Source organism: Odocoileus virginianus, chromosome 6 (genome assembly GCF_023699985.2).
Source record: "Odocoileus virginianus isolate 20LAN1187 ecotype Illinois chromosome 6, Ovbor_1.2, whole genome shotgun sequence".
NCBI classification, from domain to species: Eukaryota; Metazoa; Chordata; class Mammalia; order Artiodactyla; family Cervidae; genus Odocoileus; species Odocoileus virginianus.
In genome coordinates, this window is record NC_069679.1 from 32,001,621 (window position 1) to 32,271,683 (window position 270,063).

The window sequence follows — 270,063 nt, forward strand, 5'->3', positions numbered from 1 at the left end:
CGCAACAAGAGAAGCCAGCACAACTAGAGTGTAGCCCCTGCTCGCTGAAACTAAAGAAAGCCCACACACGGCCACAAAGACCCAGTGCAGCCAAAAATTAAATAAATAAGTAAAAACTATATTTTAAAAAAGGAGGGGGAGGTGTGAGGAGCAGATTTGGTGGAAGAAACGAAAAACACCCAGCAGAGTTAACAAAGTATATGAAGAGTTGTGGTAACACTCCAGCACGTGTCTTTAGCGAAGGCACTGGTTTAAAGAAGTAGGTGAGACTTAGCATGCAGACTGGGACTAAAATGTCACAAACCAAACCCACAGGAAACTCAGAGTGCAGACAGGTTTTGTTTGGCGCATAGAACATATGGGTATATATGTTTTCAAATAAAAAAACAGCAAATGTTTTCAAACCAGGAGATATCACAAAGAAATATAATTTCTGGCTTTTCTTTAAAAACTGGAAGATCCAGCAACAGTTGGCCCGTTTCCTATAGGGCAACACTCGGCTGGAGCTAACCACAGCCCCTTTAGACAGGGCATGACTTGTCCAAATTTCCTCAGACCCCACTACCTTCTCTTCCATGCCTAACACTAAAGTCCAGAGTGAGTTTTCAGCCTGGAGGTGTCAATCAGCCTGAGGAGAATTTTATTTCTTTTTTTTTTTCTTTCATTTTAAAAAAATAAAGTTTATTATATCATAATGTCATCTGAATTTACCACCTTTGTCAAAAGTGAACTCAAAGCTTCCAATGTAGTCTATAATTCCTCAAAGTCAGCAACTTATGGACAGCTTCAGCATCTACGGTCGACCTTTCACTAGCCAGACAAACCTCCCGAAATAATCGCAGTGACTGAGTCACCTTCTCAAATTCTCTTGCTTTTCTATGTCCCTTTTGAATAACCTCCTCTGGAAGATTCGCAAGCCTAGGTGCATTAAAGCCACAGCTTTTAGGCCAGGCTCCTTTAATGAATTTATAGAGGAAGGTAATGGTCTCCTAGCTGGGATCTTCACATTCATTCTCATGTGTCCTAGGTCCACTGCAACATTTTGAGAATAATCTTCAACTAGTGAACGGTAGTGGGTAGAAAACAATGTACGACACTTTACATTCTCAGCAAGTTCTTTAACAACTGCATTTGCTCTTGCTGTCCTATCAAATGCTGCAGCGCCTCTTCCTAATTCATCCACGAGCACCAGAGAATGTGCTGTTGCGTGTGTAAGTATACTGGCAGTTTCACTCAATTCAACAAAAAATGTACTTTCACCTGACAATATTCTGTCTGAGGCACCAAATCTAGTAAACACTCTATTAATTGGTGTGAGCCTACACACTTCAGATGGTACATAACAGCCCACCTGGGCCATTATAGCTAATAGGCCAGCCTGTCTCATGAGCATAGACTTGCCTCCCATATTTGGCCCAGTAACAAGCACACAATAAGTTTGCCATTTTCCTCCTCCTCTTCCTCACAGCCTATTAGAATGTCATTAGGAATAAAGTCATCACCAAAAAAAGTCTTCGTAATGCAGGGATGGCGTGATCCTTTAAGGTCTAGAAAGGGAGGAGTAGTTTCTCCTGGCAACAGAATTACTGGACATTACATAGGACCATCACCCCCTCAACTGTAGTTAGCCAGGCACGATAAGACATCCAACACTGCAGTGCACCCCACAGCAGCCTGCCAGTCCTTACAATTTTTATCAAAGGTATAGAACAGTCACTCCATGCAGTCTTTTAATCATGCGTCTCTCTGCTTGTCAGCATTTATCAGATTAACCAACTTCTCAATTGTTTTGGTCCAATATTGTTTACAGTCCTTTTGGGTGGATTTCAACTCATATTCTTCTGGCAAGTTATGGGTGATGAAATTCTCTGGAATTTCCAACAGGTCAATGATTCCTACCAATTCCCCAGTAAACTAGGGTCCTACAGCCAATTCAACTGTGCTGTTTCTCCAAGTATTCCAGGAGGGTCTGTTCATTTTCTCTTATCTCAGCAAGAGCTTGATCATAATCAGAGTCAAATCCTGCTTTGGGAGTAATCAATCCAGTCTTTCGAGCCTTTTCATGGTCAAAAGCTGTATGCCATCGGTTCAGTTCTGAAGTTAAATCAGGAAAGTGACCTTTAGGATTTTTTGTCTGCAGGGTAAGGACCTGCGTAAGGATTTTAGACTGCCAATGACTTCTTCCATAAGCCCTATAATTTTACATATTACTTTGAATCCTTCCAGAGCTGAAAGAAAATTAATTATCTTATTTTTTGCTATATGTGGTTTCTTCATACATATAGCTGGCTATCTGGGTGGTTCTGGCTCTTAAAGAGAGACCCAACATTATGAATTTTACTCAGTAGTCTCTCGAGATCTAGAAGCTTCTTAAGAAGGTCTACAGCCTCAGAGATTTTGTCAGGCACAACCATTAGGTCTTCTATGGCATGCAGAGTATGGCACAAAGCCACTGCTTTAGAAGCCAGTTACCCAAGGGAGTATGGCAAGTATCAACCTTCTCTAACAGGGTCCCTTTAGTAGAACCATTTGTTCCATTCAGAAAAATCTCAAAGTTGTTCAATGTCACAGCATCTAGCACCATTCGTTGATTGGCTTTAGCAAAGACAGCACCAGGTCTTGTAGCATAGACCCTGTCAGAATTCAAGAGAATATACTCTTCAAAATTAGCCATTGATAAAGGCTCCTGGTCAATAAGGCATTTTTTGAGGTAGAAGACACAACCACCAAGAGCAGAGAAGGCCAATTCACTCTTCTCTCCTGGTGTCAATCCAATAGAATCTGACTCCGAGGTCATACCTTTAAGCAACTGGGGTAGCATCACCCTATCATCCTCATTTAACTTGTCTGTAAAATATCCTTCTTGAAGGAGAGTTCTCAAAGTTTTGGCTGCATTCCAAAACTGGGAGCCTGGTATCAGACCTTCCTGCAGAGAAGAGGATAATAAACTCTTGAGAGTCATCTTAGTTCCCATTGAAAGATTTCCCCTTTCAAATAAGACTTGTACTGGAGGATAGCGTGCCACTAAAGTCCTAAACCTGGAACAATGGCAATCGTCTGAAAACTGACCTATGAAGAACCTCCCTAGCGAGGTATCAACAAATCATACTCCATACACACGAATGTGGCCAGCAGACTCCTCTTTCCTCTTTGAGGCTAAGAAGATACTTACTGCAGTTCTCTGAGGGGTCACCTTCCAGCACACTGTAGGTCTGTGTACCCCTGGTAATGACCCTACAGATCTCCCTCTGCACCACTCTGTCATACTAAGGTACGTGTGCCATTTCTCAGCATTGTGCCTCCATCATTTCTGGGGTCTCAGCTGTTCTACTTGTGCTACTTGATAGCCTTTCTGGACCAGGGAATCTGAGCATTAGCCTAACGCAATTTCAGGGAGACCAGAATGGGCCCAGTTGCCTTTCATGAATACCAGCCCTAGTTCACTGACTCCAATAAGCATATCCATGTGGTACAGCTCATAAAACTTCCCCACTTTTTAAAATATAACCAGATCAAAGTTCTGAGACTTAATTTGTAACCACTTCCTCATCCCAGGAGTACAGGAATTAAGGAAATCCTCAGACACATGGAATGTGGATGCATCAAATCAGGGTGATCGGGCCGCCTCCTGTGCACATCTCCTCTTCTCCTCCGTCAGCCCCTCTAAAGTTTCATGATACCAGACAGTGGGGCGATTACTGTCATCACATCCTCCACCACTGTGGGCTTGGGATTCAGAATTCTGAGGGGCAGAGAAAGCCCTCAAACTGTTCCTGGTTTCTGATGAAATGCCAGTTGCTCATTTGGTGGCTGAGGGCATTTCCTTCCTTGAACTCTTCCTCTTGAGGGAACCATTTGCAATTACCATTCTCTTCCGCTTTGGAGCAACTTTGACAGGGCTGTCCAGGCCTTCACTGTCACTGGCCCCATGCCACTGCTTATTTCGTCACTGCTTCCTTCCTCCTTAGCATCTGGCTTAAATTACACATCAGAGCCACCAATGACACTCTCAGAGTCTGAAATGACCCTTCGTTTTTTTTTATTTGGCGGCTTACTTTGCCTGGATCCTTGCCCCTTTGGCCTCACTTCCTCCTCACTCTCAGTGTCATTCTCCCCTTCACTCTTACCTGACGCATAAGTGGCACCTGCCTCCGTCTCTTCTTCCTCCTCTGGCTCTGAGAACTCATCACATACTGCCAACTCAAGCCTCTTAATCTTGTCTTTATTCAAGCCTTCATCTGCACATTGCATTGCTCTGAGTATTTCAGGCTTTGCACTGTAAAATGACCTCCTTTCTGGGCTTCCTTTGAATGTGAACCTGTATATGGCTTTAATAGCCTTCTGCTAACCCAGCCCCTTGTTGGGCTACCATCAAAAAACTGTACATGAACTTGGGCAGACTTTCCTTTCTCACAAATGAATGTTCCATCAAAAGGGTGGTTATAATCCAGGCAAGGCCACCAAGGGTAACCCTCCATCTTGGTCCAAACCAAATCACCTGGTGAGAAGTCACAAGAACTGCTGGTGGGGATCACAGGGGATGCTGACTTCCGCTGCCCTCCATTGAGGTTCCTGGCCTCAGCCCACAACACGGTAACCGCTAGGGGCTCTGGCCCAGCCTCGCTCCAGGCCTCATCCCTGCCTGGGGAAAGGAAGGCCCCAGTGTTAGAGGTGGTGGTGCTGCTTTCATTTGAGGCCCTGACAGGGGCTTTGTTGGCATTATTCATGGCTGGAAACTTAGGGAAGAAGCTATACAGTGTATTCTGTCACAACATGGCCACAGTTGCCAAGGCTCAACCACTCTGTCATACCGAGCCACTAGAGGCAAAGCATCTACCGCTCGGGGCCTACTGGCGGGAAATCTCTCTTTCTTTCTTTTTAAATTTGCAATATTTTTTCTCCCAGTTTTAATGAAATATATGTTATGACATATAACAAACACACAGAAATAAAACTTAAGAAAAGAGATATAACTTACAAAGAGCACTGTGTAAGTTCAAGGTAAACTGGGGTGTTTACTTATAGTAGAAAAGTACTTTTCTGGATTCACAGGTATTCCTGCTTTTCAAAAGTTTGCTTTTCATCACTTCACTTTTATAAAAGACATACACTAGCATCTGTTTTCACCAACCAAAATAAATCAGAGGAGGATTTTTGCTTTTACCAAAGAAAGATGAAAATCAAAAATAGTGTTCCACATTTGTTTTGCAGTGAGCCCTTAAACACTGAGAGAATCAGCTTGTACCCTGAGGAGCCAGAGTGGCCCCACTAAGCTCCCTCCCCAGGAATGACACGCAGCATCTCAGCATCAGGCCGCCGTAGTGTTGAGCTGTGTCTGTGAGCATCTGTGTTTTCTCTCAATTTATCTTGTGCTTCCATTAGCAAGATGTGTCTTAAGGTAATTGCTTCTTTGTCTTCTATCTTTCAGCTTAAAGAAGATTTCACAGGCATGCTCTACTTTTGAATAGCAGGGGAAACCTGTTAGTCTCTACCAAGGTGGAAAAACAAAACAGGGCTGAATTTTTCCTGAAAAATGGAAGAGAACATTTTCTTTATGAAAGGGAAGAGCATTCCCACAGTGTTATAATATGCACACAAAGTGTTTCTGTGTCAAAAGGATATAAATCAAGAGACCATTTTTCTTTCACCCAGCCCACTTTACTCAATTATGTTACCTGCCTGGAACCCTGTAAGCAATGCAGCTTGAGGTTCTGGACTAGAGTCATGCAGGTGGAAAGCAGAAAAATCATCTAAATTTCATGTCACTTACCCACAATATTCTTTATACTTATTGCTATTCCCTACCACTATTGCTCAATCTCCAAATACCTCTGAGCCATAGAGCACCCCTACCATCACCTCTGTCTTCTAACTAACTTGGGGGCATCTGGATCTCAAAGGTTCTGCAGCATTGTCAGGTGGGGACATCCTCTAGGCAGGCAGAAAAATGGTACTAGAGGCAAATACCAGTGAAGCAGAGATAATGGTAAGTTCACTGAGTTAAAGCAGTGTGGAAAGAAAACTGTAGAGGTCAAGAACAGAGCTGTAAGTGGCACAAATAATTAAAAACTGAGGAAAGGCAATTCAAGTAAAGGAAACTCAATAGAAGTAATTAGTTACCCAAGTGATGGAACAGCTGAGAAGCTAAAGGGACAATGAGGCAATCCAGAGATGAGCAATACCAGGAAGTTTTTGCCACCCCTGGGCATGACAAAACAAAAGAAGGAGACGATGATGTGAGAAACCAGAATCAGGACTTTTGGCGGAAAGGACAGGAGCCAAGGCTGCCTACCATGAGCTGGGGCTACAGGAAAAGGGTGCAGTCTACTGAGCTAGAAATGACAGAGATTGAACCACTGCCTAAGAAACCACCTTAGTCTCCTGCCAGCTCCTTTCATGGGCCATGGCTGATTCATGCTGATATTTGATAGAAAACAACAAAAGTATGTAAAGCAATTATTCTTAATCAAAAAAATAAATTTAAAAAAAAGAGTTTGCATGCCATAACTAAAAATCCAGCATGCCAAAACAAAGACCGAGATACATGTGCCACAAAAAGGTAGGCTTGATATAAACAGGGCAGGGAAGGAGTAGAGAATGAATCTGGGAGCTACTGCAAATAACTGGGCAGAACCCAGACTTTGGAGGAGTCACAAGGACTTTAGGAATAAGAAACAGAAGCAGCAAATGTAGACCACACATTTGTCCTTTGTGCTGTTTCAGAGTACCAGTGCAAACTTGGTCCTGTTTGCATTCTTACATTCCTGAGATTCAGTTCAGTTCAGTTGCTGTCCTGTCCAACTCTTTGCAACCCCATGAATCGCAGCAAGCCAAGGGGGAAGCTAATGCCTACACGCTGATTTTAGAAGCTCCATTTCAAGTTACTATTCCCTAGATGGAATAGCTTTCCCCAAAATTTCTCCTTCCTCATTTTCTGCTGAAATTTACAACCCTCTTTGTTACTTTATAATTCCTTTTCTTCAGTGAAGATAATAAATAATTGTATGATTCTCCCCAATAACATCCTGAACTGCTTCCATGAATAAGTTCTTTTTACACAATTTTTAACTCTTCTGCAATCAGGAATTCAGCAATGGGATGCTGTTCTTGTTATTACTTTGCAACTACAAAGCAGTAAATCCATTCATTTGAGAGCTAGTCAGCCTGTGATTTAAAATAACATCTAAGTAGAAGCTAGGACCCCTCTTCGTTTGGAGAGATGAAGTTTTCCATTTCAATAATAGGAACAGCAAACAACGCAGGATATAGATACTCTGTATCCACTAAGTGATGTGCTCCTAAATCAGGTGATTACTATTGTAATCATACAGTCCGTGCAACAAACGCTGGTTGATTTAAGAGAGCAAAGACATAACCTGGAGACAGAACAAGACCAAGACCTAGAGTATTTTAAAAACCTAGCACTAACTTTCAATTTTCTCATTTGAAATTTTGGAGTAATGATCGATGCCCCAACTACCTCACAGAGTTTTTGGAAGGTCAAATGAGACAAGTGCCTGAGTATGCCTTTTTAAAATGCAGCACAGATCCTTTCCAAGGAGCCGACGAGATGGCGGAAGTGGAACAGAATTAGAAGCGGACCATCCGCAAGTTCACCTACCGTGGCCTGGATCTCGACGGTGTCCTAAAGCAGCCGATGCAGCTGTAAGGTGAGCGGCGGCGGTGGCCGCTGAAGCGCTGCCTCCGGCGGAAGCGAGACTGGCTGCTGAAATGGCTGCGCAAGGGCAAGAAGGATGTGCTGCCCCAGGCCAAGAAGGATGTGCTGCCCCTGGAGAGGCCCGAGGTGGTGACGACGCACCCGCGCGAGCTGATCTTCCTGCCACAGACGCTGGACAGCACGACGGGCGTCTACAACCGCAAGACCTTCAACCTGGCGGAAATCAAGCCTGAGAGGACTGGCCACTACCTAGGCGAGTTCTCCGTCCCTCACAAGCCCGTGAAGCACGGCGGGCCAGGCATGGGGCCACACACGCCTCCCTATCCCTCCCCCTCAAGTAGCCTGCTGGCCAACGGAGGCAGAGACTTCTAAAAATAGATAACATTTTAAAATGCAGCATAAAATATATCCACAGAGCCGGGATGCCTAGGGTCCGAATACAATCCCACCAGTTTTGGGCCATGTGAACTTGAGTAAATTATTCAACTTCTCTGTGCCTGAAGTTTCTCATCTGTAAAGTGGAAAGAGTAGGGGGCCCTCATCATGGCTTGTAACTAATGACTAGCTGGGGTGAGGGTACAAACGCCCTCCTCCCTTCCTAACAATGAGGCAAGGTACCATTTACACTCCAGAGCCCCCAGACATCACGCTGAGACCATACTTCACCTGAAATCCCATCCTTGTGTAGCACCTTCTCTTTTCTTACTCTGCTTCTCCCTTACCAGTTTTCTTTAAGAACATTCTCGTCACCAACCTCATGCACACAAATTGCTTTTGCAGACTCTGTTTTTATAAAGCCCAAGCTAAGTTCAGTACTACTCACACGGAGTTGCTGATAGATAGATAGTTGCTGATAGATAGATAGATAGAGCACTTGAAACAGTGCCTGGCATGTAGTAATTTCTCAGTAACACCGAGTAGAAAATGGGCCAGAAAAGACAGTCACATGATAATCACAATAATGATGTTACAAAACCACTGGCCTAAGGAGGCACGGGATATGTGTGTACTGATAGCTGATTCACATTCTTACACAGTGGAGACTGGCACAGCATCGTGGAGCAATTATACTCCAATGAAAAAAATAAATTTTAAAAAAAAGTTTAAAGAAAAAACTTTGAGTTAACGTGTATGGAGATTAAAAGTCCTCCCTCTTGAAGTAATACCATTTGCGGCAACATGGATGAAACTAGAGTGTCAAACTAAGTGAAGTAAATCAGACAGAGAAAGACAAATCCCATACGATAGACAGAGCAAACAGGTTGTGGTTGCGGGCAGGGAATAGGGAGGATGGATTGGGAGTTTGGAAATTATGTGAAAAAGAATATATGTGTGTATGACTGAATTGCTCTGCTGTACAACAGAAGTTAAGACAGCACTGTAAATCAATTATACTTCAATAAATTTCTTTTGAAAAAGACATCCCTCTATCCTAACAAGAAAAAAGCTGAACAACTGAAAAATCAGCAGCTCGACTTAGATCTGGCACAATTGAGGTTACAAAGGAACACCCCTAAAACTGGAGAGACAGACAGGGGGATACTGAGAATTACAACTTACTAGAGCAGAAATCCACAGGCAGAAAGCTCCACGGGAACAGTTGCTGGAGTAAGAAAACCTGAACTGTAATTGACAAATTGCTGGAAGCTCAGTGTGGATAAATCTGAGAGATGAAAATTCCAGGTGGACCCAATCATTGGATGCAAGTAGGAGGGGGGAATAGTGGGGGGGGGGGGGGGGAAGGTGGATTCTGTGAGTTTTACCTCCAGGAGCTCTTCCAGGTTCTTACAGTGAAGAAATTTAAAAAAAAAAATAAAAAAAATCCCCTGTTGCTTCCTGCATGGGGAGGGAAAAGTAACCATTTTGAAATAATCAGAGTATCCTGTTCTAACAGAGCCTGTCCTCAAGAGAAATTATTTTACCAGATCCTAAATTATTGGGGTCTTATCAGAGCCTAACTAACCCAGCACAAAGGAAACGCCCAACTCTAGTCCCTCTAACCATCCTGCCCCACCTAAGGTGGTGGGGACACTTGTGAAGTTCACAGTCCTGGGGTACAGGCTCACTAAGAGGCTGATACTTATCATAGGACTGTAGAACACTTCCTCTGCCCACACAAAAACAACTTACCACCACATCCTTGAAGGACTATTTCCTGGCGTTCCTTTTAACCAATACATCACATCCCACTTTGAACAAAAAATTACAAGACATACTAAAACGCCAAAAAAAAAAAAAAAAAACAGTTTGAAGAGAGAAAGCAAGCATCGGAACCAAACTCAGATATGGCAAAGATGTTAAAATGATCAAATGGGAATTTAAAATAACTATGACTGGGAATTCCCTAGCTGTCCGGTGGTTAGGACTTAGCACCTTCACTGCCAGAGCCTGGGTTCCATCCCTGATGGGGCAACTAAGATGGTGCACCCCTCCCCACCCCCACCACACCCCCACAAAAAACAACTCAATATATTAAGGACTGTAATGGGGGTTGAGTTTAATTTCTCTCTGAGTATGGACTGGACTTATTGGATCACATCTATTGAATAGATTAAAGCAGAAGTGATAGGATGTCTCTTCCAACAGTAGGTTATATGAAGACGGGAGTTTCCATCTGGGGTGCTCTCACCCCCTCCTTCTTTGTCCTAGATCTTGTACTATTGAGGAAGCCCTACAAAAATGTTCACGTCACAAGGATCTGTAGCTGCTGCCAACAACCCTCATGAGACATCTTGAAAATGGACCCTCCAGCTCTTCACTGGCCAACCAGTTCACTGCAACCTCATAAGAGATCAGGAGCCAGTGTCTGGATTCTTGACCCACAGAAACTGTGACCCTAGAAATGTTTGTTGCTTTAAGCTACCAAATCTAGGGCAATTTGTTACACAGCAGTCGATAGCTGACCACATGGAAAGATAATAAAATTGCAGATAGCAGTGGTTTGACAGAAGAAGAAGGGAGAAACACCAAGACTATGGACAGAATGAGGTGGACTGGAAATGGAGTTACCCATGTGTATGAAGAGCATCAGAAAATGAAGCTGGAAAACACAAATCTCGCCATGTTGGTATGGGAAAAGCCATAATAAGTATCATAATCTACAGGAAACTCGATGGTGAAACCGGATCCCTAAGCTCAGTGAGGTAGCTCTGCTATTAGAAGGAGCACTGCCAGTAGAAACCCAGTGTCTTTAAAGCAAATGCAAAGTGTCATTATGAAGGAGAGAGTGAAAACAGAAAAGCCTTTCCTTGGAGAAAGAGAGCAAAGACAAATAATCAGCCTTAAAAAAAAAAAAATCATGAATGAATGCTTTACACTTCTCCTGCTAGCACAAGGGTATCAGATAATTCAAATTCTTTGTATTGAAGGTTGCTTTTTCTGGTCACCTGAATATAAATTAATAAGATGTTCCTGTATATTCAGTCTTAACTGGAAGGATTTCAAAGAAACTTTCCAAAGTCATTAGACACGAACAGAGTCCCCAGGGCTCTCAACTTTTCCAAGGTGGCTCGGCCAAGTTCAACTCTCAGCTCCATCTAAGCAGCCATAGGAACTCAGACCTTTCTCGTTCGCAGCTTCCTTCCTTATGTGTCACACGGTGTTGACAATGCCATGCTTCACAGCACTGATGTCAAACAGATTACAGAGAGAAAAAGCACTTGGCCAACTGTAAAGGGCTGCACAAAGAGAAAAGGGGAATTCCTTTCAGCTGCCACATCTCCCAGAGAACCCTGTCTCTCAGCCACTGCCAACTCCGCAGTCATAGCAGACCTTTTATTAGCAGGGGATGCTTCTCTCCGACATTTGCTGTCTCTTTGATTAGAACCATAACAATATCCCTGTGCTTTCAGCACGCCGGCCCACCTCCCTTCGTCGCCTGTGGCTGGTGTTATTATCTCTGCCTTCCCTCCGGCTGCCCTCAGAGTTTCCTTTCACTCCCTCTCTGCCTCCTTTCACCTGGGAGATAGTTCCCCCCAGAAAACGATTCAGCAGTGTTTTGAGGAAACCATTGTGGAGTCGCTCTGTTTCCATTTTCCCGAGAATAGCTGCCTGCTGAGTGAGAACGCGTTCTCCACTGTGCTGCCGCCCTAAAAATCGACTCTGAATTGTCTGGCCAGTGCAGTCCAGAACTACTGTGGACCAGGGATACTGAAATTCTGAACGACATCTTCTCCCTTTCCTAAGACACCGAATTCCCCAGTATTCTAAATCCAGGATGCTTCATCTCCCGCCAACCTGGCATGAAACCCCCAGTTCCATGGAGGGACTGTTGGTGGTTCAGAACATGGACTTCAGAACCTCTAGGAGCTTCATTTCCCAGGAGGATCTTGTTAACTTCCTGCCAAGGCCACAGGTCAGCACGAAGTAAGACAGTATATAGGGGCTTCCCCGGTGGCTCAGTGGTAAAGAATCCACCTGCCAGTGCAGGAGATGTGGGTTCAAGCCCGGATTCAGGAAGATCCCATGGGCTGACCAGCAGCTAAGCCCCTACGCCACAACTAGCGAGCCTGTGCCCTCGAGCCTGGGAGCTGCCGCGACCGAGCCCACACGCTCAGAGTCGGAGCCCTGAGACAAAGGAAGCCACTGCGCCGAGAAGCCCACACACCACAAAGAAAAGTAGCCTCCCCTCGCCACAACTGAAGAAAAGCCCGCAGAGCAACAAAGACCCAGCCCAGCCAAAATAAATAAATAAAATTTTATATACATATATACATTTTAAAAAGACAATATGCAGTATGTTTATAGGTGTGCCAGGCACAGATATAGCCTCCAGGAATGCACTGTTAGAATAGAATTACTGTTCACAAAATTTCAGTTCTTCCTCCAAGCTACCCTAGCTTCTTCCCTCCTCAGCCCTTTCTCCCCGCCACCCCCACCCCACCGCTTCCTTCCTTCCTGCAGATCCCAAAAGGCCCCAGCAGGGCCTCCATCCTCTGCAGAGCGCCACTGCGCCAGCCCACAGCACTCTCTCCCTCGCTGAATGCCCACAGCACTGTCTCTGCCACTCATGGGGAAGTGGTCCCCTTCTTCCTTCTGCTGTTCATTATCTTTCTTTGTGTGCTGTTATTTAACTCAAGCAGGCTTTATTTGCTGACACTGTGGATTGTTATCAATATTTTATCAGACTTCCACCCAGGCCCAGTAATGAAGATGCTGAATTTTAAAACAATGTAAATAAATGCCAATGAATAACACAACAAAGAGGAATGTTGGCTAAATTTAGGGTCCGAAAGTGAGTCTCGTTTTCCTCAGGGCTCCCTTTATACCTCCTAGAGCTATTCTTATTAATAAAGAAGATTCAGTTCCCACCCAGATTTATCAGCAAAATTATCAGAAATGGAAATAACATAAAATATGTAGACGTGTTCTAAAAAGGTGGCAAGAAGATTCTACAGTTTAAAAAAAAGTAATTAGATAAAAGTCATTAGATTCTAAGTAAGGTATGGTCAACTTCCTGGAAATTACAAAATAAACAGCTGGGAGGCTCAATCTTTAAAACCAGAAAAATATTGAGGTAAAGTTAGTAAAGTTGTTGAAAAAGAGAGCTGGCTATAAACATCAAGGAGGAGTAACCAGGAGAGGGAGAAGTCCCACCATGTAATCTGTGCCCAGGACCCAGAAGTGAATTTCTATCAGCCCCCACAAACTAGGGTGCCTTCTAGAGTGGAGACACATCCCTTTGCCTCTCTTCCTGGCCCTGACCAACAAGACAAATAAGGGGTATTTTCAAAGTCAGTATTAAAAAGAGACCAAGGGTGATTTCAAGGGTCACCCAGGGAAATCTCTCCCCACTTACTTGCTGATTCCTGAAAAGTTCTTTCTGCTCTAAGTAGAGACTGAGGCTGAATATGTGAACACAGTTTCACACATTGATGAACAATCTACAAATGCACACAGTGCTAAGCCATGTTTTCTGGGTTTTATTGGGAAAAGTGAAAGTATTAGCAGCTCAGTCATGTCTGAATCTTTGCAACCCCATGGACTGTAGCCCTCCAGGCTCCTTTGTCCATGGGATTCTCCAGGCAAGAATATAGGAGAGGACTGCCATTCCCTTCTCCAGGGGATCTTCCCAACCCAGGGCCTGAACCCTGGTCTCCCTTTATTGGGAAGAAAGGAATCAAAAAGACCAGTGTGGAATGAGACCCCAGAAGTGATCGACTAGCTTTGAACGTCAAACAAAATAAAGAGAATTTGTGTTCCAGGATCGCCTCCACCAGGTTTGCTGGTATGTTTGCAGGCAACTCTGCTAGTTAAGTTACTTTGTGACTCTAGTAAAGTTGTGGATTCACTTAGGCCAGCCTTGGGACTGTGCCATGATCAAACAAGTACAGTGTTTAGTAGTAAGAATAATTTTAAAGATATTTCCTCCAATTCCTCAAAGAGTGTTGAAGAGGGTTGTCATGGACTAAATTGTATGCCATCCACACAAAATTCCTAGGTTGAAGCTCTGGCCCCTAATGGGACTGTATTTAGAGATAGGACATTGAAGGAGGTATTTAAGATTAAAAGAGATCATAAGGGTGGGGCTCCAATCCAACAAGGAGAGAACGCCAGGAGTGCAGGCAATGCAAAGGAAAGAACATGTGAGGACACAACGAAGAGGCACTGTCTGCAAGCCAGGAGAGACCTCACTAGAAACCAACCCTGCTGGCTCCCTGATCTAGGGATTCCAGCTTCCAGAACTGTGAAAAAGCAAATTTTTCTTATTGAAGCCACCCAGTTTGAGGTATTCTGTTATGGCAATCCAAGCATATGAATACAAATGCCTAGTTGATAACCAACACACACACACAAACACACACATACACATCTCCCCATAGGGAGATAAAGAACCCAAGTTGACCATTGCAGAATCCTCTTGATGGACTCCAGGGCACAGGATAGAAAGTCCACAGATTCTCTCATATTAATACTTTTTATCCCATCTCAACACAGTCATTAAAATAGAGAATATCTCTTCCTGGGGCATTTATACATACAGGTCAACACACACTTATTATGCACCTGCAATGACACACACTAGGACCTGGGATACAAAGATGAAGATGTCTGCTTTCAAGGCTCTTATAGCAGACTCACCAGTCATTGGGTCTGAGGCCACTGGAACTGGCTGCTCCTTCCTGGTCACCCTCTGCCCACCTCGGCAGGAGGATGCCGAACGTGCCTCTGAGCCTTAAGTCCTATAGTCTCCAACTCTGTGGATGGATTGGGCTTGGGCAACTTTCCTATCCTGTCTGCTTCTAAGATGTTTTTACCTCTGTGATGTGGGTACCATAGTAAACTCCATTTTTACTAATAAGAAAAATGAGACAATGAAACTCTATAACTGGGCTGAGGTCATAAGCCTGAGGATTGGAAGCTTGGTGACTCCACAGTTCTGGACACCTATTACCCTATTATATTCCTTGGTTGCATAACCTTTAATCAGTTGTCTTAAGTATTTAAGTTATTTGCATTTGTTACTTAGCATCATAATTTAAGGGTTCCCCCTGGTGGTAAAGAATCTGCCTGCAGTATAGGAGACCCGGGTTCAATCTGGGTCAGGAAGATCCGTGAAGAAGCTAACCACTCTGGTATTCTTGCCTGGAGAATTCCATGGACAGAGGAACCTGGAAGGCTACATTCCATGGGGTCACAAAGAGTCAGACATGATTGAGCAACTAAACCTATTTAATCATAATTTAAAGGAGTTGATGTACACTTTACAGGTGAGACCACAAGGAGGAAAAGACTAAATAACAGGGTAATCATTAAAAGGGCTTGGAAGATACTCTTCATCCAGGCTCATGCCAACTCTATGCTTCTAACACACCCCCTACCCCACTGATAACTCCACAAAAGAGTTAAAGAACCCTTTAGCATGAAGTTGGTTATGACCATCAAATTCCTGTCATAGAGGACAATTTTCCTGATTTTTTTTAACCTTGAAAATTGTTCCTGTTACAAACTAGGGGTTAAAGCAGGTTTCCGTAGTGTAGTGGTTATCACATTCGCCTGACAAACTAGGGGCTATCAGTGGGGAGAGTGTGGGGCAGGGGCAAAATAGGGGTAGGGTATTAAGAAGTACAAACTATTAGCTATAAAATAAGCTACAAGGATATATTGTACAACACAGGGAATATAACTAATATTTTATAATAACTATAAATGAAGTATAAGCTTCAAAAAGTGAATCACTATATGTACACTTGTAACATATAATACTGTATAGCAACTCTACTTCAATAAAAGAAAAAAACTGTTCCTCTTAAAAATTAAGTAGACTGGTAGTTACCAGGGAGTGGGGGTGGGAGAAATGGGGAGATCATGGCCAGAGGGTACAAACTCTGTTATAATGTTAACAGGTTCTAGGAATCTAATGTACAGCACGGTGACTATAGCTAATAATACTGTATCATACACTATTATGTTGCTAAGAGACTAATCTTTTTTTTTTTTTAATGTGAATTATTTTATTTCTTCATAAATCAATTTGATGTTTTCTGATATATTGCATTTACTCTATTTTGCATAATATTCCCTTTAATTAGTATTTTAGCCTACAGGCATCCCAATACTTAGTAATATTTTTGTTTCCTTTATTTTATTTGTTATTGAAGTTAACTGACTTAAAATATTATATAACTTTCAGGTATACAAATTTGTAATTTGATATTTTTATAAATTATCTACATATAGTTATCATAAAATGCTGGCAGTATTTTTGTGCTGAACATTACATCCTTGTAATTTATTTTGTACTTAGTAGATTGTACTTTTTAATCTCCTTCATGTATTTTGCCCTTCTCTCCAGTTTTCTTGTCTTAGATATTGTGACATTTATAGGTCCCCAAATTTAATACTGCCATATTGGTGAGTGATTTGTTCAATGATCAGTTGAATATTTGCAGCTCTTTAAACACTGAAATTCCATATCTTAAAAAAAAATGTATCCACTGAAAATTTTTGAAAAAATGTTTTTAGTGTTATAAAGCTGCTGTTGCTTTTCTATTACATGAAGTCGAAATATATTTGGGATTAGTGAAGAATGCTTTCAGGAGTCAAATCATGGGTTTCAGGATATTTCAAATTGCACCAACATTAAAAAAAAACAGATATATGGTATCATTGTTTATCATTAAATAAGAGTATTTTTTTTATTGCATTAAAAGTTTATACATTAATTTTATCAACTCCATGTTAGCTTTCTCCAGTACTTTACACACTATTTAAGGGCAAAGTCTATCCAGTTTTCTCAATTATGGTTAGTTAGTTAGTCAGTCGCTCAGTTGTTCCGACTCTTTGCGACCCCCATGGACTGTAGCCCACCAGGCTCCTCTGTCCACGGGATTCTTCAGGCAGGAATACTGGAGTGGTTTGCCATTTCCTTCTCCAGGGTAAGAGACTAATCTTAAACAATTTTACCACCAAACAAGGGGGTGTTTCTGATAGGGTGTTTCTGTGACGGAGGTGTTAGCTAGTGCTATGGTGAGTGGCAATCATTTTGCAATATGTAAATATATTGTATCAACACACTGCAAACTTAAAAAATACACGTTATATGTCAATTACATCTCAGTAACCTGGAAAAAATTGTTCCTCCTAAACCTCCTAAACATCACATTCAACTGCCTCTTTTCTATCATTCAGACAGGTAAACAGGAGTTTCATTTTTTTTTTTAATGAAGACAGGGTTTATCTTCTCTCCAACACCACATTGAGCCTTTAACTGTGTGATTACTCTGCCATCTAGCTTCCTACGCCTATATAGCTGTTCATGAGACTATCCTGGGGCATATTAGGGCTAAGCGCTGCTTTGGTTTAAAATGCATTGTTTTAGATTACTTAACAACCGTTCAATGATCACACACACACACAGCAGGAACAAGAAGCATGCTGTCTCTTCAACAGGAAGACATCCTTGTCAGAAAGGTCAGTGTACAAGGTGGTGAGAGATAACTGAGCCAGTTGAGATTTCTGCTTGGAAAAAAACAAAAGAACAATGGAATAGCATTCCTTCTTTTCAAGAATCTGGAATGCAGATTTTAAGACTTAAAGTGAGTAAAGTTAACATGGAAAGCCAACATACAAAACACCAAGCATCCATCTGTTGACTAAATCTTCTAAATTTAGTTGAAAAGAGAAACTGCTTTGTGATAGTCTGTATATGTTCTATAAGAACATTTTCTTTAAACTTGCTACACCTAAGCTACTCTCAGCTCAGCTCAGTTCAGTCGTTCAGTCGTGTCTGACTCTTTGTGACCCCATGGACTACAGCACACCAGGCTTCCCTGTTAGTCAGAAACTCCCGGAGCTTGCTCAAACTCATGTCCATTAAGTCGGTGATGCCATCCAACCATCTCATCCTCTGTCGTCCCCTTCTCCTCCTGCCTTCAATGGGGAACAGAATTTGCCATCCTGGTTATTTAGTAAGAGACAGCAGACTCTTTGAAAACCAAGTAGGAGTTTACCTTTTGTAAGAAACATTTACATTTTCAAGGAAAATCCCCAATGGTAAGGACAGCTCCCTCTCCAGATACCTAGTAGAGCAGGAGTGTTGGGCTGCAACCCCCAGCCACAAGACCAAAGAAGGAGCCCAAAGGCAGCAACAGAGACATCAGTGGTGTAGTAGAGAGGGAATCTTACAAGTTTGAAGCTAAAGGTCCTGGAGGAACACTAATGCAGACAGAAGACAGGATACACAGCCCTCCTCCTCTGATCCCTTCTCAACACTACACTCCTTGGCAGAACTCTGCCTCTGTCATTCTCCACATAGGCTTACTAGCTCTATCTTATCCAATAGACTCTAAGCATCATGACAGCAAGAACTGTGAACATTTTTTTTTTTTCCATCACTTCTATGGTACTTAGCATAGTTGTTCACACTAATGAGACAGTTCATATATATTTGTGAAATGAATGAATGCATGCATGCATGAGCATATCTTTCTTCACTGGATTGACTTATAGAGTTATAGACTTGAAGCCAGGACTTTCTAATCCTAACACTCATCCTCACCTCTATCTCCACCCCATCATCACTGGGTTCCTTGAGGGGTAGCAGCAGTGGAATTTCTGGCATCCAGTTCTGAGCATCAGTGGTAACAGATATTTTCACTAAAGAAGTTCCCTACCCCACAGTAATGTAGGACATTTTCTTGTCTGTGGCTTCAGACCCTCTGACTTTATACATTAATTAACTTTTAAGTTAAAAGGGAGAGAAAGAAGTACAAAGGTCATTATATAATTTTTAATTTTTTTTATATTTTAGGCTGTGCCACACAGCATGCAAGATCTTAGTTCCCCAGCCAGGGACCCAGCCCATGTCCCATGCACTGGGAGCACAATGTCTTAACCACTGTACTGCCAGGGAAGTCCCAACAGGTCATTATATGATCAAGGAGTCACTTCATTAAGAAGATACAATAATGTTAAATATATTCTCACCTAACATTGAAGCATCTAAATATATTAAGCCAATACTAACGGATCCGAAGGAGAAATAGACAACAACATAATAATAGTAGGGGACTTCAATACCTCTCCTTCAATAATGGATAGATAGATAATCCAGACAGAAAATCAATAAGGAAACATTTGACCTGAACCATATTGCAGATCAAATGAACCTAACAGATATACATAGAACATGCTATTCAACAGCAGCAAAATACTCATTCTTCTCAAATACATAGAACAACGAAAAGAGGGTACTGATCTCCAGAAAGAGTGTGACCTGTTTGGATATACAAGGCACTCATTCCACAGTGCTTTGATATTCTGACCCCTGGAACAGCAGAGCTCGAGGAGTCAGTACACTCTTCAGACCCTTGGAGCCATGACCATTCCAACTCCTGGTGACCATTCAATGGGCCAATGAAAGTGAGATGTGTGCTCCTAGTGCGTTCAGCCGTCTCCTCGAGGGTCCTCAGATGCCTAGAGTAAGTCTTGCACCAAGTATCCAGTCTTTAAGGCCCTGTACCACCCAAAACCATCCACAGCGAACAATCTGTACACTTTTACACATCAACTCACTGGATACCTGGAACAGTTCCATAAGGTAAATCTGGTTATCATGCTTATTTTGTAGATGAGGTTGCTGTCCTCTAGAAGGACCCACATTTCATTCACATTTTATAATGAAAATAACTAACCAATTAGTGTGTTTAAATGTAAGAATGGAGGGCTTCCCTCATGGTAAAGAATCTACCTGACAATGCAGGAAACTCCGATTTGATCCCTGGTCTGGAAGATCCCACATGCTGCGGAGCAGCTAAGCCCATGTGCCACAGTTACTGAGCCTGTGCTCTAGACCACGGGAGCAACAACTACTGAGACCGCACGCTGCAATTACTGAAGCTCAAGCTTTCTAAATCCTATGCTCCGCACCGAGAGAAGCCACCACAGTGAGAAGCCAGTGCGCCACAACCAGAGAGTAGCCGGTGCTCAGTGAACTAGAGAAAAGTCCGTGCAGCAACAGAGGCCCAGCACAGTCAAAAAATAAAATAAAATAAAAAATATAAGAATGGGAATTTTCACTCAGACAGTAAGGGTTATTTTGGGTGATGAGGCAACACTGTAAACCAGCTATTTTCCACATAAATATAAAATCAAAGAAAGGGAAATTGAAGTTGCAAGAAGAGATTCTGAGGCATACACTTGCATGGAGGTTGCCACAGCTGTATTAGACGCTGATCTATCCTACTTCACAGGCTCTTGAGAAATGAGCCTCGCAAATTGTACCTCCCAACTCCTCCATCTCCACTTCGCTCCATCTCTGCCTCTCTCTCCCTCACTTCCTGGGAGGGCTTAGCTTCCGTCTTGCCCAACGGTGGAGGAATTGCATGACCTAGTAGTTCAAGGCAGACATAAGGCTACTTCTCTTGACTCAGGCATCCACATGGCACAATTAGGTCTCAGAATCTAGTACCCTGTGCAGAGGCTTTGCACTTACGCTCCAATTTCTATCAAGAAGTTTGACAGACTTTTGTCTCATTTTCCCACAAAGCATCGCACTTGAAAAGGCAGGAAGTAAATATCCTGCAGGTAGCCTGGGGACTTGCCCAGTGTGGCTAGCATCGGAAGTGGGGGCAGTCTGGCTGTGGACCTATGACCTTTAACTTGTGAGGTGTGTGCTAACTCTAGTTAGTTAGTTTAGTTCAGTTCAGTCGCTCAGTTGTGTCTGACACTTTGCGACCCCATGGACTGCAGCACGCCAGGCTTCCCTGTCCATCACCAGCTCCTGGAGCTTGCTCAAACTCAGGTCCATTGAGTTGGTGATGCCATCCAACCAACTCATCCTCTGTCATCCCCTTCTCCTCCTGCCTTCAATCTTTGTTAATACCAGAATTAAATTTTAGTATACTGGTTGGTAACAGAACACTTTCCAATTATTGTTTATTACTTTTATAAGCTTTTTTATTTCCCCACTACTTAATTGGTATATTTTGTACTTTGGTAAATTTTATATTTGTGAAAATTACTTAAGGACCTTGTGGGGCAGTGGAACACACCATATTTTTTTTTTCTAATAAAACTAATGAAAAAAATTTTTTCATTTAACAGCTTTTAACCTAGTGGCAGTGTTTTCAGGAACAAATTAAAGTCATTAACAAGAGATAAGATTATTTAGAAAACCTATAATGAAGGCTCCAAATGAGGAGCAGTCATCTCCATGAGGTGCTCCCTTGGTAATAAAGAAGCTAGGGTACTCAGGAATCAGATAATGAAGACTCCTGATCATGGAGAAAAGTTTAAAGGAAATTGTGTTTAAGATTACTTACCCCAAAAGTTCCAAATATGAAAACGTTTGTGAAAACATATTCTCTTCATGATGGACTGAGTGTATCATCTGTGCTAGCCATCCCCACTTAATCTGAGTGAATGGCAGTAGGAGTTAATTAGCATCAAAGGACAAACAGATGCACCACTGTCATCTTAAAATGGGATTTGTGGGTATGTGAAAAGAGACCACAAGATAAACCAGACTCAGTCTATGAAATGCAACTGACTGGAATGCCAAGAAACAGGTTCCATTTTTTCTTATTTGATGCTTTTATTGATTTGCCGTTGCTGCCATGAATGTTTATCACTTTGTCAACTAGTCCTTTATTATGTAATCTTTTTATTATTTAGGAAATAAAACAAAACCTCCTTTAGCATTAACATAATGGGATATTACTCTTTATGGGTAACTATTAACAGTTTTAGTAACCTACATATCTTTGGTTCCCTGGGTAAAGGCTTATTGATTTTTCTAGCTCCTGCTGTTAATTCTTGATGTTTGGCAGTGGAGGCTCAGCTAGTCTACACAGGGAAGCTGTTTACATGATCAGCATAATTATTATGGGGTTGTATAATGTGCATGAGGCTACTGGTACTTAACACTCTTTACAACTTTATTAAGTAGGGCTGTTTTTTCCTTTCATTGCTGCAACATCTAAAACCATAAACATACCTACAGTGATCCTATTCTGAAACCTGGATTATACACAGTAAGAAGTTACACAGTTACTCCTGAATACGTACCTGTCTTAAGATGTGTTTGAAGAGGCCAATGAGATCCTGCATTACTGGCCCCAGAATCACTGTTATATATAAGCAGGAAAAAAGGCTGATGTTTCTCTTAACACTAATCTCTCTCCTCATCTTTCCAGGTGCTTCTTCAGTCTCCCCCCTTTCAGGGACCTCAGCAACTCTAGTCACAGTCCCTGTTGACAGAAATTCATTCCTCCCTTTCCTTTTGTTAAAGCTGTTCAGTTCTAAGGCTATCTAAATTGTTGCAGGAAGGAGGACCCAAGAGTGGGCTCTTGTCTAACACTCAGAAATGAACTGTCCAAGGAGACACATATACTGACAAAGCAAGAGGCTTTATTGGGAAGGGGCACCTGGGTGGAGAGCAAGAGGCAGAACCCAGGACTGTGCAGTGTCATGTGGCTGGCAACCTCGGGTTTTACAGTGATGGGATTAGTTTCGGGGTTGTCTCTGGCCAGTCACTCTGACTCAGGGTCCTTCCCGGTGGTGCCCACATTGCTCATCCAAGGGCGCCAGTGAAAAGGATTCTGGGAGGCTGGTAAAATACATGGGCGGGTGTTTCGTCTCTCCTTTTGACCTTTCCCCAATGCTTCCAGCTGGTGGCAGCTCATTAGTTCCATGTTCCTTACCAGGACTCCTGCTCCTGAGCTTGCCTGACTAAGAAGATGGCAGACGAAGGTCTCAAAATAACCACCTTATTGGGGTCTTGGATGCCAGGTTCTTTTATAGATCAAGATGCAGGCAGGTGAGGAAACAAAGGAAAAAAGTCTTTAATCTTGCAAATATTTCCTAGAATGGCAAGCCTCAGGCAGAGGATGTGTTAATTTCTTCCTTTCTGCCATCTACAGGTGGATAGGGTTCTGAACAAAGGCACTTTAACAGTCAGGCAGAGGGGCAGGATTCTCTGAGGCCAGCCAGTATGTTATAATTTTAAAAAGCAATGTAAACCAAGTCAAAGAAACAGTTCCCAATGGGTGTCAGAATTGGCTTTTCCCTGCAACACTGTTGTAAGCTAACACATACAAGAAGTTACTAGCTTGCTGGGTCAGGGCAGGTGGTTTCAGTCAGTGGTTCCCCTAATAGAATTAAAAAAGGTTTTACAGTAACACAGGCTTCACTGGTGGCTCAGTGGTTAAAAAAAAAAAAAAAAAAATTCACCTGTCAGTGCAGAAGACACGTTTGATCCCTTCCCAGGGTCGGGAAGATCCCCTGGAGATAGAAATGGCAACCCACTCCAGTATTCTTGCCTGGGAAAGTCCCATGGACAGAGAAACCTTGAGGGCTACAGTCTACGGGGTTCCAAGAGTCACATATGACAGAGACTAAAGGACAATAACATTACAGTGAGACAGCTGAATGGCAGGCTGCTGAACAACCAAGTGAGTTGACCAAGGACATCAAAGTACTGGTCAGCAGCCACCCAAAAAAGGTCAGCAGCATCATCCCTTAGATTCCAACTGAATCTGGTAGCTGGCACCCAAGGAGGGGATTTAAATTCTGCAAAGTAGCTCCAGACAGGGCTTTAGTCTTTACCATTGAAATAAAACTGGGAGTCTTTACAACTGACTTGTTATCTTTGTTACTGTTATTTCTCTTGCCTGGAAGTTTGTCCTGTTGTTCTCCCAAGATCATTATTACTAAGACCTGTTCAAGGACAAGCATTGTGGCCAGGCTTATCACAAAATGGCTTAGCCAAAAATGGCTTCTCTTCTGTCAAGAAAGCCATGACTGGTTCTCTTTCTCTGATGATCTCCTACCGATCTGCTGACAAAACAAGTCCAGGAAAGTAACCAATAGCAGACATTCCAAGGTAAAGGGAATGTTGGCCATTTTGGCCAGAAGGACAGCTCCCTGAAATGTATCCTTTGAACTCTTAGGATGGGGTCCAGTTGAGGGCCCCAGCAGCCACTCTCAGAACCAGAGATATTTCAGTCCTTGCCCCATGATCAGTGGTTCTGAAACAATTCAAGTAGGTTAGGGATTTCTTCACAAGCAGAGATGTTTAGGGGATAAGGGGAGCAATAGGAACAATGTGAGGGGTTGGGAGAATAGAGGAGGGAGTGGGGCATTGTGGGTCTAAAGGCTTTCAATTCTTCTGTTGGGGAATCCAGCATGTGTTTATAGAACTCAGAAGGTAAAGTCTGGAATTAGCTCAAGGGAGTGGTCACTGATGAACTGATGAACATAGTAGTCTGAATTTAAAATGATTTTCAGTAAAAACAAAGCCAGCCCTGCTTTCTTTGAATTATTTTCTCATTAACCAAATGACTTTAAATTGAGACATTATATGATAATTAGCCCATCGAGATAAACTTGTCAATTCCAATCTCAATTCTTTTAAAGCTCTTATAGACAGAGGACACCTGGAGGAAGCACACCCAATAATCTACTCTTTAGCCACTATATAGCTGTGATTGCTACCCTTGTATATACCCAGTGATATCAACAAACTGAGCCTTTAATTTTCTAGATTAACCCTCGAGAAATATCTAGTAGCTCAGCCTTCTCTTTTTTCCTTTTTCAATTTTTGTGGATATTGAGGAAATTCAAACACCCTGTTTTACCCTTAGTCATTCCACTAGAAGAGCTTTGTTCTGCCTACCCAAAAGACCGATTCTCTATGGTACCAAGTTTTAAGGATAGTTTTCAACAAGAACTATGTCTCAGACAGAGGTTATGCAAAGCAAGCTAATTTAAAATTATCAGAGGCATTAGCCATATAGATAGCTGTTGAAGGCCAGGATCTCTGGTTTTTCTCAAACAGTAAAAAGGGTCCATAAAAAGTGAAAAAGTAATGATGGCCAACCAGATTAAAGTCATTACCAAATCTGCTCATTCATTCATTGTATTTTTTTCTGCATGCCTGTCCTATGAAACATGATATGCTGGTCACTGTTAGGATCTAGCTGGAGTGGAAATCAGAGAACACCAAAGATGACCCTTAAATCAGATTCTATAAGGAACAGTTCAAATAATCAGGAATGGTTTCACCTGAAATAAGGTTTCTGAAGATGAGAATCCTCATGCCTAAATAATTAACCAGTTTTCTTGCAGAAGAAAGATTAGACTTGTTTTATATAGGACCACATAGAATCAATATCAATGGGTGGAAATCAGTGGAAGGAAATAACAAGAACTTGCTCTCAGAGCAATCTAAAGATAGAATCAGACGTGTGGGGAGGAGCAGAAGCCTAATTAGCAAAGTTGTTACCTGGAGCACTCTAAACTGCACCACTGGATACCCCACCTCTAAAACAAATCTTAATCTGATGCTTTAGAGCAAATCACCTCTATGACCCAAAGGCAATCACTGATAATATACTATTATGCCTCAGAGTTGTTTTATTAAAGGAGTTAATTTAAGTAAAGCATTAAGAACAGTGCCTGGCACAGCATTCACTCAAAAAGTCTTATCAATTTTAGGTAAAAGCATTAAGTCTATGGAGAACTACTGTGAAAGACTTCACACACATTGTCTGGTGGATAAGACTTCCCTTCTCTGTTTAAAAAAAAAAAAATCCAGTTTTACATTTCTTTATAAATTCATTATAGAAATCCTTGATTCATCTATTGTGATGCTTTCAGAAAATTCTCCTTTGAACTGGTAGAAAAATCTTACTGGTTTCATTAATGAGTTAAGTAAAATCTTCAACAGGTCCTTTAACATGTCCATTTAGTCCAAACTCAGTAATTCAACCTAAGACCATATACTCTTTGTTTTAATGGCAGTTTAAACCTCTCCTGTTGAATCTATTGTGTTTTGCCACCAACATTATTGAGCTTGAACTTACCTGGTGGTCCAGTCGTTAGGACTCCAAACTCTCACTGCCAAGGGCCCAGGCTCAATCCCTAGTCAGGGAATTAACCCCACTTGCAAGGTGTGGTCAAGAAAAAAAAAATTATCAACCTTTTACTAGCAAATTTAATTCAACTCTTCCAACAATTCAGTATCTACTATTAATACACAATGTATAATGTTACATGCTATGGTAAATATGAAGATAACTTATTATCATGTAAATGCATCCTTTGGGGACGAGGTAGTCTTTCAACCTTAAAATTAAAATAGTACTTCCTGTCATGTAAATTCATCTTTGGGGACAAGAGGTACAGTCTTTCAACCTTAAAATAAGTGTGCTGTGGCTATTAAGAATATTAGCACTGATGTCAGTCTCAAGTTCCAGTCTTGACGCCATTCTAACTTAGAAAGACTTTGCAGAAAAACTGTTTAATCTCTAGCTTTGTAATGATATCCACAAATGTGGATATCCACAATGTGGGTATATCAATCCACAGTGGATTGAGACTCGAAAAAGATAATACACACAAAAGCACTTAGCATAATGTCTCACACAAACATTTTTATTTTTTTTGTTGTCATCATTGATATACAATGTTGGGGCACATACATTTTAAAATAATCTTTAACAGTAAGTTATTCAACTCTGAATAGAGATCATCTGCTCACACCAGCCTTCCTACCCACCACACCCACAGGGCCAGGACTGACTAGAGAATGTTCCCTTCCACGTAATTCTCAACTAACACACAATTCTTACAGGAACATTTACGTAGGACTATCCCACTAGAGCAGTGTTCATCTTTCCCCCAGTTCTCATACCCAAACATATCACTTCATTTACTTAAATCACTGTTTAGGCCTCTCCTCTTCACCTAAAGTTTTTTACTCTTGCTCAGCTGGTATTGCTTCTCACCCAGCCACTCTATCTGTAACATAGAAAACTTTCCTGTTTTATCTCCTCTCCTAAAATTCTATCCACTCCCTTACCCTGTTTGAAACCTGTTCCCTAAACACTTTCCCAGAAACACTTAAAATTTCATTAGAAGTCCACCACAGAATTACCATGTACTCCTGCAACTCAGGGCCAGTAAGAGCTGAATTTACCATGAAGCTCTTGAGACTAAGCTTCAGGATCCCTAACCTCCGTGAGCTCCTTTCAAGTCTTACACTGTGTTCAACTGTTTTTGAAGTTTTCTAACATACCACTTTTTTGCCTCTCCTACTGTTGAATCTTCATTTTACCTGCTCTTGGGAATAACCCAGAACAGCCTTCTCATGTTTATCATTTAATCTCTAGACTTTAGGGATAAGATCTCACCATCAGGAAAATGAGATCCCCAAACAGCAGACATTATTCATAACCTGAGAACAACCAGTCAAGTCTATCTTGTCATACTTCAGTTCAGGGTTAGTCACTCAGTCTTGTCTCTGTGACCCCACACCACGCTCTATGGAATTCTCCAGGCAAGAACACTGGAGTGGGTTGCCATTTCTTTCTCCAGGTTATTCAGACAATGCCACACCACGCACTGCAAGATCCTCACACCACAGTGGGCCCCAGAGGGAGCCCCAGATAGGCTCCTGTCAATCCCAGATGAATGCCTGCTTCAGAGCTTAACATAAATGGCTAATAAGCATTTAATTTCAATATGCTTGAAACTCAACTTTTTCTTCCCTAAACCAACCTACCTTCTCAGTCCTAGCTCAAGAGTAACCCTTCCAGTTGTTCGGGCCAAAACCCTTAGAATCACTCTTGGTTCTCTCCCACACCTAATCCTTCAACAAATCCTGTCTTCCTCTTCAGAAGTCATTTTGACTTGTGTGCTAGTTGACTAGCTCAATTTTCATGCTGCCTATTCTGATAGACTTGTTTTTCTGTTAAACCCTGCCCCACTAAAAGCTACTTTTGTTCATAAGACCCATTTCACTTTTAATCACCTCACCCAAACACGTTGAGAAATCTACAAGCTTTCTTGTAAATTGGTGAATTATCCCAAAAGCCAGGACTACTAAACACTAGGTAAATGCTCAGAGCAGGTCTTTTTTTTTTCTCCCCAGAGCAGATCTAAATGACAGCAACTACTCAAGAGTCCAATTATCTCAGGTTATATGCTGGATGCTGCTATATGTAGTGGGCACCCTAACAAAAAACGGCTTTTTTGAAGTATAAAGCTAAAACTGACATTACAAGAGTTCAGCATGAATACTTTTGCATAAGCCAGGGAAAATAAAGTATTTTTAAGTTGAATCCAGAGAAGTAAATTTTTAAAAGATTTCACTCATAATTGAAGTTTTGAAAACTTTTATTTTATATACAAAGAGCTAGTATTATTTCCGCCTAAGGTTGATGTGCTGGATGAGCCATCTAAGGAAGTTGAGTTAGTCCAACTGAAAAAAAAAAAAAGAAAATGAATTAATTGAAAATGAATTAATTCAAAATGCCTTAAATATCCATTTTATTCTCAGAAAGAAATGGCTCATTGGAGAATGAGGTTTAAACTGGAAATCTGACCCACCCAAACTAGTAATCCAGACCTAAATAGCTTAAATATTTACTGAACACCTATTACAAGCTGCTCCATGAATCTCAGCTTGATCTGTAACTTAATTTTAGTATTGGGACTCCCACTTCTACCATCAAAGAAATTTCCCAGTAGAAAAACATTGCTTCAGAAAGTTATCCTTACCAAAAGCTCAGGACTGTCATTAAGTAGTAACTAATTACACAGCTAATATTTTGTTACTCATTGTGTGCCAGACACTATTCTAAAGACATTAATAAATCAATTCATTTCTTCTTAATCTCTTAATCACAAAACTGGCAGACTTGAGTCCATTCTCCCATCTGTGATAGAGTTATTTCAACTTCCATAATTAACACTAAGTTATTTTTTAAGTATCTGGTCAAAATCAAAAGTTTAAGCTTAAGATACTTTGTCACAGAAATCGCACATTAACAATTCATCTCCGCTATTAACAAATTATACCCACGGTAATACTTCAACATAAGAGCTTCTAATTTAAACAAATATGTTGTACTCAACATTGTTGCATTCTAATTACTAATAAAAAGGTAGCGACAGAATTTTATATCTCAAAGAGCCACTTAGAAATTAATCTTCAACTTAAAAAAAAAAAAACTCGAACATTTAAGTGACTTTTAGGAGCCAAGAAACCGTCACATATAATCTTTGCAACAACCCTACTATTTATTTTTCACAGGAAAACACTTAAACTTTGAGTGACCTGACCAAAGTCATGACTATTAAATGACAGACCTCAGAATCCTAAAAAGATCTATCTAGCCCCAAACCTCAAGCTCATTCCACTACATGACCCTATTCAGTTATTTCAGGGCAGCGGTCAAGGCATGTGTTTTGCCGAAAATTAACAAGATATGATTAGCGATCTAATGTTTCATTTTAGCGACTTCTGAAAAGTAATGTTTACCCAACATTACATATAGCACCTAAAACTAACAGAAGTGGGTAAAAAGGTATTAGAGAAACTACTTTTCCACGCCTTCACATCCCCCCCAATAATATTAAGATGACTGCCGAGCCTCTCAACTGTGTTGTCCGCTACAAAGGAAGAGCCCTGCTACCTAAAAAGAAAAACGGCGTAGATCAAACGCCAACACCCAACTGCCGGCTTGTCGGCCCCTCCCGAAACAGGAGACCATGGCGTCCGCCAACGTACCTTAATGAAGCCGATGTCCTTCGCATACTGGCGGAAACACTGGCGGCACATATTGAGGCCGTATTTCCGGATCAGACCGTGCCGGTTTGAGCAGACCCGGCTGCAAAAAGAAACGGCATTATCATTAGTCACAGAAAGTAAAGTATTGGCACTCGGAGTTGGGGGGGGCCACCACTCGCACTGCAGGTCACCACGGACTCATCCGAGGCCTGTAAATGGCGGTAGCCACCTCTCCGATTCCGTCTCCCCCCACGCGCCGCCCGTGGGGTCCTCTACATTCTGGTTCAAACAGCGTCGCGCCCCAAATCAACCCTTCCATACAGCCACATTCTGTTTCTCACCAAGAGCGAGAACCCTGGCCGAATTTTCTCGGATGGCTCCAGTAGAGCTGCTGGTGACCCATGTTGCTTTCTCGGCTGCAACGAGGTAAAAGGAACGAGAAAGCGTACGCATGCGCTCTTCAAAATTTTAGGACAGTTTACCCAGAAGGCAGTGCTGATAAATGGTGCGTGCGCAATGTGTCTACGGAGTCGCAGGGGCGGGGAGAGACTTGGAAATATTCTAGGCGGGCACAACTGATGACGTCACCACACCTCAGCCTCAAGTGTTGTCTTGCGCTGCTCTGCGATCGCCGGGCGCGGTGGCGCGTGCCTGTAATCCCAGCTACTCGGGAGGCTGAGGCTGGAGGATCGCTTGAGCTCAGGAGTTCTGGGCTGCAGTGCGCTATGCCGATCGGGTGTCCGCACTAAGTTCGGCATCAATATGGTGACCTCCCGGGAGCGGGGGACCACCAGGTTGCCTAAGGAGGGGTGAACCGGCCCAGGTCGGAAACGGAGCAGGTCAAAACTCCCGTGCTGATCAGTAGTGGGATCGCGCCTGTGAATAGCCACTGTACTCCAGCCTGGGCAACATAGCGAGACCCTGTCTCTTTTGAGCCTCCAGGAAAGAGTTTTGAACTTTTAAGAAATAAACGATGTAACTATTCTGTTTCTTCCTCGTCGTCTGAACCTTTTATTCTTCTAATTAAAATTTTGCACTCGAAAAAAAAATTTTTTCCCCCCTCTGAACTCAGCACTGACACCTACTGGAATAAAATTGCAAAATAACTTAAAATCAACTGTAATAATTAGGAGTGGACGGTAGGAGTTGCTGTTTTGTTAGGCAACTTCTTTTTAATTGGCACACAGCTTCTAGAGACACCTACACTATTCCAGAAAAATGGCATGAGATAATGTCTTTAATATTTAAGTGTAGCTATTTGAGTTTAAAGTAAGAAAAAGTAAATAGCCAATGTGTGCTGCTTTGACTAGATGATTCGGTAATAAAACAATTTGTGAAAACCAAATGCCATCCAATAAACTAGTGAAAACTGTCCCTAAAATCCACGTAGTCATTTACAATGTCTCTAAATAAACCTAAAATTACACATGGCTCTGATATCAAAGCTTTAACCAGATCTATAAAATGTACCACAGGGTGCAATAATGCAGAAAACTTTTACACATGAACTCTTATACTAGAATTGAAATACCATACCTCCTGAAGATATATTGTTTCAGGTCTAGTGCCCCTCCCAATCTAAATTAGGCGCTTTGTTACCTGATAAAGGAAGGAGTCAAGCCAGAGATTTAAAAACTGATATGACCTGATCCTGTTCTCAAAACGAATGTCTTGAGAAAAATAGAACTATCTCAGAACCCTTCCTTCCAGTTTCAGCTTTTTTGTTTTCTTTTCAGATTCAACTTTCATGACTCTAAGTAGGTAGGACAACTGTATTCAATGATAGATGTACTTATAGAGCACAAGAAGAGCAAAGAGCAAAGATTAATTCCAGGGTGAGTTTCATTTGAGGGGCCTTTGAAGTAGACCTTAAGTGAAGACTGAGGTTTACACAGGCAGCACTTGATGGAAGGGAATGGAGTGAGAGGACGGCTTTGAGCCCAGAACGGGAGTTGGGAGAAGCTTAAGGAGGATAACAACCTTGGGTAACTAGAGAGGAGGATGCACAAAAGACCTAGTGACAGATGATTAATTAAAATTTAAAGCCTGACTGTAGACGGTCCAATGTCGAGCTTCTACAGTTTGCCTGGAATTTGTGTCAGTCATAAATGTATAGTTTCCAAAATCCATATGCTTCTCAAAAGCTAATCAAACATTTGCCTGCCTATCTCAGGCCTTTCCTAGTTGTTCTCCATAATTGTTAAAAGATGACAATGGTACTGAGATCAATTCCATAAATATTTTCAATACTCTGCTATAAAATCCTCAAGGGAGAAGGGGGAGGATAAACAAGAAACAATTAATTACACTTGAACAATAACAATCTCTTATAGCTTAAACTATCTTGAACTATGGTGATATTCAAGTAGTTCTTAATGTTTATTCTGGTCTTGAAAATTAGTCTCCTTGATGGAGATATTACAAAACTGCAGTTGAAAAGCTGTACTTCCCACTCAGTCTTAAGATGATATAGCACCGTCTATCTCCACCAGTGGAATTATCAATTTCTTTTTCAATAAGAAAGCTGAGAATACTAGAATACAGTGTTATCTGTCTACCTATGTATTCATCCACTCAGAAGTGTATGTGTGTTAGACCTATGTATAAGTATAAATGTGTCCATACACACATTTGTACTTATCTTTATATACGATTATTACTCCTCTTTGCATTTACACAAACAATACCATACCCAGTATTTTCACAAATAGATCATAAAGCATCTTAGAAGAGTATAAAACCTGTAAAGAAATAAGTAGCAAAAGTAGAAGATGAAGTTAAATGGAAACATCTTTGAACATTCTTTTGCATACTTAAAGTGTAGTCATATCTATATAGTGTATCTATATTATAAAGTAGGTCTATAAAATAAAATTCTGGAAATGGGACTCAGAGACCAAAGAATATGAACTTTTAAATATTTTTGATAGAGATTACCAGTTTGCCTTCTATGGATATTATAACAATTCAGCCTCATACCCATAGAATGTATCTGTTTTTCCACACTCCCCCAACAGTGTGAAGTAACAATTTTTTTTTAACAAACTTTTTTTATAATTGGCTTTCTAATGGCCTAAAAATGACAACTGTTCTTTCTATTTGAATTTTGATGATGCAGAGCATGTTGTCCTATGTTTATAAGCCAGCCATGTATCTTTATCTGATAATTTCTCCTTGCAGTCTACAGTCCACTTTCTTAATGTTTTACTGGGCTGTAGCTTGTGTATTTGTAAATGATTACATGAAAGAAAATTATCCCTTTGATCATCATATTGGTTGCAAATAGTTTTAAAATTTTTGTATCAAAATTTATAAAATTGATAGGTTTACAATTTTTCCACTGTGTTTTCTTGTAGTACTGTTATAATTTTGGTTTTCATTTTAAATCCTGAATCCACCCAAAAGTTATGTCTCCATCCCCCATGAGTATGGGAGAAATCCAGTTTCTTTCTCTACCAAATGGCTAGCTACTTATTCTAATACAAGAAGGATTAACCAAATGCATACTAATCTGTAAGCTTACTCTATTCTAGCACAATATAGGCCCTCATACATATTTGTTAAATGATATCCATTTACTCATTCATTCATTCTGCAAATATGCATTGATTACTACAATATGTGAACATTATGCTTGATCTTAAATATAACAGTAGTGACTCAAGAAGCTGTCCAGGAAGCTTGTAGTCTATTGGTGAAGACAGGCACTAAATAAGTAATCATATAGCAATTTTGGACAAGATAACCTAAGATTCCTCTTGCTGTGAACATCCAAATTTGCTAGACAAAACATGGTACATTTTAAAAGGCAGAGTTGAGCTCCACGGACTCTCTAAGATCGCATACTAAGAAGTAACTGAAAACCACAAAGGCTGCTCTGGAGAGATTTGTCTAGCTAGTTTATAGGACCTGGATTCCAAAGAGAAAAAGAGGCAAGGCTTTGGGTAACTGTATTCAATTAAACTGCAGAGTGGAAATTCATGAAGGTTTCTTGGAAGAATTAAATACAGCATTTGAGACTTAAGTTCTAGTACTATTTGTTCTACCAGTGACTATCTGTGAGGTCACAGGCAAACTCCTTTACCCTTTTTGGCCTCCACTACTCTTGCATAAAATGAGAGAATTGAATTAGAATACTATAAACTGTGTTTCAAGGTAAGAGAAATCCAAGTAAGACTGTAGGCACTAAGAGAGGGCATCAGAGGGCAGACAGATTGAAACCACAATCACAGAAACCTAGCCAATCTGATCACAGGACCACAGCCTTGTCTAACTCAATGAAACTAAGCCATGCCGTGTGGGGCCACCCAAGACAGATAGGTCATGGTGGAGAGGTCTGACAGAATGTGGTCCACTGGAGAAGGGAATGGCAAACCACTTCAGTATTCTTGCCTTGAGAAACCCATGAACAGTATGAGAAGGCAAAATGATAGGATACTGAAAGAGGAACTCCCCAGGTCAGTAGGTGCCCAATATGCTACTGGAGATCAGTGGAGAAATAACTCCAGAAAGAATGAAGGGATGGAGCCAAAGCAAAAACAACACCCAGTTGTGGATGGGACTGGTGATAGAAGTCAAGGTCTGATGCTGTAAACAGCAATATGGCATAGGAACCTGGAATGTTAGGTCCATGAATCAAGGCAAATTGGAAGTGGTCAAACAGGAGATGGCAAGAGTGAACATCGACATTCTAGGAATCAGCGAACTAAAAATCACTGGACTGGGTAAATTTAACTCAGATGACCATTATATCTACTACTGTGGGCAGGAATCCCTTAGAAGAAATGGAGTAGCCATCATAGTTAACAAAAGAGTCCGAAATGCAGTACTTGGTTGCAATCTCCAAAACGATAGAATGATCTCTGTTCCTTTCCAAGGTAAACCACTCAAATATCACGGTAATCCAAGTCTATGCCCTGACCAGTAATGCTAAAGAAGCTGAAGTTGAACGGTTCTCTGAAGATCTACAAGACCTTATAGAATTAACACCCAAAAAAGATGTCCTTTTCATTATAGAGGACTGGAATGCAAAGTAGGAAGTCAAGAAACACCTGGAGTAACAACCAAATTTGGCCTTGGAGTACAGAATGAAGCAGGGCAAAAGCTAATAGAGTTTTGCCAAGAGAACACACTGGTCATAGTAAACACTCTCTTCCAACAACACAAGAGAAGACTCTACACATGGACATCACCAGATGGCCAACACCGAAATCAGATTGATTATACTCTTTGCAGCCAAAGATGGAGAAGCTCTATACAGTCAGCAAAAACAAGACTGGGAGCTGACTGTGGCTCAGATCATGAACACCTTATTGCCAAATTCAGACATAAATTGAAGAAAGTGCAGAAAACCACAAGACCATTCATGTATGACCTAAATCAAATCCCTTAGGATTATACAGCAGAAGTGAGAAGTAGATTTAAGGGACTAGATCTGATAGACAGAGTGCCTGATGAACTATGGATGGAAGTTCGTGACATTGTACAGGAGACAGGGATCAAGACCATCACCAAGAAAAAGAAATGCAAAAAGGCAAGATGGTTGTCTGAGGAGGCCTTACAAATAGCTGTGAAAAGAAGAGAAGCGAAAAGCAAAGGAGAAAAGGAAAGATATACCCATTTGAAGGCAGAGTTTCAAAGAAAAGCAAGGAGAGATAAGAAAGCCTTCCTCACCAATCAATGCAAAGAAATAGAGGGAAACAGTAGAATGGGAAAGACTAGAGATCTCTTCAAGAAAATTTAAGATACCAAGGGAACATTTCATGCAAAGATGGGCTCAATAAAGGACAGAAATGGTATGGACCTAACAGAAGCAGAAGATATTTATTAAGAAGAGGTGGCAAGAATACACAGAAGGACTGTACAAAAAAGATTTTCATGACCCAGATAATCACGATGGTATGATCACTCACCTAGAGCCAGACATCCTGGAATGTGAAGTCAAGAACAACAACAAAAAAAAAGTTCTCTAGAACAAAGCTAGTGGAGGTGATGGAATTCCAGTTGAGCTGTTTCAAATCCTAAAAGACGATGCTATGAAAGTGCTGCACTCAATATGTCAGCAAATTTGGAAAACTCAGCAGTGGCCACAGAATTGGAAAAGGTCAGTTTTCATTCCAATCCCAAAGAAAGGTTATGCCAAAGAATGCTCAAACTACTGCACAATTGCACTGTTCTCACACTAGTAAAGCAGTGCTCAAAATTCTCCAAGCTAGGCTTCAGCAATACATGAACCGTGAACTTCCAGATGTTCAAGCTGGTTTTAGAAAAACCAAAGATCAAATTGCCAACATCCGCTGGATCATCGAAAAAGGGAGTTCCAGAAAAACATCTATTTCTGCTTTATTGACTATGCCAAAGCCTTCTACCGTGTGGATCACAATAAACTGTGGAAAATTCTGAAAGAGATGGAAATACCAGACCACCTGGCCTGCCTTTTGAGAAATCTGTATGCAGGTCAGGAAGCAACAGTTAGAACTGGACATGGAACAACAGACTGGTTCCAAATAGGAAAAGGAGGATGTCAAGGCTGTATATCGTCACCCTGCTTATTTAACTTATATGCAGAGTACTTCATGAGAAACGCTGGGCTGGAAGAAGCACAAGCTGGTATCAAGATGGCTGGGAGAAATATCAATAACCTCAGATGTGCAGATGACACCACCGTTATGGTAGAAAGGGAAAAAGAACTAAAGAGCCTCTTGATGAAAGTGAAAGAGGAGAGTGAAAAAGTTGGCTTAAAGCTCAACATACAGAAAACTAAAATCATGGCATTCGGTCCCATCACTGCATGGCAAATAGATGGGGAAACAGAAATTGGGGCTGACTATTTTGGGGGCTCCAAAATCACTGCAGATGGTGATTGCAGCCATGACATTAAAAGATGCTTACTCCTTGGAGGTAAAGTTATAACCAACCTAGACAGCATATTAAAAAGCAGAGACATTACTTTGTCAACAAAGATCCATCTGGTCAAGGCTATGGTTTTTCCAGTAGTCATGTATGGATGTGAAAGTTGGACTATAAAGAAAGCTGAGCGCCGAAGAACTGATGCTTTTGAACTGTGGTGTTGGAGAAGACTCTTGAGAGTCCCTTGGACTGCAAGGAGATCCAACCAGTCCATCCTAAAGGAGATCAGTCCTGGGTGTTCATTGGAAGGACTGATGTTGAAGCTGAAACTCCAATACTTTGGCCACCTGATACAAAGAGCTGATCCATTTGACAAGACCCTGATGCTGAGAAAGATTGAGGGCAGGAGGAGAAGGGGACGGCAGAGGATGAGATGGTTGGTTGGCATCATTTACTCAATGGACATGAGTTTGGGTAAACTCCGGGAGTTGGTGATGGACAGAGAGGCCTAGCGTGCTGCGGTTCACGGGGTCCTAAAGAGTCAGACAAGGAGTCCGAACGGTCCAGAAGGTCTTTCCAAGTCTCAGATGCAGTTAAGTCAGTCACTCCATCCAATCCACTAGCGGTTGTAAACAGGGAATCTGTATAATAGGGATTGTTGTTTAGTCTCTAAGTCTTGTCGGACTCTTTTGCGATCCCATGGACTGTAGCCCGCCAGGCTTCTCTGTCCATGGGATTTTTCGGGCAAAAAATACTAAAGTGGGTTGCCTGTTCCCTCTCCATCATTTACCAAGACAAATATTGTCATATCAAGTTCCCTTCTGATGTGGCTATTGTCTCCTCCAGAGCACCCAAAACAAAACACCAGCCTATCAGCGCCCCAGCTGGCAGTGGGCAACTCGCAAAGCTAGGTAGACAGAAAGACTTCCCCCCAAACACAGGAACTATGGCCTTTCTTGGGAAACTCAAAGACCCCACGTGTGCGGGCAGCGTGTAAACTGTCAGCAGCGGAAACTCGGACTCGGCCCCAAAGTATTACAGCTGGAGCGGTCAGCGCGCGCTCCCGGGAAAGGACGTGGCGCCCCCGCCGATCGCCGGGCTCGGGAGGCGCGAGCAGGATCCTCCGGCGGTCGGTGCCCGCGGTTCGCAGCCACAGTGCAGTGTTGGTCCTTCAAGGGAGAGGGGACCGCGTCCGCCCCGCAGGACTCGTGGGGCCGCTGCCGGAAGAAACGAGGGCGTCGGCACCGCGAGCCGGCAGGCAGATCCCCGGACAGCCCGTGCTCGAGGGCCCCGGCGGCGGCGCGGCGGCGCGGGAAGGGGGAAGTTTTAAAGCCGAGTGGTGGGAGCCGGTGGCTGGTGTCCCGGGGGGATGAGGCTGCACTGCGAGGTGGAGGTGGTCAGCCGGCACTTGCCGGCCTTGGGGCTGAGGAACCGGGGCAAGGGCGTCCGGGCGGTGTTGAGCCTCTGTCAGCAGGCGCCCAGGACTCCGCCGGGTCCCCGAGCTGGAGGCGAGCGGGGCGGCCGGCACCCTGCCTGCCTGTTCATTTCCACCCTGAAGGACAAGCGCGGGACCCGCTATGAGGTGCGTGGAGCCGGCGGCTCTGGCGTTCTTCCCCTAAGCGCCCGACTGTTTTCCCCAGCTGAACTCCGTCCTGGGGGTTCCGGGCGCCCGACCCCTGAACCCCACCATCACCCGGACCCTGGCGTCTCCCTACGGACCCGAAGGCGGAAAGATTTTGAGAGTCACTTCTTATTTTTCTTGCCCATTTCTGCGACTTTTTTGACCGCCTTGCTACTTAGTAGTAGATAGCAACCCCGCCCCTTTAAAGCCTTTGAAATTTCGCGCTGCGTGTAGCATCAGTCCAGTTAGGGAGAACCGTAGAATGACTACACTTTGGTTCAGTAGATTCTGTTTCTCCTAGTTCCTCCGCTAAGTTTGTTTGTTTTTAAGGTTTTGTGGGATGCGTCTAAGGTCGTTAGGCCAGATTGTGCCGTGCTAAGTCGCTTCAGTCGTGTCCGACTCATTGCGACCCCAGGGACTGCAGCCCGCCAGGATCTTCTGTCCGTGGGATTTTCCAGGCAAGAATACTGGAGTGGGTTGCCATTTCCTCCTCCAGAGGATCTTCCCGATTAGTACAGCAGTAAAGCAATGATGCTTGGGTTGCATCTTGATAATTTTATTAAAATTCTTGGCTACTGCATCTCTCTCTCTTAACTGTTTAATTTCCTAAGTTTTGATTTGTTAGGTCCAGGGCTTTTTTGTATCTACATAACAGGAGTAAACCCTCTAGAAGTTGGAAATTGAAATAGAATTTTTAAAGCACAAGTTTTATAAAATCCTTTTACCTTGATTCCCAGGCACGTTCTTTTGTGAAAATGATTGCAATACCCCTCTGCCTACTATAATAAAATTGAGGGGCGATTCATCACCCTCTGTTGCATCTAACTCTTGACTGGGTTTTATACAGTTTCTAGGATTGTTTCCCTTACAGTGTTGGATCCTCAGTAAATACTCTTAGTTGAGGAAGAGTTACTGCCGTTTCATTCAGAGCTATGTAAATGTTTGTGTAATTGAAAGTCTAAATAATCCCCCTCTTCCAGTGGAATCACCTCACGTAATTTTTCAAATGGAAAGGACTTCTGTCACCAGATTTTAAAGATTAGAAAACTGTTAGGTGAGCGAAGCAAACTCATAACCAGAATTGGGTCTCCCTTTCTTCCCTGTTAACCTCCCTAAAACCTATCTTTTCATGCCTACCTTAGGTACTGTCGTTTTAAGAGTCTGTTATGATCTCTCCTTTAAAACTTATGCTGTACTAATGTCAGTAGCTGAAAATCACAACAAAAATTTTATTGTAAACCACTAATTGAAGACTTAGTGTGTGCAGGGTGCAATGCTGGATAGATACTATGGGAAATAAACCTGATTTAGTCACTGTTTTTCCAAGACTAGAAAGGGAAAAACAGAAGCCACCACTTACAAAGGTGGGCTATAATTGCTATAATAAAGGCAGAAGCAGAGTAGTATTATATAGTATAATATTAAAAATGAAATGAATTCTGATTCAAGTCTTTGAGAAAGTTTTGTGGAAGAGGTGGTGCCACAGGGCTTGGGACATAGTAGGTGACAAGTAAACATTTATTTGATAAGTTAAGGTGGTTTGGTCTTGGCCTTGAGGAGTAGGAATTAGTGCTGAGTGTGGAAGCACCTTGGGGTTCTTTCCTACAGCCTTCTACTTTTCTCTCCCGTGACTTCAGCTGTCATCCATCTGACTGATTTCCAAATCTGTATCTTTTGCTAGTCCTCTCCCTTAACTTCCAACTTGAGCCAGCTACCTACTGGAAATCTTCATTTGGTTGTGTCACAGTATTTCAAACTCAGAATACCTCCAGATTAATTTTCCTTGCCACCCTAACCCAGCTTTTCTGATGGTTTTCTGCAACTTCTTTAAGCAGTATTCTGTCCCTCTCCAGGAACCTTAAAAACTTTCCTTCCCCATATCCAATTTATTGAATTCTTTCAATTCTGCTTCCTGGGCAACTTTTGTATTTTCATACCCCCTTCCATCCCAGGTGTCACCTAAACCACCATTGTCCCTTGCCTGGCTAGTTTCTTAAAGGATCTCCCTACCTCTAGCATTGTCTTTCCTCCATCCTGTTCTCCCCTCTCCCAAAGTTCATTATTAAACTTTGTAGTTAAAGGGGACTTTTCAAAATGCAGATCTAACAGTAATATCCACTGAATATTCATCTAATCTCCATCGTCTAATGTTTACCTCTCTACACTCACCTTTTTTCACTTGATCTTCCAGGCATACTGAACGTCTTTCAACCTCCTCACAGTTGCCAAACTCTCTTACCTTCAAGGCTTTGCACACTATTCCATCTTATTTATATACCACCTCCCTCTCCTCTCCTCAGTATCTTCACTTGCCTAACATCTCTTAATCCTTCATTTCTTACTCATTTCGGTTCTCTTTCATACCCCCAGACCAGGTAAGAGTCCTTTCCTATATAAGGTCTTATAGCGGCCTGTACTCTCTTGTCTTAATATTTGTTATGCTTGTAATTACTTGTTTAATAAACTTTCTCTCATGAAATTGGCAACTTGATAAGTGTAATTACCATGCTGGTCTTATTTACCACTGTTGTCCCAAGCCTCCTGTCATAGTGCCTGGTACATAGTGGCTTCTCAGTAAATAGTTGTTAGAGTCTGCAGCAGAAGCAAGATCAGTTATTAAAGATTACTGAGCAACTATTTTATGTTAGTCACTCTTCTGGCTCTGGGAAAATAATACTGAACAAAGGAGACAAGATTTCTGCTTTCATCAAGTTTATATATTGTGGGAGGCATGCCTACCCCAGGCTAATAGACTGAAGTTAAGAAAGCAGGTAATTACTATTGGCAACTCATTACAGCTGGAGTTAGAATGGGAGAGGAGAGGCATTCTTCTCAAACAGAGGGGATTCTGAGGAACGAAGAGTTACTGGACAGGTAGAACAATTGTATCTTACCCAAAGCTGGATGAGGAGTATAAATACCCCCAAAACCAAACAAAAACCTTTAAATCTTAAAACCACACAGCACCCAGACGTAAGGACTAAAAGCCAAACTGAATCCTGACAAAGTGGCATATTGCAGCTGTAATAAATACTGAATAACAGTACCTGGTTTTGTCATTTTCTTCCCCCATTGGTTTTAAGCAGCTAAAGGAGAACATTGAGCAGTTCTTCACCAAATTTGTGGATGAGGGGAAAGCCACTGTTCGGTTAAAGGAGCCTCCCGTGGACATCTGTCTCAGTAAGGTATGGTATTAATGCGTAGGTTGGTTTACTGTAAAGAGAATGGAGGCTGTGTTAGGAGCCTGATCTCCTACAGAGCTGAACAGCGCAGGCGCTTGCAGGCATGTTTGAGGAAGTGATGGCAGCTTCCCGGCTTGCTTGTGTGGCCTTGGAAAGAGCAGAATCAGTCTTAGAAAAGCTGCCTGGGATGAGACGGAAAGCTGGTTTTGCTTCTATGCCCAAGATGGAGCCTCAGGGTGTTCTTAGAACTCTATAAGCAGGTGGCACAGGTCTGCCTCTTGCCAGCTGAATCACAGGTGACAAATGTAAATTTGGTGTTAAAAAAAATGGATAAAATACAATTACAAACACTTTAGGGGACATTTTACTTACTATAATCATTTTTTAAAATATATAAACCGTTAAGATAAAAAACTGTTTTCTTCTTTGCCTTATCTCGCTTTTTTCTTTTTTCCCTTCCCAGAGGGTAGGAGCTGTGATTTGTTCAACCTTGCATTTTCCTTTATCCTTGACCCCAAGTCAAGTGCTTTGTAAACATTTGAAGTTTAATAACTGTTTAAGCTGTTTTATTGAATGGAGGCACTTTGTCCTACCTCCTCCTGTTCTGGTTTTTCATTTTCTCTTGCCTGTCCGGCCACTGACTCCTACCTACAAACAAGCTGAGAGTCCTACCAATTAGAATAGAAGAGACAAATTTCTGGAACATTGAGGCTAAAACTGTTGGTTGCACTTTCTCAGTATCTCTTTTGACCTCTACTTTCACTGGTTTATTCATAAAACACTGTCAAATGTCAGTGATCTCTTCTTATATGCTAATCCCATTGCCGTGATTACTCATCCTTTTTGAGCTCTCTAGAATTTGACACTGATGACCATCCCTTTATAGTAACTTTTCTTTCTTGCCACCTGTGATAGGGCACTGTGCTGGTTTATCTTCAGTTTTCTTAGCTGCTCCTTTGTTTCCTGTTTCTTGGCAACCTTTTTTCTATCTTGGGAGTGAAGACTTTATTCCCCTTCTCTGCCTGCTCTCTGCCATACATGCTTTCTGTTACCACAGCTCAGCCTTTAATGTGTGTAGCTCCCAAGTCGGTCCCAAGCTGGACCTACTTAACACAGCTCACCAGACTTTCCTCACTCCACTTCGCTGTGTATATTGCTGCGAGAATAATATGCAGCTCTTGTTACGTCATTCTCAACTCAAAATTCTTCAGTGATTTCCCACAGCTTGATCATTCTGTCCTCCTTACCCTGGCATCAAGGGGTACTCATCTATACTCTATAGCCATACAATATTTCTACTCTTTTACTCCTGCAAAACTTCCACATTCCAACCAAATAGTTTCCCAAACTTGCTGAAAGTTCACTAGTCCTTCATATATAAAGTTTCTGAAATTTCTAAAGTATCCAGCAAGTATTTTTATTGCTGACTTAATTCCCATATCACTTTAATAGTGATTTCTCTGTCCAGCTGAAAGCAGTCTCTTACTTTTGATGTGTTGTACAACTTTTGGCAGTAAGTGCTAAGTTATACCTACTTTTATTTTTAAAAGTTTCTTGATATATGTATGTACATATATAATTTTTACTTATTTTATGTTTGGCTGCGTTGAGAGTTGCAGTGCATGGGCATCTCATTGCACTGACTCTTGTGGAGCACAGCCTCTAGGCGAGTGGGTTTCAGTAGTTGTGACATGTGGGCTCAGTAGTACCTCTTGGACTTAGTTGCCCTGCAGCATGAGGGATCTTCCCAGACCAGGGATCGAACCCATGTCCCGTGCATTGGCAGGCAGATTCTTATCCACTGCACCACTAGGGAAGTCCTTGGCCTTGCTTTTGACTGGGCTATTGCTTTTCACAGTTCCTAGTCTTTGTGAATAACCCCCCTAGGTACTTTGCACTGCACAGCACTACCTCAGTCTGTCTCAAAGGCACCAGAGATTTGAGTCAGTTCATCTTTTCATTTTCTTTTGGTTACCAAGGTTAAGTGGCTTTAAAAAAATTTTTTTACTGGATTATAGTTGGTGGGTCAGTTCATCTTAAATCCAAGTCTTCAGTGGAATCTTCATGTTTTCCTGTTTTATTTTATATTCATATGATTCCCCCTGTGAACAGTTTTGTTTAGAACGTGTCAACATAATTTTTTCAAAAACTTTAAAAATTTTTGTATATGTAATGAAATTTAGTGAAAATAGAATACTGTTCCTTTAAAAAAAAAAAATTTAGTAATTTTCAATAAATAATTGCATGATTTACATATACAACTTCACCACGTTTTAGGATGAATTAGCATGTATGTATTACCTAAAATGGAATTTGTAATTGTACAACCTACTTTTACATCTTCAGGCCAATTCCAGCAGTCTAAAGGGTTTCCTTTCAGCTGTGCGACTGGCTCATAGAGGCTGTGATGTTGAGGCACCACTTTCAACCCTCACACCAGTGAAGACTTCAGAATTTGAAAAATTTAAAACTAAAATGGTTATCACATCCAAAAAGGACTATCCTCTAAGCAAGAACTTCCCCTATTCTCTGGAACATCTTCAGACTTCTTATTGTGGGCTCGTCCGGGTTGATATGCGTATGCTTTGCTTAAAAAACCTTAGAAAATTAGACTTGAGTCATAATCATATTAAAAAGCTTCCAGCTACAATTGGAGACCTCATCCACCTTCAAGAACTTAACCTGAATGATAACCACTTGGAATCATTTAGTGTAGCCTTGTGTCAGTCTACACTCCAGAAGTCACTTCGGAGTTTGGATATCAGCAGGAACAAAATTAAGGCACTCCCCGTGCAGTTTTGCCAGCTCCGAGAACTTACAGATTTAAAACTTGATGATAATGAATTGATTCGACTTCCTTTCAAGATGGGACAACTGAGGAACCTGCGTTTTTTGTCAGCAGCTCGAAATAAGCTTCCATTTTTGCCTAGTGAATTTAAAAATTTATCCCTTGAGTACTTGGATCTTTTTGGAAATACTTTTGAACAACCAAAAGTCCTTCCAGTTATACACCTGCAAATGCCATTAACTTTACTGGAATCTTCTGCACGAACCATATTATATAATAGGTAAGCCTTTGATAGCATCATGGTATTTTCACCATTCTCAGAGTTAAATCTTTAACATAGTTGTTTATACTGTGCACAATCTGACCCTTTGCTCCAGCGGATTCTTTTAAAAAGAAATGAGAAAAATTATTGGCCTAGAAGAATGGGCATATGAATAAACACAGATAAACTTTATAATGCTCATAGACACCCACTGAAACCCAAGCCAGTCTTCCCTCTTCACCATCCCAGCTTAAGTACTCTTATCCTAAAGCAGTGGTTCTCAGATTTTACTTCACATTAGAATTACCTAAGGAGCTTTAAAAAATTCTGATGGTTAGTCCCCACCCCAGACTTACTAAATCAGAATGTTTGGGAGTAGGACTGAGTTTTTTTTTTCTTTTTTTTTTTTAATATCCAGGTGCTTCTAATGTACAGCTAGCTAGGATTAAGAGTCTTGACTTACTTCTAAATTTTAATATTCATCACATCCCTGGGAGTCTTGTTTAGCAGATTTTGTTTTAGAGGTCTGAGGTAGAGATCTGCTTTTTAAGCTGCATTCAAGGTGAGGCTGCTAGTTCATGTGTTACACTTTGAATACTAAGGCTCTAAAAGTAACTTGGGCTTCCCTTGTAGCTTAGTCGGTAAAACATCTGCCTGCAGTGCAGGAGACTTGGGTTTGACTCCTGTGTTGGGAAGATTCCCTGGAGAAGAAAATGACAACCCACGCCAGTATTCTTACCTGGAGAATCCCATGGATGGAGGAGCCTGGCAGGCTACCATCCATGGGGTCGCAAGAGTCAGACACAACTTAGCGACTCCACCACCACCACCACCAAAAGTAACTCAAAGGGCTCATTATTGTTTTAAGGCAGTGATCCTTGAAAGTTGAGGAGTGCATCACCAATCATGCTTATTGTAATACGGTACTTAACTAAAGCAGATTGCTGGTCCCAACCCTCAGAGATTCTTGTTCAGTAAATTTGGAGTGGGGATGAAGAAACTGCATCTCTCACAAGTTCCAAGGAGATGCTGACAATGCTGGTTAGGGGACCACACTTGGGAGGACTTCTGGTTTAAGGTATTGACTTTTAATTAGGAGTTTTAAATTATCTCTTAAATGACAGTACGTGTAACTGCTAAGAATAGTGCCTGGTTAATAATAGGTCTCAATAAATACTCACTGGATTTATAAATACATGTAATTTGCTTATTTGGCAAATTAAAAATCAGTGTTATCATTAGTTGTAGAGGAGCTTCTAAATAATATAGATGTGAAATACATCCCTAGATCTGGTCATATGGGTCCTAGATTCTACCTCAGATCAACTAGTTCAGAATCTCCAGAGATGGGCCCCTACTGTGTGTCATATATTTTTAAAGTCTCCAGAAGTGATACTCATGATTCAGGTTAAAACCGCTGATTTGAGAGAACTCTAAATGGTGTCTTTTGGCAATAAACTACTCCCAAGTCTCTTGTTCTTTGCATTCTCTGAGACTTACATATGAAAAAAAATAATGTATTTATTCAAATTTGAAAATTATGTCCAAGTGAAAAATACTGTAAATGGTCACTGATGATTTGAAAGGATCATAAATTGGCTAGGACCACTCGGATCTCTACTGAAGTATAATTTTGCAAATTTCCAACTGCCTTGGTTTAAGAATATAGATCCAAAGCCATGAGAACAATCTCTGCTATTTAGCTGTTAATAGATTGTCCTACGGAGAAGGCAATGGCAACCCACTTAAGTACTCTTGCCTGGAAAATCCCATGGATGTAGGAGCCTTGTAGGCTGCAGTCCACGGGGTTGCTTGGAGTTGGACACGACTAAGCTACTTCACTTTCACTTTTCACTTTCATGCATTGGAGAAGGAAATGGCAACCCACTCCAGTGTTCTTGCCTGGAGAATCCCAGGGACGGGGGAGCCTGGTGGGCTGTCATCTATGGGGTCGCACAGAGTCGGACACGACTGAAGTGACTTAGCAGCAGCAGATTGTCCTAACTACTGGTTACAAACATAAAGTTATAGTCTACTAGAAAAATATTCAGGGACTTATATTGGGTAGAATATACAGTTTTTAACTGTTTCCTGTTTTTCTTTGTCTATAACCAAGAGCCTGGAATATAAGCAAGTGGTTTTTAAAAAAAAAAAAAAATCACTTACACAAGTTAACAGATTAGTACATGTGAAAAAATGAAAAATTGTAAACAAAGTCAATCCCATTCTTTAAGTAAGCCACTATTTTTTTTTTTTTGATGTGCACTTTTCTACTGGGGTTTTAAACGCCAGTTAAGGGACTTCCTGGAGGCCCAGTGGTTCAGACTGTACTTCCAGTGCAGGGGGCACAGGTCAGGGCACTAAGATGCCACATGCTGTGTGGAGAAACAAACAGCACCAGTTTAAATTATAATAGTAGGTTTTGCTTGTTGCTAAAGATCTGAACACCTGTTAATGTGCCAGCCTATGTACTAGAGAAAGAATAAAGAAAAGAGTGTGGGAGACACAAAAGTGCTTGGGGTATGACTGTGTTTAGGGTGCAGGAGAGAGCTGGGCACTGAGCAGGCAATCTCGAGATTGTCTCAGTGTTATGCAGTGAAAGTAAAGTCACTCAGTTGTGTCCAGTGACCCCATGGACTGTAGCCCACCAGGCTCCTCCGTCCATGGCATTTTCCGGGCAAGAATACTGGAGTGGGTTGCCACTGCTTTCTCTAGGAGATCTTCCCCACCCAGGGGTCGAATCCAGGGCTCCCGCATTGTAGACAGATGCTTTACCACCTTGGCCACCGGGGAAGTGTTACACAGGGTGAGAGCAGTTGTACTGGGGGCCACTGAAGTTTTAAGTAAGAGGGTGAATGACTTAATTTAAGCACCGTCAGGAGCCTTGCTTGCTTTAGTAAAGTAAAACTAATATCACAAACAACATTTTTTAAATTTGTTTCACAGTGTAGGAGTCTCTCGAACACCTGATGCCTAGGAGTATATATGTATTTATTTAAATAAATGTTTCTTCACAATGGAACTGAGAAATTCTCTCATTACCATTTATAGGAATTGTATGAGAGCACCATACATTTAAATTATGTTACACTGGCCATACAGTATAATTATATAAAGGACAGATGACTCTTTCCTTGTATTCAGTGGGTTATACTATTAAGTGGCAATACTAAAAGATACCTACTTTATGGAGTAGTATAGATTCTCTTAGGCTTATGTCATATGCTGTTATTTAGTATATTTTTCCCATTTGTACCAGTTTGGAAAATAAAAACAATATACTGGGTTAATAATTTTATTTTCCCATGGTTATAATTCAGTGTTTAATAATTCATGTCCTAATACATAAAGTTTTGAATCATTAAAAAATATCTTTAAAATGTTTTTTTCCAATAGGATTCCATATGGCTCTCATATCATTCCTTTCCATCTTTGTCAAGATTTGGATACTGCAAAAACCTGTGATTGTGGAAGATACAGCATAAGCAGTTTTATTCAAGGAACTACTACCATGAATCTACACTCTGTTGCTCACACTGTGGTCTTAGTAGATAATATGGGTGGTACTGAAGCACCCATTATCTCTTACTTCTGTTCTCTAGCATGTTATGTAAATTCTTGTGATATGCTCAAGTAATAGGTGATACCACAAAAAGAAAAAAAAAAATCAGACTAATTTGGGATTCACTTATGGTTTAAATGTCAAATTGGAGAAAAGGAAGCTTTCCATGTATTTTGTATACTTGATTGAGGGGAAGAATGTGTGGTGGTCTAACATTTTCAGTCATTTGACTGTAAAATCTTAACTTCATTAAAACCTGGTTAATTTTATTGTGGTGTTAACTTTTATCAGTTTATCACACTTGTGTTGATTTTGGCCTAGTACTTCTGGTTGTGGGGTTATCTTTTAATGTTAAACAGTATTGATCCTAATCACTCTGGTTGTAGAATTTTCTTAATTTTTGTCTTGCATTTAAGTTAAATTGAGTTTGTTTGCAGAAAATACACTTTGGGCTAATACAGTCTAAATTGTAGTGAAATTGTGTTCAAATTGGGTTCAAAATGAAACTACGTATGTTTTTAAACACTTGTATTTTCTGGTATATTTTTCTATATACAGAATTTTATATTCACCAAACATAAAGTAGAAGTTGTTTTGAACAAATAGACTTCAGCCTTTAAAAGTTTTATAATATTAATCACATAATCTTTGTTGTGATTTTTAAGTTTTTCCATTTTTAGGGTTGGAATAAGGTTTTGGTGTTGGATAGGAATAGGAGAAAATTGCTCCTTTTTTACTGATTAAGTTCTGTATTATATGAGGGTTGTTCTTTTTCTGTTGGTCAGGTTTTTTAAACTTGGAGCATAATTGCTTTACAGTGGTGTTAGTTTCTGCTGTACAACATAGTGAATTAGCTGCTGTTGTGTTGTGTGTCAGTCGTGTCTGACTCTTTGCATCTCTCTGTATACATACATCCCCTCACTCTTGAGCCTCCCACCCCTCTAGGTCATCACAGAGCACCAAGTTGAGCTCCCTGTGCTATACACCAACTTTTGGTCTTTAAAACTAAGAATTTTATAAGAATCTTAGGACTTTCTAAACTCCTAAATTGCTGAGATATTGACCAAAAATATTATAAAATTTTAGTAAGTTTCTTTACAAACATGGTTCTTTAAAAAGTGATTGGGGGGAACATATTTAAAAGTAATTCAGTGCTTACCTGATTTTTACATGTTCCTGTAGAGAATTATTTCATCAATAAACACAGGTATAATAGGCTATGTTGGGAATAAGTGCTAACCATGTTAGTCCTACGCTCTAGCCCTTTGCATTCTTCATCTACAAGCCATCTCCATGTAAGCATCTTAGCCTATTTAAAATTCATGTACAGAAAGCAGAATTTGTTCTCATAACCCATACCCTTTCCCAGTTTATTTTTCCTTTCACTTGATATTCAAACTCCTTTTTATTTCTTGCCTTTATGTGTTTTAGATTCACTTCTTTCATTCTGATTTTAACTTTCCATCTTATTCAGTCATGGTTGTTTACCTCAACCCTCCTCACAGTCAATTTATAACATTAGAGTACCCCCCAGAGTGTGTTCAAAAGGGTTCAAACAAGAGTTTATGTTGTCATAACTCATGCTTTTTTCACAAGCTTCAGAACTTTTTGTAGTTAGAAGTCCATTATCAACTCCTACCTTACATTCAAGACTGAGGTCTAATAAAGTACTGTCCAAAAAACTGATGGAATTGTTTGTTCCGTCTCTTGTCCAATAGGGTGGTCACTAGCCACATGTGGCTAATAATGTGAGCAATAAATGTAGTAATGAAGTGAGGCACTGCATTAATATAAGTAGCTATATGGGGCTAGTAGTCCCTGCTGGAGTGTACACTTGCAGAAAAATCAGGGGGTTTTTTTGGCAGCCATTGTGAGATATTAGTTCCCCAACCAGGGATTGAACCTGTGTCATTAGCAATGAAAGCACTGAGCTGGAACCACTGGACCACTAGGGAATTTCCAAAGTCAGCTTTTAATTTTTTCACCTTGGATCCTCTGTTTGACTCAGTCTGCTGTACACAGGTGTAGCTTATCCCCTTCACTTTTAAAATGTCACATTGGAGCATAACAATATTTAGTTTCAGGTGTACAGCAGTGATTCAGTTATACATGGATCTACTCTTTCAAATTTTTTTTTAAAAATATTAGGTCACTACAGAATATTGAGAATTCCTTGTGCTATACAGTAGGTCCTTGTTGGTTGTCTGTTTTAAATATTAGCAGTGTATACGTCAATCCCCAATTCCCACTCTATCCCTTCCCCCCCACCCGAAGTTTGTTGTCAATCTGAGTCTGTTTTGTAAAATTTTAAATTCATTTGTACCATACTTAGCCATGTCATGTCTTTCTCTGGCTTACTTCACCTATTATGATAATCATGTCCATCCATGTTGTTGCAAATGGGGTTATTTCATTCAATGGCCGAGCACTCGTCATTTACTTTTTTTCAAAGTCTGATTAAGAACTTTCCCAGAAGCTCATCAATCATAATTATGAATTCACCCAACATAAATATATATTTTAAATTGACCTGAAAAAGTAAAGGATCAGTTTTTCCCTTCTTTATGATTTATGTATCTTCTTTATACATAAATACAAAATGCCAGTTCTTGTGGAACGAAATTTAAATAATGAATTTGAGAAGAGGATGAACTTTAACCCACAAATAATTTGCCATTATTTTAATTTAGAACCATATTAGGCATGCAACTAATGTAAAACGTACACAAGATTTTAGTAAGGATATCACTGTATTTATTCTCATTCAGGAAATTTTTCTATAACTTCAACATTTTCCTCTCAAAACATAAGGACAAAAGAGTCCCAAATCTTAGAACTGGATCACTTGGCCCTTTCTCTTCTTATCTCCTCCGAGTTCAAAATGCTTGCATCTCTTAATGGCCAGCATCCTCTTGGATCTGCAGTTGGGCTCAACACATTCAAGTCTCAGCACGATCTTCTTTGTGGTTTTCGCCTTCTTCCGGAAAATTGGCTTGGTTTGCCCACCATAGCCACTCTGCTTCCGATCATAGCGCCTCTTTCCCTGGGCATACAGGGAATCTTTGCCCTTCTTATACTGGGTCACTTTGTGCGGCTGATGCTTTCCACACTTCTTACAGAAAGTCCTTCGGGTTTTAGGGACATTGACCATCTTTGCAGTAGAGGTGTCTTCTCGGTGCAAACTGTTGTAAAACCCGACAGCAAACGTTAGAACACTTGAAACAGCAACGTTAAATCCACCAAGTACTCATTTTCCGTATGAGTAAGTGCACAACTTTTCGGAATGCTTAGATTTACACAATGAGACTCACTGAAAAACACCAAGAGCAGCACCATAGGGACGCCCAGTCCGCGTACAAAGTGGCATCCTTTGGGGCTTAATTTACCGTGGCTGCCCAACAACTAAAGCGTAGCGGTTTGATACCTTATTTTCTCCGGCCGAGAGAGGGCCGAGGCTGGAGTTTATTTTCGACTCTCAGCGCACCCTTTCCCTCCATGTTCTAGCTCCCAGGCATGCCTGGCTTGGACGCGGTGTAGAGCCACCGCCACGGCCCGCCCAGTCCCTCCGAGGACAGCATCTGCCTAGTTTCACTTTTGCCTTCAAAGCACCGTCACCCATAAAAGCCCTGAAGGCTGACGTGTCCTTAATGAGTACCTCGAGGCCGAGCAGCCGCCATGCGAGGGCCCTTTCCGGAAGGGAAGAGTGAATTCTGGAAAGCCACTAACCAAGGCGGCGGGCCTCGCCCTCCCTCTCCTAACAGGGCTCACCAGGCCCGGCCCAGCCTCGAATCCTGGGCACTGGAGGCTCCGCCGTGACCGCCACCACCCAAAACCCGGCTTACCGAGAGACCCGCCGTCCACGTTCCTGCCTCGCTCTGCTCGCGCCTCACAGGAAAGGGAGGGACGTGGCGGAAGTAGGAACTGGGCCTGAGCGGCAGTGCTGCGGACCAATAGGTGGCGGGCAGCGACGGCCGGGCGTCTCCGGACGTGTCCGGGAAGCGCCAACTGACGGCCAGGGGCGGGCCTGAGGGGTGTGGGTCCCGGGGCCGCGGCGCTCGGCGGGCCAGTCGCTGGTTGTCAGGACAGTCGCCGCCGGAGTGAGGCGAGGCGAGGCTGTGTCTCTCGTTCCGGGATGTCCGGGGCCGCGTAGAGATGAGAGCGCGAAGGACGCAGGGCCGCTGGAGGCGCAGGTAACGGAGCCGAGGTACAGCGGGGCCGCGTCGGGCTTCTTCCCGGGCCGGTGCTGAATGGAGAGGACCGAAGCGACGCCGTGCCGCGGCTCCTAGCGGCGGGGCCGCTGCCCGAGCTGCAGTTGCCAGGTGAAGATGTGTGGAGCCGGGGCGGCGCGGGGGAGCTGAAAACCTGCGGGTCGCCGGACCCCCGGGGCCCGGGATGAGTTAGCGAGGGCAGCCGCGGGGGCCAGTTCCGACTGCTGCAGGCCACCGCCACGGTCGCCGCCCGCCCGCCCCTTCCCCGCCGGAGCCGCTAGCTCCTATCCGCGCCCGCCTGCCCGCGCTCCCGGCCCCGGAGACCATGAGGTTCCGCATCTATAAGCGGAAGGTGCTGATCTTGACGCTCGTGGTGGCCGCCTGCGGCTTCGTCCTCTGGAGCAGCAATGGGCGACAAAGGAAGAACGAGGCCCTCGCCCCGCCGCTGCTGGACGCCGATCCCGCGCGGGTTGCGGGCGCCCGGGCCGGGGACCATCCCGCCGTGTCGGTGGGCATCCGCCAGGGCTCCAACGAGTCGGCGGCTCCGCTGGTCGCCGCGGCCCCGCAGCCCGAGGTGGACAATCTGACGCTGCGGTACCGGTCCCTAGTGTACCAGCTGAACTTTGACCAGACGCTGAGGAATGTAGATAAGGCCGGCTCCTGGACCCCCCGAGAGCTGGCGCTGGTGGTCCAGGTGCACAACCGGCCCGAATACCTCAAACTGCTGCTGGACTCACTTCGAAAAGCCCAGGGAATCGACGACGTCCTCGTCATCTTTAGCCATGACTTCTGGTCGACCGAAATCAATCAGCTGATTGCTGGGGTGGATTTCTGTCCAGTTCTGCAGGTGTTCTTTCCTTTCAGCATTCAGTTATACCCTAACGAGTTCCCGGGCACTGACCCTCGAGATTGCCCCAGAGACGTGGAGAAGAATGCAGCTTTGCGGATGGGATGCATTAATGCTGAATATCCCGACTCCTTCGGCCATTATAGAGAGGCCAAGTTCTCCCAAACCAAACACCACTGGTGGTGGAAGCTGCATTTTGTATGGGAGAGGGTCAAAGTCCTTCGAGACTATGCTGGCCTCATACTTTTCCTAGAGGAGGATCACTATTTAGCCCCCGACTTCTACCATGTTTTCAAAAAAATGTGGAAATTAAAGCAGCTAGAGTGCCCCGAGTGTGATGTTCTCTCCCTGGGGACCTATACTGCCATTCGAAATTTCTATGACGTGGCTGACAAGGTAGATGTGAAAACGTGGAAATCCACAGAGCACAATATGGGTCTGGCCCTGACCCGGGAAGCCTATCAGAAGCTGATTGAGTGCACAGACACTTTCTGTACTTACGATGATTATAACTGGGACTGGACCCTTCAATATTTGACGGTATCTTGTCTTCCAAAATTCTGGAAAGTGCTGGTTCCTCAAGTTCCTAGGATTTTTCATGCTGGAGACTGTGGTATGCATCACCAAAAAACTTGTAGACCAGCCACCCAGAGTGCCCAACTTGAGTCACTCTTAAATAATAACAAACAGTACCTGTTTCCAGAAACTCTAACTATCAGTGAGAAGTTTATGACAGCCCTTTCCCCACCTAGGAAAAATGGAGGGTGGGGAGATATTAGGGACCATGAACTCTGTAAAAGTTATAGAAGACTGCAGTAAAAAAAAAAAAAAAAAATCAGAATTATAAAAGCAAAAGTAGTAACAGTCTTCTATTTTTGATATTTGTTCAAATAGGATATACAATTGAATAAAAAGGTTTAGGAACTGGTTTCTGCTTTAATACAACAACAAAATTCTTGTAAAAGTTGTCCAAATATAGTCATCTTTTCCGTTTATGTCTGATTAAGATTTAAAACGCAAGTTTTCATTTTGAGAATTGCGTTTTAAAGTTCAGTGTGTATCTGCTAGAGGTAAAATCATCGTTAATTGATAAGAGAGAAGAGGGGAAACTTTAAATTGCATCTATTAATCTTTTTATCTGGAACTTTGTACACTTTTCCACTTTCAAGACTTATTTTAAGTACAGCAAAATTTATTTAAAATTGTCATATCAGTAAAAAGTATTACAGTGAAATTAAGAGTATTAATGTACAAGCCCAGCTTCACTCTTGACACAGTAACTAGGAAGAGGTTGCTTCAGTGGTTTTATAATTAGAAAGTTATGTTTGTTAAACACCCTGTCAGAACAGAGTCATTTTCAGTATTAAAGATTCCTGTATTATTGTGTTAAGAATTGCCTGTGCTCTGGAACCTGCATAGAACATACTTTCTTTTGGAATGTATTCTGACTGATAAGAAAGTTTAAACACTTTTCACCTCAATGTAGAAATACAGTGATTTTTTTTTTCTTTTAGTGCTGCCAAAATAAAATACTTGTTTTTGCATTAAAAGGTTCCTAATCATTTTTCAGAATAATTTTACATCAAAGTCCACTAAAGACACTTGAAGATTTAAAACTAGCATTACATCTTATTTGTACATTGTATAAATAAGTTTGAAATAAAATCCAGCTCTTGACATTGCATTCCCTTTGGAGGAAACTGGCTTTCAAGTTAGCCTCACAGAGATAATGAGCAATAAAAAGCTGCTGTGTAAGTGAAATACAGCCAGAAATGAAACAAAGTTCAGTCCTGCCAAAGTGAAACATGTTCTAGAGCCAGCTTTATTTGATCAGAAATGGTACTTTTAAATTTAAAACAACAAAGTAAATAAGAAACAGGCTTAAAATTTATTCCATACTTAAAAGTTTCCCTTAACATACATAATTGCATTCAACCAAAAGTATACTCATAGACTAATTTCTGTGTTGATACTGCAAATAGTCATTTCAACCTAAAGATTGTGTACCTAATGTACAGTCTCAAAATTATTACTGAATCAAGAGATTCCTGTCATGGTTGAAAAATGTATATGGTCATCTATAATGGTGCAAATAGTTCTGTTTTATGAGTTCCTTTATACTGCATATCAGGATGAACTGCCAGGTGTTGTTCCAGCTTTTGGTGCTCTGACCTGACCTCCCTAGTTCAAAAAGACTAAAGAAATTAGGTAGTTTCCTGGACTAATATAAGGCCAGAGGTTTGAGTTAGTAGCTGACTTTGGAACAGAACTCATGGTCTTGGGGTCAGCAATTAGATCAACAAATATTTTCCTTTCTATACTGTCTTTCGTGTTGTCTGTCCTAAAACTTTTTGTGAGAGCAAAAAGAAACTACCGGGATTTTCTCCTGGCCTTATATAAAATATTCCACAACTCATAACTTAGCAACTGTTAGAAACATCTGCTGCCCTCTTTTAGGTATTATAAAAGAAACTGATTAGGAAACACTAGCTTTTGTTGTCTTCATGTAATAACATAGGAAGACAATTTTCCTATTGGAGTAAATTCTCAGATTTTCTTAAATTGTCTTGTTCTAAAACTTGTAAACTAATTTTATAAAACCAAGGAATATTTTACTAATTTCCAAAAAATTATTTTAAATTTTGAGAGTTTACAAAGTCATTAGTAACTTTTATTTATATATATGTATACACCCACACAAAAATATGGTGACTTACATATGAGAAGAGTAAGATACAGAGTTGAAGCAGAAATAATAAATTTCAGTGTATTTGTATTGTTTGAATCATTTAATATTGGTTAATAAAGTTCTTTCAGAATCTCTATGACAAGCATAAATACTGAATAAATCCTATTTAGTGAGATTTATAAACACATAGTTTTGAGATTCTCCTTCCCCCAACACACACACTCTATTGTGTGTGCTTTTAGTTCATTGCATTCTTGAGAATTACTTTTTGTGACACAATATTTTGGAAACTATTAAAGTAATGGCAAACAAAAGAAACCAAAAACAAGACTATAAACAGGTTGTATTGACACTAAACATTTAACTCTCCATTAGAAAAAATATACAACAGTGGAATCACAAAATTTCCATAATTAAGGAAGCTTTGTATTGACATAAACTGTACACACACACACAAAATATTAGCTTCAGTTTCCCCATAAGAATAAAAATACAAATTTTAATTTTATACTTTTTTGAATACTTTTGGTTTTAAGATAGTAAACAATCTATGTCCAAAAGTTTTTACTCAGCCTTTAAATTAAAAAATGATACAGAATTAATCCAAGTCATAAAGCAAAGAATTCTGAAAACTGAATGAGCAGTGAGTCACATGATCTTTAATGATCTGCACACTACCATCCTGCATATTGGTTTCCTTTATGTGGTCAAAACCAGGTGTATTGTGAACTGCAGTTTTGTTCAGTAACGGAGATGAGTGATTTTCATTCAATTCTTTCTCTTCAGTTATTACTGGTTCTTTTAAGTTATCTTTTTCTTTATTTGCATAAACAGCACTTTTGTCTTTTATAAATTCACGTTCCTTTTCTGACTTAGGTTGCTGAGACTTTGCAAACAGTTTTTGAGAAACATCAAGAGCCCCTTGTTGCAAGCATGGGACTGAACCACAACTGTCTGCTTCTAGTACTGTGACTGCTATAGATGAATCAGAATCAGTTGTTGAAGTGGAAGCATGTTCTGTATTTTCTTTTTCTGTTAGAGGACTTGCTTCATGGACTTTTTCTTCTTTTTCATGAAGCTGCTCAGAGTTACTGCATTCTTGCAACTATGTTAAGAGAAACAGCAAATTAATAATTCACTGAAACAAACAGAGAAGTAAACTGTACCCCTGGAAACTTCTTTAAGTTGTGAAGGAATAACCCAGTAGACTTGCAAATCTGCTTCCTGGCTTCCCCCTCAAGGTCAATTTCCAAATGCTGCCAGTCATTTTTTAACAATGCAAACCTGGCATTGATTCTCTAATTAAATCCTTTCACTGACTCTTCATCTTCTTCAGGATAAAACAATCCTGGCCTACAAATCTTTTAACATGGCCTATAAAGCCCATTAACAGTTATTTTTATAAGGGCACTCTTGGTTCACTGGTTAGGACTCCACCCTCACTTCCAAGGACTTGAGATCAACCCCTGATTAGGAAACTAAGATCCTTCAAGGCCTCCCAGCCAAAACATTTTAAAAGGGCATTCTTGAATTTTCCTGTATTTCTGTGATTCTTCAGAACCTCTTTCTCAGCCAGTTCACACATATAAGTCAACTGTGCTAGTTACTAAATTATTTAAGCCTAATATCGAAGACTATAAAGATAATCAAACTTAAACTAGAAAGAATGAACAAACCATATATAACATATATAGTTCCTGTGGTTTGAGAGTCAAAAAGAGTTGTTAGTCCCTGGACTAATACTCACATTTCCCAAATGTTAGTTTCTATTTCCTCACTGGACAGTTATTTTGGAATTAAATGAGATAACATAAGTGAAAATGAATCACAGATGTTTAACAGTAAAATACACATCAAAAAAGGTCTGTATTCTTCTTAACATCACTCTTCCCAGACATTATGTGCATTTAAAGTTATGATATAAAAAATCAAGAATTAAGTGATTTGTCAGGCTTCAACCTTGCCCCAAATCACTACTTTATAAAGCCTACCCAAATCCTTACCTTTGCATGTATTTCAATCTTACTATCAGTAACCTGAAGAACTTCAATCAATGGTGGCGTCAGGGGTAATGTCTGTTTGAATGGAGGGCTCAGGACCTCTTCAAGAAACTCATTAACATTATCTTCATTGACAAATAACCTTTCCTAAAATAAAAAGAGAAAAAATATTCTACTTTATTGGTCATACTTGACAGAATTGTATCTAAAATCATCTCATAAAAATTCTCACACAATTCAGGTCTTCACTTTTAATATGTTTATTTCATGTTATTCCTATGCTGTTTTGGCCAAAGAAAACAGTATTGTACAGAGCAAAAATAGCAAGAGTACACACATATCTAGGAGAAGACCCTAAAATAAAAAGTCTTAGTTCCTTTTCTAGGTCTGTATAAATCTGAGGTATGCTTTCCCTCCAGATAATCCTACTTACAAATCATATCTTCCTTTTTTTTCCCCCCTCTCAGTATTTTGTAAGAATAACATCACCTCTAGTTTTAAATGCAGTCCAAACTATAAAATATAATTCAATTTTAGAACACTTCCTAATGAGTCAGCTAAAGATAGACAAGACAGGATGCATTCAAATTCTGTGTGACCAATTTGCCTTTTAGTTCTTGGCTAGGTAAGAGCCAAGTATAATATTTTATTTAAGAGAATTATATTCTATTTTTAAGCACTGTGATAGTCCATTGCAACACTAGCATATAACTGTATATAAGAATGAGGAAGCACTATAAATCAACTAATCTAAAAAAAAAAAGAATGAGGAAACACAATATTGTAAATCAACTATACTTAAATAAAATTTTTAAAAATTAAAAAAAGGAAGGAGGTATATTACCAAACTGTAGGATATACAAAAGTCACTTTTGCAGGGAATCCCAAAGACAAAGCAATTTGTTCCTATTCGAGTATGTCAAGTGAATATAGCTATATGGTTAGGTCTTTGAAGGAATAACCATATTTTAAATTCTTCAAATCAGTTCACTATTGCCCCAAATAAAAATTTTTCCTCTGTACTACAATATAAACAAATTAATTACAAATACACACAATGCATTATTTGGTCCAAATTAGGGGCGTGGTGGGGAGGGGAATCAGAAAGTGATGTTTCGAATTCCCTTCTATTAAACATAACCTGTGAACACCTACCAAACAAAAGTGAACTTTGGTGAAAGAAAAACTTTACATTTGAAATAATTTGCCTTGTATTATCTGAAGATTTAGGCGACAGAATAATACTGTAGGGTACAAACAACCCTCCCCCCCAAAGCATTTCTAAGGTTCATATCTCTGCAAAAGACTTACACATTAACTGCAAAAACTACACCAGATAGTTCAGTTACCTCGGAAGAGTAACATTTATAATGGAAATGGTTATGATTAAAATAGAAAGGACTTGCATAAACTTGCCTTCTTGGTCTAATGACTAATTTTACTATAAAATATAATAAATTCAGAGGTCCTAAAGCTCTAGGAAAATTCCCAATGAAGACTTAAGGTTTACATAAATGTATTTCGTACTTGTGTGTAAAGTAACAAATTCTGACCCTGACAGCCACAAATCAATCTCTCTATAATATTTTCATATAATGCATATAATAATGTAATCATTATATATGTCTACTCACAAAATACTGTTGTGATTTAAAAATATATATATTTTTTTACTTTGATACAGCCTGTTCAATAAAATTTAAAGGAAAAAAATTGAACATTATGGTTCCATCAGCCTCAGCAAATGTGATGATTAATGAAGTAATTATAAATCTATTTCAGGCTTCAAAGATATAAAACACAGTTGCCCTAATCCCATTTTGGTCTAGTTTCTTTGTTAAAAAAAACATTCAGATACTAGAAAGTCAGATTAAAATATATTCTTTAGTATTCTCTCAAATGTTGTCCATTAAAACTTTCTTCCCACCTTGTGAGTTATTTTCTCATTTACTAAAACAATTACAGGAAAACGACTGCCCTTTCCTAAATTTCCCCCTTCTGATGACATAAACAGATAGTCAATTTCATATTTTATTTTCTCACAAAGTATCTTACCTAGCCCTGCCTATTTATTTTACCATTTTTGGAGGGTTTCAATTAACCACTTCTCATAGAAGATGCACCTCATAAACATAAAAATTTAACTTACTAGTAAATTTCTAGAAAAACACAGGAAGAAGTAAAACTTTCTGGCAAGTTAAATAAAGCCCAAGGCACAAAGCTTAAATTTTAATATATAATCTGTGTAACTAGGGTTCTAAATTAGGGAATTTAACCCTTGAAGATCTTAAAAGAGCAAAATAAAATTACATGTAACATTGATACAAACCACAATCAAAAGTACCAAGTGTTGACTTATGAGTATAAACGTTCTATAGAACTTCAAATTTTAAATAGGTCCCCCCCCTCCAGTATTTGCCAATAGTACTGGAGTACTGAATTAAATCTCAAGATCCTAGTAGTAACTACAAAATTATATCCTAGGTAAACCTAAGATTCAGCCTGTTTTTTGACTAAAAGAGATGGAGCTGATGTCGGTGCTAACAAAGGATTATATTACACTTTGTTAAATGCCAGCCATTATGCCAAATACTAGTAGGGAAGAGATTAAAACTGATGCCAAAAGAAGAAATTTCACTGTAATGTAAAGACCACTAGATGTCAATCCCACCAACATCAAGGAGTAAAATTAAGCTGCACCATATGGCAGAGAACGCAAAGTATTTAGATTCAGCCCTGGGTCTGAGTTGGTTTTCCCATAAAAAAAACCGGCACAGGCCGTTACTTTTGTTTTTTGGAAGTAAACTATTATTTACTTTCTAAGGTTGGGAAAAGCTATTTAAAACGTAAAATAACGCTATGATAGAATGTCTCTTCCCTATTTGTGTCACAAACCCCTTTGAGAATATGACTGAAGTTATAGTCCTCCCCAGAAGAAAACCCTCAACTTTGTGTATACAATTTTAGAGGCCTACGGATCCCTAAGAATCGATTAATGCATTGAGGGCAACTTTGAAGATTTGAAACCCATCCACCAGAGAGGATGCGTTAATTTTTTTTTTTTTCCCCAATTATGCGTTTAACGTGTACTGACGTCTTTCATCAAGGGTTATCAACTTCAAGTCGTCAGGAGAGAAGTTATACTGGGAAATCCTTTGTTCAGGATAAACTGTGAGGATGACTGTGATAAGTGGAATAGAATATGTTAAACATTGAGACTCTAGAAAGAACTGTTACCTCCAAACAACAGTTGTTTAAGCCGTAATACCACTCTCTCCAGTATCCATGGCATTCTGGAGACTTGGCCAGGTCTATCACTGCATTGTTGGAAGAAATGCTAACCACTGGTTCTTTGGTACTCAATTTATTCTCTGGAGCAAATTGCAAAAAGAAGGAATAATAAACTAAATCTTGGGTAGAGAAGGACAATTTGTACCAGAGGGGGTTCACTTCCCCTTGAAGACTTTGAGGCAGGATCCAAGGCACTTGAATGAGCAGAGTCAGGGATTCTTCATCCTGCCTACACTGCAAAGGCGGACACAAAGCTTCCCCGCGGTCGGTCTCGGGACCACCCATCGCTCGATCAGCCAGCTCCCTGCCGGTGCCTTCCCGGGCCTCGCGCGCCTCCACGCCGAGGGTCGGGCGCACGCTTGCGCTCCCTACAGAAAGGCCCGCGTCAAGGACCCCGCAGGAAGTACTAAGAGCGCCTCCGCCACGGTCCCCAGGTGAGTTCCCGGCTCCGGGAGGCGGCTCCTCCCCGGTCCCTGGGGTTGATATCTCTTGTCCGCCGAAATCCCGCTCCTCGGATTCTGCGACGCGCTCCTCCCCGGCGGCGTCCGGAGTGGTGATCCCGGCGTCTGCAGCCCGGGTTCGGCTGGGACCTGAGCTTGCGTCCCCAGCACAAACCCCCGCCGGGCCCGCCTCCACGGGGCGAGCGGAAGCGCAGGCCGCGCCGTCAGTTCCTGGCGGATCGGCTGCCCCTTCCGGGGACGCGGCGGGCTCCGGGCGCGAGGCAGTCGGCGCCACGGGAAGCGTGACCACCAGCTGCCGCCGCGCCTTGTTGAACTGTGCCTTGCCGCGGCTGTCATCCACCGGGTACGGGAGCGAGAGTCGCAGCCGGTAGTCGGGCTTCCTTGAATCAAGGCATAGCAGCTTCCCCGTCACCTCCAGCGCCGCCTGCTCGGCCGATCGCAGCAACGGCAGCTCGATGGTAACCACCAGCTCTTGGGGCACGGTGCCGGGCGCCGAGTCTCGGGAGCAGCGGTAGTCCTGGAGGTCCACGTGGTGGCGCTGCACCACGCTGTAGCGAGGCTCGGTGGGGGCGGGCTGCCGGACCGCCTCCGGAGGGGAGGGCGCCTGGGGCCGGGGGACCGCTGCGCTCACGCCGGCCGCCGGGTATCGGTAGGGGTAGGGGAAATCGGGGAGAGGGCTCTCCGGCTCCCCCTCGGGTCGGGCCGGCGCGCCTCCGGGCAGGGGTGTGCGCAGCACGGCGGCATCCGGAGTCCCCTTATACTTGATCTTCAGGGTCTTGGCGTTCCTCCGGTCCAACTTCACGCCGAACTGCTTCTCCACGGCCTCCAGGGCCGTGGCGTCCAGCATCTGGCGGAAGCGCTCGTGGCGCCGGGCCAGCGCGATCGCGTCTGGGTGGAAGACCACGTCGTAGACGGTGTAGCGGCTGCCGCGCCCCCCCGCGTACTCACGGCCGGGGGCCAGGCTGTAGGGCAGGGACCACTGGCTGCCGGACACCGCGCCCCCAGAGCCGGGCTGGCTGCTGGGCGCGCCCACCAGCGCGTTGCTGCACACGTTCACGAAGCAGCGCCGGGTCCCGTCCAGGCTGGTGCGCAATACGTGGCCCGGCTCCGGGTGCACGAACCGCACCTCCACTCCGCGCTCACGCTCTAGCGCCGTGATCTCCTCTTCGTAGCGCCGCCGGTTCTCAGGGTCTGTGAGCTCCTCGGCGTACTCGGAGAACATTCGCCGGAACTCCGGGTCCTGGAAGGCGGAGGTGAGCCGCTGGACCTCCTCTCCACTCAGATCCAAGTCTTCTAGCGGCGAAGAGGCTGCCGCCTTGGCCATGCTGCCCTTCGGCTCCTTGCGTGGAGGCCAAGGGAGATGTATGTATCTGAGACCTAGTGGGTGGGACGCGCGGTGAAATCACTAGTCTGCGGAGAGTGAGGCGGCGGAGGTCAGTAACCGCTTCAGAATTGAGCCTGGGCGGCGCGTGCTCGTTGCCATAGTGACACCACTAACACCCAGGAGGAGGGGCAGGAACAGGGATGATGGAAATGACAGAAATAGCCTTAGTTTCTTCAGACCAACATCCTACGTTGTTTAGATTCCTGTGCCATCGTAGTTACCTTTGCAGAATAAGCACCTTAATAACTAATTCCCAGCATTATGTACGTTATTCGTTGTTAAGAACCCTTCAAGGTAGACCTGATCCTCAATTCACAGATGAGGTGAGACCTGGAAAGTTACCTCACCAAAGTCACACAGTCGATGCACCACCCAGCAGTCACAAACTGATTCTACCGTAAGTTTTTCTGCTTTATTCACTTCGCTAAACCAACATTTCAGTCGTCTAGATAGTTCACCAATTTACCCTATTTACAACTCTCATTTGGTGTGAGAGTTATGCGCAGGTTATTCATAAATAACCAATCATCAGTAAACAAAACTTTGTGGTCTTATATTTGCATTTTTATTATTAACAAAGTCATGTTTACTGATGATTGGTTAAAGGCTTTCTTTACAAAAACAATTACTCTATTTCCTTGGGGTGGTAGAATTTATATTAAAATTTTTCTAAAAAGTAGTTTGGTACCTATGTCAAAAGCCTTTAGAATGTGCATACTTTTTTTAATGCAGAAATTCCAATTCTGAGATCATACTCAAGGCACTATTATGATTCTAAAGGTTTGGGAAGAATCTAAGAATTCAACAGCGGAACTGGTTGAGCAGATTTGGGTAGAGCCATACAATGGGATTCTAAGCAGCCATTCAAATTGATATTATAGAAGAATATTTATTGACTGAGGTAGTTATTAATTGCTGCTGCTACTGCTGAGTCGCTTCAATCGTGTCCAACTTTGTGCGACCCCATAGACGGCAGCCCACCAGGCTCCCCCATCCCTGGGATTCTCCAGGCGAGAACACTGGAGTGGGTTGCCATTTCCAAGTTATTAATTGGTAGTTGTTAAATTCAGTGGTCATTTTTCTGTCCTCGTTTTGACAGCCTCAGCAACATTTAACATAATGTTGGCATTACCTCAATGACAAGACACTATCCAGGTTTTCCTCCTACCTCATCAGATACAGGTCCTGTGGTTTCCCCACACAGAGACCAAGTGTTGGCTTTTTCCACAGCACAGAAATGTCAGCCCACTCCCCTCTTGTGTGATCTACCTGGCCTCTTAAGGCATAATGTCACATGAAAGTGCTTTAGACCCAGATTTCTGAGGTGAGGTCAGCCATGCTGATTAACCACCAAGTGGGGGAGCGCACCACCTGTTGTTCCTCAGGCAGTATTAGCTCTGGGTACTCCTGCCGTACTGTTCGTCTGCTACCCCATTTTTCAGATCTATGCTTCCTTTTAATTTCCAGACAATGTCCACCACTAACTGGTTCTAATTCCTGTCTTATTCTAATAATTATAATTCTGCTAATTATAATTCTAATAATTATAATTAACTGCTCTGCTTTGACTTTCTTCACCTTGCTAACCCCTAAATGCACCCTGTATTTCTAGGCATTAAATGTGTTCCTAAAGAAATCTTTCATGTTTAGCTCTGTGGTTCTTGAAACTAGACCAACAATCTGGCAGTGTCTATTTCAGTACCACTTTCAAGGCCTAGATTGTAAATTTTTCCAAGTAATCTAGTAGCTTTGGGAATTATGCCTTGATTTCACTTTTAATCAAAATTTCCAGGCTATTCTTGAGATTAAAGCTCAATTTTGCTCTTTTAACATCAGGTCTTTTCTAATATTTTGAAAATTTACATCCTCAAACCATATCTCAAATTGCCACTTTATCCTTAACCACAATTCTCAATATCACAATATTCAGATTAAATTTCTTGAGGAATTTCCTTCAGTGTCATTTTAGTTTTTTTTAGTATCTCTTCCCCCAAAAGCTAAGTTTCTTTGAAAGAAGGGTATTCCATTCCAAGTTGTCTATAATATTAAGATTATTCCTACGTTTGAAACACTCTTTGTACCTTTAACAGTGTCCTAACACTCAGATTCATTTCTGGGCTTTCATTGTAGTTCCCGCCATAAACTAAAAGATAAGGGGATGGTGTTGGTGTTATGCCCAAAATAGAAAAACAGGGCTGCTTCAAAGTGAATATTACTCCTCTTAAAGGTAAAAACTGTGGGGACAGTGTTTTTAAATTTTCAGTGCCAAAAGGTAATGTAATGAATATCTCAGTAATATCCCAAAACAACGGTTTTCACTATCATTAGAATAAATTCTATGACTTGAAATTTAAACAATTTGAAATTATTAAATACGCCAGTAAGACTCTTATGGTGAACAATTAGCATGTGAATTGTTCAGTCGCTCCCACGCCAGGCTCCCCTCACCTTCACTACCTCCTGGAGTTTGCTCAAATTCATATCCAAGCATATAACTAGTATAGGAATAATGAAATTTAAATTTTTACATACAAATGTATACTTAGATTATGTATTTTTACACATTTTCATATTTTCCTTACGATTATACAGAAAATATTTTTCCTATGAAACTTTGTAAAGTATACCATTATGTTTATTAAAAAATTTATAAATAGAAATTTAAACAAGACATTCTAAAGTTTACCATAATTTTATTATAATTTAATAACAAAATTATATAAAATAAGCAGATAATTGATGAATTCTGTTTCCTCAGATGGTCTAAGAATCTCAAAACCCTTGAAGTTTGCTGAAAATAGAAAATAATCATAAAATTAAACATCTTGGAAAGCTGTTACACATTTTTTAATATCTAGTTTTAATTTAAAAAATAGGTCAATACATGCACATTGCTCCAAATTCCAAAGGGGACACAGTGGAAAATAAGTTTGTCTCACTCTATTTCTGTTCTCTAGAAGCAACAGTTATATCGTTACAGACTGTCTAATCATATATAAAGGACTGTCTAATCGCATATAAGCATGTGTAGGGATAAATGCTTTAAAAACACAAACACAAGTGGTAGAATACATGAACACTATTCTATGCCTTTTTTTCAATTAGTAATAAATACACAATATATTTATAATTTTAACTAATCCTTTATGGCTTTGAAATCAATGTAAATTAGAAAAGTCAGAATATAACTTTTAGATAGGTATATATTTAAACTATTTGCTTTGCTGTTATAAAAACTACAGTAAAAACAGCTGTACCCACTTTTATGCATAAACCCAAGTATACCTGTAGGATAAATTCCAGGAAATGAAATAGATGGTATATGCAGTTGAGGTCTTAAGAAATCTTGTTCAGTTGCCCTCTGTAGAGGTTTTTTGTTTGTTTGTTTGTTTTTTACCATTTTTATTCTGACCAACTATTGTGTGAGAGTGGGTGTTTCTCTTGTACATCACTAACATTATGTTTTTAAATAAAACAACTACATTTGAAAGCACATGTTGAAACAGGGTTAACCTCAGTCCACTTTGGCTACATTTCTGTGTTAACTCTTAAAATATGATTTCACAAATATTCTAAGAAAAAAATTATTTTTAGGAGAAACTAAGTATTATGTATAAATATAAGTTATTTCACTAAATTAGTTATTTCACAAAATTATTTCACTGTATCATAAAAATTTTTTCTCTCTCAAAAAAAAAGGAAAAAGCATACATCAACTTGTTTGATCTAGCACTGACTGAAAAAATTCCTCAAATTATCACTACTAAATTATAGTTTGGAAATTAGGTCAAGGGTTTTAGTATCTGACTCCACAGATGATAAATGGACCAACTATGTCAACAATAGTCAATATCAATTGCAAGTCAAGGCCTGTGCTAGAAACTTTAAGAGGGACTGGCACATAAGTGACTTCTCATTCAGCATGTTAAGAACTGTCATTGAAGTCTGTATACAGTACTTAAAACACTAAACAATTCTGCATGTCATTCAGGAAATGTTGTAAGATTTAACTGAAGTGTCCTGTGCCATCATAATTAATAAATCAGTTAAATCCTATTGTGGTTTTTCTACCTCTAGAATATTAAATGGTTTGCTAAGATAGATATAATAAAAGGATAAAAGTTAAGGAAAGAAGGACACTCAGGTAAGAGAAAAATACAGATAAAAAAAGATGAGGCCAGAGCCACAGCCAACATTTATGCTAGTAATTCCTGCTGCTGTAGAGGTGGACGGAACATTCGGCTGTGCTCCTGGCAGCTAAAGCAAAGGGAGTCTATCAGATTTAGTTTTCCCAAGATGGAAATGAACAGTTGCTTGGGACAGGCACAGATTTATTTTGTTCTGAGACCTGTTGAAAGTGCTCACTATTGGTTTTCATAGCAGAATAAGTTTCATATGTCTGTTAATTTACAACAAAACTCAGTTCAGTAAAAGTCAATCTAAAGGTGGACAAAACGGAATTCCCTGGTGGTCCAGTGGTTAGGACTCTGCACGTTCACTGACGAGGTCATGGGTTTGATCTCTGGTTTGGGAACTAAGATCCTGAAATCTGGCATGGTGCAGCCAAAGACTTTTGAAAGATGGACGAAATATGCTTCAGAGGTAGCTTAACCCTGGGGTCACAAAATGACTGTCAACAACAGGGAGTAGTTAAGACAGGATAAGAGTGTTTGCCCTTACCTAAAGGCATTCCAAATTAAAAAAAAAATTTTTTCTTTAGGGATTCATTGTTAACTAAAGTCAAACACATGTTCAGTTTATGGAAAAGAGGCTAGAATATCAGTGACTTTTATAAGTATCTGCCTGGTTATACTCCGAAAACTAAGCAGTGCCTGGAATACAGTAAGAATCAAATACATGTCAAATGAGTGAATCCAATAATAAAATTTAGTATGTCCCAAAATGAACAGACTTTAATCTTCCGTGAATACTGAGCAGCAAAAATAATGCAAACAATATTTTTCAAGAAATATATATGAGAAACTATTAATCATGATTTCAGGGTTACGAAGTAAATGTATGTTTTCTTTATTTTATACTTTTAAGCATTGTTTGAAATTTTTATCATGTATTTGTGCTTTTATTTAAATAAATTTGTTAATTACAAAAAGTAAAAAAAGGTTGAGTGTCAAGATTATATTCTTTAACGAGAACCTGGAGGTATTTGGTTACTGTTCTAAACTGGTGGGAAACAAAATACAATTAATGGAGAAATCACATGTTAGGATGCCTGCATCTAAGGGAAACTGTTAAAAATGCACATTTCTGGGTGCTACAACTGGAGAGACATTTAATAATGTTGGGGTGGGATCTTGTAATTTAACACTTTTAACATGGACCTCAGAGGATTCTCATGCATTGGTCTATAGGACACCCCCTGAAAACTACTACCCACCAGGTATTATTCTTTTTTCCTCAGGACCTCCCAACACCAACAACTCTTTCCTACCAATTTAAGGCAGATTACCTGGGTTTTGAGTGGCTCAGCTGGTAAAGAATCCGCGTGCAATATGGGAGACCTGGGATTGACCCCTGGGTTTGGAAGAGCCCCCGGAGAAGGGAAAGGCTACCCACCCCGCCCCCGCCCGCCCACCCCCCCTCCCCCCGCAAGTATTCTGGCCTGGAGAATTCCATGGACTGTACAGTCCATGGGGTCTCAAAGAGTCAGACATGATTGAGGGACTTTCACATGTGGAAGGCAAGCCTGCCCTTTCGGAATAATAACCTCATCATGAGTCAGCCTGTAAAAGAACTAGCCCAGCCCTACAGCCAATCTGAGATTTCCCGCAGAAAACAGTTCTTGGTCTATTTCATACAAATGTGCCATCAAGTACATACAATTCTGTGTCACACGGCATGAACACAATAAGTTCAGCCTAGAACATTGCCAATGAGCTACTGTAGTCAATTTTTAAAAACCTCGGCACACCTTCAGAACATCTGATTTTTAGCAGTATTATGCCAAGAGACAGCTGTTTATGAAGGCACACTTACCTATCTTCTACTATCTTATTGGAAGGATAAAAAACTTTGAATGAAAATCCACTTCTTGGAAAAGAGCCCTTTGGAGAGAAAAATGCCCATAAGTGAATACTCAACTTTTGAAAAAAAAGAACCCCTATTTTTAAAATCAAATTCCTTGCTCGTGGCTTAAAGATGAAGGTATAAGATGTGACTATAAAGTAATGAGACAAATTTCTGCATGCTCTTTGTAGAGCAAAAATATTACTATAAAGTATCTCCACTAGAAGGAAAAAGTAAAGTTGACCAGAACAGTCATGCTAAAAAATGTGGCCAGAAATGCTTAGGAGTGGGTCTACTTAGTATAAGAAATAAGCAGTACTGAATGATGCTTAGTAAGCATATAAGACACTCAAAACACCATGCTCGATAAATCTTTCCTGCCCCTCTCCCCAGTGAAAATCTGGGATTGATGCCCCACCATGGTCCCCTCAAAGCAACAGAGCAGGGTCACATATACAACTGTCCATTACTAAACTCTAAATAAAGCAGGCTCTTGTCTTTTCAATCTTTGTGTCCCTGGCACTAGCTCAATACGTGGCCTTTTGCAAACCTTCATTAATGTGAATAAGTATCAAGAAAGGATGAAACAATGTCAAAACCAAGTTTTGGGGACTTCTCTGGCGGTCCAGTGGTTAAGAATCCACCTGCTAATGCAGGAGACGTGGGTTCGGTCCTTGCTCCTGAAAGATCCCACATGCTGCAGGGGACTAAGCCCATGTACCACAACTACTGAGCCTGTGCCCTAGAGCCTAGTCGCCGCCGCTGCTGGAGCCCGCTCACCCCAGAGCCCGTGCTCGGCAGCAAGAGGAGCCCCTGCAGTGAGAAGTCCGTGCGCTGCAACTGGAGCATAGCCCCCGTTCGCCAAACTAGAGACAGCCCACATGCAGCACCAAAGAGCCAGTGCAGCCAAAAGTAAATAAAATTATTTACAGAAAGTTAAAAAAAAAGTTTTGAACTTGTCCACAAAGGTATAAATAAGGTAAAAAAAAGATAAAATGATGGTGTAGGAAATGGTGGTTTACTCATTTACAAGATGAAAAAGAAAAATTCAGAAATAAAGTGTTTTCAAATACAGCATTAACTATGTGAACACCCAAAGAGTTCAGTTTAAATAAGGAAATAGCCTCATGACAAGAATATTGAAATATGAATAAAGATTCTGTAAAAATTAGGCCACACATTACAAAAACAATGAAACCAAATCAATTGTGTGCATCCTTATAGCAGTAGTTCCCAACCAGGGTCAGTTCTGTTCCTTAGAGACATTTGGCAAATACCTGAGGATATTGTCAACTGTTAAAACTGGGGGCTGCTACTGGCATCTAATGGGTGGAAGCCAGGGATGCTGCTAAACACCCTGAAATGAACAGGACAGTGCCCCAAAACAGAATTATCTGGTTCGAAATGTCAATAGTTCTGTGGTTGAGGAAGCTGGACAAAATAAATGTGTAAGAAAAGCAGTAAGGATGATATTTCTAAAAGTGACCTAGATTTAAAAAAAAAAAGAACCAAAAAATTAAAGTCTAAAATTCATAAGAATCAAGGAAGCATACATATTAAAAATCACTAGTGAAGATACTTGATATAAATAGCAACATTTATGCAGCATTTAACCCCCAAGTTCAAAAAGTCAATTATATTTTTACAGAAATTCAGAAGCAACTTCAGGATTCTGAAGCATTTCAAGGTTCTGCATAAAAATGAAATATTAAAATGTGTCCCAATAAGAATTTCAACATTCATCAGGCTTAGATTTTGGAGACCCGGACAATTTCTAAAAAAAAAAAATCCCTCTCAGTGGACAAGTACCATTAATATGTGTACAGAGAACAGGATACATGATCTGAAAGTAATTTCCAGAAAGGAATCCCAAGGCAAGTTACTTTGAAGGGGAAAATACTTATTTGGATTTATAAAGGTGCCTTTTTTTTTTAAGACTAAGTCCATTACTTTATAGTCACATGTTCTTTTGAAAGTTTAAGAACTTTCTCTTTATACCAAATTAATTCTGTTATTTCATTGATAGTATGTTTTTACTCCAACAGTAACTGATTAAACATATACTTCAAAGAAGTAACACTCTAATCTTGACAAATTATGATACATAATGTTAACTATGTTCTTACAGGGTTTATGCAGAGGCATTCGGTATTGGTCAAAGTAAAAGGATCATATTTGTCTGCGATGACAAGCAGGTCAGGCACAGGGTACACCCTCAGAGCATAGTCATACGCCCAATACACTGGGCAGACATAAAGAGGGAGAGGAGTCAGGTGTCCTTGGGATAAGACAGTCTTTACAAACTACAAAAGAACAACACAAAACAAACTTCAGTGCATTTGTAAAAGCTAAAAGAGCAACAGAGGATTTCAAATTAAATACCGATTACCAAAGAGACTTAGAAAATTTGAGAAACATTTGGGAAAACTGAATCCCAGAGCTTTGGGAACACTGATATGAAATTATCCTGTATTTTAGGAGAAATTTATGAGTTTTCATTTAATACTATAAAAACTACTTCCCCAAAGAGTCGTTTTGGAGCAGTTATATTTTTAGCTGTACAATAAACTCATTTCCTAATTCTGTTCATTTAAAAATAATTCCACAGCTTGGGTAATGCCAAGAATATATACTTGACCTACATACACATTAAAGGTTATAAAATACATACTAAAAATGCTGTGTATGATCTATTTCCATACTTCCAAATGAGGATACATGTAACCAGTGATTGACAGCTATATGTCAGGGAATCTCGATAAACACCACATCTTCCTAATGTGGGCATATCATAGGAAATATTTAATAAACATGATTAAAAACACATTTTCCTTAAATATATGTAAAAGTACAATGTAAGATTTCTGAGTTCTAAAGGCAAAATGGGAAGCTCCAAAGAAATTTCCTGCTTGTTCTGGGCTTTCTTCTGTCTATTAGGGGATACCTCAATAAGAAAACTGAGAAACACTGATTTAGGGAACAAAAATTACCTTACTGACAAAAGTGTGTTGAAATTATTTTGAACTATAAACAAAAAACAAAAGGGCAACTGATTAAGTGACTTAAAATTTTATATAAAGTCACATGTAAGATACCTTAATAAAGAAGATATTTAACTTACATGATTAGGAATATCCAAATTGCTACTGGGAAAACGGACGCAGTTTCTGCACATTTTATTCACTAAGTCTTCACGAAAGACAATAATTTCTTGTGTACAATACTGAATTCTGAAATGAAAATGGTAGTTGAATGTGACTTCCTCTGAAAAAAATATAATGTAATTTTAAAGGCAAGATATTTTATAATATATTCCCACTTCAAATTCAACCATAATCTATTCATCCATGCATTTGACAGTAATTTATTGAGCTCTCAATATATGTCTAGCATTACTCTAGGGATGAGTGAACAAAACAAAAAGACCCCAGCCCCAATGCAGTTCATTCTACTGGGGGTGGGCGTTCAGAGACGATAAACAACAGATCTGAAAACTAATAGTATGCTGAGAGATGATTAAGTGTATGGCAAAAAGAAGAAGACTAACAGGGATCATGTGCAGGAAGGGAAGGTCAAAGGCTGGAGTATTTAACGGGAGGACCGGAACAGGTGGGACCCATAATGAAGTTTGATCTGAGCACAGAGTTGAAGGAAGTGAGAGTCGTGCAGACATGCAGAGGCAGGCGGAGGGAACAGGCAGAGCAGAGGCCCTAGGATGAACCAGGCCTGGCACATCTGAAGAACAAAAGGGGGCTGGGGTGGCTGGACTAAAAGAGGAGGAGAAGAAATCACAGAGCAGACCGGGCCAGGTCTCACAGGGCCATGACCACCACTGCATAGCATATGGGCTGTTACCAAATAAAACGATGGGTCCATCTTTCTGAATCTGTAAGGGCAGTGTGATATGCCTTCTGGTTTAAAGGATCACGCTGACATGGTCGAGGGCAGACTACGGAGGAGCAGCTAGAGACCAGTGAGGAGGCTACTACAGCAGTCAAGGCTAGAGAAGATGGTAGAGGGTCATAGAGGGGGAGGTATAGAGAGATGGCCAGATTCTGGATATAAATGTTTGAAGTCCTCCTTCAGATTTTCGAAGGACTTTGTAAAAGCCTGCATGTGAGGAGAAACCCCGAAGGTTGGCCTAATGAATGGAAGGATAAAGGTGTCATGAACTACAATGAGGAAAGCTACAGGACAGGGTGGGGCTGATGGGGGAAGAAGACTATAGCATTTCTGTTTGAAGTTGTTTATTAGACATCCATGGGAAGATGATGTGTAGGCAACTGAATATGTGCATCTGGAGTCAGGGAGAAGGTTTGAGGTGGAGATATCAATGTGGGACTTGTCAATACATAGAGGATATTTAAAGCTCATGGACTGGATAAAGTCACTGAAGGAGTGAATGTAGGTAGAAAAGAGAGGGAACCAAAGACTGAAAGCATTCCCTCCGTAAGAACCTATGGTCACCGTGGCACATACAGTAAATGCGTAATCCATCCTTCCATTGTAACTTTTCTTAAAGGATGTATAATCGGAATATCTATTTTAAAATCTCCATCCATTATTAAGTTTCTAAATTCAATGTTAGTGAATTATTTAAATATAGTTAAAGTATTGTTAAAGTTTTGAGAAACCTAAAATAAAGAGAAATTTTCTTTTTACTCAATGACAATCAAAATCTAGAGACAAATTTTAAGAAATAGGTTAATTTTTAAATGAAAGGTAAGAAAAAACATGATATAAAATATTAATATTTACCTGCAAGGATTAGTAGTAAAAACTGAAAATGGTACTCTTTGCCTGAATTCATTAGTGATGCTTTCAGCAAATGGTGGCCTATAAATACAATTAAGGTGAAACAGTATATATTTTTTAGTTTACAGAGTTTTCTTTACTGTTGCAAATATCTGAATAAAACTTACCTTGGTAAGATGGAACCAAATCCAGGATCCTCTGGGCCAGGTACAAACACAAAACGACTACTGTAGCAAAATGCAACATAATTCATTCTAAAAATATTATTATACCACTACCCAATAGTCTAAAACCAAGTTATTGCCTTTAATTAAATTATAAAATTTTTAAATTAAATTTCATACATTTTAATAAATGAACTAATAAAATTCTCTAGACCGATATCATCCAATAGATCTTTTTTTGCAATGATGGAAATGTTCTATATCTGTACTGCCTAATTACTGAGTACCTGAACTGTGGCTAGTATGACTGAATTTTTTTTTTTTTAGTTTTTTAATTTTAGGCTGCACTGCCAGGTTTATAGGGTTCTTTTAGTTCCCTGACCAGGGATCGAACCTGGACCCCTCCTCAGTGAAAGCACAGAGTCCTAACCAATGGACCACCAGGGAATTCCTTTAAATGATATAGCTTTAAATTTAGAGAGATCCATGCCACCAGCGACTGTCATATTGAAGAGTATAGTTCTAGACCCTTAGAGTAATAATGTCACCAAGAAATTTGGATTATGGTTGAAATTATTACTCTTCCATTTAATACTTTTCTATATAAATCTCTACTAGAATGTAACATATATTACTGTGACAGAAGGATAATTTTATCTTCCAGTTATACTAATTTTCTCAACTTTTTCTTCCACTCACTTCTTAAATTAGGATTTATTTTTGTTTCTCAAATAACTCTTTAAATGAAAAAATATAGCAATAGAAATCATTACCTTTGATGAATATTTGGGTATTCACATATTATATCTGCCAAAGTTTTTAGGGAATCTAAAATTTTAAAGAGATATTGAATTTAATTTGCATATGATATACATAAATCAAATTTTATTTGATCAGATAGAACTCTACATATTATGATTAAATTTAAATTAATAAAGATTATTTCTTATCAACTTAGTTTATATAAATGTAGGAACACCTATTAAATAGATCCTCAATACCTTTCAAAGCTTGAACTTGATTTTTTCCATATGGTGCAGATGAAAAATTACCACACAGAATAAAGCAGGTTGGAGGTGCTGGTGAGTAACCTAAAAATAAAAGAATAAATGAACATCACTTTTCTGGTTTAGAAATCATATTAAAATCTTTTAGCCATGAGCTTTTTTTTTCTTAGCCATGAGTTTTTAATAATAAAACTTTATTGTCTAAAAGCAATACCTTATTTTAGTAACAACTTATTATAAAAAATAGTAATAATAGTGCCCATTTATTGAGCACTTATTTTGTGCCAGGCCCTGCAAAGGCTTGATTAGTCCTCACAACATCCCTCTAAACTGAGAAAGAGATTAAGTAACCTGCCCAAAGTATTAGGCTGCAGTTTAAACCCAGTTCTGTCAAACTCCAAAGCCTAAGCTGTTATCCACTCTTGTACTGTTTTAGGACTAATTTGTATTTATCATGAACACACACATACAGTTATTTTTCAAATGTACAAATGTAACTCTTTAAGATGAACTCATTTAAAATATTTCACGGCTGAATCAACTTTAACAAAAATAGACTACTCAAAAAGAAACATTTTTTAAAAAAGAATTTCATTTTAAGACATGAGCTCTCATAAAAAAGAATAGAAAAAAATGACACCTACCAGAAAACATGATGTGAAGTTTTTCCAATACTTCTACTTGGTCCAACCAAACATCAGATATAAACACAAACATGGCATCTTTATTCTCATCCTCTAGTTGTTTTAGTTTTGCAGAAGTCTTCACAGATGTATTAGAAGGCCCTCCGAAAAAATTAATATTTCCATAGTATGCCCTAGGTAATTATAACACAATTATTACCTTCTATCCTATATTCTATTGAAGATATTTTTCTGCTAATTCTACAAATTAAGCTTCTGTCTATCTAATGAGGCTATTTTCCCATCAATGTAAATTGTACCATGAAACTGTATTATCTGTATCACTTAAAAAGCAAACAAGTTTATTTAAACATTCTAAAATCAGAAAGGAAGCAACACTGAGGCAGTAAACAAAGTAAGATAAGTAAACTATATCTGGACCTTTTAAAACTTTCTAAAGCAAATATTAAAATAAATCATAATGTCCTTATATAGTTGAAAGTAGGAGACATAGGTACTCAATTTGAATAATAACTAATACAAGTCTCAAAAAGAAGTGCTAGCCATTTGACCAAGCAATTTCACTTCTAGATATCTGTTCTAAGAATTTAAGGATGTCTACAAAGACTTATCTATATCCCAGAACTGTGAAAATCTGGAAGGAACACTAAAGCTTGCCCCAAACGGAAACTGGAGTGATCTTCTGCACTCCCAGCCTCCACTGCTCTTGCCACCTACCCTTCACCGGCCGCCGTTCTACAGTCCTCAGTTTAAATGTTGAATACTGTCCCAGAGAACCGCCCCTTGAGGATCCCAACAGAGGTCAGACTTCCCCACTACACACACTTGGAGGACCCTGCACTTCTCTTTCATAGAACTCATCAAATTTGTAATCAGCAAATTACTTGGGTGATGTGTAATGTCTATCTCCCTAATCCAACACCTAGCACAGAGTCTGGCAATATAGTATGTGCTTAAAGTACATTGCTGAATGTCACCAACCATGTAATAAATTTCATGGTAATGGAAAATGTTGACTGAATATTATTAAATGATGAAGCAGGTTACAAAGTATTGTACAGTATGTGTTCATTTTCAGCATCCAAAAAAAGTGAGATATAGAACCTATATATTCTTATTAAGTCACTGTAATTATATCCTATAAAGTCACTGCAAACACTGCCTTAGGGAATACTGAACCTTTCTCTTAAGGAAAATGTGTACTGGTATCAGACAGATTGTAATATTAAATCATTAAAAAATAAAAACCCTCATCTTGGTAGATTGTATTTTTCTACACTTGATCTTAGCCAACAGGCCGAGAAGCGATCTATTTTTCTTTATCTTACAAAAGAGAAAGCAAGGTTCAGATTTAGAAGTGTTAAGTGACATGCCTGAGGCCATCCGAATAACAGGTGACAGTGTTAGGTTTTAATCTTGCAACTATCAGAGGAATGAAATAAGATGATACAGATGATTGCAGTTATATACTCAGACATAAACCAGAACATTACAAACAGAAATACCTATTAGGCTGATTCTTGAGAAATTAAAGCTTTAAAAAGCCTCAGTAGAAACCAGATCCGAAAGAGACATGTGCACCCCAATGTTCATCGCAGCACTGTTTATAATAGCCAGGACATGGAAGCAACCTAGATGCCCATCAGCAGACGAATGGATGAGGAAGCTGTGGTACATATACACCATGGAATATTACTCAGCCATTAAAAAGAATTCATTTGAATCAGTTCTAATGAGATGGGTGAAACTGGAGCCCATTATACAGAGCGAAGTAAGCCAGAAAGATAAAGACCATTACAGTATACTAACACATATATATGGAATTTAGAAAGATGGTAACAATAACCCTATATGCAAAAAAAGAAAAAGAGACTTAGATGTATAGAACAGACTTGCGGACTCTGTGGGAGAAGGCGAGGGTGGGATGTTTCAAGAGAACAGCATTGAAACATGTATATCTAGGGTGAAACAGATCACCAGCCCAGGTTGGATGCATGAGACAAGTGCTCGGGCCTGGTGCACTGGGAAGACCCAGAGGGATCGGGTGGAGAGGGAGGTGGGAGGGGGGACCGGGATGGGGAATACATGTAAATCCATGGCTAATTCATTTCAATGTATGACAAAAACCACTGCAATGTTGTAAAGTAATTAGCCTCCAACTAATAAAAATAAATGGAAAAAAAAAAAAAGCCTCAGTAACATCTTCCATCCTTGGTTCATGGAATGTAAGGTACAAAGACAGGAGCAAGAGGAAGGCTGTTTTCCCAAGAAATGATCTAGGAATTCTAGGAACTTTAACAATGCATCAGGCTCAGAAAACATAGTCACATGTCTTGTACCAGTGAAAAAGAGCAACATGGCAATGGAATCCCAGAAAATCTGTACTTTAATTTAGAGAAAGTGGGACAATTTAAATAGAAGATTATTTGAGACATTACAAAGATGAATGCTTGGCTAAACTGAAACGAATGGTAACACTCAAGGCCAGCTTCCTTGATTATACCTCTCATTCGAAAGAGTAATTTTGAGGCCTGTATGAAACTATAACACCAAGACAACAGCAATTATGCTTTCAATATAGCCCCAAGAAACCCTACCATGATGTAAGCCTAGCCACAAACTAGCACTAAAAGCACTCACTTAAAAGTAAACTGGCTTGATGCGGGCTTGTATTCTCTGTGGCATGACCAGCACTTTACCCTGGATTTACTTCACCATGAAGAAGATGCACAGCAAAAGCTGCCTGCCAGTGACTCCCCACCAGCAAACGTGGCCTTGGCACCTGATTTATAACAGCAGACTGGACCTAAAATCTTAATCATCAGACTTCTTGAAATCATCACCATCATCATGGAATCTCAGGATTAAAATGCAACTACTTTAATTACCCCAGATGCCTAGAGGCTCCAGGAAGCTAATACTAAATATCAAAGCAGCAGCCAGCTGAGGCTGACTAGGTGTGAATGAGGATGCATACATTTATCCTGCCCAAAGTGAGCCATCACCGAAGATGTTCCAGGTGAGAATTCAGGTGCAAAGTACTGCCAGAGCTGATTGTTCAAGATAACTCAGAAATCTCCTAATTTTCAAATATTGAACACTAATTCAAAATATGCTTAAATACCTCCAAGGGGAAACAAGAAATGTCTATAGACTACATTCAACCCACAGGCCACCGGCTACAACTTTCACACAATTATTCAGCCTCTGTCAAAATCCTTGAGTGACAGGGAATTCACTCCTCTCAGAGAAGGTCCTTTTGGAACCCCTCTAATATTATAATGATTTTGCACATATTAAATAACTATATAATCTGCCTCTTATAGCTTTTACTCAGTAAAATACAAAAGTAAGAACTTTATATTAACATGGGAATTACATTCTTCTGTTTTCCTATCTCTTGTCTCAGTCCTATAGATAAATAAGACCAACGGGTTGGAAATCTTTCCCAGTGAAAGCCAAATACAAAGATGCTATTGCAACCAGTCTGGAGTCAACCCACTAGTTTTCAGTTTCATATAAAGTCCAGTCTTTTAACTCTCATTTTCCATTGCTCTTCACCTTCTAACACAAAGTCTGAGGACTTGTAATAATTAACACGTGATATACTATCTTACATTTATTACTGCCAGTATTCTAAAACTTCTATAGAGTTTAAGTGAAACATTTTTATACCTAGTAGTACTAGAGGGTTCAGTGGGTGGAAATCCAAAGGCATTGACATGAAACACCTGATCTTCAAACCAACCTGAAAAACAGATAAGTAACAAATCACTTTTATTTGTCCAATTTTCTTGTTTGAAAGGACAAAACTGTGGCACATAAAGCAGTAATGCTAGGCCTTCATTTAATCCCCAGTCAACTAACTAAAGAATTCACCAGTCCCACTGAACTACAGAACAGTTTCAGGTTCAGAGACAGTCTCAGTTCTTTTTTTGTTTTTTATTTTTGGCCACACCATGTGACTTGCAAGATCTTAGTTCCCTGACCAAGGATGGAACCTGGGGCCATGGAAGTGAACGTGCCGAGTGCTAACCACTGGACCACCAGAGAATTCCTGATAGTCCCAGATCTATTTAAAAAAAAAAAGTCATGAAACTGTAATAGATTTAGAAGTAAAACTTTTCCCTTTCTTATTTCACAGTACATGTTAGAGTACAGATAGATAAGGTACACAGATAAAAATGTTTCTTTTTTTTAACATTTATTTTTTATTGGAGTATAATTATATAACAAAGTGTACAACAGAGTAAATCAGCTAAATGTATCCATATATCCACTCTCTCTCAAGCCTCCCTCCCCCTCCCTCTCCTCTAGGACATCACAGAGCTTCAAGCTGAGCTCCCTGTGCTACACAGGAGCTTCTCACAGCTATCTGTTTTACACATGGTAGTGTATCTATGTCAATCCTGCTCTCCCAAGCGGTCCCACCCTCCCCTTTCCCCCATGTATCCACAAGGCCATTCTCTACATCTGCATAAAAATGTCTCATTTTATGACTCTACCTGCAATCTTTTTTTCTTTTAACTTCACTGAGATATAACTAACTCGTCATACAACCCTTTAAAAGTGTATACCTCAGGACTTCCCTGGTGGCCCAGTGGTTAAGAAGCCGCCTTGAAATGCAGGGAACATAGGTTTGATCCCTGGTCTGGCAAGATTCCCACATGCTGCAGGGCAACTAAGCTCCTTTGCCATAACTACTGAGCCTGCTCTCTAGAGCCGGGAGCCACAACTACTGAAGCCCGCACACCCTAGAGCCCATGCTCTGCAATAGAAGCCACCGCAATGAGAAGCCCATGACTCACAACTAAAGGGTATCCCCCACTTGCCACAACTAGAGAAAGCCCACACATAGCAACAAAGACCCAGCGCAGCCAAAAATAAGTAAATCAATAAAAATAAATTAAAAGTGCATACCTCAGTAGCTTTTAGTCTATTCACAAGTTGTACAACCATCAGTACTAATTTCAGAATATTTTCATCATCCCAGAAGGAAACCCTGTGCCCACTAGAAGTCTGAGAGTTACATAATGTCAGAAGTATGCTCTGATAATCAATATTCCCCTGAGTTACACTATTAATGTATTTTAACCAATGTAGAAAGGGTTTTACTGTAGAATGATTAAGACAGGGAAAAAAAAAATACTAACTTACCCTCTGCTAAGACAAAGCATGATTCTGTATATAAACCACTATGGAACTGGTATACAGTAGTTAAGGAAAATAATTCTATTTCTGTGGTTGAGGTGGTGATAAAGTCAATATACATTTTGGAAGTTACACTAATTATCCAAATAGGTAAATTTGAAAATGATATCTAATCAATTTCCCCAATTCATTTAACACAGGTTTTAAAAAAATAAAAGTGAAGGATATAGCTTTACTGAGATCCAGTTGTATTGTTCCTGTAGGATCTTCCAGAAAAAATTTTCCCTAAAACAAATTAAAAGAAATATGTCCACATTTATGTAAAAATGAATACTATGGTAAAATAATTAAGATACTGACAATTTTGACAACAGAATATAGTAGAGAGTACCATGGATTTTTTTAAAAATCAGTAATTCTAAGTCTAGGCTTTTCCATCACTTAATTGAGACTCAGAGTCCTCAGAGATATCAAACAATGACTACTGCTGATCAAGAGATGGCAGCAGGGACATTTGCTGGCTGCCACAAGAGGGACCTCACCAGGTGCCTTCACCTAAGATAGCCAACAGCATCTCCCAGGGAGCAGGATGTGGTCTGCAGCTCTGAATGCTTAGAAACTGAGAAGTCAACCAGAGATTACTGGGGAACTAATTTCAGGCTATGCAAACTGGTGGCTTGTCTAAGACACTCTTTTCTGATGTCTACTCAGGAAACCAAATGCAAATGAAAAAGTTACTTGGTAACTGAAGTAGCTGCTTTCAAAGAAGAATACATTCCAGTGCCCTCTGTAAAAATGCTGAATTTAACTGACATTTCATCAGTCTGAAGGCTGAAAATAAAGGATGGATACTTATCAAGTTTCACTTACCTCTTTTAACTGGGTTATCATCCCAAGAACAATCACATCTCCGATTTTGCTTGTACTGCCCAATAGGGTTTCTATTGTCTTCAGCTAAAATAAACAAAATAAACTCTTAAGGACTGAAAATATGTTCCTTTAAGAAACTAATCTTTTTTTAATAAAAATAAGTAAATTTTGAGTGCACATTGCAGTATTTACACCTATTTTACAGTAGAAAATCAAAACTTAGAAAATATAATTTTATCCTACAAAAAGCTAAAATAGCAACTGATGATGTCTTGGAAGAATTATGCCTAAAAAAACACCATGTCAACACAGGCCCTTACCAATCACTGAAGTTTCATACCATATAATTTTGAGTAATAAGTATATTTATCTTTAAAATATAGAAGAATATGAATTTTGTCAGTCTCTTCAGCACCTGTAAATTAGTGGGCTATTTAAAAAGTTATATTCTACTCTTACTTTATTTAGTATTTTGAAAGTCTGTCATTATTACTTATAGTCTCAATTTGATCATTATATTTTTACCAGAAAGTTAAACGTAGTAGTAATTGGGGGACTATTTTAAAGAAATCCTTTCTGACCCTTTTCTATACATATAATCCTAACAATATATTAATACACACATACATAATTTATAAACACATACCCATACAGTTTGTTTTATTTACAAAGATGAAATATTATTTGTATTATTCTTCAACTTAACTTTTTAAGTTTAATACATCTTAGACATTGTTGCATTTAACTATATTTAGATACACTTAATTCTTCTTAATGGATAGAAATATCTATAGTATATATACAACAATATACCAAACAACTTAAAGGACATAATCACAACATTCCCTAATAATCACATTAACATATGGTATTGAAGTTCTTTTTAAAAACAGGAACCTCAAGTGACACAAGAATACAATGTTCATTTTAAACAGTTTTTAAAAAATGAAATACTTGGGAATAAATCTGAAGAAAAGACATGTATCATAAAAACTTGATTAGGTAAAGATTTCTTAGAAACAATACTAAAAATATGAGCCATAAAAAAAAATACTTATAAGCTAGACTTCAACATAATTAAGAACTTAAGTATTTCAAAAAGACTGTTGAGAGAATAAAAAGACAACTTACAGACTGGGGCAAATATTGCAATTCACAATCAGTAAATAAAGCAACACAGGAGTACAAAGGTATAACAAAGTGAGGATACCATATTTGTAGTTTGCAAAGGTAGAATACCATACAGGGACTATAAATGGGGATTTAAATAACATACCAACAGGGATATAAAGTTAAACAGCCTGGAAAGATAACAAGAACAATAAATTATTTAGCTAAGCCTTAACGTTACTTTGGCAAAGAGGAAAGGTGAAATAATGCTTCTGGGCTGTAGGTATCTGAGTTGCTATAGGAAACCTAATATATATGAGAAAATGCATAGATAATGCTTGGCAGAGAAATATAAATAACGTCAATTTCCACAACTTATTTTTTTCTGATAGCAGAACTATCAAACACTATAAATGTTTTCTCCTCATGGTGCTTCCATCAAACATTAATTTAAGCATCATCTAGTATTATTGTTTTAGTATCTATCAGACTGCTCATCATTATGAATTCTGATCTAACAAGGTAGAGAACTGAATGAACCTGAGCAGAGCCTGGGCTCTTCAGAAGTTATGTGGAAACTCATAGAAACGGTGGGGCCTAGCCCGAAGGAGCTAAGGACTGTCCCCCAGCAGGGTTCCATGTGCTGAAGCAGGGAACAAAGCCACTGATGCACTGACAGTAACCAGGTATGTGGCTGGAACAAAAGTGACGGTGCTGTTTGGTAACCGCTTCCTGAAATAGAACAGCAGCAGGAGCACACATGGCAGAAAACATTCTCCCTCTCCCTAGAAGACGCCGTGGCCTGTCTGTGCCCTCTCATGCATTCTGTAAATGTGGTTTCCTTAGCGCCTTCAGTACGGTGTTAACGCCAACTGATATAACATGTCTCGGCTGAACAAGTGTGTGGTGGTCCCTAGGTGGCTGGACTGGGCAAAGAGCAGGATTTCAGAGTGGGAGTGAGGGCAAGATGGGTAATGTTGAGTATTGGTCAGAAAGGCAGCAAATGGACCAGGAGGACTAGGGTTCTGTCCTGGTGATGACAGACTCTCTGGGGGCTACCAGCGTCTCAGAGCCTGCCCCAAAGAAGGAAGTAGATGATTCTGTTAGAGATTCGTAGCACCCAGGACACAAGGCATGGACTTTGCCAAGAGGGGGCACACGCAGGTCAGTTAGCTAAACAGTTATCAGTGGTTCATTTGCATTTAAAATTCAATAAATTAGAATTAAGCAACAAATACTAAGCTTGTACACTTACACCCCCTAAATAATAAGGATAACGTTCTAACCTGGAATTTGCTTCCACTTTCATCAGGGTGAGAACCTATCACTGGAGGAGTAAATAATTCATGTCTGTGGGTTCTCTAGGAAAAAGAAAAATTCACATGAATTACTGAGGCAAACCTTTAAAACAGAATTCATTAAAATAGCACCCTGACAAACCATTGTTCTTAAATTAACATTACTATTATTTATTCTCAACAAATTTGAAAACTCACATACTTTAAAGTACAAATATCTAGAAATGCAATTTAAAAAAAACTTTAAAAGCTTTTTAAAAAAGGTCTATTGTGTACCTGGCAGTAATGTGCCCTGGGCTGATGTGAAATGACAAACTAAAGCTGTCATCCTCAGAGGCAGGGGCCAGTGAGAAAGAAGTGTCAATAGGTCACAATACAACCAAGGACCCTGAGAAGAAGGGGCCATTTAATAAGATTCTAAATGATAAAAAGGATTCTGCTAGTAGGAAACAGAAGGAGACTGAGACAAGATATTTTAGGCAGAGGAAGGGCTGTGTCACAGAAGGAGTTCCAAGAGTCAAGGAGTGTTAGGGGAGTGATGTGAAGTTTAGTACAGCTGGATCACAGGTGCACAAGTCAGATAATGCAAGAGGTTGGCTGGAGTCTCTATTTGGGAAACCAGGCCCCCTATATGCCCACTGTGGTACACAAAGTTTAGGTAGGGCGGGTGCCCTTCCCCCTCCACCAACACACCACCAAGACCTAGCAAACCAAAGTACTTCATCCCCTCGGCCACTGATTGGTTCAGGGTTGAATAAGTGCCTAAAGCCACGCCAATAAGTGACAGTTACTAGAACTTTTGAAAAAGAACTAAGAGTCAAAAAAAAAAAAAAAAAAAGAACTCTCTAAGAGTTACTAAGGCTACTAGTGGCCACCTCTGTCACCCCATAGGGAGAATATGTTTGAAAGTAAGATGAATTTTGTAAAGTTGCTGGGAGATGGAAAGAGCTAGATGCCTCATGACATTGTGTGAGCACCTGGCGCCAGTCGTGCTTGACACAGCTGGACCTTCTCCACAAGCCAAGAAATTCCTTTGTCTGTTTTTGCCAGTTTGAGTTTCCATTACCTCTAATAAAAAAGCCCTAACAATACAGACACTGCATGCCAAACCAAGAAGTTAGTCTTACACACAATTGAAAACAACAATTTTGAAGCAGAATGGTAAAAGCAGATTTGTGTTCAGGAAGATAACTGCAATAAAAATACGCATGGACTAAAATTCAACCCTTTTTAAAAATGTATGTATTTATGTATTTAGCTGTGTTGCATCTTAGCTGTTGCACAGGGGACCCTGGATCTTCACTGCGGCATGCAGGATCTTCAGCTGCAGCGTGCAAACTCTTAGTTGAGGCATGTAGGATCTAGTTCCCTGATCAGGGATCAAACCCGCCTCCTGCATTGGGAGTGTGGAGTCTTAGCCACTGGACCACCAGATTCAACCCTTTTAATGAGGCTCGGGAGGGTTTAGTGACACCCCCAAATAATATCGTAGGCTTGAACACGTAATTTTTAAAAAGAAAGAAAAAAGAAAGTGGTATTTACTGAGCATCTTCTCTGTGAAAAGCACTATGCCAAATGTGGCGGAGGAAATAAACAAGGAGTGTGCAGTCTGACACCAGGGCCATGCACCCCGAATGCCCAGCAGGACCCACTCCAGTAATCAACCCGGGAGACACATTGCGTTGTCAGTGGTTGAAAGCAGAGAGAGACTGCGTCCAACTGGAGATCGCGGAGGGCTTCGGAACACAGGAGGAATCTGAGACAGCCCTTCCAGAATGAGGAGGGTTTCCAAGTAGAGATAAGACAGAAGAGCAGCAAGAGAGTGAATGGTTTACACAAAGTCACAGAAGAAATGAAGAAACAGAAAAATTCCACGTTTCAGTTTTGACTCCTCTACTTTTCTGAGGGAAAAAAAGTAGAGATTAGGCCAAAAATGTGTGACAGGAAGATCTGTACTTAATCCGATAAGCAGTAAACTTCCTTGAAAGACTTGTGAGCAAAATCATTACAGGATGGGTGCTGAACTTTGGGAAGAGCAATCTGGCAGCACTGTGTAGAGGATGGAGGCAGGAGAGAACAGATGTCTTCAGGGCCCATTCTCTTCAAGTTCTGTTGAGTGCTCACTCCTGCTGACCACCCTCTCCTCCTTGAAACCTGCCTGTGCTTCTGCCGTATAACACCACCCTAACCTAGCCCCCAAACTTATCCTCTTCTCTTTTCCGTCATCTCTCAGGAGCTCAGCCTCACCTGTGACTCAAGGCAGATGCCCCCTCAATCTCTCTCCCTACCCAGATCTCTTTCTTTCCCTGCAGACATGCATCTCACCTGATATCCTGCTGGCGACCTGAACTCAACTGTTTGAAATAGAACCTGCCATCACCTTTCCCCTTCTCCTTTTCCTATTTGTTAAATTATTATCATTACGCTACCCATGTACTCTCTCAGGCTCAAAACCTTAATCATCTTTGAGTCTTGACTCTGCATTCTTGTCCAATCAGTCACCATGAAACTGTGGCTTCCATGCTCCTGGACTGTCCCCTCTTTCTGCTCCCCTTGCCTGCCTTCATTCAGGCTATCATTTATGCCAGGACTAATATCACAGACACCTGTAAGTCTTCTCTCACACTCTAATTCATTCTAAAATCTGCTGAGAGAGGAAGTGTTCAAGGAATCCGCTGTAATGAGTCACTGTGGTATTTTAAAGCTCCTTGTACCAAGAGAACAGAGTTCAACTCCCAAGAATGGCATCCAAGGCACATCTGTGATTTAGCTGCCACTTGATTTTACAGACTTATCACATGCTACTCCTCTTCAAGAGCCTTCCCCTCCACACGAACGACTGAGTACTCATCATTTCCTGCACAGAGTCCACTTTACCTTTTGCTCTTTGTTCACACTGTTCGCCACCTTTCCCTCATTTCCACAAGATCAGAGCAATCAAGGTCCCTGTCAAATGCCATCATTTCCCTGAAGCCGTCTCTGATTTTTCTATGGAATGCATTCTTTTTGTATTTCTTCTAAAGCATGTATAGAATTCTACTCTTTATTTTTATTTGTGCATATGTCTTCAACTTCATAGACTATAGTGTAGAAGGCGAATGCTAGGCTCAAGTCAGACTGACTAGATTCAAATCCTCATTCTACTTACTAGATATAACCTCTGGACTAGTGACTAAACTTCTCTATGTCTCAGTTTCCCCATCCATAAAATGGGAATAATAGCATTTATACGTACTGAATGTTGATATTACGATGATCAAATGATAAGCAATGTCTGTAAAGTAATAAACAATGCCTGGCATATCAAAAGCATGTGAAAAATGTTAGCTACTGTTTTTACCATCATGATGGTTAAAGTGTTTTTTTCATACCTGTATCCTCTATATGGTCTCAAACAGAGAGAGCCCAACAGCAGTCTACTGAAGGACAAACTTGAGCACACAAAAGTCCATCCTTTGATTATTCTGGAGTCTAACCTACGCTGAAACAGTCTCTTTCTCCCCCTCCAACTTACCTGGTGCAAAATTGTGTATCGTTCACGAAACAGCTCTGCTTTATCTCTTGCTGTCCCAAATAAATTTGGTGCAGGGTGGTTGGTCATTAATAAACTAGAAAAAAAAGAATATGTCTACTTATGACTACCCATAATACACAAAGACAGATCCAAAATGAAAGCTATATACCTTCTGAAAAAAAAATAAACATTTGAAATTAGCTTCACATCAATGGATGGCATACTTACGGAAGAAATTTTTTTCTTTCTGAACTGTACACAAAGCGTGGGATATCAAATGCTCCTATGATATTGAAGATATGATCTCTGAAAAACAACCCATAAGAACAAACCTGATTTACTAAAAAATAAGTATTCCAAGTGAACATGAAAACTTGCATTATAATCTTATGTCATACACATATACTTTCCACAGATCATGTACACAATTTCTTGTAGTGTCAAAAATAATATGGGGTTTTTAGCCTGTATATTTTCCTCTCAGAGAAAAGAAAGCACTGCCAATACTCTCAAACAAACAAAAAAATTAATCAATTTCTAATTAATAATGTTATCTGTTGGGAAAGAACATTTATAATAAAATAGTGACATCTTAAAGCAATCTCTCCTAATTATATTGCTTTTATAACGTCAATATTATTAAAGGGTGTAATTCATTTCCAACTATTTTTTAATCCAAAATATCATGCAAAAGTGACCCAGGAAAAGATGTAAACAGAAAAATGAACCGCCCCCCAAATTCTGACTATATCATTAACACTTATAGTGTTAGAGAAGGACAATTCACAAAATAATTTACCTTCAGACACTTCTAATATAACCATGTTTCAATGAGGTTAAATAGCACTATTCTCAGCACTGCTGCATAAATATTCCAATCTAAAAAAAAACTTCCTTAGATCACATCTATTTCCCAAAATGAAAATGGTCAAAAAAACTTCATGCTCGCCTGTTGGTAGCACCTAGTATAGAGAAGCAGAAAACCAGTGAACTTGAAGCAAGCCTTGATTCTAGGTACAGCTCCATGGTTTTCTAGTGGATTAGTCTCAGCAAGTTATTTAATGCTCCTTATGCATCTATAATAATGAGAGCCTCTCCTTTCTGCTATAATATAATGACTTTCTGACAACTGGAGTTGCAAAGATCATTTATAATTCAGTCCCCACTCGACCTCTTTATTGGCTGACAGTAGCATGGCAGCCCGCTCCAGTATTCTTGTTTGGAGAATCCCCACGGACAGAGGAGCCTGGAGAGCCGCAGTCCATGGAGTTGCAAAGAGTCAGACACAACTGAGCGAATGAGCACAGCACATAGGAACAGCTTGACAGAAACAATGGGTAACTTTAACAGCTATTTTAGGATTATAATCCTTATACTTTGATACAATTGTTTTGAATTTCTAATGAAGGATTTAGGAGCAAGTACTCTAGTATCTTAAGCAATGAGTTGGCAAGGATAAAATTTAAATACCTTAATTTCTCTATTTTTTGCAGCTCTAATAATTTCTAATAGGAAAAAGATTAAATTTGGGGATTAGACATGTACACACTGCTATATTTTAAATAGATAACCAACAAAAACCTATCATATAGCAAAAAAAAAAAAAGATTAAAACTATTGACCAAGAGGAGTAATGACTCCTTTCAATTATCTCCATTGCCCCAATAGGAAAAAAAATGTTAAAACTGTTTCTCTTCATTTTTCCCAGATGTTTTCGTTTCAATTAAACCCTGTGAATTTGGAAAGAAGTATTACATTCAAAGGAGGAAAGGAAAGAGGTACACTTGGGAATAAAACCCAGAAAAATTACTGCGATATAAATTGTTAAGCTCTAACAGCATGAGACAGGGTAACAAGTCATAAAGCTGAGGTTCCACCCTCTGGGGCATTCAGCAAGTTATCCAAGTTAAGTCCTTGAATTTCAGGATTCAGCCCTTTCCTAAGATAAAAAGTAAATTATACCTCTGAATAATCAATTCAATTCACCTGTAGCATATAAAATATTAAATCAAATCAGTTGGGTAAGTGGCAAAAGTCTGTCATGGTACAAACACATCAAAATCTCAAATCCTGAGATAAAAATAGTAAAGATGAGTCATGTAATATTGAGGTTTATAATGTAGTGAACTGAAAGTCACTCAGTCATGTGACTCTGCGACCCCATGGACTATATAGCCTGCTAGGCTCCTCTGTCCATGGAATTCTCCAGGCCAGACTACTAGAGTGGGTAGCCATTCCCTTCTCCAGGCGATCTTCCCAACCCAGGGATCAAATCCAGGTCTCCCGCGTTGCAGGCGGATTCTTTACCACCTGAACCACCAGGGGAGCCCAAAGATAGCTTATAATGTAAGCCATCACCCAAAAGAAACACAAAGAAAGAACCACTGTAGAAACGGTGACCGCTGGTTATCTTCCCAAGAAAATAATTTAAAATAAGCACTCAGTAACACTTCTGTACAGGGAAAAATTGAAATCTGCCCACATACATAGTTTCATCTACTGACTGACTGCATTCCTGGACTGCTGCTTCCACTACCGATCGTTCGATCATGTTTGATGACACTGAAAAGAGAAGTTCAAAGTCACATTTTAAAAACAGACATACAATTTAGTTCTCTCCCCACATGGCTGTTTTTCCTTAAAATAATCTGTAAACAGTAACCCCAAGATTCTCATTTACATAGGTTTTAGGAAAAACATGTTAGGTTAGAACAGTAACTAACAAAAGTCTTATCTCAAATATCTTAATTTTCCTCTCTCAAATACACTTGACACACAGTCAAATGCCTCAGTTTTCTAAGTATTGTTTAGCAATATACATTCAAGTATACAAATGCTTCTGTAAGCTCCTAGGTTAATATGGTTACAGTAGTATAACTTTTCATCACGACTGCTGTGTTTCTTCCTTTTTTTTTTTTTTGTGTGTGGCTGTGACTGGTCTTCGTTGTGGTGTGCAGGCTTCTCCAGTTGCCCCATGGCGTGCATAATCTTAGTTCCCCTATCAGGGATAGAAACCACATCCCCTGCACTTGAAGGCAGATTCTTAATCACTGGACCACCAGAGAAATCCCCACAACTGCTATGTTTCAACAGGCATGAGAGTAACAGTAATAACAATAACTGCCACCATTTATCAAACCCTGAGTAAACAAGTGACACTATGCTCAGTACTTCACAAGCATTACTGGATAGATGTCCTATAAGACTGATGTTCAAGCCATGTCTTACAGATGAGGAAAGCGCAACTCCAAGAGGTCAAATAACCTGCTGATGAACATAACTGGAAGGAATAGAGAGCAACACAAACCAGAACCTGTTTCCAGATTGGGTGCCCTTAACCACTGTGGTATGTTCTCAAGCAAGATGCCATCATGTGCCATTAATGTACACTAATTTTCTAAAATTAACCATTTCTAAATTTTCAACTATAAGGAAAATTTCAAAACAAAGATATATTTAAAATTCTCCCCTTAGAAGTAAAAATGAGATATAATAGCAATTTCTCCTCTATCATAGAAAGTTTCCACCCATTTAACTGAAGAAACCGGCATCTGTACATGAGAGCAAGCCACACCCACCTCCCTCCTTCAGTGCTCTAGAGACTGGACATTTTTTTCTAGGAGAAGAACATTTCTCTTTTGTAGGTCCACGCTTATGGCAAAAGATTGAATATTTAACAAAAAGATCCCTCAAGAAAGGCTGAGGCAGGAAGGGAAAGTTATTCTCACTCACTCTATTTTCCCCTCAAACATTTAAAAATAACTAACTTGAAAATCCATATGCAGGTCAGGAAGCAACAGTTAGACCTGAACATGGAACAACAGACTGGTTCCAAATAGGAAAAGGAGTACATCAAGGCTGTATATTGTCACCCTGCTTATTTAACTTATATGCAGAGTACATCATGAGAAACGCTGGGCTGGATGAAGCACAAGCTGGAATCAAGATTGCCAGGAGAAATATCAGTAACCTCAGATATGAAAATGACAACACTCTTATAGCAAGAAGTGAAGAACTAAAGAGCCTCTTGATGAAAGTGAAAGAGGAGAGTGAATAAGTTGGCTTAAAGCTCAACATTCAGAAAACTAAGATCATGGCATCCGGTCCCATCACTTCATGGCAAATAGACAGGGAAACAGTAGAAACAGCGGCTATTTTGGGGGGCTCCACAATCACTGCAGATGGTGACTGCAGCCATAAAATTAAAAGATGCTTACTCCTTGGAAGGAAAGTTATGACCAACCTAGACAGCATATTAAAAAGCAGAGACATGACTTTGCCAACAAAGGTCTGTCTAGTCAAGGCTATGGTTTTTCCAGTAGTCATGTATGGATGTGAGAGTTGGACTATAAAGAAATCTGAGCGCCGAAGAATTGATGCTTTTGAATTGTGGTGTTGGAGAAGACTCTTGAGAGTCCCTTGGACTGCAAGGAGATCCAACCAGCCCATCCTAAAGGAGATCAGTCCTGAGTGTTCATTGGAAGGACTCATGTTGAAGCTGAAACTCCAATATTTTGGCCACCTAACATGAAGAACTACACATTTGAAAAGACCCTGATGCTGGGAAAGATTGAAAGCAGGAGGAGAAGGGGACAACAGAGGATGAGATGGTTGGATGGCATCACCGACTCAATGGAGATGAGAGTGAGGGACAGGGAGGCCTGGAGTGCTGTCGTCTATGACATCGTGAAGAGTCGGACACGACTGAGCAACTGAACTGAACTGAAGTAACACAAAGAAATAGGCATACAGAGAAAAGACAGTGACCATAAAGGAATCAGAGGGAAATTCATAAAAGGGAAGAACTGTAAAAGAGTTTCTGGGAAAGCCCCAAGGTTCCAACAGAATTAGAGGTTCCCGCTTAGCAACAAGTGCTACCAGGGGTATGTCTCATGCCACCAGGACATTCAATACTGAGTCCTCAACTTCTCCTTAAACTTTTTAAGATAACTGAGGATGTAGAACTATATGAACAATATAAGTTACAGGGAATGTTACTTACAGGGTTGCTTTTCAACTGCATCGATGATCCTTTCCAGCGCATCTTCAAGCTCTATTTCATTGATAGACTGAAGAGCTTCTGTGAGGCACTTAACAGCTTCACTGATAAGAAAGACTGGTAATTGAGGCTACATGTTTTATGCCAAACTGGCAAACATTCATCAACCCAGCACTGAAATTAAGACCTACTCACTCACTCCTCCCAGCAAGCAATACTCCCCTTTCCTCTACTTTCTGAACAAAGTGTTTCTCCCACCCACTGCCAACAGAACCATTCTTAAAATCCCAAATCATATCCTTCTTCTAGGAAGACTTCCTAAACTAGCTCTACCAGCTGCAATCTCCCTTTCCTTCTGAAGTTGTTAATCTCACTTATAGGTCCCTTACATCTGCTACATCAAGTAGCCTTGTACTATGTATTACTTGACATTAATAAACTCAGTCTGCTTCAATGTTCTGAATATAACAGACAAATATTTATTAACTTGATAATGCATTTGCTTAAGTTCCAGTAATTTCATCATCGTTTTTAATTGTAAAATAAGAAAAAAAAAACGAGCTAGAAAAAATTGACATTTGAATATCGTCGTAGAGGGAATAACATTCACTAAAATCACATGAATCCCTCCTGCCCCCCATAATCAATAAAACTGAGATTTTTAATAAATCACATGAATTCTTGATTTAAATAACAATAATTCTCAGAGTGAACACTGTCTCCTTAAACAATTAGCTAATTCCATGCCATTCTGTATTTGTGGACCACAGCTTTACATTTTATATCAATATTAATTGTTATAGTCATATATCTTAGGTTGCTTACTGTTTCATGTGTGGGTGTCACATCCCTTTAGTTTATTGTAGAACATGATTGATTCCCTAAAATCACACACATATTGGGTGAATGTTGGGAAAGCTACTAGGATAGACCAAAGTCATACAGGATCTGGTCCCTGTCAAATCTCACTGGTCTTATCCAGTGTCTCTGGACTTCCTGATGCTCTCCGGCTTCAAGATCTTTATATGGTCACTTCTCCCCTCCTCTTTACCTACTCAAGTCCTGCTCATACTCAGTTCAAACCATTTCCCCCCCTCCCCTAATCATTCTTTAATGAAGCCTTTCTTGACTCTAGAACTGTTTATACACCTGGTGATACACTATCATAGCACTTCTTTCCTCGGATCCTTTTCACAAGTGAAAGTAAATAATTGTGAGTTATTCAATACCCATGCTAGACAGACTTCTAAGATGACCCCTAATTATCCACACCTCCTGGTAATCATATCCTTGTTTAATCACCTCCACTTGAGTGTTGGTTGGACCTAATGACGTGCTTCTAATAATAGAATATAGCACAAGTGATCAAATATTTGACTGTATTGTACTTTTAAAAACAAACATTTTTAAGTGACAAGATGTCACTTTCTTGCCTTAAGTTACAAAAAACGGTGACTTTCATTTACTAGCAGACTCTCTTGCTACTTGTGATAAAGTAAGCTGCCATGTTGGGGAGGCCCAATAGCCAGGAAGGACTGAAGCCATCAGTCGGACAATCCGGGATGAACTGAATCCTGCCAATCACTGAATCACCAATCGGAAGCAAACCCTGCCCAACTGACGGTGAGATGACTGCAGTCTTTTGAGAGACGGTTAAGCTAAGGACCCAACTAAGCCTACCTGAATTCCTGACCCGTGGAAAATGTGAGAATTTAAGTGCCTGCTGTTTTAAACGTCTAAATTGGGGGTAATGAGTTATGCAGCAATAAATAATTAATACACTATCTGCCCCCTAACCTCCTCAGTGTTGTACTCTCCTATTCCCTTGCTCCGTAAGTATTTTACAGCTAATATATTTCAGTGTATTTCTGACTGAATTAATGAATGACAGCTCGGTGTTAAGTCAAATCCTAAGTGAAAAGAAAAATACTAACTGATTTATTGCTTGTATTTTGTAAATGTCGGGGATCAACAGATAATCAAATAATCAGAATTTATTATTTTCTCCTACAGAATATCCACTCTTGCCCCTGTTCACCACTAGCCCCAAAACATGGTAAAAGTCCCATAAAACTCATCTTCACAAAAACAAACCAAAAACCTCTACACACACAAGACCAATCAAAACCTGGTAGAGACGTGTATCCCGTCCCGTCCATTTACATATGTAAATACCTTTCTTTCTTTTTTTTTAAAAAGCAGATTTAATGAGAAAAATCTTGTATAGGATCATTCTACAAATCGTAGAAGACACGGATATGGCAAGAGAAGTTCTAAAGGAAATCTTTAAAAAAAAAAGACGACATGCTTCAAACCTACCCACTTCTTAACTCTTCAGGAATTCTCTCTCAAGAATAGGACCTGACCTAAAATTGGGAGGGCTGGCAGGGCCCACAGTTTGTACTAATCTGACAGCTACTGGCAAGCAATGGGCTTTCCCAGGGCTCTCATTCGCTGTCTCCGTAACCACGTGAGCAGCGATGCTGGGTTCCCAAGCCGCAGAAGAAAAGACTAAGCGAGCAGAGAGCGCCCAAGCAGCGTGCTAATATACGGATGCGGCGGAACCTATCGCCGCTTCTCCGGCTGTTCAGCAAGTGCAGGAGAGCCTCATCCCTTCCGGGAGAAACTTTACGAGTCCGCGTTGGGGAATCTAAGGCATCGCCAGATCCTCTTCGCTTCTTAGAACTCTTTCAGGGTCTCTGTGATTTTAAGGCCAGAGGCCAGGGTCCCTCTCGGCATACGGCTCATCCCGCGGCCCCGCACGGAGGCCTGGCCCTGGCTCTCCCTTCCTACCCCGCCAGCTATCCGGCCCACTCACCCCCGGAGCAGCAATCCGCGAAGCTTGAAGGCGGAGACCGCCCGGCTCCTTAACCGCTCAGGCGCCATGTTCGCGTTTTGGCGCCACGGCCCCGGCTCCGCCCCTTCCCGGGCGTGCCCCGTCCTGGCCCCGCCCCAGACACGCCAGTTGTTATAATAACACGCTGTTTAAATAGCGCCAAAGGTCACTACTCCTCTCAGTGCGTGGAAAGATCCGCGCTTCCGCGGGCCAGGCCGGCTGCTTCCCTGCACCCTTTAAGTTGCAGGAGAAAACGACCCTACGCTGCTCTGTTTTGGGGATACTGACCAGCGAGTGCCCCGTTGTTTGGTTGGGAACGTGCTTCCCTATCTCAAGTGCTTCATGGAACCCACTTTGCGCTCTTATCGCTGCCCTCCATCTTCCGCGACTCCGGTCGGGCTCATCCGGACCTTGGGGCCCTTCAGTACTTATGTTCTCTGCTTCACACAAGCCCTGGAAATGCTCTGTGTCACCACAGGGTTTTCCCCGACATTCACTCGCAGCTGTTAGACGTCACCATAATTCTCACCCACTCCACTTTATATTTAAGTTGCGAGCTGCCTTTGAGCGCTTTAAATGTATTAATATATTGCTCGTAAAGCCAAATGAGCTGTGTGCTGTTTTTTCAACATCTTCCTTTTACTGATGAGAAAAGTGAGACGCAGATATGGTAGGTAGATGGCTCACTCAAGATGAAATATTCGGTGAGTGATGGATGGAGCCAGGATTACTCAGGCTTATTCCAGCAAGTGAGTTGTTCATTTGCCACGCGTCAAAACGCTTGCTCCAATGAGTTAAAATAAAACCTTGGAGTGCATATAAGTGAACGTGCAGTCTTACGAAATGTGAGGATGATTCCTAAGAACTGCTATACGGTGACTTCCAGTGTATTCAACTTGTTGCTTATGTACGACTCTGCGGCCCGATGGACTGGAGACCGACAGGTTCCTCTGTCCAACGAATTTCCCAGGCAAGAATATTAGAGTGGATTGCCATTTCCTTCTTCTGGTAATCTTCCCGACTCAGGGATTGAACCCAGGTCTCCCGCACTGCCAGGCAGATTCTTTACTGCTGAGCCACCAGGGAAGGCCAGTATCTACAGATTAAGAATTTATTTAGTATCTATTACTACAAGACTCTGAGGAGTCAATAATACTTGATTATTTCAGCGTTTGTGTCTAACGGGACCTCAGGACCAACTAGCTACAGCAAGCAGGCACTTAGTAAACATATGCTGAAGAAATGAATAAATTAACGTTCTGAGGGGTGAGCAGCCACATTCTCTTAAAGGACAGGGGCATCTGTAGACACTGGAATGATTATTGTCTTCCCTCTTGGCACTAGTTTTACTTCAGTAACATCATATTATAGCAAGGGTTAGGCAGCTTTCTCTGGAAGGGGCCAGGCAGTAAACATTTTCCACAGTGAGACCTATCTGGTCTTTGTTGCAGGTATTCAGCTGGGCCTACTCAACTCTGTGGCTTACATCAGCAGCCACAGACAATCCTTAAACGAATTAGAGTGGCTGTGTGCCAATAAACTATGTACAGACGCTGAAAACTTGGATTTGTATTTTTTATGAGTAATATCATTTTTAATTTTTTTCAACCATTAAAAAATGTATAATTTTTAACTTGTGGGCGCCACAGAAACACGTAGTGATAAGATTTGGCCTGCAGGCTGTAGCTTGCTGACATATGTTTTAGAAAATTTTCAATTAAATATATGTGTGTGTATATATATATATATATATATATATATATATAATTCTCATTCTCTCCTATCCTCTCTCTCTGGATAACGATCTCTGCTGGAAGTTGAATGGAAAAGGCAAACCCTCATAAAGCATTTCTGTACTAATACATTGATTTAAGTCACAGCAGAATCAAGTCCGTGTACAAGTCCAGAGAGTTACTGGATAAGGTACAGAGTTAGGCTGTTCCGCCCACACAACATAATCGCAAGTGACACGAAATCAGCGAGCGGCAGGGCTGCGGAGAAGCGAAGGCACCTCCCTGCCCACTCAGACCTCAGGCATCCCTAGCTGGCGACGCCACCCCGGGCTCGGCTTCCCGGGCGGGCTTCGGGACGGCGCAGCCGCACTGGTGCCGCCTTCCCACCAATCTCGACCCTCGACGCGTTCCGTTCGTGCGTGGAGGAGCCGGGCGGGAGGAGAGGCCGCGCCGTGGGCAGGGGCTGCGGCGCGCCGAGCGGCTGGGCCCAGCGACCGCGCGATGGCGGACTCGCAGCTGTTCTGCGTGGCCGAGGAGCGCAGCGGCCACTGTGCCGTGGTGGACGGAAACTTCCTCTACGTTTGGGGGGGCTACGTGGTAAGGGGAAGAGGCGGGACGGGGCGGACTCGCGCCGGGAGCCCGTCCGGCCTCCCGGGCCGACCGGCCGGCTAGCCCCCGCCCACACCCGGCCCAGAGGCGGGGGCCGGTCCGCGGCCCTGGCCGGCGCTGCCGGCGCCCCGCCCGGCCCTCTGCTGTCGGCCGCTCTCCCGCCGCTTCAGGGCTGGACGCCGAGCCGCCGTTGCTTGCACTGGGAAAGCCTTCAAAGCGCGCTCCGGGGCTCCTCCCATTCTCCAGTCCGCCGGGTCCTCGCAGCTGGCGGATAGCTCGGCTTGCCCAGCGCTCAGGCGGTTACTGCGCGATAGATGATCATTTTTAAATGCTTACGCAGACGCAAAAGCCCACCGAGGATGCCGAGCTATATTAGTCCATAAATATTTCCTTATTCCCGCGGCGCGATTCGGAATCACTGAAGCATTTAAGTATTCCTAAGTAGTTTTTAGTGGCATTCCTTTACCAGTGGGTAATGACGATTTTTCTTTTTTTTTTCCGAATCTGAAAACAGGCTCATTAACAATATGAATGTTAGGCTTTAAAATTCTTATTACAGTGGAGGTTTGAATATGTGCTTTGTTTCTATAATCGTAGGATTATAGAATCAAGGATTCTAAAGATGGAAAGCAGTTCTGGAATATATGCCAACCCCTTTAGTTTAAGATTTAAGAAAAAAAAAAAGCGAGCCATCTGGAGTTCTACTGGAGGTAGAACAGATATTTTTCTGACTGATTCAATACTATTATGTGACAGATGTAACATGACTGAATCGCTCAAAGAAATAAAGAACATACTGTGTATGTTAAATGATTCTCAAATCCAAGTTGGTTTTTGTTGTTTTGTTTGTGTGTTTATTTTTAATCTGATTCAGTGTCAGGATGGGAAAATCAGAACTCACATTTGAGTGCCTACTATAGGTGGCATGTGTTACGAAATCTCATATTCCCAATCTTATATAATCCTTACTATACCTTATAAGGTAAGTAATATACTATTTAAAAAATAAGGTCTATGAGTCAGTAAGAGTAAATAATTTGAATGACCATTTGGCTGCAAGGGCAGCAGATTCCAACTTAGATATATTGGATTTCCAAAGCCTATTTTTTTTTATGATAAACATGAATTAGGTTTTCCTAAGGTCTAATAGTTCCACCTCGTGTTCTTGGTGAAAAAGTAGTCTAGATATAATGATGGTTTTTGCAGAAGAAATATTTGTATTGTTTTGAGCTGTACTACTTGAAGATGTACAGTTATCAGACTTTATGGCTATATTAATTCTTAGTATTGTGACAGATGAAAAAAATCTCACTTAAGATAGTAATCTGTAATATCTCATATCTGGTGACAATATAGATTTCTGTTGAGCCCATAACTGAAATGTCTGGAGTTTTTACATTTCATTTTAATCTTGAAAATTGTGTAATTGGTAAGATTCCAGGTTTTCAGATCACAGTTAGTGAGTAGAAATACTTCCTGCTACTGATCCAACAAGTAAATGCTGTAAGAACCACCCTGGAAAGTACCACACAGATTTAGATCAAGCCTACTTTTAAATCCAGGGATTGTCAGCACTTAAAATATGTCTAAGGCATAAGGGAAAGGAAAGAGAGAGTGGGAGGCAGAAAAGAAGACATGGCATATAATGATGAAAAAGTAGAATCATTCCAACAATTGTTTTATTCACGTCCTTCTGAACAGCTAAAAGGCCCTGGAATCTAGAGAGAACCCAGTAGTCAGTCGTAAAGAATAGTATTCAGTTGATTTCAGATTGTTTGTTCCAAGCCCAGTTTTCCTCCTCATGAGCACAATGTGTGTTAAAATTGACCAAAGTATATCCTAAAACTTGAATGGCCCACATATATCTGTCTAAATTATTATTACCCTATTATTGAACATCTTGTAAAGTCCAGTGTATCTGAAAATAGCCCTACCTCTAGAGGTAAGAGCAGCAATGCTGAAAAAAGTAAATTCTAATTGGTGTCAGAATATTCTATTGTTCCTAGTTTTTTCATATGTTTTCCACACTACTGAAATTCATACAAACTTTAGTATTACAACTAGGAATATTTAAAAGTTGTGAGTAGTTTTTTCTAAATTTTTGAGGAGAAGCACAATGTTTTAGCGTGTTTACAGATGATATACTTTCCTCTTGAGGTTTAATCATATGAACAGTTCTATTTCTGTAATACAATTGATGTTAATACATTTTGCCCTAAACCTTTCCTTATACAAACTAGCTGTATGAGTCTGTTTAACTATATGTTTCTGTTTTGGAAAAGGACTTAAAGGAAAGAAGAATCAACTTAAACGTTTGAAAAGAATGAAAGTTGGAGATTTACAGTACCAGATTTTAAAACATAATTCTGAAACAAATCAGTGATGCAAGTTGAGATAGCATGATGGAATGGAGAAGAAATTACATAAACAACCAAGCATATAAGAGTATTTCATATATAAAAGGCAGCATTTCAGTTCTGGAAAAACAGTTGCTTATTCAATATGTTCCTGGGACTACTGGAGGAAAATGATAGTAGAGTTTAGGATTGACAGATATAGAAAAATTAAGCTATTTGATAGCAGAAGAAAATATGTGACGTGTAAAATTGTGAGTTGGGAAAAGAAAAACTGAATTGGGAAAAAACTATAAGGGAAAAAGTTTGGTAGATCAAAGATGTTTTTTAATATAAAAGGAAATTTTTAAAATTATCTTAGAGTGGTTAAGATCAAAGTTTTAAAAATTAAAATCTGTGCTTTTTAAACACCATAAAGTGAGGAGGTGAATGACAAACGGGCAAAGTTATTTGCAACATGTGTCATAGACAAAAGTTCTGTAAAAATAAGGACTGATATTTCCCTGAAAAATGAGCAATGGACAAGCACAGAAATTTAAAAGGAAAGAAATAGATTGTGAATCAAAGAAACAGAAATGAAAATTTTCTTTTCCAATTTGCAAATATTCAGAATTTTTGAGAAGAGTGTAGGGAAATGAATTACTCATGCACTAGTAAACTTTTTGGAGAGAAAGTTAGTAATGTGTATTAAAAGCCTTAAGTGAGTATTTCTTTAACTTAATTATTTATTCATAGATGGTCACACAGACCATCCATATTATGTGGAGATGTTAATTCTGTTTAGATGGCCAGAATTTGAATCCCCTTCCTCTTGTTGGATCCCCCACCAAGTGAGTCTTGCTTTAGTTGAGTATTTATTTTAGTTGTCTGAGTACCTCCTACGTACCTTCATAGAAAATATATTCTGTAAGATACGAATTTTTTTCCCTATTCTGTCCTTGGTGTCCTGAGTCAGACATAGCTCATAGTAGGTGCCCAATAAAAAAGAACCAGAGTACCAGGTTTTTTCCAGCTTCGCTTGCAGCTAGGTTCTGGGCAAGTAGCCTGGATGCTATTGGTTAGATGTATGTGTGGTAGATTTGGACTTAAGAATAAAGATGTAAAAATCAGGACTTAAAGAGGATTCTTGGCTACCCATAGAATTTGTAGGAAGATAAGGTCCCTGGCATAAAAGGCAGTTCTATGAGCTGCAGTGCTACAAGCTGCTCACCAGCGACTGGGGCAGTTTACACTTCAGACTGGTTCTCTGGGTTTTTAGGTCTTGCTTCTCTTAACACAAGCTGGTTCTCCAACTTCCCTGATGATTCCATGAGCTACCTAATATTCATTTATTAAAATTTTATTCTTTAATTTAAAATTTTTAAATATTTATACAAAAGGATATGTAAAATAATGACATCAGATTAAGAAATCAGCTAAAATCAGTACTGTAGAAGTTTCCTGTTTATCCTTCCCTGATTATATTCTTCCTCCCACCCTCATAGGGTACCACTATCTTGATTTCTTATTAATCACCATTTTGTTTATAGTTTTATCACTTATGCATCTGTCCCTAAACAATATATTATTTGGTTTTTTAATCAGAGCATGGGTTTTCTTTCATGACTTAATTCTTTTAGTTAACATTGTGTGTTTTAGACTCATACATGATTTGTATTCAGCTAGTTGTGCACTTGCATGGCTGTGACTGTGCTTAGTGTTTATTTTGTTTGGTCAGTTTCTATGCTGTGCAGTTATTAAATATTTTGAAAATCGCCCCTAGATTTATTCCTTTGATGTGTGTACTATATAATATTCTATTGTGTGAACCCACAGCAATTTCCTTATCTATTCCACTATTGGTGTATATTTGAATGTTTCAGGTTTTTTTTTTCTTTTTGGAGTTGTAAGCAATGCTACCTTGAGCATTCTTTATAACATGTCTCCTATTATACCTGCAAGGGGGGCATATACATTCTCTAGGGCATACACCAAGGGATGGAATGCTGGGTTGCCTGGTCCCACACTTCCAAATTAAATTGGAAACATCAAAAAAAAAAAAAAAAAATTGGAAACGTCAGTGTTACCAAAATATTTGTATCAATTTACACCACCCTCACCAACTTCCTTGTTCCACATCCTTGACAACATTTGGTACCATCTGGCCTTCTAATTTGCCAATCCAGTGAATGTGATGACATATTTCATTGTAGTTTTTATTTGCTTTCCATGATTACAATATAGTGGAGTGTCTTTTCATAGCTTTATGAACTATTTGTGTTTTCTGTAAAAACACTGGTTCATGTCTTTTGCTCACTTGTCTATTGAGTTGTCTTTTACTGATTTATAGGGATTCTTTAATTACATAGTTGTATGAGTTTAATATGTCTTTTCAGTTTGAGGTTTCCCTGGTAGATCAGTTGGTAAAGAATCCGCCTGCAACGCGGGAGACTTGGGTTTGATCCCTGGGTTGGGAAGATCCGCTAGAGACGGGAAAGGCTACCCACGCCAGTGTTCTGGCCTGAAGAATTCCATGGACTATACAGTCCATGGGGTTGCAGAGTTGGACACGACTGAGCAACTTTCACTTTTCTCAGTCTGTAGCTTATCTTTGTACTTTCTTGATTATATTTTGTTCAACAGAGACTTTTAATTAATGACATTAGTACTTTGTACTTTCTGCATCTTAAATCTTTCCCAGTGTGGAGATCATAAAGTCTCCTATATTGTCTTCTAAACAATTTTTGGTTTTGCCTTCCACATTTAATTTTTTTTAATTTGAATTTTTTGTTTGGTTGGTTGGTTTAAGGTAGGGATCCAATTTGATTATATTTTCAATATGGATAATCAGTTATTCTTGTGTCATATATTAAATAGTCCCCTCTTTCCCTACTCTGACATGCATCAAGTTTCCATGTTTGTGTCATCTGTTTCTAGGTTCTTTATTCTGTGAAGTTTGCTGTTTATTCTTGGAACAGAACCTCCCTCAGTGTCTAAATTACAACAGCTTTACTAGAAGTCTGAATGTTGGATGATAAAAGCCCCACTCACACTCTATCTTGTTCTTGAGGAATATTTTGGTTATGTAGGGACTTTTGTTGTTTCATATACATTTTCTTTACTATTTTTATTATAGTAAAATATATAAAAAGTTTAATTGGTCATTTTAACCAAGTTAGTGTACAGTTGGTGGCATTATATTGAGTGTTGTCCAGTGTTACCACTGTCTGCTTCCTAGATGGTGCCGGTGCTAACGAACCTGCCCACCAATGCTTGAGATGTAAGAGAAACGGGTTCAGTCTCTAGGTGGGGAAGATTCCCTGGAGAAGGGCGTGGCAACTGACTCTAGTATTCTTGCCTGGAAAATCCCATGGACAAAGGAGCCTGGCTGGCTACAGTCCACAGGGTCTCACAGAGTTGGCCTGACTGAAGCGACTTAGCACACACTGCTGTCTAGTTCCAAAACTCTACCCCAAACAGAAATTCTGCCTCCCTCCCTTCTTACCCCAGGCCCTGCTAACTTCTAATCATTCTATCTTTATACATTTGCCTTTTTCTAGATATTTCATGTAAATGAGATCTTAATAATGTTTATATTTGTGAGTCTGGCTTCTTTTGTTTAGCATATTACATTCATGGTTTGCCTACATTGCAGTATGTGTTGGAACTTCATTCCTTTTATGGAGAATAGGATTACATTGTATGCATATGCCACATTTTGTTTATCCACTCATCTGTTGTTGGGACACTTGGGTTGTTGCTCCCTTTTGTGTATTCTAAGTAGTTCTGATATGAAGATTGGCATTACAAGTATCTGAGCCCCTATTTTCAATTCTTTTGGGTACGTAGGAGTGGAATTCCTGGGTCATGTGGTTATTCTACATTTAACTTTTAGAAGAACTGCCAACTTGCTTTCCACCGTACTTCTTCATTTGTATAAACTTTAGAATCAGATTGTCAAATAAATTACTCTGTAAGCTTTTATGTTACTCTACTCAATCTTTAGATCATTTGAGAGTGATAGACATGTTATAAAATTGAGGCTTCAGGTCCAAGTATCTAGTATATCTCTATTCAAGGCTTTTTGATGTCTTTCAATAAAATTTTGTAGTATCTTCATCAATATCTTATATATCTTTTGTTGGGTTTACGCTTGGCTTCTTTGTATTTTTGGTTGTTAGTTTCTTTAAAACTAAATTTCTTGATTATCACTGCTATTTTGAAATACAGTTAACTTGAATATTTTTTACTTGGCAGAGTTTCTAAACATACATTCATTCTCAAAATCCATCTGTTAATTATCTTTATTTTCTTTTTTTTAATCTTTATTTTCTATATGGAATCTACACATGATGACAGTTTTGTTTCTTCCATCCTAATCTTTATTCCTAATTTTTTTTTACTATACTGGTGGATATAAAGTACAGTGTAAAACAAAAGCTATTTTTTCCTTGCTCCTAATCTCAGAGGGATTGTTTTAAACTGTTAACCATTAAGTTTGATGATTGCTTAGGGTTTTGTTTGTTTGTTTTTAGGTGTCCTTTTTAAAATTAATGGCCCTTTTCAAATGAACAAGGTGCCTTTCTACCCAATTTTCAATTTGTGAATGTTGAGTTTTCAAGAGTGATTTTTGCATTATACTGAGATACTTATGTTTTTTCTTCTTTACTCTCCAAATGTGATGACTTATAAAAAATAGTAATATTTGTAATATTAAATCAATGTTCCATTGCTTGGATTAAGTACAAGTTAGTATAATACGTTACCTTTTATATACATCAACTGGATCCTATTTACTCATTACTTTTTAAAGCAATTTTACATCTATGTTCAAAAGTGGTTTGGCTAGTATTCCTTCTTTTATATTCTGGAGTAGATTTTTTGGAAGATTTAATTACTTGTTCTGTGAGTGTTTGGAAGAATTCATCTGTAAAGCCATCTGGGTTTGTTACTTTGTGGGGGAGATTATTCATATTTTCCTTTTTTTTTTTTTGAGTCAAGTTTCCTCACTCTCATTCTCTCTCTTCCTCCATGTCTCTTAACTTCTTTTTTATATAGTCTATCTCTCTGGGCTATGTTTCTGGATTAATAAGTTCACTAATTCTCTCTCTTTTATTTTTTTAGGCTAACTTTGACAAAAGCAGTTTTAGTGGAATGAGTCTGAATTGATTAATCTGGGTTGATGCTGTAATGAGCAATGAAGCAATGGAGAGTTCCACTATAACTCAGTATGGAACCTTTGTTATGAAGGGAGCCGAGAAATAAGAGAAGGAGTTGTGGAAGAGTTTTGTTTTAAGATGAGCAATATTAAGGCATGTTTGAGTATCGATAAGGGTCATCTACCACAGAAGCAAAATTTGATGATGAGAAGGGATGATGAAAAGAAGGGATAATTTAGGAGTGTAATCACTGAGAAAATAAGGAACTAGGGCCAAATTGTTCAGTTCTGTGCTCCATTTGGTTTTTTGCAACACCACTTTTAAAGATTAGTTAAACGGACTTCTCTTTTTAACCGTGAGATGAGCATACAGTCAGTTTAATAAGTATTATTCATGTATCCATTCTCTTAAGCCACAAATATTCTATTTGTCTTGTATGTCCAGTCACTGTGGTAGACTCTGGGAGCAACAAAATGAACATGACCTGTGCACTCATGAACCTTGTATCATGGCAGTGGTGGTGCTGTGTGGATATGATGCAGAGGACTTGGAAGGGAAGGTATAGGATTTAGGAGAGCATTTAGCAGGGACCTTAATCTCTTAACTTTATTCTAGAAGATTAAAGAAGCAACAAATGATTCCCAAAGAAAGAGTCATTAGCCAAACAAATTCTGGGAGAGCACTGCAAGAAGAGAGAAGAGCATAGGTGAAGGTCCAGTAGGAAGCTTGCATGGGTTTAGGAACGGAAGGAAAACTGGAACTAATGACTAAAGGCAAGAATTTTGGAGGGATAGCAGGTGCTATACAGCATAGAATTGTAAGCATTTTAGACCCTCCTGAGAGCATCGGGGAAGCACCGAAGGGTCTTAAGCAGAAAAGTGACAGAAGCCACTTTCATACTATTTCTGTTGTAAAGGTGTACTCATGTGGCTACTAGCGCTGGATGCCATTAAACCTTAGAGTCATGCAGTTAACTCCCTTTCTTAACAATTATTTACTTGTCCATCAGTCAGACATGGTTTCCTCAGTCAGACAGAGTGGAAGTTTCCTTGGAAATTTTATTATAATGTTTTTCTGCTCTGAGTGTGTGTGTATGAGAGTAGGGCCTGGGGAGAGATACAGACAGAAACAGAGATGGAGTTAGAGACATAGAACTAGTAGGATACTATTTTAAAATTTTAACTAATAGAGCAATGAGAATATTAACTAATTTTACTTAGCATGTTAATAATCATACAGAAATTCTTAAATTTTTAGACATTTAATTCTTAGATACTCTTAAACATCTTTTGCAACTAGCTATTTTTGAGGTATTTTATAACTTTTTTTTTCATTTATTTTTATTAGTTGGAGACTAATTACTTTACAATATTGTAGTGGTTTTTGCCATACATTGACATGAATCAGCCATGGATTTACATGTATTCCCCATCCCGATCCCCCCTCCCGCCTCCCTCTCCATCCCATCCCTCTGGGTCTTCCCAGCACACCAGGCCTGAGCACTTGTCTCATGCATCCAGCATGGGCTGGTGATCTGTTTCACCCTTGGTAGTATACTTGTTTCAATGCTATTCTCTCAGAACATTCCACCCTCGCCTTCTCCCACAGAGTCCAAAAGTCTGTTCTGTACATCTGTGTCTCTTTTTCTGATTTGCATATAGGGTTATCGTTACCATCTTTTATTTTATAACTTTTAAGTAATCCTGACAGAGTTGTGTAAGGGTTTGTTTTAATCCCTAGGTTTTTAACCTTAACATAAAGAAAATTGTTATTTTATTCTTATTTCTCTTTTTATCATAAATATCAGAATGTACTATATATGTTTTCAGCTTCTTTAGAGATTGTTCATATTCGGAGTTGGCATTTTGACTAGCTTAATTTATCTTGATCCTTAGATTCTATATTTAATCAACATCTAACACTATGCCTTGCACATAGTAGGCACTCAAAAAACATGTCCAGTGAATCAAGGTATATGATATGGTGCTCTTAATTATATTTCATAAGTTTCCTTTCTTAACTCCTCCCTTTTACCTCAAATATATTGCCCTTTTTCAATATTCCTTTTCTTTCTGGCTTCATAGTCTTCAGTATTCTGTTCTAATGTAATTGCTTTGCTGTTTTCTCTTTCTTGAACTTCTTGGAAAGTTTAATGGCCCTCAGTCTTTTTCTGAGACTCATATACTTGCTATTTTGTATTTGCCTACTTTCTCTTAGAAAATATCTCTCTTCCCCTTCTCTTTTGATCTATCTTAATTTCTATTGAAAAAACCGTCTTTGAGGCTGTTTATTGTTTTTGTCTTTTTCACTATTTTCATTGTGGTTTTCCCATCCTGAGCAACTATTTAGTTGTTACTTTGTAAATAATAAACATAATTTTATGTATTCTGTGTTTTTAGTCTATTGAAGACAATGAAGTATATTTGCCTAATGATGAGATTTGGACCTATGATATTGATAGTGGGTTGTGGTAAGTAGTTTTACATTGCTTAATGTCCAATCTTAATATCTGTTACAACTGTTATCATAGACAACAGGAGATCTGAGACCGTACTCAGAACATACTGCAATATTATGTTGTCTCCCTTTCCTTTTCCTTCAGTGCTTTATTCCCTCTGGATGTTTCTCTCCCCAGATCCCTTCCTCCCTTCATTTGTTGTCCTTTACTGTTCCTATCTGAAGACTTTGTTTTGTTCTACTATTTCCCAATTCTGGTGACATGAGAAGATTTTGTAACTTTTTTCCTCAGTAGGTTGCAAAGTCTTTACCATGGATCTTCTTATAGTTTTTAGAGTATTGGCTACCATGATATCTTAATTGGAATTGTCAGTGACAATTTTCATTGAAAAAGTACTGATGGAGTTCAAAAGGAATTTTAATTTGCCTTTCTGGAAAGTTACGGCTTCCCACGTTGTTCTTGCTGCAGGACAATGCACCTCATGGAAGGAGAACTGCCTACCTCCATGTCAGGAAGCTGCGGTGCTTGCATTAATGGAAAGCTGTACGTTTTTGGAGGATATGATGACAAAGGATACAGCAATCGAGTAATTTTTTTCTTTTCAATTCAGGAGTGCAGAAAAATGTAATGTTTAATGTGTCACTTCATCTCACAAGTATTTTGCAAAGAAGACATATGTAGAAAAGCTTGATCTAACTGATAAGGTTTTAAAAGATAGAGTGAAAATGCAGCATACCAGCTCCTCTCTGGTCCCAGATCCTTCTGCTTCAGAATTAACTGCTTACTTGGTTGATATCCATAGGGCAAGAACAAGAAGGGTAAAGATTCATTTCAGTATGTTTCATATATCATTTTTGCTTCTAAAATATAGTCCCATTTTCATCAACTCTACAATTAAAATTTTAACTTTTAAAAATAAAAAGTAATGTTATTAATTTTGGATCACCTGTCCCTGTGACATATATTTAATTTTCCGATGCCCTGTCTGTTAATAGTATTCTCCTCTTTTAAAAGCTTTATTTTGTTAATTTGCGAACAAGAGATGGAACCTACGTTTGGGAAAAAATCACCAACTTTGAAGGGCAACCACCCACACCACGTGATAAACTTTCCTGCTGGGTTTATAAAGACAGGTAATGCAGCAAAACCACCTGATTAACTGCATTCAAGTAAGGATTATAGCTTGTGTTCAAAACAGAGAAAACTTGAAACTGAATTTTTTTCAAGATATAATTACAAACTGTTTTGACACTGATGGTAAAGGCAGTTTTGAATCCTAGATAAGAGCCAGGTCATAAGAATAAATATGGTGGAAGCAACTATTTTTTTTTTTAATTAATTACTTAATTAATTTTCTGGATACTTAATATAGTCACATGGTTTAAAAATCAAAACCATATTAAAAAGTCTAGCTCCCATTGTTGTGCCCATCCATCCTGTTCCTACCCCTCCAGATGCACAAATAGGTATTTTTATCAACATCTTTTGTATTTTTATAGCAGTGGTTCTCAAACTTGTCTGCCATAGGAATAATATAGGGATTTTTTTTTTAATGCTCTGAAGTCCAGGTGATACCCTGCTGCTGCTGCTGCTAAGTCGCTTCAGTCGTGTTCAACTCTGTGCGACCCCGCAGATGGCACCCCACCAGGCTCCCCCATCCCTGGCATTATCCAGGCAAGAGTACGGGAGTGGGGTGCCATTGCCTTCTCCGAGGTGATACCCTAGACTAACTAAGTTACAATCCATGGGAGTATGATTTTTTTTAATCTCCTCAAGTAATTCCAAGATGCAGACACATTTGGGAACAGTTGCACTCTTGTTACTTTAAGCAGATAGAAGCAAATACATATCTCTCTATATATTTATCTGTATCTTTTCTGCCTCTTTACACAAACATCTGTGTTCTCTGTACACTATTCTGCATCCTACTGCTTCTTTTATTTATTTTTTTAGCCGTTACTTTATATAATTTATTTTTTTTATTTTTTAATATTTTTTTCCATTTATTTTTATTAGTTGGAGGCTAATTACTTTACAGTATTGTAGTGGTTTTTGCTGTACATTGACATGAATCAGCCATGGATTTACATGTGTTCCCCATCCCGATACCCCCTCCCGCCTCCCTCCCCATCCCATCCCTCTGGGTCATCCCAGTGCACCAGCCCTGAGCACTTGTCTTATGCATCCAACCTGGACTGGCGATCTGTTTCACACTTGATAATATACATGATTCGATGCTGTTCTCTCAGATCATCCCACCCTCGCCTTCTCCCATTGAGTCCAAAAGTCTGTTCTATACATCTGTGTCTCTTTTTCTGTCTTGCATACAGGGTTATCGTTACCAACTTTCTAAATTCCATATATATGCGTTAGTATACTGTATTGGTGTTTATCTTTCTGGCTTACTTCACTCTGTATAGTGAGCTCCAGTTTCATCCATCTCATTAGAACTGATTCAAATGAATTCTTTTTAACAGCTGAGTAATATTCCATTGTGTATATGTACCACAGCTTTCTTATCCATTTGTCTGCTGATGGGCATCTAGGTTGCTTCCACGTCCTGGCTATTATAAACAGTGCTGTGATGAACACTGGGGTACACGTGTCTCTTTCAGATCTGGTTTCCTCAGTGTGTGTGCCCAGGAGTGGGATTGCTGGGTCATATGGCAGTTCTATTTCCAGTTTTTTAAGGAATCTCCACACTTGTTCTCCACAGCCAAACTAGTGGCTGTACTAGTTTGCATTCCCACCAACAGTGTAAGAGGGTTCCCTTTTCTCCACACCCTCTCCAGCATTTATTGCTTGTAGACTTTTGGATAGCAGCCATTCTGACTGGCGTGTAATGGTACCTCATTGAGGTTTTGATTTGCATTTCTCTGATAATGAGTGATGTTGAGCATCCTACTGCTTCTTTTAGTCTACACTGTACCATGAAGAACTTTCATTTTTCTGTATCTCTAGTTGGAAAGCTTGTTTTTTTGCTTTTGTTCTATTTTTACAGCTGCATAGTATTCTTCCATGAGGATATACTAGAGTTTATTTAACTTTTTCCCGATAAATGAAGCAACACTTAGATTATTTCAATTCCTATGCCATTACAAACTATGCTTTAATGAATATCTTTGTGTTTATATACATATAATTGCAGATCTATTTGTTGGATAAAATTCCACAATTTGATTTCTAGATCAAAGGATAATACATTTATAATTGTGGTAAATGTTTATTTTGCTAGGGCTGATGTAATAGAGTTCTATAAACTGAATGATTTAAACAACAGAAATGTACTTCCATGGTTGTCAGTGGTTAAGACTCTGCCCTTCCACTGCAAGGGGCACAGGTGTGCATCCTGGTCAGGGAAGTAGGATCCTGCATGCCATGGGGTGTGTCAAAAAATGTATTGTCTCATAATTTTGGAGGCTAGAAGTCTGAGATCAAATTGTCAGCAAGGTTGGTTCTTTCTCTGGGTTTTCAGGAAGAATCTACTTCATGTCTCTCCCCAGCTTCTGGTGACTTGTTGGTAATCTGGTGTGTAGAAGCATCACTCAGATCTCTGCCTTCATAGTCACGTAGCATTCTCTCTGTACTTGCTTGTCTTCCTCTAAATTTCCCCCTTTTGTAAGAATACCAGTTATATTGAATTAGTGCCTACCCTAATCACTTCATCTTAACTTGATTGCCTCTATAATAAGGGTCCCCATGTCTCTGCCAGAATTATCTCATTCTTCCTGAACTTTGTCCACCTTTTACAAACTGGTCTGTTACTATTTCTGTTAGAATTATTTTAAGGGCCAGGTCTGCTAATTCCAATATCTAAAGTCAGCTTATATTGACTCTTCCCTCTCTTGATCGTGGGTCACTTTTTCTTTTTGCCTTTTCATATACCTTCTAATTTTACATCATATGGCAGACATTCTGTTTGAAAGAACAGTAAAGGTTGTAGTAAACAACCATCTCTCCAGAAAAGGACATGCCCTTTCTTTCTTTTTCAGGCTGCTGGAGTGGACTTTAAGTCAGTCTAACCTGAAGTTGGCCTGTGCTTAGGCTTTGTTGCAGCTTTGGTTTCATTCAGTTTTAGCACTGGCTTCAAATGTTCTGATGCAGGATCAAGACTTTTCTTTGCTAGGGCCCCACATTTTGAGCACTAGAAATTGTGAAGAGATTTTGAGCTGGACTTCACAGCCATGTACCTACTTCTCAGAAGTGTGAGAGATCCCTTCTTGTTTCATAGCCTAATTGGTAGGTATTTAGGTTGCTAGGGAGTTCTCTTTGCTCCCCAATCCCACTTTATACTTTTTGTTCCTTGAGTGACCTCTTTAAGCATTGCATGTCCTCCCTGGCCTTTTGCGGGCAGCACTCCAAGGTGTTTGCTTCAGATTTCCTGTCCTAATCCCAAACTTTAGAGCTGATAGTTCAGATTGCCTCAAGAAGAGTTGCTGTGCTCTCTCTGCTGCTTCATACTCTTGGTGACTGACCCGAAGTCCTCTCTGAAGATTATGTGAATACTTTTTGAATAGATTCAAACTCCCTAGGTGACTGGGTCTCTTAAGATTCTAATTTGCTGCGCTAGCCTACACGTGACTATTGATATTTTGGCTGGCTTCTTTTACAAACCCTGTGTGTGCCAAGTTCTTCCTCCTCCTGCTGTTGCATCAAGGATGAAGCAACAATGGGTTTCTCTCTCCTATTGCAGGCTCATCACTTTCTGGAATTAGTTCACTTAGGTCTCTTTGTTCCCATAGTGATTTGATTTTTTTTTTTTAACTATGGTTTTGTAGTTTATGTGGCTTGTTTAGGTTGTGAGAGAAATGATGTCTTTCAGCTTTCTGTGAACAAGCTGAAAGCAGAACTCCCAAAGTGTGTCCTTTGTTTTGTTTTTCAGATTAATATATTTTGGCGGCTATGGGTGTAGGAGACATAACGAACTCCAAGATTGCTTTGATGTTCATGATGCATCTTGGGTAAGAGAGTAATCCCTGTTTACCCTTTCCTCTAATTTAGTGTCGCCTTAAAGTTTTTAGAAATAATGAGCCCAGTCCTTCCTATCTTAATTTACTATAATTGATACTATGAAAAAAAGTGTCTTTTCTCTCTTTTGAATTTGGGTTCAGTTGCAAGAGATTCTCTCACCTAATGGTATCAGCCTTCATTGCTACTGGCAGAGTAATTTCTTTTCTGATGTCATAAATCACTTAAAGATGCTTCTATTAGACGAGTAGTGGCTTTAGCACAACTTGAAAACCTTTGTTCATAGGTAACCACAGTGGCCGTTGCTGACATACCCCTCCTTTTAGGTACGTCCGCCAGAACTATTCATAGCTCAGACTGGCTTCTGTATGACAGTGAGTAAGTTGGTAGTGATACTGCTTTTTTCTACTTATTCTTATGGGCTAGAGAATAAAGTATTATATTAATGAAAGAAGTCATGACTTACAAAAATGAAATCTTTTAAAAGATAACTTTAAAAACCATTGATCTCACCACCAAGATACACAGTAACCTCACTTTTACCTTCTACTAGCATGTTTTATTATTGTACATTATTAATGTAAAGATATATGTACATTTCCTGTATATCTCTTTGTATGTGGGTATTTAAAATTTTGCCATAGGCTTCACTTAGACTGTGTGTGAAATTAATATATGTTAATAAAATTGAATGGCTTTTAAGTGATAAAAGTGGTTTACATGGTTTTTGAGTTTTTAAAATGAAGTATCTTTTAAGTTTTGCGACTTACAGTATCACTGATAATTTTTAGTAATATAACTTCCCACTAATTATGTCTAATTATTTTTACTCATCAGTGAAAGCTCTCATTTTTTTTCTCAACTAGTATAGTTAGGCTAATGATCATGTCCTGAAGTTTATGGTGTACAGGTAGATTTTTTCACTTAGATTCTGAACTAGGTAAATTATTTAGTTTATTTGACTTGTCTGACAAGTCCTGATGAAAATGAATGATATAGTCCTGATGTATAACACAAAACTGCTGCAGAGGAAAGCTAGAGTGGTGGTAGAGGTTCTCAACAATGCGGAAGACACTACATACAGTCTAACTGCTAACTCTTTGCCTTGCCAGGTCTTCCTAGAAGACAGAGGAGAGTAAGCATACATTTAATGTATAAGAATAAGCTGCTTAGTTAAGTGATTAGAATTCTTTTACAAAAAGAACCACTGTTCCCTAAAGTTTCTAACAGCTAAGATGAGAAATTTGGCACATGTACTTTAGGAAAACAGATTTTCAAATCTAAATATCATTCTATCCTCTGCAATTTTCAAAGAGAGAATCCTTTGAGAGGATTGGAGGATTGTTAACAAGTACAGTGATGAGTCATGCAAGCAATGCTATGAGAACAGTTGCTAGGTGATGCTGCTGTAGCCTAGGCATCACACTTTGTGAGCCACTGGTGTATGCGTTAAGTTTATAATTGTGGTCACACTTGACTCTATTTCTGTAAAAATGTCTATTATTTCACCAGTAAATATGCAGTGAAACTATCATACAAATGTAAAAGTCGTTAAAACTTTTAAAATATTTTAAAAAATTTATGTTTTAGGAAGAGCAGATATTCTGGGGATGGCATAATGATGTTCACATATTTGACACAAAGACACAGAGTTGGCTTCAACCCGAAATTAAAGTAAGTATTGTGAAAAGTTACCTTTATGTTTTTATATTCATTAATACTTTTAAAGTGAATTTCTTTTACTAAGTTATTGGCTGTTAGTAATTGAGTTTGTAATCATGTACAAAGGGGTTCTCTTGAGTGCAGTCACTATTATTGTTTTTTTATCACATATTTTTCTCCAGGTTAAGGTTTTCTAGAAAAATCTAGAGAGGTGCCATCATCATTCTTTACCCACAAGTGTAATGCCCTGATTTAATGAAGGTTCTTTTTAAAAGTTCTTTCGTAACAAAGTTCATGATTTTGAAAAGCCCATGTTTCATAAACTGATGAAATCTTAGTACTCTTTCATGTGCTAGTGAGCAAACACAAATTCACATTAGTTTAAACCGTAAAGAATTCTTGCATAGCTGGGAGGTATATTTTGAAGTGGCTCACACAGTGGAAAGGCTACAGGGTCTTAGGAACTGGAGCAAGTTACCCAACCTCGTCACAGTATTTCCATCTGTCTATTGGCTTCTCCATGCTTCTCTGCATGCTAGCTTATTCTGTCGGCTGCAGACTGGCCAGCTCATTTAGGAGGGAATATGGCCCTGCCTATACCAGCAGTTCTTTCTGTTGGTGCTGTATTTTCTCAATGTCTGTGTCTTCACCCTGGCTCTACTTAGCTGTGTTCCTCCTCTATATCAATCCCCGTTGCCAAGGGTATGATTGGCCAGGCCTGAGTCTGAGACCTGTCCCTAGGGGAGCAAGGCATTGTGATTGGTCAGATCTTTGGAATTATGCAGAATAAAATACTGAACAAAATTTTTGTTCTAATTTTTGAACAAAACCAAAAATTTGGCTCAAATTCTATTCTCTGTGATTTTAAGAGAGGAAAGAGGATTTGAGAGGATTGGAGGATTGTCAACAAGTACAGTTATGAGTCATTCAAGCAATGCTATGAGAACAGTTGCTAGGTGATGCTGCTATAGCCTAGGGAAAAACCTAATTTTTGTCCACTAACACTCTCTGTTGGCTCAGCGGTAAAGAATCCACTGACAAAGCAGGAGTTTGACAAGTTTGATCTCTGGTTTGGGAAGATCCCCTGGAGAAGGAAATGGCAACCCACTCCAGTATTCTTGCCTGGGAAATCCCATGGACAAAGGAGCCTGGTGGGCTACAGTCATGGAGTCGCAAAAGAATTGGACACAACTTAATGAATAAACCACAACACACATGTATGCCTAAAATTCCTTGCAGTTCAGCTTCTGTAAATGGAAGTGAGGGAGTTCTATGCAAAATAAAAAGTGTTACAAGGCTTGACCCATCTCAGCATCCTCTTTTTCCTAGCAGTGGCTTTCACATTTCCAGTGTTCTTCTGTTCTGTTCTAATTTTGGAACTAATCAACTATCAGTCAGTCATATTTGTTGATGGAAGTCTCCTGCAGTCAGTATTTGAATGTTAAGATTTATGTATTAATGAAATAAAAGCATCTTGTCTCTCTCAAAATAATTTCATATCAGTAAGCAGGTAGAGAGAAATTTTATTGACACTGGATCTACTAAAACTCATCCTAGATCTCTTTCAGGCTTCTTAACCCTTTGCTTCCTTAGAGAATAAGCAAGAATCTGGAGCTACTGCACACATAGTTTTAGAATGTGCTCCTTGGGATCAGTGAGCTGAGGTAGTTTCTAAGGATTTCTTTGGGACTTCAGGTCTTTCCGTGACTGTCTCTCCTTATCGTAGTTTGTATCCCTACCATCCTTCTGTGCCAGGGACAGGGACACTTTTAGTTAATGCTTAAAAATATTTTCACTGTGATCTCTCTGATCATTTCTTCAGATACGTTCTTCGGTTCAGTTCAGTTCAGTCGCTCAGTTATGTCGATCCCATGGACTGCACCACGCCAGACTTCCTTGTCCGTCACCAACTCCCGGAGCTTGCTGAACTCATGTCCATTAAGTTGGTGATGCCATCCAATCATCTCATCCTCTGTCATCCCCTTCTCCTCCTGCCTTCAATCTTTCCCAGCATCAGAGTCTTTTCCAGTGAGTCTGTTCTTTGCATCAGGTGGCCAAAGTATTGGAGTTTCAGCTTCAGCATCAGTCCTTCCAATGAATATTTAGGACTGATTTCCTTTAGGATTGACTGGTTGGATCTCCTTGCAGTCCAAGAGACACTCAAGAGTCTTCTCCAACAAATGTACTCCAACAAAGAACTCTTACATTGTTTATATTCTATCTGAAAGTTTTTCTGATGTGGTTGCAGCTAGAATCTGTTTTCTTTATTTTCTAGAGACTTCCTTAAATTAATTCATTGTTCCTAAATATCTGCATCAAAGTGCAAGGTAACTTGATACAGTGTAACAGTTACTTGTTTTGAAGTTGAAGAAACTGGATTTGCATTCTAATTGTGTCATGAAAGAGCTGTGTATTTTTAGATAAGCCATAGAGTGTGACATAGGCTTCCCAGGTGACCCTAGTGGTAAAGAACCCACCTGCCAATGGAGGAGATGCATTGATTTTTAATACTTAAAGAATCTGCCTGCAATGCCAGAGACCCAGGTTCGATCCCCTGGTCAAGAAGATCCCCTGGAGGATGGCATGGCAACCCACTCCAGTATTCTTGCCTGGAGAATTCCATGGACAGAGGAGCCTGGTGGGCTACAGCCCACAGGATCACAAGAAATGACTGAAGCGACTTAGCACACACACATAGCGTGTCATCCATGAAGTAGAAGGTTGAAAGAGTTTTCCTACACAGGATTCTTAACCCTATCAGAACAGAATTGTGTTATTTTGAGTATTTCTAACAACTTAATAAGCACTATGCATCGTTTACACAGTCACATAAGCTAATGCAAATGCCATTACTTTGGTTTTGTTTGGACTGATATGAACCCAGTTTACTCAGAAGCTTTGGTTGGCTATTAAATGTATTTCATAAATTAAAAAGGAGAAGGTCAACATTTATTTCGTAATGAACATATATGTAGTAGAAGTTTTCTAAAATTTCACATCAGATACTGGAGACTAAAACTTGTCTTGCTTGAAGAGTTGGGAATCGCAACACAAATGGTTCCTTCTCATTTATTTCAAAGTCTTATGTAGGTAATGGGGCTTCCCTGGTGGCTCAGATGGTAAAGAGTCTGCCTGCAATGCAGGAGACCCAGGTTCCATCTCTGGGTCGGGAAGATCCCCTGGAGAAGGACATGGCAACCTACTCCAGTATTCTTGCCTTGGAGAATTCCATGGACTTTGGAGCCTGGTGAGCTATAGTCAATGTGGTCACAGAATCAGACGTAACTGAGCAACTAACACACACACGTATAGGTAATATCAGAATTATTTCTTACCGTGTTGACCTTATAGTTACTCAAGTAAACCTGAAAAGTGTAGAAAGTTATGATCTTTGATGCAGAGATTAAATTTTGTATGCCCACATTTGGTAGCCAACAAGCTGAAAATACTGGGTTCCTTCAGAATTTGGAATGAAAAATACAAACAGAAAAGTCCTCATGAACACGTGAAAATTATGCAGAAAATTATTTATATTTTATTCATTCATCTGCTCATTATACTTTTTCCCCACCAATCTGAAACTTCTCTGAAGAAAAGGTGTGCTATATTTATTCAAAGTAAAGGATAAAGGTGTATTTTCAGTTAATGTCAAGAGTTTTAGTAAGAGATAAAACACTGGCTTAAGCCAAGAGTAAAGTTCTTATTGTGGAATTTGAAGCACCAAGAGTCTTCAGGGACAGATTTAATTTTTTTATTAGAGTCTCTGAGATTACCATTCTGTGTACTGCTCATTCATATTATTAACTCTGTGTATGTGTGTGAGAGAGAGAGAAAGAAAAGAGAGGAAAAAAGGGGTGGGGTGTATCAGAGAGACAAAGAGAATGTCTTTAAATTTAATTTTTAAATCTTTACGTTTTGAGCTAAAATTAATGTGAAATCTCATGCTGCCAAATAGTGTCAGGTATTTAAGAAAAACATTAAAAAAAATAAAGATCTGAGTGAATTAATTCCTTAAGAGTAGTATTTGTCTGTAACTGCTTACTACCTTGAACAGACTTTTGCATTAGGGTTTTTAATTAAGCTACATACATAATTGTAATTTAGCAGCAAGTATTTTGCATACTGAGCATAGGAATGTAATTTACAGCTGTCCTAAGCCTTTGTGCTCTGTTTTCTGATCTCTGCTTGCAGGGTGGCATTCCACCACAGCCACGAGCCGCGCATACATGTGCAGTTCTTGGAAATAAGGGCTATGTCTTTGGCGGACGTGTTTTGGTTAGTGTTTTTTATGGAAATGGTCTTTTTTTGTTTGATATTTACTATAAAAATTTATCCTTTGTTTTTGTGGAATAGCTGAACATTCAGATAGTCTGGAAATTAAAATACCATTCAATAATAACTTTAAAAAATCTCCTATTACCTGAACAGACCATATCTGAGTAATCACAAATGATTATAATCATATTTTAATGGGGAGAATCCTTCACTTCAGTGATTTATCAGAAAAAACTTTACTTCTTATTATCTAAATCTTGTTTATACTCATTTTTCCTTTCTCCCTTGACACATTAATTTGGTAGCTCTATGCTAATTTCATTAATGCTTAGCATTGTTTCCCAATATGGTAAACTTCTGATATTAAGTAAAATAGAGTTGATCTATTTTTAAAATGACTTTATTTTAAAGCCAAAATTTAAGTCCATGAAATATGTAAAACACTGACTGGCCAATTTCATACATTTTTATTTTAGCAAACTAGGATGAATGATTTGCACTATCTAAACTTAGATACCTGGACCTGGTCTGGAAGGTGAGTTCGAAATTCTAAGTATTGTTTTAACCTATAGCTATTTCTGTGTTTGTGTATGTCTGCACATGCATGCTGTAATCCAAATTTGGGTCTGTAAAACTGAACAGATGTTTTCTTCCCCTTCAGATTGTTTGCCTAAGCAAGGAATATATAGATATAAATATAGAGTTTGTTCTTTAATCAGGCTACCTAAAACATGAGAACACTAACAGTTCAAAATTGATTATGTGAAAGTACTGGGTTTTTTTGAAATTACTGGTTTTATATTACAGATTCTTAAGGGTCTTTAAGAAATAATGCAGTTTTAATGGAGTCAGATAACAAACAGATAATCAAGTGAGTCAAAATCAGATTTTATTGCTCCTAATATATATTTAGAAATAGAATAATATATTTAGCTATCAATTCAGCTGTTCACATAATGAGATAGAATCAGAGCCATACATTATGCCAAAGTACAAATACTATTAAAAAATGAAACCACAGAAGTACTAGAAGGAAATATCACAATTTATCTTTAAAATCTGGGTGTGGAAAAAACTTTTCTAAAGATGATATAAACCCAAAATTCATAAATGAAAAGACTGATAAGACCACTTAAGAATTAAATATTTCTGTGTAGAAATTAAATATTTCTGTGTAGAAATATATACCATAAAAAGTTAAGAGGCAAGTTGGAAAATGCAGGCAAAAAGCAAACTAGAAGTAATATTTACAGTAATTCTAACAGAAAGGGCTATGATTCACAAGAACTCAGAAAATCAGTAAGAAAAAGACAATATAGTAAAAGTGAACAAGGAACATGAATGAGCAACTCATAGAAGAAATATGGATATTTATAAATTATTATTTTTAATGTTTAATTTCATAAATTGTTAAAGAAATTGAAATAAAAATAATAATTTTCACTTACCAGGAAGAATAATTACAAATGACCAGTGTATCGTAGGTTGTAACAACACAATTAGTGGGTGTTTAAATTGGTACAGTTTTCTGGAAGGTGGTCTGGCAATGTGTTTAAAATATGGAATTTCTACTTTGATCCAAAATTCCTCCCAAGACAAAAATTGGACAAGTGTTTATATGTGTGCACATATGTGTATATGTGTGTGCATACACAACAAAGATGTTTATGGCAACATTATTTATTTATTTTTTGGCAACATTATTTATAAAAGCAAAAACATGACATCAACCCTCATGTCCATAGGTGGGGACTGTTAAATCATGATACATTTGCCCAGTGAACTGCCATGCTTCCATTACCAAAAGAAACTATGCTTCATGGAAATATTCTGCAACATATTAATTGAATGAAAAAAATTTACAGAACAGAATATGTGATCCTATTTGTATATTTTAAATAAATATGTTTGAATGTGCATAAAAGTCAGGAAAGATATATACCAAATTATGATTTCTTATTGCTGGAGAACAGGATTACAGAACTCTCCTTTTAAATAATTTTGTGGTTGAACATTTTGTAATCCAAATATTTTTTAATAGTTACAAAAACAGTAAAAATATTCCCATTTTGGAAAAAACAAATTACATCTTCTACACAGGCCCATGTTATTCTCACCTCCTAAATTAGTTAAACTTTTTCACTTATGGTCTTTTTGTGTGTATTTTTTTTTTTGGCCTCAATGCATGGCATATGAGATCTTAGTTCCCTGACCAAGATTTGAACCTGTGTCCCATGCACCAGGAAGTCCTTGTGGTTATGTTTTTATTTTAAGAATATGACAATATTTGTTTGAAATCTTTAGAGGTTTATCCTGGATCTGGAATAGCTTGCATGCTTTTATTTTGCAGTTAGAGTAGCTAGTGATTTCAAGAAATTCCATAATAAAAAGACCAAAGTAAAAAACAACAACAAAATCCCACAGTCAGCTGAAAATACAAAATTAAACGTGAAACAACAGTCAAAAATGATAGACATGAAAATAATTACATTGAAAACCTGAAGAAGTTTTTACTGATTTACCAACAGGGAAGCCGAATCTGGCCTCTGTACACTGACACCGAATTAAATCTCAAAGATAGAGTTTTGGGTGAAGTAAAAAAGAATAGCTCTATCGCTGTTTCAGGCAAAGGGGGCTACAGTGGGCTAATGCCCTCAAAACTGTGTGTCCCCATCCGAGGGAGCTTGTGAGGAGTCTTACAGTCCAGGAACAGGACTGCTGATAAGGATCAGGGTTTGTGCAGGGTCCACATTCCTTCAGTCCAGAGATCGTCTGACGTCAGATGATGACGGGCAAACTGTGACCTTCCCTGCCGTGATGAATGTTTCATCGACTAGTTAACATCTTCCATTTGGTGAGGGTTTCAGTGCTACTGAAGAGTTCAAAGATATTATATATATCCCTTGAGGTGGAACCAGGACCCCGCCCCAAGAATGCACTTTTTTTTTTTTTTTTTTAAGAATGCACTTTTGTTTCTTCACTGCTCCTCCCTTGTTTCTACACCCCCTCCTTTCCCTGATCAGCAACTGCTTGAACCTGCCCTTTGGAACTCAGAGAAGGGGCCACAGAAAGGCTCTTGTGCCTAGGAGCTCCATAGGATCCAGCATTTCCGTAGGAATGATGCTCAGTATGCATTGTGAATAACTCGGAATTGACTTTTTAAATTTTCAGTCTGTGTTCCGTGGCCAAGAGGGATAGACGTTACAAGGAAAGAAATTGCATACATTTGTCTAAGAATTTAAGAATGTTTTAAAAATATTATTGTAGGTATATTGTAGGTAGTTTTTTAAACTGGGAAGGGCAGTTTTTTCTTTCGAGATCTGAGATGATCAAAACCTTTTATTTTGACTAACACAGTCAAAATTTTTTTGACTAGACTTTTCTATTTTTTCCCTCACCACAGGATTCCTATTAATGGAGAAAGCCCTAAACATCGGTCATGGCATACTTTAACACCAATAGCTGATGATACTCTTTTCCTGTTTGGTGGACTAAGTGCAGACAATATTCCATTAAGTAAGCTGAAGTTTAGCCTACAATTAATATCTTATTATTTTTACCTAATTGTATTTGATACTATGGTATCTTTCTTTTTCTGATTTTATAGTTTACCTTTATCTCCAACTATGCGGTCACATCAAGAATTTAGAAGTCCCCTTTGCTTTTGTACCCTTACCTCTCTTTAAGCTCTCCTGTTTCCTTGGTGTAGGGAAAGGAAATAGTTGAACCTAGGGGAATTAAAGCCCCTTTCAACTATAGTATTCTGTGATTTTGTGTCCTCCTAATTTTGACCCAGATGCTTACACTGTAGTCTAGAAGAGGGATTAGAAGAGCCTTTCCCAGAAGGCTCTGAAAAGACAAGGTAGGAATGCCAGTTGCTTCTCTTTTTGTTCCAGAAGTATAAAGAAAGTGCTTAGCTAGAGTTTTTTTAACTGCTGACACTGCTGATTCCAATGGCTGTGAGTTTGTATCCCAGTTTTTCTTCAGCAGTAAAAATTGTGGCATCAAGATAGACAAATGACCAAGAATATTCACTTAGTTTGACATATTAAGTGTTTTGTAATTTAACTCAGAGTTTTCTATAGCTAGAGACATTTTCCTTAAGATACTTTATATACCATTAAGACCATTTGTATAATTTTATATAGGCTGTAAAAACAATTACTTGTTTTCCAACAAAAATTTTTATTGTGCATCAACTCTGTACCTGGCAGTCTGCTGCCCAAGAAACTCCAGATGCTGGTTGAAGGAACAGACAGTTTTTATAGATTTTTATACTTGTCTAATTTGTGGGTTTTTTTAATTAAAAGAGATGTGGAATCTAATTTAAAAACTAACATCTATACATCTTAAATAGATACAGTATTGTGTCAATTATATCTCAATAATAAAACTGGAAGAAAAAAATTAACGTTTACCCATTACATTAGGGTTTACTTAATATATCTTCATGAGCTCTAGTGCTTCAGATCCCTATATGCTGGTTTTTGTCATTGAACTATGGAGAACTAAATGTCCTAACTCCTAGTCTAGTCAGTTTCCTCCCTTAGAGATTCAGCTTAAGATATGGTCATGTGGGTATCAGATGATCCCAGAAAACCATTTGTAGTTTTCTTGGCTGTGACTGTAGCATTGTGGTTAAATGATAATAGCTCTGTGGCTATTTACAAAATGTCCAGTTGTTTTTTTTTAGTGATGCTCACTGAACTATGTATGGGGAAAGTGATAAGAGAGCTAGGATTTGCTTTAGAATAATTCAGCAGCAAGAATAACAAAAAGACATAAATGGAGCACAAGTGGCAAAACCTTAATAGTTGTTGAATCTGGGTTATGTGAAAGTTCATTGTCGTGTTCACTTGACTTTTGTCCATGTTTGAGAATTTTTATGGTAAAATAGGCACACACACAAAAGATAGTCATATAAATGTAGCATGATAAATTTGGGGGAAAAAATTAAAATTTTATCCCAAAGACCTGATCTTAATTTCTGGACTGTCATAATATTGCAGGTGATGGTTGGATTCATAATGTCATAACTAATTGTTGGAAACAGCTTACACATTTACCTAAAACAAAACCCAGGTAAGTCCAGAAGTTGGCAAATATTGAAATAGTTAAGAATTTTAAAGTATTAAGATATAGCAGTAAATTTATAGTGTTTGTCATTAAAACCAGGAACCATTTGGAAGGATATCTTTCAAATAAACTTGATATTACCCAAATAATACATAGTAGAAAGGATATATTCAGTTTCTATCCATATTTGTATATTTGAAAGTATTACTGTTTTAGCTAACTGCATAATCTTGCCTGATAAATATCAAAAGGCTAAGAAATTGAAAGTATCATATGATGCTAATATTTTTAATAAGTAGATGAAAATGGAGTTGGCTTTATTAGTAGTTATTTGGGTTTTGAAGTGGTTTATAGCAATTTAATGAGGAAGTTGCTTTCATGTTTATCAAGTAGATGACAGATTATTATTTTGTTTATTAACTGATATACTCATTAATGTAAATTCCTTGAAAATGTATTAGTTATTTGTGGTCTATTATAGAGTAGAAGATTGTAGAAAAATATACCATTATTAGACTGCAAAGAAAATCACATTCATATTATAGTTCTTATTTTTTCTAATTTGATTGAATGTAATGAAGATATATTCATAGGAGATTCAAGTAGTTTTATTCATTTTCATGTCATGTATTTCAGAATTTTTTACCAAGATTATATTAATGTGAAGCTTATTAATGATATATTAATGCATAATTAATGATATATTAATCAATTAAGCTAATTAATGATATTGGTACTATTAATTATTATTATTAATGATATATCAATGCATAACCTAATGTTATGTATTTCAGAAATTTAAGAAATAACAAGTAACATACTTGAGAAAAAGGTCTAAAAAATACATACATTGTGTATATCTATATTAATATGCACAATACATTTAGAGCTTATCATAACTTCATATGTGATTATTATATTCTTATGTATAAAAATTCAGTGGAATGTATTTGCAATTCTGGGTCTTTTGAAATATATTGTTTAATTTAAAGAGTTTTATGTGAAAATCCAGGAGCCCAGTGTTCTAGTCCTTGCTCAGCTAACACTTAGTTTTTTGGCTTGGGAAAGTCACTTTGAAGAAGCTGAGCATCAATTTCTTCATCTGTGAAATGAGGGAGTTGGACTAGATGAGCTCTTAGTTCTCTTCCAGTTGTCTGTGTGAATGCATTACTTATAGACCAAAGTGGTAGTAAGAATGTTTAATTTTTAATTGCTCCTGTTTAATATTTCAATCCTTAATGAGCCATACAACTGTTATCAATAAAATACTAGTTAGAACTGAGCTATGTAAAGAGATTTCTTGGAACTCAACTGATATGTCATGTAAATCATATGCTTTATTAGAATGTTTAGGTGATAAGTTTAGAGCAGCTGTGAGAGGACATAAACTATCAGTCTATAGAAAAAACATCAGGTTGCAAGCTAGATGTCACCAAAATCAAGGCAGGAAAGGCTTTCCAGTATTCCTTGATGATGAAGTCCAGGCCAGAGTTTCCCTCAGGCAGATAAGACAAAGGCAGATCTATCTTCAGGTTACAAGGTGAGGAGAACAGGTGGGATACAGTTTATTGTAAGGAGAACATATATAAGTGTATAAATACTACTTGTTTTTATGAAAGTAAGAGTGTATGTAACATCAAAATGTATTTTGTGCAAACTTTTCCAAGTTATAATTTGAAATGTAAGCTGCCCAATCCTCCTCTTGTAATTCTACAGAAAGGTTTCTCAACTTTGGTATTACTGACATTTTGGACCAAATTATTGTTTGTTGTTAGGGGTGTCCTGTGCATTTTAGGATATTTAGAAGCATCTCTGGCCTTTACGTAATAGATGCCAGTGGTGTTGCGCCCACTCCCCGCTTGCCACACACACCTGGTATTATAACAATCAAATATCTCCAGATACTGTCAGATGTCCCCTTGGGGGCAAAATTGACCCTGTCCTACAGTGTAGCACTCTCTTCACTAGGTCTTACTTTAGATAAACTATGCTTGGGTGAATAGCCACCTATATAGTCAGATCAGATCAGCTATATAGATGGCTATCAGCAAGGTCCCTTTTTTGTTTCTGTGAAAGATGTCCAATAAAGTGTTGATATGTAGAGCCTTAGACACTGTTGAATCCCGTGAGTATTGCCAAGGTTACACATGGCTTTCTCTTGTCAAAATTAAGCTGTTCCTTCCTGTGAGGGCATTCATTATACTCTGTCTCCTTTGCTCAGTCCCTCCTCCAAACCCTGTCCCTAATCCTACAACATAATCTGCATGTTGCTGAAGATCTATACAATTTATATTCTTTTTTTTTTTCCATTTATTTTTATTAGTTGGAGGCTAATTACTTTACATCATTACAGTAGTTTTTGTCATACATTGAAATGAATTAGCCATGGATTTACATGTGTTCCCCATCCCGGTCCCCCCTCCCACCTCCCTCTCCACCCGATCCCTCTGGGTCTTCCCAGTGCACCAGGCCCGAGCACTTGTCTCATGCACCCAACCTGGGCTGGTGATCTGTTTCACTCTAGATAATATACATGTTTCAATGCTGTATACAACTTATATTCTAACATACAAGTTGGAGAATTAATTGGGAAGAATATTTCCCAAACAAAATTTCTAATGACTCAGTTCTGTTCTGGGTCCCAAGTGCATTAGTCCTTGAATGTGTCATGATTGTTTGAGAAAACTATTTTAACAAATTGTGCACAATCCCACTGTTTGCACTTGTGGAAATTAAATAAAAAGAATTAATGTACTAAAAATAGTTATGTGGTAATAAAAGACACGGTAGTACGTAATTTGGGAGGCATCTGTTGCTTCAGAAATTTGGCCTATTAAGGAAAGCAATCAAGTACTCTCAGAAACAAAGCAATGACTGTAAAACTTCATTTATTTTCTAAAAGTGAGAAATTATGTGTACTATTTTCTGAGAGTTAGACCCCCAGAAACATTGAATTTTATAAAAATGTAACATTACTTTTGGTAAATAATGTGAAATTGTACATGAATATGAGCTATCAGACCATTTCCAAAACAACATCAGATGCTCTAGCTCTTTCTGAAATAATTTGTGTATTGAGTAAATTATGCTAATATTTTGTGTTTGTGTGTTGTTAGTCAGAAGTTTTTGAGCACCTACTGGATGCAGAAAACCTTATTAAGCATTTTTAAGGAGAACATAAAATTAGATTACCGAAATTCTAGTGGTGTGCTGGTAAATAGTTATCAACTGCTGTCCAAGAAAAACAAAACCGAAAAAAGTCCTACTTTGTAGAATTTGCTGATTTCCACTGTGGCCAACATATCATTGAACATGATGTGCCTGGAGTTAACAGGCACAGCTGGCTTTACCCAAATCCAGCACACCACTGGGGCCATTTTTGACCTTAAAGACTTTATAGAGTTTTTGTTGGGAATTAGAAAACAAATTACATCAAACAATTGAAGTAGTAGATAGATCAGTTTGTCTTCAAATGTAAGTTAAGATATTGTAAAATAAGCACATAAATGTTGAAATGTGCTGAGCAGAGAGGTAACCGAGCCAATTTGGGTGGTGTTTGGAATCCGTCCTGGGGATTTTGAGCCTGTTTTTAGGCCCTGAGAGAATGACTTCTCATTCTAAGCCTAAGAAACAGGGCGAACCAAAGCCTAGAAAGAGATGTAAGCTTTTCTCTTAGGGGACACAAATGAATGGACTTGGCTGAAGGTGGAGGGAGGGTTCATTTGAGAAAAGAAAGGAATTACAATTTATCAGAAAAAGAAATAGCTGTTGATCATAAATTTGAGGCTAAGAACAATGGCACAGATACTTCCTGATCAGGAAATATCCATGTTTAAAAACAACAAATATTTGAAATATATTATTTATCAGTTCTATGTAGCTGGAAGAGATTAGAGACAGAAAAATGAGGAACGTGTTATGGTATTCTGTACCCAAAGTGATTAATGTGACAATGTAAAGAGAATGAGGAGAATAGCACCATGGCAGAGAGCAATAAGAAAACTGTTTATGGAATAGGCTGGTCAGTTCTTTTTCAAATTGTTTTATTTTGTGATACTATCTATGAGATAAAGAGGTTAGAAAAAAGTTGAAGGATATAATATGAAAGAGTTATTGGGAGTCATCTCTTTCATTGAATAATGTGATTTAATAAACCCTAGAACCCAAGTCTCTAATGATTCTAGAGGAATTTAAAATCTAACCTCTTTGAGGATATGGCACAGGCTTACGTTCAATCATGCCTCTTTTGAAATAGATTCAGTTTTAGAGTGTTCAGTTTAAAATTGATTTATAAGTGATGTACAGCTTCTTCCTTGATAGTACTTCACTGTTTATAATTTTCAATCACAGGTTATGGCACACAGCCTGTTTGGGAAAAGAAAATGAAATAATGGTATTTGGTGGGAGCAAAGATGATTTACTTTCCTTGGATACAGTAAGAAAGTTTCATATCTAAATATTTTCTCTGAGTAATTGTTTCATTGAAGCTAAATGGCTGTTCAAAAAGATTATTGATATTCCTACATTGAAAAATATGGAAGGGCACAAAATGTTACACCGTTGTATGATTAATCTCCAGAATGAGTGACTTTTGTGAAGCATTTCAGGATATTTGGAGTTGATAAATCAAAATAGGTCTATTAACTTAACATTAGTCAAGTTATTAAGAAGAGCTTTTAAAAGATGACTCTTCCTTTTCTCTTTGACCCTTCCCATAGTCTGGGTATTTATAATTTTATCAAATTAAAATATTTGTAAACATGAAAAGAATATATATAATATATATGTAAACTACTAAGTATAAGTACTCTTGAAATTTGCTACCTAACTTAATAACTGGAACATTATCAATGCTAGCTTTTCCCTTCATGAGGAAACTACTTTGAAATGTTTAAAGTATATTTTATTTCTATTTTATGTTCCCTTTGCTACTGCTTTATCCACCCCTGTTTTACAATTGAGTTTAGTTAAAGCATTCTAATTTTAAAATCTGATAAAACTAAAGTCAAAGGGATAAATAAGTAGATTTTGTAGCTTGTGTGGCTCAGCTGGTAAAGAATCTGCCTGCAATGTGAGAGACTTGGGTTCAATCCCTGGGTTGGGAAGATCCCCTGGAGAAGGGAGAGGCTACCCACCAAGTATTCTGGCCTGGAGAATTCCATGGACTGTGTAGTCCATGGGGTCGGAAAGAGTCGGACATGACTTTCACTTTTCACTTTGGAAAGTATTTTTCTTTCCCTCCTAGCACCCTGGGAAATTCAGAGAGATGGGCACAGTCTGTACATGATGGACCAGGAGCTCAGGATTGCTTGCTCTGGTTTGCATCAGGCGCTGGGGAATGGCTGACACTGGGAGCTGATGGGGATGGGCTACTCTTGAGCCAGAGCCCGCCCCCAAGAACCCCAGCGCCCTCTCACCTCTCCTTCAGGCATTGTTTTTTCCAGACTTGCTCCTACAGAGTGGCAAGCTGAAATAAGGTGGCTTTTCTCCTGAGAATTTGGTTTACTGTAAGGTTCTGGGGCCTCCAAATCAAATATTAGGTATAGTGAAAGTTTTAGAACTTTCTATGGCTAAGAACTCGGTGCTTTAAGAAAAGATTAAAACCACAACTTTACCTTTATTTAAAAAGCAAATTAAAAAAATTTTAAAAATAAAAAGCAAATTTTGTGGTTTGTCTTTGTTTTCTTGGCACTAGAAATCTCTATTTAGGATATAAACTTTATCATTAACATATGAATTCCAATTAAAATCATGATCATAAATTGTGAAGTTCTAAAGACCTACTTGAAAGGATAAGAAAAAATGTTGACTCCTTCCCGTTAACTTTTTGATGAGAGAGTCATTATCCAAAAAATCATCCAAATCTGTGATTTTCAAATTAGGAATTCCCAGGGAATCTATCACCTGGAAAAGGGAGACAGAATAGAGATTTTAAAATGAGTCATTTGGAAGAAAAAGTTCTGCTTAAAAGACAAAAACTTGAAGACCACTGCCATTCTCATTTTGAAACCACTGTTCTAAGAAAAAAAACATTTGCAGTTATATAAGCTGTGCTTAGTTAAAAGTTGGGTCACTGAATAAATGGTAACCATACACCCAAAGTTTGTATAGCTAGCAAGTGTGTATATATTTGTGTGTGTGTGACTAGAGATTTATTTGCTGCTTTACATAATTTCTTCTACATTTATAAAATAAAAATATTCAGTTATTAATGTTATTGTTATTTTTATTAAAAGTCTTGACCACTCCTTTTTTATGTTGATTAGGGTCATTGTAATGATTTATTGATCTTTCAAACACAGCCTTATTCATTACTCAGGTAAGAAAATTCATTACTTTAAACTATGTATGTTATTAATATATGATAATTTCTTTCTTCTTCCTTTTTGGGAAGTGTTACAATATTTTTCAAGTAGTTTATCACTTGAATTTAAGTTTACAGCTGCCTAAGAGTATAATCCGGAGAAGGCAATGGCACCCCACTCCAGTACTCTTGCCTGGAAAATCCCATGGACGGAGGAGCCTGGTGGGCTGCAGTCCATGGGGTCGTGAAGAGTCAGACACAACTGAACGACTTCACTTTCACTTTTCCTTTCATGCACTGGAGAAGGAAATGGCAACCCACTCCAGTGTTCTTGCCTGGAGAATCCCAGGGACAGCAGAGCCTGGTGGGCTGCCGTCTATGGGGTTGCACAGAGTCGGACACGACTGAAGCGACTTAGCAGCAGCAGCAAGAGCATAATCAAATTTGTAATGATGCATCATATGCCAGTATAATTTCTAAAAATTAAAATATACAGTATAGTCACATTTTTGTTTCTGAAATTGAATTTAGTTCATGTGGTAGTGTTAAACATAGTGTACTTCCTTGATTCTAGGCCTGACTTTTCCATATTTTAACTTTCTGAAATCAGAGTGTGTCTAACGCTAGACGCATACATGCACGTCTCATTTAGTATACAGAATTTCTCTTTTAACCCCAAAGTTGTTATTTAGTTAGTGGTGTGACTTTGTGGGTCAGCTCTGCCCAGGAAGAGTTTTGAGAGTAAGCGGGGGGGCCAACAACTGAGCATTAAGAACTCATAACATTTGAGGCATAGGACAGGACGCGCAAGAGAGCGACCAGAGTTAAAAATGAAGCAGGAGATAAAGGGAGCACAAAAACCGAGGGGGGAAGTCACTGCAGATGGAGCGTCTGCTTCCCGTAAGGAGGTCACGGAACATCTGGGTCGGCAAGTGCCCTGGAGTTTGGCAGTACTAAGACGTCGTTGGTACCGTAGAGGGGGAGGCCAGGATGACTTCTGCGGGCGAGCACGACCAGAGCAGTGAGAGTATTTGTTTCTATGCTTACAGAAGCCTTCATCGAGGCAGTTATTGGAAACACAATAAACGAAGGGAAAGTGAATGGAGCAGGCTCTTGAGGAGGTTGATTTTAGCAAACAGGTAATAGAACTATCCCTTGACTGGAGGAAGAGTACTTTTAAAATAATGGGGAAAGAAGGAAATATAGTTATAAGATTAGGTGACTTTGTTGGTTGGGCAGGGCACTGAGGTGGTTTTGGCTGACAGCGAGGTTGTCTGAGGAGGAAGAGGAGAGGTGAGGCTGTGAATTTAAGAATGGTGAAGATGTGCCACAGCTGCTGAGGAGACTTAGCAGATGCTGATGAGGGATGCATTAATACAACATTGTCCTGCTGAGCACTTGGGAGGGCTCAGCTGAGATGGAACAGAATCTGTATGGCACATCCACAGAAACGTGGTTTTCTCCAGCAGCGTGAAGCAGCCAGGTTTTACGTGCAGAAAGGAGATGGTTGGCTGAGTTTAGCCACGATGGTACAAACAGAGGGACAGTGGAGAAAGAAAGAGATTGTTGGCAAGAGAATGAAGAGTGAAGTGCATATGGACAGGAAACTGTGAAATGAATATGGACAGGCTGGTTAGGGAAGAAAGTTACAACCGGACTGGTGTCATTATTTGGAGATCTGGAAAGAGTCAAAGGAGGAAAGGGGTATAAGAGTTAAAAGAATATAAGGTTGTGGTCCAGGAGGAGGACAGAAGTTTATGATTTCAGAGGTGAACTGTCCAGAGTGAAGTCATGAGTAAAGAGGGATTTCCACACAGATGTTAAAATCAGTCTAGGGACAAGACTGTGATGAGCCCAGGGCCAAAGTCCTCAGCAATGGGGGGAAATGAGCGGGAGGTTAACAGATGGCAGCACCGGAGGGTGAAATGATTGCAGCCTGGAAGCGGGAGGGAGGAGCACGGAGAATGCACACTAGTATCCGCTCCTGACTGTAAAAATGGAGATGAGGGGAAATTTGTTCCCTTTTCTCAAGAAGGCTGCGCAGAAAGCAGTTTTCTTAGATTTCACTTTAAACAAGGACAGAAAGTCAGAGGGAGCAGGAGTGTTTGTGGACAAAACTGGTGTTCCAAAAGGCACCAAGGAAAGATTTGGAAGGGGAGATAAGTCAGGGATGGGGAAGATGAACCAGTATAGGACACTGGACGTTGCCTGCCTTTGAGGTTAGGACTCAGCTTGGCTGAGTTAGGACTCAGTCCATTTCTGGAGGTGGGTGCAGGCTGCAGGGAGGGTTGGGTCACAGGGAATGAAATTGATGCAAAGTGTTGCATCTCAGGGTGATGGAGAAGAAGACAGTTATCAGAGAAGAGTAAATTATTGGGCTGGACGAATACGTAAAAAGGAGTCTGCTTCAGATTAACTTGCTTCAAAATTAAGTCTGAATCTTTTTTACTTAAAGAACAGTATACATGGTAAGTTGAACTGGATTTTTGTCAGACACGGCACTATGCTATAAAAATACACAATTAATGTGGTGCTCTGGAAAGAACATATATCCTGTCACGTTCCAAACGATATAAAGGGAGTACATAATCCTGTGAGATTTTTATAATTTTATTTTTATAATACTTGCCTATCAATATTTTATAAATTCAGGTTCAAAAAGTAATAATTCTGTTATGTTTGGCTTACAGGTCATGCCTTGACTGCATTGGTAAAAATGCTATAATTTTAGAAAGTCAGATATCTTTATTACCTCCTAAACTTCTCCAACAAGTACTCAAAAAAATAACATTTTGGACTGCAGCTAATCACCGGGAAGAACAAAGAGCCCAAAAAGAAGAAACAGAAAATAAATATCAGTGGATCAGTAGCAATTAAGTTGTTATATATGCTATATGTTTAATATGTTTAAACATTTTAATCAGACTGTATATTTACCCCCCAAATTGGAGGCTTTATTTAGAAGATAAAATCTGAAACAGAAATTCTATGTTAAAGTGATTGTATAGCATGAGATATATGGAAAGAAGATGTTAATGGCAGATTAATTTATATTTATATTTGTAAATTAATTTAATTGTAAGTTGCAGGAAAAAAATCTACTTTCTGAAAGTAAGTACAATTGTCAGAGAGTTTAACTCACTGTGTCCTCTTTACAGGAAAGATTATACAAATTTGAGAAGAATTAAGAAATTACACCCAAGGATTTAGGGATTCTCCAATATAAAGACAAATAGATATATAAAAACACTTCATGTCAGCTTTCAGAAAGAACAGATTTTTCTCAAGTCATTTTAAAGTCACCTAAAGTTTCCCATTAAATAATTCAGTTATTTAAAGAACTTCTCCTTACATAACTAATGTAGCTGGCCAAAACGAGAAAATAGGCAGGCAGTGGTATGGGATTAAATATTGAACTCCTTTTAGCATTTATCTAGTAAAGTATTCTTGGTCATCTTTATTTGAGTAGGGAAATGAATGTCTTCATTGTCTTTCTGTTACCTCTAAGTTGTTAGATTGTCCCATTTTCTCTGTATATATAAAGACAATGTTTGAAAGGGTTACAGTGGAGATTTATCATACAGGGTTTGAAATACTGAGAGGCAGCATAGTTATTAACTTTTGAGACACCTTAAAATACATTTTGTCTTGGGGGCGTACTTCTAAAGAGTAACCTTCAGTGAATTATGAAATGGGATGATAACCTAGTAATTTATCTTTCTAGAAACTCATTTTGGTCCACACCATTCTACAGAGTTGGTGCTCAAGACCCAGGTTATTCAAAATATGTTATCTTACCATTTGTTTTCAGTATTAACTCCCTATAAAGAAATGGAACATGAATTATTTATCTTTGTAGTCCTTAAATAGTACTTTTTCCATAATTAAGAAGTTCTTCATATATCACAGTCATATCCATCCATTAAATTACTAATAACAAGGAATTGCTGAAAACTCGGTATATAAAATTTCTCTCTACCATACTACCATGCAAGTTGGCTCTGCAATTTAAAATGTTAGAGTAAATGTATTTCTATATTGAAGTATACATGTAATTTATAATGAAAATTACAGTAGTTTGTAGATCTTCTTAAATTTTAGAGATATATTTTATATATATATGTACTGTATTTTGGATGTGTAAAACTTCTATTTATGTATTGAAATATTTTGTGTTTGCATTTTATTTATTATACAAACTATATAGAATTACTATTTTCCTAGTTTTGTTAGTGTGAACCAGTCATTAGAATTGTGCAAATGATACTTCAGCATAAGTTTTCATTTCTGCTTACTATTTTTAGGCTGAATAACAGATTTAGAAAGTGAGTCTCACAGGTAATACAGGTCTTAGAAGTAATTATTTTATTACTGTGAACTTTAGTATCAGCAGTCTATAAGGAAAAACTATCTAAATATATTAGATAGTGATAGATGACACAGAGTGGGATGACCTCTTTTTAAATGGCTTCTGAATTATTTCAGTACCTTCTCTAGCCTCTTAGAAAAGTACTTCTGTTTATAAACAGTTTACCTAAACATTAAAAGTTAGATTAGCCCCTCAAAACACACACACTTGACTAAGGCTTTAAGAGAATGAAAATCTATGTATTATCTTTGGCACACAAATCTGGTGCCCTTCTTACTTGACTGATTATGCTGTACTACTTAAAAAAGTTATGTTCTGAACTAGCCCCATTGTAGGAGTGGCAGGGAATTCTAATCTGATCTTCAGTTTCTAAAACTTGCCTTAAAGCAGGGTTTCCCTGCTACTAAGAGATGTAAAGATTCTGGGAGCTGGCAAAACCAGTTTTGAAAATCCCTAGTCAAGCAGTATTCATTCCTCATTTCTTACCTCTTTATGGTTTACTGTCAACTCTTTTGTTGTTGACCTGTGCTGTGTATAGGAGCCCAAGGCAACATCAGCCTCATAACTTTTTTTTTTTTTCTTCAGCCTCATAACTTTAAACCCTCCCTTATGGGTTCTCTGTTTGAAAGATGGGTCTAGAGGGTTGACTTTTTTCTTTTTCCAGGTTGTTCACAAAATAGGTTTCCAGTCTGATTCTCAAGAAAAAAGAATTTCTGGCCATCTTTATTATGTGTATCAGAATATTCTTCCAGTTGTCAGGAAGGATTCTTTTGAGGTATTATCATTTTTAGAATTATACAGTAAATGGCATATCAAAATTAGTAGTATCTTTTCCAAGTAGTATCTTTGCAAAAACACCTTTAAAAATTATTAGCCTCTTGATAGAAGCTTAAAAATATTCTTTAGAACTTCATGCTGCCAACCCAGAAACAAAGTGATGTTTTCACAAATATATTATTTATATGTATGTATGTGTGAGAGAGAAATAATATAAACTCACTAAAGTAGAATAATTTTCATGGTAGTACATATTGTTTGAAAAAGTAAAATTTTGATTTCAGAACACTTCAAAGGAAAATAAGCAGTTTGAAGAATCCCCATTTTTTGGTGCCCATTTCCCCGCTGTATTAGTATTGTGATTCTGTTGGAATTCCCAGCCTGATGGAGTCACCATTTGGTCCAGCACATGGGTACAGCGAGAACATTTTCTAAATCACCCACGTAATGGACTGAATGTTTATATCCCCACAAAATTCATAGACTGAAACCCCAATCCCCGGTGTGATGATTTTTGGAGGTGGGGTATTTGGGAGGTAATTAGGTTAAGATGAGGTCATGAGGGTGGGGACCGGGGATGGATTAGTGGAAGAGACCAGAGCTCTCCTTCTATGTCCCTTCCCTATGAGAAGGCAGCCCACTGCCAGGCAGGAAGAGGGCCCTCAGTAAGTACCAAGTCTGTCTGTCTGTACCTTGATCTCAGACTTCCTAGCTTCTAGAACTGTGAGAAATAAATGTTGTTTAAAGCCATCCAGTCTGTGGTATTTTGTTATAGTTGCCTGAGCTAAGACAAACCTGAAGTCCACAGTTTATGTTAGGGTTTATTCTTGGTGGTGTATGTTTTATAGGCTTAGACAAATGTGTAATAACATTTATCTACCTTTATAGTAACATAGAAACTAAGCACTGCTCTAAAAATCCTCTGTGTTCTGCCCATTTATTCCTCCCTCCCCACTAAGCCCTGGCAACCATAGATATCTTACTGTTTTCATATTTTTGCCTTTTTCATGTTATACAGTTAGAATTATACAGTGTGTACGTTTTTTAGATTGGCTTATTTCATTAGTAATATGCATTTGGGCTCCCCTGGTAGCTCAGATGGTAAAGAATCTGCCTGCAATGTGGGAGATACGCGTTCAATCTCTGAGTCGGGAAGGTCCCCTGGAAAAGGAAATGGCAACCTACTCCAGTATTCTTGCCTGGAAAATCCCATGGACAGAGGAACCTGGCGGCCTACGGTTCATGGGGTTGCAGAGTCGGACACGACTGAGCAACTAACACACAATATGCATTTAAGTTTCCTCCATGTCTTCTCATGGCATGAAAAAAATGGCTCATTTTCCAGTACTGAATAATATTCCATTGTCTCAATGTTTTACAAGTGAGGAATCAAATTTAGATCACAATAATTCTTAATTTTCAGTCTAACGCTCTCCTAACTAAGCTATTCCGGCTAGCTTAGATCACAATAATTCTTAATTTTCTCTTGATCTAATTGAAAAGTGTCATATAAAATGTAAGCTAAAATAGCGTCTGTGTGAACAGGATTCACTTTCCTCCCTGAAGGCCTGGGAGGTGAAGATTTCTGAAACAGTTTTTTTGTTGCAGATTTTTTTTTTTTTTCTGAAACACTTTTTAAGCACAATTTTCCAAACTGGGTGGAGGATGCAGCACTGAATTAAAATTTCTGCTGGACCAAAAGAGCTTATCGAGAAGAGACGTCATGATCCGTTCTGCAGGCAAATCGCGGTGGCACGCAGTCCCGGAGCTGCCTCGAGTGACACAGCGGCGCCTCCGCCCGGAAGCCGCCCAGCGATCGCGGCTGTGGCCACCTGGGACCACGCGTGAGGGTAGAGGTGCCACCCCCATCCAGTGTCCTGGGGAAGAGAGGGCACCGACTCTGGAGACCCTGAAACCTCAAACTTACTAGCTGAGCCATTTGCCACCCGCTTCTGGGCTGTGAATATCCTTCCGTCAAACAAGACCTTCTTGGGAAGAAAGACTCTTTTGCAAGCGTCTAGCTAATTCAGCATCTCCTCGTGATGAAGGGAGGCTCGGAGGTGCTTGGAAGTACCTTTAGCTTCTGGGCCCTGGCCCGGCAGGCGCAGGCGGCGGGAGGACTCGGAGCAGGGGACGCTCAGCGCCCGCCGCACTTCCGGATCCCGGCTAGCGGCGTCAGCGGAACGGGCGGCTCCCAGCGCGGCGTAAACAAGGGCCCTTCGAGGCGAGAAGCGAGCTGGAGGCGGGGCTGACGGGCTGGAGCTGGTATCAGCCCGAGGCGGACCCTTGCCCGCCCTGCTCGCGTCCCAGCGCCCTGGCCGCCCCCAGCCCGCAACCCCTCCGCCGGCGGCGAGAGGCCGTCCTCGCAGAGACGGGCCGGGAGGACAGAAGCCCGGGCGGCGGGGCGCGGCTGTAACACCGAGCCTTTCGCCGCCGCCGCGCGTCTCTCTCTTTTCCTTTGTCTTTTTCTCCTCCGCGGGTGCGGGGATTCTGGTGAACCGAAGTGCAGCCTCAAGATGGCCGATGGCTACGAGGACCTGCGGGAAGACGAGCTCCCAGGGCCGGCCTACGAAGGCTACGAATCCGCGGAGCTCGCCTGCCCCGCCGAGCGCAGCGGCCACGTCGCCGTCAGCGACGGGCGCCACATGTTCGTCTGGGGCGGTTACAAGGTCAGTGGGCGGCCGGGTCGCGGCGGGCGTCGGCCGGCAGTTACTGGTCGGGGGCGGCTGGCCGGGCGGGAAGGGCGCCTCCAGCGCCCCCGCGCCGCGACTCCGCCGGTTGGTTCGTTCTCCTGCGAGTGTGGGAATCTTCCCACGGGTCTCCCCACCCGCCCCAGGGCTCCTGGACTGTTGTCACGGCCGCCTTCTGCTTACAAAGCCTGCTCCCCGCTCCTTGCCCGCGCTTACCCAGCGCGCTCTTAGATGTCCGAGCTTTACCTGTGGAGGGCGAGGCGGGCGGTGCGAGACCGCGAAACGTGTTTTTATTTAAAGGGTTGGGGTGTAAGAAGGGACGGTGTGTGAGGTCACTCTTTATTTGTTATCGGGCCTCCTAGGAGCACACTGCCTTACAGAGCCAGGGTCCGGTGCCCGCTGGTCCCGTGGCCAATTTATGAGGAGGCGACCGCGTAGGGAATATGCGCCGGCATTCCCCAAGGCCGCAAGAATTGGCTTGTTGAACCTTCCCGCCGGTTCAGGAGTCCCAGCCACCCTGTGCACCTGCCATCCTAGTGTTACTCGAATGTTTCGGGGCTATTTTCCTTTTGGTTTCAGCTGAGAAAGGATTGAGATAACACTCCACATTCTAGAATCGTCTTATTTCATTTACTGGGGTGGTTTGGATCTGTTCTTACCAGAAATATTTTTAGTCCCTTTTTTAAAAAAAATGATCTGCCCCCGCTCCAATTTGCTAGAAATCTAGTCCTGGACAGCAGTGCCTTCCATGACTTGGAAGCACTAGGTGATTCTGATAATAGATTTTAGCTTATGCTACAGTTGATGTGACTATTTTTTGAGATGACTCTGAAAAGATAGCTGGGGAAAAGCTGTCTTAATTACTTCCTTTGATTCCTTTCTCCTAATCCTACTTAATCTGAAATGTTTTCCCCAGCCTCCAATGAATAGGTGTTCAGAGGAGGGTATTTGGTAGGAGCAAGGTGGCTGGTACCGGGTGACTTTTATTAAAATGTAAATAATTGCCTTGGAGAAAAATAAAACTGTTAGTCGTCTGTAGGAAGAGGGAAGGTGAGGGGAGAAGGGGAGAAGGGTTGTGCGGGTGGAAGATTCTGAAGGTGAGTTGTGGAGAGCCTGGATGCCCAGGGCTGAGGCGGGGTGGAGAAGCGTGACTAGTGAAGGAAGTTTGTAGTTCTCAAACAGGCTTCCCTCCACATTCTGGCTACAACCCTAAGAGTACCACACACCAGAGGCCCTTGGGAGATTGTTTTGATTTCAGTAAACCTTAGCTTCATACACAGAAGTCAGTTTTCCTCCTCCTGCCAGACTGACGTACTCTGGGTCAACCTGCTATCTTGCTCCCAGCGTTTTTGTTTCATAAGTGGTCGAGTGGGAAGAGAAATGTTTACATGCCCAGATGTTCTGTTCTGTGTGTTTTTTAAGCTTGTGACTCTGACACCCATTCCTAGTGAACTGCAGCTGTTTACTGTATGTTAGCCTTGTCCAGAAGGTGGCCAGGGTGGTTGGTCCAAAGTCCGGAGGGGTCAGGCCGGGTGGCTGAAGTTGCAGATTCAGAGAAAGGAGGCTGGAATCCTGGCTCCACCATTTCTTGCTGAATAGCCTTGGGCAACTTCTCTGAGAAACCTATACCAGCTATTTCTTATGGTGGTTGTGAGGATTAAATATAGCACTCCATGGATAGCACTTCGCTGGTTCTGGTATATAGTAAGCTCGATCTGAAGGGAAATGGAACAGAACAAGGAACTTAAGATTTTGTACAAGGACTTGATATTTGCAGTTCTGCTGTCTCTGTTTCTTGGTAGAGAAAGAATGGGTAAAAGGGAAGAACGTCTGGCCTGTTAGTGTGGATCAGGTGCTTTCAAGGTTGAACTTTCTTTAGCCTGCCAACATGACACAGATAATCTCCCATGAGGTCATGTAACTCAGATTTGGTGCGTGGAGTGTTCAGGATAAAGTAGCCTTAGAGATTACCTGGAGATCTGTTAACTTCGTGCATCATTGCAACTGCTGTATCAAGAATGTGAATTGAGGCCTGTCTATATTAAGCATTACCTTGAGTATATGGCATGGGGTAGGGAGAACTGTACCTGTCATAGAATTGTTAAAACCTGTTTAACTTCTTGTAACTCTCGGTATCAAATGAGATAGATGTGAAAAAATATACAATAGTGCCTTTTTAGAATACAAGTTATTTTTTGTATTTGCAACTTTTTGTTGTTGTTTTAGAGTAATCAAGTCAGAGGATTATATGACTTCTATCTGCCTAGAGAAGAACTCTGGATCTACAACATGGAGACTGGAAGATGGTAACTGTAGATATTAAGAGGGGGACTAGAACATCCAAATAAGGTTGCAAACAAAAACATACTCTGTAAAACCCATACTACTGAATAAAAGCACTTTAATTAAAGATGCTAACCTAGCTGTATATTTTGAAAACAGTATTCAACTAGCTTAGCATAGCTTCTAACCTTAAATACTTCTGTATTTCTTCAGTAGTTACTAGATGCTTTTATGACCTTTGAAGAAATTTCTATTCAGAACTGTGGCAAGTATTATAGCAATATTAAAGAGGTAGAGGCTTCAGACCCTGGAATGGAAATACAATAAAAGTTCCATATATATATTCAATATGTTATGTCTTCTGTTAATGTATTTTGAATGTGAGAAGAATTTCTAAACTATTTGCTAGAAATGAAGGTAGTATTCTATTTTAATGAGCTCTAATATTAAAATTTCTATGCACATTTCTTTGAATTAGCATGTTTTGCCTTAAAAACAAAATTAAATTTGCCATCCATGCAAACTGGGGTTATTCTGAAAGGACTTTTTGCCAGTTTCATACCAGTAATTTTTGAGTACGTTCTTAGCAGAATTAATGAATTCTCAAAATGCTGGGTTGGCTGGGTTTGAGGATTTAGAAAGTAGTTTTCCCCATGGTTTGCTTTATGAAAACTTAGTCTGTTATATATTTTAGCACATTAGAGATCTCAGAAGTAGGAGAATACTAGTTCCACTTGATTTAAGAGTTCAACAGAAGGTAAACCAGGATTATTTTTGCATATAGCCAGTGTTAATCTAGCTGTTTAATGATCTTTTTCTAGAGAACTTGGCATTTATAATTGTATTCCTTTAATGGGGAAGCTTTAATTAAAAAAGAAAATTCAACCCCATAAAGAATTTTTACAAAATCAGCCTATCAAAACTTAAAAATTGGGAATTCCCTAGTGGTCCAGTGGTTAAGACTCCGTGCTTCCACTGCAGGGGGCACGGGTTCAGTTCTAGATCGAGGAACTAAGCTACGGCATGTGCCACAGCACAGCCAGAAACAGACAGACATAAAGCTTAACACAGATGAAGTGATATTAGGAGCAGAAACCCTTGAATGTCATATTAATATTCTGAATCTTAGAATTAACCTTTTGATTCAGATTCACTTTTAGACTTAGAATGAGTTAAAACAGGTAAAGAGCACTCAGAGGAATGGTTGGCCTATAGTAGACACTACCTGAGTGTCTGTAGTATTACATAAGGTTGGAATCAGACTAATTTGAATGGTTAAAGGTGACTGAATTAAAAAATACTTATTAATCTGTCAGGACTGAGATTTTGAGATTTTCTTCCTTTGGGTTCTTGGCCCACTCAAAAAACCAAAACCATCATTTATAGTCAAGTAACTAGAAAAAGCAAACAATTTAGTTAGAGAAATGTTAAGATGGTTTGCTCCTAGAGTAATACATGACATGTAGGCTTTCAGAACCTCCCGTGCTGTCACGTTAGTGCCTGCTGGCACAGCCTGTGGAGGGGGTGGCAGGGACAAGTTAGTTCATTCTTCTAATTAATTTTAGAGCCAGAAGAGACCTCAGCATGGCTACTCACACCTTATTTTTTCCTTTTATTGTGGGGATAGAATTAGAAGAATGGATACATTGTTGCATTTCTTCTTCTTGGGGAAATTTATTTACATTCAGTTCTTTCCCTCTCAGGAAAAAAATTAACACTGAGGGTGATGTTCCTCCTTCTATGTCAGGAAGCTGTGCCGTGTGTGTGGACAGGGTGCTGTACTTGTTTGGAGGACACCATTCAAGAGGCAATACAAATAAGGTTAGTGTGTGTAAGGATGGTTTAAGGCAATTTTGTTCTTTTTCAGACCACTTTAGATTTCTAAGGTTAACCCAGTTTATTCCTGTTCAAGTTTAAAAACATGTGTACTTGATTGTGATATGTTCTTTGCAGCTACTTATTCTCTTATTAATAAAATGCTGTAGTATTAGATGAATATTAGTAAACTAAAAACAAGATGCAGTTTGGGGGGCGAGGTGGGGTATTGATGGCTCAGATGGTAAAGAATCTGCCTGCAATGCAGGAGACTTGGATTCCATCCCTGGGTTGGGAAGATCCCCTGGAGAAAGGAATGGCTTTTCACTACAGTATTCTTGCCTGGGGAATCCCATGGACAGGAGCCTGGCGGGCTACAGTCCATGGAATTATAGTGAGTTGCACACACCTGAGCAACTAACACACACAGTAAACTTTAACTGGCCACAACTCAAAAAGTTGTAAGGAGAAATTAACACTGACAAAATTTCATATACTAACATTCCTATAACATGGCACCATAAGATACTGTTGTTCAGACTTTTGTCTATGTTTTGCCCAAATAGGAAAAAGGCATGTTTTTCTCAGGCCCATACAAGACAGATGCAGTCAGAAAGATGCATGTAATATATGTTCAGTTAGTTCAGTTGCTCAGTCATGTCCAACTCTTTGAGACCCCGTGGACTGCAGCATGGCAGCCCTCCCTGTCCATCACCAACTCCCAGAGTTTCCTCAAACTCATGTCCATTGAGTTGGTGATGGCATCCAACCACCTCATCCTCTGTCATCCTCTTCTCTTCCCGCCTTCAGTCATTTTTCCCAGCATGAGGGTCTTTTCCAATGAGTCCGTTCTTCACATCAGGTGGCCAAAGGATTGGAGTTTCAGCTTCAGCATTGGTCCTTCCAATGAATATTCAGGACTGATTTCCTTTAGGATGGACTGGTTGGAACTCCTTGCAGTCCAAGGGACTCTCAAGAGTCTTCTCCAACACCACAGTTCAAAAGCATCAATTCTTTGGAACTCAGCTTTCTGTATAGTCCAACTCTCACATCCATACATGACTACTGGAAAAACCATACTACTAGCTTTGACTAGATGGACTTTTGTTGGCAAAGTAATGTCTCTGCTTTTTCATATGCTGTCTAGGTTGGTCATAACTTTTCTTCCAAGAAGCACGCGTCTTTTAATTTCATGGCTGCAGTCACCATCTGCAGTGATTTTTGGAGCCCAAAAGATAAAGTCTGTCATTGTTTCCACTGTTTCTCCATCTATTTGCCATGAAGTGATGGGACCAGATACCATGATCTTAGTTTTCTGAATGCTGAGCTTTAAGCCAACTTTCTCGCTCTCCTCTTTCACTTTCATCAAGAGGCTCTTTAGTTCTTTGCTTTCTTCCATAAGGGTGGTGTCATCTGCATATCTGAGGTTATTGATATTTCTCCTGGCAATCTTGATTCTAGCTTGTGCTTGTTCCAGCCCAGCGTTTCTCATGATGTACTCTGCATATAAGTTAAATAAGCAGGGTGACAATATACAACCTTGACATACTCCTTTCCTGATGTGGAACCAGTCTGTTGTTCCATGTCCAGTTCTAACTGTTGCTTCCTGACCTGCATACAGGTTTCTCAAGAGGCAGGTCAGGCGGTCTGGTATTCCCATCTCTTTAAGAATTTTCCACTTTGTTGTGATCCACACAGTCAAAGGCTTTGGCATAGTCAATAAAGCAAAAGTAGATATTTTTCTGGAACTCCCTTGCTTTTTCCATGATCTAGCGGATGTTGACAGTTGGATCTCTGGTTCCTCTGCCTTTTCTAAATCCAGCTTGAACATCTGGAAGTTCACAGTTCACGTACTGTTGAAGCCTGGCTTGGAGAATTTTGAGCATTACTTTTCTAGCGTGTGAGATGACTGCAATTGTGTGGTAGTTTGAGCATTCTTTGGCATTGCCTTTCTTTGGGATTGGAATGAAAACTGACCTTTTCCAGTCCTGTGGCCACTGCTCAGTTTTCCAAATTTGTTGGCATGTTGAGTGCAGCACTTTCACAGCATCATCTTTCAGGATTTGAAATAGCTCAACTGCAATTCCATCACCTCCGCTAGCTTTGTTCATAGTGATGCTTCCTAAGGCCCACTTGCCTTCAAATTCCAGGATGTCTGGTCTAGGTGAGTAATCACACCATCGTGATTATCTGTTTTGTGAAGATCTTTTTTGTATACTACTTCTGTGTATTCCTGCCACCTCTTAATATCTTCTGCTTCTGTTAGGTCCATACCATTTCTGTCCTTTATTGAGCCCATCTTTGCACGAAATGTTCCCGTGGTATCTCTAATTTTCTTGAATAGATCTCTAGCCTTTCCCATTTTATTGTTTTCCTCTATTTCTTTGCACTGATCGAGGAAGGCTTTCTTATCTCTCCTTGCTAATCTTTGGAACTCTGCATTCAAATGGATGTATCTTTCCTTTTCTCCTTTGCCTTTCACTTCTTTTTACAGCTGTTTGTAAGGCCTCCTCAGACAACCAGTTTGCCTTATGCATTTCTTTTTCTTAGGGATTGTCTTGATCCCTGACTCCTGTACAGTGTCATGAACCTCCGTCCATAGTTCATCAGGCACTCCTATCAGATCTGATCCCTTGAATCTGTTTGTCACTTCCAGTGTATAATTGTAAGGGATTTTATTTTGGTGTGGTTTTCTCTACTTTCTCCAGTTTAAGTCTGAATTTGGCAATGAGTTCATGATCTGAGCCACAGGCAGCTCCCAGTCTTGTTTTTGCTGACTGTATAGAGCTTCTCCATCTTTGGTTGCAAAGAATATAATCAATCTGATTTTGGTATTGACCATCTGGTGATGTCTATGTGTAGTCATCTCTTATATTGTTGGAAGAGGGTGTTTGCCACGACCAGTGTGTTCTCTTGGCAAAACTCTATTAGCCTTTGTCTTGCTTCATTCCGTACTCCAAGGCCAAATTTGCCTGTTACTCCAGGTGTTTCTTGACTTCCTACTTTTTCATTCCAGTCCCCTATAATGAAAAGGACATTGTTTTTGGGTGTTAGTTCTAAAGGTCTTGTAGGTCTTCATAGAACCGTTCAGCTTCTTCAGCATTACTAGTTGGGGCATAGACTTGGATTACTGTGATACTGAATGGTTTGCCTTGGACACAAACAGATCATTCTGTCATTTTTGAGACTGCATCCAAATATGCATTTTGGACTCTTTTGTTGACTATGATGGCTATTCCATTTCTTCTTAAGTTATTCTTGCCCACAGTAGTAGATACAATGGTCATCTGAGTTAAATTCACCCATTCTAGTCCATTTTAGTTCACTGATTCCCAAAATGTCACCATTCACTCTTGCCTGTTTGATCTGTTTCAGTGATATATGTAGACACTTTAAAAAAAATTCATTTATTTAGCAACTTAGTAAGCATCTTACTGCGAGCACTTGCTTAGACATTGGAGACAGATGAATGATACAGTCCCCACCTCTAGAAGCTCACATTCTAGACAGGACACACATACATAAACAATTTCGGGAGCATAAAGAGAAAGAGAGTCAGCTCATAGTAATAGCTCAGTAAATATTGTTGAATCTGAAAAAGAATCCTTACCATTGTGTTTGGTAGGACAGAGGAACAGAAAAACAGAAAGTGTTAACCCAGGAAGTGATGCTTGAGTGGAATCACATACTACAATTGGAAGGGGTATTATGCAAGATATATAGGTATCAAGATGCAGAGTTACAAGCAGATATGTCTGGTTTATGGAAATGCCAAGTGATTTGGCATAGATGGAGCATGTGGGCTGAACTGGTTTCAGATTTCAAACTGTGCTCCTACGAACTCTAGGGATTTGCGGGGGGGATGCTTTGGGACACCTGTGAGAGAAGTATATAGGGTTAGGCAGGCTTCACACCACCCTTTTCCTCCTTCCTTTTAACAATTGTAGCTCCACCTATTTATTTATTTACAGTTCACCCTAAGGTAAATCACAGTTCACTTCAATTAAGTGAATAGTGTTGCATGCTCTTTGGGTTTGGACAAAAGTATGACATATATCCATTATTATAATGTCACACAAAGTATTTCAGTGCTCATAAAAACTTCTGTACTTTGTGTATACATCTCCTCTCTCCCCCTAAACTCCTGCTAACTATCAGTCTTTTTATTGTCTCCATAGTTTTGCCTTTTCCAGATGGCATGTAGTTGGAATCTATTTTTCTCTTCTTTGCCATCCAAAGAAAAGCCTTTATGACACTACTCATGGCTCACCCATGCATCGACCTGACACGCTCTAAGTGGTGAACTTCCCCACTAAATGGCGTAGCTTTTCTTTCAGTGTTGAGCCCTGTCACACTGGTCCTGCCCAGCAGCATCTGGAGGTGCAGGGGAGCATGTGTTTTCTGTTTCTTCATAGGACGGGCACAAGTTTTGCCCCTTGTCACAGTGAACCCAGATTTTTGTTGGGTATGTTGTAAACAGAGAAGCCATTTCTTCAGGTTCTTATTTTTATATTTAGGCGTTTGTTTAAGATTTTGTTGGAAGAAAGGGTTTTGTGCCTAAAAGGTTTTGTGAGGCACTGCTGTAGGCTGTAGTTGAGCCATGTATTTCTCAGGGTCAAAGGGGAGAAAACTAACTTTGACACAACATGAGGAAACTTGGGGGAAAGACTAGTTGTGGCTTTAGTAAAGGGGAGTGGTCAGAGAAATGGTTAATAGTTAAATGAGTAGGGTTGAGCAAAAGAAGCTTTAGGAGCTTAAAAAAAAAGAAGTTAAAAAAAAAGTTAACTTATTGACTATTTAAATATAAGTACCTGGATGTGATCCCTCTGAAAGACAAATGAATACTTAGTCTTTTAAGATTTATCCTTAGCTCCTAGTTAAGTTGGCACTTAAGACATATTTGTTAAATTGAATTTGAAGATGAATTGCTAAGTTTGATTTTTTTTTTTGGTAATACCATCCCAATATACATAAATTAGATCAGTACAATTCAAAGTGCCTATCTCAGGCAAAGAATGTAGTAAATTAACACACCTTCTAATCCTTCAGCCGGAAAGTGGTATGGGGAAAAAAAAATAGGCTGAACACAAACAAGGTGCACAGTGACTTAGGTAATTTACATTCTGGCAGAAATTTCTTATCTAGACTCAGACTAGGTAACATTTTGCAGACTGGCAGCCAGTTTGCAATTATACTTTTAGTAGTACTGAATTAGACATTCTTATTAGCATAAGTGCAATAACATTAAATGCCATGGTTGAATTTCCTTCATGTAACAAAATCTAACATTGCTTCTGGCAGTTCTACATGCTGGATTCAAGGTCCACAGATCGAGTATTACACTGGGAAAGAATTGACTGCCAAGGAGTTCCTCCATCATCAAAGGACAAACTCGGTGTCTGGGTATATAAAAACAAGTGAGTCAGCAGCACCACAGGTTTGGGTTTTTATGTGAAAAGTATTTTGCCATTCACGTATCCTTCGCTAATAACCATTGTAATCATGTAACATGCCTCTGAAGGCCCATGAAGATTAAGTAAATTAACGGCAAAGCACCTAAGACATCGTTGTTAGCCATATTAGCCATTATTATTTGAATAAGTATTTTTATATACTCAAGTGTGCCTTCTCAGCTCATGGAATATTACAAAACAAAAAAAAAATCTCTTATATCTATGGATGTTTGAATTTTTAATGTCTTGGTTTTTTATCAAACAGGTTAATATTTTTTGGAGGGTATGGATATTTACCTGAAGATAAAGTATTGGGAACTTTTGAATTTGATGAAACATCTTTTTGGGTAAATGAAGTTTCGTATTTGCATATGTGGCCTACTTAGTCTGTTGAAATAATATACTTCATTTGCTAATAGCTTTGTTCATTTTGCCCTGTTAATAAACCAAAGGCTGTTTTACAAACATTATTTGTGAAAACTAACTCAGATTCTTTCTTACTTTCTGTAGAATTCAAGTCATCCAAGAGGATGGAATGATCATGTACATATTTTAGACACTGAAACGTTTATCTGGAGCCAGCCTATAACTACTGTGAGTTACTGAAGAATAATGAATTAATTATTAAAGCAAAGCTGCTTCAACGAGAAGGGCAGTTGGCAAGTGGTATAAAATTGACAGCTTATTATTCTCCAAGGAGTCTAAAACGAAAAAGTTAATGAGTGTATAGACTAGCCCAGTATCTGTCATCTAATAGCTGTTAAAAGTGGTATTGTCTGTAATTAAGTAAATGACCTAGTGCTGGATTGGGATTTAAATTACTCAAATGTTAGATGTCTTTTTCCTCTGACACAGTGTCATATAATGTGCTAGCTTTTATTTTAAAAGAAAAGTAAAGTGAGTAAGCATTCTATTAACTAGCCCATTCGGTAATGTTTCTCAAAAGCTCCCAGTTTTGGTAGTCAGCCTTCAGTGCTGCTGTTTATTAGAAGTTTGCACTTCAGCTTAAGAGCTCAAGTGTTCTGCACATTCTGTCCCACCTCCAGAAAAGACTTCTTTCTGGTATTTATAAAACGTTCACTTATTCATTAAATTGTTTTTATGACAACTAGGGTAAACCACCTTCACCTCGTGCTGCCCATGCCTGTGCAACTGTTGGGAACAAAGGCTTTGTGTTTGGAGGCAGATACCGAGTGAGTATATAAAACAGTTTCAAAGATGTGCTTTTCAGTTACTCAGAAAGATAACTAGTTAATTTATCCTTTTTTAGGATGCTAGAATGAATGACCTTCACTATCTTAATCTGGATACATGGGAGTGGAATGAACTGTAGGTATCATTTAGATAATTATTTAGGAAAGTTTTTAAAAAAAAAGTCAATGGATTTTCCCCCTTACTCTCTATTATTAGTACATAATATACCTGCTTTCCTTTTCTGTAACAATGAATTTAAGTAAACATGATCACTAAATCCTTAAGGAATCTTTAAATTTTCAGTTCCCATAACTGTATGTCTAGCATAGAGCATGTGCTCAGTGTTTGTTGAAAAGATCTAAAGTTGACCCTCCTTCCAAGAAAATAGTTCATTGAAAAGCGTGTAGCTGTTAATATCAAGAAGCCTTTTTTAAAGTCTCTTCAAAATTCCATATAAAATTTTAAAGAAAACTTCAGTATTTCTCTGCTTTAAATACAGTAGTGGCTTTTAAATGCAGATATTGTAACTTTGCTCTCATTTTCAGAATTCCACAAGGCATATGCCCAGTTGGCCGATCTTGGCACTCACTAACACCAGTTTCTTCAGATCATCTGTTTCTCTTTGGAGGATTTACCACTGATAAACAGCCACTAAGTAAGTACTTTTAAAATATTTTAAAAAGTTATTATATGTCATTCATAAGTAATATATAAATAGCTGGAAAAAATCAGTATTTTAGGTGTTATCAGAGGGCTATACGGATAGTTAGAAGGTTTGGTATTAATTTTGATCCTATAATATACATAGCATTGTTTTCATATGACACATCTATCTGTCCAGTTTAAAAAAAAAAGTTACCTAGAGCTCTTTGCCGTGCTAAGGGCTTACATGCCTAACTGCAGGGGGAAAAAAGGAAATATACTTTCTGTATCTACTCAAAATCTGATTCATTATTGTTTTTACTAAAGCTGCACTCTTTAAATATCAGTGTCACATTGACAGAATAACACACTTCATGCTTTTTTCTTTGCTTTAATCAGGTGATGCGTGGACATACTGCATCAGTAAAAATGAATGGATACAGTTTAATCATCCCCATACTGAAAAACCAAGGTACGAACTATTTAAAAGGTAGTTCTTATGTTGAGTAAGGTCCTTAGAGATGTGTAAGACTGGTAATGGATGAGAAAATTCAGTTGGCTGCATGCACTTCCTCATAAAAACCCTAGCATTCATTAAGGTTTAACATCATACCTTTTGAAAGAAAACCAATGTTCTTAGTATTAGTACTTTCTTTTTCATCATCTGTGCATGAAAAACAGGGCTGGATTTTGCTTTTTGCTTCATCAGAATACTGACATCGTTAAAATTTATACTAAAACTCTTTACCAGAGTAGAACTGTTTCTAGATTTGTCATTTGAAAAAGGAACTTCTGGTTCTCTTCTAGGAAAGAATTCAAAACCCTAAAGAATGTTTGAGGGTGAGGGAATCAAGAAGTTTCAATCAAATGTACAGTTACACTGTATAACAAATATTAGGAAGTTGAATCGTCCAAAAAGAGCCTGTTAGAACACTGCTACTTTTCTTATCTCAGAATTGTTACAGACTGCTAAAAGGAAATGATATAGTCAGAATTGGTGTTCAAAGCACATTTGTATGTTAGCTTGCATTTTTGTCCATGCCTCTAACCTAAGTAGTATAGTCATGCCACTAGGATGCCTTTCGGCACAAATACTCTTTCCACAGAGTCAGGCCTGAAGATGCTTTGTTTACTCAGGAAGAGTAAAACATTCCTCAGATGTTTTGTGTGAGGACAACTGACCTTGACTATGAAAAGAAGGAGAGGGCATATACCACTCATCTCCCAAAGACTTTTATTGCTCATAAAAACTTAAAAGAGAACAGATTGTTCAATTCAGACTCCTCATTGCATAAATTAGGAATGGACCAGAGAGATAATGATATCCAGATAAAAGACATTGATTTTTCTAGCTTTTTGTACTTTTCCTTGAGATAACTGTGTCTCGATTTTATGTTTTGGTCTGTGCTAAAGACTTTTAGTCTTTATTTCATCATCTCTAGTCTCTAGTATAAATTATCAATTTGGTCTCTGGGGTGACTTCAAACAAGTTCTTGTTTTAAATGTAGATTATGGCATACAGCTTGTGCCAGTGATGAAGGAGAAGTAATTGTGTTTGGAGGGTGTGCCAATAACCTTCTTGTCCATCACAGAGCTGTAAGTACACCACCCTTTATTAAAGGACACTTCGTATTATTGCTGAAACTTTCTTCTGAAATACTTTTAATGTATTCTTGTCTGTTTTTCAGGCACACAGTAATGAAATACTTATATTTTCAGTTCAACCAAAATCTCTTGTAAGGTAAGTAACTTTTTACTTGGTACATATTTTTAATTGTTTCTTAAACACTTTAAATTAGTGTTCTTGAAAAAATAGATTTATGGATAATTTAAGGGCAATAATAAACTTTCGTTGATAAAACTATCCAGTTCCTGTGAAAATCTTTAAAGTGCTTTTTCTTTTTTGGTAGTTTTTCAAGTGAATATACTTCTAAACAGTAAAGTGAAATTATTTTTCTTTGTCCACTTTCAGGCTAAGTTTAGAAGCTGTCATCTGCTTTAAAGAAATGTTAGCCAACTCATGGAACTGCCTTCCAAAACACTTACTTCACAGTGTTAATCAGAGGTTTGGTAGTAACAACACTTCTGGATCTTAAGGCTTCATAGATAATGCCTCTGATCACTTGCATGGACAGCAATTCTGTAAACATCAGAGTGAAATAATTTGTATAATTATATACACTGTTGTAGTTTGCAGCTTTTTAGTTTTACTGTGCATGTGAATGGCCTAGAGAACCTATTTTTGTGTCTAAAGTTTACAATAAATGTATTTAACAGCAGAAGTTAATAGTTGGGCTTTTTACCCAAAGGAATGATTATTTCCTATTTGGTAACATCAGGGTCTATATCTGTAGAAACATTGTATTAATTATTCCTACCACTATCAAAATGGTCAAGTTACTTTCTAAAGACATTAATATTTTAGCTGTTTCTTTAATGGCATGAGTAGTCTATTATGTTGAATTTAAAACAGTAGGCTACATAAAGTGGTTGTTGATAGGACTACGCTGGTGAAGGAAACCTTGGAAGGACCAACGGCTGTCCAGTCCTCGGCCCCAGTGCTTTGGTGTAAGGGCGGGGCAAGCGGAGTTGCTCATGTTGACTCGAGGCAGCCTGTTGAATTGTTTTAAAATCAACAGCTTTTATAGCTCATAAAGAATGGAAATAATGTATGACTTTATTCTCCATTGTTAGGAGACAGAAGAAAAAAGCTGGGTCAGGAGTCTTTAGTGGTAAACCTGAAAGTGCACTTATAATATTATAGGTTAAGATACTCTTGGGTTAAGATCAGTAACATGCTACTGATAATTACTAGAGGTGGAAAATAAAATGACACAGAGATGAATGAGATTACAAGAAAGAAATTAAGATGAAAAGTAATGGTATTATATAAATGCATGGAAGTTATCAACACCAATTTCTTCTAGGTGTTATCTTAAGCCAAGTCACGGGAATGATTTGTATTTAAAATCTAGTCTAATATGAGTAAAGGCAGAAGAAGTCTACTTCCTCAAGACTTATTAAATGTATAACCACCCCAGCCCCCACCAGGAAAAACAAAACTTGCGATTGGCCTGTAATAGATATATTAGATGTTATATACAGTAGACTACTAAGTCAATAGTCTAACCAGTTGAGCCACTTCACTATTCCATTTCTTTACAACATGAAATGAATACTTACTATTAACCTTCCAAATTTCAAGAAAATGTAGAATAATTGCAGTTGCTTACAATTAGCATTTGCTGTCCACAAATATTTTAGGAAATCCTATCATAGTGTTTCCTCTCTATAAAACTGGAAAAAGACCAAGTCATTTTGGCGAATACAGCAAGGCAATGTTAGTTCACTTTTAAATGCGGAAGTCTTGTTACATGATGTTTTCATCTCTGAACTTCCAAAAGGCTATAAAACTGACTCTTCTCAAATATTTTAGGGTTTCATTTCAGCTATTTTCTTTTTACATTCAGAAGATTGGGTGCAGACACTTTCACTTTGCCAGGAATGTTTCTTGATAAATCCGTGTCCTTAAAAAAAAAAAAAAAAGGCTGAATATTTTCACAATCACATTCTTATGATCTTTATATGTCCTCTGCTGCCAAAAAAATGGCATTTCTAAAATTTTCATCTGAAATTTTTTCTTATTGTTTCTAGCAAGACAGCAGTCTTCTAATAGCTGCAGCTTCCATCTGCTAACAATGCAAAAACAAAAATAAAAAAATCATAACTGCTCACATTTAACTGTACCACCAATCTCTAGAGATTTCTACAGGAATACTTTACCTTTACACTGCGGAATAAGTCTTTTTCTCTTGCTGTTGCTTCTCTGGAATGCATGAAACTATTCAAGGCTGTTTTCGCAGCTGTAAGCAGAAGATAGAAGAATCTACTTCTGTTCAGTCAAGAAATGTTTAAAATCATAATTCACAAAAAGATTTTAAATACCTTTTCCTTTTTTCTGAACTCCAGGAGTAAGTTTCACTTTGTATCTTTAAAAAGGAATTGCATGTGTTACTAAACAGAGATTACAAAATGATTCATAAATCAATGTTGTGGCAGCTGCTTGAGTAAACGCATAATGACTCACTTATAGTTTGTCATGGTGGTATATGGGGCACATATTGGAATGGCAAACAGTAGTACATCTTCAGAATGTGGCTGCCCTGTCAAAGAGTCAAACAGATTTTCCTAAAAAGGAAAAACAAAAACAATTACAAAAGCTATTTATACCAGCCCTAAAATAGGAAATTTCTAATAAAACAATGAATACATTTTATAATTTTCTGATATATAATATTTCACCCTTTGGGGCTATATATAAAGCAGAGCTTAATGACGATTTTCAAAATGACACTTAGATATATTTAAGAGAAAGGGAGAAAACGGGAGGCATTTTTGGTTGTCATAACTCAAGCAGGGTTGGGGGCGGAAACAATATTATTGACATCTATTAGTGTAGATGCCAGGGATGGGACAACTCCCCACAAAAAAGAATTATCCATCCCCAAATGTTAAAGATGTCAAAGTTGGGAAACTGGATTAGAACAGTCATCTCTCATGCCTGTTCTTAAGGAGAAATTCTAGGGCTTAGAGTTCCCATTTTGTGGGCTGCCTAGAAGATTGCCTGTATTTATCTAACAACATGAGTAAATTTAGATTTAGGACAAAACACTTGGTACAGTTAGTGCTTACTGTATGTCATGAACTTTTCTAAATGCTTTATGTATACTGTCTTAGTTCTCACACAACTCTCCTGGTAGAGGCAATTATATCCCGTTTTCCAGATGAGGAAACTGAGGCACAAAGAAAAATGTTTCCAAGGTTGTAGTTATATGTAATAGAGTTAGGATTCAAACACAACAATGTGTTACTCCAGAGCTTGTAGTCTTTTTTTTTTTTTTTTTTAGCCTTTTAAAGTTCTTGCTAGAAGTTGTGTGCCAGATATTGTGGGACCCAGATTGCAGTCAGTGTTGTAGTATGAACCCCAACACAAAATCATACCTCATTTCCCTGTTGGTCTAGATCTTGTTCTTCCTGTTTCAAACATATAAAATTTTAAAAGTCAGTTGTAACTTAAATTGAAACTCTACACCATTAAAATCTATGAAGAGAAAAACTGATAAATATAAGATAGACTAATACATGTGTCTAATATATGAGAAAGAGATGCCATTCAAAGAAAAAAAAGGATGTGCCCTAAAGTTAAAAAAAAGACCTCCACAGAATATATGCTAATGAAAGTCTTAGTCACTCAGTTGGGACCAACTCTTTGCGACCCCATGGACTGTACAGCCCACCAGGCTCCTCTGTCCATGGGATTCTCCAGACAAGAATACTGGAGAGGGCTTGCCATTCCTTCTCCAGGGGATCTTCCCCACACAGGGATTGAACCCAGGTCTCCTTGCACTGCAGGCAGATTCTTTACCATCTCAGCTGCCAGGGAAGCCCATTGATAATTATGAATATTCTTTTAACAGTTATGAATATTTGTAAGGTTTACAGAGTAAGTAATATAAAAATCTGAAGACAAAAACTGAGTTAATACTACTAACAACACTGTTCAGGGAACCAAGAAAACAGTAATACATTTAGGATCCCTGTAAGCACAACCTGCACTGAATGGAGCACACATACAACCAGTTTAACTCCATGAATAAAAATACAAAATACCCCATGAATATAAAATGAAACCAATTTATAAAATAAATCCTTTGTTCAGAATTTCAAAAAGATGTACATATTCATGCAAGAAGATACACATTAAGGCCAGACTTTTGTACTCAGCTGATAGAACTAGGCAACTATCTTAACTGGAAAAATGTTAACATCTCACACTGTGTAGTCACATTTGACATCATGTAATACAGTATATATTCTTATAGAAAAACCTAGAAAAGTGCAAATTCATTTCTCATTCACGGTCAACATAATCCTAATTATCTGTTTTAACTAAGTTTCCACCAGAATCTAGTTTCTCCATAAAATTTTCTAATGGCTTATGATAAACTTTTTAGGAGCTAACCAACACTGCCATTTTTTATATATGGCAATTAAAATTTAGGTCTTTTAGGCTATATTTCTTTTTTCTTTTTAGGCTGTATTTCTAAGGTAACTTCCCATTAGGAATAGGGTTACCACTCACCCTGGTTTTATTTTAGCACTGTAAATCCCATGTCCTGGGAACCTTGAGATCATTGGTCACCCTAATGAAGAAGCAAAAGCCCATGTGTGTGGTAGCCTTACCTTGTCATCATGTGGATCATCTACAGCCAAGTCTTGTAACTCATGAGTGGTAACTTCAAGGGATGGAGTTTCCTTCTTTATGCTGTCTGAAACTCTTGGTCCACCTCTAGGTTTCTGGGGCTGTTTCTTCACTGGTTCATCCTTTATTTTGCCTTTCTTTCCCTTTTTCCCTTTTTCTTCTTTGTTCGAACCTGCAGACTTCATAGAGGGAAAAGCAGTTAATGCTGACAGTATTTTCAATGTTGTCAGTTCTTTAACAAAGTACTGAATGCACAGCATATGATAGGCAGTGGTCCGGATGCCCCTTGAAAAACAAATGAAAATTTATTATTAAATGTTACTTACTCCCAGCAATTTCATGATGAGCTCACGTTCTTCTTCATCTTGGTCCTTGTATTTTTCCTTCATTTTTTTCATTTTACTCTACAAAAAAAAAAAAAATTTTTGGTTGGAAAAATTCAGCAGTAAGAAAATGTTAAGACATGTATATAAAGAAAAGGCACTTCTCTAATTCTGTCAAAATGGTTATTCAGTAAGGCACCACTTTAACAACCAATATGGAGTCTTTGAAGATGGATAAATCCATAGTCCTCACCCTCAAACAATTGACCATCTTGTGGAAAAAAAGATACACAGAATAAATTAATGCAAAATATTCTAAATGCAAACAAGTTTATATCTAAGATAATTTAGAGAAAGGAGACTTTTTTTTTAGCTTGAGCAAGAACTGAAGGGAAGAAATAAAGCAGAACTGAAAGATTCACTGCATCTGGGAATACAGGAAAGGCAAGATTATAATGTAAAGACAGAACAGAGTAGTAACAGCTAGTCATCACACATGGTTGTCATCAGGATACACATAAGAATAGGAAATGGGGCAGCAAAATTTAGCTGGGTATTTATTGCAGAGACTCTTAATACTTTGGATTTCATCAATTAAACAACTGATTCTTTACTCTGAGTACACATCCAAATCACTCGACCAGTTTTTAAAACCATAGACATATAGGCTTCACCTCCAAAGGCTTTCATCTTGACTAGTCTTAGCTAGGACCCAAATAACAAATTTGTAAAATCGTAAAGATTTAATAAGACACACACAAAAAAACACTATACAAGATTGACAAATCAGACTTCATTAAAATTGACAAATGCTGCTCATCAAAAAACACTACTACAGAAGTGAAAAAGCAAGTCTCAAAACATGAGAAATATTTGCAGTACAGAAAACCAAGAAAAGACATGTGTTTAGGATTTCAAAGAAATCAGTGAGAAAGTTGGACAACCCAACTTTTAAAAGCCAAATTAAGATTTCAGTATATACACACTTGAATGACTTGAAAAATGCCAACAATACCAAATGAAAGTGACAATGTAAAGCAACTGGAACTCGGATACACAGCTTGGTGGGAAATTGGTACAAGTACTCCAAAAAACTGGTAATATCTACTAAGTCAAACACAACATGTGCGCTCTAACCCCAGCACTTCCACTCGTAGCTATACAGGACAGAAATGCATATTTGTGAATCTCAAAGATACAGGTCTTCAATGATGAACAATATAGTAGACAGAAACTGGCAGATGCTATTTAGCAATGCAAATGAACTGTTACAACAACATGGATTATTCAGAAGGTTGAGTGAAAGATGTAAGACAGGAATATATAAAGGATGATTGCTTTTTTACATAAAGTTCAAAACCAGGCAAAATAATCTACTGTGATTAAGACATGTTTTTCTCTGGTGGGAATACTATTTAGAAAGGGGCAAGAGTGAGCTTTCTGGAGTAATATAAACAATCAAGGGTCTTGTTCTGGGTGTTGGTTTCACAGATATATGTGCATATAAAAACTGAACTAAAAGCAAAACATCTGCATATTACTATATATATGTAGCATGTGTACTGAATCATGTCCGACCCTTGGAGACCCCATGGACTGCAGCCTGCCAGATTCCTCTGTCCATGGAATTTTTCCAGGTGAGAATACTGGAGTGGGTTGCCATTTCCTCCAGGGGCTCTTCCCAACACAGGGATCAAACCTGGGTCCACTGCGTCTCCTGCACAGGCAAGCAGATTCTTTACCACTGAGCCACCTGGGAAGCCCACTATATGTATGTTACACCACAAAAAACAAAACAAAAACTTGAGAATAGAATGAACTATTACCAATAAATTGAATCAAGAAATGGAAAACTCAACAAAAAGAATAGTTTTTTGGAAAAATATAGCTTGGGAAAACCAACTTTGAAAAAAAAAAACCTGAATGGAGTTATGATCACTAAAGAAATTAAGTACTTAAAAACCTACCCTGAAAGTGTTACTTGCTCAGTGGTGTCCGACTCTTCTGTGACCCCATGGACTGTAGCCAGTCAGGCTCCTCTGTCCATGGAATTCTCCAGGCAAGAATACTGGAGTGGATTGCCATTTCCTTCTCCAGGGGATCTTCCCAACCCAGGGAGGGAACTTGGGTCTCCTGCATTGTAGGCAGATTCTTTACCATCTGAGCCACCAGGGAAGCCAGATATCCCTAAACATCAGGCCCAACTGCTAAAAAAAATTTTCAAGGGACAAATGATCTCCATTTTATACAAAGCACTAGAGAGCATAAAAAAGGAAAAGTACTAAACTTACTTTATGAAGCTGGTATCACCCAGATACCCAAACAAGGCAAGGACAGAATTAGGGGATTTTATTGTGTAATTTACACATGAACTCACTCAGGGAGAAAAACAGACGCAGAAAAGGCATTCAGTAAAACTTATGATTATTAAAACTAGCCCTTTGTAAAGGATGTCTACCAACAACCCACAAGAAACATACTACAATGTTAAAAATCTTAGAATTAGAGTTGGGGGAACAAGGTCGTGAGGAAGCAGCCGTTTTGCGGCAGCCATTTCTTCCGCGTTCAGTCTCGATCTTCTGTAGAGGTTCCAACAGCGCTATGTTGGGACAGAGCATCCGGAGGTTCACAACCTCTGTGGTTCGTCGGAGCCACTACGAGGAGGGTCCAGGGAAGAATATACCATTTTCAGTGGAAAACAAGTGGCGGTTACTAGCTATGATGAGTTTGTTCTTTGGGTCTGGATTTGCTGCACCTTTCTTTATAGTGAGACATCAACTGCTTAAAAAGTAACCCATGAGACAGATATGAAGAGGAACATATTAAGAGGTGCAGTCTCTTAAAAGGATCAAACCCTTGAACTCAGCATCCTAGATACGTTTGTAAAAAAACTTATGGCATAAATCCTTATTGCCTCTTCTCTGAAATATGGAACATGATAATTGAACACGTGCTTGCATTTTATTTGGGTAATAATGCATTATTAGTCTCTTAATTAAATATTTGATTAAAAAAATCTTAGAATTAGTCCCTTTAATGTATTACTATAATAAAGAGGCATGCTATTTCTTACTTTTATGCCACACTGTACTGATGTTTGAGTCAGTACAAGAAACATAAGAAAAGCAAAGCCATTATTTGCAGACTGACTGCCTAAATTTCATCTGTCGCTGCTGCTGCTAAGTCACTTCAGTCGTGTCCAACTCTGTGCGACCCCATAGATGGCAGCCCACCAGGCTCCACCGTCCCTGGGATTCTCCAGGCAAGAACACTGGAGTGGGCTGCCATTTCCTTCTCCAATGCATGAGAGTGAAAAGTGAAAGTAAAGTCGCTCAGTTGTGTCCGACTCTGCGACCCCATGGACTGCAGCCTACCAGGCTCTTCCGTCCATGGGATTTTCCAGGCAAAAGTATTGGAGTGGGCTGCCATTGCCTTCTCCTTCATCTGTAGATGAAATGTTAAATACCCAAGTAAAGCTCCTTAATACTATCAGCTGGACGAATACCCTTAGTGCATACATATGACTTTTTTTTAAGATAAATGACTAAAAATAAGAATTGCTGAGTCAGAGGGTAAATGCACTGTTAGGACTCTTGATTGGCATTCCCATGGTATATATTCAAACTTGTACTGAATGACTGAATACACATTATCCATTAATTTGATGGGTGAAAAAAGTCCCCTTGTTTACATAAACATTTCTCTGATCTACCCCCTTACCCTGCAATTTGCCCTTTCTTTCAATTATATTGAGCTATATTGATGGTTCTTTTCTCTACCAGATTTAAAACCAGATTTTTTAAAAGATGACTAGCCACAAATTCTGAATGCTTCATACCCTTTAAAACAACAATTTATGGTTCTGTGTCTAGATTTTATTCTGCTTCACTTTTCTACCTGGCTGTTCCTATGTTAATACCATTCTGTTTTAGAAAGTCTAACAGTAAATATTTTACTACCTAGTAAGGAGACCCATCCTTCATCTTCTTTCCCAAGATTCCCTTAACTATTCTCTGGTATGTACTCTTTCAAATGAACTTTCAAATGGTAATTAAAAATCTCAATTCTTTTTTGAATGACTTCATGTTGAATTTACATAGTAATACAGGGAGAATTGATTTTTTTTCCCCTTTCATCCCTGGTCCAGGAATTGAACTGAGTCCATGTACCACAACTACTGAGCATATACTCTGGAGACCATGAGCCTCAATCACTTAGCCCGTGCACCACAACTTAAGCTTGCATGCCTAGAGCCTGTGCTCTACAAGAGAGGCCACTGAAATGAGAAGTCTGTGCACTGCAACTCGAGAGTAGCCCCTGCTTGCCTCAACTCGAGAAAAGCCCAAGCAGCAGTGAAGACCCAGCACAACCAAAAATAAAAAACTCCATAGCAGAAGAAAACTAAATTAAAAAAAAAATTTCAAAAGAATTTAATTTTCTTAAAGATACACCTATACATCAGCTCATAATCTCTACACAGCTATTTTTTAAAGTATAGTCTATATCCACTACCTCGTCTTTCTTCATCCCCTACCTTTATAAAATAGGTAAGAACTGTAACCAAAACTGCATTAATAATTGAAAAAGAAACTACTAAGTTAAATTATCAGATCAGCACTGCCAGTTTTTAGCTGAGTGTCTCTGGCAAATAAATCAATCTCCTATTCCTCTTCTACATAACTTGAGAGAGAGTTTCTGTATAGATGGTCTTAAAAGAACAGAGAGTGATCTCTATGCTCCTAAACACTACCTTTTCAACTAATTTTCAAAAGAAGTCACACAAGATTATTATTCTATTTCACTTAAACTTTAAAAAAGGAACCTCACAACTTCACTTGTGAATCATATAGTACTAAATATTACCTTTTGTCCTCGTTTCATTGGCTGAACAACTGGGACATTTTTGCTTGTGTTCTGATGAGTTTCAATGTGTAGAGCATTTTCTTTTTCTTTGTCCTTTCCTTCTGTCATTTCTAAATCCCCTGAGTCATTTGGAAGCTTCTTTTTCTTCATTTCCCTAAATATAAATGAAATGGAAAATATATTAATCTTAGAATTCCAAATTCTTAATACCCTAAAAAAATGACACGTGGAAGGGAATGTGTATGAGATCATGCCTTCTGCTTAACTTGTTATCACCAGACTACAGTATAAAAGGAGTGCAAGTCGTCACACAAGAAAAAGCTAAAAAGTTCTCTCTCATGAATTTGATTCTTCCTGGCATCCAGGCTCAACACACTGTCATCCTTGACTTATCCTGATTCAGTAGCCACGTTCAGTCCCTCAACACCTTGATGGCCAGGCAAAGGGATCTGTAGTCTTTGTATCACCATGGCCTTCGCAGATGTTAAATGTTCAGTAAAAATTTGTGGGTCTGTTAGTGGAATAAATGGATCTTAGAAAATAAAGAGGAAAGGAAAATCCTATTACTGTGCAATCACATTCCCAATGCCACTGCCCCAGTCCAAGTCCTTATCACTTACCACCCAGACTTCCTCCATATTCCCCCATAATCTGTTCTACATGAACTTCTACATTAATTTTCCATTATTGTTTACCTATGTTACATTTCCATTCAAAATCTTCCAAAAGTCCTCTTCACATCACTTTTAAGATAAGTCTAAAACACTTAGCTTGTTATTCTAGGTTCTCCACTTTTGATTCTATTTCACTTTGCCAATTTTATCATCTATCAGTTCACAAACATGAACATTTTATTCCTTCTACCTCAATCTCCCCAAAGCACCCTCAACATTACTTCCAAATACCTATCACCTCCCCGTCTCTGATCATACTAATTCTCCTTGAAGTTTCTGACCTTAACTTGCATTATCTAAGATGCAACTGTATCTTCAAGGTAAAAACTTGTGATGGTATTTCCCAAAACACTTCAATGCACAAAAAATTCTTATTCCTGAAATACTGTATCAACTTTCAGATAACACTATTTACAGATTTATGGCTATTTCTTGAATCCAGGACTCAAAAGCTTCTTGAAGGCACAAACTTTATATTTTACCTCTTTGTATTCTACCATAATATCTAGCATAATACCATACTCATAAATATCAGCACTCAGTTTTCTATAATTTATAAAGATTATCAAACAAATGGGTTTACTATCCATTCCAATCTAGGGCCTCTTTCTGGAGTGCGTCACCAGCTGTCGTCTTTTCCACTCTGCAGTAGTTGTCTCAGTTGACCCCTTCACTCTATCTTTTTCTGTTTGCCTTCTACGCCCTATTACGTTAAAGAAAAAAAAAGACGGGGAAAACCCCCCAAGTCTTCCTCTTACATAAAAACTGCCTAATTTCAGTACAGGCATGCCTCAGAGATATTACAATTTCTGTTCCAGACCATTGCAATAAAATGAATATTGCAGTAAAGCAAGTCATGAATTTTTTGGTTTCCTAGTGCATACAAATTTATGCTTACACTACCCTGTAGTCTATCAAGTGTGCAAAGCAATATATCTTTAAAAAGCAATTGTATATACCTTAATCAATACTTTACTGCTAAAAAAAAAAAAAATACCACCACCTGAGCTTTCAGTGCATCATAATCGCTTTACAATAGAAACAAAGTTCACTGATCACAGATCACCTGAACAATTACTAATAAAAAGCTTGAAACATTGCAAGAATTATCAAAATATGATCCAGAGACATGAAGTAAACAAATGATGTTAGAAAAATGATGCCAACAGATTTGCTCCATATAGGGTTACCATAAACCTTCAATTTGTTAAAAAAAATCAAAAATCTGCAAAGCACAATAAAATGTGGTATGCCTGTATTCCTCTTCACTTCTGTCAATAGTATCACAGAATCAGCCTATCTATTTAATATACTGCAATTATTACCATACATATTTATGTAATAAAAGGTCTGTTTTGTGTTACTTGACCTATCTGATTATAGTGGCAGACGGGGCCCTTAAAAGAGAAAAACCTATCAGAGCTGAATGTAAAAAACAAAACAAAATTTATGCTAAATCTTGGTAATTTTAATGAGATCTTTATAACAGCCAAGTGATCTGCCATAACCGAACTGTCAGTTACAAAAAATAGATATAACACAAGTATATTTACCTTCTTTCCTTGGCTGACAAATGCCTCCGGCTCTGCAATTTACTGTCACTCTATTAAAATTAAAACAAAAACACAAGCAAATACAAACAATAACATCACTACTGTTAATTTTTCAAAAGCCAAAATTAAAAAGTAGAAAATTACTCTTATTGAGAATGACATGATGTTCTTCAAAACACTTTGAAGAAAAATGTTACCATATTAGAAGATTCCTCTTTTGAAGCCAATTTCTGGAGGGACCTATGGAAACAAACAGAAAGAGGAGTCTACAAGCCTTTACAGGCATTCAGTTACAAAGCCCCCAAACATTCCCATATTACTCTCCTAATTAATTATTGGCCATGCTATCTATACATTTTCAAATTTGGTAAGATTAGAAAAAGTATAATCAAATTGCTAATCTTAAAAAAAATTGCTCATCTTCTCACTTTATATTCTTAAATAGCTGACATGTATTGGACACCTATAATATGCCAGGCACTGCGAGATGCTTTACATGCATATAACCACAAAAACCCTATGAAGGGTGGTACCATTCTCTTTTCACCAAGAAGGAAACTGAAGCTTAGACTCAGTCACCTGCCCAAGGACCCACTTTAAGACTCAATACTGGTCTGACTCCTAAGCCTTTCTTAACTACTAAAATAATAAAGTTTTTATAGCTATGGTGTTGTTTACCTAGTGATCTGTGAGACATTAAAGACTAAGATACCCTTTTTAAAAGAGTGTAATTGCCCTTTTATTTTATTTTCACCTAGTTTGGCAACTTTCACATTTACCGTATTTTTTTACCCAGCGTCCTGAGAATTTAAGAGAGTTCTACCTCCTTATCAAATGGTGAACAGACAGTAAGATCGTAGAACAATGGAGGGTAAAAGCACTGAAGTCAATCTTGGCATTGTTTTTATAAGGTCATCACTCCCAGCTTACAAAATAAGACTGAAAATTATGGCTTTGAAATTACCTTTGGGACTGAAGGTGGGACAAGTCAATGGAAGTATCAGGATAATGTAATGTCTCTTCTTCATCCTTCATTTCACCAACAGGTTCCTGATCTTTTACCACCCCCTCAGACTCTCCTTCATCTTCAGAGCTTTCTTCCTGAATTAGTTCATTTAGTTCATTGCCACCACTCTGAATAGTAATATCCTCTTGGTCAACCTGAGTCACGAGCTCCACTTCCACAGGAGTTTCATGTAATTCGTCTTTATCTTCTTCACTGCTACTTTCACCCCCATCTGCTATATTACAATAAGGAAAGTCAGAGTGCTATCATCACAACAAAGTTAGATGATTTCCTTGAAAACTTCATAAAAATATTCTGTTCACTCCCTAGTTCTCCAAAACATCACCAGAAAAATATTGGATCGTCCCCAAAGGTTACTCTGACTTAGATAAAAGGATACTCTGTATCCGGAATTGACTGGAATAAATGATCTCCAAGATCCTATACCACAATAAATTGCTTAGACATTGCAATCATTTCTGCAATGAAAACTGTATCTTTTCTTTGTTATTTCCAAAACGAGAAAAACAGAAGCAGTTGTAGAAATTCTGCCAATTTTATCATAATTTGCACATGAGAACTGAAATGAAATAAAACAAGTTATGTAACTGGCACACAGCAAGTGTTCACACTTTTGCAAAAGGACCACCATCTAGTGGTAATAATATGGTCCAGTTGTGCGTGTGTGTGCACTCAGTTGCTTCAGTCATGTCCAACTCTTTGCGACCCTATGGACTGAGGCCCACCAGGCTCCTCTGTCCATAGATTCTCCAGGCAAGAATACTGGAGTGGGTTGCCATGCCCTCCTCCAGGGGATCTTCCTGAACCAAGGATCAAACCTGTGTTTCCTGCATCTTCTCCAGTTACCTCACCTGTAAAAATTAGATGCCACCAGCCAAGGATGGTTGTGAGAATTCAATAGAAAATAATGTAAATAAAGTATTCATGTCAGGAACGTGGTGAAAATTCAGTAAAACAGAATCATGTTTAACAGTAGTTGTTAAGTGAAACAATGAGATACTATTCTTAAGAAGCAAGGACTGTAAAATATGTAAAAATAACCTCGAGGGCACATATTCCCTAGTTCCTTTAGGTAGGCAGGTTAATTTATTCCAGCAACCATAGCTGCTCTCTACTTGAAGCAAACATATTATTAAATCAAGGTAAATTCTCATAAGAAACTGCATGTATAATAACTCATCTTTGTATTGCTTCTAAATCCTAAATCCAAAAGTAAATGCATATTTATATATACCTGAGTCTATCTCTGCTAAACACGTTTATGTATTACTCATTAATACTGGGCTCCCCAGGTGGTACTGGTGGTAAAGAGCTCGCCCGTCAATGCAGGAGACCTATGAGACCCGGGTTCAAACCCTGGGTCGGAAGATCCTCTGGAGAAGAGCAGAGCAGCCCGCTCCAGTCTTGCCTGGAGAATCCCATGGGCAGGTCCTGGCGGGCCACAGCTTACAGGGCTGCAGAGTTGGACACAGCTGAAGTGACCTAGCATACATGCATGCATTAAATACTGAAGTTTTACAATATAAACACACGTTCAAGTATTGGTTATGGATTCAAAAACTTTATAATTCACTAGAATAAGTATATTGAACATTTCAAAAAACAAAAATTCAATACCACTGACAACAAGTCGGGCATTTTTGAAATTTTAATTATCCCCAGAGACGATCTTCTAAAAATTCAGAAGCAAAACTAGACAATGGAAAACATGATCAGCTACTTTATTAAAATCTGTATACTACCTAGTTGTTCCACTTCTTCTGATATGAGCTCACTTGTACAACTCGCCAGTGTCTCCATGTCTTCATCCTGCACTCTGACTTTTCGTTCACCCCGATGTCTCCAAACACAAGACTCATCTACCTACAGAAACAGTTCTTTTCACTGGTGGAACTTTAGGTAAGACTAGTGAAAATCAGGAAAAAAAAAAAAAAGCTGAAGAATACCTTAAAGAGGAAGCTAAACCCCATCATTAGATGTGAAGGAGGAAGGAAATTCTTTTTTCCTGTAAAGATAATGTACAGTTTTAAAATTCCATTTTCTGCATTTTATGCTTATAAGATATCTGACACAGTGGTCAAATTTGTTCTTTTTTTTTTTGCTGTCATCAAGCAAGATTTTCCATTAATAGACTCTGGCATTATGTATAGGAATAAGAATTAAGAAAGAAAAAATATGAAAGCTTGCTCTCATCTTCTGGATTAGTCAGATCTTGAATAATCTATTTTTCGAAAAAAGGTCATGTTATTTACTTTCTTACCCTTATAAACGTAAACTATGTGAGAGAACATTGTCATTAATAAAAATATATGTGGCATGAGAATGTCAAATGCTAAATTTGCCAAACCACAGTAAAATCTTCCTTATTTAATAACATACTTCATATATGAAATCAGAATAATTAGTTTCTGAGAATGTTAGCAGATGGTCTTCAAACCTATCTCCATAATCCACTGACAAGTCATTACCTCTTATCATGAAGCTTCCTGTGGTCAAATATTCCCCAGTTGGTGCTGTTTTAGATACCTGAGAAACACAATGATACATTATACTCTTGTCTTAAACACATTTTTAAAATTTTCACCTGAGAAAGTAAAGCCATATTAAAGTAAACAGCAGTATGTCCTGAAAAGTTTATAATTTAGCAAAAATTCTTAACACTGAAAGGACAAATATCTCTTCAAAGATAGGTGTAACTTTGTCAGTAACAAAGAGAAGAAATAACAAAGGATATACTACATCAATCATTTTCAAATGCCGTAGACCAGAGCCACAACTGACCTACATAGCCTCTCATGTGAGATAAAACAAGAAAAACAAGGATAGTTTAAAAAGCTTAACATAAAGGTATAAAACTATATTAACTCTATTTATTACATTAAATCATTTCCTGAGATTTTTTTTTTTTCCCTGGCTGGGGTTGGGGAGAGGGGATAGGGGGAAGGGGATGAAATAACCTTTCATCTTATTTATTTGGGGGGGTAATGAAATAACCTTTCATTTTAGTAAATAAGGATAATAGCTTATTTTTAAAAATATATTCTAACTTGGCAAAATAGGAAGTGAGCAATATAATTCCAAAATTTAAAAAAATTTTACACATCTGTGAAACACCCAAATTTGACAGTATCTTTACTAGTAATAGGTATGCAGGGGATTAAAAGCACACTAAAAAAAACCTATTCATAAAACAATTAAAGCCATTTTTATTACACTGCAACAGGCAGAAAAAATAACCCCAGAAGTGATATTAATTTCCTAAGAACACAGTATCACAGCACAGCAGAAAACAAATACAAACAAATATAAAAAGAAACTAAATCTAAGGGAGGATAATGGTATTGAACTTTTTTAATCTTGCTGTATAACTTTAAGACTTTGAAAAGCAATGTGAAATCATATATGGAATGTGAAATCATATATGGAATGAAGTACCATCAAGAAAATAGCATTAACCACAAAAAAATGGCAATTACTAAAACCAAGGGTATAGAAAAAAAAGAAAAAACACTGATAACCTACTTTACAGGAAAAGCCAGAGAGAACTGAGAAAATTTCAACAAAGGTGAACAGGTGAAAGACCTTTTAGGTCAGTGTGCCAGTCATAACTGAACAGTCCATCCTATGGATAGAGCATGAATCGCTCTAAGCCTCTGCTCGAATCTTACCCTTCCAGAAAGGCTTTCCCTGACACTATATTCAAAATGGTAGCCTGTATCACTCTCTATCCCCTTACTATGCTTTAAAAAAACTTTGTTACCTGCCACTATATATTTTTCTTCAATATCAAAATGTCAACTCCATCACAAGGTACTTTGCCTTGTTCATTCTATACCCTCAAAATTTGGAACACAGTTACCCTTCTCACTAAATTAAGAAACAGGACCACCCTTATTACCTGATGATGGTACACCCACCAAGCACTAGTGATAACTCGAGCGTCCCAAGCAGCACTGTAGCAAAGAGCCATTGTGCCAGCTTCAGTCAAGGTCCGAGGGGGAATCGGCTCTCCTGTAATAACAATACTACGATGTTTCAGTACCGACTTAGGACCTTCTAGAGCAAGACATGGAAACCATATACAGGATGACAGGCTCATTTCTCTTGTATTTTAAATAACAATAGCACACTTTAACTTCAGTAGTGTATGAAATTACTATTTTTATTAAAAAAATGTATTTATACAACAGGTTTTTAAATGGTCTAAGTAAATAAGTTCAGAAAATATCCTTTCACTTTTATCGGTTATTCTAACCTCATTCTAGAAAGGATAATTTAGAAAAACCTATTTAAAGGTTAAAGACTGCCAGAATTACTATATTGCCTAAAAAGTAAAAATCAAGAACATATTAACAGATCCCTAAGTAAGAATTCAAATATTTTAAAACTGGGATATAACTCCAATACTATAAAATTCACTTTTAAAGTATATAATTCTGAGTTTTGATATGTTCATAAAGCTTTATAATCATTACCATTAATTCCAGAATATTTTCATCATCTGCAAAATAAATTCTGTATTTATTAACAGTCACTTTTCATTTTTCCCAGCCACTGACAATCACTAATCTACTTTCCGTCTCTATGGATTTTCCTATTTTGGAATTTCATATAAATGGAATCATATATACCTGGCTTCTTTCACTTAGCATGTTTTCAAGGTTCATTCATGTTAGAGCATTTGTCAATACTTCATTTCCTTTTAAGACTGAATAATATTCTACCTTATGGATATACCACATTGTATCTATTAATCAGCTGACACAGATACAGGTTGGGGATTCCCTGGTTGCTCAGTGGTAAAGAATCCACTTGCCAATGCAAGAGACTCAGGTTTGATCCCTGTATTGGGAAAATCCCCTGGAGAAGGAAATGGCAACCCACTCCAGTATTCTTGCTTGGGAAATCCCACGGACAGAGGAGCCTGGTGAGCTATGGGGTCACAATGAATGGGACACAACTTAGTGACTAAACAACAATAACAACAGAGATACAGGGTATTTCCATTTCTTGGCTATTATAAATATTTTCAAACAAGTTTGGACATATTTTTAATTATCTTGGGTATATATCTAGGAGTGGGTCACATGGTAAATTCTATGTTTAACTTTTTCAGAAACTATCAAACTATTTCCTATTGCAGCTAGATCATTGTCCATTCCCACCAGCAGTGTATAAAGAGTCCAGTCTCTCCACAACCTCACCAACTCATTACTGTTTTTGGCTTTTTTATTTGGATTTTTCCCCATCCTGTGTGGCTTGTGGAATTTTCTTCCCTAACCAGTGACTGAACCTGAGCCCTCAGCACAGACAGCTTGGAGTTCTAATCACTGGACCACTAGGAATTTCCACAGTGTTTTTTAAATGTTCTTGTGGGTGTTAAGTGGCATTTCACTGGGGTTTTGATTTGCATGCATTTCCTTAATGGATGAATGATGCTAAGCATCTTATCATGTGCTTGTGGGCTACTTGTATATCTTTAGAGAAACATCTATTTGACATTTTAATAACTGTTCATTTTAAAATTGCCTTTCTACTGTTGAGTCAAAACAGTTCCAGAGTGTTTTGGATATTGATCCTTTATCAGGTAAATGATTTGCAAATATCTTCTCCCATTCTGTGGAGTGTCTTTTAATTTTCTCGATAGAGTCCTTTGAATTAAAGTTTTAGTTTTTGCATAACTCTAATTTACATTTTTTTCTTTGGTTGCTTATGCTTTTGGTGTCGTATCTAAAATGACACCAAAGCCAATGACTTCCAGAGCCAATATTATAAAGATTTACACCTCATTTTCTTCTAACAGTCTTAGAATTTTAGCTCTTAAATTTAGGTCTATGATGTATTTGAGTTCATTTTTATTAGTGGTAGGAAGTTCCTATTTCTAACTTCATTCTTTGGCACATGGATATTAATTGCCCCAGCCCTATTTGTTGAAAAGATTATTCTATCCTTACTGAATGGCCTTGGCACCCTTGCTAAAAATCAACTGACTATAAACAAGGAATCTCAATTCTCTTTATTAATCTATCAGTTCATTCTCATACCACACTGTCTTGATACAACATTGATAGCTGTTTTGTAGGAGGTTTTAAGGAAGTGTGAGGACTCCAAATTAGTTCTCCATTTTCAAGAATGATTTGGCTAATCTAGTTTCTCTGCATTTCCACATGAATTTTAGGATGAATTTTGTCCATCTCTGCAAAAACAGGCAATGGTGAGAGAGACTGCACCACATTTGCTGATTAGTGTGGGAAATACTGAACAATATCAGAACAATATTAAGACTTTCAATTTATAAACATTGGAAATCTTCCCATTTATTTAGATCTTCTTTAATTTCTTTCAATGATGTTTTGTAGTTTGGTGTGCATGTCTTTTTGGTAAGTTTGTTACTAAATATTTTATTCTTCTTCAATGCTGTTATAAGTGGATGTTTTATTAATTTCCTCTTAATATTGCTCATTACTAGTATATAAAAACATAACTGACATTTTATATATTGACCTTATACCCTAGATATTGCTGAACTTGTTAACTAATAATTTTTGGTGGATTCCTTAAGGTTTTAAATATATAAGATTATGCCATTTGCAAACAGAGACACTTTTATCTGTTCCTTATCAATTTGGATATTTTAAACTTTTCACTGCCTAATGGCCTACTCAGAACCTCCATATGATGTTGAGTAGAAGCATGGCAAGAACAGATGTACACATGTTATTCCTGATCTTGGGGGGAAAGCTCTCAGTCTTTCCCAATTAAGCATGATTTTCAGCTGTGGATTTTTTATAGATGTTATTTACCAACTTGAGGACATGTCCATCTATTCTTAGCTTGTTGAGTATTTTTATCACAAATGAGTACTAGATTATTACCAAAGGCTTTAAGGCTTTTTTGTATTAGTTGAGATCATCATGTGGTTTTTGTCCTCTATTCTACTAATATACTGTATTACACTGATTAATTTTCATATGTTAAATTAACCTTGCATTCCTGGGAATAAATCCCACTTTATCATACGTATAATCCTTATAATATACTGCTGGATTCAATTTCCTAATAGTCTGTTGAGAATTTTTGTGTCTCTATTCATAAATGACATTGGTCAGTGGTTTCCTTCGCTGTGATGTCTTTGTCTGGTTTTGTTATTAGGGTAACACTAGTCCCATAGAACGAGTTAGAAAGTTCTGTCTCTTCTGCCTTTTGGAAGAGTTTATGAAGGATTGATGTTCAGTCTTCTTTAAAAGTCCTATAGATTTTAGGAATTTGAATCTTATTTTTTTAGTTAGTATAGTTAAAGGTTTATCAATTTTATTGATCTTTTCAAAGAACTAGCTTTGGTTTTATTGATTTTCTCTATGGTCTTTCTGTTTTATTTCTACTCTGTATCTTATTGATGGATTGAAACATCATTATAAAGTGTCCCTTATCTCTATTAGTGTTTTTTCTCTTATACTCAAACAAAAGACTAAACTTCTGAATAACAGAATGAATTACATTACCTGTTGGATTCTTAATTACACAGCTAGTTGCTCCATGAAGGTCAGCATGGACATAAATGTCCCCTTTAAAACAAATAAATACTACTGTAAGTCTTATTTCTGCTTAAGTTGAAATTGTTTATTTGTTGTTTAAAGGGTTCAAAACCCAAAACGTATAAGAAAATGAAGAAAGAAAAGACCATCTCCCACCTGTGGGAGGATTTCTCATAGGCCTCCTCAGAGGAGAGCTATGCTAAGAAGGCAGATAAAATGGTCCTAGTTCTTCTCCCTCCCTCCATCCACACCCTCTCTGCTCTATGACCCTGAAGCCGTATCAGGAGGTGGAGTCCACTCCCCTGTCACTGAAATATGGGCCCACCCCTTGACGAAGAGAAGGTGGCAGACATGACCAAAGGCCAGTTCCCAGTCTAGGCCTAGACAGGCCTTGTATGCTTCCTCTTCTTCCTCTCAAAAATTTGCTGAGTTACCATACAAGCGAGCCCAGGTTAGCCTGCTGATTGGTGAAAGAAACTTGGTGATGAGTGAGTCATCCTAGCAAATGCAAAGGTCCTGAGAACCACAGATGGTTGACAAATGTGACAAACAATCATGAAGCCAGACTGAAGATAAGTAAGAAATGAGACTAGAGAAGAAGCCAGGAACCTTGTAAGCCACAATAAGGACTCCTAGTTTTATTCTGAAATGTGTGATGACAAATAAATAAATGAGGATATAGATGAATGCATGGATGATGGTCAACTAGGGAAAAGTAAAGTGCCTGGTTTCTAACAGAAAAAATGAGCAGCCACTGTTTGCCATGGATAGTTCATCTGAGATTTGAAACTCAAAGAAGAGCAAAGCCCATACAGTTCCATGAAAGGCTCAGCTCACAATGAATAGAGTTAGAGAAGACAGAGAGCAAGCCCTGGGTACCATGTAACCTGAACCCTATTGTTTTCTTTCCTGCTTCTGAATCCTCAAAGGACATAACATTAGCTCTGATATTGATTATTGATTTCTGATACCCATACTGAGGGTTCAGCCACAGTGAAGTGATGGTTATCAGCAAACAAAAACAAATGAGAGGCCTTACAACACAGGGGTGAAGCCCTGTTTCTAAATGCGTAAATGTTTACAAACTTCAGCATTTAAAAATTAAGCTTTAAAAAATCTGATGTACAGCCACTTTAGAGAATTAAAAGCTATTTTGTTAATGTAGCAGAAAACCAGGAATCTAATACTACAGATTACCCTCAGCATTAATCCTTTAGGAATATTCACTTAAAATGAGAATTAAGTATCAAAGCACATATTCAACCATAAACCATGAAACTACCAATTAAATCTGTCAAACAAAGGAGTACAAGATGAAAATCTACACCTAATACTGAGATAACCAATTCAATTACTTAAGAGAAAATTCTTTCGAATTTTAATCTTACTTACCTGGTGTCAAGTATCTTTTCACAATTATTTCATTCTGTTGCTGATCTCGTCCACCAATAATTAGATAGTTCTCTGAGCTAATGAACCAGAGGAATTTCTCAAACCTACCAAATTTTAAAGAAAAAAGTTAACATTTTTTCCCCTTCATAGTTGCCTGAATTCAGATCCTTTTAATCAACAAAATGAACCAGAAGGCTCTTCTACATGTAGGTTAAGACAACTTGATGGCTTAATTTCTTACGATATCAAGCTGAATTTTACTGAAAACTTGTAATAAATTGCCTTAGGATATTCTTAAGACAGTCTTAGTAGAAAGCAATTTAATATTATGTTTAAAAAAATGTTCTCTCTTTATCTCCTTCCCATATAGACAGTCTTGGACTGAAGTTGTAATAATGAATTACAAAAAGAATAAAATGTCACCTGGTCCCTAGCTTTAGCTCTCTTTCAGTGGGGCACTGGATATTCTTTGGGACTGCAGGTAAGAAAGAAAAATTGTTTTCCCACCCTGTCCTCAATCAACTGAATGTTTACATATGTGACATTCTTTACACTTAAAATACGTAAAACCAAAAATTGTCATCAGAAGTGTAAAATTACAACTTTTCTGAAGAAGCAAATTAACTTGGGTTTTCATGGTTAGTACATACCACCACAGGAAAAAAAAAAAGTGTAACTGCTATATTTAAAATGGCAAAGACCTATTGTATAGCACATGGAACTAAGCTCAATGTTATGTGCCAGCTTGGATGGGAGGCAGGATTGAGGAAGAACAGATACATGCATATGTATGGCTGAGTCCTTTCGCTATTCACCTGAAACTACCACAACACTGTTAACCAGCTATATACCCCAATACAAAATAAGGTGTTTTTTTTTAAGTGAAGAGTGTATATTTGTATGATACTTAGAAAATGAGATGAACATAAATATTCCTATGCTACTTATGACTAGTAGGATCATCTTTTTATGATTTAACCTACAATTTTAAAATTTCTGGCTAAATATGATAGATTGGGGACGTCCCTGGTGGTCCAGTGGCTAAGACTCTGTACTCCCAATGCAGGGGGACCGGGTTCGATCCCTGGTCAAAGAACTAGACCCCTCATGCTGCAACTAAGGGACTTAGCATAGCCAAATAAATAAATATTAAAAAAAAAAGACAGGTTGAACACAGGCATTAAACGAAACTCTCATATCAAATATAACAGCAGAAGGATTCTACTCTTATTTTCTAAAATGATTTTTTATTAAGTAATACACATACAGGGTTCAAAATTTAAGACTATATAGAAATGTAGATTGAGAGATCCTACATCTCTTTATCTTCTACCACTGCTACTGACCAAGGGGCCATTAGCTTCTGATGTACCCCTCTCAAGTATTTCTTTATATATAAAAAAGCTAAAATAAACTGCTTATTCTAAACCTTTTCATTTTTAGACATAACACACTGTTCTGCATCTTTTTTTCTCTTTTTACTTAAAAATATATTTTCCTCATTGCTGAATGGATGTATTATCGATTTAACCACTTCCCACTGATGGTAAAAAGGTTTGTAAAATGACATATACCCAATAAGGACAAAAAGAATGAGAAAGGTAAATTAGGGATGTATTTTGTAATCATCCTAGCAAAGGAATGCATAACTAACAGGCCAAAAAAAAAAGTCAACTAATCAAAAGAAAGCAATAAGGAAGACAAAAAAGAACATAGAATGACACATGACACATAGAAAGCAAACAGTAAGACAGAAGATTTAAACCAAAATATATCAGAAATTGTATTAAATATAAACACAGTCAATTCTCTTGGAGCTTCCATGGTGGCTCAGATGGTCAAGAATCTGCCTTCAACGAGAGAGACCTAGGCTCGATTCCCAGATTGGGCAGATACCCTGGAGAAAGGAACAGCAATCCACTCTAGTACTCTTGCCTGTAGAATTCATGGACAGAGGAGCCTGGTGGGCTACAGTCCACGTGGTCACAAAGAGTTGGACATGACTGAGTGACTAATACACATACACAGTCATTTTTCCAGGTAAAATGCAAAGACTATCAGACTGGGAAAAAAACAATAAATATATCCTTTTAAAAAAAAATAAAAAAATAAAAAAACAATACATATATCCTTTAAAACATAAGGATATAAAAATGCTGAAATACAATGATGGCAAAAGATAATACCATGCAAACACAAACCAAAACCAGTTGAAACAGTCTGAACATCTCGCATAGACAGATAAAATAGATGTAAGTTAAAAGGACATTTCATTAAAATTAATAAAAGGCTCAATTCACTGAAAAGATAAAACAGTTCTACACTGGTATTACCTAACTAGATAGCCTTAACATATATGAAGCAAAAATGCAAAAGTAAAAGGAGCGACAATCCACAATTGTATGATATTCGACATATCTCTCTCAGTAATTGGAAAAACAATCATTAAAAAGAATCAAAGGTGCCAAAAATTTGAACATGATTAATAAACATGACTTGATATTTAAAGAAATGTACTCAATAACTAGAAAAGACATTCTTTTCAATTATACATGAAACATTTATAAATAAAGCTTGTCTATAAATAGACTGAACCAGAAAACAAGTTTCAACAAACATCAAATGTCTGAGGTACAGAATACCATCTCTATTACACAAATTAAGCTAAAAATTAGTAACAAAAATATAACCAATCCCCCTCTCAATATGTTTGGAAAGTAAGACATATACTTCTAAATAATGCACGGGTGGAGGAATCACACTGGAAATGAGAATATATCTTGACATGAAAGATAATGAAAATACTAAACAACAAAATGCTTTAGATGCAGATAAAGCCATGTTGATATAAATTTATTGCTTAAATATATTAGAAAAGAAGCTCAGGGAGGGGAAAAAAAAAATCAATGAACTAAGCTTCTGTTTCCAGAAATCAGAAAGGGAAATGCAAAAAAAAAAAAAAACCCCAAAGAAAAGTACAAAGATGAAAATAATTATTAAAATAGCACATATATAATATGGAGATCAATAGTTTAAAACTAGTTTTTTAAGGATCCTAATACTACTGAAAATCCTCTGGTCAGATTAATTAAGAAAAAGAGAAGGCACAAATAATTCTTGAATGAAAACGGAGAAGTAATTAAAGATTCTAGTGATGTTAGAAAGTTCAGTGGAGGGACTCCCCTGATGAACTAGTGTTAAAACTCCATGCTTTCACTAGAGGGGACACAGGTTTGACCCCTGGCCAGAGAACTAAGATCCCACATGCCACATGGTACAGCCAAAAAAAAGAAAAGAAGGCTAAATTGGATATTATAAACTTTTTGCCAATAAATTTCAAACTTTGGACAAAATAGACAACATCTTAGAAAAGCATTGCTAACCAAAACTAGAAAATCTGAGTGGTCCTATTATTTACTAAAGAATTTGAATCTGTAATGAAAAACTTTCCCATAAAGAAAATCTCAGATGACTTCCATCAAGGACAGTTGACAAAGGAACACTTCTCAGTTGTTTTATGAGATAATATAATCTTGTATCAATAGCTAACAAAAGCATTATGAGAAATGAAAATTACAGGTCAAGGATATCCAAGAGATGTTAGAGACAGAGAAAAGAAAAAAGCAAAAAAATTTCGAAAGCTGGAAAATAAATGGACAGGTGAGCCGACTCAAGAAGCTGAATCCTAAGCTGATGGTGCAAAAAGTCAAGAAACAAATCAACTTACACTTGTGTGACCCATAAAAAGCACAAAGTACTGCTAGAAATAGGGTTTAAGATGAAGTTTAAAACAGAAAGCCTGGCTAAAAATCTGATTAAGAAGTAACAACTTCCCTAGATCTTTCCAGCTTTGAACATGGTGGTAACTACCCCTTCAACATTCTAACAGAAAAGCCAGAAATTAAATCTCTAAAAAGGGTACAAAGAGGATTACTGGACTAGGGGAAATAAATCACAAATTACATATATTAATATGTAAAGATAGAGCAATTAAGTAAATGTATGAAATACTGGATACTAAGACTCTCTAGCTTATTATTTCCACTGGGCTCCTAAAACGGAGACAGCTAAGTCTTCACTTCTCCTTTCCTAGAAGCTTTTCTAGGAAAGGAGACCAGCTGAAGAGGCAAAAAGAAGGGACAAAAAGACATTAAGAGTTGTACAGAAAATGGACCACACAGGTTATTTTACAAGTCCAACAAACCACAAAAGAACTTCCAATCAGCATTTTACTGTTCTACTAGAAAACATGAGCAGACAGTCAAGGATCACCAGACATTAACACAAGTTGAACACTGGAGACAGAACTAAAAAAATAGAAAAAAGAAACTTGGAGAAGACAGACCTGTTAAGAAAACAATACTAAATAAAATGTAATACAGCAAAACTATTCTCAGTTATAAAGAAATGTACTGTTAAAAAACAGTAAGTTTTTTAAGTAACATTGAAATGACCAAAAATAGCTCAAAATTTAAACATAATAGGGAGAAATAGAAGATCAAAAAATTCAATGGAAGGATTGAAGATAAAGTTGAAAAAAAATCTCAGAATACACAACAAAAAGAGAGAGATGGAAAAAAAAATGCAGTAAAACTGGAGAACTGTTGATGGGGTCCCATATGTACAAAATAAGACTTTTAGAAAGTAAGAAAAAGAACGCAAACCAAAAAACAAACAGAGGGTGGCTGACTTTCTAAGAAATAGTTCAAGAAAACTTCTCAGTTTCCAAATGAAAAAGGCTCACAAATTATCCAGCATAAGGATAAAAACATCCTCACCAACATATTCACTATATTCTTGTGAAATTTTGGAAAATTAAGAGAAAACAAAAAAGATCCAGAAGTTTACAGAAAGGTAAAAACAAGTTTCCTATTAAAATTCAACTGTCAAATGACACCAAACTTCAAGATCAAATCTGGAAGTTAAGACAATGGAAAATGCCTTTTCAAAAGTCTGAGGAAAACATTTTCAAATTAGAATTCAATACCCATCAAAACTGTTAAGAGTAAAATAATTTTTTTATACATTGGAGACCTCAAAGCTTTACCTCTTACATACTCCTTTTCATGAAGTTTCTAGACCACACAGTCCATCACCAAAGAAAAAGGAAATTTGAGATTCAGGAGAGAGAGGTTAAAGAGAACTTGCAGAATAATAATCAAAGGAAAATTAAAAATGCTTAGAGAAACCATCTAGAACAAAGTAGATCAAAAAGCTCCAGTGAAGACTTCTGCAAGGAGATGATACTGGTAAGATTTCAATCATTTGAACATACTTGAAAGATAATTTGAACATAATTAAGAACAAAAGAAAAAGAAAGCAAATGAAACAATACAATCATTAACTTCAGGGAAGATAAAATGCTGAGCAGGAAAGGAAAAGAAAGCAGAATACTATACGATCCAGCTGTGACTACAATTTAAATATCCATAATACTATTAATCGGAGAAGGCAATGGCAACCCACTCCAGTACTCTTGCCTGGAAAATCCCATGGATGGAGGAGCCTGGTTAGGCTGCTGTCTATGGGGTTGTATAGAGTCGGACACGACTGAAGCAACTTAGCAGCAAAACTCTTAATACAGAATATCAATCTTGACAAAATTATGCTGTAACTATATTGAGATGCTAGGTGATGTGTGTGTATGTAATGGAGCACAAATGAAAAGAATAAAATCTTCACCTTTCCATAATGGGAAGTTATTAATAGAGTGTAAAACAGAAAAATTAGTCAGCAATATATTACTAAGAGAAACGGAAGTACGTAGCAAAACAATCAGCTGAAAGAACTAAAAGCTTCCTTGGTAGAGGAGGCAATAGGAGCAGGGAGAGACTTTCCTGGTGGTCCAGCAGTAAAGACTCCACCTTGCAATGTAGGTGACATGGCTTTAATCTCTGCTCAGGGAACTGAGATCCCACATGCCGTAGAGGAACGAAGTCCATGGGCAACACCTAGAGAGCCCACACACCGCGACTATTAGAGCCTGCCCTCTCGGGAGCCCGCATGCCACAACTCTGAGACCACTAGCTGCAAAAGCTTGCAGGGTTAGCGGTTTTTAACAGGCTTTGTAGAACTGCTTGATTTTCTAAACAATGTGCATGTAGAAGTTTGATAAAAACAAAATATATTTTAAAAACGAACACTTACCAATATACTTTTCTTGCTTTTTGAATAGAGGTAACTGTTTGGACTTCTTTTAAGGTTTGCTTTGTTTTCTTTTCTGCTGATTTGAATGCCTATTTATAAGAAAAGAGTTTTTAAGTAATTTGTTGAAAAATTTATTTAAATAATACCAAGTAAATGATAGGGCAAGAAATAGTTTAAATGCCACAAAATGACGCAATCTATATATTAATACACACAACATGCACATGAAAGTAATGAAAAAAACTCTGCCTTAAATATTAAAATGATTTTAAACAAATATCTGATTAAGACCTACCAAAAAAAGGGGGGGGGGTTCAAACAGTTCATTTGTTTGCCAAATAATCAGTGCAACCATACTGTAGATTTGGGGCTAGATGTCAGAGACACAACAATGAATAATTCACTGGGGTCTAGGAGAAGAGACATATAAATACATAATTATTCAAATAAACATGGTAAATGCTACAAAGGATGCTACAAGAGTATAACAAGGGAACCTAGATTTATAATTGATTATGGTCAAAGGTATATCTGAGGAAATGGCACTTAGGCTGAAGCCTGAAGGATTAATGGAATTACCAGTGCAAAGAATAATAAGATAAGGAAAAGGGCAGTTTGACCAGCAAGTATGATCACAGGGTAAAGTGTCAAAAAATGAGGGCGGAGAGGGAGATAGAACTAAGTCATGAAGGCCATTCATTTAACAGATTTTAGTGTGACTAGGTTCCAAGCAATATTCTAGGGACTGGGACACAGCAATGAATAAAACAGATAAAGATCCCATGTTCATGCAATCTACATTCTAGAGAGAAGACAGATAATCATATGTTGGGGTGTATGTTTTTAAACAAGAAAAACAAAGAGTCAAGAGAAATTGAGGGCAGTCGTATTTTTACTAAGAGTGGTCCAAAAAGGCCTTTCTGATAAAGGCTTATTTAAGTAGACACATGAATGAAGAGGGGGATCCAACCATAAAAAATCTGAGGGAAGAACATTCTTGGAAGAAAGAGCAGCGAGTGCAAAGGCCCTGAGAAAGTAGTGTGGGCCACTGTCGTGGAACAGTGTAAGATCCCACTGCAGTTGGAAAGAATATGTAACTGTGTGGTGCAGTTGCCAAATCATGTCCCAACTTTTGTTGACCCCATGGACTACAGCCCACCAGGCTCTTTTGTCTACGGGATTCTTCAGGCAAGAATACTGAAGTGGGTTGCCATTTCTTTCTCCAGAGGAACTCCCCAACCAGGGATCAAACTCTAGTCTCCAGCACTGCAGGTGGAGTCTTCACTGACTGAGCCACCAGGGAAGCCCCATGTAACAGGATAGGTGATGTGATCAAAGGGAAGTAGATTGTGTAGGACCTGAGGGGCCAGAAGGGCTTTACAGTGTCTTAAATAAGACAGGAAGAAACTGGAAGAGTCTGAACAGAGAATAATCACTTCATTTCTATTTAAAAGGATTTACTGAATATGAGAAAAGTCCAAGATGACACCAGTATTTTTAACTTGAGCAAAGGGGAAATTACTGAGAGAACTCCGGGGAAGACAGGCTTAGGGGAGAAAATAAATACTGGAAATACACACATTTTAAGCAAAATTAAATTTGAAAGTATTTCTGAATTTGAAAATCTCATTTAAAAATAGAAAAAATGATTCAGTTCAATTCAGTTCAGTCGCTCAGTCGTATCTGACTCTCTGCAATCCCATGAATCGCAGCATGCCAGGCCTCCCTGTCCATCACCAACTCCCGGGGTCCACCCAAACCTATGTCCATTGTGTCGGTGATGCCATCCAACCATCTCATCCTCTGTTGTCCCATTCTCTTCCTGCCCTCAATCTTTCCCAGCATCAGGGTCTTTTCAAATGAGTCAGTTCTCTGTATCAGGTGGCCAAAGTATTGGAGTTTCAATTCAACATCAGTCCTTCCAACGAACACCCAGGACTACTGATTTCCTTTAGGACGGACTGGTTGGATCTCCTTGCAGTCCAAGGGACTCTCAGGAGTCTTCTCCAACATCACAGTTCAAGAGCATCATCAATTCTGTATATGGCTGATTCATGTCAATGTATGACAAAAATCACTACAATATTGTAAAGTAATTAGCCTCCAACTAATAAAAATAAATGAAAAAAAAAAAAAGAGCATCAATTCTTCAGCGCTCACTTTCTTTACAGTCCAACTCTCACATCCATACATGACCACTGAAAAAAACCATAGCCTTGACTAGACAGACCTTTGTTGGCAAAGTCATGTCTCTGCTTTTTAATAGGCTGTCTATGTTGGTCATAACTTTCCTTCCAAGGAGCATCTTTTAATTTCATGGCTGCAATCACCATCTGCAGTGATTTTGGAGCCCAGAAAAATAAAGTCAGCCACTGTTTCCCCATCTATTTGCGTTGAAGTGATGGGACCAGATGCCATGGTCTTAGTTTTCTGAATGTTGAGCTTTAAGCCAACTTTTTCACTCTCCTCTTTCTCTCTCATCAAGAGGCTCTTTAGTTCTTCTTCACTTTCTGCCGTAAAGGTGGTGTCATCTGCGTATCTGAGGTTATTGATATTTCTCCTGGCAATCTTGATTTTAGCTTGTGATTCCTCCAGCCCAGCATTTCTCATGATGTACTCTGCATATAAGTTAAATAAGCAGGGTGACAATATACAGGCTTGACGTACTCCTTTTCCTATTTGGAACCAGTCTGTTGTTCCATGTCCAGTTCTAACTGTTGCTTCCTGACCTGCATACAGATTTCTCAAGAGGCAGGTCAGGTGTTCTGGTATTCCCATCTCTTTCAGAATTTTCCACAGTTTATTGTGATCCACATAGACAAAGGCTTTGGCATAGTTAATAAAGCAGAAACAGATGTTTTTCTGGAACTCTCTTGCTTTTTTAATGATCCAGTGGATACTGGCAATTTGATCTCTGGTTCCTCTGCCTTTTCTAAAACCAGCTTGAACATCTAGACATTCACAGTTCACGTATTGCTGAAGCCTGACTTGGAGAATTTTGAGCATTACTTTACTAGCGTGTGAGATGAGTGCAACTGCATGGTAGTTTGAGCATTCTTTGACATTGCCTTTCTTTGGGATTGGAATGAAAACTAACCTTTTCCAGTCCTGTGGCCACTGCTAAGTTTTGCAAATTTGCTGACATATTGAATGCAGCACTTTCATAGCATCATCTTTTAGGATTTGAAATAGCTCAACTGGAATTCCATCACCTCCACTAGCTTTATTTGCAGTGACGCTTCCTAAGGCCCACCTGACTTCACATCACATTCCAGGATGTCCAGCCGTAGGTGAGGGTGAGTGATCACACCTTCATGATTATCTGGGTTGTGAAGATCTTTTTTGTACAGTTCTTCTGTGTATTCTTGCCACCTCTTCTTAATATCTTCTGCTTCTGTTAGGTCCATACCATTTCTGTCCTTTATTGAGCCCATCTTTGCACGAAATGTTCCCGTGGTATCTCTGATTTTCTTGAAGAGATCTCTAGTCTTTCCCATTCTGTTGTTTTCCTCTATTTCTTTGCACTGATCGCTGAGGAAGGCTTTCTTATCTCTCCTTGCTATTCTTTGGAACTCTGCATTCAAATGGGTGTATCTTTCCTTTTCTCCTTTGCCTTTCGCCTCTCTTCTTTTCACAGCTATTTGTAAGTCCTCCTCAGACAGCCATTTCGCTTTTTTGCATTTCTTTTTCTTGGAGATGGTCTTGCTCCCTGTCTCCTACACAATGTCACTAACCTCCATCCATAGTTCATCAGGCACTCTATCAGATCTAGTCCCTTAAATCTATTTCTCACTTCCACTGTATAGCCATAAGGGATTTGACAGAGATCATTCTGTCATTTTTGAGATTACAAAGAAATAATTAAGTCCATTAAATTAATAAGGCAGAGAAAAACAATGAACGTTTACTCTAAAACATATTAAGTACCTTCTCAGCAGCTTCAACAGTCTTCTGCGTTTTCTTAGCAGCATATCTCTTGTGATCATAATACCTAGAAAAACATATCTCTTAATTTTAGATAAAATCTTTACACTTCAGTTTTCCATTTACATTATTCCTAATTTTACAGACTCTCAAACAATTAAGAACAAGTTTTGCATATTATGTAACTTTGTTTTGTATGTTGTATATGAAAAAGTTAAATAATGCACAAGGTTTTAAAATATTTTCTGAAAAGTATTTCACCCCAAAGTATATATAGTCAAAATAATACTTCTTATCCATAATACCCTAACAGATTTATTGCAGGTAATATTTTACCTAAAACTTATGGGAATTCCCTGGCAGTCCAGTGGTTAGGAATCCGTGTTTTCACTGCAAGGGACATAGGTTTGATCCCTGGTGGTCAGGGAACTAAAGTCTCGCATGCCTTACAACACAGCCAAAAAATAAATAAATTTAATTTACACTTAAATTTGTGACTTACTTTTTGGCATTGGCATATGCTGACAAGCTGAGATCAACATCAACAAGCAATGGCCTGTTTTTCTGAGGCTTCTGCAGTTGCTTATTCTTTTGCTTTTTTTTTTTTCCTTTTGGCGGTTCGGTTTCATTTTTCTCAGTACTGACGTCACCATCAACATCGTCATCTTCCTCCTCTGATAACAAGTATGGATTTCTATTAAAAATATTCAATAGTATTTCACTAATGTCAATGACATCATTTTCTTATTTTCAATTTTTTTCTCAATGAAATTATAAATGGTCTACAGTACTTAAAAAGTTGCGTTATTTTAATGTAAATTAATGTTTCCCAGTATTTTCAAAGAAAAGTTTTCAAATAAATTTTTAATGAATACAGTGAAAAATTAAACAGCGAAATAAACATTAACTGCTTAACTAAGAATCAAACTTACCTTAGCAGCATTGTTACATGGTTTGTCTGTAGTTTTAATTCTTTGATTGCATTTGCAACAGGGTCTCCTTGAGCCTGGGCTTCTTTCACAATTAACCCGATTTCCGTCCAATCTATCTGGTTGGCTAAAGCACTTCGAACAACCTGAATGGCTCTGTCAACTATTTGTAAGTTCATTTCTATAAGTTCTCCTTTAAGTTTGTCTATTTCCTTAAGAAATAAGCCAAAAAAACATTTGTTTCAATGCCAGTTAAAGTTCCCATTTCTGAAAAAGTATCTGAAAGAAAGCTAAACATGGTACCTGAGCCTGCTGAAGAGCTTCTAATCTGTTTTCGTGATCCTTTCGGACATTATCTAATTTCTTCAATGCTTGTTTTTCCTTTTGTTGACAAAACAGAATTTTTAAAAATCAGATTTATTCTACCATCTGTACCTTCTCTCTTACCTCCTGAGACTCACTCTCCCACCCCTACTTCTGCCTCCTCAATGTTGTTACTAGCTGGCTGAAGCTCCCTGTAGTCCACCTCCCCAGGTCTATCCTACCCCGAAGTGTTTCATGCTCCAAAATTACCTCTCCTGACCATCTACCTCCCATTCCCTACTTAGGAATGTATATTTAAGACATGCCCCTAATGCCCTTGCGTTATTCAAGGCAGAATTCAAGACATTTTTCCCTATGACATAAATGTAAAGTTTGGGGGAACGCATCCTTAGCATGAGTTCCTAAAATAGCGTCTTTTTATTTTATTGCTGTTTTTAATTTCTCTTATTTGTATCTATTCTTTTTCCTAAATTTATTACACAAAGGCTCATGGTAGTTATCTGACCTTTTATAGTCAGTACTCAGTATCTACAGATACAAAACCTAAAGATATGGGAGGCTGACTATATTCAGTGTACTATACCATTTTGTAAAAATCCTTGGATTTTGGTACCCACAGAGGCTCCTGGAACAATCCACTGCAGGCAGTGAGGGATGACTATGTAGCATTTTATCACCTGGAACTTACATTTTAAGTTCCACACAACTTACTGATATGGGAGCTAATTTTTCACAATAGTCAGAGCATTATCACTAAATGAATATTTGCATGCTGGATGTAATATTAAAAATACTTAAATTGTAAGAATGGTGACTCTTAAAAGAATGTACAACAATTGCTAATATAATCCATGCGTATTCTGACGCACATAAAAATATGGGATTCAATGTTACCGTTAAACATGTTTACTTGATAAAGTGCTGCCACCATGTGGCAATCATACTGTGTAACTGGTAACCCACCTGCTTTGAAATTCTGATTTTTACTAATTTTTTTAAAAAAACAACTGAGGGTGGGGAGGACACAGGCATTCAAGTAAAGTTTTTGCACACATATTTTAAGATCTTATGAATATTTTTAAAAATCAAATCTCCTTGAACTCAAGAGTGACTGTGGCCATTTTCTAAAACTTCTCTGCAGTGAGAGCCCCTTAAACATGGTCAGATGTGCTGGGAAAACACAGCATATTACACCTTCCTTGCGGAGTCACGATGCACACAAATTATATAAAGGTCTGGTTCAAAAGACCACTTTAACACATGTGCTGAAAACACTTCCCTCTCCTTCGGCCCAGGGTTTCCCTGGTAGTTCAGATGGTAAAGAATACGCCTGCAATGTGGGAGACCTGGGTTTGATCTGTGGGTTAGGAAGATGCCCTGGAGAAGGGCAGTATTCTTGCCTAGAGAATTCCATGGACAGAGAAGCCTGGCAGGCTACAGTCCATGGAGTTGCAAAGAGTTGGTCATAACTGAGCAACTTTCACTTCACTTTCACTCCTTTGGCCCATTTAAAAATCTCCTCCTTGAAACACTATTCCTTTTACAGCAAAGTTTGAGAAGCTCTGGGTAGTTGTAATAAAGCAAATCATACTAGGGAATAAATAACAGGCCTCCTTGTCACTGTATTTTCTGGTTTAGAGAGTATCTGATACTCTGATAGAGCAAATGAGCAGAGTTTTTGTCTGTTTAACACTGGTTCCCAAAAACAAAAACAAAACAAAAAAGACACACCGGTTTCCCTGGACCTTTATCAATATCCCAAGAGATCAGGGCATTCCCATACTACTACTTTTTTTTTCCCCATACTACTTCTAAAAGGCTACCCATTTCTGTATAAGAGCATCATCTACCCAGCAAACCATACTTAAGGCCAGTTTATATTAAATAAATTTAATATAATAAATTATATTAAATATCATGCTATTTATATTAAAGTGTGGTTTTATATAAACCACACTTAAGGTTTAATATAAATGTTTTTAATAATACCATACCTGTTGTAAAGCTTTTAAATCTATTTTCTGACCTTCTATCTTGGAATAAAATTCATCTACGGCCTTATCAAAAAAAGAAAAAGAAAAAGACAATCAACCAGATGAAAAAAAAACCCCAAAAATATGGTCTCTGCATCAACTTTCATACACACAATTTTAGAGTTCATTTTGTTTCATAACACCACTCGAAGAACTTGAGCAGATTTCCAGTAAATGTATTATACAGCTAAACAGTCAAGAATCAAATTAAGTTCAGATCTTTGGTCCTTCATCTTAAAATAAAGTTGGCAACAAACTTTTCCAACAGTCTGTATCTGTGACCTCACTAATTTTTAATGTCCAGATTTATAGTGATTGTAAAGCAAAAATATTTTCAATTTCTCAAAGGAAGCTGGATTAATCTAACAATTCATATCATGCTAACTGGTCAAAAAACAGAATCAGAAAACCCACCTTGTCAAATGATTCAAATTCTATATATGGACATTGTGAATGTTGAGAAAACAAGAAAGGATGAAATTCCTCATACCTGTAAAACATATTTACTATATCACATTCAAGAACATTAATAAACACCCAAAGCAAACAGACCCATGCCTACATACTTACGTGAGTATGTCTTCAGTTGGCTTATCTACTTCCAGGCTTGGTTTTATTTCTCTTTTCTGAATGATATACCCCTACAAAAATCCAACATTAAAATGAATTTCTATTTATAATTAACAAAGATTTACTTCCTTGAATGATATTGACTTTATTAGCTTATAAAATTATTCTAGTTAAAAATTATCAGTAGGATTTGTCTATTGATTGCATCACTTCTCAAAATGATGTTTTTAAGGATTAGAAAGAATCATTAGAACCTACTAATTCACATGGACAAGAGAAAAACAGGGAATAAAGAAAATGAATATTAATGAGTTGATAAAGTAGTGGGATTATACATATGCATTTTGCTCTTTTCTTCCATTTTTCAGATGTTCTGCAATTTCAAAGAGCCAAAAGCACTTTACTTCCAGCAGAAAAAGTCTTTGGTTCACATTGCTGGTAGGAAATTTTAGTTCATTTTAATAACTGGGTGAAGGGTATATTTGGACTGAATTTAGCTATAATAATCAGAACTTTTCCTAAACTTTTTTGTAAGTGAAGTTATACTTGGACTAGGAGAAAAACAAGATATGAGGTAATTCAGCAGATATTTAATAATTAAATAGATGTTGTCAATTTTTGGAAAGCGAAGGCAAATTAAAATGTGCTTTTCTATCTAAAAATCAACCTAAGAGGAAATATCTTCAAATTCCTCAAACTTCTGTGAGTGCTGATACTGACCCAGTACTTTGTAGAAGATTTAGGGAACAGAACAAAAATCAGAAACCAACAGCAATTAAAAAAAAAAACTACCTTAGAATAAGCATATTACAGGTGTTAAATTTCCAAATTACAACAAAAAATTTACATATACTGATCCTTCAATGAAAATTCTAATATCTAAACCACAACAATATATAGCAAGTATCATGTGGCACTACCTTTCCATTGAAGTTGGATGTTGTTTTCATATACTCTTCTGCTTTCTGGAGACAAACAAGTACTTTTTCAATATCTAATAGGGAAATAAGAAAGGAAAGAATGAGTACCAATCAATTGTCCATTAGCTATTACCAAACATCTATGCAGAAAATAGAAAGTACTTATGAAATAATAAAGTTATTTAAGAAAATTAGTTATTTCATGCTTATAATCAAGGTATTAAATAAGAATATATCTTGGTCAGCTTGTTGTCCCAACAGCTTTTATTGAATCCATCTTTCCCCTCATGATCTAAAAGGTACTTCTGTTCATATGCTAAAGTCTCACATATATTTGGGTTTCTGAATTCTTTATGCTATGTGTTCCTTCTTCCAAAACTTAATTACTACAGTTTCATAATGCATTTTAATCTATTAAAAGATTATTTTCTATCATTACTATTATTTTCCAGAGTTTTCCTGAACATTTATATATGCTTTTTATTGCACATATCAGATTTATTTTAAAAAGGAAGTGTAAACCAAAATTAGCAATACCACCTGTTGGCATTTTGAACAGGACTGCACTGAATTCATATACTCCAGAAACTAAATCATTCATTTCAAACATTCAGTTTATATTTTTAAATTCACAAAAAAATTTGACAGCATAAAAATGATCCCTAAACCTTAAGAAATAATATATAATCCGAAAATATTAATAGCAAAAATGATTTTTTAAAAAAATTTTACATGAGAATCTGCAGATAAAAACTTATCAAAGACCAAATCTTCCATTTTCCTTATATTTCCTATAATTTTTTATTATCTTAATCTGGAAGTTAATTTAGGTTTAATTAATCTAGAAAGTGAATTTAAGTAGTTGCAAAAACCTAATCCATTATGTAGTCATAGCACAGCACTTACAGAGTTAAAATCCATAAATAATGCTACTTCTAGAAACACCTCAGGTGCTGAGTCTGAAGGTGAATAATTCAACTCCTTCAAGTCTCCAGAGATTGTCTCAAGTGCAGTAACCCCTTCAAAAATTTAGGAGGAGGGAGGAAGAATATTTCATAATTGAAAGGTAATAGGGCAGATCAAGAGATTAAACTGCATGTTACTAGGGATAAAATGTCACATTAGAGTACAAAGTCAGGAATATCATATTAGGACAGAATACTCATAGGTCAAATTGTTTTTAAAACTACGCACTCACTGATTACTTTTCCCAGAAATAATTTTCACAGGTTTAAAAAATGAAATAAATAAAAATGGGCAAAACTTGGAACATGCACGTATACCTTTACTTTCAAATTTTTCATCCACTTTGACATTGGCAGGGAATCCATTTTCTATAAGACAATGCTCAATGAGAGCGGGCCCATAGGCTATAAAAGCAAAGGATATTATTTGTAGTATTTTCCTATAAAATTTCACATTCAAAATATAATACTAATGTATATCCCAATATAAGTCATCTACTCAATAGCAGTAACCAGTGAAAATAACAATTGGTTTATTTATTTTGAAATGTTATCAGAAATGATAGTTACTAGAAATTACTTATAAAAATTTGAGACAATAAACCTGAGGAAGTCAGTGTAAAAGTTACAAGAATTTAATGGAATTTAGCCACATATAAAAAGGATTATAATCGTGTCTGACTCTGTGCAACACCATCCCTGGGATTCTCCAGGCAAGAACACTGGAGTGGGTTGCTGTTTCCTTCTCCAGTGCTTAAAAGTGAAAAGTGAAAGTGAAGTCGCTCAGTCATGTCTGACTATTCACGACCCCATGGACTGCAGCCTACCAGGCTCCTCCATCCATGGGATTTTCCAGGCAAGAGTACTGGAGTGGGGTGCCATTGCCTTCTCCGCTGTAACTTTCTAAATCCCATCAAAACCATTACATCTGAGACATATGCTCAACAACTCGATGAGATGTGCTGAAACCTGCAGTGCCTGCAGCCAGCACTGTTCCCCAAAAAGGACCCAGTTCTGCACGACAATGCCTGACTGCACATCACACAACCAACACTTCAAAAGTTGAACGAATTGGGCTATGAAGTTTGCCTCATCTGTCACATTCACCTGACCTCTCACCAACCATCACTTCTTCAAACATCTCAACAACTTTTTACAGAGAAAATGATTCCACAACCAGCAGGAGGCAGAAGATGCTTTCCAAGAGTTCTTCGAATCCTGAAGCACAGATTCTTAGGCAATGGGAATAAAACTTGCTTCTCATTGGCAAAAATGTGTTGATTGTAGTGATTCCTATTTTGATTAATAAAGATGTACTTGATCCTAGTTATAATGATTTAAAATTCATAGTCTGAAACCACAATTATGTTTGCATCAACCTGATACGTATTTCATTTTAGGCAAGACTTTTTTTTTAGATTTACACAGCTTACCTAGTTCAACTTGAATCATTTTGAAATCATGAGATTAGAATAAAGAATATATTCTTAAGTATGAATACCTATTTAATTTGGGAATGTGAGACTAAGGGGCATTTTCCTTAGACTCTAGTTATCTTGGTATTGTGCAAATATACCTTCAGATTCCACATGGATTGTTTTTACCTACCTGGCTTGGGGCACTCCTATTTTTTTAACAAAATTTTCCAAAAAGTTTTAAGTTAAAATGAAATTATGTAAATGAATCCATTTTTTTTATTAAATTCAAAATTTAATTTTCTATGCAAAAAAAATTAAAATAAAATAAAAATAAAAAGGATTATAAACCAGGGATGCAAGGTGGGTTTAGCATCCAAAAACTGGTTAATGTAATATATCACATTAACAGAATAAAATTTTTCTATTGAAAAATCCAAACTTACAAATTTCACATGTTATACTAACTAATGGAAAGTTTTCAAAATAACTTCTTAATGCATTCTAATTTCATAGGAGAGGAAGAGTAACTCCCTTAGTAATCAATGGTACCTGTCTTCTCATATGTCCTTTTCAGACTCCTTAATACAGAGATAAGTGATGACTTTTCTCAAGTATTAAAGTTTATTGGAAAATCTTTATGCTGGTTATCAACAGTACTAGGCAAACCCTGGAATGCTCTGAGACTCACCAATAAAAATCAAAAAGCAAAAACAAAGAAAACCCAGCAAAGCTAAGTGGGTTATTAAGCCAAAAAGCTTATGACATTGAAAAAACCAACTGATTTCTTAGAAAACTATAGCTAGCAATCAAGTACTAGATAACATACTATTAGTTTATATAACTGTATTGCTGTTAAATAAGATCTAAAAGGTAATGGTCAAAGTGCATACAGTATAACAAATTTCTCTTTCTTTGAAAATAAACCTCTATCTAAAGATCATTTTAAACTCCTTCCTACATTTATCAAGTTGTTCTAATTTTCTACTAGATTTAAATTTCTACTAGAACTAGATCTGAATGTGTTAAACATATTCCTGAAAACCGTATTATTTTGCAAACACTTTGTTGCTCTATGTAGGATTACTCACGAAGTAATGGGTTAAGAACTCTCTTCAATAGTTCACCCTTAGGTGCACTGGCTAGTATTTCAGTCAATCTGTGAAACAAAATTAACACACCCCTTACTATCTTGTATTTAATAGATCTTACAGAAATATTCACAATACTTTGACACGCATCTATTTACCTGATCTTCAAAATATCTCAAGTATAAGAGGAGTTACTTTACTCTATAGGTTAAAACCAAAGCGGTGGGGGGGGGGAGTCATAAAAGCAACTTATCTAAGGTTACTAGGTTCCTGAACAGCAGGCTGAGACTCGAAACCAACTTTTCCAAAGAAACCCAATACTTTTTCAACTAAGTCATACTGCTTGTCATCAGTGCACTCATATGACATGAAAAGACACAGTTTTATGCAATAGTTAAATGTAGTTTGTGGAGACTGGTGTTACCATGTTTTTAAAAAAAATTGTATTAAGAGTATAGTTGGTTTAAAATGTTAGTTTCAGGCGTACAGTAAAGTGAATCAGTTATACCTACACATATATCCACTCTTTCTTTTAGATTCTTTTCCCACATAGGTCACTACACAGTAGAATTCCCTGTGCTTTTTACATGTTATTAGTTATCTATTTTGTACACAGTAGTGTGTACATGTCAATTCCAATCTCCCAATTTATCCCTCCCTGTTAATATACCTTAACACCTGAAATGGCTTTACCTAATTAAGCATTTAGAAAGAACTCAAGGATGCTGTGGGCCATTACAACCCCCTAATCAGCATCAACTTCATCTACTAACTCCTTAGAAATATAAATTCCCAGGACCTAAGCCAGAAATACTTAAATCAAAAACTAGAGGGGGAGTTGTGCATGGAGTCTGTATTTTACCAAGCCCTCTAGGTGATCCTGATACATGCTAAACTTTGAAAACCACTGTTGTAGCCTCTTAGTTAGCAGTCTTCCAGTCAGAAGATTATAGCTACAGTCAGAACCTTATCCCACCATATTCCTATTTCTTTTAGCTGAACCAGAATTTCTATCTCCTTTTGCACTCTGCCAAGATATCCATTGTCTTCTTAAAGAACAGCTAATAAGTCCCCTCACTTCACCAAGAAATTATAAACATCTGAAGTAACAACAAACTTAAGATTAAAAAAATATACACTTGCTATTCCCAAATAAGGCTTAACTGCTTACATTCAAGTGCACATTCATATAATTCAAGCAGTCCTAATTTATTTTACACAAGTAAACAAATTATTTCCTTATGTGACAGTGCTTTCATATCCTGATGTATAAATCTCTTTTACTATCTAATACAGTATGAAATGAGTTAATAAACAAAACATGTTACCTTTCCAAGGTAAGCAACGGTTCAGCAGCTCTAGCATGATCAACTGGATAGCGTTCACGAACAGCAAATTTAACATCATCAGACTCATCAGTTCGAAATCTTAGGATGTTTAAAATTAGGTATTCATAGTCCGTAAGAACAATGTTCCCCTGTAATAGAATAAAATATAATTTAATATTTTTCCTAAATCATTCTTAAATTTTCTTAAAAATTGAGAAAGGAAATGTCTCTTAAAACCCCAATGAAGGCTACAGAAAGGAAGTTACAAACAAAAAGCATTTGAGTCACATCTCAACAATGCTCCTTACACTGACCCAGCATAGACTGTGAAATAAAATAAATAAATCTAAACACTCCAAGTCTGAAACACAATGAAGGGATCTGGAACAACGTTGAACTCTGTCTGATGGTTCTGCTGCTGCTGCTAAGTCACTTCAGTCGTGTCCGACCCTGTGCGACCCATAGATGGCAGCCCACCAGGCTCCCCCGTCCCTGGGATTCTCCAGGCAAGAACACTAGAGTGAGTGGTCATTTCCTTCTCCAATGTATGAAAGTGAAAAGTGAAAGTGAAGTCTTTCAGTCGTGTCTGACTCGTAGTGACCCCATGGACTGCAGCCTACCAGGCTCCTCCGTCCCTGGGATTCTCCAGGCAAGAACACTAGAGTGAGTGGTCATTTCCTTCTCCAATGTATGAAAGTGAAAAGTGAAAGTGAAGTCTTTCAGTCGTGTCTGACTCGTAGTGACCCCATGGACTGCAGCCTACCAGGCTCCTCCGTCCATGGGATTTTCCAGGCAAGAGTACTGGAGTGGGGTGCCATTGCCTTCTCTGTCTTCTCTCCTACCTTTCAATTAATACCTTGATGACCACCAGTTGAACTTAATGTTACACCTGGTTGAGGCAAATCTACAAACGCTTGGCTTATTAAGAAAAACCACATATATTTCAGAAGCCAAACACAAAGCTATTTATTTATATTTTCACTTGCAATTTGGCTTTTAATGGCAGTTATGTGGCAAAATCAATAAAGGTCATAATACCCTCTGACCAAGATATTCCACAATTGGTTATTTATGTGGCCTAATGTAGTAACTCAATAAAACCAAAAGCTACATGCTTAAACTGCAGCTTATTTACGACAGAAAAAAAAAAAACTGTGTAAAGTAATTAGCCTCCAACTAATAAAAATAAATGGAAAAGAAAAAAGAAAAAAAAACTGGAAACAGCCTAAACGCAAAAATCGGGGAAAGTGTTAAATAAATTATATCAATATGACAAGATATTTAAAAGCTGTTAAGACAATGTTTAAAAAGTAGAAAAATGTTTTATAATAAGAAACAAAATTGGAAGACAAAAAATCCTGTATCCTGGCAAGCGAAAGGCAAATACAGGGAAAAATTAAAATACTTATTTGCTCAGACAGTAAAGAATCTGCCTGCAATGGGGAGGCCCAGGTTCGATCCCTGGGTTGGGAAGATCCACTGGAGAAGGGAATGGCAACTCACTCCAGTATTCTTGCCTGGGAAATCCCATGGACAGAGGAGCCTGGCGGGCTACAGTCAATGGGGTTGCAAAGAGTTGGACATGACTGAGTGACTAACCCTTCAACTTTTTTTTTCCATTAAAAAGTGAGGATTTCAAAAATCTTTTTAAAATTTAACATAATCTTTTTAATAAAAAAGAGGGGGAGAAGCCTAATGAAAATAAACTGCCCAAAGAACACAAGCTTCCAAATTTATTATAGACAGTGAAGCTACATGTTGTTGTATAATTAAAATACAAAAAAGCATTCATGAAGCAGTCACAAATGCCTTAGCAAGTACTCAGAAGTTGTCATCAAAGATGGTGGGAATAGTCTCAACCTGATGAAGAATAACATAAATGTCACTAGATAGGGCCAAGATTCACCCTGATCACAGATACACAGATATACCTTGAAGGTATTATAGGTTTGGTTTCAGACCACTGAAATAAAGCAGATATTGCAATAAAGCAAGTCACATTGATTTTTTGATTTCTCGGTGCATATAAATGTAATGTTTATACTATACTGTAATGTGTAATAATATAATGGGATATATATAACAAAACATATAACAGTATATAAATAATACACTGTAAAAACAATGTACATATCTTACCTTAAAAAATACTTTATTGCCAAGAACTCCTAACCACCAACTGAGCTTTCAGCAAGCTGTTTGTGGTAACATTAAAGATCAGTAATCACAGATTACTATAAAAATAGTAATGAAAAAGTCTGAAATATTGTGAGAATTAACAAAATGAAATAGAGATACAAAGTGAGCAAAGGCTGTTGAAAAATGGCACATCAAGCAAAAAGTTACTTGATGCAGGACTGCCACAAACCTTCAATTTGTAAAAAAAAAAAAAAAAAAAAAGGCAGCATAAGAGAAGCACAATAAAATAAGGTTCAGTAAAATGATGTATGCCTGTAGATAATCTGAAGTTTCTGGTGTTGAAAGAGTAGGACCTACTGCTAAAGGTTCTAACTTCAAAGAAACTATGAATTTAGAAATTTAAATATTTATTTAACTTAAAGAACAGAAATGTTAACTGCAGAAGGAAAGAAGGAGACTTGGACAGAAGTCCATATAGTGTCTAATTAGTTCATAAAGATGTGACTTGAAAAACAGATCTGGCCATAGAGCCTGGCATTTAGAAAGTGCTCAATAAATGTTTGTTGACTCAAACTGTTCAGTTATCAAGAGCATCTGGAAGATTCAAGTAAGGTAGTTACTTCCCTAAAAGGGCTTTCTTTAAACCAAGGTTTCCCAAAAGTTTTCTGTTAAGATGGTTCCCATTACTTTAGCTGTGAATACTGGAGTTGCTTGGAGTCTAGAAAGAAGACAACAATTCTCTTCTATCTCACATATAAGGAACAAATAGGGACCAATTTCCACTGAAGAGCTGTAGTTAAGTCCAGTTCAAATGACTCATGCAAGAAATAAATGGGACCATTTAGGAGATGATAATCACAGAGAAAAGGAGAAAAAGCAAAGAAACAAAGACATTCAGGTTCTTTCCAAGTTTAACTATTACAAACACTATAAGAATATCCTCGACATGGTCCTTTCCAAGCACTTGCCTCAAAAGCTTATAATAAATTCCTAGAAGTGGAATTCCTGGGTCAAAGGTTTAGACACATAAACTTTAAAAATCACGTTATAATCTGTCAAATAATCCTCAAAAATAATGTTCTAATCTGTCCTTGTTCCTGTACAACCTTTTTTTAACTCTTTTTTTCTGGCTGGATTAGACCTGGGCCCTGGCAGTGAAAGCTCGGAGTCCTAACCACCAGGCCACCAGGGAGCTCCCCGTACATTCTTGGTAACATTGGTTGTCATCAAACATTCCAATCATTTATATGCTGACCGAGAAATAAAGGAATAAGAGGAGAAAGAAAAATATCTCACTTTTATCTCTCAGTAATTTGTGAGTTTATACATGTTTTCATAAGCCATTTGTATTATTCTTTTCTGAATTGTGTAATCAAGTACTTTACCCATTTTTTCCACTTGAATGGTTTGTAAAAAATACATATTGAGGGTTATAAACACTTTATTTACCATACGAGTTAAAAATATTTCTCCCCAGTTTTTCACTTCTTGTGTAGATCACGGTGTTTTCTGCTTTACTCAGTTTTCAAACTGTCTTACTGGTAGGTTAAGTAGTCATATTTATTATTTTCACTGTTAAGCTTAAAGTCTTTTGCATCCCAAATTTGTCCATGTTAATCCATATTTTCACCTAGCACTTCTATGGTCTCACTTTTTATACTTAAATTTTTATGCAAATCGAATTTATTTTGCTGTTGATAGCTCATGAAAAAACATTTCCAAGATAGAACAGGTAACTAAGGGAAGGATTAAGAGGCAAGAAGGATGGTGAGGCCATCAGAAGTCTTCCTCTTATAACTGATGACACTGAAAGCATGGCTATGTCCCTAAGTCTCAAATGCTGTTTAGGACAAAACTATTTGATAATTTGCTGGCTCTATCACATCAGTCCTGAAATTTAAAGTACCAGATAATATTTTCAATTCTCAGATCTTCATCCACCACATTTAAATGCTATTATTTTTTGTTTTTCTGGCTGCACACATGGCATATGGGATCTTAGTTCCCAGTGGAAGCACAGTCTTAACCACAAGCCACCAAGGAAGTCCCTCAAATACTATTTTAAATGGCTAAGGTCTGCCTAAATTCTGGCCTCCAGATAAAATGAAGATTAAAGGAAGATTACATTTTACTTGCATTGCACTACATTATCCTAGTGTATCAATGGCCTTTCACAAGAAAAAAATGTTCCCTGCTCATGTCTGATAGCACTCTTACATAAATAATCGACAATACAGTGAATTCTCCTCACCCCACCCTCAAATTTAACTTACCCTGTCATAGAGCTCAATGATTAAGTGATAAGCAGCTTCATCACTTCCAAACTGAAAATCTACAATTCTATCCACACCAAGCTGTTTTGCACTGACTAATCTCCGACTCTTCAAATGTTTTCGGCACTAGCAAGAAAGAAAAGAAAAGGGCATTTAAATAGTAAAAGTGAATTTCTAACCATTGGGTATTGGTTTATAAATGTTTCTCCTTGTAATTTCCATTAGGAATACTATCTTAAGACTAGTAGATAAAATAGTACAGTCTTAAAATCAAAACTTACAGAATGATAATCAGAAGAAATACATTTTATTTCAGACCACTCTGACTGCTAACTCTGAAACAGTATTTCATATTCAATTTTTCAGTAGACAATAACAGATAATGAAATTTACTTTGTTGCTTTATATCACTGCTAAGTAAATTTCTGTCCTTGTCCTGAAGACCACACACAAAACCGTAACCTTTTTTTAAAGGCCTTTCTACTCCAATTTTCTAAATATTCCAAATTTCCTTTTGTGTGTTTGTGTCCAAGATTAATTAGTGATTTCCACTAATCTTCCAGTTCAAATACAAATTCTGAACCATGAGCTTACTAGAATTCTATAAATCAGTCCTTCAACTTACAACCAATAACCTATTCTCACAAACTTTATTAATAAAGCTCAAGCAGAATTTTTCTGGTACTATCTCCAAGTTTTTGAACAACTTAGCTCAAATCCAAATATAGTAACTCCTATCTTTTATCAAATCCCATTTCTATCCCTAGTCATAAAGTTCTTGTTCTTGTCAGCAATTAAAATAAAATGAACATGTTAAACCCAAAGGCAACTTTCTTGGTAAATACCTACTGTTTTATATTTCGTGTACTACCCTTTGAAGTGAAAGTCACTCAGTTGTGTCCAACTCTTGCGACCCCACAGACTGTAGCCCCCTGGCTCCTCTGTCCATGGGATTCTCCAGGCAAGAACACTGGAGTGGGTTGCCATTTCCTCCTCCAGGGGACATTCCCAACCCAGGAATTGAACCTGAGTCTCCTGCATTGCAGGCAGATTCTTTACTGACTGAGCTATGAGGGAAACCCATACTACCCTTTAGAATAAATATCTAAATATGACATCAACTAAAAACAAAACTACTCTGTGGCTCCTTAAAAAACTTTTAACAATTGTTTCTTATTTTTGAATCTGAAAGACCTCTTAGTCAAGACCAGAAAGAAAGGATGCTTTCTTTTCCTCAAGACTCAACTCCAAAACAAATTCTACAGATAAGTTCATCTAAAACCATCTTAAAAAAAGAAGAAATATGCAGGGTCATTCTTCAAATCAATGCCAATTCTTTCATAAATAAGAGTTCTCCAGAGCTACAGTTCAAACTGACCAAAATTCTCATTTTATGTATTCAGGCAGAATTTTATACTCATATTATATTCAGGCAGATATGACACTTTTCAACCTTCACAGAATAAATAATCTCTCCCTCCTAAATTTAACAGTTTTCATTTAGAAGTGGCCTACATTAATTTTGATTTAAACAGTGACCTACATTCAGGGCTATCTTTAAGTCTCCAGGTGAAAATCATAGTCAATTTGTCCAGTAACATTTTTATGAGAAAAAGTTAAAATGAAGCTAAAAGGCATCCTTGAATGGAATAGAAGTCCACACCATGGAATGGTAAAAAAAGGGAAAATTATCATGAGTATAGACAGACATATAATACATATGTAAAACTTGTTTTTTATTTCTCTACTAGCATCTTGGTGAAAACAAGCTTCTGTCAGTGCCACAAACCTATATCTGGCATCCCCAAATGTGAGAATTAGGAAAAGTCACTGATTTACCACATACTAAACATGATCCTGCCTGACATACAACAGTAACAGCTCTTAGTTATTTATAAAGTGCTTAATGTTGTCTACTCCACTGGAGGGAATTTGTTTACATATTTAGACTGACACGTATACCTAACTCATAAAAGGTTTTTTTTTTGAGTGTCTGATCTCCTATTGATATAGCCTTATTTGGGGATGTTTACACAATCCCAAAAACATAAAGCTTATTATCTATCATCTGTAAAACTGAAATGATATTTGTTCTTCATATCCAGAGTTGCTAAACAACTCAAATGAAGTATTATTCCTTGAAGAGTGCTATACAAAGTGTCATTATTATTAAGGACAATTTTCAAAAGAAACATTTTGGGTTACTATTAACTAAATGAAACTTTTAAGAATTTGGTTAATTTTGTGACAGGCCTTGTGATTTGGGAAACACTTACCTAACGTGTAATCCAAAACAGATTCTAAGTTGCTGGGGATAAGGATCTTCTCTGTAAAGCCTCTAATGAAATAACACAATGCCAAAACAAATAAATTTCTGAAGGAAAGTGAGGAGGAGAGGAAGAAGGAAATTAATACATATGGAGCCCTATTATGTGTCAGGCATTGTGTTAGGTGCTTTACATTTAACTTCAATTAATCCTCACCAATAACCCCATTAAGGAGGCATTATCTATATTTTACATTTAAAGAAACAAGTTCCAAGAGGTTAAGTAAAATTTCCAAGTTATAAAATTATTCAGCAGCAAAACCATTAATTCAAAGTTATGTATATCTGATTCTAACATCTTTCCTCTGTACCAGGAGCTCTCAGTATACCTATTATGTCAATAAGCAAATGGGTAATACATTCACAGATGCAGGATCTCAGTTTTAACAGTAAAACAGAGAGAAGAGAAAAGTAAAAAGATATGGCTGGCAGCATACTAATGTCATTGAGTATTCCAACAAAATACATACTGGCAGCTGAAAAGTGAACTGTGGGAGACAAGGATAGGGAAGGAGGGCAGAAAACAAAAAGCCAAGAATGCTGGGGCATAGGATATAGACTCAGATATCATAGAATTGTAAAAGGTGGGATAACTTATCAAAATGATGCTTTAGAAAAATCAGTGTTGGTCTGAAACAAAAATTTTTTGATAGTGAGAAGCACAGAGTTAAAAGACTATAACGTCCAGCTCTATAAAAGCTTGAATTAGAATGGTAACTTTGGGAAGGAAAGATCTGGAACACAATGTGATGCGATGGGTAAAAGGGAGAAGTTCATAAACATCTCCTTTCTTCATCCGGGATGTCTCAACTACTCTGTATTTATCTGTTTTATTTATACCAAGGAAGGAAAACCAGTTTATAACTTCAATTGTTAGTGACCACTCTCAGGGCCTTAACATTTAGCTTCAAGTATAATAAAGTTTACCTTCATGGCAAAACTAGACGGCATCATATTCTTAGGCCACTCAAATTCTGTTGTGTGAATTCGTATGCCAGATTCGAGTAAAAGTGTAGCTTTAAAGTCTGGTCTGTAGAAGAAAAAAGTCAAAATTTCTTTAGCGTCCTACCAGCACTAACGGTAGGCTGGTTTTTTTTTTTTTAATTAATTACAAAAGATAAAACAAGCCTATAAAATGCTCTTACTTTTGAAGACGAATAAGATACGTTTTATTATCCACATCGTAAACATTGTTTACTCTCATTCCTAGCAAGCTGCAAAAAGAAAGAAAACATGTAACAAATCATACTCCCATTTGAAACATAATACTTCCCACAATTTAAAGCAGTAGACGGAAGCACAGCCTGCCAAAGAGGGAATCCTTAAAGATCAGAGTGCAGAGGCTGAAGGCCAGCAACCTTCTCCCAAACCTCGAATGTAACTTTTAAAAAAAGGGATAGATCAGCTCCAGGAACACCATACAATGCTTTGAGTTTTTTTAAGTGATCCAATACATATATTAGGAAATACAGTCAAATCTAACTCAATTAATTACACAAGAAAAAATGTAAACGAAGCCCTGAGAAATATGACAAGGCTCACACAGCTAAATAATATTAATAAAAACCGAAGTAGAATGCAGATCTCCGGCCGAATCTCTTATCTCCAGCTAAAACTCTCTGGGGTGAGGGGGAGAGTCAACCAAACCAAGCATCTGGTCTGGAAACCTCTGGAACTAATGACTTACTCTGGTGTCCTGGAGTCCAACTGACTTCTTTTAGTAAACGTTTCCTGCCAGACTGGGGCGACTCAGGTCGGCAAGCCGAGAGCCCTGCCAAAGTAGGACGCAAGACCTGGCGAGACCAGCAGCCCACGAGAGCCGGGGGGTGGAGCACGCGGCCGCCGGGGTCCCCTCGGTATCCTCAGGGCCACGGAAAGATGTCACGCGCTCGCCCACTCAGGCCTAGCCAGGTCTACTGGAGAACAGAACCCGGGGCGGGCGCGGGGGTGGGGGGAACGACACAAGGCTGTTCTTATTTCTACGGGGGGGCCATGGCCTCTGCCTCCTGCACGCCCCGCACAAGCTTGGTCACCCGTCGTACGGTACCTGGCATTCAGCTCCGCAAGTACCGCACGGAGGTCAACGGTGCTAAAGCGGGTCTTCATGGCGAGCCTTGAGGGTCGCTACCGCAGTTTCCTCCACTGCCGGCCTGACTCAACGCCGCTCCTCTTATGCGCAGGCGCACTGGGCGGATCTACGGCCGCGCAGAAGATCCAATACTCCTTGAAGCGAACGTCTTTGCGTCACATTTTGTGAAGCGTTCGGCAGCCAAGCCGTCGTCGATTAGTTTTTCGTCGTACCAAAACAATTCGAAATAGATACATACTATTCTCTTGAAACTGCATTTCTTCCTGGAAAGCTTACAAACTAGTCCGGTTACTTCGCTCCCTTGCCTCTCGGGATTCAAGCCAGCCTCCATAGTGACTCCTACTGGTCATAACAATTTATGAGCAACGTACTAGGAGGATTTCCCCAGGTACCGTTCCGTGTACCTGAGCAACGACCACTTCCCTAGGGCGTACACTGTTGAAATTTAACGCAGTGGACTATTTCATTCGCCCTACAGTCACCCTCAATGATCAAGGCAAACCAACTCTCAAAAAAAAAAAAAAGTTCCTATTCTGATAAGTGTTTCTCTCCGAAGAGCATTTTGCGTTTTACTGTGAGATTCTTATCCATTCTAAGTATTGGGAGGCCCTGGGCTCAGCATAGAACCTGATACACAATAGGGGCTCTATAAATACTTGGCAACCTGAATATTCAGTTGTTTCGCTAGATAATGGTGAAGTAAGACTAAAAATAAAAATGAAAAAATATTAAAATAAGAAAGCCTTTTTTAAGGTAAGAATTCAAAAGAGACGGGGTCTCGCTATGTTGCCCAGGCTGGAGTACAGTGGCTATTCACAGGCGCGATCCCACTACTGATCAGCACGGGAGTTTTGACCTGCTCCGTTTCCGACCTGGGCCGGTTCACCCCTCCTTAGGCAACCTGGTGGTCCCCCGCTTCCGGGAGGTCACCATATTGATGCCGAACTTAGTGAGGACACCCGATCGGCATAGCGCACTGCAGCCCAGAACTCCTGAGCTCAAGCGATCCTCCAGCCTCAGCCTCCCGAGTAGCTGGGATTACAGGCGCGCGCCACAGCGCCCGGCGAGGAATCCAAACCTACCAGAATTCTAGGGCTTACAGGCTGCAAGCCGTGGCAAGCCGAATTCCCACCAGTAGCAGGCGACTCTAAGTAAAAATGGCTCGATTGATATTTCAGAAGAAACCGGGAATTGTAGATGCTCCAGTGGGTTGCTTTAACACGTACAGCGCAGCATTACTGCATCAGATGGCAAAGTAAAACATGCAAAATAGATCAAAATATGCAATAAGCCATTTGAAGGTATTAGGAAAGATGGGGAACCCCACTAACTGTAGTACAAACAGTAAAAGCGAGAGGTCTAACTGTACATAAATAATATTAATATTCTTATGTTGGCTCTTTCAGGCATTTCCTGAATAATGCCTAAATATTTTGCATAAAAGCAATCCACATTGAAAGGGACAACACTCAGATCTTCTTTATAAACAAAAACTGAAATACTTTATGGCAAAACACCCACTTTAGGGCCCTAGACCTAGACCCATGAGATAGGAACAGGATGCTAATTTAAGTTATACATAAGACAGCCACTCGACTAACTCATAGGTAGCTTCTGCTTTATCTCTCAAGGAAAATGAGCATCAGAAGGAAAATACAAGAAAACACATAAGGGGAAGAAGATAAAGATAAGTGTTATAAAGAAACTATCATTTACTATGGAATTCTATCATTTCTGGGTTTTGGAATAGTTTCTTGATTTTGAAAAAATTCTGAATCAGGGATACTTAGAGACTTGTGAGAAAAATAAGAGGTAAGAGTAAATGGACAAATCATCTTCCCATTTTCAAAGAGAAGATAAAGGAGAATATCTGAAATCACTAACAGATTTTATTGGCATTTGTCCCAACTGAAAATTTAGAGGTAATTATTAATGGATAACTTAGGATCATCTAGAGCTGTGAGTCTCAAGCTTTGGTGTGATTCACTGATCACTGTGGTGATAGTCAAAGCAAATTCCTGAACACGACACCAGAGATTTTGAATTAACTTTGGCTCAAGGTATCTGCATTTGTAACTGCCAAGATGAATAGGGCCTGTAGCCCATACTTGGAAGTTTACTGATCTCAGGAAGATGAAGTGGTAATCATTAGGAACCAACAGAGTTTCACTTCAAAATAATTTATAGTCTTATAAGACAAGATTGCCCCGCCAAAGAGGATTCACGATACAGCAGGAAATCAGTCTTGCAAAAATGTAAACATGGTACTTCTTATTGAGATATATACATGGGAAGAAAGTCTATTTATTTTAATGTTTCTTACTTTTATCATATAATTATTAAAGCCGATTTTATTATATAATTATTGAAACTATTTTTATCTTGTCTTATTTTTACCATATAATTATATTTATATAATTTATTGATTTTACTTTCTATTCAGCTCGTGGAAATATTTGATGTGTAGCGTCAGCGAGGGAAAAATATCCACTTTTATCCCTCTTCAGTTCTTCTGGCTGGATTAATAATAAAAGTGATGCAAGACAACATAAGAGGAGAAAGAAAAATAAATTTTAATTAAGGCACATGGAGGTTTCATAGAAATGGGACCTAAGAAGTGGCCAAAGCAGGCAGCCTTTATATTTTTTAGATAAATTAATAAATTTGTAAGGAACTGACAGGACAAAAAATCTTAGGTTTTGGGGCGCTCAAGTAGTAAGGAATCTAAACTGATTATAGACTTGGGTAATAAAGAAGAAATGAGGTTCATTTATACAGCCTGAGTTCCCTGGCTCTGGGGATAAGGGTGTCCTACCTCCGGAGGAAGGGAGTGCACCTTTCACATGAGAGATTATTTCCTGCTTTCAGAGAAAGAGAAAGGAGGGTGAGAGTGTCTCTCTCATCTTGGCCATTTCTTAAGTAACTTGAATTCAAAGTAGTCAGTGTTTCATTCAGGCACAATTTGGGGTGGCCTACACTGGCCCCGAGGACACTTCTTGCCCCACAACAGTGAGAAATAAATTTGTGAGGGGGTCCTGGGCACCCTTGAAGATATCAGTGATCATGTTTCTCAGTAGGCCAGAACTTACAGTGGGAGCAGGTGCCACTGATTCAGAAAACCTGAATGCAAGGGGAGTAACTGGAGCCTGAGTGGCAGAGAATAGAAGCAATCATGTGCAGAGGCCAGGGGGGTGTGATGATCACAGTGAACAGCAGAGTCAAAGCAGCAATCAGAATAGTCTGACTAGGGAGAGTGATGGTGCTGACTATTTGAGCACGGTGTTCCTAGAAGTGAAATGTATGGTATGCTAAGTCACTTCAGTCGTGTCCGACTCTATGCGACCCCATGGACAGCAGCCCACCAGGCTCCTCTGTCCACAGGATTCTCTAGGCAAAAACACTGGAGTGGGTTGCCATCTTACTTGGTCTGTGTAAGCAAGAGAGATGTAACTTAAGTGAAATGATAAAAAATGATGAAAACTGAGTTGTAGTCTTCCAGTCAGTTTTCAGACTTGAGCCAGTTCACAGATCCAGAACCTCTTGTTTGAGAGGAAATCTGGGTGCCCTTGAGGAAGGACACTGCCAAAAATGCTTACCGCTAGTCTCTCTCCCAGACTTCCCCAAAGAGATCTACATCTTTTTACCACGGCAACTGCGCATTGGGGAAAAGGAAATGGTCAGGCTTTGGGGGGGATTCCTGGGTACTGGCTCTGAACTCACACTAATTCCAGGAGACTGAAAACATGGCTGTGGTCCACTCAGAGTAGGGGTTTATGGAGATCAGGTGGTCAGTGAAGTTTCAGCTCAGGTCTGTCTCACAGTGGGCCCAGAGTGTCCTCAAACGCCCCGTGTGGGTATTTCTCCAGTGCTGGAAAGTATGATTGGAATACACATTCTCAACAACTAGCAGAATCCCCACACAGGTTTCCTGACTTGTGAGGGCAATTATGGGGAGAAGGCCAAGTGGAAGCAACTAAAACTGTCTCTATGTAGGAAAATAGTAAAACAAAAGCAATACTGCTTTCCTGGAGGGATTGCAGCGATTACTACCACTATCAAGGACCTAAAGATGCAGCGGTGGTCATCCCTACGACATCCCATTCAATGCACCTAATCGGCCTGTGCAGAAGATGGATGGACCCTGGAGAATAACAGTGCATGTTGTAAAATTAACCTGGTGGGGACTCCTGTTGGAGTTGCCATACCAGATGAGGTTTCATTGTTTGAGCAAATTAACACATACCCAGCACCTTGTATGCAGCTATTGATCTACTTATGTCTTTGTCTCTGTTAGACCACAAGAAGCAGTTTACTTTCAGCTGGCAAGGCCAGAAATACACCTTTACTGTGCTACTTCAGGAGTATCAGCTCTCCAGTCCTACATCATAATTTAATTTGCCGGGACCTTGATCACTTTTCCCTTCCACCAGATATCACATGGATCCGTTCCATTGATGACACCACAGTGATTAGACTTAGGGAAAAAGACACAGCAGCTACCCTATACTTATAGGTAAGACATTTATGTGTCAGAGGGAGAAAATAATCTGACAAAAATTCAGAGTACTGCCTCAGAGAAATTTCTAGGGATCCAGTGGTGTGGTGTATGTCAAGCTATCCCTTATTAATGTGAAGTTTAAGTTGTTGCATCTGGCTCCCTTCCAACTAAAAAACAGGGACAACGCTGAGTGGGCCTCTTTGGATTTTGGAGACAACATAGTCCTCCTTTGTGTCACTCTGGCCCATTTACTGAGGGACCCAAAGAGCTATTAATTTTGAGTGGGGTCCACATCAGGAGAAGGCTGTGCATCAGGTCCAGGCTGCCATGCCAGTTGCTCTGCCACATGTGATCCAGCAGGTCCAACAGGGCTTGCAGTGGCTACGGCAGACAGGCATGCAGTTTGCAGGGCCCTGTAGATGAAGCACCCTGTAGGTCCTTAGAATTTTGAAACAAAGCCCTGACATGCTCTGTGGATAACTGCTCTCCATTTAAGAAACAGCATTTGGCCTGCTACTGGGCTTTGGAGAAACTGAATGCTTAACCACAGGCCTCCAAAGTTATCGTGCAACCTGAGCTGCCCATCATGAACTGCGTGTTACCTAACCCACCATGCCATAAAGTTGGGGGTGCACAGTAGCCCTCCAACATCAAATGGAATTGGTAGGTATGAGACCGACCCAAGCAGTTTCTGAAGGCACAAATTAGCTACATGAAGATGTGGTCCAAATGCCCATGTTCCCCACTCCTGCTATACCACCTTCTCTCTCCCAGCCTGCACCTATGGCCTCATGCAGAGTTCCCTGTAATCAGCTGACAGAGGAAGAGAAGACTTGGGCCTGGTGTATGGGTAGTTCTGTATGATATGCCCACCCTAAAACAGACAGCTGCAGCACTATTGAAACCTTTTGGGACATTCCCTGAAGGGATGTGATGAAGGAAATCCTCCCAGAGGGCAGAACTCTGAGCAGAGTACCTGGTTGTTCATTTTGCTTGGAAGGAGAAATTTCCAGCTGTGCAATTATACACCAATTCATGGACTGAGGCCAATGGTTCGGCTAGATGGTCAGGGACTTGGAAGGAGTGTAATTGGAAAATTGGTGATGATGAAGTCTGAGAGAAGTATGTGGACAGACCTATCAAAATAGGTGAAGAATATGGAGGTATTTGGATCCCATACACTCACCAAAGATTGATCTAAGTAGAAAAGTATTTTAATAATCAAGTGGAAAGATGACCAACTTATTCTGTAGATACTAGCCAGACTCCTTCCCCAGCTACCTCTGTCATTAACCAAAGGGCTCATGAACAGAGTAGCATGGTGGCAGGGGCAGGGGTGGAGCTTATGCGGAGGCTCAGCAACATGGACTTCCACTCACCAAGGCAGATGTCTGCAGCCAGTGCCAAGCGCCTAATTGGCCAGTAGCAAAGACCAACGCTGAGTCCTGGACATGGCACCCTTCCCCAAGGTGATCAGCCACTACCTAGAGGCAGACTGATTACACAGACCTACTCCCATCATGGAAGGGGCGAGGTTTGTTGTTACTGGAGCAGACATATATTTGGCCACAGATTTGCCTACCCTCTGTACAATGCTTCTGCCAAAACTACCATCCAGGGCTTACAGAATGCCTTTTCCACCATCATGGTTTTTCACAAGCATTGCTTCTGATAAAAAACTCACTTCACAGCAAATGAAGTAGAGTAATGGGTTTGTTCTCTTGGATTTTACTGGTTTTACCATTTTTCCCCACCATCCTGAAGCAACTGACTTGATAGAATGATGGCATAACCTTTCAAGGATTCATTTACAACACAGCTAGGTGCCAATACTTCACAGGGCTGAGGCAAGGTTCTTCAGGAGGTTCTATATGCTCTGACTCAGTGTCCAATATAGGGTGCTATTTCTCCCATAGCCAATATTCATGAGTCCAGGAAAGAAGGGCTGGAAATGAGAGTGGCATTATTCACTACTACCCCTAGTAACTCACTAGCAAAAATTTTTCACCTTGCCCCTTGTAGAGCTCTCAGGCCTAAAGGGAGAAATGTTTCTTCTAGAAGACACAATAATGATTCCATTGAACTAAAAGTTTAGACTGCTGCCTAGTAATTTTGGGCTCTTTGTTCCTCTGAATCAAAAGCAAAGAAGGGAGTTGCTATGCTGGCTGCAGTGATTTGTTACTACTAAGCAGAAATTTGACTGCTGCTCCACAATGAGGTAAGGAAAAGTGTGCTAAAAATATAATACATCGTTTAGAGCATCTCTTCCTGCTGAACTGAAGAGTGAGGAATGGAACAGAGGAAATGAAAATGCCACAGAGCTCCAGTACTGAAATTTTGCAGGTTTTTTTTTTTTCCCCAGTAAACATTTTCCTGGTCGCTGTAAATTTTTAAACTTAAGATTCTAAAGTTCTAAAAAACATGATTCTGACAGTTTTTGCCAACTTATTCTTTGCTTCTGAGAGGAACAGACAGAGCCTAGGAGTTCCCTACTGCGCCATGTTCCAGTAGGCCAAGTTTTTACAAGGTTTTTAAATTTATCCACTTATTCATTAATAGCCATAAATTGAGCCCCAGGCATTGTTTTATATCAGGTATTTTAGTCTCTTGTAAAGTCAGCATTAGGCATCAGTGTTATTTGGCTTTCTCAGTAGAAGTTTGGGATCTAAAATGAAAGATGAGACATTCTACACTTAGATGATAAACCAGAAACAGAATATTATGCTCTCTACTGGGGCTATTACTTTCCAAGAAAGATATACAAACTGGACAAACAGAAAGGTAAAATGAGATTGAAACAATGCAGGACAAGAAATGGTTGAGGTGTTGATGGATAAAAATGTTTTATTTGTTATCTGTAACCCCTGGGGTTATAGCTTCAGAGAACTAAATTGTCTTAATACAATCAAGAGCCTCCTAGAAGTCAACACTGTTTAAAGAAGGAAAAACTATTTACAGATGCATATACAGGTGGTAAAACCATAAAGTATAACAAGATAATATCTCAAAGTTAGAATAGTGGTTATGTCCAAGAGGGAAGGCTATTTGGGTATGGGCTTCTAGGATGCTAGCAAGTTCTATTTCTGAATACCAGTTATATAGTTGGTCATTTTATAAACACTTTAAATTTTACATTTGTATCTTTCATATATATGACATACCTCACAGAAGTTAAAAAGAAAACACAGGTAATGGATACATATGGGGGATTAAAATAGTTACAAATTCTTTTTTTTTTTTTTTGGTTGCTCAGAGTGACACCTTAGTTCCCCAATCAGGAATTAAATATGTGTCCCCAGCAATAGAAGCATAGAATCTTAACCAGTGAACTGTCGGGGGAGTCCTGGCCACAAATTCTTTAACATCCATAGAGGAGGTTCTATTCTCTCCACACCTTTGAATCTAGGCTGGTCCGTGGCTCCTTTAACTAATAAAGCACAGCAGACAAAGCAAAGCGATGCTATGTTCTTTCTGCCTCTAGCCTTTAAGAGGACTGGTAACTTTCAACTTGTTCTCTTGAAGAGTGAGTCACTAAGTGAGAAGTCTCACGATCTGTCACCGAGAGTCCTGAATACTACATGGAGATGGAGCGTCATGACTGAATGCAATTTCACAGTCGAGCCTGCCAAGGTACCAGACATGTCAATTAAGGCATCTTGGACTGTCCAGATCAGACCAGCCATCAGCTGAATACCAGTAAGTGACCACAGAGAGCATCACTGGAGCAGAATTGTTCAGCAGAGCTTTGCCCAAATTCCTGACCCTCAAAATAATGAGATAAAATAGTTATTTCTAATGACAAAATTTTGGAGTAGTTTATTCTACATTGTCTTAGTCCCTTCAGGCTACTGTAACAAAAATATCATAGTTTGGGTGGCTTAAATAAGAAATACTTTTTTCTCACAGTTCTGAAGACTGGGAAGTAGAAGATCAGGATGCCCCAGATTTGACATCTGGTGAAGAACTGCTTCCTGGTTCATAGATAGGCATCTTCTTGTGACCTCATGTGGTGGAAACAGCAAAGGAGCTCTCTAGGGTTTCTTTCACAAGGGCACTTAATCCCACTCATGAGGACTTCACCTCCATGACCTAATCACCCCCCCAAAGACACCACGTCCAAATACTATGACCCTGTGGATTGGTTTCAACATATGGAATTTTGAGGGGGCACAAACATTCGATCTATAGTATACCCTAAAGATAACACACACAAGGCAAATAAGAAAAAAATGTTTTAAGAAAGTAAGTGTTCTAACATTAATAGTAAAGCAAAGCAGACTTAAGAACAAAAATGCATTGCTTTGGGGAGACAAAGCATTATTTTTTAATCAGGTACGTGTGTACTCTGAAGATAAAAGAGTCCTAATACATTAACGTCGTTATGTATGTGTTCTTGGAATGGTGAGACCCTTCAAAAACAAACACCAAAAACAGAAACCATAAAAGATAAAGCTTAGTAGGTTTGAAAATATAAAGCTTTAAATTTGCGGAATGTCTAAAATATTCCACTGTTAACAAAAGTAAAGGCTTAGAAAAAAGTATGGTCAACTGCGTGATATTCTGAACTTCTTTCATGGATATTGTAGGAAATTGTAGAGTATTACTAAGTATTGGGTAGATGGTCAAATTACATATTTAGTAATGGTGTTGAGTAAATGCCAAACAAAGTGCATTTGTGACAATGACCTTCTGAAAACCATATTTTAACACAGGCCAGGAGAGAGTTTTTTGGTATTGGGTATTTCAGGCATTCAGGCAAGCTAATGAATTAGATATTTATGGCAGAGATCATGAGAACCCAAATCACTTTAAAAATGGCCTATTTTTAAATGACTGTTGCCCCTCGCCCCCTCCCCGCCCCCCTTGTAAAAGCCCATGGACAGAGGGCCCTGGTGGACTCTATTCCATGGGGTTGTAAAGAGTTGTACACAACTAAGTGACTGAGCACATTGCCCCTCCACGTTTCATTAGACCTGAAGCTCTACAAACGCAATGGCTTGTCTGTCTTATTCTGATTATCTAGTATCAGTACCTAGTACCCAATTACCTAGGGTCTGGTAAATATTTGGCATGTACACTTTAAAAAAATGGATAGGTGGATAAGTGAATGGATAGATGAATAAATGGATGAACTGTTAAAATATTATGCTTAAAAGAAAGATATACACACACACCCCTCATAAAAAGATTAACCCTGAAAACTTACTGAACATGAAAAGTTAAAAAAAAAAAAAGTACAAGCATTTTAAAGAGGACAGATACTGGAATGTTTCCTTTCTGACCTCACAAGTTTTTTCAGGTACAGACTGACCTTCTCTTTGCTTTCTATTGCTGCTGTAAGAAATTACCACAAATTGAGTGGTTTAACCACCACAGCTTTTTTATCTGACAGTTCTGAAAGTCAGAAGTCCCAAACAGGTCAGCAAGGCGGCAGTTTCCAGAGGCTGTTCACATTCCTTGGTTGGTGACCCTGCCTGACTCCGATCTCTGCTTCCAGTTCACATCTCTCTGACTCTGAGCTTTCTTCCTCCCTTATATAATTGCAATAATCCTTATAATTACATTGGGCCCAGTAGTATAATCCAGAATAATCTCTCCATCTCAAAATTTTTAATTTAGTCACATGTATGAAATATCTCTTACCTCATAAAATAACATAGAGGAAGTTCACTCTATGAACTCATAAAATAACGTCAGGAAGTTCACTTTTTTGTGGGGCATTATCCTGCCTACCACACCTCAGTTCCATAAAACTGAGAAGTTCTGCACCTAAAATGCCTCAGTTTAAAGGGGGAAGCTCTAAGACAGTTCTTTCATAAAGATAAAATTAGTATTACAGACCACCAAAAATTTCTGACAATTTTAAAGAGTCTTTTCTTTCATACCTTATTCACTTATTTCTTTTAAAAATGAGACAAAGATACAACACTTGCTCTACACAGCTCAGTGGAGGGCTCTGAGGCATTGCTCTAACCAATTGAGTTCGAGACCCATCCCCATATAGTGGTCGAAATTCCCTGCACTCCAATTCCATTTCTAAGATTTGTTGTTCAGTTGCTAAGCCGTGTCCTACTCTTTGTGACCCCATGGACAGCAGCACACAGGCTTCCCTGTCCTTCACCATCTCCAGGAGTTTCCTCAAACTCATGTCCATTGAGTAGGTGATGCCATCCAACCAACTCATCCTCTGTCACTCCCTTCTCCTCCTGCCCTCAATCTTTCCCAGCATCAGGGTCTTTTTCAATGAGAAGGCTCTTCACATCAAGTGGCCAAAGTACTGGAGCTTTGGCTTTAGCATCAGTCCTTCCAGTGAATATTTGGGGTTGATTTCCTTCAGGATTGACTGGTTTGATCTCCTTGCTGTCCAAAGGACTCTCAAGAGTCTTCTCCAACAGCACATTTTGAAAGCTTCAGTTCTTCGGTGCTCAGCCTTCTTTATGGTTCAACCCTCACGTCCATACATGACTACTTGGAAAAACCATAGCTTTGACTATATAGAGTCTCTGCTTTTTAATACACTGTCTAGGTTCGTCATAGTTTTTCTTCCAAGGAGGAAGAGTTTTTAAATTTCATGGCTGCAGTCACCATCTGCAGTGATTTTGGAGCCCAAGAAAATAAAATCTGTCACTGTTTCCATCCCCCTCCCCCATTTATTTGCCACGAAGCGATGGGACCGGATGCCATGATCTTCGTTTTTTAAATGTTGAATTTTAAGCCATCTAAGGTTGCTGCTGCTGCTGCTAAGTCACTTCAGTCGTGTCTGACTCTGTGCGACACCATAGACGGCAGCCCACCAGGCTCCCCCGTCCCTGGGATTCTCCAGGCAAGACTACTGGAGTGGGTTGCCGTTTCCTTCTCCAATTCATGAAAGTGAAAAGTGAAAGTGAAGTCGCTCAGTCGTGTCTGACTCTTAGCGACCCCATGGACTGCAGCCTACCAGGCTCCTCCGTCCATGGGATTTTCCAGGCAAGAGTACTGCAATGGGCTGCCATTGCCTTCTCCACATCTAAGATTAGCTGTGGGCAATCCGAAAGGGTGTGACAGGCTGACAGCATTTTGCCACATTGTTCCGGTTACCTTGGTTATCACAGGCACGTCTGGGTTCCTCTTATAGGTTGCTTGTTCCCCTAAAAGGAGGGAGTATTTGGAAAGTCAGCCCTATCTGTAAACCCGCACTAAGTAAGGATTCGCAGAAGGGCTAATACTCCGCCAGCAACCTTTAAAAGCAAAAACCTTGATAGTCTAATGGTGAATGAGGTGATATCCAGTGGCAGGCCGGTGGGGAGGGAAGATCGGTTAAGTAAGGGAAACGGCGATAAAAATTAGCAAATCTAACCGCCACGGGAAGAATTTAGGAAATCTGGCCTCGAAGGTGTATTTTTTCCACTGAAAACGGAGCAACTGTTTTCTCCAATAGGTTGTGAGGAAACGAGCAACCCCTGTTGGTTTCGAGGGTGATAACAGCTTTTCGCAAAGACGTTCTGCTGATTCTCCAGTAGGGGTCAGTGATGAGGTAGGTACAATTCCTGGAATATCCTAGTTATCCAGTGAGTTTTAACTGTAAATGAGACATAAGCTAGGAGACAAGTGTTAAAGAGTGAGAAGAGAAAGCCAGTAATCAAGGTCAGTTATATCTCGTCTGTTTTTAATGCACACGTCAGTGAACTACTGAACACGTAAAAGTATTTCTCTAGAAAAAGGTAAACATTTGTTGTTTGTTTACACAAAATTTTAATTTGAATCCCTTAGTTGTACAGGAAATTTAGGTACTCTTAAATCAGGGCGAAGTAAATAAGCAAAAGAGACGGGGTCTCGCTATGTTGCCCAGGCTGGAGTACAGTGGCTATTCACAGGCGCGATCCCACTACTGATCAGCACGGGAGTTTTGACCTGCTCCGTTTCCGACCTGGGCCGGTTCACCCCTCCTTAGGCAACCTGGTGGTCCCCCGCTCCCGGGAGGTCACCATATTGATGCCGAACTTAGTGCGGACACCCGATCGGCATAGCGCACTGCAGCCCAGAACTCCTGAGCTCAAGCGATCCTCCAGCCTCAGCCTCCCGAGTAGCTGGGACTACAGGCGCGCGCCACCGCGCCCGGCGATGGGAAACTGCCGCAGAGAGATACTAGAGGTTGCGGTGTGGTGACGTCATCTGAGGCGGGGCGAAGCCGAGGCGGTGCCGGGCATAAGACACGCCCAGTGTAGGGTGGGCCGGGAGGCTGAGGCCATGTGACGTCATGGGGCGGGGATATCGTCTTGTTCGGTCCGTTTGAGAGCTTGGAACTCACACGTTTTCCTGTTCCAGCCTCAGCTCCAGGTGTTTTGCTTGCACTACTGTATTTTCATTTAAGAGAAGTTGGTCGGTAGGCTCTTAATCCTCATAGGTGTTGTGTTCGGACACGCAGCTAGCACAAAAGGAAATGCAGTGCTCGGTCCCTCAGCGTTGCGTTTCTTCAGCAGATCTTGAACACGTGCTGCACGCTGTGAAGAAGCTATTCACGAGGGAACCGGACCTTCTGTCCTTAAATCTCCCATTGTCCACAGCAAGCTTTTAGGAGGTGCCTTCGCTGTACCAAGGAATGTGACCCATAGTAGCGGGGGTTGGGGTCCGCAGAAGTGCTGGAGGCCAGCTCAATGTTCACTTTTGAAGGGAGCGTGGGGGAGCCGTCTGTTCATTGCCCGTTATTGTTGGGGAAAGAAAAATCTAGTATTGGAGTAGACTGTGCAAGAATTAGCATTTGGCAACCTGAAGTCTTTTGGGAACAAGACTAGGTTAGGAAGGCATAAAGAGGAAGGAGGAAAAAAGAATTTCCAGCCATGATAGATCTGCAATCAGCAGACCTTTTCTGTTTTATACAGGCAATCTTTTCCATCTTCTTTTTCTCTTAGAAACTATTCCAAATTCCCCCTCCATTTCCTCCCTTGCAGCAGATTATTTTGCTCCCTCTTCATAGATAATTTAAAGGCCATCAGAAACACCTCAACTCCTTGTTACTCTGCCCTCCTCTAAAATTTATCTTTACATTTTCTTTTATATATATACTTAAATTTATTTTGCATTTTAAAATTTATTTTTAATTGGAGGATAATTGCTTTACATTATTGTGTTAGTCTCTGACATATATCAACATGAATCAGCCATAGATATACATGGCATGGCAACCCACTCCAATATTCTTGCCTGGAGAGTCCCCACAGACAGAGGAGCCTGGTGGGCTGCAGTCCATGGGGTTGCAAAGAGTTGGATACGACTGAGTGACTAAGCACAGCATAGCACATACATACATCCATCCCCTCCCTCTTGAATCTCCCTCCCACCTCCCTTGCCATCCCAGCCATCTAGGTTGTCACAGAGCACCTGATTTGAGCTCCCTGCTTCATATAGCAAATTTCCACTGGCTATCTGTTTTACAGATGGTAATGTATATGTTTCCATGCTACTCTCTCCTTTCATCCCACCCTCTTCTTCCCCTACTGTGTCCACAAATCTGTTCTCTACATCTTCATCTCAATTGCTACCCTGCAGATGGGTTCATCAGTACCATCTTTCTAGATTCCATATATATGCATTAATATATGATATTTGTTTTTCTCTTTCTGACTTACTTCACTCTGTATAACAGGCTTTAGGTTCATCCACCTCATTTAGACTGACTCAGATGTGTTCTTTTTATGGATGAGTAATATTCCATTTTATATATGTACCACAGCTTCTTTATCCTTTCATCTGTCCATGGGCATCTAGGTTGCTTTCATGTCCTAGCTATTGTAAACAGTGCTGCAAAGGACACTGGGGTACATGAGTCTCTTTCAATTATTGTTTTCTCAGGTTATATTCCCAGTAGTGGGATTGCTGGGTCATATGGTAGTTTTATTCCTAGTTTTTAAAGGAATATCCATACTGCTCTCCATAGTGATTCTATCAATTTACATTCCCACTAACAGTGCAAGAGGGTTCTCTTTTCTCCACATCCTTTCCAGCATTTATTGTTGGTAGATTTTTGATGATAGCCATTCTGATTGGTGTGAGGTGATACCTCATTGTAGTTTCAATTTAAAAATATGGAATACTTCACGAATTTTCGTGTCATCCTTGTGGAAGGGCCATGCCAATTGTCTCTGTATTGTTCCAATTTTAGTATATGTGTTGCTGAAGTGAGCACTATCTTTACATTTTCAAAGGAGGGCAACTCTTTGTTGTCTCTTGCTATCAATTGCTCCTATCAAATTCTTCCACCAGTTATTTCCACACCCATCTCCTCTTCCTGTCTCTCCTCCCCTCTTATATAGAGACTCTAAGCTTTCTTTCAAGTCTTCTTTGAAGAAAACAAAAAACAAAAACAAACAAACAAAAAGTCTTCTTTGACCTTGCCTCTCTTTCCAAATAAAATCTGTTGTTTTCATGGTTGCCCTTCTTGAAAGCATGTTCTACAGTTACTACATTCACTCCTAACATTCTGTCTTCAGACCACAGCCCACTACCCACTGAAATTATTATAAGGTTCCCGTATCTAAGCCTCCTAATTGACAGTTCTAAGGGATTCTTTCAGACTATGCAACATAATTTACGCCCCCCTCAGCCATCTGAACTACTTGTGACCACTATCTGCTCCCTGAAGGTTTCTCCCTGGCTCTTGCTGACAGCCTCTGCTGGGTCCTCTAAAGTTTTGCTGCTCATTCTGCCCACTGTATAAATGTTATTCTTTGTAGTTCCTCCTAAACCTTCTCTGTAGTTTTTTCATGCTCTTCATGACTGATCTCACCAGTTCTCAAGGTTCTCAAATTTATAGCTCCAATGTGATGGTCTTTCCAGAGCTCCAAATCTGTATTTCAAGCTGCCTACTAGGTGTTATACTGAAATTATTCAAAACTTCAAATTCAACATGTGCAAACAAAACTGATCATCTTCTGGTCCCTTTCTCCAAACGGTTTCTAACTTCCTATATTCTCACTTTCTACCAATACATCTATTTGGTCACTTCAGAACTCTCTGAGTCATTCTTGACCACTGTTTGATTCATTTAACGCCAGGTAAAATTTATTTTTTGTCTATCCAATAATGAGCAGTGTGCTAGGTAATGGAGATATAGTGGTGAAGAAAAGGGGCACAGTGGGGAGATAGAACATAGCAAAATAATAATAATAATAATAATAATAATAATAATAATAATCACAAGTTGTGTTAAGTGCCATAAAGGAAACAAAGTGCTGAGATGAAAACAATAATGGCAGGAAAAGGGGAGAGGACCTACTTTAGAGAAAGCAATCATGTAAGGAGATTGGGGGCGGGGCAGGTGCGGGGCAGGGGTGGGGGTGGGGAGGAAATCCCTGGAAAGAGAGAACCATGCATGACTTTCCTGACATAAGAGAAGGCATTTTGGCCTAAGTCATTCTGTGATCCAACCTTGGTCACAATGCTTATGCTTGAACAAGTCTCAAATGAATGATCTTAAGGGAAAAAAGGAATGCAGGAACAAGTGACTGTTATCAGGCAAGAGAAGTAACAAAAGCAAAGATAATAAATCGTTTATAAAGACTCCCAGTTCTGTTTCAGTAGTAAAGATTAGCCTGCAGTGCTTAACTCCCAGATCAACTGGAACCTAAGGGATGATGATATTGACCATGGGTCAGACCCTGATGACTTTAATCAACTAAAGCTTAGACTCTGTTTATCTTTGCAGCGATTCTGTGCTGGCTTCTCCTCTGCCCAAGCCCCTTCACGATTATGCATTTACCCTGAGCTTAAAGTTTTGCAGTTCTGAGCTCACTGCTTGGGAAAGATTCCTGGTGTTCTCCTTTTCTGCTGCAAGAAATAAATCCTTCCTTCTTTCAATCTTTGGCTTGGATCAACACCCACCAAGAGAACAACAGAGTTTTTGGGTAACAGCTAGATAAGCCTCCTTGAGGAGGTGTCATTTAAATTGAGACCTGAAGAATGAGGCATCAGTTAGGGTACTTCAGTTGCAAGCAGTAAGGACTGTCTGTAAACTGAAGTAACAAACTCCACTTAAGAAGGGATTAATTGGAAGGAAAGGGGAGTGTGAAATAAAATTTATATTTTATGAAAAAAATTTAAAAAATAAAATTTATGTTTTGTGGCAAGATGAGAAAAATTTGAACATAAAAAATTCTGCCTTTTGGCCTCCTCTCTCCTGCCACCGTGCATAGTGTATCTGCATTGTGCATTAACCAAACCATCCCCATCAGCAGGAACATCTCCCCAACCTTAAACAGCAAGATTCTCCTAGCATCAACAAGGCAACTCCTTCAAAAATAACATTTCTTCTTGATCTTGTAAGGAAGGGGTCACATGACCTACCACAATAGCGTTTAGATCTGGATTATGTAATCTGTCAATATGCGTCATTTGATGTACAGCCCTCTTTCTCAAAAAAACTTATAACTGTGCCTATACTTCTACAATAGTTCTCAGAGCTTTCTGACACACTCTTCCTGAATTGTAATTCTCAAATTTGGCTGGAATAAAATTTTCCAATTCTTAGATTGACTAACTTTTTTGTCGACAGAAGAAATGTGGCAGAATAATAGCTGTCCCCCCAAGTGTGTTCTTTCCTTACTAAACTAATAAATTTTCAGTTGAGCACATGAAGCCCCAGTTAGAGACCACATTTCCTAGTTTCTCTTAAGGCCAAGTGTGGTCAAGTTGTCAGCAACAGAATATGAGTGAAAGTGATATGTGCCACTTCTGCATCACTTGCTGAAAAATCAACTGTCCTCCAGTTCTGCTCTTTTGCCCTTCCCCCAGCACTAGATGGCGCCAATGCAAACCTCTGGCAGTGCCCCAGCTTTAATCATTCGAATAAAAAAAATGATACCACTCTAATGGCAGAAAACGAAGAGCAACTGAAAAGCTTCTTGATGAGGATGAAATAGGAGAGTGAAAAAGCCGGCTTAAAACCCAACATTCAGAAAACTAAGATCATGGCATCCAGTCCCATCACTTCATGGCAAATAGATGGGGAAAAAGTGGAAACAGTGATAGACTTAATTTTCTTGGGCTCCTAAATCACTGCAGGCAGTGACCGCAGCTGTGAAATTAAAAGATGCTTGCTCCTTGAAAGAAAAGCTATGACAAACCTAGATAGCATATTAAAAAGCAGAGACATCTTTGCCAACAAAGGTCCATATAGTCAAAGCTATGGTTTCTTCCAGTAGTCATGTATGGATATGAGAGTTGGACCATAAAGAAAGCTGAGTGCCAAAGAATTAATTGATGCTTTTGAATTGTAGTGCCGGAGAAGTTTCTTGAGAGTCCATTGGACAGCAAGGAGATCAAACCAGTCAATCCTGAAGGAAATCAACCCTGAATATTCATTGGAAGTACTGATGCTGAAGCTGAAGCTCCAATACTTTGGCCACCTGATATGTAGAGCTGGCTCATTGGAAAAGACCATAATGCTGGGGAAGATTGAGGGCAGGAGGAGGAGGGGGTGACAGAAAATGAGATGGTTGGATGGCTTCATCAACACAATGGACATGAGTATGAGGAAACTCTTGGAGATGGTGAAGGACAGAGAAGCCTGGTGTGCTGCAGTTCCCAGGGTTGCAAAGAGTCGGACCTCACCTCTAGTGAGGTCAGGTGCAGCATTAGGAGGAAAGAAACCAGAGCCCATGGATAACTTACTGGAGTTGAACAACCCTGTTTGCCTGGGCCACTTCTACCTCCAGAGTGTCACATGAGAAATAAGTTCCTCTAACTAAGCAGGACACTATGTGGCTTTCCCAAGACATACCCTCCCAAGCCACTCATATCCTCCGCCTGTCTTTATTTTGTAGAAAAACTTTAGCGTCCTCAGCCTTCCCTGAGTTCCAAAGAATAAATTTAATCAGAGAAGTTAGAAAATGTAAAAACAAAGGAAAACAGTCAAGCAAGAAAAATAATAAAGTTTAGCCATTAAGTAAAGTCAAGGATTTTTAGGGCCTCATCAAGGGCTATAGATAATATTCTGAGCCATGTCCTTTGAGCTGCTTTGCAGATACCAAAATGCCCACTAGGTGGAAGAAGTTACCTGTATGCTGCCCACAAGAATGTAGGCTGCAGACCAGCTGGAATCAGAGCAAGAATGTAGGCTGCAGACCAGCTGGAATCAGAAGGGTGATGATGTTGACTCCTGATTACCTCACCACCAATCAGTCAGAAGAGTGTCCATGAGCTGATCACACACTCTGTAACCCTCTTACTCATCCTATCTTTAAAAACCTTTCCCTGAAGGCCACTGAGGAGTCTGGGCCTTTTGAGGATTAGCGGCCTAGACTCCTTGCTTGGTGTCTGAAATAAAAGCTGCATTTTCTTTCACCACAACCTAGTGTCATTAGATTGACTTTACTTCACACAATTAAGTGGACCCAAGTTTGATTTGGTAACATGGCTATTTCATTTAAATCAGTACATTTTGGGGTGGTCTATTATTGCAGCATACTCTGTCCTCTAATTTAGGGAAACTCACAGAGGAAACTGGCTAACCAAAACTCAGAAAGGGCAGGAACTGAAAGAGCTCCAGGCATCTCCAGGGCACCCCCAAAGGATGAATCAGCCTTGACCTACTGTAACGAGTCTGATTTTCTATTTTGTGTTCTGTATCCTTCTACAATCACCCTTTTATACTCATATCCATTTTTTAAAATCTTAATTATAAGTAAAACTTTTATGTTCTGCTTTTCAAATTTGTCACTATACTTTTAGTGGCAGTATGTCTCTCAACTTGATGTATAATTGATGATGATTTAAATTGAACCACTATCAGTGCTCTCTTCAGCAGCACATATACTAAAATTGGAACGATACAGAGAAGATTAGCATGGCCCCTGCGCAAGGATGACACGCAAATTCGTGAAGCGTTCCATATTTTTATGGAAGCAACCTAGATGCCCATCAGCAGACGAATGGGTAAGAAAGCTGTGGTACATATACACAATGGAATATTACTCAGCCATTAAAAAGAATACATTTGAATCAGTTCTAATGAGGTGGATGAAACTGGAGCCCATTATACAGAGTGAAGTAAACCAGAAAGAGAAACACCAATACAGTATACTAACGCATATATATGGAATTTAGAAAGATGGTAATGATAACTCTATATGCAAGACAGAAAAAGAGGCACAGATGTATAGTCCCATTTGGACTCAATGGGAGAAGGCGATGGTGGGATGATCTGAGAGAACAACATTGAAACATGTATATTATCAAGTGTGAAACAGATCGCCAGTCCAGGTTGGATGCATGAGACAAGTGCTCGGGGCTGGTGCACTGGGATGACCCAGAGGGATGGGATGGGGAGGGAGGTGGGAGGGGGGTTCAGGATGGGGAACACATGTAAATCCATGGCTGATTCATATCAATGTATGGCAAAACCCACTACAATATTGTAATTAGCCTCCAACTAATAAAAATAAATGAAAAAAATAATAAATTGAACCACTATCAGTTACACTAACCACTATTTCTTCATTCTATACTTCTCACCTGTATTATTTTATGAATTAGTGATATACATAATACCCAGTACAAAGTTAATTATGCACAAATTTGCATCAGTCACTTTTCTTCCAGCTTTATTGAGGAACAATTTTCAAATAAAATTGTAAGATATTTAAGGTAAGTGTACAATGTAAAGAATTGTGTCCATTGTAAAAGGATTCCTGCCATCAAGTTAACACATCCATCACATCATGTGTTTATTTTGGTGAGAACATTTAAGTTTTACTTTCTTAGCAAATTTCAATTGTACATCCAGAAATGGAATTGCTGGTTCATGTGGTCATTCTACTCTGACTTTCTTGAGACACAGCCATACTGTTTACCATAGCAGCTAAACTTGTTTGCAACTCCACCAACGATGCACAAGGTTTCCCTTTTCGTCACATCCTTGCCAGCTTTTATCTAGGTTTTTACTTATTAACAGTGCAGAAACCAAGGTTATGGGCTGTCTGGGGTTTTGCTCTTTCAAAACATAACCTGAATGACAGTTAATTTTGAGGCAGTAAATGTCAGAATCGATTCTGCATTCATTCCAAATGGAATGTCTCAACCTGTCTACACACGTCCATTCACTTGCGCTCAAGTCATTTATAAATCAGTCCTTCGGGGGAGCGTTAATGGGGTCAGACCCAGAGGGTTTCTGGCCTGGCAGCCGGGAGAGGAGGCTTGTGGGTAAAACCGGGTCCCGGCTTATCGCCTCAGCAACAATCAAGCAGGGGACTAGCCTAAGGCCAGACCCTGGGCCACACAGCAAGAGGAGAACACCAGACGAGAGCTGACGCGGTTGAAGCAAAGAAGACGGAACATCACCCGCCAACAAAATAAAGAACGAGTCTAGTGCACTGCTTCCAGCACCAAACGCCAGCTCAGTCCAGCCCAGCCCACTACTGAGGAATGAGGAAGTGGAGGAGGCGGGGCCTCCGAAAGGGCAGGTGGGGCCACCTGGGGAGGGAGAGGCGGGGCCGCCTGGGGCGTGAGAGGCGGGACCCGCAAGGCTGGAGAGGAGAGTCGCCGGGGGCCTGTGGAAGGTGGGGCACGGAGTGGGGTGGGGCACGTAGGAGGGCGGGGGCACGTAGGAGGGCGGGGGCACGTAGGAGGGCGGGGCACGTAGGAGGGCGGGGCACTGAGGGGTGGGGCACTGAGGAGGGTGGGGTGGGACTCGAGGGAGGGTTCGTTGGAGGGGAAGGGGGCGAGAGGCTAGGTCACTAGGGGAAGATGAGGCGGGCCTTCTCTAGGACCGAGACTCCGGACGCGGAGGCGGAGAGAGGGGTACCGCCAGGGGGCGAGGATCTCCGCGGTCCCCGGATCTCTGTCCAGTCCTGGGCTTCCTCCTCCCAAGAAAGCCTCCCGGCCCCGCGGCCCCTCGCAACCGCGCAACAGTTCGCTGCTGCGGACGGGATTTTCTTTATGATAGGTTACTTGCATTTCAGAGACACGCCAATGTGTGCTAACCCCGATTCTGTTACATTTAATAAAGGAACAATGGATTAACGAGACGTAATAAATATTTACTTCTTGGCCACACTCTGAAGGAAAAACCTTTAGTATAGTTAATACACAGTATCTCACAATGTCTATCAGAAGCGCGTTTCTTGTGGCAGGTTTTCAAATATCAGAATAAATCCTAAAGTGAACACAGTTACTTATACGGTGTCACGCTGCTAGACTTAAAAATTAAACTTGTGGAGTTATTGTCCTCAATTTGAATGTCTTTTGACTTTTATGCGACAGTAGCACTCCATTACAACATGGCTATTTGTAACATTGATTCTGATCTGAGGTGAAATAAATCACGTCCCCAAACCCAAACTTAATACATTAAAATCCTGATATTTAGCAAACTTTGTCTCAGTTGTTGATTCTCTTTACACCAATGTGACAAAAGCTTTCTACTGTATTTAATTTATTCATTTTGAAAGTGTTAGAATGCATTAGAACGTTTCACTTTCATCAGATTAAGTTTGAGATGGTGCTTCCTTTGTTTGAGGACACCATAGAATTAAGACTAATGCCACCCCCTGCCAGAATAATTGGCAAATTAATTTGCTTTTTTGTAAATTTCTATTCTCAAGGTTAATTCTTTATCGAGGTTAGTATATTTGAACAGCCTGGCTTTTGGTATAGAAACGAATATTTTAAACTGCATACAGCTTATAATGAAGCAGGTGAGAGAGGATCAAGATAACATTCTTTAAATCATTCATTCACTCATCCAACAGGTAACTACTGAGCCAGTGCCTGCTATGTGCTAGGTGTTCTGAAATGTTAACTATTAATTAATATTGGGGATAAAAGTTAGATTAAAAGTGTAAACAGAGAAACAAGGAAGTTGTTTGACATGATACAAATAGTCTAAGATACAGGCTTATGTCTATTCACCTTGAGCCTTGAGAAAAGGGCATAATTTCTAAGAGAAGAATGACTAGAACAGTTCCAACCTTGCATGACTGCTGGCCTCTGGTTATGACTAGTATAAAATCCTAGGGCTTTCCTTATACAGAGGTGGTGAGGAGGGTAATAACTTCCCCTTGAACTCCTTCCCTTACTTTGAATCAGTAGACGCTCATTGAGGCCTTCTGAGGTTAAAATGGCAATGTACTTTCACTTTTATTTTGGAGGGGGAAATTTTAAACTTTTGGAGTGTGGTTTAAACAACTTCTTTTTGAGATTTTATGATGTGATGGTTGAATATATAGTATCATGGTGCTTGCTAGATGTTTTATAAATACATTGTATTATCACAAGTCACACTGATAATAATTAAGATGTGTTACACTAAGTTTTCTGTATATAACAATTTAATATCAAAGTGATTAATAGTTTCCTTAGGGTGTGCCCTGAAAAAAGCCCTATTTACACACAGTGTATTAAAGGCAGTCTGCTTGTGCCTATTCAAATGAACCCCCTTGCTGTACAATGGCAGAACTCTAATTCATTTTGTTCAGCCTATTTCCCATGGGGCCATGGCCTGACATGTGGCAAGAAACAAAGAAAGACAAAATCACTATATATTAGTTGCAGTATTCTGTAAAAGGAGATAATCTATTGTCACCATGATGTATGGATAAACAATATTACATATTACAAAGAGTATTTATATAAGCAAGACAAATACAAATGCTGAGTTATGCTTTATCATTTTTAAAACAAATATTTGTGCTCTTATACAGTATTATAATAATATAAACTAAAAGTGATTTACCCTTTGTGATAGAAATTTATTAAACTAGTAAGCCCGTTTATGCATTTATGCATCCATTCATTTACTCTATCACTAATCATTAGGGATATACAATTAAAACCACAATGAGATACCATGTCATACCTACTAGGATCACTATAATTAAAAAAAAACTGGATAATAATAAGTGTTGGCAACAGTATGGGGAGATCTTGCGCATTGTTGGTGGGAATGAAAATTGGTGCTGTGAAAAATGGTTTGGCAGTTCCTCAGAAAGTTAAGCATATGATTACTGTATAGTCCAGTGATTCTATTCCTAGACACAAGAACTGAAAACAAGGAATCAGTTACTACAAGTAACTACAAAATGAATGTTTGCTGCAGTATTACTCACAATAGCCAAAAAGTGGAAACAACCCAAGTGTCCTAATAGAAAACCATGTGAACAAAATACTCACCCATAAAGAGGAATAAAGTTCTGATGCACACAATAGCATAAATGATCCTTGAAAACATTATGTTAAATAAAAATATGCCAGACACAAAAGAATTGTGTGATTCGACTTATATGAAAATACCTAGAAAAGGCAAATGCATAGAGACAGAAAGTAGAGAGAGGCTGAGGGGAGCAGAGAATGGGGGGGGGGGATGCTTAATGGACATAGAGTTTCTGTTTTGGGGTGATGAAAAAGTTTGGCAAATGGTGCTATAAATTTCCTTTTCATCACTGCTTTAGCTGTGTCCTTCAAAATTATATACATTGTATTTTCACTTTCATTCATTTCAGTGTATTTTCCTTCCCTTTAAGACCTCCTCTCTGACCTATGAATTATTCAGAAGTGTGTTGTTTAGTCTCCAAGGATTTTGAGATTTTCCTGTTACCTTTCTGTTATTAATTTCTAGTTTGATTCCATTGTGGATGGAGAATATACTCTGTATGATTTATAGGTCTTTAAATTTTGTTGGTATTGCTTTTCTGGCCCAGGATATGACACTTGATAAGAGTGTGTATGCTGCGGTGTTAGGTGAAATGTTCTCTTAATTTTGATTATCTTGTGGGTTTATGCCATTGTTGAGTTCTTCTATAACCTTGTTGATTTTCTGTCTAGTTTGTTCTATCGGTTGTTGCAAGAGAGGGACTGATGCCTCCAACTATGTTGTTGTTGTTGTTGAGTCACTCAGTCATGTCTGACTCTTTGGGACCTGATGGACAGCAGCACCCCAGGCCTCCAACTGTGTGGATTCATCTATTTCTTCTTTCATTTCTATCAGTTTGTGCTTCACACATTTATGTTCCTTTGTTATTGTTCATAATATAATTATACATAATCCTTCCTCAACAATCTTTAGAACCAAATCAGAGAGTGTTATAAAATTCTGCTGTAGTCATCAAAAATAATTTAGAAAGAAGAGAAGGAAAGTCTGTTATATTGACCCATATTTTTGCTTACCATGTTCTTTCTTCCGTCCTGGTGTTCCAAGATTCTTTTTTAAAAACATTTTGTTTTTATTTATTTATTTTTGGCTATGCTGGGTTTTCATTACTGTGCAGGCTTCTCTCTAGTTTCAGAGAGCGGGGGCTACTCTCTAGTTGCAGTGTGCAGGCTTCTCACTGTTGTGGCTTCTCTGGTTGCAAAACACCTCTAGGGCCTGTGGGCTTCAGGAGCTGCGGCATACAGGCCTAGTAGTGTGGTTCCGGTGCTCCAGAGCACAGGCTCAACCGCTGTGATGCATGGGCTTAGTTGCCCTGCAGCATGTGGGATCTTCCTGGATCAGGGATTGAACTTGCATATCCTGCACTGGCAGACAGTCTTTATCACTGAGCCACCTGGGAAACCCCCAAGGTTCTTTTTTAAAAAAATTCTTTCCTTTCTGTTCAGATAACTTACAGCTTCCTTTGGTAATATTGTAGGAAACGTCTGTTGGTGAAATTCTCTTTATTTTCCTTTGTCTGAGAATGTCTTGATTTCCCCTTCATTCTCTAAAGGTATTTTCACTGGATATAGGATTCTAGGTTGACAGCTCATTTCTCTCAGGACTTAAAAAATGTCCTACCACTTCCTCCTGGCCTCTATGGTTTTGGATAAGAAATCCACTGTCATTTAAATAGTTTTCTCCCTTGTAGGTAAGGTGCTGTTTTTCTCTGTTTTTTTCCAATATGTTTTCTTTGGCTTTCATTTTAGGAAGCTTGATTATAATGTATCTTGATGTGGGTCTCCGCAGGTTTGTTTAGCTTCTTAAATCTGTAGGTTTGTGTCTTTTGCCACATTTGGGAAATTTTTAGCCATTATTTCTTTGGGAACTTTTTCAGCCCACTCTATACTTTCCTTCTATGAGTCCAATGATAACAAACATTAGAAATTTTGTTATAGTAGCACAGGTTTCTGAGTCTCTTCTCAATTTTTAAAAAATTCTATTTGTTCTCTGTTGTTCAAATCAGGTCCTTTCTATTGTTTCATCTGGCAGTCCACTGATTGTTTTCTCCGTCCCTTCTATTCTATGTTGAGTTCATCTGTTGAGTTTTAAAATTTTGGTTATTACATTTTTTCAATTCTAAAATTTCAGTTTAGATCTTTATATCTTCTATATCTTTTTTGAGACTTCCTATTTCTTTGGTGTGACTTTCTATTTTTTCAGCTGTTTCAAATGTGTTCACAATTGTTCACTGAAGCATTTTTACAGTGGCTGCTGTAAAATATTTGTCAGGTAATCCTAACATCTTTGTCATAGTGATATTGGCATTTATTGATTGTCCTTTTTCATTCACCCTGACATTGTTGTTTGAGAATTTGATGATTTTTTTTTGGAGAATAATCTGTGCTTTTTGTTTGAGATCTGAATATTTTGACTATTGTAAGATTCTGAATCTTATTTAACCTTCTGTTTTAGCTGGCTTCCTCTAGCACTTCTCCAACAGGGAAGTGGAACATCACCTCACTACTGTGGGGATCACTGGCTCCCCACTAAGCCTCCAGGGATACCTCCCAGGCTGGAAGGGGTAGAAGTGCCTCTTTATTGCTCCCAACATGGTTTTCACTGATACCACACCATGAATGGTGAGCAGTGTTGAGGATCAAGAGGGTAATGGTGGAAGAGGGGCCTGGCCTCTACATGCTGAAAATACTGACTCTCCAGTAGGCCTCCTCTGATACCACCCCCACTGATTCAACCTCCTTACTGCCTAGTGGAGGTGGCAGTTCAGGCTCCCCATGAAGTTTCCAGCGACACCAAGGGCTTGGATGGGGCTCATCAACACGACATGGGGATGAAAGACCTCATTCCCCACTCTGCCTAGTGAGGAGGCAGGAGATTAGGGCACCTTGTTAAGACACTGGCAAGGGTGAAAGTCTAGGCTGCTCACCTGGCCCTTCACCATAGGTGAAGGTGGGGCTACAGCTTTTTTCTTTGGGTTTTGGCTGGAGCAAGGTGGTTGCTTTTGAAAAGTTTTCTGTCTTGCTAGGTTGCCCCTTTCCTAATTCTTTTTTAAAAAGAGAATATGCCTGGAGGTTCTTTGGCATTTCCAGGTTGCCAGCTTCTTAAGCTCCAAGTCTGGGATACATGAGGCAAAAAGAAAACCCAGGGAACTCACCACCATGTTATTCCTTGGGCCTTTAAGTCCCTGATCAGTCTGCCTTCTCTCCATCTTTCAGTATTCTTATGCTTCTTTTATATGTAATATCCAGGGTTCTTAGTTGTACTTAGAAGGAGGAATTGAAAAAAGTATGTTTACGCCATCTTCCTGGAAGAGGCTGTTAACTTTTTTCTTTTTAGTTGCACCACGTGGCTTGTGGGATCTTAGTTCCCCAACCAGGGACTGAACTTTGGCCATGGCAGTGAAAGCACCAAGTCCTAACCACTGGACTGCCAGGGGATTCCCCTAGATTTTATTAATTTTATTGATTACCTTCTGATCAGGGCAAATGATACTGATCGAAAAAGTTCTCCAGAAATTCTAAGATGTCTTTTCCTCCTATATTAAGAGAACTATTGCTGTAGCATAAGAGAATGCACTAACGTATTCTAAGAGCTCTATAAAGCAATTCAGCAATAGGTCAAAAGACCAGGTCACAGAGTGGTTTAGAGCTTTTTATAAATCAATTATTAGATTTATCAATAGTCTGTTCCTACCTACTCCAGTTCTAATGGTGGTTTTATTACATAATAGTGATGACAGTATACAATTATTTTATATTAGGTATTGTTATATATAATTTTCAACGAAGCTTTAAAGTCTGTAACTTTGATATGTTATTTGTTAAAATTTTGTTTTGCTTGCATACTACGTTGATACATTTTGTAAAGCTATAACTTTTTAGTAACAGAAGCCTACTGGAGCGTGAAAGAAAACTGAAAGTGTCATTCAGTCATGTCTGACTTTTTCGTATCCCATGGATTGCAGCCCTCCTCTGTCCTTGGAATTTTTCAGGCAAGAATACTGGATTGGGTAGCCATTCCCTTCTCCACGGAATTTTCCTGACCCAGGGATTGAAACCATGATTCTTGCATTGCAGGCAGATTCTTTACCATCTGAGCTACCAGGGAAGCCTTGTGGAGCTTGCTTTAGCAAAAAGAAAGGTCATTTTATATAACAATGCAAGTACTTCATGAAACTCAAGGGTTGGTATGGAGACAGACTCCAGGAAGGGCCTAGAACTGTGCAGTGGAGCCCAAGATATAATCTATTTTGTCTCTTCTACTCACTGTACACCTGCTTTCTCTTTCTTGCCAAAGACTCTGCCTGCCACCAGAATATGGCTGTGACACAGTCCCTAGTTAACAGGATATGGACCCACTGCTAAGAGACAGACTGATAATGGTCTTCCTTCAGTTCAGTTCAGTTCAGTTCAGTTGCTCAGTTGTGTCCAAGTCTTTGCGACCCCATAGACTGCAGCATGCCAGGCCTTCCTGTCCATCACCAACTCCTGGAGTTTAACCAAGCTCGTGTCCATTGAGTCAGTGATCTGATTTTAAATTCTCAGGAATAAGAGTACGATTAGCAAATTAGGATCATGATTCTACCTGTAGTCCATTTGGTACGGTATGAGGTGTATGTGTGGAAGGAGAATATGGAAAAATCAGTAGGGCTGACAGAAGTCTACTCCTGCGTTTCTGCGGGTGGGGGTGCCATTTCCAAAGACAGCCAAAAGTGTTCAATACACTGGGTATCTTGTTCTATTCCTAGAATCTCTGACACATGGTTAACAATGTATCTACATTGAAACTGTTATAAAGTCACAGGTTTACCTTCTTATACAACCAACATCACTACTGTGAAAGTTGAATTCATGACTTAATATTTCTTGTAATGTTTAAAAGATATAATAAGCAGCAGAAAGACCCATTTTTACATTTGGAAATGAAGTAAAACATCAGAAATTGCTTCAAAAGCTTCAGAACTTTCCTTTTCCAGCATCATTCCAGTTAATTTGGGAAGTCAGCATACAGGGGAGCAGGGTTTTCCTTTGGTGAAGAGAGTATAGGAAGTGTCCCCCTAGTTCATGGGACAGAGTCACCACACCATTGACCCTGGTTTATAAAATTATAAAGTTACCCCTGAAGCCAATCTTGAGCTCAGCAGGCTTATATTATTTGACTAGTATTTGTGGACATATAATCTAGTAGGTGTCTTTCTAAGCCTTTTGGAATATAAATCTTACTTGAAATGGAAACAAACTCATAAATTTTGCCCAGCTAAGCCATTGTTAAATTGGTTATAGTGTAACATTTAGCTAGGATTTTACAACCATTTCCACACTCATATATCTTGGTCATTGTGCTCAGAATTTTATATTAGAAGTAGGAGTAACTACAAACAGTAATTTACTGATAGTCCAAAGGTATTGAATAGCAAAAACTGTTCCACTGTTTATTCTTGATGCACATAAAACAATATTTTATTTTATTTATTTTTTTTTTTAATTTTTTTTTAAAAACAATATTTTTTAAAAAAGAAAAGGTTATGGAGGAGGACCTGGTTATGCTTTACTAAGGAATTTTTCCTTTCAACCCCAAACTGGGTTTTTGATTAGATTAGGCTATCAGTTTAAAACATTGCCAAGCTCTGCTTTTCAATACAATCCTTTTTTTTCCCCTTCCCTCCTCCGTACGTCCCTTCCTTTTCTCCTTCTATATTCCTTCCTTTCTTGCTTCTTCTTTCCTACTTACTTTTTCATTCATTCATTTATTTTCTCTTTGAAAGAGCAATGTGCAGCATTTAAAACCATTTAATTATTTGGTTTCTAATCTAGGCAATGGCACCCCACTCCGGTACTCTTGCCTGGAAAATCCCATGGACAGAGGAGCCTGGTAGGCTGCGGTCCATGGGGTTGCTATGAGTCAGACATGACTGAGCAACTTCACTTTCACTTTCACGCACTGGAGAAGGAGATGGCAACCCACTCCAGTGTTCTCGCCTGGAGCATCCCAGGGCCGGGGGAGCCTGGTGGGCTGCCGTCTATGGGGTCGCACAGAGTCGGACAAGACTGAAGTGACTTAGCAGCAGCAGTGGCTCAAATGGTAAAGAGTCTGCCTGCAATGCAGGAGACATGAGTTTGATCCCTGGGTTGGGAAGATTCCCTGGAGAAGGGAATGACTACCCACTCCAGTATTCTTGCCTGGAGAATTCCATGGACAGAGGAGCCTGGTTGGCTACAATCCATGGGTTCGCAGAGTCGGACAGGACTGAGCAATTAACAGTTTCACTTTTCACATTTTCATCAGCTAGTCAACACCGTTAAATGAAGAGAAAGTAAGACAGAATTCTTACTGCCATTCCTATGGCAACCATAGGATGATCAAAGTCATAAGCTCTAGACTAAAACTTGTCTGTCCAGTATACAGACACTTCTCCTGTTTGACTTAATCATAATTTAGAAGATAGGATGAAAGGGGGCAAATGGATATTCGTTTTCCTATTTACCTGGTAGCTGGGGTTTGGGGAGGTGAACTGGGCTCAATTAATTTACTAATCGACGTCCTAGTCCAAGCTTTGAATTTTGAAGAAAATAAATAGCATTCAGAATTCATAGAATTTTCGATGTGATGGGAAGTTAGTAATTAATTCAGTGGTTCTCAATCTTAGTTACACATTAGAATCATTCAGGAAGCTTTTAAAAATACTGGTGGGCAGAACTTCTATCACAGATATTGTGACTTAATTGACCTGGGGTGAGGCTCAAGCATTTATAGCTTAAAAGTGCCCCAGCTGATTGTCAAGTGCAGTTGGAGCTGAAAACCACTGATCTAGTCCAGCTTCCAGGGTTCACACAATAGAGAAAAGAACACCAGACCTGGATCAAAAAAATGTTAAATCTCCTCTGAACCATTTATTGATCTTAAGGAGTTGCTTACCCTCTCACTGCCTCAGCTCCTTCAACTGAAAAGGGAAATAACATAAACTGCCCTAATCAATTAAGAGAGATTTCTCTAATACAGGAACAGATAAGTTTATGATTAATGAAGATGAACAAATTACCCAAGTTACACCTAAATCAAGAAGTATTAGGAGTAAGTTAAGGATGTAATTTATAGCTTTTTGTATTCACTTGTGCCACCTCATAGACCTCATTGCCCCATTGTTTATTTTTATGGTCTGAAGACATAACTATTAAACTATTTGCTAAAATATCAACTGTAGTTCAAACTTTTGTTTTTAGTTATATCTTTTCCACTCTTAATACTGCTGAAAATGAAAGTCTTCATACTCAGGCATAACTAAAGTAATTATCAAGGTTTTGATTGGGATATACTTTTTTTTTTTAATGCTTAAAGAGGAAGAACTAGAAAGTAGTTCTTCAGCTGACATGGGAAGAGGGAGTGAACTATCATTTTGGTTTCCACCCTCAGTGTGTGGCCAGAATTTCCCTGACCCTGCATAGGATAGAAAGAAAGATACAACAGAGTGATACAAAGTGAGTGATTTTTCAAAGTTATAGGAGTTCACAAATAAGGGTAAATAGCATGAGGTGTTATTGTTAAAGAAGACATTTATTTCATTTTAAAGTGGAAAGCTAAGTCATTTTATGAAAGTAAATATTTTTCTTATAAGATGATGCTTTAGTCAGGGATACAATAAACATGTGATATTGAACAGATTAGACATTATAAAATGGCATTTAAAAGTGAAGTCTGGTTTGAAAGCAAGCTGGAGAAATCTCATTTGCAAGCTGAGTTTAAAGCAGAGATCCATTTTTCTATAGGAATTAGTCTTTAGAGCTTACATTAGTGTCTGTAACTTAAAACAGTGAAATAGAATGCAAACTGAGAAATCCAATATTTTATTTTATAAATGTAAATTTTAGTTTATTTACAAAATATTTCACTGAATGACAGTAGTATTTTTTAAATTGAAATTTACTTTTTGAATTGTTTCAAGAAAGTGTCAAGAAAACAAAATTTCATCAGTGATATGATGATTTAGTAGTTCTCTAAATTGTGACTTTTTGCAGATATTTTGGTTTTAGTGAAATTCACTTTTTTAAAACAAGTGTGCATATATAAAGTTAAGATTTTTCACTGTATTTATATTCTGGTTATAATTTGTTTTTTATGATCATTACTTAAAATAATCTATTGTATAATTTTTTGCATGAAGAGCCACTGTAAGATATGGCACTGTATGAAAATCTTGACTAACCTATTATTTCAAACCACAGATAAAAATTGTATGTGTGCTTCCTTTTTTGTTTTACCTCCTCTGTGGTATAAAAGATATTCATTCAGTAAATAATGACTCAACTCCTGATACCTACATGCTGTCACTGGGGACATAATGTGGAGAATGCAAAGTCTCTGCCTTCACTTACTCTGTTAGAAGATAAATGGAAGTTGGCTTTCAAACATAAACTGTTTTAGTCCTAGCACAGTGCCAGTGCCAGGTAGATGCCAGTGCTTCAAGTTGCTTCAATTTTTAATTGTATCACACCTTTCACTGAAAAATAAGTAAAAGCCCGGAAAATCAATCTTCCATCTAGTTGGGAAAACTGGAATCTGCTCTGAGAAAACTATTATGTTGGAATGAAGCAAGACACAGTAGTCACTGCCTCATATAAAAAAATTCCTTCCTCAAACAGTAATTACTATGGCATCAGAAGGACTGATGCTGAAGCTGAAGTTCCAATACTTTGGCCACCTGATTCGAAGAACTGATTCATTGGAAAAGACCTTGATGCTGGGAAAGATGGAAGGCAAGAGGAGAAGGGAACGACAGAGGATGAGATGGTTGGATGGCATCACCGACTCGGCTGGACATAAGTTTGAGCAAGCTCTGGGAGTTGGTGATGGACAGGGAAGCTCCACGCCATGGGGTCACAGAGTCAGACACAATTGAGCGACCGAACTGAACTGATGGCACCTTATTTATATTGACTTGGCCAAAAAATTTGTTCGGGTTTTTCCCATATCATCTTACAGAAAGACCTGAATAAATTTTTTGGCCAACCCAACAGTTATAAAGCATTTTAAGAAATACAGTTGACACGTGAACAATAGGGACATTGGAGGTCTCACCTCAACACAGTCCAAATTCTGAGGACAACTTCTAGGTCAGCCCCCCATATCCCAGGTTTCACATCTGTGGATTCAACCAACCCAGGTTGTGTAGTAACATACTACAAATCTATTGGGAAAAAAAAAAAAAAGCCAAATATTGATACAAGTGGATCTGTGCCATTCAAACCCATGGTGTTCAAGAGTCAACTGTAATATCGAGCTTCCAAACAACTGTGTGAAGTACTCAGGGAGATAGCTTAATTTTGGGTTAAGAGGATGAGCCATTTGATCTCAACTCTGGAACCTTCAAAAACTTACTTAATCTCTCTGACCCTCAGTTTCCACTAACACTCAAAGTTACCTCACATGGTTGCTGTGCAGGTTGAAGGAGAATATTTAAAGTATGTAGCACAGTGTTCATCATGACAATCAATAAATAGTGACTATTTTCATTCTAGATGATATCATTCTTCATCTGTTTCAACAGCTTAAAGAAGATGGAATTTACAAAGGTTTAGAGTTAAGAATTCACAGGTATGAAACGGAGGGGTGACACTCTGAACCCCAATCTTCTGACTGTAAATCCTTTCAGTTTTAAGACAATGCATGGCATATTCAGGCTGATGGTAAGTAAATCACTGCTAGAATATTAATAACTTTGGTAAGTAAATTTACTTCAGGGTGACTTTTATGAGGTTATCATTTAACCCATCTACCATTATCACATTTTCTTATATTGTGAAATAAGAAGTATGTTACCTTATGTTATCACAGCATTTTCTTAAAAAAACGAAACACTGTTTTTCTGTTATTCCTTCCTTTGGTTTATTTCCAGCTTTCACTTTAAGCCTCACATTACCAATAAACATCTGACACAAAAAGGTTTCCTGAAGTTTTCTACAAACATTATACTTATTACTTAACCCTCAAATAGGGTTTGCGGACAGCAAAGTCAGTAGTACACTCAGTTTAAACATGAGATAACTCAGTAAGGTTAAATATTCAAATCGAGGCAACAGAAGTAGTGTTTCTAATTCTTAAAGTTGAGAATGAGTGGTTGGGTGAGAAGTTACTACTAATCACACTAAAAGATGATAATATTTACACATGAAAAATTATCACCTTCTAAAAAGTTGAAAAAGCATGGAAACTGTTGATAATACTGTAATTTAAAAAACACAAAACAAAAACGTGTATTGGTCCTGCCGAGATGTGTTAAGATTAGGCTCAAATGCCCCAAAGTCGGGCTTCAGAACAAACCCAAGCCCAGTAAAAGCGCGGCACTGACTGGCAGATTCCACGCGAACCACTTGCCTCCCACGTGTCTTTCAGGAAACGCACAGAACACGAGGGATAAAAGGAAGCCAAACAGGGCCAGGGGAAAGGTAAAAACCGTGGCTAGGGCTTCCCTGGGAGACTGAAGGCTCCCGAAGGCTGGGGCAGGCTGGAGGGACCTCGCGGAGCATCAGGCGGGCACCGGAGTCAGCGAACAGGCCTGGAAGGAGCACCGCGAAGACGTTCGTAGGGGGAGCGGGCGGTTCGTGGGCCCCACCCTTGGAGTTCCGCAGAGGATCGGCTCCCCTGGATCGAGTAGGGGGGTGGAGGAAGTGAGAGCGCAGAAGAAGGAATGCATAGAGGAAGGAGTTGCTAGAGGAGCGACAGGTGGGAGCTAGTCAGAGTCCGAGGTTCGCGGGGGTGGGGGTTGGCCGCACCTGCGAGACCTCCGGGCCGCCGTAGCCCCGCCCCCTCGCGCGTGGCGCCCCGACGCTTGGCGCGCGGGCCGCTCTCCTTCCAGAGGTCGCTCTTGCCCGAACGGTCGGCTTCCCTCTGTTGCGCCTGCGTAGTCGGGAGGGGAAGTGAGGCGGTTTCCTCGGCGCCTTTTCCGGCGGCGGCAGCGGCAGAACTGGGAGGAGGCTGTGGAGGCCGGAGGGAGCCCGCGCGCGGGGCGGCGGCTGGAGGTAACCTCCTGGGCTGAGCTGGCGAGGCGGACCCCCTCGGCCTCCACTTTCCTCTGGGGCTCCAGCAGTAACTCCTTTTTCCCTCTCTGTGTCTCTGCAGGCAGCTCACCGAGTTCCCGCGAGGATCCATGACCTGACCGGGCGCCGGAGCCGCGCTGCTTCTCGGCTGGCCTGGGTCGGTGGTGAGCGCGGTGCTCGCGGACCGGGGACCGGGCCGAAGGGCCGCAGTCTCCCGCGGCGGAGCCAGGAGAAGGCGGAGGAGCGGGAACCGCGGCGGCGCTCGCGCGGCGCCTGCGGGGGGAAGGGCAGTTCCGGGCCGGGCCGCGCCTCAGCAGGGCGGCGGCTCTCCCGGCGCAGACTCAGCGCCCCGGCGGCCGCGGCGCCTGGAGGAATCAAGTTGTGTGGTGGGTGATGCCCGAGTGAGCGGCGGCCCCGGGCCTCTGCCCAGAGGAGGCGACTCCCACGCAGGCCGCACGGGCGCCCTCGCGACTGGGAGGCTCCGTTTCTGTTTCGCGGCGGCGGCGGCGTTGTTGGCGGAGGGGACCCGGGACACCTGAATGCCCCCGGCCCCGGCTCTTCCGACGCGATGGGGAAGGTGCTATCTAAGATCTTCGGGAACAAGGAAATGCGGATCCTCATGTTGGGCCTGGACGCAGCCGGCAAGACAACCATCCTGTATAAGTTGAAGCTGGGCCAGTCGGTGACCACCATCCCCACTGTGGGTTTCAACGTGGAGACGGTGACTTACAAAAACGTCAAGTTCAACGTATGGGATGTGGGCGGCCAGGACAAGATCCGGCCGCTCTGGCGGCATTACTACACCGGGACCCAGGGTCTGATCTTCGTAGTGGACTGCGCCGACCGCGACCGCATCGACGAGGCCCGCCAGGAGCTGCACCGCATTATCAATGACCGGGAGATGAGGGACGCCATAATCCTCATCTTCGCCAACAAGCAGGACCTCCCCGATGCCATGAAACCCCACGAGATCCAGGAGAAACTGGGCCTGACCCGGATTCGGGACAGGAACTGGTATGTGCAGCCCTCCTGTGCCACCTCGGGGGACGGACTCTATGAGGGGCTCACATGGTTAACCTCTAACTACAAATCCTAATGAGCATTCTCCACCCATCCCCCGGAAAGGAGAGAAATCAAAAACCCATTCATAGGATTATCGCCACCATCACCTCTTTGAATTGCCACTTTCTCTTCTTTTGAATTTGAACTCTGGAGTTACAGTTCTGCGGTTTGGGGGAGGGGGTTAGGGATTTTCTTTCTTTTTTTTTTTTTTTTTGCTTTGCGTTAGGATGCTCTGATCTGACTTTTTGACATGAACACAAAGTGCTAGATACTCTTGTTGACTTCCAGCAAATGGGATGGGGGAAATATAGCAGTTCTTGGTAAATTCCTTTATAATAATGGTTTGATTTTTTATCTCGAGAGAATCTTCTTTTCCAATGTATGCTTTTTTCCTTTTTGCCCAGTTTCCTTATCACTTGCTGTAGATGGCTTATTTTGCATTCATGCAGACTATGTTGCAAGTCTGTTTCATCTAGTAAACTGAAAATTATTGCTTAATCAAACTGCCGTTTGTCTTTTATATTTAAGGCCTCCCCCCTCCCCGCCCCCGCCCCTTATGAGTTCTGACTTTAACTTAGTAAATTCAAATGTGACCTTTTATATCTAAGACCAGTATAGTAAACTTAGCCCACAGTGGCAAATGATGAGTAATATCCTTGTAATATGTTCCAGTTGCACATCAGTATGTTAAACAGGTAATGTAAGAAGTTCTTTGAAATTTCAGCTATTAAGTTCTGAAACATACATCATGCATGAGTAAGGATAAAACTCAAGTTCCCCATTGCAAAGCTAACTTACACTGCATAAAACTATGAAAATATAACCTGTCAAGGATACAGATTTTTTTTCACTGCAAAGTTAGCAGCTTTGCTATGTTTTTCCTCTTTTTTAACTTTAAAAACAGACTCTTCCAGAAAATGGAGCAATAATGGTGTATAACATACACAGATGAAATATTTGTAGATATTTTAAGTGACTTTTGGGCAAAACTGGAATATATCCTTTTACCATGTTTCAAATATCTAAGACCAGTAGATTTAAATTCCTGGAATGGTTACTTTGTTCATTAATAAATCATTTAACAATTCAAATTATATTCACCTTTTACCTAGTTGGGAAAAAAAAATCTGTTTCCACATTACAGCAACTGATTAACCTGAAGATGTCTTTTTTCAGTAAATGAGTGATCCATATCTCCATTAATTAGAACACTGGAAAAGATGTTTTATAAAAAAAGGTATTCTGTTGGGTTAACTCATGCAAATAGATATCCTGTTGGTTCAATAATACACTATCTCCTTTAAGAAAGGAAATGTGATGAATGAATGATGTGTAGACTTGAGGAATGACAAAGGGGAAATAGGATGTAGAAGAAGAACCTACAGATGACAATGAATGTAAACTTATTTTTCTTCAACTGTAAGCAATGTGCTTGCTGGTGATACCCAGATCTTAACAAGATTACTTGCTTAGCTGGTTAGGACCAGTAACTAGATTATTGAGACCACTATGATAATACTTTGAACCAAATGTTAATGCTTGATACAGAATAGTGTAGCAGCATCTGGTTCTTATATAGCCTTAAGGATTAATTGTAGAGATCCTCAAGGAATTAAAACTTAGGGAATTTCAGAAATGTAGATTGCAAATGCAGTTTACAGGAAAAGGTGAAGTGGGTTTTGTTTATGAGGGTGTCTGAAAACAAAAATTGAACGGGATATCATGGTATATGATTGGACAGTATTGGTCCTTCATGCTTTGGCCATATTGTATAATGGAGCTTTTACCAAAGATGTATGAAAAATATAAGGCTATAGAAAATTAACTCTTCAAAGTAAAACTCTTGACAAACGTTTTACTTAAAGCAGATGAGAAAAGGTGCTATGTTGTAGGCTCCTAATGGTGCAGAGGGATTTTTCTAATTCAAAATGCAACTAAAGTATCAAGTTCTCAGTTTCAGTTTAGTAGAAGTATCTCTGGAAATGAAGCTGACACACATCTAAGAACATTTTAGTTGCTTTTAAAATTCCCAAAGCTCCATCATACATTTAATTACTAGTGTTTTAAATGATTACATATAAGGTACATAAACATGGGTTATACAAATATCAATGTTACAGTAACATCCTGAAGCGACAAGCACAAAGGTATAAATGCCTAAACTGGAGGAAACTTGAAACCCTCATGTTAATTCTTAAATGTAGTATTTCTAACTTGTGACAAGACAGATTGGTAGGCAGCCATTTTTGTGTCTTAAAATAACTGGGGGCATAGTTAAAATTTTATACATCAAGTGATTGCTAAGGAATGTTGCAGGTGAGATGTGGTTATTTTTAGTTTATTTGAAATGTCTTAAGGTGGGGGGAGGAGGGGAAGCAAATATTTGAAATTTGGAAAACCCTAAACCGTTTGATAAGAAATTGTAATTTTCACTTACGTTATCTTTAAGGATATAAAAGGTTGATAAATTGGTGTAGTTAAATTGAGCCATAGCCATTGGTGATCATGGGGACCGGTAATTAAGCCTGCAGAAAATAATTACAATCTAAGAATTTAAGAAATAAGATCCTGAAGATTTTGTTTAATTGCATCAATTTCTGTATTTTATGTGCATTTAAAAACTGCAGTAAGTTGAATGGGTTAATCTTGTCTAATATAAGTAAATGAGTCTGTAGACTGTGATCTCCCCAAACTAAAAAGTACAGTACTTGGAATTGTGTTCTTTATGGTTGTAGTGTTGGTAAAGCACTAATATGCAGAAAATAAAGGAATTACACAGTGCAGTTTCTCACGTTATGTTACTCGTTTGAACTAGATTAAGTGGGATGTGTGGTGTGTTGGGCCATGTTTTTCTCCAGGGATGTATGGTTTAAAGTGACTTAATTTGGGAGTCATCTAGTCTTTGTAAGAAGAAGAAGAATCAGTTTGGTTCTTGTGATTCTGGCTATCAAAGAAGTTTTGTGCTGATTTAGTTCCTCCAAATTTAATCTGAACTTATGATAACTTTTAGAACACAGAAACAGTTGAAAAATATAGAAAGTAAAAGTTCTATAGCAGTTTTTATTATGCTGCTTTTTTTTTTTCTTAGAACAAATTGTGTCTCTTAAAAGAATTGGCCTACAGCATAGTTTTAATCCTTGACAATTGACTTGGATTTTAGAAAGTTTGTCTTAAAAACCAAGACTGCTTGTCTTATAAACATGGCAGAATTGTAGCCCTTTAGAAAATAAAATAGATGAAGAATAACCTATAAAGGGTTTTTTAAAAACATGTTTTTTTGTGGGCATTTCTTCTTAGCAAGGAATAGTAGTATTCTACTACTAGTTTGTTTAGAATATCTTTGATTTCTAGTATAATAACTCTCACATTAATATTATTAATGGCTATGAAGTATCAGAGATAGTGGTAGAGGATATTTTATATCTTAGTTTTTATGTTTTAATATAAGCTTAGAAATATAGCTGTAATGTGAATGGTGGTGAAGGTTACTGAATTCCCAAAGTTATTTCCTCTTTACCTCGCCAAGTATATATATGGGTGGTGGTAAGGCAGATTTTTCCTTAGAGGTAAAAATTGTAAAACCACATTCAGCAATTAGAAATAATAAATCTAATCACTGAGTATAATGTATTTGGAATATAATATTCACTAGAATCTTCTTTTGCTTTGTTTGTATTGAATGGTAAAGACAAAGTAGGAAGGGTTACAATTTTATGAAATTTATAGAAAGGGAATGTTGGGAGATGGAGTGATAAAAGAGGCAAAGTAACTTCTCTCCCTGCTTTGCTAGACTTGAAAGTTGTCAGACTAGATAAGTGGTTGAATGGGCAGGGAATCCTTAGAGGTGAGATCAAAGAGGTGGAATAGGTCCTATAGAGGGGTTTAGGAATAACAATTGAAATTTGTTAAGTAAGTCAAAGTAATGGTAAGCTTCCAGGGAATTAGTCTAGAAATAACCTTTCTTTGGCAGTAAGAAAATACCTTTGAATTTTAAAATGTTTTATGACTGCCTGAAACAATGTTTAAAAAAGTATTTGTCAGTCTTGGATACCTTTTCTCTTGTCTTCATTTGGATATACAGTTGGCCCTGAATGACATGGGTTTGAACTGTTTGGATATGAGTGGGTCCACTTATACCAGTAGTAAATACTACAGTATTACATAATCTGGAGTTGGTTGAATCAGCAGATACTGTGCAACTACAATATGCGAAGATTTGAATTTTCCATTGCACAGATGGTCAGCGCTTCTTACCTCCAAGTTGTTCTAGGATCAACTGTGTATTTCCTCCATGGTTTTTCTAAGTGTGTAAGTTTACTTATTGAGAGCCTTCTGATGTGCCTGGCACTGTTCTAGGGACAATGAAGAAAAAAAATATATATCAGTGGACAAAAATCTCCTTTATGGAATTTATATTGGTGTTGGGAGGTAGGAGTGATAAAAATGTTAGGTGATATACTATGTATTACATAGTATGTTTTATATATATATATATATATACATATATATATATATATATACACACACACACACACACATATATATATATATATATATATATACATAGGGGACAGGTAGGCATGTATCCAGAGAAGTACTCATTGAGAAGGTGACATTTGAACAAATATTTGAAGGCAGAAAAATTAATGAAATTGACATAGTAACAAAAAGATAATATGTATAGTGTAAAACAAGGCTGGGGAAACTGGTCAAGGGCTAAGAATGTCTCTTTACATTTTAAAGGATCTTAAAAGACTGAAAAAAAAAAACCCAAATGTGAATATGTGACAGAGACAGTATCCTGAAAAGCCTTCAATATTTACTTATCTGGCCCTTGATTGAGAATGTTTGTTGACCCCAGATCTAAAGCCCTGTTTCTGGGGATGGTTTTTGACCACACTTCGAGGCTAGTGGGATCTTGGTTCCCAAACTAGGGACTGAACACTTGCCCTTGGCAGCGAAAACATGGAGTCCTAATCACTGAACCACCAAGGAATTCCCTAAAGCCCAAATTTAAAAGCATTACCAAAATATACAGCAAATCCCTCAAAATACCATTGTTAAATGAGTCTAATCAAAACTTTAGGAAACAGCAGCACATGTCATGTACCACATTTGAACATGTAGTGATCTTTGAGACGTATTTGAGTAGTAGTCTAACCTGGGCTTTTTTCTTGCTGGATGAGTGTTTTTCAGTATCAGTTTTCACATTCTTAAAAATTTCATGAATCATTTCATTAAAAAATATTTCTCTTATTTTTATGGTAGTTTTACTGGTCTTTGGCTATAAGTTAAGCATGCTATTCGTACAAAGTGCCTTTCCTCCAGGTAACCTGGAATAGTTTGATAACATCATTGAACTGTGGCTTTTACTCAGTTGGTATTATTCAAGTCCTGAATCCAGTGTTTTTAATTATGAAACTTTGCAAGAGGAAGTGTTTTATTTGGACTTGGAAAATAATATAATGCAAGGTATTTAGTTTCTTATTGTACTATTCACCGACCACAACCCTATTCCTCTAATCAGTATAAATTAGGAAAAATAATTGACATGTGAATTATTACTTGCATAGAAAAATTGTTCTATACTATATACATAGTAGAATGTGGGAATTCCTAACTATCTTAAAAGAGAACCTAAAACAATTTAGGAGTTATGGAAGTAAGTTTTACAGAGGATATTTACAAGTGAGCTTTAAAAAATAAAAATACCTCTTGTTCATAGAAGGGTCTATGTGGAACTGGCTAGTCATAAGCATGAAAGCTGTTTCCCATTACATCTGAATAGACTGGCCTCAGAAAGTCATAGGATGTAAGGGCAAAAGCCAAATTTGTTAAAGGAGTTATAGAAGCAAGGATCAGAACCTTTAAAGTTTGTTCCAATACAGCAAAATGTTTTCTCTCCTCCAGATCTTTTTATTTCTAAAAATTAGTTTTGTGAACAAGTCCTAAATAGGAACTAGAGGGGCATGAAGAAATCAAATTGGAAAACATTCTAGGAATAATAAGAGTTAGCGTTTTTTGAGTGTTTGCCGTGTGCCAGGCATTGTTTTAAGCATTTCATGCATATCTTCTTAATCCTCACAACGCCTTGGCAGAAAGGGCTCCCGTTTTATAGTTGAGAAAACTGAGGATTAGATCAGTTCAGTTCAGTTCAGTCACTCAGTCGTGTCCGACTCTTTGCGACCCCATGCACCACGCCAGGCCTTCCTGTCCATCACCAACTAGATAGCATATGTTAATAAGTAGCAGAGACAGACTTTGGACTCAGATAGTCTATAATGTCCTGAGAATATAACTGAGGTGAACCACTGGTTAATAATGTACCTAAAATTTTGTGTGTGTTACAGAAAGCTAATTCTGAGGAATATCCCATAATTTTATTTGGTCATCAACAGATTTTCCGTCCCTATATAATTTGAGTCTTCTGTATAGTGGCAAACATAGTATTGTATTAAATTCCAAATGAGAAAAAATTTTTTTCTGTAAAAATAACTTGTGAATACTTGCTGAATTGTGAATTTGATAGATCATTGTGAAAAATAGGTAAACATTTTCAATGAGCTGATTATTGTATGATTATTTATATATAGACTCCTTTTGATTTAAGAAAGTTTTAGAAAATTCAGGGTGTACAATTTATATTGTCTTTACCTGATAAATTTATAACTATAGACATTTCAGGTATTAATGCATGAATTTCTTGCTTTTTGTAACCTCACATATTGTAAGTGAGGTTTATTGAACACTATATCCTCCTGACAGCAAGACCCTAGAGTCCAGGGTCATCAAGGGTGCTTTATTCATATACTCGGGAATTTAAGCTGGAACTTGAGTAAAATGCCTTATTTAACAATTCTATTTTATTTCTCAGTAATTTCTATATGAGGTGGAAATTTAAGACTAGATAAGACACATGAAATATTCAAAGTAAGTAATGAAATACTTTATCAAATACTAGATTTAGGAGAGAGATTATATTTTGTACTAGACCCACAAAGTCAGAGGAATAACAATATTACTACTTACTTCAAGCTTATTGTGTGCTAAGCACTGTTGTAAGTGAATTGATTATCTCAGTTAAAATAGGTAAGCAAGGGTAGTAATCTACATATAGTATTTGGGAGAATTTTCAGTACAAATAATCCAAACCATATACTAAAAATTGTTTTTTATCTGAAATTCCAATTTAACTGGGGGACCTATATTTATATGCCACTTTATACGTATGTTCATGCGGAGGGAGAAGGAATTAGATTTTGATCCTTAATCTTTATGTAAAAGATAATGATAGCATCATTGATAGAAAGCAGGATACACAGCAGCTTTGAATAGAAACAGTTTGATAATCAGGTAAAGTGTCTCATTTATAATTTGAATGAAAAGAGGTTAGAGTCTGTTAGGCATACTCTTGTAACTATTCTCTCTTAGAGCAGTGCTGTCCAATATAAATATATTGCTAGCCATATATATGATTTTAAGTATTTTAGTTGTCACATTTTAAAAAGTGAAAATAAACAGTGAAATCAATTTTAGCAATATGTTTAACTCAAATATATCAAATATATTATTTCAATGTCACTAGTATAAAATAATTGTTACTAAGATAATTTCACCTTTGCTTCACACAAAATCCTCAAAATCCAAGAGTATGAAATACTGTATACTTAAAACACATCTCATTTAGGACTAGCCACATTCCTGTACTTAGTGACCTCATGTGGTTAGTGGCTACTGTAATGGACAGTTCATTTTTAGAGTATAGTTATTTCTTCTTGATACCATGCTTATAATTTTAGTAACTGCATTAGAGGGTACCAGTTAAGGATCATTGAGATATGATAAGCTTTCTCAGCCAGGGGTTGACAACCAGTGTCCACAAGTCAAATCTGGCCCACTGCCTGCTTTTGTAAATAAAGTTTTATTGGAACATAATCATGGTCATTTATTTGTGTACAGTCCATGGCTGCTTTTGCCCAGTGATAGCAGAGTTGAGTAGTTAGGGCAGAGACCATATGGCGCACAAGGCCTTTACTATCTGGCCCTTAATAGAAGTTGGCAAATACCGTTCTAGGTCCCAGACTAAAGTTCCAAGGATAAAACCCATACTTCATACATTTAAGTGAGTTTTCAGAAAGAAAGAATATTGAAAGAGCTAAAAGATAATGTATATATTAATGCATTTATTAAGCAAGCATTCATCTACTAGGTTCCAGGCACTGCACTAGGCTCCGTAGCTGGAAAAAATAAATGTCTTCAAGAAGGTCACAGTTCAGTTGAAAATAAATACACACAGTTAATTACAATGATGTGTTATGGTAGATGACTCATTGACTGCACATCAGGAGGCACCTTCCTCTGACTGGGGAATGGGAGGCTTCAGAAGAAGAGGATCATCTGAGGTGAGTTTTTTTTTTTTTTTCTTTTCTTTTTCTGAGATGAGTTTTAAAGGACAAATAGCAGTTACTCAGATAAGCAAAAGCTGGTTGACATCTTAGGCAGAACAGTTATGTGCAAAACCCAAAAAGTGTTAACCATCACCTTCTGGAATTTATAATTTGTTAGGCCTAGGAGCATAGTGTGGACTGGTGTGAGATGAAGAGATGATGAGGGGCTGGAGCATGAAGTGCCTTTGGTTTTTTGAGGAACTTTGGATTCTGTAATTTGGGTACTAGGAAAAAGCTGTGAGATTTTTAAGCACGAAACTGCCTGAAATTTACACTGTAGGGAGCTCACCAAATACTGTATAAAAGATGAATAAAGCTCCTAGGCTGGAAATCTACTGTATAGACTAGATGAGATAGAATTTCCTAGTTGAAGCAGTGGCTATGATGGTGGAGAGGAGAGGATCCATTTGAGAAATCCTTGAATGGCATTTTGTAAAATATGTTCTCTGGCACCCTGACCACAGAAGATAATCCTTGGGAAAAGGGGCTTCCAAGTTATTTGGGAAACGCTTCAGATTGTATCTGCATTTGGGATTCACAAGACTCTTTAGCAGTATATTGAAGATTCTTAGAAGTCCTGCCTTAACCCAGCATTTCCCAAACTCATTTGATCCCACACCCCAATATTTAAAAAAACAACAACAAACAGTCAAGGGTCCCAAGGACTGTAGTTTGGGAAACCCTATTTTAGAGACAGAATAAATGAGTTTGGGCCAACCAAATGAGAGGAAGAAGAGGGAAATTTTGCATACGTGACTACTAATGAAAGTTTTATATTTGTAAAAGTACAGCTGGAAAAGAACAAGGTTAAGGGGTGGAAGGAGATGACATACCCAGATTTGACAGCAAGTTTTAGGTGCCTATGGTATGGACATTTACATGGAGATGTCCAGTCTACATCCAGCTAGGTTAGGAGACATCTAGATTACAGATAGATGTTTAGGAATTAGCTTGTAAGTGGTTTTTCAAACCAAAGATGCTAGTGAGATTCTGGGAGTAGGAAGAATAAAGGGCAGAGAATAGAACGCCTCCCTGGGGACCACCAATGTTTAAGGGATGGTTAGAAGAAGAGAGTGTTAACAGACAAGACTGGGAAGACATGGGTCAGAATATCAATGACATCATATCCTACACAGAGATCAAGAATGGTGAAGTTCAAAATGACTTCTTTAGAACTGACATTAGAAAGTCATTGAGATCTTGCTTAGATAAATTTGAGTGAAGTGGTCAGAAACTACTTTGCAACGAAAAAGACGAGATAATAGAGAACCTGGAGATGAAGGGATGATAACACTTTAATACAAGAGGGTCATTTAATTTTCAAAACATTATTTAGGTAGGTAGGTCTTGATTATTAACGGTGGAGTGGGGAATGAAGAACATGTGCTCCCTACCACCTGTTTCCTAGAGGGAAGGGAAAAATGAAAAAAGAAACCGTTTGAAAAACATTCACCTTAATTCCTGTGAAAGTGAAAGTCACTCAGTCGTGTCTGACTCTTAGTGACCCCATGGCCTATACAGTCCATGGAATTCTACAGACCAGAATACTGGAGTGGATAGCCTATCCCTTCTCCAGGGGATCTTCCTGACCCAGGAATTGAACCAGGGTCTCCTGCACTGGGGGCAGATTCTTTACCAACTGAGCTATCAGGGAAAACCTTAACTCCTATAAAATACTTTTTTTTTTTTTAGCTTAGTTGGAGCTCTCTTCTTGGAAATGCAGTGACCATGCCCAAGTAGTTATAGTCCCACTGTAACTACAAATGTGATGGTGGTATCTCAATCTCAGAAACGTGAAAAGTAAGCCATGGTGGCTCTGACTTGTCCAGGAAATCATAGCAATTAGTGATGTAGCTGAGACTAGGTGAAAAATTTATTTGTATTTGGCAATTATATGGCCATGGAGTGAAATTTAAAAGAGTTTCTAATTTGTAGACATCATGATTGACCTAATCCCAATTTAACTAAAATATAGTTACCAATTTATTAGGAAATTTAAGATTTGTGGGATTCCCTAGTGACTCAGTGATAAAGAATCTGCCTGCTAATGCAGGAAACATGGGTTCGATCCCTAGTCTGGGAAGGCCCCACATGCTATGGAGCAACTAAGTCCGGTGCGCCGCAGCTACTGAAGCTCATGTGCCCTAGACCTGTGCACCACCACAAGAAAGCCACTGCAATGAGAAGCCCCTGCTCCTTGCAACTAGAGAAAAGCCTGAGCAGCAATGAAGACCCAGCACAGCCGAAATAAATAAAAAAAATTATTTTTTAAAAAAAGATTTGCAAACTGACAATACTGCCTGTCACAATCAGTTTTGAATTTCATGGTATTTCTTCTGCAGTGATTTAGGAGTTAGAGGTAAAAATCCTACAGGATGAAAAAGTATAGTATTAAATAATTTTATTGAATTACACATTATTGAATGGTTATTGTGTGCCTGCCAGTGTGCAGCAGGCTTTAAATGTTATCCTCACAACAGACTAGCAACATAAGTGGTGTTATCTTTCATTATCTTTCATTTTACAGGTAAGGAACTTACTGTACAAAATTCAAGCCCATGATACCACAGCTATTAAATGGGAGAACCTATATTAACATCAAGTCTTATTGACTTCAAAGCAATAGGCTTTAGGAGGGGAAGGTTCTAACAAACTGCAATAATTTTCTATTTTGTTTTTCCAACATGGAATCCAGTAATACATGGTGGCAGTTATCCAGGAGATCTGTCCATCATTAATCCAACTTATCAGGGGCTTGTGGGTGCTCCTGGAGGCAAAACAACTTTTGAAAGAGCAGAGATTGTTGGAAGTGTATGAGCAGGGTGCTTCCCTCCAAAGAGTGAAAAAGTTGGCAATTTTAAATAACTCCCAAACATTCTTCTTTATATATCCACTATCACCTTTGGGCCTGGTTGACAAGAAAGGCTTTGGGGTAAACGGGGGCATGGGGTGGGAGGGGTGCCATAGATGGTGAGGAGGAAGAGGCCTTCTTCTCTCTTTGCTGCTGCTGCTAAGTCGCTTCAGTCGTGTCCGACTCTGCAACCCCGTAGATGGCAGCCCACCAGGCTCCGCTGTCCCTGGAATTCTCCAAGCAAGAACACTGGAGTGGGATGCCATTTCCTTCTCCAATGCATGAAAGTGAAAAGTGAAAGTGAAGTCGCTCAGTCGTGTCCGACTCTTAGCAACACCATGGACTGCAGCCTACCAGGCTCCTCCGTCCATGGGATTTTCCAGGCAAGAGTACTGGAGTGGGGTGCCATTGCCTTCTCTGTCTTCTCTCCTACCTTATGTTAAATAAGGTGCTCCCACCTTGTTTTCCCTGATAGCTCAGTTGGCAAAGAATCTGCCTGCAATGAAGGAGACTCCCGTTCGATTCCCGGGTCGGGAAGATCCCCTGGAGAAGGGACAGGCTATCCACTCCAGTAGTCTGGTCTGGAAAATCCTGGGTCCCAAAGAATTGGACATGACTGAGTGACAGAGACTTTCACTTTTTCTTTCACTTGGTTTGAACTATATACCTCTATATGCCCCTGATTAGGGGATGGTTTGTAAGCTGTTGTTCTTCGGCAGCAGCAGCACACACGGTTTCTGAACTCTGTGTGGCTGGCTAGCCTTGCCCTTACTTGGGGAGGAGGAGCCAGATGTATTGGTTTCTGCTGTGAATTTGGCCAGGAGTTCTGGGCGTGTGTAGACGTGCCTTTGTGTATTTGCGTTAATTCTCTTCATCTGTCTTTGTGGGTCTCTACTTTGTATTAGCTAAGCTCATGAACATGTTATTCATCAGGAACTCAACATTTGAGGTATATAAATCTTTAAAGAATACATGGAGAAATGAGAGGAAGCCCAGGTTTATTTTTCAAAGGTTTGAGTAGGGTAGCAGAAAGATGCACATTTTAATGAAATCATCTTTGTGCCAGTGACATATTTAAGAGGTGGAAAAAACACCTCTGCATTTTTTCAATAACTTTTGGGAAAATCCACATAGTGTGTTTGAGCCACTGTTAATTATATAATAGGACTTTAATATCAAAAGTATATAAAATCTTATAGACAGACTTCATTTATTTAAAAGATTATGATATGTTAGCAGAGGAAAGCTAGCTGTTTAGTGGTAGAGGTGTATTTCCGCCCCCCCCAACCCCGTACTGAAATAAAAGTGGAAGGGGGAGGGGAGGGCAAGGCACCGTTAAAGCCAGAAGGTTGAATCATCTAAGGAAATGAGTCAGTGGCTATGAACCATAACTTTCCTTTTTCTGAGGCTTTGACTTTGAGAGCTTAATGTTGAATTATTTAAAAAAAAATCCTCTTCCATGCTATAAGTAAATTTAAAATAGAAGTTTTTAAAAAATAACTTTTAATATTAGTATTTGGGATTCATTCATTTTTTTCAACACATTTACTGGTGTCAAAAATAGTAGTTAATACCTCAAACTAAAAAAAAAAATACATAGTGATCTGGTAGTAAAGTGTCACTTCAGTCAGTATCTTTGTATTTATATTTAGCTCAAGGTAACCAATAGTGATTCTTAAACTACTTTTAAAGCAAGATTTTTGAGGTTAATACCTAATGACTCATTTGTAGACTTAACAGGACAAACCTGGGACACTGGTAGCTATTGACAGATTGTATTTTCATCTGATACACTCGAGTTTTTTCCTAGACCATGAATTGTTCCTTGGGAACCTTAAGTCTATATCTGAAATGAACACATTTTATTATGGCTTATCTTTGAAATTTAAAAAATCTGAACTGTAATTCACTTCATGGCAAATAGATGGGGAAACAGTGGAAACAGTGGCTCCAAAATCACTGCAGATGGTGACTGCAACCATGAAATTAACAGACGCTTACTCCTTGGAAGGAAAGTTATGACCAACCTAGACAGCATATTGAAAAGCAGAGACATTACTTTGTCAACAAAGGTCCGTATAGTCAAGGCTATGGTTTTTCCAGTGGTCATGTATGGATGTGAGAGTTGGACTATAAAGAAAGTTGAGCACCAAAGAATTGATGCTTTTGAACTATGGCGTTGGAGAAGACTCTTGAGAGTCCCTTGGACTGCAAGGAGATCCAACCAGTCCATCCTAAAGGAGATCAGTCCTGAATATTCATTGGAAGGACTGATGCTGAAGCTGAAACTCCAATACTTTGGCCACCTGATGTGAAGAGCTGACTCATTTGAAAGACCCTGATGCTGGGAAAGATTGAGGGCAGGAGGAGAAGGGGACGACAGAGGATGAGATGGTTGGATGGCATCACTGACTCAATGGACATGGGTTTGGGTGGACTCTGGGAGTTGGTGATGGACAGAGAGGCCTGGCATGCTGCGGTTCATGTGCTTGCAAAGAGTCGGACACGACTGAGCGACTGAACTGAGCTGAACTGAACTGAACTATAATTATCAAGTTTGAGGATAAAGACAGCTAAGTATGTCAAAGTAAACAGTAGTACTGGTATATGCAAAATTCTTAGCCTTTTGTGGTTGATTGCCTATCTATGATTTGAATTCTTTTTAGATTGATTTATATTTTTTATTCTCTCCAATTAATAGATAATACTTGATTTAAGATAGTGAATGCATTTCACACAAGAACCTAGTATTTAGAAACCTATTTGAGGAATCTTATTTTTTTTTTTTTTGTCATTGAGACAAACTTAAGTTATACAATAAAATGTCACATATTGATTCTTTCTTTTTCTTTACTTAGTGTAATAATGTAATAGAGACATCTTGGAGAAAATATTTTAAATAAATGCTAACAGGTACTCTTATTATTTGTTGGAAATCTCATTGGAGTATAGGTTTTATTAATTAAAAATTTATTTTTTATTTTGGAGCATAGATTTTAGACTAGCATGGAAAATTTTCCAAATTATATCCTGGGTAACTAATCTTCCTTTTAGTATTGTTGGCAGGATTTTTGTTTCCATGTGCTTAGACATGTTAATATTTCTTTTTCTACACTTAGGGCGATTTCTAGGCTATAGGGTTTTTTTTTGGTTGTTGTTTGTTTCTGTTTTTTTCTTAGTGCACATCCCTTCCTAAGAAACCCTAAAGTATATTGCCTACTGGTGCACATCAGAGTCCATGTCGCTTTCCTGAGCATCAAAACAGTGACTAAGGAAACTGTGACTTCTGCATAGGTGTTAGAAATGCTAGAGTAAAGAATTAGACTCTGGAAACATCGTGTGTATGATGTTGGAATATCATTCATAGCATGAAGGGAGGGCTGAAGGAGGAAGAGGTGCCCCCCCCTCAAAATAGTTGTCTAAGACAACTCCTACCTTTCCACCGGCATTTTAGGACCCTGCCTGACAACTTGGGGAAAGAGCATAATGTTTTGAGTCAGACCTAGGTTTGAACCCAGCCCTGCTACTCAATAGTTAAGTGACATTGGAAAATTTCTCTCTTTGCTTCCTTTTCTAAACATGGGACTGGTAATGTTCACCCAGCAGGGCTTTATCATTAGAAGTGGTAATTTAGGAGAAAGTCTCTTGCATAACATCTGGCATGGGAAGCACTCAGTAGATGTTAGTTCTATTTTCTTTCTTCCCTCTAACTTAATAATTTTTAAAAAATGAAAGAAAAAATAAAATTTTTTCTTATACTAGCCTTGAAGTACTTAATGATGAAATTACGTATCTTGAATTTGTCTTAAAATAATCTGGGAATAAGGAGTGGGTTTACAGGTGACACTATATGGACTATGAGTTGCTAACTGTTGAAGTTGAGTGAATGGGTACATGGGTGTTCAATTGAATGTTTGAAATTATCCATAGTAAGTTTGAAAAATTATACTGTACATAAAAAAATATTCAGTGAACAAAGACTTTCTCAAGGTACTGCAGAGCCAACTATTTGTTGTATTAATACCTTTTTAAAGATGATGACTGAGAACAGGCATTGTTGATTTATGAATGGTGGTAGTTTTTTTCTCTTCAACTACACAAAATGTGTAGTCACCAATATGCCCAAGAGGAAGGAATGTCAAGAGAAAAGTCTGAAAAAATCCTGGAGAGGTTTAAATGCTTTTGTTTAATTATCTGAGTCACTCTCAGGGTGGAGGTTCTGTGGCATGGCTCTCAGCCAACATAATTTTCAGCTGGAAAAAGACAGTAGTTGCTACAGGAAACACAGTAACCAAAATGACTGCTATGACATTGGAACCAACTTAATATGCAGACATTTTTTTCGTTATTGCAGGATCACAATGGATATATAACAGTGTTTCCTCTTCTGCACCATATTCAATTTTCTAAGAATGAATATATACTGAGTTACAAATTTAACAGAAAAATTTCCAGAGAGTGAACAAGTGTGGAACATTTCCTCATAGGGATATGGTTGTTCTGTACATCACTGAGATATAAAGGGGGAAAAAATTCTGACTTTTTTTATGTTGAATGGTGATTAAAGTCACATTCATTACTGCAGAAAGCTAAAGAACTACTTTTTTAAAAATGTCTGCAAATCTTCTGGGGTGAATTCTAGAAGTTAATGTGTTTGAGAAATAAAAAATTGCTGTTAATATATTTAAACAATTGACATTCGAAATACAGGAATATGATTAGATTAATGTGGTTAGTATTTCATCAAATTTGATATTCTTGATCACTGATTAAATTGAAGACTTACTTTTAAAGAACAAAACCAGAAGTGAGGTGCCAATTTAGAGAGAACAGGGAATTTCACTTTTTTGTTCTGCATTTATAAAATAACTGTTTCTTTCTTAAAGCTTTTCCTGAGGATGCTGGTATCCTTAGCATAACCTACTATAGTAAACTGATATTTAAACAATTTTTCATTAAAGTCTCAGTTCAGAAATTATGACCATTGAACAATGACAACCTCTCTGTAGCCTATTGCTGTGAAAGAGACTTCCCAGGTGGCTCTGAGGGTAAAGAATCAGCCTGAAATGTGGGAGATCTGGGTTTGATCCCTGGGTTGGGAAGATCCCCTGGAGAAGAGAATGGCTACCCACTCCAGTATTCTTGCCTGGAGAATTCCATGCACAGAGGAGCCTGGTGGGCTACAGTCCATGGGATTGCAAAGAGTCAGATGCAACTGAGTGACTAACACACAGACACAGACACACACACACACACACACACACACACACACTACAAAAGAGGTATAAACAAAATGCTACAGGCATACAAAGGCTTGGGAGTTGTCAGCAAAGAAGGCCAGCAAAGGAAGAAACCTGGACGAGAACTAACACTTACTGGAAATTTACTGTTGTGGGTACCAAGTTTTTAAATGTACTTAATCCACCTTGCAAGAACTGCTTGAAGTTACGGGAAATTAACAGCAGTTGTTCCAGAGTTAGACTGCCTAGATTCCCACCCTGGCACATAATAGCACACACTACTATGAGACCTTGGGCAAAATTGCAAAGGACAGAATCATACTAAAAAAAAATTTATTTTTTATCTGAATTTCCTGTGGTATCCTTTATTTTATCTGACAACCCTACAGAGGGGATTAAATTAGTAAAATCTTAGAAATTACATAGAACAGTACAGGTACATGTAAGTGCTAAGTAAAGGTTAGTCTTTACTTTTGGAATTATCCCATTTTATAAGTGATGAAGAACTCAGGTTAAATAATTTGCCCTTTGCTCTAGAGAGAAAAAAGTAGTTTGTCTGGCATGTCAAATGCTGTAGCCACTGTGGTGTGATAGATTGATTGGCAGTTCCTCAAAATGGTAAACATAGAGTTACCATATGACCTGGCCCCTAAATCCAAGCCCCACTCTCTGTGAGCAGGTTAAACAGGGCTGTAAATACCAAGAGGTGGGGAACACTGAGGGCCTCCTTAGAGCATGCCTACCAGAGCATGGAATGATCCTTTGTCCACATCAGGACACAAGGATACTTCAGCACTCTTCTGTGAGGGGTCACCCATCTCTTTTTAGTGGGAAAGCAAAATGTAAATATATATATATATATATAATTTAGTAATTTAGAACTCTCTTTTTAGTTGCAGTAAAGGAGAACTAAATGCTTACAGAATAACTTAAACATATTGCAATTGAAGAACTGAAATCTCCCTTTAACTAATATAAGCATTTTAATTATTGCTTCTCCTAGCCTCTCTGAACTTCAGCGAGAACAGCTTCTGCATAGAGCTGTAACTGGTGGAAGATATGAGTGTCTACATATCTTAGCTGACAGTTTATTAGATATGTGTTGGAAATGTCGAGTAAATTTTTGCACATAAAAACACAGGAATTTATTAATATTAGCTATTAAGGGTATCTTATTGTTTGACAATAAATAATGGAAGCATGCCATGTATATCAATTTGGAATTTTTTTCTGCAGCAATAAACACACACAGTCAATTGTATCCTAAACAATTGAGTGCTTATTTTCTCACCTAATTTAAGGCCAGAGGTAGGCAATTGTGGCCTGGTGTGACATAAGGAATGGAATCAAGGACCTTGCAGTTTGTGTTTTCCCAGGCTGTAAGACTAAACAGGCTGACTTGTTTGTTTATGAGCCCATGACGGTTGCTGCAGTTCTGGGTACCTGTGCCCATTTTCAAGGCAAGGAGGAGAAGGGGGACAGCTCCATTGGCTAGAACTGTGTCACCTGGTTTCTCCTAGTTCCAAGGAAGGCTCAGAAAACAAGCACTGAACTTTCGAGCCTCTCTAGTGGAAGCGGACAAGGATGAAGCAGGGTTTTGAGTTAGCTTTATTGAAGGGAAATGGTCAAAAAGTTGAGAAATGTTCAATGGGATTGAAATGTTCAATGGGATTTGGATAAGCTGAAAAGAGGAAATAGGGGTACAGCATGAACCAAGGATGCAGTGAACACTGGGGTACTTGAGGAGAAGTACACTTGGGGTACTGTAAGAAGAATAATGCTGAGAAGTGACAGAGACTGGGTGTGGGGCTTGGTTTGGCTGCAGTGATTAACAGGACACCGATAAAGGATTCTGAGCAGGGAAATGATATGTGAGGAAAGGGTAAGAAATATCTGGCAATATCAATTGTAAAGTAGTGAGCTGCATGATAAGGAAGCCTGGAAACTGCTGCGGTAATCCAGTTGTGAAACGCTAATTACTAAGGTGGAAATATACATAATTCCAACATTCAACCATTTTAGATTCACTCATGTTCGTGGTGATGGTAGGATGTCCAAATGGAAAAGTCTGGTAATGAACAAAGATAGAGGACATAGATTTTCTAACAGTAGAGTATCAGAGAAAAATGTGACTATCTAGACAGTTAGATACTTTTCATCCTATATTTCCTGGATGTCTTTTCAGCACTGAAGCTTTCAGTGGCTTTGACTCCTGATATTATTTCTAAGTTCTGCATTCTTGCATTCAACTGTTCCCAGGATATCTGCCCGCAGATATCCTAGTGGACTCTTCAACTCATCATGTCAAAATAGATTTGTTTTTTCCTTTTATCCTTTGCCTTATCTCTATCATACTTGCCTCATATTCTTGGTCTCATTTAGTGATATCACATCGAACTAGCTAACTATGCTAAAAACTTGCCTTTGATTGATCCCTCTCTTTACCCTCCTACATTCTGTTGCTTATATATCTGATCAGTGCTGTTGAATCTCTTTCCTCTTCATCTCCCACTGCCCATCTCTTAGTTTAGGCTCTCATTATTTCTCACCTGGATTATTGAAATATTTTCTACTTGCTTGAGTCTTAGCAAAAGAGCATCCAGATTGCTACTAAAAGAATCATTTTAAAATACAAAGATGATTTTCTCTCCTTCTTGCTTAATGTTTTTAATGGCTTTCAATACATAAAGAATAAAGTTGAAACTTATTACCAGTGGTTAGAAGAGCTCTCCATAGCACTCACTTTATTTCCAGCCTCACTTTCTTCTATCCCCTTGAACTCCTCATCAAACTTGTGCTTAACATGCTATGCCGTGTCTTTGCACTGTCTCCTTAGCTTGACATTTTCATATCCACCTTTGAACATTTTGGTCATCCTTTAGCAATATCTCCTTCTGTGAAAACTTCTCAGATGTCAGTCACATTCTTTTTTTTTTTTTTTTTTTAGCTCCCATGATTCGCATGAACCTTTAATAGGGCACTTACCACATTATGGGCTTACCTGATACCTCAGTTGGTAAAGAATCTGCCTGCAATGCAAGAGACCCCAGTTTGATTCCTGGGTTGGGAAGATCTGCTGGAAAAAGGATAGGCTACCCATTCCAGTATTCTTGGGCTTCCCTTGTGGCTTAGCTGGTAAAGAATCCGCCTGCAATGTGGGAGACTTGGGTTCGATCCCTGGGTTGGGAAGATCCCCTGGAGAGGGGATAGGCTACTCCAGTATTCTGGCCTGGAGAATTCCATGGACTACAGCCCATGGGGTCACAAAGAGTTGGACATGCCTGAGTGGCTTTCCCTTACTACTACCTACCACATTATACAGTTGTTAACCAAGTGTTTTCCTCTGGCTCATGGACAATGCAATGTGTTCTTGCTGTGTTCTGGTGTATAGCATAGTGCCTGGTCCATAGTTGGGGCTCAGTAAATTTTCATGCATTACCATGGATGTGGATGAGCTGTTCCCAGGAGAGAGATTAGGTTGGGGATCCAAGGACCAATCTAAAGGGAATGCTCATAATTAGAGGATGTGGGGCAAAAAAGAATGGATGGAGGATCAATCAGTGAGATGAAGCAAGAACCATACATTCATCATGTAGAGCCCTGCACTGAGTGTGAAGTACGCTGGTGTGTTAAGCTAACAGTATTTGTTTTGGCTTTGCTCTGTCTCCAGGTTACATCTAGTCTCGATATCAAAAGAACTTTTCTCTGTTGCTTTGATTTGTAGTTTCGAAAAAACTCTTGTAAGTACTGTCCTATTTTCTTAAAGATACTCAACCTATAGGTTTTTGTACTGAAGTATGAATTATGTGGTGTTGGAGAAGACTCTTGAGAGTCCCTCGGACTGCAAGGAGATCCAACCAGTCCATCCTAAAGAAGATCAGTCCTGGGTGTTCACTGGAAGGACTGATGCTGAAGCTGAAACTCCAATACTTTGGCCACCTCATGCGAAGAGTTGACTCATTGGAAAAGACCCTGATGCTGGGAGGGATTGGGGGCAGGAGGAGAAGGGGACGACAGAGGATGAGATGGCTGGATGGAATCACCGACTCAATGGACGTGTGTTTGAGCAAACTCCAGAAGTTTGTGATGGACAGGGAGGCCTGGTGTGCTGCAATTCATGGGGTCACAAAGAGTCAGACATGACTGAGCAACTGAACTGAACTGAACTGAACTGATGAATTAATTTTAATTCAGTGGGGAGACATACAGAGGGGAAAAGTCTGAATCTAAAAATCGCAGAGGTGAGTTCCTTCCTAGGCCCTCACTAAGTTGACATAGTCCCTCTGTTATGCTTTGAAATCATACACACTTTCTGGGGATGTCACTGCCCATGCTTGCTATTGATCTCCCGATTAATCTCAGTGCCCAGAAAGTGAAAGCAAGTACCAAACAAAATGTTCAATCTTTTCTTAAGCTCACCAACTGCAGAACTGATATTATTATATAAAAATTTATAGGAAAAACTAACAACAACAACTGTGCTAAATATTAATTCCAAACTGTTTATAACCTAGTGCTCATACTCCACTGTATGTTGCAAAAAAAATCCTTGCTTTTTGTATATGTGATGTGGTGGTCTATTGATTAACTTAAATACACATACTACATGGGACTTCCCTGGTAGTCTAGTAGTTAAGACTTTGTCTTCCAATAAGGAGAGTGTGGGTTTGATCCTTGGTCATGGAGCGAAGATCTCACATACTTTGTGGTCAAAATCCAAAAAAAAAAAAAAAAAAAAAAAGAGAGAAAGAGAGAGAGAGAAGAAGGAGCAACATTGTAACAAATTCAATAAAGAATTAAAAAATGGTTCACATTAAAAAATCTTTAAAAATAGGCATGCTACAGCAATACCTACACTGAATGTTTACTTTAGTCTTCTTAGTTCACCTGTTATTTAGGTGATCACTATGTCCATATATTCTGTTCTCTGTTTCATTTTTTACTTCCTCTTGGCCTTGACTCCTGGGATTTGCCATATTTCTATTCCTCTTGGTTTGTGCCATATGTGTTCAATTATTTCCTAATCCAATTTTCCAAGTCATAGCTTCATCAAACTGCTTCTTCTTTGACTGGCCTATCTTACTGCCAACATCTGCTCTTGATTAACTCCCAAGCTACCCACAGTAGATCTTGGCTTATTTAATGAACCCAAAGTCACCCTCTTGAATTTTTTTCATTCTTTTGCATTTTCCTCTTTGAATTTTACCTTCTCTAGGCTCTCATTCAGGCTTTAAAATTATAAAAGTGAGCCATGGATGAAAAATTTGAAAACAGTGGGAGATGGAGAGGAAAGTAATCTCTAGTTTCACCACCTAAAGAAGACCACGAAAAGAGATATCTCTATTCTCTTTCAACTTTTTCTTAGCATGAAAATATATTTCCCTATGTTATCAGTATAAACTCTTAAACATTATTTGTAAGGGTACTATATGTTCCACTTTTAAAATGACAATATCATTTTTTTTTCTGTTAGAATATTGGCTTAAAAAAAACCCACCAACATAATACCAAATTGCTTTATAAGAGGAGATGACCAATTTCTGTCACCAACAATAGTATGTTAGTGCCAATAACCTTGCATTTTCCTCAATATTGACGATTACTACACTAACTTAATAGGTAAAATTTTCAGTTTAAAGGGTTATCAGAGCCCTGAAAACAGTACCAATGAACCTTAAAATATTTTTTTTAAATTTTATATTGGAGGGTTGATTAACAATGTTGTGTTAGTTTCAGATGTATAGCAAGGTGATTCAGTTATACATATACATGTATTTATTCTTTTTCAAATTCTTTGAACCATTGAACTCAAAGTTCAGAGTCAGAATTTAGGAGTTAAAGGGAGCTTCAGAAATCATCTAGGCCAATTTCCTCATCATTCAAATGAAGAAAAGGATCTCCAGTTGATTTGCCCAATGTCATAGGTTAATAATGACAGAGTTGGGGCTAGAGTTTGGGTTTCTTGAAATGTGGTTCACTTTTCTCGTTTTATTCTTCATACTGGTACTGAAATTAAACCTCATTTTGGGTTTGATATTGCTTTGAATACAGTTTTTAGGATGGATTAGCATACATGAAATTTCCAGGAGTAGTTTATCACTTAGAATTGTTTCAGTTCAGTCGCTCAGTTGTGTCCAACTCTTTGAGACCCCATGGACTGCAGCACGCCAGGCTTCTCTGTCCATCACCAACTCCAGGAACCTACTCAAACTCATGTCCATTGCATTGGTTATGTCATCCAACCATCTCATCCTCTGTCATCCCCTTCTCCTCCCGCCTTCAATCTTTCCCAGCATTAGGGTCTTTTCCAACGAGTTGGTTCATCACATCAGGTGGCCAAAGTATTGGAATTTCAGCTTCAGCATCAGTCCTTCCAATGATAAAAAGTTACCCAAATAATAATTGTGTCTCCTGCATTGCAGGAAGATTCTTTACCATCTGAGCTGAAACTCCTCTTTTTTTTTTTTTTTTCATTTATTTTTATTAGTTGGAGGCTAATTACTTTACAATATTGTAGTGGTTTTTGCCATACACTGACATGAATCAGCCATGGATTTACATGTGTTTCTGATCCTGAACTCCCCTCCCACATCCCTCCCCATGAAACTCCTCTTATATAACAAGAATTCTGATGCGTCTGTTACTTAATTCTGCAAAACAAATAATCCCTAAAGTTTCATGGATTAAACAATAATTTGTTCTTGCTCATGATTTCTATAGTTCAAGAATTCAAAAGTCACTTGGCTGGGTAAATCTGTCTTAAGGTCTTTGATGAGATTGCTGTTAACTCTCATGGCTGTAGTCATCTGAAGGCTTGACTGGGGCTGGAGGATATAGTTCCAAAGTGGTTCACTTTCATGATTGGTAAATTAGTGCTGTCTGTTGGCAGGAAGCATTTTCTCCCTACATGTGCCCCTCCAGAAAGCTCCCTGAATGTCTTTAAAGGATGGCTTGCTAGCTTTCCCCACAGTGAGCAATACAAGAGAGCGAAGCAGAAGCTGTGATGCTTTTTATGATACAGCATCAGAAGTCACACAGCATCACTTTGCTCTCTTTTGTTAATCACACAGGCCAGCCCTGATTCCTTGTGGGAGGGTACTACTCAAAGCTGTAAAGGCCAGGAGTTAAGGGTCACTGGGGGCCAACTGGGATGCTGGCCACCACAGTAGGAAATTCATAGGTAATATGAAGATAAAAGTATGTTATCATAGATCCAAGCTCTTTCTCATCTTGCCAGTCTGCCATCCGTAGTTATGAATTGCTGTCCTATAGCTGGAATGCCGTTGTGGTTCTGCCAAGTGTTACTTTTAGGTGCCAGAATGGAAAGTGGAGGAGGAGAAATACGAAATACAGCACACTACATTCCCTCATACCATATATAAAGATAAACTCAAAATGGTTTAAAGACTTAAATGTAAGACATAAAACCATAAAACTCCTAGAAGAGAACATTGATGGAACACTCCTTGACATAAATCATAGCAATATTTTCTTGGGTCAGTTTCCTAAAGCAAAAGAATTAGGAGCAAAAATAAACTAAAATAACCTAGTTAAACTTAAAAACTTTTGCACAGAAAAGGAAACCATTAACAAAATGAAAAGAGAACCCAAGGAATGGGTTTACATATTTGCAAATGATGCAGCTGTCAAAGGGTTAATATTCGAAATATACAAACAGCTCATACAACTCAATATCAAAAAACCCAAACAATCCAATTAAAAAATGGGCAGAAGACTTTTCTTTTTGCCATCTGAAAAACTTTGCAGAAGACTTGAATAAACATTTTTTCAAAGATGACATACAGATGGTGAACAGGCACATGAAAAGATGCTCAACATCACTAATTATTAGAGAAATGCAATTAAAACCACAGTGAGATATCAGCTCAAACCTATCAGGATATCTACCATGAAAAAGTCTACAAGTAACAAATGTTGAAGAGAGTATGGAGAAAAAGGAACTCTGTTGATGGGAATGTAAATTGGTATAGCCATATGGAATACAGTACAGAGGTTCCTTAAAAAATTAAAAATAGAACTACCATATGGTCCAACAATTCCACTCCTGGGCATATACCCACAAAACCAAAAACATTAATTTGAAAAAATTCATGAACCCCAATCTTCAAAGCATCACTATTTATAATAGTCAAGACAGGGAAGCAACCCAAGTGCTCACCAACAGATGATTGGATCAAGAAGATGTGATACACACACACACATGCACACACACACACACACACACACACACACACACCTATAATGGAATATCACTCAGCTGTGAGAAAATGAAATACTGCCATTTGCAGCAATGTGGATGAACCAATGTTTGGTGAAATAAGTCAGAGAAAGACGTACAGCAAGTGATTTCATTTATATGTGAAACCTAAAAAATGCGTAAATATAAATGCAAAACAGAAGCAGAGTCACAGACACAGAAAACAAACATGCAGTTGCCAAAGGGGAGAGGAAATGGGGAAGGGATAATAAGGGATATGGGATATTATATGTAAAATAGAGACGTAAAAAGGATATACTGCACTGCACAGGGAATTAATACCTAGTATCTTATAATAACCTCTAATGGAAAATAATCTACAAAAATTACTGAATCACTAATTTGTGCACCTGACAATTAACACAATATTGTAAACCAACTATACTTGAATTAAAAAAAAATTCAGCACCCTTTCCCTTGGGTCTTATTTGTAAAACTGTGTCATGTGACTGCACAAAGCTGCCAAGACAACTAGGAAAGGGAGTTTTTAACTTTTATACCTTCTTCAGTAGAGGCAGGCAAGGGAGAAGAGTGTTGGAAGTGTTGGCTGGTCAGCCAGCATGCAGTGTTTGCCACCAGTAGCTTTTTATCACCATAGTAAGGTGGCTCAGTGGTAAAGAATTCGCCTGCCAAGCAGATGTGAGTTTGATCCCTGGGCCAGTAAGATCCCTTGGAGTAGGAATGACACCCACTCCAGTATTCTTGCCTGGGAAATCCTATGGACAGAGGAGCCTGGTGGGCTAGAGTCCACAGGGTCATAAAGAGTTGGATATGACTTAGCGACTGAGAATGCAAGCACAATAATATTTAATATTGAAGAGGAGCATGTTAAGTATTATGCATTCTTATAAACAATTAAGGAAGAATTTTTCAAATAATAACACAGATTTTCCCTCTCAGAATTTTTGAGAGCAAAATGACTAAAGGCCTAACTTGGAAAGAACTGAAATGATAATTGGACATACAAAATAATACTGATTTCCAACTGGTTCTATGTTTAGATTTATACTATACCAGATTTATGGTATTCCACATGTGTTTTAGTATTATCCTAGCATCATAAAAACATTTTCTGTTTTAATGTAAATGTTATGCTATACTGTATAACTGCATAGTGCTTATATTTATGTCATATTTTCTTCTATACTAATAATAGTCAACATTTACTGTTGACTGCAATATAAAAATGGCCATTGCTCTTGGGAGTTTATAATCAAATTGGGGAGGTAGTAGGATCATCTGTGAAAACACATAAACAAAGGAAATATTACACATAATTTTGGGGGGAGAGATAAGGGTATAATGTTTCAAGAAATAAATATGAATAATTTGAAATTAATTTAAAATTCATCAATTCTTTTAATTAAAGGGATCAGTTCAGGTAAGACAGAGACTATGAGGCAGAGAAAAAAACTAGAAAAAGTGATTTGCATTATCTCATTTCAGTACAAAAGTCAATGTTCACATTCTCTGCTGCACTTCATTTCTTAGGGTTGTTCTGGAGTCACAAGCTCTAATATGCCTTTGGATTGCACTGAGGGATGTTATATTTAAAAGGGCAATTTGATACACCATGTATATTTATCATAGAACACACAGTTGAAAATGTGTACATAGAATCAATCAGGGTCTTCTATATGAGACCCTACAAGTGAGATTCCTTGTACCCAGTACCTTATAAATGCCTTGTCCTCAACAGTTAATAAGCTTTTACAATAAGGATAGCATAAATCCTGTAACTAGTCATGTTTTCCTCTTTGTTTTGGCCACTAAGATCCCCAGGGTGGTCTGATAACGTGGACCACTTTTAATAATTACAAAGCACTTACTTCATGCATTTATTTCTTTGTACTAATACTTCCTGAACTCATCATACCTATGAACTCTTATTCTTTTTCTCACTCTGATTTTTGTGTTTGTTTTTCATCTTAAGTGGATTTTAGTAAATTGCAAATATTTTTTGGAATAGGAAGAATGTTTTAATTTAAAAATAAAATTGCTTACATTCCTACCAAAAGACTAAAACTAAGATGATTGACAATACCAAATGTTGGTGGTGATGTGGAGCAACTGGAATGTTCAAATATTGTGGGTGGGGATGTAAAATGCGCAACTTTTTTGGAAAAAGTCTGGCAGTTTCTCATAAAACTAATCCTAACTACTTGGGTCCCAGAAAAGTGAAAACATGTAATAGAAAGAGCAGCTTTATCTGTAATGGAAATAGTCTACATATCCATTAATATAAGACTGGATAAATACACTGTGATATAGTAGAATACAACTCAACAATATATAATAAATACAAAAAACAACATGGATGAATCTTGAAAACATCGTGAACGAGACCATATACAAAAGAGTATATACTTTACGATACCATTTATATGAAATTAAGCAAAACTATCTGTTGGAAAAAAATCAGAATATTGATATTTTCTAAGGGCATGGAAGTATGGATTAACTGGGATGGGGCATAAGGGAATTTTGGGGGGTAATAATAATGCTCTATCTTTTGATAGAGATTTGGTTTACACAGATGTATGTGCTTGTTAAAACTCAGTAATATGTGCGTTTGTTGAAACTCAGCAAACATTGAAGTGTATTCATTGTATATACAAATTTTACATAAAAACTGTAAATAAATATTGAATTCTAGTTAATAATATGGAGAAAATATTTAGGGGGAAGTGTACTGATGTTTATAGTTTAAAAAAAAATGCATCAGTGGGAGTTTCCTGGTCTAGTGGTTAGGATTTGGCACTGCCATGATCCAGGTTCAATCCCTAACTAGGGAACTGAGATCTTGCAAGCTGTGCATGGTGGCCAAAAAAGAAAAAAAAAAAGAACCATTGAACAATAAGATGGATTGATAATGGTAGAGGGATGGATAAGGTGATAAAGCAAGTATAAACAAAATAGAAAAAATTGAATCAAGGCAGAAGGTACATAGATGTTCATCACAAAATTCTTTCAACTTTGTTCTTTGTTTAAATTTTTCAAGAAAAGACTTTTGGGCGGAGGAGGAATGCCCTTAGACTTTCATTAATTTGCTCTGACTGGATGTGTGCACTGCGTGCTCAGTCATGTCCAATTCTTTGCAACTCCATGGACTGTCATCCCTCCAGGCTCCTCTGTCCTTGGAATTTTCTAGGCAAGAATACTGGACTGGGTTGCCATTTCCTACTTCAGTGGATCTTCCTGACCCAGGGATTGAAACTGCATCTCTTGTACCTCCTGAATTGGCAGGCAGATTCTTTACCAACTGCGCCACCTGGGCAGCCTGTATATATCCTTCTCTAATATCTCACATAAATGTTCAAACATTTCCTCTAAGGGGGAATGTGTCATAATTTCAGAATTTATATAATGTCTGCTGCTGCTGCTGCTAAGTCACTTCAGTCGTGTCCGACTCTGTGCGACCCCATAGACGGCAGCCTACCAGGCTCCCCCGTCCCTGGGATTCTCCAGGCAAGAACACTGGAGTGGGTTGCCATTTCCTTCTCCAATGCGTGAAAGTGAAAAGTGAAAGTGAAGTCACTCAGTTGTGTCTGACTGTCTGTGACCCCATGGACTATACAGTCCATGGAATTCTCCAGTCCAGAATACTGGATTGGGTAGCCTTTCCCTTTTCCACGGGATCTTCCCAACCCAGGGATCGAACCCAGGTCTCCCACATTGCAGGCACATTCTTTACCAGCTGAGCCACATGGGAAGCCCAAAGCAGGTGATTTTGCCAAAGAAAGAAACTCTTGAGTGATGGAGATGTAATGCATAATAAAGAAGTGCTTTAAGTTGGAGATATTGCATTGTCTGATTTTAAATATTTAAAGAACCTCACAAAACACAGTATTTTATTTTTCATAAAAAGGCTTTTGCGTTGGTCACCTCTAGCCTATGCTTTGGGTTTAGTATTCCAGAAGGATTTCTTCTCTCTCCAGCCCCCGCCCTCCTCACTGAGTGCCCACTTGACAAGCCAGGCACTGATGCAGGTGCTGTGCCGTAACAGGCCAAACCCAGCTCGTCTAGAGTTTAATCGGAGGGAAGACAGTGAATAAAGAAATGAATGGATATTTTGGGAGAGTGAAATGCTCCCACTGAATTTTCTTGGGAGGCCTTCAGAGGAGGTACCATCTGAGCAGAGATGCAAACATAGGAGGTCTGGGAGCACAGTGTTTCAGGAGGACACAGCCAGTGGAAAGACCTGAGTGGGTACACAAGCCAGCACCTTCCCACCATGCGGGGTTCGAGCTCTCAGACAGAGATCGTTTTTGTCACACTAAGGAAGCATCCACCTATTCCTATTCTAGGGAGAGTTTTTAATCAAGAGGTGATAGTGCATTTATATCTAATCTTTTTATAGCATCTATAGAGTCAATCATACATATGATTTTTCTCCTCACATCTGTTAATATGGTGAGTTATTATAATAGGTTTTCTAATATTAAACCAAACCTGCATTCCTAGAAGGAAAGCTACTTGGTGTATTATTATTTTAATATGATGCCGGATTCTGTTTGCTGACACTCACTTTAGGCTTTATGACATTGATAACCATCAAAAATATTGGCCTATAGTTTTTTTGTGTGCTATCTTTGTCATATTTTGGCATCAGTTTTACCTTAATTGGTATTATCACAAAGTAACACTGATAATAATGTTATAAATTATTAGTTATAGTTACTATAAATAATAATTATTACTTATTATACAAAGTAATAATATCAAAGTAATATTACAAGGTAAGAATTTATCTTGTAAATTATTAATAAGAATTTCCTTTCTTTTTATATGGAAGAAAGCAGTCTGCTTTTTTTTTTGGCTGCACTGAAAAGTTTGTGGGATCTTATTTCCCTGACCAAGGATCAAACCTGGGCCCTCAGCAGAGAACACCAAGTCCCAACCACTGGACTGCCAGGGAATTCCCAAGAGCAGTTCAAGTATCATTTTCAATGTCTTTAATAACTTGATATTGTGCTTCTCAGCCTTGGCTAAATATTGGAACACTTGAGGACTCAGCTTAAAAACTACTGCTATCTCCCAGAGATGTAGATTTAAGTGGCCTGGGGCACAGCCAGGACTCCTAGAGATTACAAAAGCTTCCCAGGAGATTGTAACCTGTGTTGTTTGACCACTTTCTCTGTTTCTTCTCTACAGTTGGTCTGTTTCGATTTTCTGTCTCTTCTTCGAAAGTTAGTTAAATTATACTTTTACATCATCAAACTTTTATGAGTGTTTCAATTTCTTCTGTACCTGTGACTATTTGCCCTTACGTTTCATTTATTCTATGTTTTCAAAATTTCTCTTTTTTGTCCTTGATTTGTTAGACAGGATTTTCTTTGCCTTTTGTTTTGTTTTTAAAGCAATTGCTTTTGAAATTTATTTCTACCTTTTCTCTGGTTTTTAATTCACTAATCTCTATTTTTTATCTTTATAGCTTAATTCTGTTCTCCTTAGAAAAGAAATAAAAATAACTAAACCTAACATATTAAGAGTTTAAAGTTTTGCCAGAGTTTGAAGTTTTTGTTTTCTTTATCCTTTTTATTTAGACATAGCTATTATTGAAGACTGTGAGATTCCCTGGGACCACTGTTCTAACTTTACCTCTAAAATCTGATTTGTAGTGTTTTCATTATTGCTGTATTTAAGATATTCTGCAATGTCAATTTTTTATTTCCTCCTAGATCTAAGAGTTTTCTATTAAGGATAGTTGATACTGTCCTTAATCTTCTCTTTAGCCAATAATCTGTTAATTCTCTACTGTGAACACTGAGGAGATTATTATACTGTATACCCTCTTTATTTCCCTTTCCTTTCTTTTTCCAACTAATTTTAGTTATATTACCTATATGACATTATTATAAAAAGATATCATATTTTTTGGTGACTTATTTCTATATTCTCATTAATTGCTTTCTCAGTTTAAAGAAATCTTGAGGGTCCCAGCTAGAAAAAATGGAGAAATTAATATTCTTTAACTACCTCCTACTTTTCCCCCTTTCCCTCTCAACATTTTATTCAAATTTTTTCTACTGTGGCAGAGTTTTTAGTGTTTACATTTGGTTTTGAAACCATAATTCCTACTTTTGTTTTCATTCTAGTCAATTAGACAATTGTCTAGTCAACTAGACAATTAAATAGATAGGCTCACAGGCAGTTCTTGGCTGCAGTTTTTCTGTTTATGTCTCAGTTGACTGAAATTCGTCCTCTGATCGTTTCTTCAGAAAGCTTTTGGTGTTCGTTTCGGCAGCACATATACTAAAACAGAAAGAGCTCTTGGAAACAGTATTTCCTGAGTGTTTGCATATTCAAAACTACTTATTGTCTTTGGAAGTGAGTGACAGTTTGGAATATATACTTTCTTTCTGGGAGAATTTTTCATGTATTGCTACAGTATCTGTCTAATGTTATCATAGAGAAATCCGGGGCTAATTTGAATGTTTTTCCTTGTAAATGTCTTGATTCCTCCCTCCAACCTGCTTGGCTGCTCAAAGAATATTTATTTTAAAATCTCTAGATTTCAAACTATAAATTTACTGTGACTGTTCCAAATCAAGATTTCTGTGGGACATGGTATGCAATTTCAATTTGTAAATTCAAGTCTTCTTTTATTCCAGGAAAGTTTTCTTAAAATATATCTTTCAGTGTTTGTTCTCTTCCACTATTCATGTTGTCTTCTTCAGGTACTTTTGGGAATACTGATTTCTCTCTCCTGCGTACGTATAAATTGACCAAGATTTACACACTTCTCTTTGAACACTTTGGTCTTTGCTTACATTTCACTTTGTACTTTTCCTCATGTTTGCCCATTGTGTTCCGTCCCGTATCTTTTTCTCCTTACCCTGTTTCTGCTCCTTCAGTCACCTCCCCCCATTGCTTCTCTGAGTGTTGTTTCTTTGCTTCATGCTCATTTACTGAAAGCAATTGCTCCATTACATCTTTTAAAAAATTTAAGACAAAATATGTGTTTAGAATTTTTATCTGCTCTGAGGTAACATTTTCATTGCGACTCTTCATCAGCATTTGTGTTTCTGTATGTTTTCTTTTTTTTTCTTATATCTTTGTTGCCTTCTTTTCCATTCTTCGTGTTTTAATGAGGAGACTTTTTCCTATATTAAATATTTATTTATAGGAGGTTTGTATATGGAATGGCAGCCCACTCCAATACTCTTGCCTGGAAAATTCCACGGACAGAGGAGCCTGGTGGGCTACAGTCGGTGGGGTCGGACATGACTGAGCGACTTCCACAGTGTAGTGAAGGGGCCAAGGACACCTTCTATACCCTGGGGAATTTTTCTTTTACTCAGGGCTTTGTATGTGAGGTATTGTAGCCTTTCTCTTCCCCAGCCAGTGAAGATAGGCAGTGTAGAGCTGTTCACAGTGTAGTCTCTTTTCTTCCTTCCTGAACATTTGACTTCCTGTGAATATGGTTTGTAGGTGGAATTCTAATTTAGGTCTACTTTCTCTGCCACTCAAAACCAAACTAGGTCCAGGGAAACTCATGCTACCAGCCTACCCATCTGTATTAGACAGCTAGAGCTGCCGTAACAAAGTACCACAGATCAGGTGGCTTAAAACAACAGAAATGTATTGTCTCAAATTCTGGAGGCCAGGAGTTCAAAGCCAAGGTGTTGGCAAGGTTAGTTCCTTCTAGAGGCTCTGAGGGAGGATCCATCTCATGCCTCCATCCTAGCTCCTGGCTGCCAGCAGCCTGGGTGTTTCTTGGCTGGTAAAAGCATCACTCCAATCTCTGTCATCATCTTTACATGGCATTCTCCTCTCTCGGTCCAAATTTATGTCTTATAAAGACAGCAGTCATTGCACTAGGGCCCACCCTAATCTCGTATGATATCATTGTACCTTGATTATGTCTGCAAACTCTATATAAGGCCACATTCAGAGGTTAGAAATTCAGTGCGTCTTTTGGAGACACACAAAAATCAACCCATAATACCACCTTACTTCCATCGTTGTGTGAACCGAGCTATTAATTTCTCACCTTAGTATGTGCCTCTCATTGATTGCCCTATTAAGCTCTTTCTAAGATATGTAGCCTTGGGTGCCCTCTCTCAGCTTCCTTTCATGCCTTTGCTCAAACTCCACTGCTTTTGGTACCGCTTCCACCCTTTTGAGGGCTTCCTGTTGGCTCAGTAGGTAAAGAATTTGCTGGCAATGCAGGAAAGAGATTGCCTGCAATGCAGGAGACCTGGGTTCGATCCCTGAGTTGGGAAGATCCCCTGGAGAAGGAAATGGGAACCCACTCCAGTATTCTTGCCTGGAGAATCCCATGGACTGAGGAGCCTCGACATAGCGACTGAACCAGCACCACTACCGCGTATTTTGTGGTTAAATTAAAAAGGACTTTTTTTTTAAAGATGAGATTTACTCCTTTTTATTTCTTCTTTACTTTGTTTTTTGTTGGGTGGTTTTTG

The 270,063-nt window shown here is 38.7% G+C and overlaps 10 protein-coding genes, 2 non-coding genes and 4 pseudogenes across 24 annotated transcripts; 8 read left to right on the forward strand and 8 right to left on the reverse strand.

The window, feature by feature from the left end:
- Positions 1–653: 653 nt before the first annotated feature.
- On the reverse strand, positions 654–4,775 carry LOC110148623 (DNA mismatch repair protein Msh6-like; annotated as a pseudogene).
- A 2,786-nt stretch (positions 4,776–7,561) lies between these two features.
- On the forward strand, positions 7,562–8,019 carry LOC110148644 (small ribosomal subunit protein uS19 pseudogene; annotated as a pseudogene).
- Positions 8,020–28,279: 20,260 nt separating this feature from the next.
- On the reverse strand, positions 28,280–30,145 carry RPS29 (ribosomal protein S29). Its single transcript, XM_020910709.2, has 3 exons — positions 30,035–30,145; positions 29,694–29,793; positions 28,280–28,382 (listed from the first exon to the last, which is right to left on the reverse strand). Exons 1-3 carry the CDS (start codon positions 30,094–30,096, stop codon positions 28,374–28,376), a joined length of 171 nt encoding a protein of 56 aa, XP_020766368.1. The 5' UTR covers positions 30,097–30,145; the 3' UTR covers positions 28,280–28,373.
- Positions 30,146–37,848: 7,703 nt separating this feature from the next.
- Positions 37,849–48,226, forward strand: LRR1 (leucine rich repeat protein 1). 4 transcript variants are annotated; one of them, XM_070469093.1, is made up of 4 exons: positions 37,850–38,124; positions 41,247–41,348; positions 43,692–44,413; positions 47,792–48,226. In XM_070469093.1, exons 1-4 carry the CDS (start codon positions 37,912–37,914, stop codon positions 48,030–48,032), a joined length of 1,278 nt encoding a protein of 425 aa, XP_070325194.1. In that variant the 5' UTR covers positions 37,850–37,911; the 3' UTR covers positions 48,033–48,226. The 4 variants fall into 4 exon arrangements, with proteins under 4 accessions (XP_020766387.2, XP_070325194.1, XP_020766379.2 ...); XM_020910720.2 differs by having other exon boundaries at positions 41,250–41,348; XM_020910728.2 differs by lacking the exon at positions 43,692–44,413 and having other exon boundaries at positions 37,849–38,124; positions 41,250–41,348; positions 47,792–47,956.
- Positions 48,227–50,605: 2,379 nt separating this feature from the next.
- Positions 50,606–51,897, reverse strand: RPL36AL (ribosomal protein L36a like). Its single transcript, XM_020910697.2, has 2 exons — positions 51,800–51,897; positions 50,606–51,139 (listed from the first exon to the last, which is right to left on the reverse strand). The coding sequence occupies exon 2, from the start codon at positions 51,106–51,108 to the stop codon at positions 50,788–50,790; it is 321 nt and encodes a 106-aa protein (XP_020766356.1). The 5' UTR covers positions 51,109–51,139; positions 51,800–51,897; the 3' UTR covers positions 50,606–50,787.
- An 89-nt stretch (positions 51,898–51,986) lies between these two features.
- On the forward strand, positions 51,987–54,562 carry MGAT2 (alpha-1,6-mannosyl-glycoprotein 2-beta-N-acetylglucosaminyltransferase). Its single transcript, XM_020910578.2, has one exon. It carries the CDS (start codon positions 52,491–52,493, stop codon positions 53,829–53,831), a length of 1,341 nt encoding a protein of 446 aa, XP_020766237.2. The 5' UTR covers positions 51,987–52,490; the 3' UTR covers positions 53,832–54,562.
- Positions 54,563–55,966: 1,404 nt separating this feature from the next.
- On the reverse strand, positions 55,967–63,701 carry DNAAF2 (dynein axonemal assembly factor 2). Its single transcript, XM_020910548.2, has 3 exons — positions 60,939–63,701; positions 57,705–57,848; positions 55,967–56,806 (listed from the first exon to the last, which is right to left on the reverse strand). The coding sequence occupies exons 1-3, from the start codon at positions 62,775–62,777 to the stop codon at positions 56,300–56,302; spliced, it is 2,490 nt and encodes an 829-aa protein (XP_020766207.2). The 5' UTR covers positions 62,778–63,701; the 3' UTR covers positions 55,967–56,299.
- Positions 63,702–65,510: 1,809 nt separating this feature from the next.
- On the reverse strand, positions 65,511–95,287 carry POLE2 (DNA polymerase epsilon 2, accessory subunit). 2 transcript variants are annotated; one of them, XM_020910562.2, is made up of 19 exons: positions 95,192–95,287; positions 92,377–92,477; positions 89,861–89,936; positions 87,603–87,680; positions 87,375–87,468; positions 83,849–83,923; positions 81,453–81,536; positions 80,811–80,867; positions 80,589–80,637; positions 79,107–79,179; positions 75,432–75,604; positions 74,782–74,871; positions 74,554–74,608; positions 73,784–73,843; positions 73,620–73,697; positions 71,983–72,091; positions 70,988–71,164; positions 68,832–68,899; positions 65,511–65,628 (listed from the first exon to the last, which is right to left on the reverse strand). In XM_020910562.2, the coding sequence occupies exons 1-19, from the start codon at positions 95,257–95,259 to the stop codon at positions 65,610–65,612; spliced, it is 1,584 nt and encodes a 527-aa protein (XP_020766221.2). In that variant the 5' UTR covers positions 95,260–95,287; the 3' UTR covers positions 65,511–65,609. The 2 variants fall into 2 exon arrangements, with proteins under 2 accessions (XP_020766221.2, XP_070325193.1); XM_070469092.1 differs by lacking the exon at positions 83,849–83,923.
- A 2,044-nt stretch (positions 95,288–97,331) lies between these two features.
- Positions 97,332–135,682, forward strand: KLHDC1 (kelch domain containing 1). Of its 4 annotated transcripts, XR_011488233.1 has the most exons (16): positions 97,332–97,539; positions 107,443–107,513; positions 107,970–108,087; positions 108,516–108,634; positions 112,384–112,462; positions 112,796–112,843; positions 114,060–114,143; positions 118,323–118,406; positions 118,883–118,941; positions 121,810–121,922; positions 123,416–123,488; positions 127,833–127,917; positions 129,749–129,801; positions 130,836–130,925; positions 132,119–132,254; positions 132,477–132,659. XR_011488233.1 is itself a non-coding variant. In XM_070469095.1 (14 exons), exons 1-14 carry the CDS (start codon positions 97,444–97,446, stop codon positions 132,661–132,663), a joined length of 1,269 nt encoding a protein of 422 aa, XP_070325196.1. In that variant the 5' UTR covers positions 97,345–97,443; the 3' UTR covers positions 132,664–135,682. The 4 variants fall into 4 exon arrangements, 3 of the variants coding, with proteins under 3 accessions (XP_070325197.1, XP_070325196.1, XP_020766266.1); XM_070469095.1 differs by lacking the exons at positions 130,836–130,925; positions 132,119–132,254 and having other exon boundaries at positions 97,345–97,539; positions 132,477–135,682; XM_070469096.1 differs by lacking the exons at positions 118,323–118,406; positions 130,836–130,925; positions 132,119–132,254 and having other exon boundaries at positions 97,344–97,539; positions 132,477–135,682.
- A 1,447-nt stretch (positions 135,683–137,129) lies between these two features.
- Positions 137,130–151,291, forward strand: KLHDC2 (kelch domain containing 2). Of its 3 annotated transcripts, none has more exons than XM_070469097.1 (13): positions 137,130–137,601; positions 139,849–139,928; positions 141,653–141,726; positions 147,022–147,137; positions 147,439–147,520; positions 147,684–147,767; positions 148,286–148,366; positions 148,444–148,502; positions 148,913–149,022; positions 149,409–149,481; positions 150,518–150,605; positions 150,698–150,750; positions 150,982–151,291. In XM_070469097.1, exons 1-13 carry the CDS (start codon positions 137,456–137,458, stop codon positions 151,103–151,105), a joined length of 1,170 nt encoding a protein of 389 aa, XP_070325198.1. In that variant the 5' UTR covers positions 137,130–137,455; the 3' UTR covers positions 151,106–151,291. The 3 variants fall into 3 exon arrangements, with proteins under 3 accessions (XP_070325198.1, XP_020766251.1, XP_020766257.1); XM_020910592.2 differs by having other exon boundaries at positions 137,131–137,601; positions 141,609–141,726; XM_020910598.2 differs by lacking the exon at positions 137,130–137,601 and adding an exon at positions 137,839–137,889 and having other exon boundaries at positions 141,609–141,726.
- On the reverse strand, positions 146,113–146,236 carry LOC139035800 (small nucleolar RNA SNORA11; annotated as a pseudogene).
- NEMF (nuclear export mediator factor) lies at positions 149,385–201,204 on the reverse strand. 4 transcript variants are annotated; one of them, XM_020910536.2, is made up of 33 exons: positions 201,070–201,204; positions 200,168–200,236; positions 199,950–200,052; positions 196,697–196,822; positions 192,285–192,433; positions 190,957–191,024; positions 188,769–188,855; positions 187,486–187,559; positions 186,566–186,636; positions 186,410–186,485; positions 185,957–186,019; positions 183,942–184,019; positions 183,642–183,850; positions 183,212–183,403; positions 182,713–182,776; positions 178,786–178,874; positions 172,639–172,742; positions 171,214–171,276; positions 167,610–167,722; positions 166,180–166,237; positions 165,658–165,716; positions 165,487–165,574; positions 163,649–163,922; positions 162,882–162,924; positions 162,685–162,734; positions 160,458–160,611; positions 155,598–155,675; positions 155,253–155,450; positions 154,011–154,043; positions 153,097–153,197; positions 152,955–152,998; positions 152,793–152,872; positions 149,385–152,536 (listed from the first exon to the last, which is right to left on the reverse strand). In XM_020910536.2, exons 1-33 carry the CDS (start codon positions 201,126–201,128, stop codon positions 152,459–152,461), a joined length of 3,195 nt encoding a protein of 1,064 aa, XP_020766195.2. In that variant the 5' UTR covers positions 201,129–201,204; the 3' UTR covers positions 149,385–152,458. The 4 variants fall into 4 exon arrangements, with proteins under 4 accessions (XP_020766195.2, XP_020766188.2, XP_020766183.2 ...); XM_020910529.2 differs by having other exon boundaries at positions 163,649–163,925; XM_020910524.2 differs by having other exon boundaries at positions 165,454–165,574.
- Positions 158,064–161,018, forward strand: LOC139035610 (cytochrome c oxidase subunit 7C, mitochondrial pseudogene; annotated as a pseudogene).
- Positions 201,205–215,664: 14,460 nt separating the features above from the next.
- On the reverse strand, positions 215,665–215,771 carry LOC139035745 (U6 spliceosomal RNA). The gene has a single exon (XR_011488464.1). It is a non-coding gene; the product is annotated as a U6 spliceosomal RNA (small nuclear RNA).
- A 4,601-nt stretch (positions 215,772–220,372) lies between these two features.
- Positions 220,373–220,479, forward strand: LOC139035826 (U6 spliceosomal RNA). The gene has a single exon (XR_011488530.1). It is a non-coding gene; the product is annotated as a U6 spliceosomal RNA (small nuclear RNA).
- A 15,612-nt stretch (positions 220,480–236,091) lies between these two features.
- ARF6 (ARF GTPase 6) lies at positions 236,092–239,601 on the forward strand. Its single transcript, XM_020910510.2, has one exon. It carries the CDS (start codon positions 236,325–236,327, stop codon positions 236,850–236,852), a length of 528 nt encoding a protein of 175 aa, XP_020766169.1. The 5' UTR covers positions 236,092–236,324; the 3' UTR covers positions 236,853–239,601.
- The last annotated feature ends 30,462 nt before the right edge of the window (positions 239,602–270,063 follow it).

Excerpts from the sequence above, each read along its gene's own strand:
- RPS29 (XM_020910709.2), bottom strand. The coding sequence starts at position 30,096 with ATGGGTCACCAGCAGCTCTACTGGAGCCATCCGAGAAAATTCGGCCAG. Across the intron at positions 29,794-30,034 it reads GGCCAGGGTTCTCGCTCTTG|CCGGGTCTGCTCAAACCGGC; the intron begins GTGAGAAACAGA and ends TTCTTTTTGCAG.
- LRR1 (XM_070469093.1), top strand. The coding sequence starts at position 37,912 with ATGAGGCTGCACTGCGAGGTGGAGGTGGTCAGCCGGCACTTGCCGGCC. Across the intron at positions 38,125-41,246 it reads AGCGCGGGACCCGCTATGAG|CAGCTAAAGGAGAACATTGA; the intron begins GTGCGTGGAGCC and ends ATTGGTTTTAAG. Across the intron at positions 41,349-43,691 it reads TGGACATCTGTCTCAGTAAG|GCCAATTCCAGCAGTCTAAA; the intron begins GTATGGTATTAA and ends TTACATCTTCAG.
- RPL36AL (XM_020910697.2), bottom strand. The coding sequence starts at position 51,108 with ATGGTCAATGTCCCTAAAACCCGAAGGACTTTCTGTAAGAAGTGTGGA.
- MGAT2 (XM_020910578.2), top strand. The coding sequence starts at position 52,491 with ATGAGGTTCCGCATCTATAAGCGGAAGGTGCTGATCTTGACGCTCGTG.
- DNAAF2 (XM_020910548.2), bottom strand. The coding sequence starts at position 62,777 with ATGGCCAAGGCGGCAGCCTCTTCGCCGCTAGAAGACTTGGATCTGAGT. Across the intron at positions 57,849-60,938 it reads TAAACAACTGTTGTTTGGAG|GAAAGGTTATTTGTCAATGA; the intron begins GTAACAGTTCTT and ends TTTTTATTTTAG. Across the intron at positions 56,807-57,704 it reads AGATTGAAATACATGCAAAG|TTGCAAGAATGCAGTAACTC; the intron begins GTAAGGATTTGG and ends CTCTTAACATAG.
- POLE2 (XM_020910562.2), bottom strand. The coding sequence starts at position 95,259 with ATGGCGCCTGAGCGGTTAAGGAGCCGGGCGGTCTCCGCCTTCAAGCTT. Across the intron at positions 83,924-87,374 it reads GATACACAATTTTGCACCAG|AGAACCCACAGACATGAATT; the intron begins GTAAGTTGGAGG and ends TCTTTTTCCTAG. Across the intron at positions 80,868-81,452 it reads TGATAACCCAGTTAAAAGAG|GGAAAATTTTTTCTGGAAGA; the intron begins GTAAGTGAAACT and ends AATTTGTTTTAG.
- KLHDC1 (XM_070469095.1), top strand. The coding sequence starts at position 97,444 with ATGGCGGACTCGCAGCTGTTCTGCGTGGCCGAGGAGCGCAGCGGCCAC. Across the intron at positions 114,144-118,322 it reads GGCTTCAACCCGAAATTAAA|GGTGGCATTCCACCACAGCC; the intron begins GTAAGTATTGTG and ends CTCTGCTTGCAG. Across the intron at positions 118,942-121,809 it reads ACCTGGACCTGGTCTGGAAG|GATTCCTATTAATGGAGAAA; the intron begins GTGAGTTCGAAA and ends CCCTCACCACAG.
- KLHDC2 (XM_020910592.2), top strand. The coding sequence starts at position 137,449 with ATGGCCGATGGCTACGAGGACCTGCGGGAAGACGAGCTCCCAGGGCCG. Across the intron at positions 147,138-147,438 it reads GTCTGGGTATATAAAAACAA|GTTAATATTTTTTGGAGGGT; the intron begins GTGAGTCAGCAG and ends TTTATCAAACAG. Across the intron at positions 148,503-148,912 it reads ACATGGGAGTGGAATGAACT|AATTCCACAAGGCATATGCC; the intron begins GTAGGTATCATT and ends TCTCATTTTCAG.
- NEMF (XM_020910519.2), bottom strand. The coding sequence starts at position 201,128 with ATGAAGACCCGCTTTAGCACCGTTGACCTCCGTGCGGTACTTGCGGAG. Across the intron at positions 183,404-183,641 it reads CATGTAACAATGCTGCTAAG|AAATCCATACTTGTTATCAG; the intron begins GTAAGTTTGATT and ends TATTTTTAATAG. Across the intron at positions 155,451-155,597 it reads TCATCATGAAATTGCTGGGA|TCTGCAGGTTCGAACAAAGA; the intron begins GTAAGTAACATT and ends CCCTCTATGAAG.
- ARF6 (XM_020910510.2), top strand. The coding sequence starts at position 236,325 with ATGGGGAAGGTGCTATCTAAGATCTTCGGGAACAAGGAAATGCGGATC.